This window comes from Anolis carolinensis, chromosome 6 (assembly GCF_035594765.1).
Source record: "Anolis carolinensis isolate JA03-04 chromosome 6, rAnoCar3.1.pri, whole genome shotgun sequence".
NCBI lineage: Eukaryota > Metazoa > Chordata > Lepidosauria > Squamata > Dactyloidae > Anolis > Anolis carolinensis.
Genome location: NC_085846.1, coordinates 41,629,162 through 41,853,416, shown reverse-complemented (window position 1 = coordinate 41,853,416; position 224,255 = coordinate 41,629,162). Strand labels below are relative to the sequence as shown.

At 39.6% G+C, this 224,255-nt stretch overlaps 5 protein-coding genes across 11 annotated transcripts; 3 read left to right on the top strand and 2 right to left on the bottom strand.

Moving 5' to 3' along the window:
* Nucleotides 1-8,763: 8,763 nt before the first annotated feature.
* On the bottom strand, nucleotides 8,764-31,031 carry rmnd5a (required for meiotic nuclear division 5 homolog A). The gene is made up of 9 exons (XM_003222372.4): nucleotides 30,715-31,031; nucleotides 25,253-25,395; nucleotides 22,922-23,056; nucleotides 22,687-22,787; nucleotides 19,054-19,220; nucleotides 18,339-18,504; nucleotides 15,560-15,662; nucleotides 13,693-13,847; nucleotides 8,764-12,101 (listed from the first exon to the last, which is right to left on the bottom strand). Exons 1-9 carry the CDS (start codon nucleotides 30,854-30,856, stop codon nucleotides 12,038-12,040), a joined length of 1,176 nt encoding a protein of 391 aa, XP_003222420.2. The 5' UTR covers nucleotides 30,857-31,031; the 3' UTR covers nucleotides 8,764-12,037.
* Nucleotides 31,032-39,008: 7,977 nt separating this feature from the next.
* LOC100562825 (charged multivesicular body protein 3) lies at nucleotides 39,009-81,257 on the top strand. Of its 4 annotated transcripts, XM_003222373.4 has the most exons (7): nucleotides 39,256-40,115; nucleotides 47,694-47,833; nucleotides 76,014-76,074; nucleotides 76,820-76,999; nucleotides 79,317-79,438; nucleotides 79,770-79,884; nucleotides 80,757-81,257. In XM_003222373.4, exons 1-7 carry the CDS (start codon nucleotides 39,890-39,892, stop codon nucleotides 80,900-80,902), a joined length of 990 nt encoding a protein of 329 aa, XP_003222421.1. In that variant the 5' UTR covers nucleotides 39,256-39,889; the 3' UTR covers nucleotides 80,903-81,257. The 4 variants fall into 4 exon arrangements, with proteins under 4 accessions (XP_008111319.1, XP_062840026.1, XP_003222421.1 ...); XM_008113113.3 differs by lacking the exons at nucleotides 39,256-40,115; nucleotides 47,694-47,833 and adding an exon at nucleotides 71,687-71,842; XM_008113112.3 differs by lacking the exons at nucleotides 76,014-76,074; nucleotides 76,820-76,999; nucleotides 79,317-79,438; nucleotides 79,770-79,884; nucleotides 80,757-81,257 and adding exons at nucleotides 39,009-39,157; nucleotides 52,552-52,667; nucleotides 53,770-55,798 and having other exon boundaries at nucleotides 39,841-40,115.
* Nucleotides 81,258-93,266: 12,009 nt separating this feature from the next.
* reep1 (receptor accessory protein 1) lies at nucleotides 93,267-174,638 on the top strand. 3 transcript variants are annotated; one of them, XM_008113114.3, is made up of 9 exons: nucleotides 93,267-93,441; nucleotides 135,783-135,855; nucleotides 139,690-139,766; nucleotides 142,800-142,920; nucleotides 144,707-144,820; nucleotides 147,877-148,069; nucleotides 153,700-153,735; nucleotides 167,804-167,955; nucleotides 170,781-174,638. In XM_008113114.3, the coding sequence occupies exons 1-9, from the start codon at nucleotides 93,410-93,412 to the stop codon at nucleotides 170,850-170,852; spliced, it is 870 nt and encodes a 289-aa protein (XP_008111321.2). In that variant the 5' UTR covers nucleotides 93,267-93,409; the 3' UTR covers nucleotides 170,853-174,638. The 3 variants fall into 3 exon arrangements, with proteins under 3 accessions (XP_008111321.2, XP_008111324.2, XP_008111325.2); XM_008113117.3 differs by lacking the exon at nucleotides 167,804-167,955; XM_008113118.3 differs by lacking the exons at nucleotides 153,700-153,735; nucleotides 167,804-167,955.
* A 1,587-nt stretch (nucleotides 174,639-176,225) lies between these two features.
* On the bottom strand, nucleotides 176,226-189,520 carry mrpl35 (mitochondrial ribosomal protein L35). The gene is made up of 4 exons (XM_062957758.1): nucleotides 189,322-189,520; nucleotides 185,895-186,078; nucleotides 177,049-177,193; nucleotides 176,226-176,568 (listed from the first exon to the last, which is right to left on the bottom strand). Exons 1-4 carry the CDS (start codon nucleotides 189,353-189,355, stop codon nucleotides 176,380-176,382), a joined length of 552 nt encoding a protein of 183 aa, XP_062813828.1. The 5' UTR covers nucleotides 189,356-189,520; the 3' UTR covers nucleotides 176,226-176,379.
* Nucleotides 189,521-189,604: 84 nt separating this feature from the next.
* immt (inner membrane mitochondrial protein) lies at nucleotides 189,605-217,827 on the top strand. Of its 2 annotated transcripts, XM_003222374.4 has the most exons (15): nucleotides 189,605-189,777; nucleotides 198,090-198,163; nucleotides 199,630-199,819; nucleotides 200,756-200,879; nucleotides 201,459-201,590; nucleotides 203,351-203,446; nucleotides 203,757-203,893; nucleotides 205,175-205,278; nucleotides 205,946-206,081; nucleotides 207,353-207,482; nucleotides 208,613-208,627; nucleotides 211,606-211,829; nucleotides 212,394-212,525; nucleotides 213,707-213,836; nucleotides 216,843-217,827. In XM_003222374.4, exons 1-15 carry the CDS (start codon nucleotides 189,736-189,738, stop codon nucleotides 217,448-217,450), a joined length of 2,274 nt encoding a protein of 757 aa, XP_003222422.2. In that variant the 5' UTR covers nucleotides 189,605-189,735; the 3' UTR covers nucleotides 217,451-217,827. The 2 variants fall into 2 exon arrangements, with proteins under 2 accessions (XP_003222422.2, XP_008111326.2); XM_008113119.3 differs by lacking the exon at nucleotides 208,613-208,627.
* Nucleotides 217,828-224,255: the final 6,428 nt, after the last annotated feature.

The following is a 224,255-nucleotide window of genomic DNA, read 5'->3' as shown; positions in this document are numbered from 1 at the left end:
TGTATGTTCATCTTCTTAGTTGTTTCCAGCAGAACTCGCACATTTACTATATAACCTTTGCCGTAGGCAACATTTAATCGTTTCCTGAATAAGCACAAAATACTTTCAAGCACATACGCTTATGTATGCATTTGGGATGGGGTCTGAGTGTATCTACATATATAGAGAGAGAAATTAAGGACCATGGTACCATAAAGTTAATTTTCAAAACAAAATAATTGTATGGCATTAACCCCATGGCTAAAATGTTGGTGAGGGAAACGACTGTAAAAACTCCAGACAGCAAACAATCAAGTGCCAGTTAACACCTCCCAATCAGAGGGCGCCTCCAGGCAACAGTGGCCAGGCTACCTTACACGCAGATACCCTCACTGATTGACTATGCAGCTTTGTGGCTACTCAATGCTATTCAAGCTTCCTAATTGCAACATTCACACTTGCTTTTAAACAGACAATCATTGTTTCTCCCACCTTGGACATTCCATAGATATATATAAGACTCCACTTGCTTCACTGCCAACAGAACCTCTGAAGATGCCAGCCACAATTGCAGGTGAAATGTTAGGAGAATGCTGCTGGAACATAGCTATACAGCCCCCAAAAAATCGCAGCAATCTATAAAAACACTTTAAAATATAGTATTATAGCATCACTCCGCATGTGCCTTCTAGTTACCTGTGGATCTATGGCAACTATGTGAATTTCACAGGGTTTTCTTAGAAAAGGAATACTCAGGAGGGTTGGGCCTTTTCCTTCCTCTGAATATTGCCTACAGCACATGGTATTCCCAGACTTGCACTCAAATATTAATCAAGCCTAACTCTTCTTAGGTTACAAGATCGGACTTCCGGTAGTGGCAAGATGGCGGGTGCAGCAGAACGCTGAAGCTCTCCTTCAACTTCAGCGTTCTGACCTCTCCTATCGCTTGGCAGGGCTTGTCCCTCCCCCCAAAACTGCTGGACGAAGGCAGTAGGGAGCAAAACCGAAGACCCTGTGTGACCCTGCGTGAGTCAACAGGTGAAGGTGGGCAAAGTGAGGAGAAGGTACCTTTCAACTGGCAGGGGCAGAACGCCGCCACTATTTTAAACAGCCAAGAAGCAAGGGGAGGAAGCTCTAAAGAAAAAAGCGAAGCTGCTTTGCGAAGGTAAATTACCCGTTCAGAGGTGACTGGAATAGATCCCGGGAGTGACTGGAGACAATATGGGACCGGCGGGCCGTAGAAAGTGATGGACTGTCGGGAGGAAAGAAGCGAAGGGCGCGAGGTGCGCATGGAAGAGTCAGCTGGCCTAAAAAGGGTATACGGCGTATAGTGCGTGGCGGCGAGGCTGGAAAGAGAGGGCTGGAAAGCGAGAGCTGGAAAGCGAAACAAGCAAACACAAAGTGGCGTGGTCACGGTAGAAGAAACTAGGAGAATTAAGAGCTAAGAGAACAGAGAAAGCAAGGACACTAGACTTACTGAAGGACGATACTTGTTTGGATATTTGTTTGGATCATCTGGACCCGGCGGAGCAGCGCCTGACGAGGAGGCACGGAGTGGCAAGCGGAGCGAGAGGCGGTTTGGGAGAACAGAGGTCTCCATAGGCGCGGGAGTGCGAGCGTGAGCGCGCGCGTACGTGCGCAGGGACGCTCGCGCAGCGACGTACGAGCAGCAGCGATCACGTACGCGGGCGCGCACGCGTCACAGAGCAGAAGGTAGAGCGTGCAGAGCGGGCAGCTTCGCGGGAGAATTTGGTGTAGTTGGTGAAAAGAGAAGATAAGGATTGGCGTGGGAGGTGAAAGGAGAAGATAAGCCAATTTGACTGTGCCACGGTAAGAACAAAGCTGATCCAAAGCGGGAAGCAATTACTGGAGATATGGAATAGTGCGGTTATAGAAGAACGAGAAGGGTAATACAATCGAAAGACTATTCTTATAAAGAAGTGAAGAGCTGTGAAGAGAAGAAGGGACATCAGGGGTCTCGAAAGAAGCTGGGAACGGTTTATGGTTAGGTATTACCGACAGCAGTGCATGAATGGATATCACCTGTGCTGTTCTGTAATATATTGTATTGTATTGTGGGGTTCTGTACTGCTTAGGTGGGACCGGCAAACCTCAAATGGAATTTGGAATTTGGAATAGAGATCCAATAGGATTTCTATAAGATTGGCAAGGTTATATATTAGGGGTACAATGGTAATGGTCCAGTGTTTATAAGTTCTCTAATGAAATAACAACTAACAGATAGCCAACAAATAAAAGTGCAGACAAACTAGTCGGGGGGATTCAGTGAGTAGGAGGAAGCAGAAGGATCATAGTGGGTAAACAAATTTCAAAAGTCAAAATTCGTTAACTTTGGTTTTAAGCAACAATAACTTTGCATTTAGATTTGACAGGCAGGGGTCAGTAGGTATTCGGAGATTCAGATATGAGCGCGGTAAAGGGCAAAATGGAGAAAGAGAAGGATAAGGACAGGGAAAAAAGAGGGGTAGGAAGAAAAGATTCGCTGTCGGATGAGTACAGTATTAAAGATGTAATGTTTGAAATCTTAAAATTACAAACAGAGGTAATTAAAATTCAGGAAAAGCAAGATATACAATTTAATAAAGTCAAAGAGGAGATGTTAAATTTGAGGAAAGAACTGAAGGATGAAATTCAAACATTGGTGAAAGAAGAAGTTCATAAGCTGAGGGAAGAGTTGGAAGTAACGAAACTAGAAGGTACAAGGAGGGCTGAAGAAAATAGGTTGATCCGTAATAATCAAATAGAAATGAGAAAGGAAATGAAAACATTTGACAAAGAGATCAAGGCAATTAAAATGCAGCAGGAAATTATGGAAATAAAAGAAAAAGAATTATATCTTAGATTACGGAATGTACAGGAAGGAGAAAGTGAAAATGTCAGAGATGTATGTACAGATATTATAGCCGAAATAATTAAAAAAACAAAGGAGGGGACAGAGCAAGAGATAGAGAGTGCATATAGGGCACAGTCTAGTTACTCAAAAAAACATAACACTCCAAGGGATATTGTGATACGTTTCAGTAAGAAGAAGACGAGGGATGATATTCTGTTAAGTAACTCCAAGACCCCAACATTCTATAAAGGGGAAAGAATAGCAATATTAAAAGAATTGCCAATTTCGGTCTTGGAAAGAAGACGCAAATACTTATTTCTAACTGATGAACTTAAGAAAAGGAATATTAGATTCAGGTGGGACAGAATTGATGGTTTGATGTTAACGTGGGAAGGGGCGAGGAAATGGATAACAAGCGAACAAAGTGCAAAGTTGTTCTATGAGAAATATCTGAATAAGGATAGCAGGACAGACAAAGTTAGAAAGGAGGATAGAAAAGAAGAATATCAAGGACAAGGTAAAAACGAGGATGAACAGAGAAGTGAATGGTCTATGAGTGACAAGGATGACTCAGGGAGAATGAAAAAAAGAATTCGAGAAAAATCCCCAGAGGATCTTATTAACTTAGCGGCAAATATTACGGAAAGTAAGGAGAGAGGAGAAGAAACTAAGAGAGAAGATGGCAGTTCATAGGCTTAAAATATACTCAAACAATGTAAACGGTTTTAATTCACCGAATAAAAGAAAGAAAATTTGGCATCATATAAAAAAAGGGAAGTACGATTTAATCTGTCTGCAAGAAACGCACATAGTACACAAGCACGGTGCAAATCTAATTCAAAATGGCTTGGGAAATATGTATTATGCGTCGGACTCAGTAAAAAAAAGAGGGGTGGTGACATATGTGAATAATAGGATTGTATCGGAGATATCATTTAAGGATTCGGAAGGAAGAGTCCTAGGAGTCACACTTAAAATAGGAGATAGAAGAATACTACTCTGCAATATTTACGCTCCAAATGGCTGTAAAACTAAATTTGTCAGCAATTTATACCAAAAGATTCTTGAGCATGAATACGAGGATTTAATAATAGTGGGTGACTTTAATGGAGTCGTAGATGCGGAGCTAGACAGGTCAAATATAAAGGGAACACCTAAAAAGGGGGGAAGCGGAAAGCTGCCCCCTAGTTTCATTCAAATGAAAGAGGATCTAGGGCTACAGGACATCTGGCGACATAGACATAGTAGAGAGCGGGATTACACGTTCCTATCGCAAAGACATCTGACATGGTCTAGAATAGATATGGTGTGGGGGACCAAACTGATAGCTTCACAAGTAGCTTCTATCCGAATACTACCAAGATTATACTCCGACCATGCCCCTATCGAAATTATATTGGAGGAGAAAAGGCACTCAAAGGGGGAGTACAGATGGAGGCTAAATGATATGTTGTTAAAAGAGCCTATGGACCAAAACAGGTATAGGAAGGTTCTGACTGAATACTTTCAATTGAATAATGAAAAAGACAGTGATATAAATTCTATCTGGGATGCAAGCAAAGCATATATCAGAGGACACTTCATACAACAGAATATAAGAAAGAATAGAGACAAAAGAGACAAACAAAAGGATCTGGAAGGAAGGATTACTGCCTTAGAGGAAAAGATTAAGACTAATCCGTCAGACAAGGAGTCAACTTTCAAATTGGAGGCAGTGAAAAAGCAAGTAGAAAGCTTACAATTAGAAGAAATTGGAAAGAAAATGACATACATAAGGCAACAAAATTTTGAAAATGCGAACAAGATAGGAAAATGGTTAGCGAGAAAGATAAATAAAAGGAAACATCAACAATACATTGATAAAATTCAAGAAGATAATAACACATATTTGGAATGGAAAGAAATAGAAAATCAATTCGTTACGTATTACAGGAAATTATACACAGAAGATAATATCTCAAGGGAGAAGGTTATGCAATATATAGGGAGACAAAACATTAAGAAAATATCAGAAAGTCAAAGAGAATGTTTGAACAAAAAAATAGAAATAGAAGAAATTGAGAAAGCTATTCAAAGATTACCCCCTAATAAAGCCCCGGGGCCGGACGGGCTAACATCTATTTACTACAAAACATTCCACGATATACTATGCTCTCCTTTACAAAAGGTTATGAACAGAATTTTAGAGGGGGGCAACGTCCCGCAAACATGGGAAAATGCCAATATAGTATTGATCCCAAAAAAAAACACGGATAATGTCAAAGTCGCTAACTATAGACCAATCTCACTGACAAATGTAGACTATAAAATCTTTTCCAGCATTCTGGCGGATAGGTTGAAAAATGTGTTGGTTGAAAGAATTCATGAGGATCAATGTGGATTCTTACCAGGCAGACAACAAAAAGAAAATATAAGAGTACTTCTAAATGCGATTGAGTATTATGAAAAAAATAGACAAAGAGAGGTAGCCTTCTTATTTTTAGACGCCGAAAAGGCTTTTGATAGTGTAAACTGGTTCTGCATGTTTGAAATACTGGCAGAAATGGACATAGGGTTTTTCTTTAAGAACGCTATAAAAAAGATCTACTCACAACAAAGGGCAAGAATTATAATAAACGGACAATTATCAGATACAATAGAAGTAGAAAAAGGAACAAGGCAGGGGTGCCCCCTATCTCCTCTTCTTTTTATCTTAACAGCAGAGATTCTTCTGGAGGCAATTAGGAAAAGAGAGGATCTGAAGGGACTAAGAACTAAAAATAACAGTTTTAAAATACGAGCCTATGCAGACGACATAGTGTGCATAATTGAGGACCCTTTGAACCAGATAATGGCATGGATGGAAGCTATTGAAAGCTTCGGGGAGGTAGCCGGAATAAAGATAAATAGGGATAAAACTAAGATTTTGACAAAGAATATGTCACAATCACAAAAAGCGGCAATACAAATAAAAACAGGGATTGAAGTAGTCAAAAAAATTAAATATCTTGGGATAGAGTTTACTGCAAGCAATACTCAACTGGAAAAAAACAATTATGATAAAAAATGGAGAGAAATAAAGAAGAAATTAAAGAGGTGGGAGTCATTACCGATTTCCCTCCTAGGAAAAATTGCAATAATAAAAATGAAGGTCTTAGCTGAAATTCTATTTCTATTTCAGAATTTACCTATTCTGAAAAATAGAAAATCACTGGGTGAATGGCAGAGAGAAACGAATAAATTTATTTGGGGCAGGAAGCGCGCAAGGATTAAATTTCAATATATGAAGGACGATACGCAGAGAGGGGGTCTGGGTGTTCCGGACTTTCAATTGTACTATGACGCTGCCGCACTTGAGTGGGTTAAGGATTGGGCCACCCTGAAGAAAACCAGGCTTCTGGCTCTAGAAGGCCAGGATCTGAACAAGGGTTGGCATGCTTATATATGGAAAAGGGAAGGTTTCAAAGAGAGGAATTTTAATAATCATTATCTTAGAAAAGCTCTATTGTTAATATGGGAAAAATATAAATCTAGATTTCTTAGCAGGACTCCATTATGGCTATCGCCACTTGAATTAGAGCATAAAAGAGAGATTCCCAAGGAAAGGTGGTTGACATATAAGCAACTGTTAAAGATAGACAACTCTGGAATACAGCTTAAACCCTTCGAGGAGATTAAACAAATTGAGCCATCCTTAACCTGGCTAAATTATTGGCAGATCAGGGAACGTTTTAAAGCAGATAATCGAATAGGTTTTGAGAGAAGTAACACAGTGTGGGACAAGGTACTAAAACTCGAGACAAGAACAATAAAAATGTTATATCAGCAACTGCTAATATGGGAAACCGAAGAGGTTCACGTTAAAGAAAATATGATTACATGGGCAAGGGAATGCGGGCACACTATAATGTACGGGGAGTGGGAAAGATACTGGCAAAAGAAAATTAAATACACATATTCAACTATGTTAAAAGAAAGCTGGTATAAAATTTTTTACAGGTGGTATATCACACCAGCAAAAATAGCAAAATTTAATAAAGGAAAGTCGGGTGATGAATGCTGGAAATGTAAGAAATCAAAGGGGGATCTTTATCATATGTGGTGGGGGTGTAAGAAGATAAAAGGTTTCTGGAGATCAATTCAGAAAGAGATGGAAATCATTTTTCAAAGAAAGTTTGTATTAAAACCTGCATACTTCCTATTAGGACTAACAGATTTTTTTAAGGACTTGAACAATGAAAAACTGTTCATATACATGATAAGTGCAGCCAGATTGGTGATTGCGAAGAAATGGAAGACACCGGAAGTCCCGTCATTGGAACAATGGATACTTAAACTGATGGACATTCAGAATATGGACATCTTAACGCAGATAATTTCACAAAACACTCATAAAGGAATAAAAACGGACTGGAGTAAACTATGTACATACTTAAAGGAAAAAAGGAATTTGGACACATAAAGGAGGCATTCTCGGGGACTAAGTTTTTTTTGCTACGGGGCATGAGAATAAAAGAGAATTTTTCGAATGTCAAACGCAGAGCAGGGGAGCTGGAAGGTCTAGATGGTGGGGGGCATAGGGGGAAGGTAGTTGTGTTCATTTGTATGTTTAATGTTTATTTTTTATTTTTATTTTTTTTTATTTTTATTTTTTCTTTATGTCTACGTGTGGTTCGCATGTGTTCCCCTGTTTTATTCTATCTATAATATAATAAATAAAAGGATGAAACAGGTTACAAGATCAAACAGAATCTCATATATCTGATGTATTTAAGGAGTGTTTTTTTTAAAAAAAAATAAAAAGTGTGCTATATATAAACACCATGTTTTCCTGTATTTTAACACCACTATAATACAGTAAAAACAATAGGTTAACAGCACCCCCCTCATTTTTTAAAAAACAAGCTTTTACGAACTAGTGCTTATACTCATTAACCCTATTTTAAAAGAATAGGGTGACAAATGGTGCCCACTGTACACGTTCACTGTAAACAAAGACTTACTGAGGCGAGAAGACTTTATCTGCATGATCACTGGCCAGACTAAAGTCCCAAACTTTTGAACAGATAAAAAAACCTACAGTAGAGTCTCACTTATCCAACGTTCTGGATTATCCAACGCATTTTTGTAGTCAATGTTTTCAATGCATTGTGATATTTTGGTGCTAAATTTGTAAATGCAGTAATTACTACATAGCATTAATGTATAATGAACTACTTTTTCTGTCAAATTTGTTGTATAACATAGTGTTTTGGTGATTAATTTGTAAAATCATAACCTATTTTGATGTTTAATAGGCTTTTCCTTAATCTCTCCTTATTATCCAACATATTCGCTTATCCAATGTTCTGCCAGCCTGTTTATGTTGGATAAGTGAGACTCTACTGTATTTGATTACACTATGGAACAAAATTTGAAAAATTTTCTGTTCCCGGTTTGAAAGTATTATTTCCTGTTTAATTGTGCAGTACCGACCTTGAAAGGAGTTGTTATACTTTTTTGGCTGCCACAAACTCTGTTGAATTGATTGGGATTCTATGAGATATTGATAAACTGTAGCAAAATGTGCTGCAGGATGTCCCACAAAAATAACATTTTTGCAGTTTAATGAACTGTTTCTATATGTTTATGATAGAACCAATTAGGAAATGACATTTACAACCCAGGAACAAAAACTGTGTTACATAGTTCTATGCCTAAAATGACTGACCATACTTTTACTACCAAAAGGTAGACACAGAAAGTAACAAAAATCTTTTACGTTTTGTTTCATCACACAACTGACTCACTGTGTCTTTTAACCTGAAATTTGTGATACCTAAAATATAAGGACTGTCATGACATCAGTGAGCTGCATGCAAATCAATCTTTCTCAAATCCCTTCTCTTTTCCCTTAAATGACCATTTTTAATTTTATCCAAAATATAAGAAGACAATGAAAGCAAACTGGAAACTTTACCAAATATTTTTACTCATTACAGTGCCAGTAAAACGTAATACATCACTGTAAAGATTGCAGGTCGAGTGAAGCTCTACCTATTATATCATTTTCATATTCAAGAATTCATCACGTTTTCATAAGCAGAGAGCTGCCAAAATGGAGTCTTAGTTTCCATGCTGAACACAAAATTCTTTATAGTGGCTATTAAAAGCACACCACGGTTCACATGAACATATTACACGACAGAACATGTTCATATGTAAAAAATTTCTTGTAATGTTAATGATTATCCATTTCTACATTGTTAAATTCATCTTTCCTCATCAACACAAATGAATGTTTCCTTAAGCAATGATGGTATTTCCTCACTCTCAAAGCAATGGGGAAAAGTTTGCTGAACAGGAACTACAAATTCTTAACAATGTTTGTCATAATGTCCCTTCCATTAAACTCTGAATTATGGCAAACTTAGCATAGGGTTTTCTTGGCAAGATTTCTTCAGAGGAGATTTGCCACTGCTGAGGCTGAGAGCGTTGACTTTCCCAAGATCACCTAGTAGAAAAGAGATTCAAATTTTGGGCACCCAGAACACCAATTCAACACTTAAACCATTACACCATGCTAGATCGCATTCTTGTGAATCACTCTTGCTGTTGGGAATATGGCAGCAAATCCCTAAATAAATAAATGTATGCCTAGACCCGGAGCTGCAACTGAAACAATAAGTATAATTTTCAAGTAGATTCATAAAATGGCTTATAAGATTAGAAACAGTAAAATAATTTAAACATATGGTACACTAAAATTAGAGCTATCACAAACCAAGTGGGCTTGTCATTGTGAAAGGAGGTATCTGTATTTTTATATAATTATTACGTATGATTATACTGCCCCATTTTCAAGAAAGGTAAAAGGAAAGACACGTGGTAGTCCTGAAAGAACAAAAAGGCCCAGGAATTCTTTTACTCATTGAGAATCAATAGACCCAAAACTGGGGCTAGTCCAAGCACATAGAATTCCTTATGTGTTCAATATGATACCAAAAACACACAATTCATAAATACCTAGGAACTCTTTAAAGTATACAAGTACATTCCCGCAATTACATGGAATAGCAACTCACATCCTTCATGCTATACCATCATATGGATTTTTAAATAGTGCAGTCATCCACCAACAGCCCCCCTAGAATTGGATAGCTAACAATAAGTATGTTCATCACAAGCATGAGGCAGAGCAAACTATGTCAGTTTCAAGTACTCTCAATATCATGTCAGTCCTTATATTTTGATATGAAGTCTCAGTCTTTGTATTCTTAAGTAAATGAAGGGAAATTAGCATGATCTTTTGGGCTAAAAGGACGATAAAGAACTCATTGGCTGTCAGACCAAATGTTTAGGTTCACCCAAGTCCTAGTGATATTAATGGGCCACACTCATGCAACATCTGTAGATATTATTGCATTGGGATGCTCATGGGCAGAACTGCAAGTTACACTTCCAGTTTTGTGAAAGTTTCCTTACACCATTTTAACACAAATACACATTTGGTTCACTCAAGTGCAAAGATACACAATTCCCTTTCTTGTTAAAATCCATCTTCACCAAAACTTTGAAAGTACTGTATTTTCAGTCATTTATCATTACTCCTATGGAACTCATTTTAACATGTGGCAGTGATATCTCTCTTTATAAAATGATAGCACAAGTGTTCTCTGATTTAAAGCATCTGCTTTTCTGTTTGAACGGTATGCATCAGTATATTATTAATGGTTCTGACCATTTACTTGAACCCAAGAGCTAACAGCACAGAAACCTTTTATCACTATTTTTCTGTATAAAATGTATTTAACTCATATTTTAGTATACACCCATTTTTAACCATATCAAATTGGTTATTTCATACATTGTAACATACCTTGTTGTTCTTTTGCCCTATTGCAAAACAGCACAGCCAATCTGCATTTAATGTGCCTCAAACCTAGAAGCATATACTCCCTTTGGATATTATCTGTAGTAAATACACAAATCAGTTTGTCTATCACAGCTTTCACCAGAAAATTCTAGACACTAAGTTGGCAAGAATATGGAGGTGATCCAAATGCCTCCTGTTGTAGGCTGTGATTTTTAGATTAACTGGGAAGAGAATGACACTCAACACCAGTTTAAATCCCTAGTCTAGACATGTACTTTGTCACCAAGTTTAGCAAATTTTAAGAGCTGATATAAACTTCTGAGGCACTAAGGACAAATCACAAGCATAATGTTCTGAATTGCAAAATACATATTAGCTACTAAAATGATGGCAGTTCAGTCTTGCAATGAAGAGGCCACTGAATCATTGAGATAACTGAAGCGTATATTCCCCCCGTTTTAATAATTGACATTATCAACATTTTATTTGGTTCTGATACCTTTATAAATAATGCAACTATCATGTCTAGCAAACTGTACATGACACTGATCTTAAGTACAAAGTTTTGATTATGACTAAAAAAGCTGGAGAGCAATTATGCATTGACAATTTTTTCTTTCCAAAACCGAGCTCTACTTTATTGAATACTCTCAGCTACACAAAGAGCTCTCAATCATGAAATAAAATGAATGGGATTCCGGGTTCTAGGAGTCCTCATTCAATTGCTGTCTTTCTAAATTAGCAATGGTTTTGAACTTTTGTTATATATTTATGTAGTTTATATATAAGCACATTCAACTGGAATTCTGTTTAAAAGCTGGGGAAAATGTTCAGCAGAAAAAACCCTCAAAATATCACAGCTTTGGATTGGGAAAAACAATAGCAACGGAAATACAAATATGTCTATAACCACTATTAAATTTATCAAACGCATTTTCCTGAAATCCTCTCTTAATTATTTACATGCTAAGGAAATAAAAACTCTCCTCACACATTCTTCATGGTGACATTTATCAATCAGGGTGATAAAAGCAGGACAAACATCAGACCTATATGCTGACTGGCTTCTGTCTGTCTTTAAAAAATGAAGTCACCACACAATTAAGTACAAAACCCTGCATTGAATGACAATTGCTGGTGTTGTACCTTGATCGGTTATGGAGACCAAGGGTTGAGTGAAAGCCCTAGAACAGATATTACTTCAGCAGCTTTTCCAATCGGTATGTCTGCACTAAATGTTGGCAAAATTTTCTGGAGCATTAGGCTTATACAAAACACAGAAGTCCTCCTTGGTCTGTACAGCATAAAATGGAGCATTTGCTTGTTTTAGTCTCCCAAAACACACGCATAAACTAGAGTGAATTGTGTCCTCAGAAGAATATCTGTTTGGCATCTCCAGGGCTCTGTTCCATAGGACAATAAGGACATTTTAACCTGAAAAGAGAAGGAAAGAAAGGGTTAGTTTTTGGTTTTAAGATGGAATTTTCAGAATATGTTGAAAGAGCAACAATTTGACATATCTCATTTTTGACAACACCAACCTTTAAGTCCAGCAGTATTTTAATAAGAGCACAGAACAAGACATATTGGCCAAGGTCCTATATACGTTTGATGCATAAAAAATGTTCATCAACATAGTCATGTAGGATCCCACACCACTGCACGGCAACTAGCACTCTACCCACCAAAAATGTAGAGGAAGTTGTGTGTGTTTAGAAACACCAGCTGCACTAACCATACATACTCATGTATAAGCTGACCTCATGCATAAGTCAAGGGCAGGCCTTGGGGCCAAAATTAGGGATTTTGATATGGCCTACGAATAAATCAAGAGCCATTCCATGGAGAGGGAAAATGCCATCTTGGGGGGTTAGTTGCCGACACCATTTTCCTGCCCAAGCATTCACAAAGGCCAGAAACGGCACCACAATGTAGATGTGGTCAGTACTTCAGGACAGACTACTCATGCCTTTCTCCATTCTACTCCAAAAAGGGAATGGTTCCCTTTTTTCAATAACAGTTAAAATAAAGTATACTTTGACATGTGGATAAGTTGACCAAGTATAGAAAATATATTTCCTCTGATCAAGCACAATTGCTTATGCAATGTTTTTGTTTTAAAAAGCATAGTGCTGAAACTAAGATTTAAATTAAGAACTGGGGTGAGTACTGGTACAGATGGTAAAGTACATGGTCTGATCCCCAGCACTTTCACCTAGAAGATGTCCTATGTGGATCTTTCCTTCACAATGTGAGAAAGCCCTGTGCCTGAACATGGAACTAATATGCAGTCAAAAAGAGCAAACAGAAGATTACTCACTAAGGCTAAAGATGCTAAAGACAAATTGTTCTTTGTTTCTTGATGGCTGAAGTTAATATACCAGTTGTACCTTTCTTATGAAATGGAGCCTTTCTTCATAGTGAGAAATGCTTTAAGATTATATTACTACAATGCACCACATGCAAGGTCTGCCTTTGTAAAATACTTGACATTTGAAGGTTTTTTGTGTGTGTCAGGAGCGACTTGAGAAATTGCAAATTGCTTCTGGTGTGAGAGAACTGGCCGTCTGCAAGGACACTGCCCAGGGGATGCCTGGATGTTTTGATGTTTTTACCATCCTTGTGGGAGGCTTCTCTCATGTCCCTGCATGGAGCTGATAGAGGAAGCTCATCCAGGCTCTCCCTGGGTTGGATTCGAACCTTCAAGTCAGAAACCCAACCTTCAAGTCATCAGTCCTGCTGGTACAAGGGTTTACCCCTCTGCGCCACCAGGGGTTCCTGACATTTGAGTTGCTAGATCAAAAGACAACTGTTCGAACACTGATCAGAGGCAACTGGAAGTATTATACAATTTCACCATTGCAACAGTTTCACCAACATATGATTGACCTAAAGGTCCAAATCAGAGTACACATTAAACGGCTTTAAAGCCCGAAATGAGTTAGGACTGAATTCCTTAAAGATGGCCTCCTTCCATATCAACTACCTGAACGTAATATGCTAAACATTAAAGATGATTACTTACTTGCTGCCATTAAACATTTTATTTAGAGCATCTCTTGATATAATATGACCACAAACCAACTTCATAGGTGGGTTATTATCTGTTGTTTGCTGACGAAGGATGGGACAGGCAAATATTGAATGATACCAGCACTTTTTCCCAAGGTCCACTTCAATCTGTACAAAAGAAAAGCATTGTCACTATTCAGATCTGCAACATACTCAGTTATCTGTAGGTATATTAGCTAGAAAAGGGCTAGAGTCTGCTTTCTTCTCCCCTTCTCTTCCTCTCATGCTCTCTTTCTGATTTAACTGATATATGTTGTTGATCAGGTATTGTAAAACCACTGTCAGCATTTCTTTCAATTGGTTATTTTTTTCCTGGACATAGGAACAAAAATATGTGGTTGAATGATGGAAGCAGGCATCAGCTGCAATTATTGCTTCTTTTAGAGAATCATGCAGACAGAGATAGCTTGAACATGCATGTGCCTTATTTAAGGGAATTATGCAAAAACTTCAAAACAACTAAAGCCAGGACTAAGACCTAGAAACAACTCATGAAATCAGACACTAAATTATCACAGCACTTTCATATCAGGGACAAGCCAATTGCAGAGGAAAATGGTTTTAAACATTTCACTATTTCCCTCTGTAATTTTTAGGGCAGAAGTAAGTTTCTATATAAAATACCTATCTTTTCAATGAAGCAGTTAAAAACCCACACCAGATAACAGCATTTAATAACCACAGTCAGAAGCACATGTAATCCAGCTGCTTTTCTGCTTGTTTCAACTGCTTTTTCTGCAATAGTGACAATTTCAGCAACTTTAGTTTGTCCCACACTGCTAACAATTCAACCTTTAACTAAATCCTATGCCTCTGTATCTGAAAGACCTGCATAACTGACTCTTCTTGTCTTCATTCCCTTGCCTTGCTTTGTTTTCTTCATCATGTTGAATTTTAGTTTGGAAGTTCCTAGAACCTTTAAAACTTTTGTACTGTACTTTTTAAACTTGTCTAATGTGGATTGTTAGCTGCCTTGAGTTCCCATGGGGAGAAAGGCAGGATATAAATAATAGTCTGCTTTTAATTTGTTTTTATTATAGCATGTTTTTAACTTGTTCTTTTATCTGACTTTTATGAGAACTACGATTCCCCTTTTCGGGCACCTGTGCCCATTTCTATATATTCTGGTCATAGACCGTAATAAATTGCTGAACTGAACTGAACTGAACTGAAATAAAGTTAGTTAATCTACTTGAAACCATTTTATAATATCTATAAAATAATTTTTAACAATAAATCATTTAATGCCTTCTTAAGTCATCTGCAAGGAAATCCTTCATAATTCCTGATCAAGATGTCTTTCAAAGCAACACTATGACAGCATGATGGGCATTTCCAATAAGAGACTGCTATCTGTGAACTGGGCTTCTATTCTATAAGGAATGTCCCGTTTATACATCAAATTTATTATATTGATCAGACACAATTTAAAAAAAATCTGAACCCCACAAATATCTTTGTCCATTAAACTACAAATAATTCCCAAGATTTCCAAACATTGCTTATCTGTAAATGAATATCACAACACTGCAGAAAGAAAGTAAGTGGTTGGTTACTTTTAAATACATTTCATTATCCAAAGAGCCATTTGCATGGGGGAGAGCTGTATCCCTAACTACCACAAAATAGGTGACTATAATTTAAAATCTGACTATGTCGGAATGAATACGTCATTCTCTTGGGCAAAAGTAGCATCCCTTAAAGTACACACCCCTGTGTGGGTATTCCACAAAGTTACATCACCTGTGGCTGTATTATGATCTAGTATAATTTTAGTAGGTGGGGAGTTGTTTTAACAGTTATCACACAAAACTACTCACCGGTAATTCATCTTTCTGATTCCAAACACCAGTGCACTGTCTCTGTTCAATAACAGCTTTTATATTAATTAGAGCTGGCAATGCTACACAACCTGCTGAAAAGCTGGGGATGCAGAGCAGTAAGTTAGTATTAAATATGGGCTTTGATAAACAGGCTCTATTTCAGTAGTAAGTACAGTACAACACAATATAGTCTTGCTTTTCTTAATGTATGTAGTTCTAAATTTACAGCACTGTCAAATTAACACATAATCATTAAACAGGTGACATAGAACTAAATGCATTTATTATAGGGCTTATTGTATTTTGTATATATTGCTTCTTATAAGGATCCAAAGTGAAGAGCAAGATCACATCTACCGTAGTTTTATAAGCACTCAGCAGAAAGAAAATCCCTGAAAAAATGTAATTAGACTGCAATTTCACTTCTCTGGCCAAATTTATTTTTTTATTTATTGCATTTGTATCCTGCCTTCTCTCAGAGTGGAATCCAAGGAGGCTCTGAAACGTTTTTTTTTTTAAACAACTAAAAGCAAGTTTAGTATAGTAGAATACAGTACATCTCTCAGCTTTTTAACTCACTGTAGCAATATAGATAGCAAACAACTCTTGCCCCAAAAGAATCCTCCAGAGTACATTATACAAAGCAAAACAATAGATAGAAATATATTTTATGACAATGATTTCCAACTTTCAATTTTTCTGAACTTTCCTAAAACTCACAATCTTTTGCATTTTTCAAAGTTTAGACAAAAGTCTTATCGGGGGTGGGGGTGGAGTGGAGAACATTGCCTACAGGCATCTCTAATAATCAGTTTATCTTTGAAACAGCCCAGAAATATACAAAGATATTATTAGAGAGATGAGTGTTATTGTTTATGTTTAGTCTGCTTTCTACATCAATTGTTCATATTTTTAAATATAAAAATTAGATATTATTTAGAATAAAAAGGCAAATAAAGAAAAATACTGATTACAATGTCCCAGTAAAAAGAATACAGAATTTGCTTCATAACTTGTCTTGTTCAGCCCAGAAATGTGTTTGTGTGTGTATGATGAAACAATCTCAAGCAGACCACAATACTATTCCTGTAATATGATATGGTTATTATGATAGGGTGCCACTGTCTAATTATCTAGACACAGGAACATATCAAAGGCTCTCCCAACTACCATTGCCATATGACTTCAGTGAGAGAGAAAAGGCAATACCTGCTGAACTTCATTCCTTCCCACACTTCCATACCCTTTTCCTATTGTATCATGTCCAACACTCCCAACTACTGCACCATGCCGGTTCTCATGGTTTAATATATTGAATAAAAAGGTAAAGGTTTCCCCTGATGTTAAGTCCAGTCATGTCTGACTCTGGGGGTTGGTGCTCATCTCTATTTCTAAGCCGAAGAGCCGGCGTTGTCCGTAGACACCTCCAAGGTCATGTGGCCGGCATGACTGCATGGAGCAATCTAAAAAAAAACCTTCTAGCTAAAAATAATTTTTTCTAGCTAAAAATAATAATAAGTAATATTGTATGTACTTATAATATTGATAATAATATTATAATGTAATACAATATTATACTAATTAATAATACAATATTAATTATATATTATATATTAAATGTAATATTACTAATAATATTACCATAAAATTATATAGTACAATTGTAGAGAGGTTTTGTGTTAAACAGAGATTATTGATATGATTTTATTTGTTTGTTTGTTAAGGGAAAAGGGAGTTATATATTAGCAAGGAAAAGCCTAACATGGAAACTAGCTGGAAGCAGCATTTGGTAGGTTGCCATGGTAACACAGCTTCCCTTGGGAGAAAAAGGGGGCGTGGCTAAGTTGACAGTTAGAGTATATTCCCTTTTTTAAAAGGAGTTGCTGATAAGGGTTTGAGAAGAACAGTTGCGGTTAGGTTTTGAAAAGATTAGGAGCTGTGGGAATCAGCTAAGGACGGTAGCTTATGGTCACTCAGGAGAAAGGCTGGTGATATAAGTTGGCCGGGTGTTTTATTTACTGTTCGAAGAGAAGTTATTTAAGATATATCCATTCAAGAAAGACTACATTGTAACTTAAGATCCGGAACGTTTACTGATTGAAACTACACGCTTATGTACCAAAATAAACTTGAGTTTTATTCTTCATAAAGATCAGTCTCCTTGCCTCTCTGTAAGCTCTGAAGGAAGACCATTACCTCACGTTGGTACTTTTCTATATAAATTACCATCTTTACACATTTAAACCCATCAGTTCTGTTATCCTTCCTTATCCACTAAATCCTCCCTGTCATACATTCACACATCCTCCATCCCTCTCTCTCACACGCGCGCACATCTCCTCAATTGGAGGCAGTGGTGGGATTCAAAAATCAAAAAAGGATTTCCCCCTGCCTGAGTTGAGTACCACAAATTGGGCTCTCTTCAACAATATAGTAATTTAATGCTTATATTGTGCTATGCTAATAATATATTGTATTTACATTTGATTTGTAAGCCACTCTGAGTCCCCTTCGGGGTGAGAAGAGCGGCATACAAATGTAGTAAATTAAATAAATAAATAAATAAATAAATAAAGGGGATAAGGAGGCATAAAAATGCCAAAAAGCTTATTTAGGTTTGTTAACTGAGATATCTATATAATAGTGAATCACTGTAAACGCAATCCATTTCCAGGCACTACATAAGTAGGGTTTTTATTGAGAAAATTAGGAAAATCAATATTTCTAAGCTACAATTGACCTTTAGAAAGTGTGCAATGTGCGTGTATAGCCATACCTAACACTAAGAGGTGATTCGACTGAGAGTCCCAGGAGAGCACAAGCATCCCGTGTAAAGATGTCGCAGATGTCTGCCCATTGGTTTGCATCCAATAAATGAACATATGGGGAATTTTCTATTCCTTGCCTAAGGTAGACTAGGCTTCCCATTAAAACTTGAATATCTGTGAAAGACAACATAGCTGTAGTTTATAAATTTCATCCTATGGAAAACAAATTTGACCACTGATCCTTTACGCTAGAGAGAGCGCATACAGAGTTAGCAGTTGCCAGGAATTCAATCAGAAAGATATTTGTTAAAAAATATAATAGCAATGCATATTTATATGAAACTTTAGATATTAAATAATCCCTCAGAGTGTTCAAAGAGATCTGAAAATATGGGGGGGGGGGGAGTAGCTTACAATTTAAGAGTGGCCAGAACCTTCAAAGGCACAATAAACAATGATTTAACAAAGTAAACATGAACTGCAACTGGGGCTAACCTTAACTACAGCTTGTTTGAATCAAACAAACTTTTATAGATTATGAAGTTAGCTCCTTTCAGCAATATACAGTAAAATTTTACCATTAACACATAATAATTTTTAAGAATGCATAGTCATACCTAGGTATTGGAGGTATTTTCTGAACCAATGAGAATTTTAATATACAATCAGTCATTCCTCAACAACAATTTGATCCTTATTGCAAAACACATTTTTGTAGCTTACCTTTTTGATGGTTAAGAGCGAAAGGTTGAAAATTTTTAGCATACTGCAAAGCTTCTCTCTGGTTTGAAGTTCCACCCATTAATAAACTAATAAAATATAATCGGTGTAGTTTAAACTCTAATGAGCTATTCTGTGCCATAAGCATTTCTCTGTTCGATACAGCCCACCTAAAAGAAAATGGGACAAAGAAAATGACAAAAAGGTTAAAATTTAAGCTTTATTTTATCACTTTTAAACTTATTTATTATGCAATGCTTTTGACACGAAATAAGTAACATTTAGCCTGTACAATTAGCCACATTTACTGTAAGACCTTTAATATGCAAAATGTTTTGAAAAGATGGACCCGATTTGAACACAAACCACCCATGGATGAAACTCTTCCCCCTTGAAAGAATGGAAGACAGAATTTCAAATGATCACCGCTAGATGCCTCTTCCAGTGGACAAGCAGCCTCATAGCCTCAGTCATTCCAAAAATGGCAACTCCACAACATAAGACCTAAAGAGATATTCTCCCTTTGCAGAATTATTCTTTAGATTTGTTTCTGGTTCAAGATGGTTAGTAAAACTTAATAACTCATTAAACTGCTTGTAACTTTTTGCATAATTGTAACAGGTTGCCACTGTGAAATACATTTCTTTAACACCTGTCATTAACTATTGATTATACTAGTGCTATTCCTCTCACATCCAGGAAGCATTTCCTGTTTAGTTGAAACAATGGTTAAAAGTCTGGAGCTAAAGGCTACAGATAGTGCCAAGTATGACTGATGTTCAGGAGTGAAATACAAGTCATACCAATTTCAGTGGAGTCAGTGCACCCAGGACCACAGACCAGTACAACAGATCCAAAACAACCGAGAAAAGGGCAAGGAAGTTACTGATCAACAAAGCAGGAAAAAAGTAAACATTTTCCCACAAGCAACAAATCCTATTAAGTACTAGAGGCTAAGCAGAAGATTTCTTAGCATTTTCATATTTGTTTCAATGTTATTATTACAGTATATATAAACATATACAACTTGTTTCCAGTAGAAGATCGACATTTTACTGAATTTGAGCAGCCTGTTGCTTTTAATTCAGTATATCTAATCCAATCAGAGGTGTCATTCATGGATCATGCAACTGAGGTGAAAAACTCTTTTCCTTTCGTCTTTTCTGTATAAGCAGATTATAAGAATGTGACAGTGAAAAATTCACAAAAGATTCTAGATTGGGATGGGCAGCTATGGAATAATCATTCCCAGGAAGACACGTACAGTCTGCACTGTACTACAGAGATCCCATCACAACCAAAAGTGACATCATGTCCCTTACAGTTTTGGGAAGTGCCTCAAATAGAGACACTTTCTATGGTTTATGTGGATAGTGGGAGGACAAAAGGTCCCAAGCTGTCATTTTTTGTGGTATTAGGGTTTGGGTATGTGTATGTATGCATGTGTTTAAGCCAAATTAAAAAAGCATGGGGGCAGGATCAGTAGGGTTTTTGGCAGTCCCAGGGGAGCATCAAGAACCAAGCCAGAAGAAGGAGCCCCATATACAAGACCACATTACTGAGAGATTTTACAAGTTATTCTCTCTTTGGCAAGAAATAAACACATAAAATAAATAACTGAATTATAACTACATTAAGATACTAGCTGATGCAGATTGGAAATATTTGGCTTTTTTAATGGATCAGAGGAAGCCATTTCTGGGATCACACTCAGCAATGGTGGAAATAGCCAGTCCAGTCTTGATAAGAAAATGAGTTCTGAATAGAAGACAAACTAGGAAGAAATATACTTCTCACTTAGTTGAGCCGTAACAGAAAGTCTTTGTTGACTGACAGCACAGAGATAAAGAGACCAAAGGACAAAGCATGATAATGACTTTGATAAGGAGAAAAGCAAAGAATAAAGTTCTGTGGCATGATCTCATCAACATATGCAAGTATAGAACTTTTATATTTGATTGCTGTCATATACTCATGGCTACAGACGACAAAATTCTATGAAAATAACTATTTTCCAAATTTTGTTTGGCTACATAAGGTCCAAAATTAGGCTTTCTCCTAGGACACTATGAAAATCATTCAACAGATTAAAAGTTGTTCACAACATATTTGGTCATTATTAATATTATTTTCATACTTATTTTGATCCTGTCTTTCTCCCTAAATTGGGATTCAAGGCCATTTGAGAAATAACAAAACTTGAGAACCATTTAAAAAAAAACAAGATCAAAACATCCACTAAAATGTCCTGTTTGAGAGTCTGTTAAAACTACTTTAACAAACCTGTTCCAATGCTACATTATGTGATATTTAAAAAACTCAAAGAAAAAAATACATGGGACCATAGCTCCCTTAAAGTGCTCTAAAATGCTCAAGATTAATTTCTAGCCATATAACACAAGAGAGAGGAGCCTCTTTTCTATTCACAGTTCCCCAGACAATAAAGATTGCTCAGGAGTTGTTCAGCTGTTACTTTTCTTCGGTAGTTTCCAATTCAAAAACATAATACAATATTTGCAGATCTTTGAAAAACACAATGTCCTTCTTCCTTGAAAAAGGTATATAAAAGAGGCCCCAGCAGAAACAGAACTAAAAAATACAACCTATGTCATCTCCCTGCCCTTCAAAAAAAACGACAGATGGATTTTAAATTCTCCCAGTAGGCAACTGTCTTTCTCGTCTAACATGAAAAGTCTACCTATCATGTTGTGAGAAACGTATCTGTGATGAAGAGACTCACACTCATTTTTAGTGGTTCTAACCATAGTATGCGCATTCCAGGGAACTGCCTTCTTTGCATTCAAGGCTGCTCACTTAAGAAAAGGAAACATGTTTAGCTTATTGCATTGCATATTTTTAGCTCAATGTAACCATAATATAATGTGACATAGCAATGTTTTTGTTGTAGTAGAGGAAGTCCCCACTTATCTGAGGGGTTAGGGACTGAAGCACTGTCAGAAAGTGGAATTGGTTAAAAATTGAACTCTGGTTATTTCAGCTTGCAGATGCATTTTGGCCACTAAAAACATAAATATATCAGAATGCATGTAACTTCTGATTCCATGAGAAAGATAAAAAGAATATTTGCATACAATCAAAATTGATGCAATGGGGAATCTGCTCTTTCTGTAGTCTAAAACTGTGACTTCGAACGTACATGCAAGCAGTCTCAAGAGAGCCTTGTAAGCAAGAAGACTCCTTGTCAAATTAATTGAACTTGTTGAAAGAGCAAGCAGGTAGAAGAGGAACTGGATTCATGTACCACTTCACTTACCCCACAGAGCCAGATAATCTTTCTCTTCCTGTGTGCCATGAATGTCTGTTTCATCCAGGAAAAGAAAGGGAAGTACCGGGGTGGGGGACAGAAACATGTGGAATGTAGGAAGAGGAGATTCTTATCCACCAGATAAGTGACGTTCCAGGCGCAAAGTCTGCCTAACTTGGGAGTTGAATTAATATGTCCAGCTACTGGACAAGCCCTGCCCAGATTAGCCTCATCTGAGTCTCAGGATCTTTGCCCACCTGGAAGAAGCAGCAAATTATTTATTCACCTGTGAAACCCAATGTAAATGAATCTGTTAAAGAAAAGAATTCCAAATTGTATCAGAAGATTTCTAAGACAGAGGAGCAACTCACTCTAATGCAGGTCTCAAAACTTTAACTTTAAGTGCTTCCAGTATTCGGTTCAGCTCCACAAATGGTTGCTTTTGACTTTGGTCTATTGAAAGCCCAGACTCCTGAAAAAAAAGCCACATATACATTAGTGATTTTTTTAAAAAAAAAACACTAGATAGACAAAATAATTATTGTTAGAATGTCAGACCAAGGATTTATATTGCCTCACAGGATGAGGAATTCTAGCTGCAATTACCTGACAAAGCTCTTCAGCTACATCTAGCATTCCTTGCCGAAAAAAGTGTTCTACCATCACCTCATTCAAAATTCGCTGGCTATCAGCCTGCCAACATCCATCTATTCCCACACTGCTGATGTCAGAGTCAAAATTCTGTGAAGGAAAAATTGACAGTTAATTTTGGGTAGAACAAGTTCTTCTCTTTTCATATTTATAATTTTATTAGATGGGATAAGTATCAGTAGCCACACCCTCAAGGACTTTTACTCTTTTAACTGCGTTCTATAATTTCTTGTTCTATATAAAATATGTATTGCAGATCCTTCCTTATCAGTTTGGCCCAGCTGGCCAACAGTTTGCTTGCCTGTTGCAAGCAAATAGGTTAAGTATCCCTCATCCAGAATACTGAAATCCAAAATATTCCAAAATCCCAAATTGTCTATAAGGACAGCTGATATAGTGACAACCTTGCTTTCTGATGGTTCAGTGTAGTTACTTAAAGTGTACAGGATCTCAACTACATTATGATGACAAAGGCTGCAGCTGCAAGACTGATTCTGCAAAACTGTAAGATTGCTCTTTTACATGCAATTGCAAGATAATGAATAAAGGTGCATTTTGATATTTTAGCTGTTTCATAGTTTGTGTGAAACTAAACTATGTCAAATTATCAACTGTTTTGTGAAAAAAGCCGAGTTTTACATACTTTTCTATACAAAAAATATAACTCCTTAGAGGAGGTCAGAGGCAGAAAATACGAGGATACAAAGTGCCAACAATAATTTTTTACATAGTGCTCTTTAGTTTTTACCCAATTTGGGTCCTTGTGTTACTGAACGACAACTCTCATCACTTTTGATTACCTGCCATGGGACTGGGGATAATGGGAATTGCAACTCAACAACACTTGTAGCTCTGAAACTAGGGAAAGGTTAAAGGATATTTTAAAGTCAGACATCATATCCATAAGCATTTTATCTAAATTTAATTCCCCACTCTCCTGACTAAACAGAACAAACGGCAGACTTCCAGTATCACAACTCCTATCAGCTCTAGTCATGATGTCTAATGAGGAATTCAGGAGTTGTAGTCCAGCATCTGGAGGGCCACATTAAATTACATGTTAAACAAATCCAGGGGTAGGAAAGCTACAGCATTTAAAATGTTAACTGAATTTCAAGTCCTAAACAGTATAGCCAATAGTAAAAATACTGGGAGTTGCAGCCCATCAATATCTGGAAAGTCATATCACCCCTATCTCTGAGCTAATCCAAGCCTAAGAGATAGTTTTAAATCTGTGTGACTTTTTGTGGATGGAGTTTTAAACAGAAAAGCCAGACTGAACTGAAATTAAAATTACAGGCAATAAGAATTATCTGGGTAGTACATACTTTACAAGCAGGGCCCAATTACCTACCTATGGATACAGATATCTACCCACAGATGACCTGATTAGTACATGTAATGAGTTTGAAATGCCTTTTTTCTCTATTCAAGCCATATGATAAATTCTTGTTCAGCTTTTTCTGGTTAGATCCAAAATTACTCTGAGAATTATCAGTCTATTCAATTAATCATATGAAGTGCAGGGATTGAAGTGCATTAAAATGTACATCAAAGAAAGCTTCTCAAGACTCTTTGAAAATTTTATTGCAGTGGGCTTACATGCCTACCTCACTTGTGAGATGATAGTTTATAATTAGTAAAGTACTATACAATACAACTACTATATCCATAAGGAATATATTACCAGAATTCCTATGGACACGTGAAAGCACAGAAAATAATTCTACTGAAATGAAGGCCTTCCAGCCTAAGAATACCAAACAGTTGCATTGGAGGACCTAGAAAATACTTAAGAGCATATATTTGTCAGGCATGGATAAATGAAACCACGAATACCAGTCCTGAACATATGTGGTTCATACTATATTCATTAAAAATATATGGTTATACTAGAAGATTATAGTGTAATACGTAAATGAATTCTGTTTTGCATGTGTGAACACTTTAACATCAAAAAGGAACGTGAAAACTGTAAGCACCAAGGACAAAATCCATTGGGAAGTCTTTTCTATTCAAGCCCACTGAGATCAATGGAGAGTGTAAAGGAGAACCCTGTCAATTGCCTTGTTTCTGCTTTTATTCATATCAATTAAGTTTTGAACATATAGATGGGTTCCCTCTTTTAATCATACTTGAAAAAAACACAGTGAAATTAATAGGCTCATGTCAGTCACAAATAACTGGTAGATTTCAGCAGCCCTAAAGTAAGCAGGATTAAGTCTAGCAAATCAAAGACTGAAAATCATAACTACGTTGATAAAATAAGATTAATGTTAAGAGTACCTTGTCAATAGCTTTCCCAACACGAGAAACACTACTGTGGATATCCTTGTGATCTGAGGCCAATTTCTGAACAGTGTCCTTTATTCGCTTGCAACACTGAGTCATAACAAGCGATATGGTTCCTGATAGATCGCCATCTTGATCTAGAGATAAGGCCAGAAAAGAAAGACATAATTGCACTATGAACCACCAACATTTGCAAAGCTGCCAAATTCCTGAAATAAAAATCCCAAGCCTCAGGCTCTAATTTAAATTTTAAAGAGTTACACTGTGGGAGAAGGAACTAAAACTATAAGGTAAAGGTAAAGGTTTCCCCCTGACGTTAAGTCCAGTCGTGACCGACTCTGGGGGTGGGTGCTCATCTCCATTTCTAAGCCGAAGAGCCGGCATTGTCCATAGACACCTCCAAGGTCATGTGGCCGGCATGACTGCATGGAGTGACGTTACCTTCCCGCCGGAGCGGTACCAATTGATCTACTCACATTTGCATATTTTCGAACTGCTAGGTTGGCAGGAGCTGGGGCTAACAGCGGGCAATCATTCCGCTCCCGGGATTTGAACCTGGGACCTTTTGGTCTGCAAGTTCAGCAGCTCAGCTCTTTAACACACTGCACCACCACCAGGGGAATGTAATTTGTATAGGTTTGGCAAGCTGCCAGCATTTGTAACATAGATAGAAAGAATAGGGGAAATTCAAGTTAAAACAATATGAAATTATAATCCTGTAAATATTTGGTGCTTTAATTCAGAATACTGCTAAATGGTTCCTGACCCGAAAAAGCTGCCTTCCCAATAAGTGAAGTACTGTACACACAAACAGCTATTAATGGAACAATACAGCACAACTAAACAAATAACTATAAGATTATCAAGTAAATGAACCTCAAAGTGTATTTGCTATAAACTTCTCAAGGCTTGCAAGGAAGAAATGCAAATTGGCGTGGAAGCCTAGGTCATATGGGCAGAATTTGGAACAGCTAAGAGACTTGAATTTTTCCTCTGATAAGTCATGTCCAACCAATAACAAAGTTTAGCACCCTGCATGAATTTAGGCAATGCCAGAAAATATCACAGTATTTAAGAATTATGTACAATCATGGAAACAAGCAACAGGCCTGTTCTAGGAAAAAACAGTCCAGGCACCGTTTGGTGTAGCTTAATGTTCAAGCAATGAGATGCAATACAGGGTAACAGGGGTTCAATCATGTTTGATTTGTTCCACTGATTTCAATGAAAACCAAATTCAACTCACACAGTCTGGAGCCAACTTATAATATATAATGTAATTAATTAGAACACATAATGGTAATGTCGCATATAAATGAGGAATATAATTTAGTTTTATTCACGCAATACATACAAATATTCCCAAGATCAAAAACTGAGGCCTCATCTACATTTTCATATAACGCAGTTTAACAGGGTAGATGGCTCCTGAGCTGGATATTGCTACAAATGAGGTACCATTCATGAGTGTGTCTGAGCATACCCAGGTAGTCTGTAACTTATAAACAAGAGAGGTTCTGTAGGTTTGTTCTTAAGTTGAATTTGTTTGTAAGTCGGAACAGGTATATATTTTTTAATGTAACTCCAGCCAAAAATATGTATGTTGTAGCTTTGGATAGCATAGGGAAGGGTTAACATCCCTATGGTATTTGTTTTGCTGTCTGTGCCCTGACACCTCATTCTCAGTCCCTGTGATAATTGGATTTTTTAAAATGGCTTGTTGTTGAAACAGGGATTGGTGATAAAGCTTCATTAGATACATTTTCTCCATGATAACTCTTCCAGGAGTGTCTGTCCCTTCTTAGAAGTAGATTTCTCTCACTTCCTGTTGTCTCATCTTCATTCTTGACTATGAGTCGCTTGTAAGTCGGATGTTTGTAACTTGGGGACTGTCTGGATTTAGATCAGTAACAAAGTTATCCAATTGGTGCAGCCAAGCAATTCCTAAGGCTCCAGTAGATCAAATGCCTTAAATAAGTAAATAAAAATCCTGACAGAATCTGAGTAGCCATGAGAAAAATGCCTAGAAGACTTCATTAGGGAACATTTAGATGTGTTAATTAGAATTTTGGGCATATTATACTCTCTAGAGGAGCCCCGGCGGCAAAGTGTGTTAAAGCACTGAGCTGCTGAATTTGCTCACATTCTCCCTAAAAGCCAGAGGATGTCGTACTTTGGCCATATCATGAGAAGAGATGACTCAATAGAAAAGATAATATTGCTTGATAAAATGGAAGGGAGGAAGGAAAAGAGAAGTCCACATTCCAGATAGACAGACAAAATCAGAGAAGCAGCGGCCCTGAGTCCAAAAGACCTGAGAAGGGCTGTTAAGGACGGGCAACCTGGAGGTCTGTCATTCATAGGGTTGACATAAGTCAAAGTAAACCTGAAGGCAGTTAACAACAACATTCAAAATTAGAAAAATACAAGCTTTGTCTTCATCATGTTTTTAAATCTGACAAACACTGATCAAAGGAGAGAAGCAGTTCCATTGTCCATGTTAAATACTCTCTGATGAATGTGTGTACAGTTCAGTAAATTTAATTCTTGGACAAAATCTAGTTCTGAGATAATATGAACCAGGCTTTATTTTTAGTAGATAAAAGACAAAATTTGCACGACAAATGGGGCATTTGAGGCAACAAAACCTATAAAGTGTTCTGAAGTAATTTTTGGAAATGATGATGAGGTACTAGGCCACACCATCATCCTTTACTCACTCCTAAAAATGGCCCTGCAGGAAAACTCCTTGCTACTCAGGGTTGCAGAATATGAGAAGAAGCTCAAGCCAGTGAGTCATATCCTGGCAAATTACATGATGTATCTAACACTATGTGATTTTCCACGTTTATTTCTGATGCTTTTCTCCCTTCACTGTCTTGTTTTGTTTTGAAGAGAGAGCAATACAGCCCTCCACACTAGCTTCCAAATGTGATAAAATTGTTTCACATCACTGGCAATTTCTATAATGGCAACAGGAACGCAAAGATAGGCACAGATGTTACAGCTCTTCCGAGTGCCACTGTAATAAACCATTGATATAAATAATAAAGCCTTTGAAGAGGATTCAGTTAAGTTACCTCATAGAAAGCTATGACCATATTAAACCAAATACTATTCTGAGAAAGGCAAGAGAAAGAGGGCACCTCCCCACTTGCAGAAGCAAGCACCAGGGAATGAACCCAGTCACATCAGCGATAAGGGAAGAGAATGAACCCACTGTGGTAGAACATGCAGATCAAGAATAGGTCTCTTCAGCCACCTAAGAACCCACCCCCAAGACCCCACAGATGGAAGACCATCATCCTCGAACTACGAGGGATCGCCTAAATGAAAGTGACATGCTTCAAAAAGACGGACTCAATTTGAAATTGCTTCACAATTGCTTCACAACTACAAACCTTCCATGAATGAAAGTCATCACTTGAAAAGGTGGAACATAAAGTTTGATTACCAACAGATGCTTCTCCCAGCACACAAACAACCCCCAGCCCAGTCACTCGCAAGATAGCCACCACAACAACAAGGCCTAATGAGAGATTTGCCATTTGCAGAGTTACTTTTTAGATTAGTTTCTCACTCAAAATGATTAGTAAAATGTGGTAACTCAAGGTGAAGCTTCTGAGCACTCTTCAAAGGCAGCCCCATATAAAGTGTGTTGCAATAGTCCAATTGAGATGTAACTAAGGCATGCACTACCGTGGCCAAGTCTGGTATCTCAAAGTGCAGGATATAGAGTCTGTATGTTATTCCACAAGCTGAATAAAATCCCACATTTTCTGCTTTGAACTGGAATATATAGCAGTGTGGATTCAGATAACCCAGCTCAAAGAAGATACTGTGGGATTTTTCTGTCTTTCTGCCTTTATATTCTGGGTTATGTGGCTGTGTGAAAGGGCCCCTTGAAGGCTGTGGTGTGTTCTTTTTCATCTAGAGAACGGGGTTTGAATTGAGCCACAAGGCTTGTGGGCAGGCCCATAGCCAGAAAAAAAAATCAGAAGGGATTGAAACTTTTCCCCCTCAAGATGACTTTTCAGGTCAGTGTCTCCTGATCTGGCATGAGATCTCAACAAGGCCCTGAAATTACCATCATTGTGCAAAGGTCCTTCACAGGTAATAGGTCCTGAATCATTGCTTCCTCTTAAAGCCAGTTCTTGTTGGTCACAAAGGACAATAGTTTCCACAATTGGCAGAAGTTTCTTTCTGTTTTCTTCTTTATTCTTCTTATTTCCTTTACATGATAAGGGGTTACATACGTCAAGACGTTTTCCACTGTGAATTAGCAAGAAGTTTTCAGCCAAGCACAAGTTGTTCTGATGATACTCTGTTTTTTGGTGTCTACTGATGGGCCCTTCAACACTGTCCTTTATCCCAGGATCTCATCCCAGATTATCTGCTTTAAACTGGAATATATGAGTCCCCACTGCCAGATAACCTGGGATAAACAGATAATGTGGGATCAGATCCTGAAGGGCCTGAAGACTTCTATTGAATTTCTTCATCGCACCAATGGTTTAGCAACCAATGCACCAAGCTTCTGGTGACCATTTTTACCCCCAACTTCTCCTCCAAACACCACACCGTACTTACAGAGTGCATCTTGTACAAGAAATGCGTAGGATAGCCAGGAAAATCTGCTAAACCGTTTGGGTAGAAATCTTGGATGCCTCTTCTTATGCATAGGAAATACATATCCTAGCAATGGAGTCTGTGGATTTTGCACTCATTGGGCTTTCACTTGGTCATCAGAAAAAGTTCAAGGACACAGCTTCTTCTCTTTGCTTCTGTTCCTTTGTTTCTTTTCCAGGGCTTCCACTATAGCCACTTCCACCATGTTAACTATTGCAGCTATTGCAATGTAAATTAGTAAAATGTTGGTAATGATCGTGTGAATAATCAAAATTTGGTTGAGATAGTGCTTATAGTTCTGGAGGAACTCAAACTTTTAACTTGGTTAACCAGTTAAAATTCATGAGTAAACGAGGTTTTTTTACCTGAAAATTTGAGAGGGGGGGGGGTTGAACCCCTAAACAGCCCCCTTGACTACGGGCTTGCTTGTGAGTGTGATGTCCTCTGACCTTTCCCCAACCACACAGCCACAAGTGCTGTTGGGTTGCAATTCCCATTATTCCCCGTCTGTATGGCGGACAATGAAAAGAGATGGGAATTGTCCTTCAAAACCATCTGGGAACGCTAACTAGGACTCAGAACTAAAGAGTACTGACCACTATGTACACAACTTATAATCGGTATTCAAGGGCCCTTTAAAGGGTGATGTGGCCCTCAATGAAAACGAGCCATAAGTGAAGTTTCCTTTCCCTCAACCCCTCTTCAAAGACATGTTGAACAAGTGAAGCACAAACGCGGGTTCCCAGGAGTGACTGACAGACTGCAGGTAGGCCTCGTTGCCAAGGGCAACCGGGGGGTGGGGGAGAGGGGAGGGAGGGGGCACCTACTCTCGCTCTGGAGGATCTCGCGGCGCAGTCCGGCCACGTACTGGATCAGCTCCTCCAGGCTCCGCTCGCAGAGCTGCCCGTAGCCCGAGAACTTCTGCAGCACCTTCTCCAGCTCGCGCTCCACCGTCACGCACTGATCCATGGCTCTTTTTCCCGCCGCTCCGGCCCACGGAGCCCCCGCAAACAGACCCCGAGGCCAAGCCGGGCTGCTGGTGGTGGTTGTTTTGGCAGGCAGCGCAATAGACGAGCGGGGTCCTTTCCCGAGTAGGGCTGGCGCTGCGTCACTGGAGGCGCCGAAAAACAACCCCGAGCTCCTCAACGTTGCTGTTTGATTGGACGCTGACTCATAGATCTACGAACTAGTAGAGAAACGCATTGCCTTGCTCACAGAGAATGCTTGCGGGTCTATTTTGATTATTTCACCTCCTTTTTAATGATAAATTCATGTACAGTAGAGTCTCACTTATCCAACACTCGCTTATCCAACGTTCTGGATTATCCAACGCATTTTTGTAGTCAATGTTTTCAATACATCGTGATATTTTGGTGCTAAATTAGTAAATACAGTAATTACTACATAGCATTACTGTGTATTGAACTACTTTTTCTGTCAAATTTGTTGTATAACATGATGTTTTGGTGCTTAATTTGTAAAATCATAACCTAATTTGATGTTTAATAGGCTTTTCCTTAATATGCTCCTTATGCATAATTATACATCCAAATATACATTTCAGGCGCATTTTTCATGTTCAAGGGGGGGGGGGTCTGTCAATGAGTCATATATTCATATTGCAATTCTGCTGCTACTCAAGACATTAATCTTATACATAACAATCAGCCTAAAGTTCTCAAAAGTAAGTGAAATTAAAGGGTTTGCTTTTCTACATTGCCTAAGCCCTTTCCAGGGCACTTCTTACAAAATTTGCAGATATAATGTTGAGTTGTGGCCTGCCGCATTGAATTTTGCTCTTTAAACTATTTAGTTGCTTTGATGCTTACGGGATATTATTTCACTCCTCATGAGCCCTCCAGGTGTTTTGGACTTCAACTCCCACACATCCTAACAGCTAGTAAACTGTTAGGGCTTGTGGGTGTTGAAGTCCAAAACACCTGGAAGGCCAAAGTTTGCCAATGCCTGGGAAATCCCAAAGAGTAGGATTAACACCCGGTTATGAGCGGTTTAACCCCCACTGGCGCAGCAGATTAAACCACTGAATGGCTGAACTTGTTGACTGAAAGGTCAGCAGTTCAAATCCAGGGAGCAGGGTGAGCTCCCACTATTAGCCCCAGCTTCGGCCAATCTAGCAATTCGAAAACATGCAAATGTGAGTAGATCAATAGGTATCACTCCGGCAGGAAGGTAACATTGCTCCATGCAGTCATGCCAGCCACATGACCTTGGAGGTGTCTACAGACAACGTCGACTCTTCGGCTTAGAAATGGAGATGAGCACCAACCCCCAGAGTCGGACACAACTAGATTTAATGTCAGGGGAAAACCTTTACCTTTACCTTAGGATAATGTAAGTCGGAAAGTTCTTTCAATGAACCCAAAAGTGGAGGTCTGTGTGTGAATCTACCCTTCAGTCTATTGTTCTACACTAGAGGTAAACACATCCCGGCACATTCAACTCAGGCACTAACTCAGGCTCCTAAGACTGGCCTCCAATTGGAATGCCTCGTTGCCTGCCTGTTTTGGACTTTTTGCGTCAAGAGCTTTGACAGACGCCCAGGAAGGGAAATTGGAAGGGAGGGGGATTGTTTGTTTTTATGTGAGGTGTAATGAGTAAACAGAGGCTGGAAAACGGAAGTGACTCCTCGGGGTCTTCCCGCCATTGGTTTAACTTCCGTCAAGCGATAGGCCTTGTTGTTTTAATGTTTGTGAGCTTCACAATTGAAGAAGTGGATTTGCAGCCTCAACTGTAGACCCATGACTTCGGGCCCTTCCACACAGCCATATTACCCTGGATATCAAGTCCGATAATCCACAATATCTGCTTTGAACTGGGTTATGTAAATCCACACTGTCATATAATCCAGTTCAATGTGGATTTTATACAGCTGTGGAAGGGGCCCCAGAGGAAGGCAAAGCCAACCCCCCTCTGAACAAATCCTGTCAAGAAAAGCCCATGATAGGGTTGCCTTAAGATTACTATAAGTCAGAAATGTCTCAAAGGCGCACATTGTGATTCGGGCCCTTCCACACAGCCATATAACCCAGAACAGGGGTCCCCAAACTAAGGGCCGGGGGCCGGATGCGGCCCTCCAAGGTCATTTACCTGGCCCCCGCCCTCAGTTTTATAATATAATATATTGTATATACATATAATATTGATAATATTATAATGTAATACAATGTAACACTAATAATACCATATAATAATATTAATTATATATTCTACATTACATATAATATTACTAATAATATTACAGTTTAGTTCAATACAGTAATATATAATGCTAATATTGTGCTATGCTAATAATATAATATATCGTATGTACATATAATTTGTAAGCCACTCTGAGTCCCCTTTGGGGTGAGAAGGGTAAATGTAGAAGGGTAAATTATTTACTACAAATGTAGTAAATAAATGCAGTAAATAAATAAATAATAAATAAATACATTTTAGACTTAGGCTCGCCCAAAGTCTGAAATGACTTGAAGGCACACAACAACAACAACAACAACAACAACAACAACAAGAAGAATCTTAATTAACTTGACTATCTTATTGGCCAGAAGCAGGAAACACTTCCCATTGAAATCCTGATAAATGTATGTTGGTTAAAATAGTTTTTATTTTTAAATATTGTATTGTTCTTTCATTGTTCTTCTTGTTTTTGCACTACAAATAAGACATGTGCAGCGTGCATCGTAATTTGTTTGTATTTTTTTTCAAATGATAATCCGGCCCCTCAACAGGAGGAGGATTGTGGACCGGCCCTCGGCTTAAAAAGTTTGAGGACCCCTGACCCAGAATATCTGAGTCCACACTTCCATATAATCCAGTTCAATGTGGATTTTATACAGCTATGAGGAAGGGGCCCTAAATGATACAAATATTGGAGATGGATGTTATCTTACAAATCATATTTTTTTAAAATATGCACGAATATACAAGCTTTTGATCATATCTGATTCCTGATTGTTACCCCTGCATGCCATGAATGTTGACTGTACTGTTTTGAAAACCTGTCAGCACTGCCTGTTCACTTTGCACCTTCTACATTCCTATATAATCCAAATTATTAAAGCAGATAATACACATCATCTGCTTTGAACTGGATTATCTTGAGTCTAAGGTAAAGGTTTCATCTCACGTTAAGTCTCGTTGGGGCCCCTGGTGGCACAGTGTTTAAAGCGCCGAGCTGCTGAACTTGCGGACCAAAAGGTCCCAGGTTCAAATCCCGGGAGCGGAATGAGCACCCACTGTTAGCCCCAGCTAACCTAGAAGTTCGAAAACATGCAAATGTGAGTAGATCAACAGGTACCGCTCCGGCAGGAAGGTAATGGCGCTCCATGCAGTCATGCCGGCCACATGACCTTGGAGGTGTCTACAGACAACGCCGGCTCTTTGGCTTAGAAGTGGAGATGAGCACCAATCCCCAGAGTCGGTCACGACTGGACTTTACGTCAGGGGAAACCTTTATCTTTATTAAGTCTCGTGTCTGATTCTGGGAGATGGTGGTCATTTCCATTTCTAAGCCTAAGAGCTGGCTGTTTCATAGACACCTCCAAAGTCATGTGGCCGGAATGACTGCATGGAGCGGCGTTACCTTCCCACCAGAGTGGTACCTACTGATCTACTCACATTTGCATGTTTTCGAACTGCTAGGTTGACAGAAGCTGGGGCTAACAGCAGGAGCTCACCCTGCCCCCCCCCCCCCCCAGATTTGAACCAGTTCAGCAACTCGGCTATTTAATCCGCTGTGCCACCGGGGGATCCAATTACAGTCATTTGATTACACTCATACAATATATCAATAGACTATCTGGGCCTTTTGAAGCCTCAATTTGGCCCAATCGATCAAAATCAAATTACATCAAAATGCCATTTCTAATTCCTACATGCAACACTACTGTCTCAGGCTTTATTGCCTGCTTGTATGAATTCCCTGGGTCACACAGACTTCTTTGCATCTCTAAAGAAGGTGATAACCTGTTTATTGCCTGATTCTCTTCTTTCAACTGCTGTTTGTTGCATTTTTTTTTGTTCTATGTATGTTTCTCATAGCTAAATTCTTCTAACACTAACACTAAGGCTATTCATTAATTAAAATTCACTCTTCATACTATTGCTACTTATGAATCAGATTAAATCAAATGAAATCAGGTGTTCCTTGTCCCTTTCGGTGTGTTTGTTGTTTATTCATTCAGTCACATGGACTAGCCCACGCCAGAGCTCCCTGTCCATGGCAGTGTAGAAGGGACCAAATTGTGCAAACTACATTTTTACTTTGAATCCGCTTGCACCAATTAAAATAAGATGATAGAAAAGCAAGGAAGTGGAAGAAATTGAAACTTGGGGTTAATCTACACTATAGAATTAATTCAATTTGAAACCACTTTAATTGGCTCAATGCTATGAAACACTGGGAGTTGTAGGCCCCTCCCACACAGCTATATAAAATCCCACATTATCTGCTTTGAACTGGGTTACAGTTCAATGTGGACTTAGTGCCCTTCCACACAGCCATATAACGCAGAATATCAAAGCGGAAAATCCCACAATATCTGCTTTGAACTGCGTTATCTGAGTCCACACTACCATATATTCCAATTCAAAGTAGAAAATGTGTGGTTTTATTCAGCTGTGTGGAAGGGGCCCCAGAATATCAAGGCAGATAATCCACAATATCTGCTTTGAACTAGGTTGTCGGAGCCCACACTGCAATATAATCTAGTTCAATGTGGATTTTATACAACTGTGTGGAAGGAGCCCCAGTTCAAAGTAGATATTGTGGATTATCTGCCTTGATATTCTGGTTTATATGGCTGCGTGGAAGGCAGCCTTATTTATGGCAATAAAATGCATCATTTGGAAGACCAATGATAAGACTATCCAGCTATCCAAGATGAGAGCGCTTCAGCCCTAGAAACAAACTTTGTGTACTTTTCCACTTTCTTACAAAACCAAACATGTTTGTTACTTTTCTTTTTAACTTAAACTGCTGTGGTGCTTCTTGCCAAGTAAAATGTAGGTGCTTACTTTAAATAAGTGTTTAATCCACTATTTTGAGAGCCTAAGCTTTGACCCAGATGACTAGGATAGTTGAATAACTAGATAAGACTTTATACTACCTACCACTATAACAGAGTTCTGGTACAGTACAAGTGCATAGGTGTATAAGGCTGCAATCTTATACTCAGTTTCCCGCAAAAAGCCCTAATGAGTTTAGGTTACAGTACTTTTCAGTAGATATATGTATTATCTCACTGTAAAGTGAGACAGTTGGGAACAATTCCAAATAGGGCTTGAGCCAGCATAATATAATTGTTTGAGTGTTGCACAGCACCATTGAAGACAAAGGTTCGATTCTACATGCAGTGATGGGAATCCACTGGATCACCTTGGGTGAGTCACACTCTCTCGAGGCTTTTACACACAGCCATATAACCCAGGATATCAAGGCAGGTAATCCACAATGTATCTGCTTTGAACTGGGACATCTGAATCCACACTGTCATATAATCCAGTTCAATGTGGATTTTATACAGCTGTGGAAGGGGCCTCTACCTCAGAGGAAGGCAAAGCAAAGCTCCCTCTGAATAAATCTTGTCAAGAAAAGCCCATGATAGGGTTGCCTTAAGGTTGCTGTAAGTCAGAAATGACTCAAAGGCGTACAAGAACACATTTCTGGGAAAAGGTAATCCGTGGCCACACAGCCATATAACCCAGAATATCTGAGTATGCACTGCCATATACTTGTAGTTCAATGTGGATTGTATTCAGCTGTGTGGAAAGCAGATGCTGGATGGCCATCTGTCGGGTGCTTTGAATGTGGTTTTCGTGCTTCTTGGCAGGGGGTTGCACTGGATGGCCCACGAGGTCTCTTCCAACTCTGTGATTCTATGAACCCCATAGGATACAAGAGACTGCTGACAGTTGGACAATGAAACAGAACGGGAATCTTTTGATGGTTCCCATTCCAGTTTTTCAGTGATAAACATGGGAGTAAAGTGTGATAAGAAGTAGGAGCTCTGAGCACGATCGCTAGCCATTCAGGACATTTCTGCCTCTTTTCAACCCCATGTGATGAGCTTCGTGCCTCTCCATGATTGAAAAGAGGTTGCAATGTCCTACTAGGAGGAAATTTCCCAATATGATGAGATTGATTGCTGAGGTTTCCTCCTTTCAGGACACGTCTGCCTCTTTCCAACCACGGAAAGCTATGCATGATGGCTTGAAGTAATTAATTTATGTGATGAGCTCTTTGCCTCTCCATGCTTGAAAAGAGGCTGAAGTGTCCTACAAGGGGGGAATTTATTTATTTACCCTATTTGTACCCCACCTTTCTTTACCCCAGAGAGGACTCAAGGCGGCTTACACATGGCACTTGTTCAATGCCTTAGGAGCACATATCAAACATAAGTTTAAAATATTTATTTATTTATTATTTATTTACAGCATTTATATTCCGCCCTTCTCACCCCGAAGGGGACTCAGGGCGGATCACATTGCACACATAAATGCAAACATTCAATGCCATAACATATAACAGAGACAGAGACAAGACGCAGGCAAGGGCTGGCCTCAAACTCATGACCTCTTGGTCAGAGTGATTTGTTGCAGCTGGCTTGCTTTCCAGCCTGCGCCACAGCCCGGCCCATTGTATGAATTTTAATTTACAAATTACAAATTTACAAATTAAAATTCATTAATGACATTAAAACCTTACAATAAATTAAAATCACATCATCCAAAAATCATAGTCTAAAGCCATTTCATAGTCATTGTATATATTACACATCTATTATTGCACTGAGCTCTTATCCAAAAGCTTGATCCCAGAGCCAGGTCTTCACTTTCCTTCTGAAGGCTAGGAGGGAGGGGTCCAATCTTATATTGCTAGGGAGGGAGTTCCACAGTCACCGTCTCTCATCGCTGCCAGCCGTGCTTGCAAAACAGGCGGGATTGAGAGCACGGCCTCCCCGGATTTATTTACTTATTTGCTATATTTTGACTCCACCCTTCTCGCCCCAGAGGAGACTCAGGCCGGCTTACAACATGGTAATAATTCAATGCCGCTTAAAACAATTAGAATGATGATCTTAATCTTCGATGTAGTTTATAAGGGAAGATATGTTCGAACAGGTAAGCTGGGCCAGAACCGTTTAGGGCTTTATAAGCTAAAGCCAGTACTTTGAATTGTGCTCAGTAGCAGACTGGCAGTCAGTGGAACTAGCGCAACAGGGAAGTTGTGTGCTCCCTGTACGCTGCTCCGGTGATCAGTCTGGCTGCCGCCTGTTGGACCAATTGAAGCTTCCGAAGTCTTCAAAGGCAAACCCACATAGAGCATGTGGCAGTAATCTATACTGCAATTCCTCAATGTGATGAGGTTTGGAGTTTCTTCCTTTCAGGAGCCCCGGTGGCGAAGTGCGTTAAAGTGCTGAGCTGCTGAACTTGCAGACCGAAAGGTTCCAGGTTCAAACCCCAGGAGCAGCGTGAGCAGCTGCTGTTAGCTCCAGCTCCTGCCAACCTAAGCAGTTTGAAAACATGCCAATGTGAATAGATCAATAGGTACTGCTCCGGCAGGAAGGTAAAGGCGCTCCATGCAGTCATGCCGGCCACATGACCTTGGAGGTGTCTACGGACAACGCCGGCTCTTCGGCTTAGAAATGGAGATGAGCACCAACCCCCAGAGTCAGACATGACTGGACTTAACGTCAGGGGAAACCTTTACCTTTACCTTTACCTTTCAGGACACTTCTGCCTCTTTTCAACCACAAAGAGCTATGCATGACTGCCAGAAGTAGTTTAACTCATATGATGAGCTCCATGCCTCTCCATGCTTGAAAAGAGGCTGAAGCTTTCTGCAACTGGGAAATTTCTCAATGTGATAAAGTTCAGGAGTGCATCTCTATGTAGTAGAAGGAATGCAGTTGAACTCCACTTTGACTGCCTTGGCTCAATGCTAGAGAACCCTGGGCTTTGTTGTTTGCTGAGACTCCAGCACTCCTTGGCAGAGAAAGCTCAAGGCGTAGCAGAACTAGATCTCCTAGGATTCCCTAGCATTGAGCCAGGGCAGCTCAAGGAGTGTCACAAACTGCATCCATTCAGCCTTCTCTGGCTCCTCCCCCTTTCCCTCTTCGCTCAATGGAAGGGGCGGGGCTTGAAGGAAGAAGGCAGAGTTGCCGGAAGCGCGTCCGAAGGCAGCCAGGCAACTCGAGGGAGGCGGCGGCCTGCGGCCTGAGGAGACTTTGAAATATGAGGGAGCAGGTAGACTAACAAAAGCCTGGGCGGTGGGGAGTCAATTTTCTGGGGGCTCCCATTCCAAGAATTCCCATTCTGGGAAGGGGAGTTTCCAGAAAAGGGACTCCCCTCCGTCTCTAGAACAAAACTCTTCCGTGAGACGCGACTGCGGCCTTCCTTTTTTACCCCTCACGCCTTTTCCTGAGGCTGCGGCCTTGTTTGCCCCCCCCCCTCGCCACTCCTCCCTCCTCCCCTCTCTGCTTGTCGCCGGCAATAGACGTCACTTGTTGTGTCTTCTCCGACTGGGGCCCTGCGACGGCGAAGGCGACGGGTCTCTGGTCTCTCTCTCTCTCTTCAGGAGCCCTCCTTTCCCTCCGCATCTTCTCCCCTCAGAGTTTCCCCTCGTTCTAACCGCTCCTCCCCATTCAAAAACAAACTCCCTCTTCTCTCAGGGTCCACACGTCACCTCCCGCTTTCATCCCGCTACTAGAGTTCTCTTTCGTTTGGCAAGGCCTCTTGGAGGAACTTATTCGCATTTTTGTTCCTGCCCACACCCCCAGTGGGTCTGAAATGTCCCCAAGCCTTTTCTGCTTAGTTTTCCCTGTTAGGGTCTCCTTTTAAAAAGAGACCCTGGCTGTTGTTATGAATGCTTTCCACTCTTTGTCTCCTTCTTCTCCATCCGGACATTTCTTTCTCTATCTCTTTTGTAGGATTGATTGACTCTCCCCAGAGAGTCAAGAGAGAAAACCTCCAGCCAAGATGTGGCTCAAGTTGTTTTTCTTGCTGCTGTATTTTTTGGTCCTCTTCATTCTAGCCAGGTTTTTTGAGGCTATTGTATGGTATGAGACAGGCTTCTTTGCCACGCAGTTGGTGGACCCCGTGGCCCTGAGCTTCAAGAAGCTGAAAACCATCCTGGAGTGCCGGGGGCTTGGCTATTCTGGGCTTCTAGAGAAGAAGGATGTCAGAGAGCTGGTTGAGAAGTCAGGTAAGGAAATACCCATTTCTCAGTGTTCTGCTCTTTTCCCCTTTTTATTCCTTCTCTGGTCCCTTCTACACTACCATATAAAATCCAGATTATCTGATTTAAACCGGATTATATAGCAGTGTAGACTCAGATAATCCATTTCAAAGCAGATAACCTGGAGTATCTGCTTTGATAATCTAGACTTGACATACTCCTTGACATCATTTTGCGACATAATATTTCAGTTTTTCAGCAAAGAGAAAATTAAACCAACCTCTTACAAAAGATACGGACACATACATAAATTGTAATAAAATATATGGAGATACAACATGTCTTACAAAAACTTTTCATGTATATTTTTTAAATATATTATTTGTAAGATAATATCTATGCCCAAGATTTGTGTCATTTAAGAATAACAGTATATGAATAATACTAATATTAGAGTCTCCTCCTCTGGAGGTTTTTAAGCAGAGGTTGGATGGCCATCTATCAAGGTGCTGTGTGTTTTCCTGCATGGCAGGAGGTTGGACTGGATGGACCTTATGTTCTTTGCCAACTCTATGATTTTATTCTATAATTAATAACATTACTAATACAAATCAGCACCTTTCTTGCGTAAACATGTATGCAAGTTGGTATCACTTATTTCACACAGACTCTGAGGTTTTTTGTTACATTTGTGCAACGCCTACACACTGCAGCCAACACACTAATGTCTCGCGACATTTAGTTTGGACAGCTCTGTTATAAAGTGTTAGTGCACTTGGCAAAAAGAGCAGAAAAATCCTGAAACTCAGCAGGCATGGTGTACCATTTTGAAATAAGTAAGATCTGTAGGTGAGTGGGTGGTAAGGCTATTAAGGCCAGCATGTAAAACTACTTAACTGTATCAGAATACGCACAATTGCTTTTATCACATAATATCAGGTACTTGAAGACAGCTCGGTAGGGAGTAATGCTAAATTAAGATTCCCAGTAATAGCAGGAATGACCTCCAAAGTTAAAATGCATCCAGATTCTTCATGGAGAATTGCTGGAATATGGCTGGCAAAGAACACATCCAGCACATTAGTGCAGGGAAAAAATATTTTTTCCATGTGCAGATGAAAATGATCAAGGAGTATGACAACATCATCTCGTGTTATCTGAATGGCACCAGTAAAAATTATAAAATAAAATGTATAACCTGCTCTAAACCTTACAGTGATTACTGTTTTTTTATTTTGTGTCAAAAGCATTGCATAATAAAAAAAAGTTTTTAAATGATGAAATAAAGAAAACACAAACAGCTAAATAGTTTTAGACCAAAAGCAGGCATCATTACTGTTTCTCATCTTCATTATTGCCTTTGATTTTGGTTTCTGCTCAGAAAATGTAACCATTATGCTAAGCCTAAGTACATTATAAGGCTACTTGCAGCCTAATTACTTCCACGTTTACTTGCAATTTACAGTAGATCTTGTTGACCTCCATATATAAGTAAGTGTGCACAAGGCTGAACTTTTCCAGTGCAGATTTCAGCATATTTGCACAGAAGTGGGTCTTGCTCAGTAGTAAGTAAGATACGTCATCTCAGTATAGTTCCGTACAATTAGGATATATAAGCATTTTTAGAGAAACTACATTTAACAGTTTCCTTGGTCATTAAGATTTGTTTGCAAAGTGAGGTGTGTCAGAGGTGTAGCTGTTTAAACATCTTCCTGAAATCCTCTCCTAAGCATACTTTCAAATTGACTGTAGACACTTAAGTGTAATAAATCGATGCCTACAAATGTAATAATAGTTTGGTCATGTAAATGTTTGCCTACCAACAGTAATAGATGAGATAAATTAATCTGACTGACTAATGACTTTGTGTCCCTGGATGCACTGAGCTGTTAAAAAAGCATGCAAGTATAAAGATTCTCTGTCTGTACATACTATAATTCCTGCAAATTTGAATTGTGTAAATAGCAATCCTGGCTCTCAGCTTCTGCATACTTCTTGGGTGATTTAATCCTTTGATTAGGAACACAAGAAAGTGCCCTATGTTGAACCAGGCCATTGGTCTATCTTTCACAGTAGGATTGCCACTTTCTAGAAAGTTGGAGAAATGGAAATTGGTCAGGGGAACTGTTCAGATTCTTGAACCGGTTTGAGACCACCTTCTGTGGTTAATGTAATCACCTTCCTGGCCTCAAACTTATTGCAATCCTATCAGTTTAATCATCAACACAGCAAAACCAGTTTTTCTCTAATCAATTCCAGAGGACCTATACTAGGTAGTTAGTATGTGCCCCTCCTTCCCCCTCTGCCACTTTCTATATTACCTGAAACCTTGCTCTGGAGGGTTTTCTAATCAATTCTGAAGGCACAGCACGTTTGTAACGAAGTTGGGGCTCCGTGTTCTTCTGGAGTGGGCACTTTTGCCACCCTTTGTTCATAGTGGCTTTTCATGCTAAAACAGTAGCAGGCTACAACACAGTAGCAGGCTGAGGTAATGTGACTTTCTATGGCCACCTAGTGGGTTCAATTGCTGACCAAGGATTTAAATCCTGGCATCCAATGCAATACTCAAGTAAACATAGTCTCTAGGTGTTCTCCATTTTGATGTCTATCTTCCCAAACATGTAGTAATTGCACACTTAAAAGAACAGCAAGCCTACCTTCAGAACTTATATAGTTATCCTTAACAGTCATTGGACTGAGGTTCTATACTTACTTTTATCAGAGTAAACTCTTTTGGACTGAATGAGATTACTTCTGAGTGGGCCTGTATAGGCATTAGGATGTGTGATCAATACAAAAATATTTCAAAAGTCACTTCAATATTAGGAGGCACCAGGGTTTCGTTTCTAAAGTATAGTTAGAAAAAATTCATTACTATAATGAGAGTAACGAAATTTTGTTACTTTTTCGTTATAGTAATTGAGCAAATGGGGAAACTTCAGGGGCTCATTTCCCCCCAATTATTACAGCTTTTGGGGTGAAACTTGCTACAATGGTAGAATACATTTACCACTGTTCGCCTATCAAAGTTTTTATAAACAGCATTGTTTAAAAAAACTACAAGAGCTATCTCCTTAAATTTTCTATACAATGACACAAGATAACAGGGGGTCATTCCCTCCAAATATCTATACATCTACTGATTTTACAGATTTTTTTAATTTTGACATAAACTTTTTTTTAAACCCACAACACCTATCACATTTAATGTCTCTCGTATTAACCAATTCTATTTAGGGATTTCTTCCCAGCCCAGCACAGAGATTTACTTAATAGAAATATCAGTCAGTCCTCTCCTTTGCAGATTCAACAATTATTGAAACTCTGGCTGGCTGATGCTACTGAGGGAAATTATCCCCTGGTCTGATTGGGGCTTTCTGATTCTGAGCAGAATTCTGGGAAATATAGTTTAGGACAGGGCCTTTTGAATTTTCTGTCATAGGGCTCCTCGCCTTCCCAAACTACATTTGCCAGAATTCTGTGCTTTCTCAGTCTCTTTCACAGCGAACTCTGCTTTCTCCCTGCTGCTTCCCTTTCCTAATGGCAAGAGGCCATTAATTTACAGAGAAAATGCAGGGTTTTTTTTCCGGCTTTGCTTCACTTCCTTGTGCTGAAAATGAATGTGACTTTGGGAGGCTTCTGAGATTTACAAAATTCAAACAAAAAAGTAATTTGTTTGGGTAATTTTTTATTTTTAAGTTTTTGGCACGGGCCTTGCTCACGCAACAGGGATATTATCATGTTGTAAGTACAAATTTACTATATTTGATATGACTTGTGACAACTAACAAAAATTGCACACACCTAATAGGCATGCACTGGCAGTTCCTTAAAGATATGCTGAATACCCTGGAAAATTGTGATATAGAGCATTAGTGTTAATCCACTTGAGTTGTAGGCAAGTCCATACAAGAATTCTGAAATAAAACTAATCTCAGAATTAGAGGATCAAATGCAGAATAGCTCCTTTTGTGGAACATGTTAAGCTGTGAAGTGGGTTCAAGGAGTGAGTCAGAGAACAAGTGATATAATTTAGATAAAGCAAAAAGGCCTAGTATGTAAAATAACAGAGACAATTCATAAGAGGTAAAGGTAAAGGTTTCCCCTGACGTTAAGTCCAGTCATGTCTGACTCTGGGGGTTGGTGCTCATCTCCATTTCTAAGCCGAAGAGCCGGCGTTGTCCGTAGACACCTCCAAGGTCATGTGGCCGGCATGACTGCATGGAGCACTGTTACCTTCCTGCCGGAGCGGTACCTATTGATCTATTCACATTGGCATGTTTTCGAACTGCTAGGTTGGCAGGAGCTGGAGCTAACAGCGGGCGCTCATTCCGCTCCCGGGGCTTGAACCTGGGACCTTTCGGTCTGCAGCTCAGTGCTTTAACGCACTTTACCACCGGGGCTCCTGAGACAATTCATACAAAATTAAATTGAACCTAAAACTAAATCTAGCAGAAAGGGTGCTGAAGTATTGGGCACTTGAAATACATTAACTTAGATGTAAAGGTAGCGGAAGATGTCTTTTCAGACATTGGATGGAGCTATAAGAAGATATGTGGATTGAAATAGAAGAGTCACATTGTTATTTCTGTAGAAAATATATTTACTCGAGACTACATTGAGCCATCAAATCTAATACGCACCTCAATTTTCAAAACCCTGAAACAAAAAGTATTTGTTGGTGAATATAATGCACAGTGGCAAAAAGTACACTCTTTATAATTTGGCCAAAAAGGTGTGCATTACAGTTGCTGCATGCTTAGAATTCCTTCTTTAAAAACAAATATGTTAGAGCACTAAAGCTTCCAACAATGAAAAATTAAATCTTGGAGTGCATGTATACTGTAGAATGAATCCACTTTAACTTCTCCTGCTCAGTAGTATGAAATCATGTGGTTTTCTCTGCAAAATAATGCTGATGACTCACCAACTACAAATACCAGCATTCATAGCATTGAGAAGTGGCCATTCAAATTGAGGTGACATCCCTTAAACAGGAGTTCCAGGTGCTTCTGAAGCAGCTTCCCCATTTGCTTTGGCTCAGCACTAAGATTACTATATTATGTGACTAATGTGCACCCTAATTTTGGTAAGGTAATTTAGCCTAAAAATAGGGTATAGCCCAGTATTTCAACATCCATCTATGCTGGTGTCTTTTTCAGCAGCAACAACAACCAAAGAGCACTGTAACTCACCAAAAGCTTAATGTTTTCAAAATGTTCAACGAATAACAAACAATTAAGCAGTCTCTGCCTGTAGACCCGTCATATACTGTACTGTATATACTCTCTGTAGAGGGGAAAATGGGATAGGGACAACAGCATTGCTGCATTCTTTGGTTGATAAATGAGGCAGATTTGGTCTTTCCCTTGCAATGACTTTGCTAAGAGGTGGTGGGAACAATCTCTCGGTTGCCCTGGATTCACTGCCAAATGAAAAAAGCCAGAGTATACTATTGCAGGAATAGCTTTGGTGGAACCCATGAAGCTCTGGCTGTGCATTACTTCTTTGGGCTCAATTTTAATCAATGTTTTCCATATGGCCTGCACTCGTGCATCTTACAAAAGAAAGACCAAAAAAACCAAAAGCCCTCATGTTGGGGTAAGATATTCAGTCACGTAGGTACTCTAACTCTTTTTGCTGCTGAACACACTTCACCTGGGATTTATCCACTTGACATTTATAACATGTACATTTGCCCTTCCATATTCCTGAATTTTGAATAGTTTCCATTCATAGTTTGAAATTTATTTTTAATCCCAAAAAGCAAACCTTGATTTTGCCATTTTATATAAGAGACAACATATCATTGTGCCTCTGTGTATGGGACTTGGGTTGATCCTGGAATCAAATCCCAGTAAAAACCAAAGCTACTGTAATTGAATAGCTCAGATTAATAGGCATGTAAGAACTGATTCGAGTTGTTAATCCCAGCTACTGTAATCACTTTGAACAATTGGAACTTACATAAATATTGATTTACCAAGTTCCCATTGATGCACTGGGTCTGCTCTGATTAGAACTAACAAGCACCTTTTTATAATAATATTTTTATATTACGTGCTTTTTACTGTCTTGTACATCTATATTTTATGACATTTATAATAATACTAATATTGAACTTAGTTTTCAAGGTTATAGTCCTTAAATAGTCAAAACAACACTGTATATTTTAAAAGTAGGGAGTAGCTAAAGGTTCAGGAAATTTTAAGGATTTTGTGGATGTTAACTGTTTTCAAGTTGACTAATAGCAACCTGATGAAAAAGGAACCTCCAAGTTACCATGTTACTACAGTAATAGAAAAATGCTCTCAACATTTTGATATCAGTGAGTTTCTTCTTTTTGTGAACCTGTCTAATCAGCATTTATAGATTGTATTGCTTTTCATGAAAGGAAGGATTTATTTCTTGGTAGGGAAGGAGTGATATGGAACCTGTATACAGAAAAAATGGCTAGTTGTGAATGTTGCAAAGTTGAATCAAAGCAAAGATAGTGCTTCCTACTCCCAATGGGCTTGAGTAATATGGACTAGTAATAATTTTATTGCTGTCAACCAATTAGACAAAAATATGGACTAGTACAGTTGTTTCATAGGATTTTTAGATGGATCAGGTACACCTAGCAGACACAGGCTGAAAAAGATGGTACAACTGGACATTTCTGAAGTTATATATTATCCTTTGACCATATTTATTTAAGAAATGAACATTCTCCATGGACCTCCATTGAAACCTATGTCATTTTGGATGACACATAGTAACTCAGTCCTGGGGATTTTTGGTCAGGTTTTACTGGACTGACTGTATAACTATATTTGCATTATGCACAACAGTGTGTGACTTATTATATGAAAAAACAATAAAATGTTTTTTTTTTTAAATCGAGACATCTGAGGTTATGCTGCTGGACCTCTGTAATTCACAGATAGCAGGAAAACTAGCAGTGACATCTTTATTAATGAACTGTGGGATTTCTTACAATGTCTTGCCTAATCATAGTTTATATGTATATTCTGTATTCAAGCATTTAATTCACTTTACATACAGTATCTCTGATCATTACTAACATTGCAAACTATTAATATTTCGGTACTAGGGGACACTCTGTTTCAATTCATGCCTCAAGTGGGATTTGCATTTTGGACTTTCATACCTACCTGTAAATACCTCTATGAAGCCTTTTGATGACTTCTCATGTGTAATGTAGAAAACAAATAATTTTATTGCTTTACCTGGTATTGCTTGGTCTTTCACAGATAGTTATATTTTACAAAAGGCAATTTTCCCTACATGCTGCCTGTAAAGCTTTTGATTTATTTTATGTAAACATATTTAAAAACCCACTAAAACAAAATTTTCAACACAGTTGGGATGAATATTTTAAGTAATCATCTTTCAAATGACATTTCAATCAATGTAAAAAAGTAATAACAGTCTCAGTTACTTTTGGTTTTTCATAACAGGGAGCAACATATCGTTATGAGTCTAATTTGTTTAGCTCTTGAAAAAGCAATTTATAATCTCAGCCAACACCTCATCTGCCTCTTTGACCTTTAGAGATCAGTATAATTGTTGATTCTTTTTTCTTTTCTTTTTTTTACTCAGGAGATCTCATGGAGGGTGAACTTTACTCGGCCCTCAAGGAAGAGGAAGCTTCTGAATCTGTTTCTAGCACAAACTTCAGTGGTGAAATGCACTTTTATGAGTTGGTAGAAGATACAAAGGATGGCATCTGGCTAGTACAGGTATATTCATTTTGAAAGTAAAAACAATCTGAATCAGAATTATATGGCATTGAATTGTTGCCTATCTGTAAGGCCGCTCTGAGTCCTCTTCAGGGTGAGAAGGGCAGGATATAAATATGGTAAATAAATCAGTTTATGCTGAAGCTGTATGCTCAGCTGGAGGGATACGGTATGAATGAAATGCTCTGAGCTTTTTTACATAACACTGTAACACGATTTTTGTTTTCTAATTGGTTCTTTCAAAGAAACATGGACAAAGTTATCAAACTGCAAAAACTTTGTTTTTCAGACATCCTACAGCACATTTTGCTATAGTTTTTCAATGAATATCTCATAGAGTCTCAACATAGTTTGTGACAGCCACAAAAGAAGTTTCTGGAGTACAACAACTACAATTAAACAGGAAATAAGACTTTCAAACCAGGAACAGAAAATGTTTCAAATTTTGTTACATAGTGTAATTGCAGGATGAATTCCCCAGTCCTAAACTTATTAACTGGGAAGATTATCCATTTACCCACAATCCCATGTGGATGTGCTTATGATTGGACCACAGGAGTAATGATTTCCATTTGAATCAGTACGTGCTCTTCATTTTTGTGTCTCTTATCAAGCTGTTACTAGCAAAATCAGTAATACGTCCCATTTGATCTCATGACTTTTATTCCCAAGTAAAAGTATGCAGATGCATTCAGACTCTTTATTAGTTGAATCCAAGGATGGCATCATGCAACCCATAGGCATATTTTGTGGCTGAAGAGGATTTCCGCTACTATTGCCACAAACTTGGGAAAATCATTTATTTAGGGCATATCATATTTTTGTTGTGTTAAGTTTAATTTGAACTAGAAACTTGGTCATTGGAGCAGTGGATTCAAATTGTAGGAAAAGAAATCCCACCTAAACATTTAGAAGAACTTTGTAATGAAAAGGGCTGCTTGGCAGTGTAATACACTGCTTTGGCGTGGGGGGTGGGTGGGTCTCGTCGTTTTAAAGGACTTATGCAATCACCAGGAAATCCTGGGATTGGAAAAATTTCACTCTCCAACTTGTGGAGTTTGGATACTTGTGATTGGAGCTATTAATTGTTCTTTTTCCTACAGTTTGCTTTTGCTGTTTGTGCTCCATTGTACTCTCCTAATTATGCTTTTTTCTTAGAATCATTCTTTACCATCTTTTTCCTTCCTAAAAATGTATAAGGCGTGATTATAGCCAGAAAAGTTCCCATTGCTATGGATTTGTGTTCCTTTACTTTTAGTCTGCTTGGAGATGCCTGCCTATGAGAGATTACAGGGTAATGGACATTCGTTATAGAATCTCAGTTCTGTTACCCATCCATGTGAACAGAAATGGGCACATGGTACTTAGATATTTGATCCACTAGGGGAGCATTCTGGCAGTACCAGGAATCCCCAAACGTTTTAATTGGAGAGCCAGTTCACGGTCCCTCTGCTTGTGGGGGAGGGAGGGATTTTAATAGTATGCAGGTGCCACACACTCTGCTTTATACTTTTTCTTTCTCCCAATCTTTTCTCCCATTTTGAAGCTGCTGTTCCAGGCTGACCGAAGTCCTGAATAACAGTACCACTCATAGGACAGGGTGGGGATATATGTTGTGGAAGTTCAAATTTTTGGTGCTGTTTTATTAGTGGCACCATTATGCATAGGTTATACTGTTCTGTTGAAATGAATTTTAATGCTCTCTTCCATGCACTAAGTAGCAGAATCTCTTTGATACCAGTGTTTTGCTGTAATTCACTATATGGCACATTGCTATTCAGGTTGTTTAAAAATTAAAGTTAGTAGCATCTTCCAATTCTAAATAGCTTAAAGATAATGCCCTTTTCCAGAAAGTATACAAAGTAAAAATCCAGAAGAGTGGAAATTACTACGAAGTCTTGACTACTTAATAGTGTGTAGTTTGAATATTGTTGCTTCCTAAGAGAATGATCAGGTACAGGTAACAGAAATACAAAGCACTTGTTCCCATTTATAAATAATGCATCTATGCTAGAAAACTTTGCTCAGTGCTAATGATCAAAATGCAGTTGTATTTAGTTCACACAATGTCAGCTGAGCACACTGCAAACTGATAGATATCCTGGATGTCAGCATCTAGGCAGTAAAATCAAACTCTGTTTATTTAACTTTTTAATATAGAGTCTCACTTATCCAACATAAACGGGCCGGCAGAACGTTGGATAAGCGAATATGTTGGATAATAAGGAGAGATTAAGGAGAAGCCTATTAAACATCAAATTAGGTTATGATTTTAACAAATTAAGTACCAAAACATCATGTTATACAAAAAATTTGACAGAAAACGTAGTTCAATATGCAGTAATGCTACGTAGTAATCACTGTATTTACAAATTTAGCACCAAAATATCACGATGTAATAATAATAATAATATTAACTTAATTTTTATACCCCGCCCCATCTCCCCGAAGGGACTCGGGGCGGCTTACATGGGGCCTGGCTCGATAAAACAAACAAATAACAGTAACAAAGCAATAAAACAATTATCCCAGTAAAAAACATCAACATCAATAAAAACAATCATTAAAATCAAGAAGCAGGATACAGTATTAAAAACAGGAGATGTATTGAAAACATTGACTACAAAAATGAGTTGGATAATCCAGAATGTTGGATAAGTGAATATTGGATAAGTGAGTCTCTACTGTAATATTAAAACAGACTGTGTGTTGGATATTTTTTGTTCTGAAGAGAGAGATGTTTGGGGCTTCCCTTAATTATACTAGTTTACTGTATGCTGTTCTAGCTCATATTCCCTATTTCTGTTTGGCTGTCTTCATGGAACAAAGGTGCCAATTCATCTTTGAGGATGCTTTGCAAGGTTGGGACTAGCATCTCTCTGCATCAGATGGGAGATCTGAAATGTGGGGCTGAGATAATTTGTCTGCCATTTAGCATATAGTCACATGAGGGATTCCTAAAATAGTCAGAGTATGTAGAAACTGCAGTGCACAGTGAGTCATGCATGATCAATCGTGGCATTTAAAATTGCCTGTCAGGCAAAACAAACTCCTCTCTCTCTTCTTCCCTCATGCTTCTATCAATCCTCATTCCCCAAATGGCTTATCCTCCTCATACATATTAATGCTGTACTAAGGGACAGTTAAGATACAATCTGCAGTCAGTCTTGGGTTTTGATGCTCTTCTCTATTTTCTGTGGGCAGTCTCCAGAGGAGATCACAAGGGGCCCACTTTGTGGTTTTAACCTAGAGGTGGGAGCCTTTAATTTTTTACTGAGGCTCTCGTCCTCTCAGAGGTCATGTCACACCGGTAACAGATAAATCATTTCCCACAGTTTGTCCCTCAAGATCACCACCACCTGTCTCTGTCTATTACAGTGATTCTCAACCTATGGGTCCCCAGGTGTTTTGGCCTATAACTCCCAGAAATCCCAGCCAGTTTACCAGCTATATTAGGATTTCTGGGAGTTGAATGCCAAAACATCTAGGTTGAGAACCACTGATCTATCATTTTTTTGAGGAAGGGAAACAATAGGGTATTAATTGTACCAGGAGCTTTTCTGGTACAAATGGACAAACCATCAAACATACATATGTACTTTGACTTCCAGGCAGAGAGATAGATGACATAAATTAATTGAATATTGTTGTCTCTTTTTAAGAATTACCCCCAATGTTTGCTTCCTTGTTTCTACTACCTGGCTTTCTATACAAACCCTATCCAAGGTAGCAGTAACCACAATGTTTAACTAGGGAGTTGGCCACTGCTCTAGGAAGAACCTGTCTTCACCGCCCCACCCAGAGGACTGCTCCTGTGCATTGTTGGTAACTTAGAAATGACATATTTCAGCCATGGAGGGTGAAGGACACATAGAAAGGGATTGGGGCATACACAGTCCAGGATTTTTCAGCTGTTCTGGCTTTTTGATATGATTGCATTTTGCTAGTTTGTGCTGTTTATGACATTATTGTTCCTCTAAGTTTGGAATTACAAACATTTGCAGTCAGGTTGAAAACAGAATTTTTATCCTAGTTGATCCAGTTTATACAGTCATTTACTTAGTGGCTTTGACACAAGCAGTTATACGTAAAAAAGGAGTGTACCTTCGAGTTCCTTTAAAGCATACATGAATTAGTCATTCATAAAATAATTTGAAGAGTTCTAACAAGATTAAGAGACAAGCTAAAGTTACATGACTACACTACAAAAAACCTGCATGGATGATCATTTTCACAAGTTCATGTTATGTATAAAAGTACAGTAATTTTCCAGGGATCATTCTGTGACTATGCATTTTTGACCTGGTTTCTAGTACTCTGTTTACTTGGCTTTTTCAATGTTTTGGACTTGATGGAAAGCTATTGCTAGTGATCAGAATTCCAGGCTTTCTAGCAGAATTGTTTGGAAGACTGTTAGTTCAAATAGTCAATTGAGCACAATGCAGTTGTGCTTAGTGGATTGGTTTCACAGTGACTTCTATACGTCAAGGGAGTGCAAACCCATGTTAAATGTATTAAATAATATTTAAAATATGTTGATGAATATTAGAGTTTGGAGGGCGTTGAAAAATAAATCTGGATTTAATCATAAATCAGTTTGTTAGCCTTAACATGAAGTGAAACAGGAGTATAAAATGTGTGTGTGTGTGTGTGTTTGCTACAATCTAAGCAATGTGTTTATCAGCTCACTCAAATGTTTCCTAACATCCATCCAACAGGTCATAGCAAATGACAGAAGCCCTTTAATGGGGAAAGTTCATTGGGAGAAAATGGTGAAAAAAGTATCAAGATTTGGAATACGGACAGGCACTTTTAATTGCTCCAGTGACCCAAGGTATGTTCCTGCAGTATCCTCTGTAATTGTGGTAACTTTGTGGAATACAGTTGAGATATCATGAACAAATAATACTGTCATGAGAAATAACAGCATACTTGGATTCAATGAAAACCTCCTTTGTGTGTTCGTCAGAAATGGCAAAAAGGAATACAACAGTGCACAACTTTCTGTGCTTGTAGACCAAGTGTGAATGGAGGATCATATATTTCCCTTTGTCTGTCTCTGAGTTAATGTGCTATATTGGTATTTGACAGCCTCAGTTGTAGCTGTAGCCTCAGTTTATGGGTTATTTTTATAAGCTCTGGGATACCTTTACCATTAATGCCTTGTTTTATATTTAAGGACAATTTAGACACAGCTCCTACATACCCATCTTTCAAGTCATAATCGGGTCCCACTTTTGTTTTGCATATGTGATTCAACCAGCATATATTTAGAGTCACACATGTAAACAAACAGTGGGATCTGCTATTAGATTTGTAACTGATGCCGTGTATCCAGCACTGCTTTTGAAAGAAGGTATTCTGAAACCCGTCAGCATATGTCAATATTCATTACATTTTATCTTAACCAGCACTGAACCTTTGTCCTTTCTTTCACTGTTGTTTTATAACTGCTTTCTCTCCTTCACTGTTGTTTTTGAAAATGTGACCTAAAAGAAATAATACCGCCATACACATAAACACAAATGGAAAGAATTACTATGAGGTGTGAAATTTTGGAATGTGGAATTTCCAATTTCACTAAAATCACACGTAGTTTAGATACAATTATAAGATTCTAATCCGTTTTTCAATATATTTGATGTAATAATATTTCTAAAACTAAGATGAGGATTGTATTTTTCATATCTTACACTTTAACATATTTTAGCTAAAAGACATTCTATCTGGAGTGTATTTGAGGAGTCATGTTCTGATAATATTGGGAAGCTAGAGAAGATTTCGGGTACTTTTTATGTTCCCGCACACAAAATGGATCTATTTTTAGAAGCATAAATATTTGCTTGTGCAAATTGCAACCCTTGAGGTTTAAGGAATAATTATGTTATGCTTTTGATACAGTTTCAGTTGACTTTAATTTAATGTTTTCTTTCTAGATACTGCAGTAGAAGAGGTTGGGTAAGATCCACATTAATTATGTCAGTTCCACAGACAAGCACATCCAAAGGGAAAGTGATGCTCAAAGAATATGGTGGACGGAAAATTGAGACAGAACATATTTTCAAATGGATAACAGCCCATGCTGCTTCCCGGATAAAAACAATCTTCAAATCAGAGCACTTGAAAGAAGAATGGAATAAAAGTTATCAGTATAGAGTGAAAATATACTTGTTTGCTAATTTAGATCAGCCACCAGCTTTCTTCTCTGCTCTAAGTGTAAAATTTACTGGCAGAGTGGAATTTATTTTTGTGAATGTAGAAAACTGGGACAATAAAAGCCAGATAGCAGAGCTGGGCATCTATAAGACCCCATCTTATATACTTAGAACTCCTGAAGGAACGTACAAGTATGGGAATAACACTGGTGAATTTATTTCCCTCCGTGCCATGGACTCCTTCTTGCGTTCCTTGCAACCAGAAGTTAATGATTTATTTGTTTTAAGTCTGGTTTTAGTTAACTTAATGGCTTGGATGGACCTGTTTATCACTCAAGGTGCTACTATAAAGCGCTTTGTTGTACTTATAAGCACTTTAGGGACTTACAATTCTCTCTTAATTATCTCTTGGCTACCAGTCTTGGGCTTTTTACAGTTACCTTATTTAGACAGCTTCTATGAATATAGTTTAAAACTGTTCCGATATTCGAACACAACAACCTTGGCTTCATGGGTAAGAGCTGACTGGATGTTTTACTCTTCACACCCAGCTTTGTTTCTCAGCACTTACCTGGGTCATGGCTTATTAATAGATTATTTTGAGAAAAAAAGACGGCACAATAGCAACAGCGATGAAGTCAATGCCAATAACCTCGAGTGGCTGTCAAGCCTTTGGGACTGGTACACTAGTTATCTGTTTCACCCCATAACTTCGTTCCACCATTTCCCCTTTGAATCCGATTGGGACGAAGACCCAGATCTGTTTCTTGAGCGCTTAGCTTTTCCTGATTTGTGGCTTCACCCTCTGATACCAACCGATTACATAAAGAACTTACCCATGTGGAGGTTTAGATGCCTTGGTGGGCAATCTGAAGAGGAAATGATGGAAATCTCTCAAAGCGAAAGTGACTCAGACAGCGAATGCAGGGATGTCCCAAGTCGCAGCAGAGAAGTCTCGGAGGATGAGCAAAGCATCCTTCAACATCCCTGTGAGGGAGAACCTTTGTGCAATTCTGAGACCTGTTCTTGTGCCAAAGCCAGGTCATATGGATCATCCAATGCTACAGAAGATATGGAGCCTGACTGGTCAGTTTGGCCTGTGGGTATGTTGCACTGTACAGAATGTGTCGTGTGTCTCGAGAATTTCAAAAACGGGTGCTTGTTAATGGGCTTGCCGTGTGGCCATGTCTTCCACCAGAATTGCATTGTGATGTGGCTAGTTGGGGGGCGACATTGTTGCCCAGTTTGTCGATGGGCCTCTTATAAGAAAAAGAAGCCATACACACATCCTCAGCTTTTGTCAAACCACAGTCCATCTTAGCTGTGTGCTAACACCGTCCTTTGTAATCTTCCTACATATTTACTGCTTGCCATTTAAATGTTAGTCACAAACAGACCCTGTGGTTTGAAGTTTTAGTTTAAATGTTAGTGCAGTGGAGTAAAATAAACATGATGCTAACGTCAATGACAGAATCATTTGGTTGCCTTGTATGTTGAAATAATGAATACGTATTGTACAATTACATCTTTCTTTTTTTACAACATGTGGGCATTTAACAGTTAACATTGGGTTTTTTGGTTTGCCTTTTTTTGCAAGCACAAAAATCAAACTTTTGTCAGCAGAAGTATATTTCAGCGAATGTATAACAGGATAGGCTTTGGGTGAACATGGAAATTTTAACACAGAATAATTGTTTTATTTAAATGTTAATTCTTTTAGCTTTGTTCAGCACATCTCTGTTGAATAATGTATGGTCTGTGAAAATACATTTAAAAAACAAATCCATGGAAATAAATTATTTTAAAAGAAGATTAGCAGTTTGTGTTATTAATAATTATTTTGTACCAGTCTGTTTCTCTGTCTCCTATTCAGAAACTATTTCCAGTATCAATATTTGTATGCAGCAACAAATAATTTCATTGCATCTCAAAATTTTGCAGTCCCTCATACATAGGAAGATTATGCCTCTGAGCTAAATAAAACTAATTTAAATATAGTGGACTCTTGACATTTGCAGGGGCTAGGTTCTCAGGACCCACTGTGAGTACCAAAATCTCTTAAGTGCTCAAGTCCCATTATATACAAAAGCATAATAAAATGATGTCCCTCATATGAAATGGCTAAATGAAAAGATATTTTTTGGTTTCTGAATTTATTTTTAAGTTTTCAAGCCATGGATAATGAAAACTGTAGATATGGAGGGCCAACTGTTATGTTGTATTACTTTGTCTCTTTATGCTTTTTAGGCAATATACTGATCCTATCCTAGTCAGCATAGCCAGTGGTGTATGATGGGAGCTACTTTGACAAAACCAGAAATAAAAACAGCACCAGGAACCAAGTATCATTAACATTGTTCTCTATCGCTTTCTGCTTTTAATCCTTTCTGAACTCAAGATTGTGGGTGGAGTACAACATTTACCACTTAACTGCTGCAGTTGCAATGTTCTTTGTATTATATGATGCAATCACACCAAGTTTGTTGCAGATTAACAAGATTTGCAAGCATCAGTATCATTGGTACAAAATGAAACAGCTTTATTGAGACATTGTAAAGTAGACCTTTTATCCCTTATGTGAAAATATGAAACTTGAAAACAGCTCATCAGATTCGACAGCTGATTAATGTTTCAATGGAAAATCTTTTTGAATGCAAACTTTCAAAAGTGATTTTTTAAAACTCTTCAAAACAAAAATAAATTTGATTTGCAGATGAATATATGTTCTTTTGTGGCTTAAATGACATTTTAAAAGACAGCAGATAGCATGGCTGCTGTCAAGGACTTATTAAAACGGAGAGAATCTATCTTGAAAATGGCAGGTCATCACAATGAATCATTGTTCTAAGATGAAATGTGCAGAACAGAAAAATTAGTGTCTGCATTCCAAACAATGTCCCTTAAACAAAAAAGTCTTGGGCTAATTCAGAGAAGTGTAAGCTTTGAAAATAGCCTTTTCCCAAGCTCCTTTTTGCTCCTGAAATTCTGTTGCCTCTAATGTTTAGGAAGAGTTTTACCCTACCATACTCAAAATAAGTCACGTGTTTTTACTTTACAATGGCAATCTTCTGTTCTAGGAACTACCCAAGTATTTGTGCTGTTAACTATGTGCCTTCAGGTTGTTTTTGACCCATAGCAATCCCAAGGCAAACTTATCACAGGGTTTTCTTGGCAAGATTTGTTCAGAAGATGTTTGTCATTGCCTTCCTCTGAAGCTAAGAGAATGACTTGCCCAAGTGCATTTTATGGCTGAGCAGAGATTTGAACCCCGATCTCAAAAGTTATCATCCAGTGCTCAAACTACTACACACTCTACTGGATAGTTTTCCATAAAGAAATACTCTCTGTTTGAATGGCTGTGAATACAAGCTCAGTTTAAAGACAAGTAAAAGGAAGGAAAGCAGGGCCTTGAAGCTGTACCTAGACAATTAAGTAAAAAGGCAAGTACTGTAAATAATCTGGTCATCATCTCTGCTATGAAGAAAGGCATTTTATTTAATGTACTGTCTTTCAAGAGGTACTGAATCAAAATGTAGTATTTTCTTCTGGTTCTCCTGATGACTAATCTGCACTAATCAACCTATTCACTATTTGCCCAGAATTCATTATTTAAAGCTGTAATTACAGTGAACACCACTTTATTGCAGAGCATTATCTGCCCCAACAATAGATGGTCTGCAAAAAGAGATCCCTGTTTGAAGACATTCATTCCTATTCCTTTAAATGTTAAATGGCCATCTGTGGGTTTTCTTTTTATTATAGCAACATCTGAAAATTAATATAAAGAATAAACCCAAAAAAACTCATGCCATAAAAGCTAAGCAACAACTTAAAACAGAACAGTATAGTATAACAATAACAACTAGATATGACATTGAAATGCTATTTATACTGAAGTTTATACATTTTGAGTAACCTGGCAAAGTGTTCAGTAATAACCTAACCTTACAGATTGCCTTTTTCACAAATCTGTTGTGCAGTGTTTACTATTGATTTTGCAGAAGATGCTTCAGCAATATTTCCTACAAAGGAAAATCACTCTGTTTACCAAGCCTTGCAAATGCTGATTTGTTGTCAGTAAATGTTTGATTTTTATATTCCTATAAATCTGGGGTCATGAAATAATTTCTCCAGCGGAAAAGGTTGTGAGTGGAAAGGTTTAAGAAGCCATGGTCTAGAAAAGGTTCAGTTTTCATCTTTGTTCTCTGACTTGGTCTCTAAGATGATACAAGTTCACTTTGCATATGGAACTAAAATATTTTGTTTTTTGGCAGATCCATACACTTAATTTGGAAAGCTTCACAGGCACCTCTTTTAGTCCAAAGTCACAATCAAAGAGTTTAGTCATTGAAACATTTTTAGCAAATCTGCAAATTGAACTGTGGATTCCTTGCAATGATTCGAGCAACCCGCAGATCTCTTGTTTACTTTCTGCAAAATGCAAACTGTGATCCTGCTTTGGGGAAGTTCCCTTTGGGTTCAAGGCACAGAAAAGATCAAAAGCATGGAAAGAGGTATTGGTTCGGTCTAATGAGGATGGTCAGAGCCAATGGAGCTTTTCTGAATGTCCTACCTCCAGTAGTGATGATCAGAGCTGAGATCTTCAGTTAGCGTGGGAGTGGTCAGGTAGGAGGCAATGGAGTGAGACTGGTTGCTAGAGAGATGAACACAGCAGAGTGACAGTTGGGACAAGAGAGTGGGAGAGATGGGGATATGGAATGCATGGGAAATAGCTACAGCATTATGTTAAACATTTGTGTTATGTATGTAGTGATTTTTATAACATAGCTGCCACTGAAATAAAGCACTTGATTGAAGTAATCACAGCAAATGCTTGTGCTTATCTTGTAACAGAAAGCATGTTAGGTCTATTTAAGAAAATATTCAGAGGTGCAGAAAAGCTATAAACATTTGGTACCTGCTGCCAAAAACAAAAAGAGGCAGTAGCATCACTTGAATGCTATATGTTCATTTTACTCAGTTGTTAAAGGGAAGAGAATGGGTTAATCAATCTACGGCAGTTTGAAAACAACCACAGCAACAAAATAGTGTGAAAGCAACAGAATAAAACAGAGTTAGAATAAGTCTCAACCTAGAGCAAGTAAAGCCCTCACAATATCCTAGCAGGGTACTTCTTGGCAGGGGGTTGGACTGAATGGCCCACAAAGTCTCTTCCAACTCTATGATTCTAGGGCATTTTGTAATTGTTTCCCATTGTTCAAACCTACGTTTTTCAGATCTAATAAAAATTAAAGCTCCTTACCACATGTGCATTTTGACTGTGATATCTTTTCATCGTCGTATCAGCCCACAGTGAGGTTGCCAACCCTTCAGCTTCCACCTGAAGTTTCTAGGAATCAATTGCATCAAAAATTGAGTGAAGCCCTGGAAATCTGACAAACTGCCACTGCTGTTTTATAGTTGCATTGCTGAGTGCAAGGTGCTCCTAGCTGCCTATCAGAATCATAGAGTTGAAAGAGACCACAAAGGTTATCCAGTTTAACCCCATGCCGTGCAGGAATAGACAATCCAAGTACTCCCAGCCTCTGTTTAAAAACCTTCAGAGAAGAAGACTCCACCACACTCCCAGACAACATCATCCACTGTCAAATGCCTCTTACTGTCAAGTTCTTCCTGAGGTTTAGATGGAATCTTTATTCCTGCTTTGAGTCCTAGCTATGTCTATTTATATCCATAGCTAGTTTAAAAAAGCAAGTTTACGCCTTCCTCAATATGACATCCTTTGAAATATTTAAACATGGTTGTCATGTTCCCTCTTAACCTTCCCTTCTCCAACCTAAACATACACAGTTCCCCAAGGGCACTTCCAGGCAAAAGCCAAAAACTGCTTAGATGCAGGTTTCTGTCCCAAAAATACTGGGCTTTCCAAGGGGGTGGCTACATGCCATCCCAATCAAAATCAGGATGGCATGTAGCCACCACAAAGCCCCCCCAATTTTCCCCTAAAAGTTAAGTAAAAGGTTCCTGGCACGAGGAAGTGACGTGCAAAGGAGATGTGTGGGTGGGGAGAAATCCCTCCTCAACCAGTCTCCTCTCCAACCGATCTCAGGAAGTCAAAAGATTTGGGCTGGCAATGTAAACCCATACCCGGGTAATCCTGAGACTACCATGAAGTGATTCTCCATAGGACCAATACCCCATCAGACTCGGGCCTTTCAGGAATATCAAATTAACTGGTTTCTTCCGAGTTAATGCGCTTTTAACTGAGGCATTGTTTGGATGCCTCTGCTAAAAGCTGAGACAGGTACCGATTTTTGGGCCTGTCTGGATGGGCCCTAAGATGCTCACCATAAGGCTTGCATTCCAGACCTTTTAGTTTAAGATTCCAACTTGATTTCTCCAACTTTGGACCAAAAGAGTAGAAAAACAAGTCATGGTTTGTTTTTGGACGTTATGGATAAGTCCCATTAGAAAATGCATAACGATGTTGGTAAACTACAATGCCCATCATCATTCGTCATTACTCCTAAACTGCACCAGTATTTAAAGTTGATCATGATAGGTATGTGTGCCACGCTTGGTACGGATCCATCACCAGTGGGGTTCATAGTGCTCTCTGGATGTGGGTGGACTGCAATTCCCATCATCCTGTCAATGTCCCCTAAATGTTGCCAGTACTTAAAGTTGGTCATGATGGGTATGTGTGCCACGTTTGATCCAGATCCGTCCTTGGCAGGAGCCACAAGGCTTTCTGGATGTTGGAGCTATCTTAGAAAATACATACAACAGATGCATATACATATACATACATACATAAGATGGCAATAATGAATTTGAACATCAAGGGGACTACTGAAGTAGCTATAAGCCACATGGCTCCCACATTCAATGTGAGAATGGTCTTAGTATTAGAAGTTTCCTTATGGAGCAATTCTGCAAAATGCATGAATTGTAAGAGCTTAATAAGCACTTTAAAAGGAGGAATGGAAATCTCTTATAATCCACAATTGCTTCATGTATGGGATGAAGATTTTCAATGTTGATGTAGTTAGATTTGCCCTCAAATATATCGTGATCTTTCTATCTCAATGAAGAAAGCACACAATCAGAAATTGTGTGAAATCAATCAGAAATCAATCAATCAGAGCTTACTGCTCTGAACAAACCTGACCTTGTCTGACTAAGCAGCTAAACAAGGTTGGGGCTTGTTAGTTCTTGTATGGGGAACTTGTATGGTTCAACCTAAGTGCAAGAACAGCAAAGAAGAACCCCTATTGAAATGTTATGAACCTCTCCAACTAGTAGTTTATGTACTAATTTGTCTACAGGCGGTACTTAACACTACAGATTATAGAATGAAAATACTACAGATTGCAAGAAATAGCTCTCTCATTCCCACTATTAGGGAGTGTGTGATTTACTGCAGAGTTACATATATATTTGTCTCAAGGTTTTGGACAGAATGATTTCTATAGGCAATACTACCAGCCAGCAGATCCATCATGTCCCAAACGTAGTACTGTTGAATTATTTCTCATGAGCAATTATCATTTAAGGATCTAATGTAATTTTTCTCCTATTAGCCACCAGAAAGTTGATAGGACAGCAAAATTCTGATAGAGTGTGTGTGCAGTGCTCAGAGATCCTGATCAATGAGAAAGAACACTATAATTTGAAATATATGTGTATATCTGTGCTAGTTGCTTGGTTGGTTTGTATCACAAACACTCTTACATGGCTTGATGGATCTGAACCAAACTTGGTAAAAACATATGCTTCATTATCCAACTTAAAAGAATTGAGGGGTTTGAATTACAAAATTGGCCTCTTTTGTGGACAGTGACCTCAAAATTAACAAAATATGTATGCAGTGCTCAGAAACAACCACAAGAGGGCAGTATATAGCTAGAAAGGCTACTAGTAAAGGCTACTAAGAGAGGTAATAAACAAAAGAGTACTAGAACTTCATTCTCTGGTTGTATTGATCCATACAGTTTTGCATTAGCAAAATACTCTAGGTCAGTGGTTTTCAACCTGGGTCCCAGGATGTTTTTGGCCAACAACTCCCAGAAATCCCATCCAGTTTACCAGCTGTTAGGATTTCTGGGAGTTTAAAGCTAGAAACATCCGGGGACCCCAGGTTGAGAACCACTGCTCTAGGTCTAGGAGCTATTCAGAGGGCCAAAACATTGTCATGGAGACATTATGGGGGAAGCCATTTCAGAGGACCAGGCAAACATGAAAGTGAGATAGAGACGGGAGATAGCAGCCAGGTGGCAGGCCCTCTAATACCTGGACAATACTAGTATATAAGCTAGTGGCTTAGAAAAATAAATGAAAGGTTTTTATTATAGGAATTCCATTCTAAGGTATTATTTCAGGACAGAAATATTACTCAGGTTGTTAATCTAAACTAACTCTATTCTAAGGAAATGCAGAGAGAGGATTGTTGGGAAGAGAAGAGGTGAAGAAACATTCCTTAAAGCAGAGCTTTCCAAACCATATCACCACATGTTAGTGTATTGGCTGTGTCGGTGTGTCATGTGAATATAACAAGAAACCTTGGATTCTAAATCCAAGGTTTTCTTGATTCCCCATACATTTTGGTATTACAATGTATGTATGTATTTGTATCTCTCATAAGGGATTGGTTTAACTCAGCGGTTCTCAAAGTGTGCTCCGTGGGGTCCTCAGGGCTCTGCAAAGCACCGTCAAGGGCTCAGAGCTCCTTTCCTGCTCCCTGAAGCAGCCAACGGCTCAAGTATGTGCGGCCACCAAAAGAGCCACCGTCAGAAGCCCCACTGTAAAAGTGGGATGACAAAGAAGGTTGAGGGCCCCGTTGGTGGTGGAGGAAGGGAACGTGGGCCAGACTCAGGGGTGCAAGGGTAGGGGCACCGGCACCGGAGGGGCTTTCCATAAGGAACAGTTTGGTGGCGACAACAGTGGGGATCCCATAGAGTGTGGGCCAGGGAACCAGGGATTCAGAGGTAGCACCAACGAGGAAGGCCCATGGAGGGTAGCTGAGGACTCCCTGCAGGGCCCTTTCCGGAGGGAGCAGGTCTTTGCCCACCAAGGACTCAATGGAGAAGTAGCATGTGAACCTTACTGCTACTATTATTATTATTATTATTATTATTATTATTATTACTAATACTACTACAAAGGCTGGATGGCTATCTCTGTTAGGGGTGCTTTGATTGTGCTTTTACTGCAAAGCAGAAGGGGGTTGGACTGGATGGCCCCCGTTTAGTTTATATTGACTAAAATTGTTCTTCATTTTAAATATTGTATTTTGCTTTCTTTTGTTTTTCTACTACAAACAAGATATGTGCAGTGTACATGGGAATTTGTTCATTTTTTTTCAGTTAGTTCACACAAACATTTTTCATCCAACTGTCATTGGCCCAGCCCGTCTGTAAAAATTTTAAAGCACAATGAGGCCCCTGTGTACAAAAATAGTATCTTGAGAGAGTATTGGGTGGGCAGTCCAAAATACTGTGTACAGTATGATTTTGGAGCAAATGGATGATGATAATAATAATAATAATAATAATAATAATAATAATAATAATAATAATAATAATACTTTATTTATATACCGCTCTATTTCCTCGAGAGGACTCAGGGCGGTTTCCAATATGTGTGCAAAAACAGCCAATTGTCAAAAACATCATACAACAACTTGAACATTGTAAACATAATAAAACAACATCAAAGACAGAAACTAAAACAGTTCTATTAAAATGGACACAGTTGCAGATCCAATCAATATATACCATCAAGGAATCAAATACCAATAATCAGGGTTACGAGGTAGACATGGTCAATTATAAGGGATAGGTAAAAACTTATACATCAGAGTATCATAGGGCCAGGGAGTGAATAGAGTGCAGATGCTGCAATCTTACAATAATTTTTGAGGTGTCTGAGCAGGCCCGTAACCAGGATTTTGATTTGGGGGGTGCTGGGATTTTGCTTGGGGGAGGGGCTGAGTCTGGGTGGGAGAGGATCTACCCTAGCAAACCTTTTGTATCGTTATCCCAATACCCCCATGCATATGGGATATATTGAGCATGGTGATCAGATCATGATATGAATAAACATAACAGTTTAAATAATAAATGTAAGGCCTTCTCGCGGATCACTGAGAATTTTGGGGGGGGGGGGGGGCTCAAGCCCCTCAAGTCCCCCCCCCCCCCCCCCGGATACATGCCTGTGCCTGAATATCATTTATCAAACAACACAATTGTAATGGGAGGGGAGCTGGTGTGATAAGGCTCTAAATCTTGGGAGAATTCAACTACAGTTGCAATCTTAAAACTTTTCTTATGTTTAATTGTTTTTAGTGTATTATTCCAGGAGTGGGATGAGGCTCAACCTAACAGGAGTTCCTATGGCCCAGTTTTAATTTTTTGGGGAAACGGCTTTAGCCTACCCTAGTAAAATTTTAAAGGTTCAGAGAAACGTACATATGAATTTATTTATTTGCTCTATTTCTACCCTGCCTTTCTCTACCCCGAAGGGGACTCAAGGCGGCTTACACAGAGGCAATTATTCAGTGCCTTAAAAACATATACAGTAGAGTCTCGGTTAACTGAGCCCTGGTTAACCGAGCCTCCGTATTATCCGAGACTCCCCCCCTCTCCCTTTCCTTCTCTCGAGTGAAGAGAGCTCGAGAGAAGGAGAGGGAGGAGGAAGCACCCCGGAAGTACCCCGCAATTGGCGAGGGCTCGGCCCAGAGAAGCACCCTGTGATTGCTGCAGCAGCGCTCATGGGGTGCTTCCCAAGCGGTGAGGGCTCGCCGAGGGACATCTCCCTGGATCTCCCTCAGCCAGGCCCTTGCTGGAGGAAAAAGTTTCCTCCAGCAAGGGCCTGGCCGAGGGAGATCCGGGGGCGCGGGGCAAGGGCCTGTCCCTCTGAAAGACGAGGAGCATGCTGCGGGTTTTCCTCGGCCAGGCCCTTGCTGGAGGAAATTTTCCTCCAACAAGGGCCTGGCCGAGGGAGATCGGGGGAGACATCCCTCGGCGAGCCCTTGCCCCTTGGGAAGCGCCCGTGAGCACTGATACCTAGCAACCGGATTGCCGGAAAGGATAATAAGGCTTCCTGGCAATCCGAGCAGTTCGGTTATCCAAGACTGAGCCCACTCCTTTATCTCGGATAACCGAGGCTCTATTGTAATACAGACATTACATTACATAAGAAATCACACCATCCATAGTCATAGTCCAGGCCTTCCCATAGTCATTCCGTATTTCCAGATCTGTCATTGCACTGCCTTATTCACTAAAAGCCTGATCCCACAGTCAAGTTTTAATTTTCTTCTAAAGGCTAAGAGGGAAGGGACTGATCTAATGTCACTGGGGAGGGAGTTCCATAGCCAAGGGGGCATATCTCACTTCCTGTTCCAGAGAAGATGTGTTTTACATGGTGAAATCCTAGTCCCCACCCCCTAAAGATCATTTTTACTAGTTTAATGTTTCTTATTTAAATTAAACATTAAATTATAAATTTTGTAATGAGAACATTTGCAAACATAAGATAAGAATATTAAATAGGTATAGCCTATCATCTAGTTCCTGACATTATACATTAATTTAATTCCTGGGTGACAACATTAAATATTAATACAATCTTAATTATCTGCAAGAATCATATCAAAAGGAAATTTTAATAGCAGGTGAAGAGAGTTGTAGAGAACCTATATTGACATATTAAGCAATGGCTACCAAGTGACTAAAGAAAGCCTGACACTTCTAGTTAATCTGCTTTCTCTCACACACAAATACTGTCTGCCAGTTTCTTGCTTTTTAAAATTCTAGTTACTAATTGCATGAATAAAAGAAGACCATCATTGAGGATTCCATTTTGGGGTCTACAAAAACCATCCAAGAGTTGTTGAAGGTTGTAAAGGGATTAATTTGCTGCTTTACTTTGAAAATAAAGTCCCCAATGCAAGATTTCTATGTGGATAACATGGCTTTAACCTTTTATAAGCAAGGTTTCCTTTTAATAAGGAAATCAGTCCTTAAAAATTATGTGGCCTGAGTATGTAAACCTAGAAGTAGATGAGACATTCCTTGCTGTTTTTAAAAAAACAATAAAATGCTGATATCCTTCGCTTTTACATACTAAAAGCTCTTTTATTAAACTATTTATTTGCACTGCTGTGGAGATAACAAGACTAACACAATCCATTTGTCACAACTGGCAAGCAACATGTGCCAAAGAGCTACTCACATTGTAAGCATATTTATGGTAGGAAATACAAAGAATTAACTCCAGGACAGGGGAAGAAGTGGGTCAGTGTAAAATGGTGATCCGTATACCTCAGTTCCCTCTTCCATAGAGGGCCAAGTGTCCTATTTTTTTTAAATAGGCCTCTATTTGAAGTGCTAGTTCTGACAATGATGGATTGAAGAGAGCCCTCAAACTTCTAACATAGGGCCTTTCAATACAGGCGTTAATATCTAGCTTGAAGCCGGCTCGAGCTTGAGTTGTCTACAAAACAAATACCCCCAATGCATTCCACAACTTGCATGTCGCCGGAAATAGTGTGTTAAAAAAAAAACCCTCATTCCGGAATAAGCCATAAAATCCTGAGGCTGATCGCCATATTATCCCTACAGAGCATCAAGCTGAGACCAAAATGTAGAGCACTTGTGAGAACAGGGCCACCACTGATTCATTCAGAGAAAGTAACCAGATACACAGCTTGGCCAGAAGGTAAACAAACACCATCTTGGCTGGAAAGGAAACCACAGCATTCCCATGAGAATGCTTGCTTTTCCTTTCTTGCTTTACCCTGAATTGTTCTAGCACTGATTCTCATCAGATAGACTGCTTCTTTTTAGCACAAACCATATTTATTTATTTATTTATTTACAGTATTTATATTCTGCCCTTCTCACCCCAAAGGGGACTCAGGGCGGATCACACTGTACACATATAAGGCAAACATTCAATGCCATATAACAGAGACAGAGACAGACGCAGAGGCAATTTAAACCTTCTCCAGCTTCCAGCTTCCTGAGGGTATGCTTGATTCCAGCCATAGGGGGAGCAGCTGCTTCATCATCCACTGCGACGGCAACTTCCTCATACCAACAGTGGCTGGATGATTTTTATGGTGTCATAAATTTGCCTCCCCACATATAAGTGGTACCTAAATTTCCTACTTGATAGATGCAACTATATTTTGGATTGCTTAGGTCAGCAACGAGCAGGGGCTATATTTTATTTTTAATTGTAGGGTGCTCACCCCGACACGGGCTGGCCTCGAACTCATGACCTCTTGGTCAGAGTGATTTATTGCCGCTGGCTGCTAACCAGCCTGCGCCACAGCCCAGCCTCATAGGAGAAAGTAGAGGAAAAAGATATTCCTTGGATCAAATCAATTTGCATTCAGAAGATCTTTGTGGCTACCATCCCAACTTGGAACTGGTTAGTGGGGTGCCTTTGTAGGCACTCCAGAGGAATCCGTTCTCTCTTTATTCCACATCCTGAACTGGATTAAATGGCTGTGTAGAAGCAGTCTGAGTCTTTTAGGATAAGGATGGAAACTCTACAGCATGCAAGTCATATGCAGCTTGGTGTGTGTGTGTGAGTATGTCCCTTGGGACTCCAACGGATGCTTCAAAGACTCTGCAAAAACAAAAGGCCCAACCATCCTACCACTTTCCAGCCTAAAAAATACCCATACTCAGCCCAACAGAAAAGATTTCACTAACAGTGTTGTTGGGGAAAAGAACCCCAAACAGCCCTCCCTCAAAAAAGCCTCCTGAATTGAGCTGGGAGGGAAGCAATGGGAAAACAGACAGGCTACTTAATTATATTAAGCAAGAAAGAAACTAATAAAATCCTTGCAGCTGTTGCTGTCAAATGTTGCATGACTAGACATACACCAGTATGGTAACACATGTACATCCTAGAAGCCCTCTTGAACTGATGTGACTATATGGTGGAATTCCCATGTGGGTTTTCAAACAGATTGCAGTTTGGATTAAAGCATGGGTATATGACAATTAAAGGATCAAACTATGGTAGGATACTACTCAGTGGAGCTGGGATACAGCCCTCACATAAATTCAGCCCTGGTCCTCAATGATTCCCTGCAGAAATGGCCTCCTCATTTACATCAGTTTCCATTTACACTGCAGGTCCAGGGACCCTATCACACTCTGTTATGATATCATTATGTTATTATTAAAATAATAACATGGAGGATTTGCTATTATGATAATATGCATTTTTATATTGATGTAAGGTCCATTCAGGGCCTTATCAAACCAGGCTCTTGTCTCATTACAATCACATTGTTTAAGCAAATAGTTGTGCTGAGTTGTGAGATTGTTCCAGTTGCAATGCTGCAACTGTGGGCCCTTTCACACTGCCATATATTTCAGAATATCAAGAATATCCCACAATATCTGCTTTGAACTGGATTATTTGAGTCTACACTGCCATATAATCCAGTTCAAAGCATATGATTTGGATTTTATACAGCTGTGTAGAAGGGGCCTAAATTGATGCAAATGGCTGCAGTCGGTCCTCTGTTTGTCCTACACAGCACATGCACACTAGGTTTTTTCTATTTATCCTAAATCCATTCTACACAGCTGTACAAACTCCAGATTATCTGCTTTGAACTGGATTATCTGGCAGTGTAGACTCAGATAATTCATAGTTCAAAGCAGATAATGTGGATTATCCATTTTGATAACCTGTATTATATGGCAGTGTAGAAAGGGCCTCAGATAACGCGGTACCCCTAAATTTTGCAATGAGTTTTGAAACATTTTTTGCATCAATCGCACATGCCTAGCAGATAATCCACAAGATCAGCTTTGAACTGGATTCTATCATTCTATCATTCTAATATTATTATTATTGTTATTATTATTGTCTGTCTTGATATTCTGAGTTATATGGCTGCGTGGAATGGCCCTTGATTTTCATCCTGGATTTTATATGACAGTGGCCAATGCCATTGTGTTATCAGAGTCATCCCAGAAGCGTACACTAGAGGGCAGGCAACGTGAAGGTAAGTCCCCTTTTCCAGGAGGAGAAAAGGACAGGAGTAGTTTCACTTTTGCATTAGACTGCCATAGACTGAAGAAGGACAATTTTACATCTCCCTGCTGCTTTTACATACGAACTCGGCTATAATGTTGCCAAATTCTGCTCAGTTCTGCGATTAAAATATGACAGTAGATGACTAATAGCACAAAATAGTACAGGTCAAGATTTGAACTAGCAAGAAATTGGGATTACAGTCCTTTACCGTCTTTTAATTATAGTATGGATGTTGTTCTTTCCTTTGTTTGATTGGACTTCCCTTCCCTGTGCCTCATGAGCACCCTAATTCCCTCCCTTCAGACCCCCTTTCTTTTAATTCCACTAATTGTGATGGGTTTTGATATAATCCTGTATATTGTCTTGATGTTCTGGCAATGCACTTATTTTAAGGTTTTGAGGTTTTGAAATTTTGAAGGTTTAAAATTTTGACATTTTGAAATTTTAAAGTTTTAAATTTCCTGACCCTTCGACCTGATGGAGCTCTCTGGTGGCGCAGTGTGTTAAATAGCTGAGCTGCTGAACTTGCGGAACAAAAGGTTGCAGGTTTGAATCCTGGGAGCGGAGTGAGCACCCGCTGTTAGTCCCAGCTTCTGCCAACTTAGCAGTTCAAAAACATGCAAATGTGAGTAGATCAATAGGTACCGCTCCGGCAGGAAGGTAATGGTGCTCCATGCAGTCATGCCAGCCACATGACCTTGGAGGTGTTTATGGACAACACCGGCTCTTCGGCTTAGAAATGGAGATGAGCACCAACCCCGAGTCGGACACGACTGGACTTTAATGTCAGGGGAAAACCCTTACCTACCTTTAGACCTGATGTGTTTGTGCGGGACTGGGTCCCTCTTCTTATGAGCTGGTCATTGACCATAATAAAGTGAACTTGAACTTGAACTTGACTGGAGAAGGAACACAGCTATGTCCATTTGAAAGGTTGTTTTCAGCTCATTCTCTCCTTCTCTTCCATTGCAATGATGACAGTCTGTGCTGGCACTGAAAGAATACAAGAACTAGGCCCTGTTATTGAACCCCAGCTTATTGCACAACAAGCAGGCTTCAGACCAGGAAAAAAATGTACAGCTCAAATTCTTAACCTTATATCGAGGAAGGCTATCAGAAAGGTTGCATTATGGGAACAGTTTTTGTGGACCTTATGGTAGTCTATGACATTTCCCAAAGCAGTTACTATACTCCCAATTCAAGAACGGAAAACGGAATGTTGGTGGACAGGAAAAGAGATTTAAAGATGGGCTTAAAGCTGACCTCAAAAACTGTGGCATAGACACTGAGAACTGGGAAGCCCTGGCCCTTGAGCACTGTAACTGGAGGTCAGCTGTGACCAGCAGTGCTGCGGAGTTTAAAGAGACACAAATGGAGGGCGAAAGGGAGAAATGTGTCAAGAGGAAGGTGCATCAAGCCAATCCTGAACGGGACCACCTTTCACCTAGAAACAGATGTTTCCTCACTGTAGAAGAACATGCGGATCAAGAATAGGACTCCACAGTCACCTACGGACCCACCGCCAAGACACTACACTTGGAGGGCCATCATACTTAGACAACGAGGGATCACGTAAGTAAATATGTAAGACTTTATAAGCTAGCTTGCATTGCCCTCCCCCCCCCCCCGTCCGATGTGTGATGGGAAGTTGCTGTCAACACTGTTGAACACTGTGAAAGCCACCCACTGCATGGCAATGAGCTTCCTCCTAGTAGACCCAAATCAAGGAAAAGTTTTGTGAGAACCACCACTCCTCTTAATGTTCCCCCAGCAACAGCAAGAATATCCCTGTGGGCAGCAAAATCAGGAAATTCCAACTGGATGGCCCCGCACGAGGGTCTTCTTCCAGGGGCAAACCAAGAATGGGCAACTTGGATGTCCCTGAACAGACTCAGAAGTGGAATGGGCAGGTCAAAAGACAACCTGGCAAAATGGCACTACCTAGAAGGATCCTCCACCTTGTGCGACTGTGGAGCAGAACAGACAACTCAGTACAGTAGAGTCTCACTTATCCAACACTCGCTTATCCAACGTTCTGGATTATCCAACACATTTTTGTAGTCAATGTTTTCAATACATCGTGATATTTTGGTGCTAAATTCGTAAATACAGTAATTATTACATAGCATTACTGCATATTGAACTACCTTTTCTGTCAAATTTGTTGTATAACATGATGTTTTGATGCTTAATTTGTAAAATCATAACCTAATTTGATGTTTAATAGGCTTTTCCTTAATCCCTCCTTATTATCCAACATATTCACTTATCCAACGTTCTGCCGGCCCATTTATGTTGGATAAGTGAGACTCTACTGTACCTAGAAGGATCCTCCAGCTTGTGTGACTGTGTAGCAGAGCAGACAACTCAGCATCTGTATACTTGCCCACAATGCCCTGCCTCATGCACAGAGGAAGAACTGTCTAAAGCTACAGATAATGCGGTCACTGTTGCCCGTTTTTGGTCTAAAATGGTTTAGCTATTTGTGCTCCCTTTATTTTATCTGTTTTATACTTCTTTATTTAAGCAATGTTTTTGACACGAAATAATATAACTCATTTTTTCCCTCACTTCCACTGCAACGATGACAGTTTGTGCTGGCGCTGAAAGACTGCAAGAAGAGACATTCAGGAACAGAGACCAGAGGAAACAAGAGAACGCCGCTCTACTTCCGCCTGCCTGCGTCTATGGTGCTTCTTACTTCCTGGTTTCCCTGGGAGAGGCAGCGAGGGAGAGACGGAAGCCGGAAGGGGATCGCGAGGACGGCGGGCCGGAGATGGGCTTGTTCGGGAAGACCCCAGAGAAGCCGCCCAAAGAGCTGGTAACGCCGGCCGGCAGGGAGCGAGGGAGGGAGGCCGGCCCCCTGGCCTTTCTGTGGGACGGTTGAGGAAGAACCTGGCCGCCTTGGCCCTAGGAGTGAAGGAGGGCACAAATGGCGGCTGTGTTCAGGCAGCCTCAGGCAAGAGGAGCTTGGGTTCAGTTTCTGAAGGACCCCTTTGCCACACTCCTGTATCCTTCCCCTGCCACTGAAGCTGAATCTACACTGCCAAATAAAATCCAGAGTATCTGCTTTGAACTGGATTATATGGCACTGTACACTCGGGGCCCTTCCACACAGTCCTGTATCCCAGAATATCAAGGCAGAAAATCCCACAATATCTGCTTTGACCTGGGTTTTCTGAGTCCACACTGCCATATAACCCACTTCAAAGCTGATAATCTGGATTTTATATGGCACTGTCGAAGGGGCCTTGGGCCTAAAATCCAGTTCAGCACATCCTCTAAAACAAGGCACTGTTCAACATCTGGAAAGGAAAAGAGGCTCCTGAAACCAAATGCAGCTTGGAAAGGCAAAAAGGATGGGAAGAGGAGGAGGAGGAAGAGAGGGAAGTTGGCTGGCGAGATGCAGCAGTGTTTATCATGTGGTTTGAACTGGATTATGTTGTTAGTATAGACCAGGCATGGGCAAACTTCGGTCCTCCTGGTGTTTTGGACTTCATCACCCACAATTCCTAACTGCAGCTGTTAGGAATTGCCCGTGCGAGAAAGCTCTTGAAGTCTTTGTGGACAATAATTTAAACATGAGCCAACAGTGTGACACAGCAGCTAAAAGAGCCAATGGGATTTTGGGTTGCATCAAGGGAAGTCATGGTGCCTTTTTATTCTGCTTTGGTTAGATCTCACCTGGTCTAACAGGTGAGGACAGGGCCTTCTCAGTGATTGCCTCTGGGCTATGGAACTCCCTCCCTGGCAAGATTAGATCAGCCCCCTCCCTCCTGTCCTTTAGAAAGATGGTAAAGACCTGGTTGTGGAACCAAGCCTTTGGGACAGTGCAATAGCAGCAGCAATAGAAAATTTCACCCTGTTGACTGGATACAGTGCGACTATCTTGCGATGGTTTTAAATAATGGTTTTAATGTAAAGATAACTGATTTTAGTTTTTATGTGTATTTATGGTTTATGCTCCGGCATTGAATGTTTGCCATATATATGTTGTGCTCTGCTCTGAGACCCCTTCGGGGTGAGAAGGATGGAATATACACATTTTAAATAAATAAATAAATAAATAATTCTGGGCACCACAGTTCAAAACAGATATTGACAAGCTGGAAGGTGTCCAGATGAGGGCAACTAAAATTATCAAAGGTCTGGAGACCATGAATCCCTATGAGGAGCGTCTTAAAGAGCTGGGTATGTTTAGCCTGCAGAAGAGAAGGTTGAGAGGAGACATGATGGTCATGTATAACTATATAAAAGGATGCCATAAGAGGAGGCCAGCTTGTCTTCTGCTGCCCTGGAAACTAGGACTCAGAGCAGTGGGTTCAAATGACAGGAAAGAAGATTCCACCTGAACATTAGGAAGAACTTCCTGACTATAAGAGCTGTTCAGCACTGGAGCTCCCTGCCTCAGTGTGGTGGAAGCTCCTTCATTGGAAGTTTTTAAACAGAGGCTGGATGGGCATCTGTCAGGGGTATTGTGATTGTGCTTTACCTACATGACAGGGGGTTGGACTAGATCATCCATGTGGTCTCTTCCAACTCTATTATTCTATGATTATATGTACATTAACTGAGTTGATAATCTGGATTATATGGCAGTGTAGATCCAACCTGGGTGAGAGGACTCAATTATGGAACAGATTGGGGTGTACATACACTGAAAAAGTAATGTGGTTTGACACAACTTTAACCCTGGCTCAATGCTTTGGAATCCTGGGAGTTATAGTTTAATCACTCTTTTTAGCCTTTTCACCAAACTATTATTCCCAAAATTTCATAGCATTGAGCCATGGCAGTCAAAAGTCGTGTGAAACTGCCTTGGATTCTACAGTAGATGCATCCTTGGTTGTTTATGTTTATGGCCCCTTCTATACTGCCAGATAATTCAGATCATCTGCTTTGAACCGGGTTCCCTTCTACACTGCCATATAATCCAGATTATCAAATCAGATAATCCACATTATCTGCTTTGAACTAAATTATATGAGTCTCCATTGCCATATAATCAAGTTCAAAGCAAATCTGGATTTTTATATGGCAGTGTAGAAGATGCCTGGATTATATGAGTCTACACTGGCATATAATCCAGTTCAAAGCGGATAATCTAAATTTTATATGTATAAAAGGGGCCTATGGTGCAGGTTTTTATACACACACTTGCATCCGTTTCTTGCTACATGTATGAAAGTACTCAGCTGAAATTTGAGACAAGTGAGGTGATGTGAGCGGACATAGAGGATGGTTTCTCTACTTATGACAATCATTGCCAGATATTAATGTGCTAAATCTTCATGCAGCAAGAATGGGGAATTGCATGTATAGGTTGTTTCAAAAAGATGAACCCAATTTGAAATGGCTATATCTGTGTAACCACAAACCATCCATGAATAAAATCCTTGCCACTTGAAAGGATGGGGCATAAAATTTCAAATGGTTGCTGCTAGATGCCTCTCCTAGCGCACAAATAGCCCCTAGCCTCAGTCATTCACCAGATGACTCCATTTGTGGGACTATTTTTTAGATTTGCTTCTAGCTCAAAATGGTGAGTAAAACTTGACAACTTCATAACTCATTCAACGGTTGGAAACTTTTTGTACAATTGTAACATATTGCCATTGCGAAGTATACTGCTTTGAAATGGAATCCATCATGTTGAAATGCCCTGTACTCCCCACCTCACACCTTTACAACACACCTGTAATGTAGGTTAGGATTATATGAAATAGCAATCTTCTGTTCCCATTCTGTGAAGTGGGAGTATTTGTGAAAGTCATGCCAAATGTTTATCAAATTGAAAGTGCTTATGAATATGATGCACTTCCTGGCTGTAGCTCCTTAGAGGCGGCAAGCCATTACTATCTAGAGTAGAATCAGTGTGATGTAATGGTGAGAATGTTGGACTGAACCCATGAAACAGACCTGGCTTGAGCTGAAGTTAGTGATGCTGTCAGCATAATCATCAAGGAGTTTTTAAGATTAGAATAAGACACTAGATTCTGATTTCTTTTCTAATCCAGTGCAAAGTGGAACACGGGGAAGGGAGTTTATTCATAGGAATAAATATCTGAATGAGAGATTTTACAGCCATAAAACCCACAAGTCAGGTACTGGTCATTGTATGTCCACTGCTACACGATGTAATTGCCACTAGTCAGATATTTTTTTTAAAGCATTAGACCAAAGGAAGCACAGTTTTCTGTAAACTGAAGCTTAGAAATCTTCCTATGCCAAGAGATCAAAGCTAGATAAACCAGAACATTATCAGGGAAATTTCCTATATTGTACAAGTTGTAAGACCTTTTCTAAAATGGCTTTTTAAATCATGACATAGTTTAAGTAGCAGAAATTTTAGATTTAGGTCTCTCTCATCTGGAAAGACATATGTGGGAAAGGCTGCCTATTTGCAACATGTCACAGTTGATGGCACTCACAACCTGGCTGCCCGAGTTGTGAGTGCCATCAACTGTGACATGTTGCAACATATGTGTCAGTAGCTGGACTAACATTTAGATGTGTTCCACGTGACTGTCAGCAGCCATATTGAACATCTTTGAGTGTGGAAAAAGACTTGAGGACTTCCTCTTCACATTGATGTGGATTTCATATGTATGTTCGCTGGAGTATTTGCCATGAATTTTTGAAATCGAGATATTCTTTTATAATAACCTTTCTATGTGTATGAGTGTGAGTGTATATGGCTGGAGTTACACTTAAAATGTGCATGTTCTGACTTACATACAAATTCAACTTAAGAACACACTTCCAGAACTTAATCTTGTTCGTGCCTTGGAGACTGCCTGTACATGCTGCAATATTAAATTATGCAGTTATAACCTATGTATGATTAAAAGGGTGGCAACTATGGTGAGAAAGGCTGCCTGTTTGGAAATTGAAATTTCACTGAAAGAAGTCTTTAAACAGTGTGTCCAGTGTTTATTTCTTTTAAAACTCTAACTCTTGCACTCACACTTAACTATATGTTCTTTTTACAGGTCAATGAATGGTCATTGAAGATCCGAAAAGAAATGAGAGTAATTGATAGGCAGATCAGAGGTTTGTATTTTCACATGTTTTCTCTGAAGTGTTCTTTCATATAGTTGAATTATGCAATTATGCTATGTTAACCTATAATGTTTACTTGAAGATATGTCACAAAGCATGCACTGAGGCTTACTTCCAGGCAAGGGATGTGTATTGAACTGCAACTAAATGTTTTGATTCAAAACTTAGATTTATAGATTGTGATGAAAGACTGCGTAGCCATGTTCAGATTCAACTCTGGGATAAACCAACAGGGAGCTCAGGCATGGATGCTCCTTCTATATTACTTGAATCCCAGAGAAAATTGATAACATTTTAATCTGAAAACTCTGCTCATTTCAATACTGTCTACATCACAGAGTTCCCTGATTCAAATGCAGCCTCAGACCTAACAGCATAAAGAGTAGCATGCAAATTGTGGTGCTGTCTTATGGCTCCTTCAAGCCTTGCTTCTTTTCATTCTAGCTGCTATAGCCATTATATGCTTCGAAACACTGAAAATAAAAGGTAGTTGGGTGAAAATAGCACACCTGAAAAGAATGCATAGTGATAACACTACAGGTTTGGCTTGTCATTCATTACCAGCAAAATGCCTGCATTCTGGGAACTATAGACATGAACCTGAGCTGAGTCTCACTCATTCTTCCTTGTGCAAGATAATGACATCCTAAGAATAATTCTTAGAATGCTTCCAGTTGCATGAAAACAGGTTAAACTGTTACTATTTACTCTTCTTTGTGTTTCCTCTCAAATCCAGATATTCAGCGAGAAGAGGAGAAAGTAAAAAGATCAATCAAAGATGCTGCTAAAAAGGGCCAAAAAGATGTGTGTGTGGTTTTGGCCAAGGAGATGATCCGTTCACGAAAGGCTGTGAGCAAACTGTATGCCTCCAAAGCCCACATGAATTCAGTGCTGATGGGGATGAAGAATCAGCTGGGTATGGTTACAGCTGCATTCCAACAGTATAACGGTTTCAGAATAGTGTTTGACAAACTTATTGATACTATGTCCATATGCATAGTATCAATGCACACATCTCAGTTCAATTTTCATGTAGCACCACTGTCATTTAAAGGAATGTTCAAACACTGTCCCATCATAAATTTGTTTCCTGTATTATGCTGTTCAATAAAATGGCAGGTACTGACAAATGAGGCCCTGTAGATCTGGGCTTCCTAAACCTTTTCAACTTATGAGCCCTTTCCTCTTGAGCCTTTTTATGTGACCTCAGGGTATATAGGTATATAAAATAGGTATAAAACTGAACATATACTGATAAATCAGCATTTTTGAGGCTTTCAAAGCAGGCTCATTTTCCTTTTTGTAGAGTACAGCTGAAGCATTTTCGGCAGAGTTCACTGTAAATGCTGCCCATTGTGCCTAACAGATTTGTGTAAATGGGTGGCTTTCAGAAACCTTTTACTGTTGCCAAATTATTCATGATCCACAACACTGAGCTAAGAGAACCCCAGTTGGAGTTGAGACCCATAGTTTGAGAAGCACTGCTCTAGATTATTTGGACTGCAACTCTCACTAGTCCTCAACAAAGAGGATTTTTAGGAATTATAGTCATAAAAGCATCTGCATCCCTCTTCTAGAACTTTTTCATACTTTATTTATTCTTTGACACAAGATTTGCTCTAGGATATGATCCAAGGTAAGCTTTTATTTTTAGCTTTTTCTCATTTCATTACTTTAATCTCATGATACCTGGGTATTCTTGGAAGTAAAGATGGCACTGGAAATCAGCTCTTTCTTTATGTCATTTTCCTAGTTATTTTATATAATTTTATTTTCAAAAACCTTTCAAAATCAGGAAAAAATATCTGGGCACAGCTGTATACATGAGCACTGTATGGTGATCTCAGCTAAATGCTATGTCATCCTTTCTAGCTAGATTTTAAGAGGGGTTTGAATATATCCATGAAGAATATCATAAAAAATGTTGGCAGGGTTGACAGAGAGAAAAACTATCAGATCCTACTTATATAGGTATCACTGACTGCCATATGAGCCGCAGTGGCGGAGTGGGTTAAACTCTTGTGCCAGCTGAACTGCTAACCTGAAGGTTAGGTTGCTGACCTGAAGGTTGGCAGTTCGAATCCTCAAGACGGGTTTTTTTTTTCCATGTCAGGAGTGACTTGAGAAACTGCAAGTCTCTTCTGATGTGAGAAAATTGGCCGTCTACAAGGATGTTGCCCAGCGGATCCTGGATGTTTTACCATCCTGTGGGAGGCTTCTCTCATGTTCCCGCATGGGAAGCTGAAGCTGACGGGAGCTCATCCCGCTCCTCGGATTTGAACCGCTGACCTTTCGGTCAGCGGTCCTACCAGCACAAAGGTTTAGCCCATTGTGCCACAGGGGGCAAGTTGCAGGGATGGTAACACATCTGAACGTCCCCTGGGCAACATCTCTGTAGACAGCCAATTCTCCCACACCAGAAGCGACTTGCAGTATGTTCTCAAGTCGTTTCTGACATGATAGAAAAAAGGATGGCCTGTGAGAAAGAACAAGAGAAGGAGGCAATAACTCTCTTGGATACTTTGCTGTTTCAGATGGACAGTCAACTGCCCTGTATCTGGATTCATTGTTTTCTTCTGATATTGCCCTATACTTGGGTTTATGTTATTTTATTTTACTTGTAGACTTTGGAATAGTTTATTTTACAAGTGAAATATAAAAAGTACACTAAATACCAATAAACTAGATGGCAGGAAAACAGAAGGTAGTTTGGGATTTACTGGTAGATCTCTTATTTGTAGCAGAAGGGCAAAGTTTTCTAAAACAAGAGCAACAGCTTTTTTTTTTTCTGCATGCCTTAAGTAATTTTCATTATATCTATAATTTTCAATATCCGTTGGTCCACCGATGGCAATTCTTTTGATTTTTTGCTATTGTCACCTGTTTCCATTTGTTTTTGAGATGTATCTTTTTTTATATCCTGATTCAGTTTCTTATAGAACTCTTTTGCTTTCTCTTCTGAGGTCAGGACAAAGTGTACTATCGCGTCTTGTGGGGCTTTGTTCCATTCTTGTTGAGTTTCTAGCATTTTGTTCATTTCTTCCAATGTATCTAATTTTGTTTCAAATTTTACATGGTCTTTTTCTGTTTTCCATTTATTTTGCTTAATTTCCTTTATGTCCTGTTGAAATAGAAAGGGTAATTTGCTCTGCTGGTTGGAAGTACCCTCATTGCCAAAGATATTTCACTTATTTGAACTTGATCTAAATATCTCCCATATTTTCTCTTGGCAGCTGTCCTGAGGGTAGCTGGCTCATTACAGAAGAGCACAGAAGTCATGAAAGCCATGCAGAATTTAGTAAAGATCCCTGAAATTCAGGCTACAATGAGGGATTTATCCAAAGAAATGATGAAGGTTAGATTAACAATATCTTCATTTTTTCCTTTGCTTCTTCCATAACATGTTTAAACAATACCTGTTTCATATCATTATTCTCCTCTTGTTTTATCTGTTGTTCTTGTATCTGCATTTTCTCTTCCTTTTGCCAGATAAGGCAGTTGCTGAATCATTTCAAAGCAAATCAGTCACTGTATTTTTCCCATCTCTCTGAGTTTGAAAGTCTGCTGGTTCCATGCAGTTGCATATTTGTTTAAGCTGAGAATGAGAATGGGACCTGTTTGTTGTAACTGTGCTGTCTTTTTTATATATAAATTGAACAATCTTGTAATTTCTGTATCTTCTTTAGGCCGGGATCATAGAAGACATGCTGGAGGATACCTTTGAAAGTATGGAAGACCAAGAGGAAATGGAAGAGGAGGCAGAGATGGAGATTGACAAAATTTTATTTGAAATTACAGCTGGTAGGTGGAAATATACAGTATATGCTTATATACCAATATAGATGCATATCCTCTTATTCCACTGCTATTCCCTCCTCCTTTCCGTCAGTTAATGGTGAAAGTAGCCATCTTGCTTTGTAATACTGATTTCTTATTTTGAATGGGCAGGCTTAAATCTTACAAATACTTGGGAACTGCTTGTGTTCTAACAAAATAAAATGTCCAGGTTCTGATCTCCCTGAAGAAATCTTCTGTAGTGGAGAGCATTGCTTCTGTTGAAATTATAAAAAGGCCGAATGGAATAAATATGGTTTTACATGGCATAATGTGTATAGGCTTGCCATACAGTAGAGTCTCACTTATCCAACCTTCACTCATCCAACGTTCTGTATTATCCAATGCAGTCTGGCTTCACAGGACTGAACTTTTTACAGGTTTAACTTTTGACGATGTTGTTACTGTAAATTCATTTTATGCAATTCTATCTTTATTTGTAGTCAATTTTAGTAGTTAGTGTTAGTCAATGTTTTCAATACATTGTGATGTTTTGGTGCTAAATTTGTAAATACAGTAATTACTGCATAATGTTACCGTGTAGTGAACGATGTATTGAACTGCTTTTTCTGTTGATGTGTTGTAAAACATGATATTTTGGTGCTTAATTTGTAAAATCATAACGTAATTTCACGTTTAATAGGCTTTTTCTTAATAATCCCTCCTTATTATCCAACATTTTACTTATCCAACGTTCTGCCATCCCATTTATGTTGGATAAGTGAGACTCTACTGTAATCATATTGAAGGCTTGTACAATACTGCATGGTATCCCGGCTTCACGTTTTCTGCTTCCTTTTAACAGCTAGCCTGCTTCCTTTTGTTTTGTTTCCTTTCAGGAGCCCTGGGTAAAGCACCTAGTAAAGTCACGGATGCCCTTCCAGAACACGAACCAGAGGGAGCTACAGCAGCCGCTGTGGTTGATGATGAGGAAGAGGAAGATATTGAAGCTATGCAGTCACGGTTAGCTACTCTTCGTAGTTAGCCATAGACCACTGTTATAACTTGATTTATTTTGCCATGGGCTGTTCTGCCTTTACAATGTAAAACTCCTTATGAAAAATGTTTCCTGTATATATTCCGATATATATTTTTTGTGGGTTTGCCTTGGGAGATATTATTTTTAACTTTTTTCTGTCAACCTTTGTCAGCTTTAAACAGCTCTGGTGGAATGGAGAGAAGATCCTATATATGTATAATGAACTAATAAACATTTGGAAAGAGTCTGCAGTTTATGAACTCATCTTCTCAAAGGCATTTCTGCAGGCTGACGCTACTGCACTACCTTATGTACATTTCTGAAACACTAACTGGATTTTAATAAACAGCTTTTAACACTTTCTTTGTAGTTTCTTATAAGCTGGTATTTCTTACAAGTATATGAACATGTATACTAAGTAGCTAACAGCAGTTGACAATTCATGATTTTGGCCTTTTGGGAGCCTTTGGCTGCTACACAATTTCTCAATCCCTTGAAAACTATCTGGAATTGGCCAGAAGTCCATTTTTATTTCTAAAGACACTGTTTATCTGTTTATTTTAAAGTGTGAGTTGTGAGAGTCAAATCTGTTTTTAAAAAGTTCACTCCTAGAAGCTTCCAGAAAGAGGGTGCTCACTTTTGGGAGGAAAAATTTGGGAGTCACAAAAATAGCTTTGTAGATAATATGCAGCTCCTGGGCTGTACTAGTTCCTAAACTGTAAAATCATGAGACTCAGACACATGATATTATAGCTGAGGGGGAAAATATACAAGCATCTTTTTCAAAGTTCTTAAAAGAATGTAAAGAAATTAGGAAGAAAAATCAGATGTAGCATAAGAGTAGCTATGGTGGCTCGAACCAAGGGTCTACTAAGTTCAGCATTCCTTTTCCACTGGAACCCGAAGCCTGTGGCAAGGACTGGCAGACCTCATGGTTGCAGGGTCTAAGTTGTGTTGTTTAGAAAGATCAGAAGCATTTTTGCAAGGTATTTCCTTGATCAAGCATAAGAAACAGCTCTGAACCTAAACTAAACCTTAAAAAGAAATTGAGTCAATAAATATTCTTATTTTGGAATTAGTGGAGTATGCCAAGCAGGAATGAAGGAGGAAAATGCTTAATTGTGAATGGTGAAAATAAGATTGTCATGTTGCTGTATTATGTCTATTGCATATCCAGGTATTTACAGGCAGATGGAAAGAGATTAATAGAGTTATTTTTGAATTATTACTTCAATTCATATGGTTATATACTGTTTATAATTCAAGGGCTTAAAATGTTTTTGTTAATTCTGATTTAATATGACTTAATTGTTTGTATTTGGTTTTTCATCATGCTGTGGATTTTCTTCAAACTCAATTTTGGAAGAGACACATGCTATAAATCAAGCAAGGAAATAATCTATGTAATCTACTTGGCTAATTAAGGAGTTTCAATGATTCTGTTAAGTTTACTAGATATTAATGATAGTCTTCATAATCAGAAGATCTCCTTTAGCACTCTATTTCTCAATATTTGTAATTGGAATGGATTTAAACAGGTATCGTGTGATCTTCAACTCTGTTTCCCCACACACTTGGATCACTTAGTGTGGCCAGATTTACGTGGTTTGTAAAGAACAGATGTAAAGAACATTTACTGACAAAGGCAGGATTGACATGGCAGAAAGCCTGCAGCTCAGTAAACACCTTTCTATAACCTTTTAAAAACCTAGAAAATTTACTGTCTGTCTCTGAGAAGAAAATGCATCATCATCATAGGCGATCCCCTCATAGCTTAATATGATTGCCTTCCATGTGTAGAATCTTGGTGGTTGGTCCATAAGTGGCTGTAGAGACCTATTCTGGCTCTGCATGGTCCTTCGCAGTGAGGGCATACATTTCCAAATAGAAGGCGGTCCCAACACAGTTTTGCTTGATATGCCTTCCTCTTGACACATTTCTCTCCTTCGCCTTTATTCATGTCTCTTCAAAATCCACAGCAGTGTTGGTAACAGCCGACTTCCAGTTAGAACACTCAAGTGCCAGGGTTTCCCAATTCTTAGCGTTTATACCACATTTTTAAAGGTTAGCTTCAATCCCACCTTGAAATCTATTTAGTTGTCCACCAGCATTCTTATTTCCATTCTTGAGTTGAGTAAAGTAATTGCTTTAGGAGATGGTGATTGGTCATTTGGACAATGTGGCCAGTCCAGTGAGATTGATAACGGGAATCATTATTTCAGTGTTGGTGGCCTTTGCTTCCAGAATGCTGATGTTTGTCCGCCTGTCCCAAGAGATTTGTAGGATTTTTCGGAGGCAACGCTGATGGGATCTTTCCAGAAGCTGAGAGTGATGTTTGTAGACTGTGTTTCGCAAGTATACAGTAGAGTTGGAAGGACAATACTGGGGCCAGGAAGCTCTAGTACCTCACCAGACACAAATCCCAGGATTCCATGGGATGTTGCCATAGTTACTGATGTGGAAGTAAAGTGCTATAATTATGTAGTGTGGAAGGACTCCTTAGAGAAAGTGGTCTGCCATATATATTTGCCAATGAGATAGCCAGACACAAAGGAATTTCATCATGCACAAAGTTCTACTGAGACCTCCAGAGGTCTCGGCCACAAATGTAATCCTTTTGCATCTGACTATTGAGACTTAGACCCCTCCCACATTGCCCTCTATCCCAGGATTTGATCCCAGATTATCTGTTTTAAACTGGAAGGTATGCCAGATAATCTGGGATCAGATTCTGGGATATAGGGGCAGTGTGGAAGGACCCTTAAAAACTACAATCTCCATTACTTTTCTTCGGGCATAAATAACTGAATGGGAGCTTCCCAATATGTCTGAGAGGTCAAGATGGATCAGCTTTGATCACTACTGAGGAAGAAAGGAATACCACACTTTCCACCTGCCAAAAATAGACGGGATATTAGTTGTAATAAAGTGTTGGTTACAATTTCATATACATATACAGTGAACAAAACGAGCAGATGGAATTGTACAAAAGAGTCCACAGAACCAAACATGTTCAGGATAGAGAAAAATTATGGCAAAAATGCTCTCTATTCATCGTGAAGATGGGAGTTAAGTGAGGAAAGGATGAATGATTCCCACTGTTTGCCAGATCAGGGCATGGCAAATTTGCTTTTTTAAACTATAACTACTAGAAACCTCAACCACTGTGGACAAGCTCTGTGCCAAACTGCAAGTCCTGTCCCCCTGCCCCCACCAAGACAAACCCTGAAATTGGCTAAAACATGTTGTTGCTTTAAAAAGATGATTGCAGTATCTGGAATATACAACAAAGTGCTAGCATGTTTGTAGTCCTGTCCCTCTCAGATGCTCAGTATCCTGTACTTTAGCAAACCAGTTGACTGCTCTGTTTATATCTCAGTGTTATTTGGGTTTGATAGGAATTGTATCTATCAGAATGTCTTGAAATATTCATGTAATGTATCCTCATCCCTATTGTCAATTTCTGGAACTACAGTAGAGTCTCACTTATCCAACATAAACGGGCCAGTAGAATGTTGGATAAGTGAATATGTTGGATAATAAGGAGGCATTAAGGAAAAGCCTATTAAACATCAAATTAGGTTATGATTTTACAAATTAAGCACCAAAACATCATGTTATACAACAAATTTGACAGAAAAAGTAGTTCAATACGCAGTAATGTTATGTTGTAATTACTGTATTTACGCATTTAGCACCAAAATATCACAATGTATTGAAAACATTGACTACAAAAATGCGTTGGATAATCCAGAACGTTGGATAAGTGAGACTCTACTGTAGTTGCAACATTTATGGGGAATAATGTTTGGAGGGTTTATTTTCTATCAAGGTAGTTTCTGATAAAGACAAACAATAAATTTCCTTGTCTGTATCTCGGCCTAAATACCCTAAAGCAGGGGTCCCCAAACTAAGGCCCGGGGGCCGGATGCGGCCCTCCAAGGTCATTTACCTGGCCCCCACCCTCAGTTTTATAATATAATATTTTTATATCAGTTTTAATAATATAATATATTGTATATAGATATAATAATATTATGTTATACAATATAATACTAATAATAATACCATATAATAATATTAATTATATGTTATATATTACATATTATATAATAATATAGTGGTATAGTTCAATATAGTAATATATAATGCTAATATTGTGCTATGCTAATAATATAATATATTGTATATACATACAGCTGCTCTGAATCCCCTTCGGGGTGAGAAGAGCAGGATATAAATGTAGTAAATAAATGCAGTAAATAAATAATTAATTTTAGACTTGGGCTCGGCCAAAGTCTGAAATGACTTGAAGGCACACAACAACAACAATACTAATTAACTTGACTCTCTCATTGGCCAGTAGCAGGCCCACACTTTCCATTGAAATCCTGATAGGTTTATGTTGGTTAAAATTGTTTTCATTTTTAAATATTGTATTGTTCTTTCGTTGTTGTTGTTGTTGCACTGCCCCCTCGATGGATTGTCACCTTGCCGTGGTGAGGGGGCTTGCGTGTTCCGATGAACCTGTGGGCACTGGAGTGATGCACTCCCAGGAGTGGCCGCAGGGGAGGTTCCAGACCAAGCACAATCCGAAGACCCAAAGACCTCAACGGCGGAGCAGGCGGAGGATAACATGGTACATGTTACAACGGCTGTGAAGGCGGAAGAAGGCTGCAACAGACTGAGAAGCCACTGTCGTTGTGTTAACCACACCACTGCTGGAACCTCACTCTGTGAAGACTGTGTGTTGACCGGCCGTGCACCGACCTCCACACAAAAAAAAAATCACGCACAGGCGTCTTCCAACAAAAATAAAAACAAACCTACAAAAGTCCCATGGCGATCAGCGAGTGGCGACGGGGGCAGGACTGTGAAATCTGGAAGCCCCTAGTCACAGACTGGCACATGGGCGGTGGATATGGACTCAGTCGTTCTACCTCAAGGACCGAGGCAGTTGAGTAGTCCGGCAGCTGTATCCATGACTGAGCAGCCCTTTTTAGGATCCGCTCTGCTCACCCCACACGGGGAAGGGGCTAGAAAAGGTGCCCTAAACATAGTCTGCCTCTCCTACCCTGACTGGACTGCCGCGTCCAGAGGGGTCACCACTCTGCGGCCAAAAAAGAAAAATGAACTTTGGAACATGGAACGTACGGACATTGTTAGATAACACTGACAGCGAGCGCCCCGAACGCAGGACTGCTCTCATTGCAAGAGAGCTGGGACGCTTCAAGATCGACATAGCAGCCCTTCAGGAGACCCGGAGAGCAGGAGAGGGGCAGCTGAAGGAAGAAAAGGGAGGCTACACCTTCTTCTGGAAGGGACTACCTGAAGAAGAGCGAAGAAGAATACACGGAGTTGGCTTTGCTATCAGAAACGACCTGGTGAAGCACCTGACTGAAGCACCCACTGGCATCAACGAACGACTTTCAACCCTCCGAATTAACCTTGCCAAAAACCAACAGGCAACCATCATATGCGCCTATGCACCAACTCTAGATGCTGACGAAGACATCAAGGAAAATTTTTACTGTCAGCTGGATACCATCCTATCGGAGATACCTAAGGAGGACAAAATCATCCTCCTGGGGGACTTTAACGCAAGAGTCGGAAGGGACTCTGACCTGTGGCCAGGGATCATAGGAAAAGACGGGGTCGGAAACAGCAACTCGAATGGCATCTTGCTTCTCACCAAATGCGGAGAGCACAACCTTGTCATCACCAACACGCTCTTCCGCCAGAAAAACAAGCTCAAGACATCATGGAAGCACCCTCGGTCAAAGCATTGGCACCTCCTGGACTATGTTATCACACGTGCCAGAGACCGCCGCGATGTGCTTCTCACAAGAGCCATGACAGGTACTGATGACTGCTGGACAGACCACAGGCTAATCCGATCCACGATGGCTATCAAGATCGTCCCCAAACGCAGACTCCAAGGAAGGAAAACAAGGCGAAAAATGAACACCCAAGCCCTTCAGGTGCCCTCCAAACGAGCCCTTCTCCAAACAACACTCAAAGATCATCTACCCACAGAACACCCCGAAAATGTTGAGGAACATTGGAACAAACTGAAGACCTCCATCATCACAGCCTGCGAAGAAAGCATTGGATACCTAACTAAGAAACATCAAGACTGGTTTGATGATAACGACAAAGAGATCCAACAGCTGATTGATAACAAAAGGAAAGCCTTCCAAACATGGCAGAGAGACACCAACTGTGCTGCCAAGAAAAAGATCTATGCCAGTGCAAAAGCCGAGGTCCAAAGAAGGACCAGAGAACTCAAGAACATCTGGTGGACAAAGAAGGCTGAAGAAATCCAACACCTTGCAGATACCCATGACGCTCAGGGATTTTTCAAAGCCACAAAGATCATTTATGGACCAAGAAACCATGGCATACAGCCCCTACGCTCATCAGATGGAACCAAAATTCTGAAGGACAAAACATCAATTGCACTACGTTGGAAAGAGCACTACCAGAACCTGCTGAATCGCAGCTCCAATGTGGCCGAAGAGACCCTCTCACAAATCCCGCAACAACAAACCAGGGATGAGCTTGCAGCACTGCCTAGTTTGGAAGAAGTCAGCAATGCCATCAGCCAACAAAAAAACAACAAAGCTAGCGGACCTGATGGGATTCCCGCTGAAATCTTCAAAGAGGGTGGACCTGAGCTGATGCAACAACTCCACCAGCTTATTGAAAAGGTGTGGATGACCGAGAAAATCCCAGCAGACTTCAAGGATGCCACCATCATCACCCTTTTCAAGAAAGGGGACAGAACAGACTGCGGGAACTATCGTGGTATCTCCCTTCTAACCTCCGCCGGGAAAATCCTCGCAAGAATCCTTGCAAACCGCCTTCTCCCTGTCTCAGAAGACACCCTCCCAGAATCCCAGAATGGCTTCCGCCCCTCCAGAGGAACAGTGGACATGATCTTCACTGCTCGACAGCTCCAAGAAAAATGCAGGGAACAAAACCAACCTCTGTACATGGCATTCATTGACCTTGCAAAGGCATTCGACACAGTGAATCGCAGCGCTCTCTGGACCATCCTCCAAAAAATCGGGTGCCCTGACAAATTTGTGAACATCCTGCGGCTCCTCCATGATGACATGATGGCAACAGTCTTGGACAGCAACGGCTCCCAAAGTGACCCATTTAAGGTTGAATCAGGTGTCAAGCAGGGATGTGTTATTGCCCCCACCTTATTTTCCATCTTCATCGCTATGATACTTCACCTTGTTGATGGGAAGCTTCCCACCGGAGTGGAAATCATCTATCGGACAGATGGCAAGCTATTTAACCTCAGCAGACTGAGAGCCAAAACCAAGGTCACCACAACATCTGTTATAGAACTCCAATATGCTGATGACAACGTAGTCTGTGCGCGTTCAGAAGAAGACCTACAAGCCACTCTAAACACCTTCGCAGAAGCATACGAGAAGCTCGGCCTCTCACTGAACATCGAGAAAACCAAAGTGCTCTTCCAACAGGCACCAGCTAATCCCTCTGCAAAGCCAGGAATACAGCTTAACGGTGCAACATTAGAAAATGTTGACCATTTCCGCTACCTTGGTAGCCACCTCTCCACAAAAGTCAACATCGACACTGAAATACAACACCGCCTGAGCTCTGCGAGTGCAGCATTTTTCCGTATGAAGCAGAGAGTGTTCGATGACCGGGACATCCGTAGAGAGACCAAGGTGCTTGTTTATAAAGCCATTGTCCTCCCAACCCTGCTCTATGCCTGCGAAACGTGGACTGTGTACAGACGTCACACCAAACTCCTGGAGCGTTTCCATCAGCGTTGTCTCAGGAAAATCCTGCAAATCTCTTGGGAAGACAGGCGGACAAATGTCAGCGTGCTTGAGGAAGCAAAGACCACCAGCATTGAAGCGATGCTCTTACGCCATCAACTCCGTTGGACTGGCCACGTTGTCCGAATGCCCGATCACCGTCTCCCAAAGCAGCTCCTCTACTCTGAACTCAAGAATGGGAAACGGAATGTTGGAGGGCAGGAAAAGAGATTTAAAGATGGGCTCAAAGCCAACCTTAAAAACTGTGGCATAGACACTGAGAACTGGGAAGCCCTGGCCCTTGAGCGCTCTAATTGGAGGTCAGCTGTGACCAGCAGTGCTGCGGAGTTTGAAGAGGCACGAACGGAGGGCTTAAGGGAGAAACGTGCCAAGAGGAAGGAGCGTCAAGCTAACCCCGACCGGGACCGCCTTCCACCTGGAAACCGATGTCCTCACTGCGGGAGAATATGCGGGTCAAGAATCGGTCTCTTCAGTCACCTAAGAACACACGCCCAAGATACCAAGGTTGGAAGACCATCGTCCTCGAACGTCGAGGGATCGCCTAAGTAAGTAAGTGTTGCACTGCAAGTAAGACATGTGCCGTATGCATAGAAATTTGTTCATATTTTTTTTCAAATGATAATTCGGCCCCTCAACAGTCTGAAGGATTGTGGACCGGCCCCCTGCTTCAAAAGTTTGAGGAATCCTGCCCTAAAGGTGTCAATCCTGTCTGATCTTGGAAGCCAAGCAGGGTGAGCCCTAGTTAGCACTTGGATGGGAGCCTATTAACAAATACCATGGTGTGCAGGCAATGTTTCAGAGAAAGGACCAACCCTGGAATATTCCCCTAAGAAAACCCTATGAAATTCATTGGGTTGTCATTAAGTTGACAGTTGACTCGAAAGTACACACATCAATTGCCTAGGTTCTTCTAGTAGTTTTGATTGGTTCCACTGACAATGTGTTCAATAGGAATATCATTTTTGCCGCAAGGTTTTCTTTTGACTTTCCTTTCCACATTACATTTCTAGTTATCAAACTGAATGTTCCTTCTTCCCCTTCCCTTTTTCCCTTTTAGAGTTATAGTACTGAGATGGTATAGCACTTTCGCACTGACTGTAATATTTTTTTAAATGTTAAAGACAAGGAAAAATTAACCATGCATCAAGAAGTGTGTTTGAAGGATCAAAGAACTCTTGATATATTTAGGGCATTTCTGGGCATGGGTACCAAACAAGATTTGACATCCAGAAACAGAAAGCCCAATATGTACCAAAACTTGTGGTCCATCTGGAGAAGGTTAACAAATGTGAGATCTGCTAATACTAGAGAAAAATCTCCTGCAATAGACAGGTCATTGCTTGACTTTCTGCCCTTGAATGAGTTTTTGGTATGAAGGACAGAGTTTTGCACTTTTGAAAGATTAGGTAAAGGTTTTCCCCTGACATTAAGTCTAGTCATGTCTGAATCTGAGGGTTGGTACTCATCTCTATTTCTAAGCCGAAGAGCCGGTGTACATAGACACCGCCTAGGTCATGTGGCTGGCATGACTGCATGGAGAGCCCTTACCTTCCTGCAGAAGCGGTAACTATTGATCTATTCACATTTGCATGTTTTCGAACTGCTAGGTTGGCAGAAGCTGTGGCTAACAGAGGGTGCTCACCCCAGTCCCCGGGTTCAAACCGTCGACCTTTCGGTCAGCAAGTTCAGTAGCTCAGCGGTTTAACCTGCTGTGCTACTGGGGGCTCCACTTGTAATTCTGATTGATCACATATATTACAACAGATGTGAATATTATCTGATACTTCATCTATTTGAGTGCAATTCTTATCATCTCTCACCATTAATAATTTTGTTTGGGGCTGACGGGAGCTGCAATCAAACAACCTTTAACAGGCCAGAACTGCCCTGCTCTGCTATGAAGGAATCCCATCATGTCCTTATAGACTTTGGTCACTGATACCCGAGGTCATTGATTGAACTTTGTGGGGCTACAACACCCAAATCCCTGCCATCCTGACTGGCCAGTGGGGGATTCTGGGTCAGAGAGGAGGTAGGGAGGGAGGAATGACGGCGTGAGTTATCTAACCCTAGTGAGGCCACTGCCTCATGCTTTCAATTCAGAACCTTAGATCTCTCTGCTTTGGAGAATAGCCTCTTCGGCTAAAACTACAAGGCTAAAACCCTAGACTGGTGTACTTTTTTGAACCTTGCAATGTACCAATGCTCCGATCAGAGCTGTCACTACTACTCAATGACACCTGAATTCACAGTGGGTGACGTCACCCTCATGCATTAAATCCAGATCCTTAGCCCTGTCCAGAGATGAATGACCCCTTTGAGTCCCCGATGGCGTAGTGGACTAAAGCCTCATGACTTCAAGGTTGGGTTGCTGACCTGAAAGCTGCCAGGTTCGAATCCCACTCAGGGAGAGTGCGGATGAGCTCCCTCTATCAGCTCCAGCTCCATGCGGGGACATGAGAGAAGCCTCCCACAAGGATGGTAAAACATCAAAACATCCGGGCATCCCCTGGGCAACGTCCTTGCAGACAACCAATTCTCTCACTCCAGAAGCGACTCAAGTTGCTCCTGACACGGAAAAAAAAAAAACCCTTTGAGGAGTCTCAGGGGTGGGGAAGTGGTGGCAGCAGTGATTTCCCTGCCTCCATAGCGAGTTTGGGGTGTTGTATGAATTCCGGGCCATATGACCGTTATCTAGCAGCATTTTCTCCTAATGTTTTGCTTTCTTTGGCTGGCATCATTAGAGGATCAGATGCAGGTGAAACATCTGGAGAAAATGCTGCTAGAACATGGCCTTACAACCCAGAAACCACACAACACATACTGTGAAAGCTTTCGACAATACAATGTAAGATCTGATTCGGTGCCCTTCACCTAGAGCAGTGGTTCCCAACCTTTTTTTTTTTTTTTACCAGGGAACACTTTCCATCATTAGTATCAAAAAGGTTGCAAATCAGTTTTTGGTTAACTTTAGATTCGGTTTGGTTATTTGGAGTGCTGATTCAGAAAATTGCATTGGCTAGACCACATCAGCTCTAGTTTCTGATACAGAACATATGCCACCCAGTAGTCGCCATCTATTCATTCACAAAAAAACCATTTTTAATAATCTAGAGCTGACGTGATCTATCCAATGCGATTTTCTGAATCAGTAGCCCAAATAACCCCAGGAACAGCCCTAAAAACTAAGACACCAAGGTGCCCCTGCTTCCAGGCACCACATGGAACAGCTCTGCTCAGGGGGAAGGAGAAGGAGGAGAAGCAGCAGTCAGGAGGCTTGTCGCGTCTTTCATGGGTAGTCAGCCTTTCCTCTCCCGACATCCCCATTGCCTCGGCACTATTAGAGGGCTTTGTGAGACCAATCATTCATTGCAACTGTGTAGTAACGGTAAAGCTGTGGACCATATTTTAATTCTTGGGGACCACTGGTGGTCCATGGACCACAGGTTGGGAACCACTGACCTAGACACATTTGAGTGTCCAACAGTGTCTGGGAGCTTCCAATTACATTATTCACATCTTTGAAATCCAGCCATGGAAAACATCACACAACTAACCCACAAAGCCCAGTCCTCACGGAGGCCTAACCGAAGGAAGGCTCTAAAATCAGGACAATAAAAAACAACACTCATAAAACTGAGGAATTTCAGACACAAATCAATCTGGGCCAGCTAACACCTCCAATCAAAGGATTCCTGCAGGCAGGAAGCAGCCAGGCTTTGAAGTTGAAAGGCTATTAAATGCTAATCAAGGTTATTTATTTATTTATTTAGTGTCAAAAGCATTGCATAATAAATAAATTGTAAAAGTGATGAAATAAAGGAAATTACAAGCAGCTAAATAGTTTTAGACCAAAAGCCGGCAACAGCAACCACATTGGGTTGTTGTATGTCTTTCGGGCTGTGTGGCCATGTTCCAGAAGCATTCTCTCCTGACGTTTCGCCCACATCTATGGCAGGCATCCTCAGAGGTTGTGAGGTAATGTGAGCAACCACATTGTCGGTAGCTTTAAACTCCTCCTCCTCCATACATGAGGCAGGGCATTGTGGGCAAGCATACATATGCGGAGTTGTTTGTTCAGCTCCACAGTCACACAAGGTGGAGGATTCCTCCAGGTAGTGCCACCTAATGCCAAGTTATCTTTTGATCTGCCCACTCCGCTTCTGAGTCTAAACAAGGTGGCCAATTGCAACATTCACACTTGCTTCAAACAGGCAAGAGTTCTTTCTCCCTGCCTGGACGTTTCACAGATATATAACCCCCCCCCCTCCCACCTTTGCTGAGTTTCCAACAGACCTCCCAACCCCTGAGGATGCCTACCATAGATTTGGGCGAAACGTCAGGAGAGAATGCTGCTGGAACATGGCCATACAGCCTGAAAAACTCACAACAACCCAGGCACCACATGTTGCACAGAAACTGAGAGGATAGATTGGACCTTAACAGCAAGGAATGGCTCCTTTGATGATTGAGAAGCCCTCGCTCCCTCCCTCCTTTCTTTTTTTCCCACGTGCCGCGCGCTCCCGCTCCTTCTCAGTGCGCCTGCGCGCAGAGAGGCTGGCATGCCAATGGCTGGGGCGCCTGCCCGGCTCAGTCGAGCGAAGGCAGGCAGGAGGACGCCTCGCAGCCCGGGCAAGGAAGGCGGCGGCGGCCAGGAGCCCTCGTAGCCCAGCCCCAGCCCCGCGGAGCCATGGTCTCCTGGATCATCTCCAGGCTAGTGGTGTGAGTACTGCGCCTCCCTCCCCTCCCTCCCTTTCTTCTCGCCTCCATTCCCTTCTCGGCTAAGGATATTATCTGCTCTGGGTGAGCAGCAGGTCTATATTTAGCCTTTTGACACCGCTGCAGCCGCCGAGCCCCGTTTTGCAAAATGGGATTTAAACCCAACGACGGGTTGGGAAGCGCGGCTCCCCAGCCGGGGTTTTGGAAGACTGTTTGGCATGGACAGGCGCTGCTGTTCATTTTTCTCTTGCAATAGCCGAGCGTTAGAAATAGGAGAGACGTTCGCCCCGCTTTGTTATTGGCAAGGCGCGCTTCCACCTGAGACTCGCCAGGGGGCGCTGGCGGGAGCCTTTCCCAAGGGTGGGGGCGAGCAGAGGAAGGAGGTCTTCATTTGGGGCTCATTGGGGATCCCTCCGGGCGGATCACTTGGAAACCATAGCCTCTCCCAGGCTGATATAATACAATGTAATATAATATAATAATGATATAAAATATAATAATGATATATAATATAGTGATATGATATGATCCAGGGTGCCCATAAAGAGACTTTCTATTTATTTACCATTGAAATGGTAAAAAGAGACTTTATGGACACCTAATATAATAAAATAATTATATATAGTAATTCTATATAATATAATAGGATAATACAATATAATATAGTATAATAGGATAATATTATAATATACAGTAGAGTCCCACTTATCCAACATAAACGGGCCGGCAGAACGTTGGATAAGCGAATATGTTGGATAATAAGGAGAGATTAAGAAAAAGCCTATTAAACATCAAATTAGGTTATGATTTTACAAATTAAGCACCAAAACATCATGTTATACAACCAATTACGCAGTAATGTTATGTTGTAATTACTGTATTTACAAAATTAGAACCAAAATATCACGTTATATTGAAAACATTGACTACAAAAATGCGTTGGATAATCCAGAATGTTGGATAAGCGAGTGTTGGATAAGTGAGACTCTACTGTAATATAATACATTTCTATTTGTGTACAATTTATATAATAAAGTCCATGAAGTCTCTTTAACATTTCTATTTATTTACCATTTAAATAGTAAAGACACTTTATGTACACTCTAGATAATATAATGTAATGTAATAACTATGTATAATAATTAGAGTCTCACATATCCAACGTTCTGGATTATCCAATGCATTTTTGTAGTCAATGTTTTCAATGCATTGTGATATTTTGGTGCTAAATTCGTAAATACAGTAATTACTACATAGCATTAATGTGTAATGAACTACCTTTACTGTCAAATTTGTTGTATAACATAATGTTTTGCTGCTTAATTTGTAAAATGATAACCCATTTTGGTGTTTAATAGGCTTTTTTCTTAATCTCTCCTTATTATCCAACATATTCGCTTATCCAAAATTCTGCCAGCCCGTTTATGTTGGATAAGTGAGACTCTACTGTTTATGTAATATAGTTTTATGATATGATATTATATAATATGGCCATAAAGTCTCTTTAACCTTTCTATTTATTTACCATTTAAATAGTAAAGACACTTTATGGACACTCTGGATAATATAATATAATATAATAATTATATCTAATAATTATATCTAATATAGTATTATGACATAATAAGAAATAATATGTCCATAAAGTCTCTTTACCATTTTTTATTTATTGCCATTTAAATGGTAAAGAGACTTTATGGATACCTAATATAATATAATACAGGGTGTCCATAAAGTCTCTTTTCCATTTATATTTATTTGCCATTTAAATAGTAAAAAGACTTTGTGAATACCTAATATAATATAAAATAACATGATATAATACAATACAGGGTGTCCATAAAGTCTTTTTTCCAGTTATATTTATTTGTCATTTAAATAGTAAAGAGACTTTGTGGATACCTAATATAATATAAAATAACATAATATAATACAATACAGGGTGTCCATAAAGTCTCTTTTCCATTTATATTTATTTGTCATTTAAATAGTAAAGAGACTTTGTGGATACCTAATATAATATAAAATAACATGATATAATACAATACAGGGTATTCATAAAGTCTCTTTACCTTTTCAATTTATTTACCATTGAAATGGTAAAGAGACTTCATGAACATATAATATAATATAATACAGGGTGTCCATAAAGTCTCTTTACCATTTCTATTTATTTACTATTGAAATGGTAAAGAAACTTTATAGATACTTAATATAATATAATATACAATATTCACCCTACTAAAGCATACCCCTCGGGGTGGGAGGATGAGCCCAGTGGCAAACTGGCCCAATGGTAAGTGGGCCCCCTTTAAACGTTATTATATTTACATCTAGTATCTACTCTGTCCTGTTGGTCATATGCACAATTTATGTACATTGCAATTATTAAAACAATACACATGGATTTCACTATGATTTTAATTGTACCTTTTCTCCACTTATGTATTTTTTAAAAAATATTTCTCATGAAAATGCAATGATTGCCTTATAGTTGAGTGTGGACCTTGTTTGCCTCCCGGCAACCAATCTTTACAGACTCTATCGGCCACTGGATGGGCTTCCACACCTTGCTTTGAGTGGGCCCTCCTGGCATGTCATGGAGAGCCAAAGCCACGCTGCAAGGCGTGTGCAGGAATGCCTCAAGACAGTCTCTCGAGGAAGGAAACAATAGAGCTCCTTTGCGGGAGCATCTGGATCTGCAAAGGGTTGCTTCGGGGAAGGGAGTCAGAGAGAAGGAGTATGTTTGCCTACGGCTAAGCCAGCAACACAGAAGCTGCTTCTTGCAAGTGTTCTGGAAAAAAGGGGAGATGCTAATGCTGTTCTTTAGGCCACCGGTTCTGGGATGTGGTGTTGTCTAGCTGGACAGAGATGTCCCGGGTGTCTTGTTGAATCTTCCTGCCTTCTGTCTCATCCAACAGATCCAAAGACAGGAAGAGGGTGGGATTGATTTTTGTAGCTTCCGCTTTGTAACAACCAAAAGCCTCTTGATGATAGATCATACCCTTAAGTGACAAAGCATTTCCAGGGGTGTGGAACCGAGGCTGACAGCTCTTTGATTCTGATCAATCTTCCAGCTGTCACTGGCAGCGGTTCGGCCTCGGCTATATTAGGTTGAGCTGTGTTAAATATTATATGAGTGCTTTGCAAACAATATGTGGATCTTGCTGATCCTCTGGAGATAATGCTTTCGGATTTCGTTCTCGCAAAACCTTTTTTCCTCTTCTCCACGAGGTCCCTGAAGTGACATAAACAATAGCTTTTAAATCATTATAGGAAAACACCATTCCACTCTCCTAAGCATCTGTCACAATTATGTCCCGCTTTTCCTTTGATTTTTAAACACAAATTCATTTTGGAAACATCATATAGTATATATGTTTATTTGTTTGCTTACTTCCCTCATGTTGAACCTCTCTGGAATAATCTTAATGGATACTGTAGTTCTGAGAAACAAAGGCAACCCAAGGAAAGATCATAAAGTGATGTCATTACCTGTTCAGTTGCAGGGATCTTCCAGGGAAAATACATAGTATTAGTCTCTTTACCATTTTAATTTATTTACCATTTAAATGGTAAAAAGACTTTATGGACACCCTGGATAATATAATCTATATATATAAAAGGGTAATGAAATTTCAGCCTAGGACAAAACAACAAAACTACACATCCCAGAAACACGAAACTTGGCAGCAAACCTCTCATCCATGCCTCTACGTTCATACAACAAAAAGAAAAGAAAAATAATGTCCTAATTAGAGGGAGAGGAATAATTGTTTTTATCCAATTGCTGCCAGTTAGAAGGCTAAGCTCCGCCCACTTGGTCTCCTAGCAACCCACTCAGCCCAGGGGACAGGCAGAGTTAGGCCTCACTTTGGCCTCTTCCACATTGCCTATAAAATATAGATTATCTGATTTTAACTGGATTATATGGCAGTGTAGACTCAAGGCCCTTCCACACAGCTATATAACCCATTTATAATGGACTTAATGTAAAGTAAAACCTTTACCCTTTACCTTAACTACCACCAGTTCCTCAATACTTTATTTCCCATACCACCATACTTCGCCACAGCAACGCGTGGCCGGGCACAGCTAGTATAATATAATATAATATGTCCATAAAGTCTATTAACCATCTAAATTTGTTTATCATTTAAATGGTAAAGAGACTTTATAGACACCCTGGATTTTTTTGTGTCAGGAGTGACTTGAGAAACTGCAAGTTGCTTCCGGTGTGAGAGAATTGGCTGTCTGTAAGGACGTTGCGCAGAGGACGCCCAGATGTTTGATATTTTGCCATCCTGTGGAAGGCTTCACTCATGTCCCCACATGGGGAGTTGGAGCTGACAGAGGGAGCTCACCTGCTCTCCAGATTCGAACTGCCAACTTGTCGGTCAGCAATCTTGCCAGTACAAAGGATTAATCCATTATGGACACCCTGGATTATATAATATAATATAATAATAATATAATTATAATGCTGTACTGTAATTGTTTTCTTGTATACGTCCACAGGCAGAAAAGCTTCTTTCCCCTGAACGTTGTGCAGAATGCCCTTCATTCATCTGCACATATATAGTGTTGTACTGAATGAGGCCAAAGAAGTAAATTGAAAGGATTGAACTGAAATAAAAATTAATCCCGTCCTTCTATCAAATGTGTACCTCTGTAGTAACTTAAAACTCTTCAGTATTTGGAAAACCAAAGGAAAATATTGTCTTTTTATGGCAGAATTTTTACTTGGAGGCAATTCTATCACCCATAGCTACATAGAGATTTTTGTAGATACTCCTTTCTGAAGTTTTTAGGCAGTTCCACATAGAGAGTGTTGCAGTAGTCCAAACGGGATGTGACTAAGGCGTGGACTACCATGGCCAGGTCTGGCATCTCAAGGTACGGGTGCAGCTGGTGCACAAGTTTTAACTGTGCAAAGGCGCTTTTGGTCACCTGGGGTTCCAGGGTCAGCGATGAGTCCAGGATTACCCCCAAGCTCCAAACCTTCAGGGGGAGTATAATCCCATCCAACACACTTTGTAAATCTGTTCCCTGTTCTGCCTTGAAACTGACCAAGAGAACTTCTGTTTTGTCTGGATTTCCAGGTACCAGTTCAGGGCCAGGACGGCATCCTTTTGGTGGAAAGGAGTAATAGAGTTGCGTGTCATCTGCGTAAATTTGACACTGAACTCCAAAACTCCGGATGATCTTTCCCAGTGGTTTCATGTAAATATTAAACAGCATGGGGGACAGAACTGAACCCTGAGGGACCCCACAGGCCACTGGCCAGGGAGTCGAATAGGGGTCCCCCAGGACCACCATCTGAGTCCGACCTTCCAACAGTGTCCCCAAACCCCACCCTGGAAAGCCGGCTCAGAAGGATACCATGGTCAATAGTATGGAAAGCCGCAGAGAGGTCCAGGAAAACCAACAGGGACACACTCGCTCTGTCTCGCTCTCTTTGTAGATCATCCACCAAGGCAACCAATGCTGTCTCACTTCCATAGCCAGGCCTGAAACCAAATTGAAATAAATCTAGAGAATCGGTTTCATCTAAGAAACTTTGGAGCTGTGAGACCACCACTAGCCCTCAAAGTAGCCCTCAAAATTTACCAAAAGCACAAAATCCCTCCAATAGCTATGATCTGAGTTGATTGAAACACATATATATGCTAGTTCAGAGCATGCTTATTTAAACAAAGCACTGAAAGTTCCAAAGAAGGGGGAAAGCAAATGTGTTTGAAACGCTTAGGACTCCTGATGACTGGAAAGCTTGAGGCAGGAACATTTTCAAAATTATTTCTTGGAGAAACACAAAACAAAAAACAAAAAAACAAAGGAAGCAATGTTAGTTCATCTAAACACCCCCCCCCCCCCCCCACCACCACCACCAAAATAATAATTTCACGCTCGGGAAACAACACACAGTGAATCAGCAAACATTGGAGAAAGGAGGATGTGAAGAATGAACGATAAAACATAGGCTAAATTGCTAAATTGAAACTTGTAGCTCCAGTGTTCAATAATAGAGTGAATGAACAAAGGATGAAACTTTAATATCATCCTATCAGTAGATGACTGAAAGCATTGATCCCCCTTTAAACCACTTGTACCAGTCCACATCATTGGAGAGCCTTGAAGAAACTTGGAAGGAAAGCGGTGTTACATTTATTATTTTCCTAACAAAGACGCTAGAAACAAAACTGTGTGGGTGTGATACTCAACATTTATCTTTTTCCTTTGATGTTTTTTGGCCTTGAGCTTCCAGAAGCATGGAGAGTAGTCAGAGATTCTGGGCACTGAAGTACAAGACATCTGGAATACCAAAGATTAAGGATGTAGGATGAATAATGTGTCAAGGCATGACACCCTTCCCCCTAAACTCCCTCTGAATTTGGCTGGTTTCAGTATTAATTGTCTTTGTAAATAATCATATTTATATAGAATCATGTACAATCTGTTCTCCTTTTTAAAAAAGCGGAAAGTAAACAAGCAAAGCTTCTCCTTTGTCTTGATATCTATGTTGTTTTATTCTAGGAAAGATGCTCCAAGAAAATGTAGGGCAATCTAAGCCCTGTTCCGTTCAGCTGCCTCTTTCTTTGTGTATTGATTTAATTTTTAATGCACGCCACATGCTTTAAGGCCCAGTCTTACTCCCATAGATTTCTAGCCACACAACAATGTAGCTGTATGTTTATTGAGAAATGCTAGTTGACAGATGAAGGGGAATCGTTTCTCCACTATGTGTCTACAATTTATTTTTGCTTTGTTGGTCCTCTTTGGCGCTCTGCGTTTCTAAGGATTGCAGATTGCTTAAGGGTGCTTTGTGACGACTGTCTTTTTCATGGAGGGGTGGCATTTGTCTTCCCATGTGGCACTGATGGATGCCATGGATCAAGTCCCCTTGAGGCTCTTTTTTATTAGAATTGAATAGAACAAGACAGGCGTCATCATGCCCGGTTGTGTTTGCCCAACATCTTCTAGCATCCCATAATATACAAAAAGGGAAACAAGCATATTGTCTCATTTAAAGCTCCTAAAAGATACTCTCACTCCTAAATCTAAAATGTTTTGTTCATTAGCACCTCAGTGTAGCTTATAAAAGGATATAAAGTCCTCAACCAAATGTTTCCTGGGGCTTCCTGTGATTTTTGACCTGAGCTTCAGTGTTATTCCCAGATGCCTGAATTCAAGTTCATAGCCAGACATGTGTGTCTGGGTGTTTACTGTCCTTTGTTCCTCTTGAGATTTTTCTCATCCAGATCACGCATTTTATTGTCTGTTTAGCAAAAACCTCCATGATAGATGAGCGGACAAGAAGGTGAAAGGACAAAGGGGTGGGACTGAGCTTTCTTTTGTGTGTCCACCCATCTAAGCCTGCTGAAGATGCGCATGAAAGATATATATATATATATATATATATATATATATATATATATATATGCGCTAGTTCAGAGCTACCTTCTCTCCTGACCAAAAGGCCGTGTTTGGGATGTGAGTGGAGAAAGGCATATCCTTATGGAGCGCTGGTTTAACAGCATTAAAATTGCTGTTTGGGATGAATGGACTATTGCTAGGGACTTCCTGCTCAGAGCTGTCTGAAAAATAAAATTCTAGAGGGAGCAATGGCATCTTAGACACATTGTCTCCTCTTCTCTGAAAAACCTCATACATTATTTGGGCAGTATTATGGGGAAAGAGCCATAGTTTAGTAGCATGACTCATTCTCTGCTTGAAAAGGATGAAGTTTCAATTATTGAAATGTCTCGGATGAACTCGGGAGAAAAACCTTGGAGAGCCGCTATCAGTCGGTGTAAATCAGAGGCGGTGGGACTTGTAGTGGTTCAAATTATTGGTGGTCTCTGGACTTATGCCTGTCTCTGAGCATTGGTTGCTGGTCCCTGGAAGGTTTCTAGGAAAGAATGAAGTAGTTATACCCAGTGGGCATGCATTCAGAGGCAATCCCTGGAAATTTGGAAATTAATAACACTGGCTAATACATATTTTGGTGCCTCAAATATTAGCCCTGTTTCAGGGTATATTTGACCCGCTGATTCCAAAAATGGCACCAGTTTTCCCCAATCAGCTCTAGTTTTTGAGATACAGAACATGTGTCATCTTCCAGTCACCATCTTCTCGCCCAGAGAAAACCATGATCACCATATCTAAGATACTAGAACTGATGCAGTCTATTCAATGCAATTTTCTGAATCACACCCCTCCCCCAAATAATCCCAGGAAGATGTCTAAAAACCAAGACACTGCCATTTTTTTTGGTTGTGCTGTGTAATTAGTCCCTCACATCAGATAGCCTTGGAGTCACGGTGGCGCAATGGGTTAAACCAGTGGTTCTCAATCTGGGGTCCCTAGATATTTTTGGCCTACAACTCAACATTTCATGGTTCCTTAAGAATACTATTTTGGGCTATTTCTTTTATCTTACAATGTTTATTTTAATTAATATACTTTTAATCTACTATTTTAATTAGAATTAATATACTTTTGCCTATCCTAGGAAATCCCACCCATTTCTCTGTAGGTGGCCCTGTTTTGCTTCTACATTGACAGATGGAAATCCAACAAAATTAGACATAGGAAGGACAAAGTAGGAACACATGACACAGTGTGAAATACTTTCTACTGACAGCGTGGGAGAAGGATTTCTACTACTAGGGTGGTGAGAAAGGCCAATTTAATTCTTTCTTATGTTCTTGAAGCCTTCCCTCTCTATCCCATATAAGAGTATGAAGCTCAGTTCGAGATAAATATTACAAGGCTGGTCAGCAAAGTTTCATTGTTCCACCTACAATGATGGCCTCCAAAAGCACAGAGGTACAAGCAGGGGAACATACATTATTGATGATATGTGCCTTGCACACAGTTGTAGTGCTATAATTCCACTTTAACTGCCATGGCAACATCCTGTGACACCCTTGGGATTTGCAGTTTAGAGGAAGGATATTTCGATTTCTCAGCTAGAGAGCTCTAGTGCCTCACCAGAGTACCAGACTCAGATTTTATAGGATGGAACTATGGCAGCAAATTTGAACCTTAACTACTATAATTGTGTAGCATGAAAAGGCTTCAAATGGGAAGTGGGGCTGATAAGGACTGGTGGAATCTCCCCTCTTCTTTTCATTCCTCTAACTAAGCAATTAATCAGTTTCAATGGGGGAGTGAATCCAATTTGTGTTTCAGCCTGACCGTTAAAGGCATTACTCAAGATATAGGGCAATAGGATTTAGCACCTTGGATAGCTCCTTCAAAGCTCAGACTAAGAATTAAGATATGAAGAAGCCAGATAAACACTTTTCTTGTTAGCATTTTATCTATTATTCTTTGAACCTTGTAGTGACACTATGTAAAAAACAGAGTTGGAAAGTGACAATATGTTATCTATTTGGGCACTTAGTTCAATATTACCCACACAACAGGTGAACAACAATTAGGCCTCTGGATGCCATCATCCCTTAACATTGGTTGTGCTTGTTGGGGCTGATGGAGTTAGGAGTCTAAAATCATCTAAAGCAATGCTTTTCAGGTTATCTGATTTTTTTGAGAGCATACTGCAAGTCATTTCTGGTGTGAGAGAACTGACTGTCTATTTATTTATTTATTTATTTATTTATTTACAGCATTTATATTCCGCCCTTCTCACCCCGAAGGGGACTCAGGGCGGATCACATTACACATATAGGCAAACATTCAGTGCCTTTTAACATAGAACAAAGACAAACAAACAGGCTCCGAGCGGGGCTTGAACTCATGACCTCCTGGTCAGAGTGATTCATTGCAGTTAATTGCAGCTGGCTTGCTCTCCCGCCTGTGCCACAGCCCGGGCCCTACAAAGACATTACCCAGGGGACATCCGGAGGAGTTACCATCCTGCTGGGAGGCTTCTCTCATGTCCCCGCAAGCTACAGCGGACAGACAGGAGCTCACCCCATCTCACGGATTCAAACTGGCAACCTTCAGGTCAGCAACCCAACCTTCAGGGCAGCAGTTCAGCCGGCACAAGGGTTTAAGCCAGTGGTTCTCAACCTGGGGTCCCTAGATATTTTTGCTTACAACTCCCAGAAATCTCAGCCAGTTTACCAGCTGTTAAGATTTCTGGGAGTTGAAGGCCAAAAACATCTAGGGACCCCAGGTTGAGAACCACTGGCTTAAACCCTTGTGCCGGCTGAACTGCTGATACAGTATTAAAATACTTTTGATAATGGACACCTGCATTGTGAAGTTTGAAATTAGTTAACTGACCAAAATTTATTTTCTCATTTATTAAGATTTTATATCCCATCCTTCCCACACTAAAAGATCCAAAGACAGCTTGTGAGGAGGGGCTGCTTTATTTATTTACTTTTTACTTACTTCTCTTCAGCCACAAAGGCTTCCAGAGTGGTTGACAAATGGATAATTGGAATTCCTTGCCCTTCAGCTTACAGTCTAAATAGGACAAGACATACAAGGAAAAGGAAATGGCAAGGTGGGGGGAGGGATTAAGTCCATCAGATACTGTCCATTCTTCTCTTCCTCTGAGGTCAGAGCAGTGGCCATTGGGATTTAGGGAAGGCTTTCCATATATTTCTTGCCCAAGGCAAGATGGACCTCTGTCTGCCTTTTCTTCTTCCTGAGACCAGGGAAGTGACAATTATAATGAAGGAGGGCCGGTGGGCCTTTCATCTGCTAATTGTCTAGGTATGATGGTACTGTACCTGCCTTCTTCTCTCTCTCACCAAGGTTATGGCGTGGAAGTTGGGATGGAGGAGGGCCGTTTGTCTGCTTACTGTCTAGGTATGATGGTACTATACCTGTCTCTTCTTCTCTTTCTCTAAGATTATGGCAGTGGCAGTTAGAATTGAGGAGGGCTTTTCATCTGCTTATTGTCTAGGCATGATGGTACTGTGACTGTCATTACGGCAGTGGCAGTTGGGATTGAGGAGGGCTTTTCATCTGCTTATTGTCTAGGCATGATGGTACTGTGACTGTTATTACGGCAGTGGCAGTTGGGATTGAGGAGGGCCTTTTGTCTGCTTATTGTCTAGGCATGATGCTACTGTGACTGTTATTACGGCAGTGGCAGTTAGGATTGAGGAAGGCCTTTTGTCTGCTTATTGTCTAGGCATGATGCTACTGTGACTGTTATTACGGCAGTGGCAGTTAGGATTGAGGAAGGCCTTTTGTCTGCTTATTGTCTAGGCATGATGGTACTGTGACTGTCATTATGACAGTGGCAGTTGGGATTGAGGAGGGCCTTTTGTCTGCTTATTGTCTAGGTATGATGGTACTGTATCTGCCTCCTCTCTCTCCAAGATTACGGTAGTGGCAATTGGGATTGAGGAGGGCCTTTCATCTGCTTATTGTCTAGGCATGATGGTACTGTGTCTGCCTCTTCTTTCTCTCCAAGACTAGGGCAGCAGCAGTTGGGATGGAGGCAGGACCTTTTTTTGCTTACTGTCTAGGCATAATAGATCCATTCCTGCCTCTTAACTTTGAAACATGGCAGTGGCAGTTGTGATGAAGAAAGGGCTTTTCATCTGCTCATTGTCTAGGCATGATGGTACTGTATCTGCCTCCTCTCTCTCCAAGATTACGGTAGTGGCAATTGGGATTGAGGAGGGCCTTTCATCTGCTTATTGTCTAGGCATGATGGTACTGTGTCTGCCTCTTCTTTCTCTCCAAGACTAGGGCAGCAGCAGTTGGGATGGAGGCAGGACCTTTTTTTGCTTACTGTCTAGGCATAATAGATCCATTCCTGCCTCTTAACTTTGAAACATGGCAGTGGCAGTTGTGATGAAGAAAGGGCTTTTCATCTGCTCATTGTCTAGGCATGATGGTACTGTGTCTGACTCTTCTCTCTCTCTCTCTCTCTCTCTCTCTCTGAGAGCAGGGCAGTGGAAATTGGAATGGAGAGAAGGCTTTTCCTCGTTTTATAGTTGCAAGCATAATGGAACCATGCCCACCTCTTCTCTTTATCTGAGGCAGAGCAGTGGCAGTTGGGATGAAGGGAGGGCTTTTCATCTACTTCTGGTCCAAGGTGTGATGTGAGTTATGCTTGCTTTTCCTTCTCTCCATCTGAGACCAGGGCAATGGTAGTTGAGAAAGAAGGAAGCCGTTCATCTGATTTTGGGCCTAGAACAATGAGTGTAATGAGTCAGTAGGTAAAACATCATGCTCAGTAATGTCACTGGTGTTTTAAGGGCACTATAGATCAGATCATGACAGCCATTGTGTATGGAAGTAGAAAATAGATCATTAAAAAATAACATAACATCTTATTATCATTCTAGAAAATAAGGAAGGAAAAATTGCCATGAGGCAACATCATGTTGTAATCTTTAATTTAATAACCAGGGCAACTGGTGAAGTAATTGTAAGTGGAAGCCCACCCAAAACATTTTCTCTCTCAAGCAAAGGATAATAGATTCCCCTATTCCATGTATCGCTTGCTTCCATTCCACACACAGAAGCCAACTGGACATTTTTCTCCTTCCAACAAAGAATAAAGTTAACTTATTCCATTCATCCCTTGCCCACATTCCATGCACAGAAGCCAACTTTGAGACTGCTGAGCAGAGAGCCTTTCCTCTTCATCTGAGGGCAGCAACCATAATTCGGCTCAGGGCAGTCCATGTAGCAACACACAAAACATTCTTCTGCCAATATCTTAATTCTGTTCACTCACCACCTGGCTACCATCCCTCCAGTTATTACTGCCTGAGTTGTCTGCCTGATGTTGCCTAAAGCGAGGCCTGTCTGGGCTTATAAATTAGAGAAGTACATGCTTGGCATTGGAACAAGTTTTCAAGTGGGCATTAGTACGTGATCATCTTTGCCTTCCCATCTTTTCTCCATCTGCCTTCCCTGGTACTAAGTGACTCGGTGCCAGCAGCAAAACAAAATCTAGGTTTCTATCAAATTACAACACCTTTCTCTAAAGAGCAGACATTTGTACAACCAATACAGTATTTTATTTCCCCATGTTACCATTTGCCAGTGAAGCAGAGGAAGAAAAAAGCAGCTTCCATGATTTGATCTTTTTAACCTTTGCCTCCTAGTAATTACCTAGCTTTAATCCCAGTCCTGCTGTGATATCTTAAGAGAAAATGATATCTATGTAAAAAGGGACTGAACTTAATTTATTGCTTATGATCTCATATTAGCGATGCTGCTCTTGCAGCAGCATTAGTAATTGTAAATGGAGGCTCTTATGGCAGCATTACTGGAAGTCACGGCAAAGAAAGGAATGGTCTGTAATTGATCACAAGATTTGCTCTCCTAGTAGCAGAGTTCAGGAGACAAAAAAGCAATGAGCAATTTAGTTCTGGAGAAGGCTATAATTTCTAAAAAGCTCATGTGCCTGATTGTTTCTGTGTATTGGTGTGTACAAATTTTTGTGCTCACCAGGATCCCCGACTTCAGAAATGGGGAGAAGCTAGATCCTTCAAAATAAATTAATTCATAACATTTTTTTAAAAAGATCTAAAACACAAAGAATGGATAACTTTTTGTTAGTCCAACTGTGATAATATGAGAAAATAGAGGAGAATCAATTTAATATAAGTTTTTAAAATATGGAACCTGGCCTTGATGATGAAATTGGTAGATACAATATAATTACAAATACATGTATACCTGGAGTCTAGTTTTAAAAAAATAATTAGTGTATTTTTACCAAATATGTTCACTGTAATACAGAAACCCTCCCTCCTCCAGATATACATCTTCTTCATTTAAGGTAGATTGTACATGGATAATCAGATAATATTTGATTGTTTGACTTTCGATTTATCATTGGCGTTGCTATGCTTTCTGAAAAGTATCTCAGCATCCTCAAATGCTTCTGTTTGATTATATGTATTTTATCTTTAAAGTTTTTGTTAGTCTTCTCTGTTTTTGTCTTCCATTTCTTTACCTAAGTGTTTTCTATAAATACGATGTTGTTTTAGAAGTTCTTAAAATGCCATGTACAAGGATGAAAAGTGTGTATAGACTCTCTGGGAGAGTTGTGAGTACTAATCACGTAAATGAACACTAATTTACAAAATCTATCTGTGATTCTTTGTCCAGAAACTGAAATTGAATAAAAGTGATGGAAACTTTAGGAACATAACAGTTGAGGAAGTGCATCAATTTGCCCAAAGTTCATATGGGTTCAGTTTGTATGGCACCATAATAGAAATGAAACGGTATTTTGTAATTCTGATACTTTTATTCAATTTAACCATTAAATTAGCTGCATGTGTCTCTGCCTTGGTTTTTTCGGTAATTATGCCCTAACTTCTATTACACTATGTAACACGATTTTTGTTCATGGGTTATACACGTCATTTCCTAATTGGTTCTATCATAAAAAAAAATGGGGAAACTTTATTAAACTGCAAAAACTTTGTTTTTGGGGGACATCCTGCAGCACATTTTTCAATGAACATCTCATCGAGTCTCTACCAATTCTACATAGTTTGTGGCAGCCACAAAAACAAAGTTTCTGGAGTATAACAATTACTTTCAAAGTAAAGACTGAACAAATAAATAGGAAACAATACTTTCAAACCAGGAACAATTTTTCAAATTTTGTTACATAGTGTTATTGAAGTTCTTGAATGCAGTCCATATGTTGTTGTTTATTTGTTCAGTCGCTTCCGACTCTTCATGACCTCATGGACCAGCCCACGCCAGGGCTTCCTGTCGGCCATCGCTGTCCCCAGCTCCTTCAAGATCAAGCCAGTCACTTCAAGGATACCATTCATCCATCTTGCCCTTGGTCGGCCTCTCTTCAATTTTCCTTCCATTTTCCCCAGCATCACAATCTTTTCCAAGCTTTCCTGTCTTCTCATTATGTGGCCAAAATACTTCATCTTTGTCTCTAATATCCTTCCCTCCAGTGAGCAGCTGGGCATTATTTCCTGGAGGATGGACTGTTTTGATCTTCTTGCGGTCTCAGAATTTTCCTCCAGCACAAAAGTTCAAAAGTATCTATCTTCCTTCGCTCAGCCTTCCTTATGGTCCAGATCTCGCATTCATAAGTTACTATGGGGAATACCATTGTTTTAACTATGCGGATCTTATCGAAGTTGGCCATTGCTCTCCTCCCAAGAAGTAAATGTCTTCTCTTCAGTCCATATACATGAACCCAAAAGAATTCTTGCTTCTTCTGCACTCAGAAGAACCTGAATGCAAAATCTAATTCTATTATTATAAATGTCTGGAACAAAACTATTTCCCTGCATGGCTGAAGTACTATGGCGGCACTGTACTGGTGTAACTATTAGCCATGTGCAAAAAAACCTGGAAAACGTAAGTCGGATCTGTTTCATATGATTCATATGTGCAATGCAATATCTGATGCACATGTGTAGTCCACGCCAAAAATTAAGAAATTGAAACTTGCCCCATACATTTTTATTTTAGTTTTGTAAATCATGGAATGCTCCCAAAGTTAGTTCCATATTCAGTGCAAGGAAGCAAAGCTCAAAAAGCCAAGCCAAAAAGGTTGCCTTAGTGCCTGTCTTGCCTTTCATCTGTAAATTAATGGCCTCTTGTCATTAGGAGAGGGGAACAGAGAGAGCAGTGTTTTCTAGGAACAGCACAGAATCCTGGGAAATGTAGCTTGGGAAGGGAGGAGCCCAATGCCAGAGAATTCAAAAGGCCCCATGCTAAACTACATTTCCCAGAATGCAGTGCACTGCTCAGCATCAGAATGATTTGCTTCTCCAGAGTTCCAATAAATTATTATTATTGTTTCTGGGTTATAAATATAATTTCCTAATTGGTTCTATCATAAAACATGGTGAAAGTGTATTAAACTGCAAAAACTTTGTATTTGCACAAGGGACATTGTGTTATAGCACATTTTGCTATCCAGTCCACCAATTTAACGTCATTATCCACCCACTTTTTGGCACAAAAACTCCTAGTGTAGAATCACTGCTTTCAAAGTAAGGACTATACAATTAAATAGGAAATTATACTTTCAAACTAGGAACATATTTTCTTGATTATTAAAAAAAAGGTTGTTCACAAAAACTTTGAAAATTCCTCAAAAGTCTGTGGATAAGTGAAACATTTTGAAATTTGGTGGACTAAGAGTGGTAAATGTGTTCTACCATTGTAGTGAGTTTCATCCCAATAGCTGTAAAAATGCAGGAGAAAGGAGCCCCTGAGGTTTCCCCAATTATAGTAATTTTGCGCATGCACAATTACCATAACGAAATAGTAATGAAATTTTGCGTATGCACAATTACTATATCAAAATACAGTAGAGTCTCACTTATCCAACACTTGCTTATCCAACGTTCTGGATTATCCAACGCATTTTTGTAGTCGATGTTTTCAATAAATCGTGATATTTTGGTGCTAAATTCGTAAATACAGTAATTATTACATAGCATTATTTCATATTGAACTACTTTTTCTGTCAAATTTGTTGTATAACATGATGTTTTGGTGCTTAATTTGTAAAATCATAACCTAATTTGATGTTTAATAGGCTTTTCCTTAATCCCTCCTTATTATCCAACATATTCGCTTATCCAACATTCTGCCGGCCCGTTTATGTTGGATAAGTGAGACTCTACTGTAGTGATGAAATTTCGTTATTCTCGTTATAGTAACAAATCTTTCACAAACAACACTTTAGAAACACTTTAGAAACAAAAAGGTTTTGTAATAACCTTTGAACAATTTTTTAATGGATCACACATCCCTAGTAGCTATACTGCTATAGATAATAGAAAAAAGGCAACATCCATGAAATAAGTTTCTGGAGAAACAGGCTACTTGGAGCTGATAGATCTTGTCTGCCTTTTCTTGCCATCACTGTTGTAGGACCATAAAAAGGTGCAGCTATAAGGATACCAGTCCATGGGTCCATTGAATCCTTTACTTGGCAGAGTTGCAGATAAGTTACTGGACATCAAGTGTTGACAGGTTTAGTACTTTCTCGAAGGTGAGTGTAACTCCTCAGAGATAGTCTGTGACCTTATCATCTCATTAGGCACATGACAAAATCACACTGTACTTGAAATGTAAAGTCCAGTATAATCCTTTGCACGTCTCCTATGAAGTCTCATTCAGTTCAGTGGAACTTGTTCTTTAGGAATGCAGCCTTGGGGTGAAATCATACACATTACTATAAAGAAATTAAGGTGATGGTGATGGTGATTATGATGGTAAAAAAGAAGAATCTTCTTAATTTTAATTAATTTTAAATGAAAGTCCACTAAACATCCTCAATATTTCAATTTCAGTTCAAATCATGTAATCGATTTCTCCCAGTTGGAAAATGGCCGCATTTATATCATTAAATTATCATGGTGTGTAGTGAGGGTTTTTTTCTTTGTTGAATGTAGTAAGTTGGAAACTTATTCTTCTTCTCTTAGAATACATTGGGCCTGCTAAAATTTCATGTGTTTAGCTGCTAGTACCAGTTAGAATAAGCTCATTAAATAAATTGTATTAGTATTGACTTATATCTTTGACATTGATAAAATTGGTTTATTCTAGTTAGGATAACAATTGAATTTAGGAAAACTGTTATACAGAATTGATAGCAAATTTAATTATAATAGTGATTTTGAAAGTCACAAAGAAAAGTAATTACGATAATGATTTCTTAAGTAAATTGCAAAAAGTTACATATTTGTTTATTTGAAATAAAAGGTATAGGTTTTCCCCTGATGTTAAGTCCAGTCATGTCTGACTCTGGGGGTTGGTGCTCATCTCCATTTCTAAGCCGAAGAGCCGGCGTTGTCCATAGACACCTCCATTACCTTCCCGCCGGAGCGGTACCTATTGATCTACTCACATTGGCATGTTTTTGAACTGCTAGGTTGGCAGGAGCTGGAGCTAACAGCGGCCGCTCGCACCACTCCCAGGATTTGAGCTTAGGACCTTTCGGTCTCCAGCTCAGTGCTTTAACACACTTCGCCACCACACTATTTTTCAGCTTACAGATATACATATGATAGTGAAAAGAGGATCATTCCTGTTACGTAAAAAATGGGGAAATATCAGACCCATGTATTCACTTTTGAAAATGTATATATTCTATGTACAGTAGAGTCTCATTTATCCAACATTCTGTATTATCCAACACGGTCTGCCTCCTTCCTGGATCCACAGCTGTTTCTCTAGGCAGCAAGGACTGAACTTTTTACACATTTAGTTTCTGACAATGTTGTTACTGTAAGTTCGTTTTATGCAATTCTATCTTTATTTGTAGTCAATTTGTTAGTAGCCAATGTTTTTTATAGTCAATGTTTTCAATACATTACCATGTTTGGTGCTAAATTCATAAATACAGTAATTACTACATAACGTTATTGTGTATTGAACTGCTTTTGCTATTGATTTGTTGTAATCTCTCCTTATTATTCAACATTTTCATTTATCCAACGAAATAATGCCGGCCCATTTATGTTGGATAAGTGAGACTCTACTGTATATTATATTTTAAAAACAAAGATACATATGTTGTCAAAGGCTTTCATGGCCAGAATCACCCCATTGTTATGCATTTTCCGGGTTGTATGGCTGTATGAACATGGCCATACAGCCTGGAAAATGCACAACTACCCAAAGATACATATGTTGTGCTGAACAAAAGCATTGTATTTCTTATGTGTCTGTTGAATATAGATGCCCAAAATACAAGTAAGATAAATTATAAAACACTATGCAAAAATAGCATTTAATAAGGGATGCAATTTGCCAGGAAAAAAAATAACAGGTTCGTCTTTTACTGATATTAAATCTTCTGAACTTTATGTCCATTCTAAATTTGCTTCTTATTTATTCCTTGGGAAGGTTCTGTCTGAAAATATAAGATTCCAGACACTGAGTTATTAGAAGTATTGTAATCAAACAGAGTTGTCATTTCTTTCAGGGAAAGCTTGGCACCCTTAATTCAAAATGTTTGCTTGTTCAGTCAAACTTTAAAATGTGATCGGATCTGGTATGGAAATACGTACCTGAACTGGATGGCCAATAAGAGTAGGGTAATTTCATAATAGTCAACTTCCTTTGGAAGCAAAGAACTCTTCATTCAGTTTGTTTCAAGTACGTGTGACTCTGGGCGAGAGTAATTCAATTCTCTGTCCTGCACGAAAGGTGGGATAGGGGTGACAGTTAAGACGAGAGCTTGGCTCTCCAACACATTTGAGAAGAGCAGGGTAGACTAAGGTCATTTCCCCTTCAATGGTCTCTATGGGAGAATCCTTCCTCTGCTTGCCAATATCCTGCAACGGGTGTCCAGTCACTCAAACCAAAGCAATACAGAGTTCCCTGGCAGGAGGCAGACCTTTCTTCAAGTAGGGCAGGTCTGCTTAAATTAGAAAGATATTTGAACTTCAAGCTCTCTGGGCTATCAGTTAAAGCGACTTAGGACTTTATCACATTAGGAAATACTCAGTTTCTGAGACTGTTTGAGAATGATTTTGTTTGCCCCATCCCATCAGTATTCCATCGGAATCCGTCTGTAAAGCATCGCAGAAACAAATTATTTCCAGACTGAATTCTACTTGTGTTTTTTGAAATTCTATGGATTCTTCCTTTGCTGAAGCACTGTTTGTGTGTGTGGCAGGAAAATCTGTATGTATCCCATCAGCAACTATACTTTTTAAAAGGTCATAGAGTGATGGAGAGGGTGTTTTGAATGGATTGGGAGGAGCCAACCTTCCGTGGTGTGATGAGTCAAAGGACATACGCAATAAGAATTGTAATAATCAGGTATGATGAGGAAAATACTCATCTCATCTCAATACAGTATGCATCCAGTCCTTAAAAATGTGGGATGCATACGGACATAAACAGATTATATCCCAACGTGATAAGGTTTTCACAAAACATTTTCCTTATTGAAGAATAAAGAGTTGGGGGCTCGAATAAATAAATTCACCTTTGGTTTCGTTTTTTTCAGGCCTTTGCTAAACTTTCTCTAGGAGTTTTTATTGCAACTTACATTTTCTTACAAAGTGACATTTCCATCTGTGGTGAGACAGGATGTGTCAAAACATCAACACGCTCTGTGAAAAATGATTAATGCCATGAGAATATTTTTTCAGATCTTTCTTGTGAAAAATCCATTGGTGCAGCAAACAAGTGCTACATTTTTTGTGCAGTCACCAACGTGGTTTGGTTTTGTGCAATGTTATTTTGTTTGCAAAACCAAGACGTTTGCATCTTTCACAAAAAAAAGGCCCAAGGTACAATTACAAAATGTACAAAAACTCTCATATTCTGTTTTAGCACGGAGAAGATATTTGTTTCTGCATGTGAGACCAAAACCAATGGGAAAAATATACATCTTTAACTGCTAGGAAGGTTTGGATGCTAAGGCTCCAGATATTTATCTTGTAGTTTTGGTCTGATGTATTGCATTCTTTGCTGTGCACAAATTGCTTTATAACTCTTTACATTACATTACATTATTTTACTTTTTAAAAACTTTTTTTTCAATGCTGCAAGCTGATTAATGAAACAGGAATCATCAGAATTTAGTCAAACAATCAATTGGTTGTTTTCTAGGTACTTGCATATTCATTTCACAGTTTATGTTCAAAACTCAGCTTTACATGTTTGATTTACTTTAGAACTTGAACAAAAAAAAACAATTTTAGTTTTCAACATTTATTTCTTTTTGCAGTTTTGCAAAGTTACATCTCCAAGAGAGGCATGACAAATTAACACATATCCACACAAACATTTAAAGCAAAATAAAAATAGCTTTATCGGAATCTTCATATTCTAATGCTAAAACAAAAGATAAAATGGAAACAAAAGCCTCTTTGGACCACCCAGGGCCTTTCCACACAGCCATATAACCCAGAATATTAAGGCAGAAAATCCCACAATTTCTGCTTTGAAATGGGTTATCTGAGTCCACACTGCCCTTACAGTTAAAGCAGAAAATGTGGGATTTTATTCAGCTGTGTGGAAGGTCCCTAGTTGCAACTGTCCCCACCAATTTATAGAAGAACATGTGAGTGTAAATGTGGTTATGCAGCAAATGAACAGATTTTTAAAAATCAGCAAAATAGAAGGCTTTTAATAACTTGGATCTCTTTTTATGTTAGGAATCTTTGTTTTATTTGCTGGAACATTAAAAGTTCACTGTATTTTAGTTTTTGGAGCATTGGCAAGTTAACTGAACTAAATGGTGAACAAGACTTCTGCATACAGTTGAGCACAAGGATTTGGGCCAGGAAGAGGTTAGAAAAGCAAGCAGAAAGTATGACTTCGGCCTCTTCAACACAGCTGTATAAAATCCACATTTAACTGGATTATATGGCAGTGTGGACTCAGATAATCCAGTTCAAAGCAGATATTGTGGATTATGTGCCTTGATATTCTGGATTAAGTGGCTGTGTGGAAGGGCCCTTCATTGCTAAGGGAGAGATGTATGTATGTAAGATAACTGAATATCCAAACCAAACCAGGCTCCCAAAGGTACACAGTAGGAGCTGCTACAGGCCACTCTCTTAAGCAATGCTGTAAAAAACGTAAATGTTTTGAAACAGAAATCACTTTTTTGTCACAAAACACAACCTGGATTAGGAATAAATATCTGTTCTTCCTTCCCCTCCCCATTTTTTTCTTTTGGTAGAATCTACAGCAACTCAATCAGTTACATCACAATCACTGGACGAATTAGCGAAATCCATAATTTTGATCAAGAAGCGAGTTAATTGGACTGACTAATCTTTAATGCCACAACATGATTTAATTCTTTGGAGTCTGAGTGTTTTACCTCTCGGCAACTCCAGGGCAAGAATGCCAAATATTTTTCAAGAGTGAACGGCTCTTGTCAGAGCAGTATTCTGTCATATCTATATACTTGCTGTTAGCAGACCTAGGAAGTGACTTGTCTTTAAATAAATTGCTAATTGTTAGGGTTTGTGTTTTGTTTTGTTTTGCTGGATCAGTGTTATTTTTATTATTATTTTTTGCATTTCAGAGCTACCCATCACTCCTTTTCAGTGTAAGATAATGAGGGTTTCTGACTATTAACTCATTACCACGTTGACTCCCCCATATCCAATTTTTGCACTCACTGATTTAACTATTTGTTGCTTAACATTGAGAAACAAAAAAAACCCTTGATTTTGTTATTTTATATACCATTTTAATATGCCACTGTGTATAATAGGATTTGAGCATTCCTGAATTTTGGTGTCTATTGTCAGTCCAGGTGCCAAATCCCAACAGATACCAAGGGCTCATTGTATTCTGATACAGTCTTCATCAAATGTCTTCGGACTCCATTTCAATGTGGAAACGGAGCCCCATGGGAGAACCCCAGAGGCCTCAGACAATGTAAGGGCACTTCCGGTGGGACTCTGTGTTGGTCCATTTCCCAAGTGCATGGAAACAGAGTTCAAAGACCTCTATCAGGAGGTGAGTGACAGTTGACTCTTGATAGAGAAAGATGGGGTAAAGCAGAGGAACAATGGGATAAGACAGTGAAAGGAAGTGGAATGGATGGCCATCTCAGAAGACGGAGGGAAAGGGGTAATACATCATCCCTGCCTGTTGCACCCCAAGGCAGCACGAGCACCCGAAAACCAGACCGGAGCCAATATAACACACAAGCCGTTTATTGAAGCAGAGTATATATATGCGCATTTAAAGTGGAAAGTCAGAGTAAGAAATAGTCCTTAATATATCGTCAATTGCAGTTCAGAAAGAGTTCAGCAATGTCTAAATTGTAATCCACAAGTGAAAACTCTATAGTTTCCTCCAAGAAATCAAGGTTTGTCAATGAAACAATAGAAGGAACTGACGCTACAATTCCACTGGAAAAGTCCCGTAGCAGGATCAAGAAGCAAGGTAAATAAGGCAAGTCAATCTTGATTCAGGAACAAGGAAGACGTGGTAACAAGACAAGGTCAACTCGGGAGTCATGGCTCACCTGGAACTGGGAGCTCGGCAAGGATTCAGGAAGCAAGGCAGGAAGCTGTAAACGAACCTCTTCTGAGGAAAGTCAAAGTTGACACTGCAATGCGAACACAGTGAGGGGCACTTTTAATGGAATCACCAAGCTGCAAGATTAGGGAGTATGGAACCCACAAGAGTTCTCATGGGAAAATTAGGCATTATCAAATTTAAGAGCTAATCTTCTACTTCTTCTCACCCCCTCTCTCCTGCTTCTATCTTTTGTAACAAAATATCTCCGATTAAAAGTCCCCTCTTCACCCAAGTCTGCACCATCTGGCATGGGTAGCATTGAGGAGTAATCGGAATGCTCGCCAATTAGTGAGTCTTGTGATTCAGCAACATTCGGCAGCTGCAAGGCCATGGGGCCTCAGTCCAGAGCAGAAATGTCTCCGAATTCCTCTGCCTCATCTGAGTCTAACTCCATCTCTTGATGAAACATGGGCCATGATGGCTGAGCCACAACACTGCCCATCCGCCCCTCCGCCCCCGCCTCCCCCCCCCCCCCCGCCCTCCCTCGCTTTCCCCTTGACCATCTGAGGAAGTCCTCCTCTTTCTGCTGCTAAGAAGAACAGGAGAACAACCACCAGAAAAAAAATTGAGAGAGAAATAGGTGGGGAAAAACACAAACTGCTCTAGAGAGCCTCGGGCTATCTTGTGATCAAATAAAAATATTTCTGAAATGTTCACGGTCATCTCTGTTTTTCTCCATTCTGCCCAAGTGAGGGAGCTTGCTGGTGCTACCAAAAAAGAGAGAGTCAGTGTGAGCGTATGGGGTGGCTGGCCTTGTTGGGCTGGGTGCTTATCAGCAAATGGTGTGGACTTGAGGTGCCAGGGATGAGAGAAGATTTAAAGGAGGATGTTGCTATGCACACCTTAAGCCAGCTCCAGCATAAGGCTGAAAGTAAGTGGTTGGCGAACTGGGAAACATAGTGAAGAGAACAACAGAATGAGGGAGTTGCTGCTTCTGCACACACACTCAAGAACATTATGGAGAATTTTTGCACCGTTCGTCATACAAATGTGGCAAATTCCCCTTGTCTCCTCTTGGGGCCCTTCCACACTGCCATATAATCCAGAATACTAAAAAAAAATCCCACAATATTTGCTTTGAACTGGGTTATCTGAGTCACACTACCATATATTCCAGTTCAAAGCAGAAAATGTGGTATTTTATTTAGCTGTGTGGAAGGGGCCTTGGATTGCGTTGGGGAGGTGTATCCAACTTATTTAGGTGGGAAGGAATGCTAGGGAAGGATGACTTGCCATTTTCTCAGCTTTTCCAAGCTGCGACATCAGAATTGGCCACTTGGGTGGCTTAGAGAACATGTTGGCAAAATACCAACAATAATAATAACTCATTGGTCCAGAAGTTACCTTTCCAGACTCCAGTAACAATAACGATGATTTGCTGGGTATCTGAGAAACTGATAAACTACAGTTGGTTCTCCGTATCCACAGGTTCTGCATCCATGGATTTAACCTGCCATGGCTCAAAAATATCTGAGAGAAAATTCCAAAAAGGAAAGATTGATTTTGCTACACAATGAGCATTACACTGATGTGTAGGCATACTCTTCATTAGTTTCTTATTATTTCACAAGTCTTTAGGCTCTCTCCAGCACTTATTTGAGTTATTCATCATTTTACTACCATTTGGTATGGAATGGCTTGAACATTTATGGATTTTGGTATTCATGGAACCAAACCCTAGTAGATGCCAAAGACCCACTGTAGTTTTTTTTTGTCAAATATTTTTATTGAAAATTTTATATTTAAGGATATAGAAAAAAAACAAGAAAAAGGATTAACCGGTAATAAAGTTTGCACATCGAAAGTGGGAGAACATTGTTTGTTTATAGTAAAGTAGGAAATAAGATAGAAGAGAAAAAGTGAAGAAAAAAAAGGTTTGTTGACTTCCATCTAGCTTTAACTGGTTCATCATGAAAAGGAAAACTGTATATGTGTGTGTGTGTATATATTAATACATATATATATCATAAAAATTCATAGATCACCACGTCCCCTTCGTCCTCAATAGTCTCAAAGATTGTATCTAAATCAGCAGATAGGTTCCAGTTTCATTTGTTTTAAATAATCCTTTACCAGGTCCCAATTAGTCTCTTTCTTCAGTAAACCTTGGCTTGAAGATAACCAATATGTGAGTTTGTCCATGTTCATCACTCCATGACTTTATTTAGCCATTCCTCCTTATTTGGAATATCCTTTCGTCTTCAAAACCTGGCATATGTTATTCTGGCGGCAGTGACCAAGTAACTGAACAAAATCTCTTTATTTTTGTCCTGATCGATGTCTTAACATTCCCAGTAAGAAAAACTCCGGTTCTCTTTTAATTTTTATCTTTAAAATTGTTTGTATAGCTCCATTAATGTCTCTCCAGTAAAGTTGAGCTTTTGGACATGTCCACCATAAATGAAAAAAAAGTGCCCGTCTGTTGCTCACACTTCCAACATTTGTCAGATGCATTCTTATAACATTTAGAAATTTTATAGGGGGTGGTGTACCACCTATATTGCATTTTTAGCCAATTCTCTCGCATATCATATGCATAGATATATCTGAGGCCCTGGTTCCAGATCTTCTCCCAACTTTTTAATTGAATCTGGTGCCCCACATTCTGAGCCCATTTTACCATACATTCATTTATCTGATTTTCTACTGTGGTCCACTCTAATAGTTTTTTTTATATATTTTTGTAATTAATTTTTGCTCATTCTTCATTATACCCACTATAGTTTTTTAAAAGCGTCATCCCAGGCTCTGGCTATTAATGGGGAAAGTCTCTCTGACAGTTGTCCAAATTGTTGTGGATAACTGAAGGCTAGTTGATGCATTAGTAACTAGACACTAATAGTTGGTACTCAGCAGGTAGAGAAAGCCAAGCTACACCTCCAGCAAAATGCAGACATTTCTACTCCAAATATTTCTGATATCTTAAGACAAGAGGAAGTATACAGTGGCAACAGTAAACAAGAACACGCCATCCATGCAACAAACAGAAAATGTTAGGAATTCCTGCTTCAAATGCTTTTTAAAAAGAGGGTAGAATTTCTGTGCTGTTAAGATGCAAGCTGCACATTTAATGCATCATCACATCAAAAGCAGTGTTGCCATTCATAGGAAACAGGGACTCCTGGCAGGGATACGACTTGGCTGTGGCTGCTGCTAACAGTTTTGAGCAGCACATGCCCTCCAGAACATTAAGCTGTGAGGATGAAAATATTCAGCAGTATTTCTGCTTGTTTAATGAGAAATTTCTAAGCATGATGTCTCAGTGCTGGTTTTGTGGAAACAGAATTGCTTGCCAAAATATGTATGAAGAATTTATTGTACCAACAGTGTTATCTCAGGGGGCTCTCAGAGGCTTAAGAACCAAGAGGTTCCGCCATGGCAACTAGAAAAGAAAAGCTCAAGTGGGTTGTGATGTCAATAGAAAATCTGTAAAATGCATTTTTCCCAAATGGGTAAATTATATTCCATCAGTAGGACTACACCACACAGAATAAGCTGGAAGAGAAGTGATCCAAACTGGGAATCCTCTTGTGGCATCTTTATTTGGAATTTAATGTTACTCACCTCTTCTTTCTCAGCTACATTTCAAGATCTACTGACTAATCTTTCTTCATAACACTGCAGGGCAGTGACTTTGCCATTTTCTTGCTTGGCACGAGTTGAAGAATGTTGTTTATATTGCTGAAGATTCCATCACACAGTAAGAGCTGAGGAGGTGTCGTCGTGTTCACGAACCTGTATTTATGCAAACGTGTCTTTGTGTACAAAGAAAGAAAGTATGGGGTTTTAAGGTCATGTGGAAAATATGACAATAAAACCACTGGGTTTTTAAATTTAGTTTTAGTGATCTGAAGTAGACTAATTCAATTTGTCATCATCTAGGCTGGGGCTTCCTACATTTTTTGCATTTGTTATCCCTTTCTGCTGAGATTTTTTTTTTAACGTGACCCCAGTTATATAGGTATATAAAATAGGTATAAAATTCAAACATTTACTGAAAATAAACCAGCATTTGCAAGGCTTGCAAATTTCTTTCTAGATTACAACTGAAGTTTTTTCTGCAGGGTCCACTGTAAACACTACATATTGTGGCTAACAAATTTGTGCCATTGGGTGGCATTCAGAAACCTTTTCCTTTTGTCAGTTTTTCCATGACCCCAACATTGAGCTAAGGGCACCCGATTAGGAGTCAGAATGCACAACTTTGGAAGCAATGATCTAGGCTTAGTTCGAGACCGCATCTCCTCCTATGAACTCTTAAGATCTGCTGAGGAGGCCCTCCTCTCACTCCCGCCACGTCACAAGCATGGTTTGTGAGGATGAGAGAGAGTGCCTTCTCGGTGGTGGCCCCCGGCTTTGGAACTCCCTCCCATGGGAAATTAGACAAGCCCCAACATTGTCCCCCTTTCGTAGGGACTTGGATGTTTCAGCTTGCATTTGACAACACGTAGTCCCTAGTCACAAAGGCCCAATCTCTAGGTTCCACAATAATACAATGCTCTTTTCACTTTATCCAATTCCTGGCCCTATCTTATGCTGCTTGCACTACCCCATGCCCGGCCCTTGTATATCCTGATTACGCCCATTGTACTATGGCAACTAGTTTCGCTGAGTATTAATTACACAACTGTTTTATAGTTTTATGTTTTATTTAAATTGCGTTTTTAACCGTTTTGTTATTTTTAATTATTTTTATTTTAATTATGTTTTTTATTTTGATTGATTGTTTGCATTTGTGGCTATGGGCATTTTGTCCCATGTGTAAGCCGCCCCGAATCCCATTTGGGAGATGGTGGCGGAGTATAACAATAAAGTTGTTATTATTGTCATAGGCTACTTAAGAACCATAGAACTAATATTTTTAATTCCCAGTTATGTGTGAGTGGGGAGTTGGAATATACATTAAACACTAAGTATCGTATATACTCAAGTATAAGCCGACCCGAATATAAGCCGAGGCACCTAATTTTACCACAAAAAAACCTGGGAAAACATTGACTCCAGTATAAGCCAATAAAATTACATTAATTGAGGCATCAGTAGTTTAAATGTTTTTGAATCTTTACATCTAACTGTAATTTAAGATATGACTGTTCAATAATAATAATAATAATAATAATAATAATAATAATAATAATAAGTTTATTTATATCCCGCCTCCATCTCCCCCGAAGGGGACTCGGGGCGGCTTACAGCAAAATCAAAATACAAGCAGTGATAAAATATGAAACATCAAAGGACAACAACAAAAACCAATAATAAAATATACACAATAGGCGAAAAAACACACCACAGAATTAAAACATCATATTAAAAACAATGAGGTTGCAATAGTGGATAAGCAAGGTGCACATTATGAGTAACATAACTTGTTCAACTCTGATTAAATCATTATTTTCATCTTCTTCAATGTAAATGTTATTATGTATCCTTTTAATACTAATTGAGTGAAATAATAAATGTAATAATAATAATAAATGCAGTAAAATAATAAATGTAACAATAGAGAAAAAAAATAAATATGCCATATATATTTGAATATAAGCCGACATGAATATAAGCCCACCAGGACCCTCACCCGAGTATAAGCCGAGGAGGTTTCAGTCCTAAAAAGGGCTGAAAAACTAGGCTTATACTCGAGTATATACAGTAACTAGCTGTGCCCGGCCACGCGTTGCTGTGGCTGATGGGAATCATTTGTTGACCAGTTGGAATAGCAGTGAATAGCCTTGCAGTCTTAAAGTCTGGGTGTTTTCTCCTTATGTGAATCCTTGTTTGGTGAGGTGGAATACAATGGAATAGGTTTGCTGCTTGGAAGGCTGCGTACTTGCGTTGTAGGGAAATGGTTTTTAGCCAATTTGAATGACACTGAATAGCCTCGCTGTTTCAAAGACTGACTGCTTTCTACATAGGGGCATCCTTTCTTGGGCAGGCTGAATGAGACGAAGTAGCCTCATGGCTTGAAACCGTGAGGGTGTACTATGAAGGGGAAATCTTGCTTGGTTAGGCTGAACAGCACTGAATAGCCTTGCTGTTTGGAAGCCTGGTTGTTTCCTGCCTGGGGGAATCCTTTGTTGGGAGGTGTTAGCTGGCCCTGTTGGTTTCCTGTCTGGAATTCCCATTTTCAGAGTGTTTTCTTTATGTAATGTCCTGATTTTAGAGATTATATTGTTGCTTCCTGCCTGGGGGAATCCTTTCTTGGGAGGTGTTAGCTGGCCCTGTTGGTTTCCTTTCTGGAATTCCCATTTTCAGAGTGTTTTCTTTATGTACTGTCCTGATTTTAGAGATTATATTGTTGCTTCCTGCCTGGGGGAATCCTTTGTTGGGAGGTGTTAGCTGGCCCTGTTGGTTTCCTTTCTGGAATTCCCATTTTCAGAGTGTTTTCTTTATGTAATGTCCTGATTTTAGAGATTATATTGTTGCTTCCTGCCTGGGGGAATCCTTTGTTGGGAGGTGTTAGCTGGCCCAGTTGTTTCCTTTCTGGAATTTAGAGGCCTCCATCTAAAAAAAAACTAAACCCAAACATTGCGGCCTGGGGGCCTCCCTCCTTGGTGCCAGGGCACTTCCCGGCCTTGAGGCGTTTATCTCCAAAAGAAAAGAGTTAAAAGAAATGAAACCTTGGTCCTTGCGGCCTCCCTCCGGCCTGGCGGGAGGCGGAGGTGGATCTTGGGGGGGGGAAGGTTCGGGCTCCGGCTCTCTCATGGTTGGGGCCGCCCTGAGGCCTGCAGGAAACGGAGGAGCCTGCAATGGTCTTCATGGGGAGGGGGGGCCTTTCTGGAAGCCCCCCCCCCCCGCCTTCGGCTCTGCAGGCCTCCACATCCCAAAAAAAGAAAAGAAACCTTGGGGCCTCGCGGCCTCGGGAGGCTGAGGTGGGTCGGGGGGGGGCCTCCCTCCAGCCTGTGGCACATGGAGGAGGTGGCGCTTGGGGGGGGGTTGTTCCACGCCTGCTGGGGCCCCACCGCGGCCTGAGAATGTTTACTCCGCAGCCCAACCGCGTGGAGGCCCCTCCTACTCCCACCATGGGGCCTTCCAGCCAGGCTGACGGCTGGGGTTTTAAGGTCCCATGGAGGTTTTTGACAGGATTTTTTATTGTATCAACCTAGAGGCGTGGATGATGGGTTGTGTTGTCCAATTTCAAGGTTGGGGGGCCCGTAGTTTAGTTGTTTTGCTTGGTGCCGCGATTCCATCACTCTTTTATATATATAGATGGTTAAGATGGGGGGGGGGGGGGAGTTTGTGAACCAGCCTGTAATGTTTAGTTTACCATTTGTTCTGCTAAGTAAAATTCTGATTCTCCAGTGACCAGTGAGTGCTTGTGGGTTCACTTTCTGTTTTAATCCCTTTCCAAAATAGATACAATAAATATAGTAACTCCAGAATATCCATCTATGCTGTGGATTTGTTTGCTGTGTTCCTATGCTTTGCATTAATGGGATGGACTTAGAGTTGATATGTAAACTGTCCCCAGCATAAAACTGGAATAGGTTTATATAGTGTGTTTTATATAGTGTGTGAGAGAGACCGAAAGAGAGAGAGAAAGGGAAAGAGAGAGAAAGAGAATAACTTCCAAAAGCTAGGTTTTATCTGTTTACTCAGCTGAAGTGCTTCTACTTCACCCTGAAAAAGAGTGTCTTGCAAAGATAACTAATGAGACTGTCCCTGCCCTCAGGCTTATAATCCAAAAAGTACAGAAGTGAACCTAGTGTGGGAGGGGTTAGATAACAAGAATTAGATGGGTGTGATTAATTACTAGGCACAAAAGAGAGAATCCAATGGAGCTAGGACAGTTGCAGTGAGCAGTTGCAAAGAGAGAGGGCGAGAAGACGGAGGAGAGAATAACACAATGTAACATGATTTTTGTGCCCAAGTCATAAATGTCATTTCCTAATTGGTTCTATCATAAAAACATGGAAAAAGTTTATTAAACTGCAAAAAATGTTTTTGCCGGACATCCTGCAGCACATTTTGCTATAGTTTTTCAGTGAATATGTCCTAGAGTCTCAACCAAGTTAACATAGTTTGTGGCAGCTACAACAATGAAGTTTCTGGAGTATAGCAACTATTTTCAAAATAAGTAGTGTACAATTAAACAGAAATCACACTTGCAAACTAGGAACAGAAAAAGATTCAAATTTTGTTACACAGTGTAATGTTTAACTGTTCTGAGTCTCTTCGGGGAGAGAGTTGCGAGTTAGAAATAAATTATTATTATTATTATTATTATTATTATTATTATTATTATTATTTTATTGTATGACACAGCAAACAAGATAGATATTCTGGATTTTGTTTCACAAAATCACAAGTCGAACACTTCCCAAGTGTCTAGGACTGTGTGATGTATTTTCGGATGATGCGCGCAGATCCCAGTAGGGTGGCCTTTTGCAGTTGGCAGATCGTAATTTTGTCAATGTCTGTTGTTTCCAAATGCCGGCTGAGATCTTTTGGCATGGCACCCAATGTGCCCATCACCACCAGGACCACCTGTACTGGTTTCTGCCAGAGTCTTTGAAGTTCCTTCTTGAAGTCCTGATAGCGGCTGAGTTTTTCCTGTTGTTTTTCGTCAATGCGACTGTCACATGGGATGGCAACATCAATGATCCAAACCTTTTTCCTTTCCACAACTGTGATGTCAGGTGTGTTGTGTTCCAGAACTTTGTCAGTCTGGATTCGGAAGTCCCACAGTATCTTTGCGTGCTCATTCTCCAATACTTTTGCAGGTTTGTGATCCCACCAGTTCTTTACTGCTGGGAGGTGGTACTTGAGGCATAAGTTCCAATGAATCATTTGGGCCACACAGTTGTGCCTCTGTTTGTAGTCTGTCTGTTTGATTTTCTTACAGCAGCTGAGGATATGATCAATGGTTTCGTCAGCTTCCTTGCACAGTCTGCATTTTGGGTCATAATAAATAATAAATATTAAATAAATATTTTAATAAAATTATTATTATTATTATTATTATTATTATTATTATTATTATTATTATTATTAAAATGTGTGTTTTCAAGCCACCTGTTGACTTATGGCACCCCTACAAATTTCATAGGGATTCCTAGGAAAGGAATACACAGAGGGGGTTTACTCTTCCCTTCTGAAATATAGTCTAAGCACTTGTTATCCCAGGATCAGACAGGATCTGATGCCTTCTAAGTATGTAGGCAATCAAGCATTATGTTTACCAGAAACATTTACATATTAGCCTGCTTTTACAGTATATGTTTTACATTTGTCTAAACCATTTTGATTCTCTCATTTGTAAAATCTGTTCCAGGCCTTTGAAAGTAATACAGCAACTTTCTTTGTTCAAACAGAATCCATTCTTGAACACACGTAACCCAGAAATATTGGGTTTTGGCAATATGGCACAAAAGGAAAAAGAGTATACAAGGAAGAAGAAAAAAACAAATACACAGTCACACTATTACTTTGTTACATCTTATAGTTAGCAGCAGTTTATGAATTGAGTCTGGTTTCTAGCAACCAAGTGAGATAGAAATACTGTAGTTCAAGCAGAGGAGAAGCCAAAAGGTGTCAATCCCACAGCAAGCGAATGGAAATAACCATTCCCTGCATTTCTTTTCTTTCTCATTTTAGTCTTATAAGAATGGCAGCTCCCAGGTGGACCATTGGTGGTGGTGGGAATCTGATGGACCTGGCTTCTTATAATTGCCAATGGTTACTGTTTTGTTATTTTAATTCTCATACAACCCTGCGGTAGTGGGATTTCATGGAATCAAAATGCCTTACCTCCTATACCGCCAGCACGCTTGTGTCAGTTAGACACAAGAGTATGGATCTTATTAGGTATCATTTAGGTAGCTGCATGTCCATGGCTGAAAACCCTGTGCAATGGCTTCAGAATTTGCTCCTCAGTAGCATCTCTGTCCTGCCTGGTTAAGCATTTGTACCCTGATTCTGTAGTCCTACTTCTGGGAATCTAATACTTGGCTTGTATTCGGACTTTTATTACTTCTGGAGCCTGGTGACACCCTTGGATTACCATACTTGCCTCTTTAACCTGGTGTATATCTGTCCTAGATTACACTCCTAGCCTTTGTTCCCCCAGATTGACAATCAGTTAATAGGAGGGGATTCTACATCTGAAGTGTGGACATATTGGAGTTATCAAAGCCTCAGACAAAGAATCATTTAAAAAAAATCATATCTGTACATCTCCCTTTTCTCCTTTTTCCCTGGAAAGTTTTTTTTAGTAGCATTGGCATTAGCATAATGATGAAAGAGTGTTGGGGAAAGGCAGACTTTGGGTGTCTGGTTGCAGCAGCATTTCTGCAATAAACAATGTGATAAAGATTAAACTGGGAGAGAATAGGATTCAAATGAAGGACTGCCATTTTCATATTTTGAGTCTAAGGAATATTTGTGGAAGAAAATAGAGATGCTGGTGGCACAGAACTGCTCATCTGAGACTTTCAATTTCAAGGGAAGATAAAGGAGTTTAGGAAGGGCTATTGTGTCCTGTATATAAGCAATCAATGAAATGTAGAATGCCATCAAAACAAGTTATGTATTCTCTGCGATCTGTCCAAAGTACTGAAGGACATTATTGCCATTCTTACTCTTTCCACCATGTTCCTGATTTTGGGTCAGATGCACAGCCACAGTCTATGTACAGTGTTCCCTCACTACTTTGTGGATTTGCTGTTTCGTGGTTTTACAATAAACTTTTGAAGATTAAATGATAAAGACAACCCGGACTGATTTATGGCTACAGCACGAGGATTTTGGATGAATGGATTTTAATCATATGTTATATATTTTTATATTGTTTTAATTGTTTTAATTGGATTTTCATTGCTGTTTTAATTATGTGTAGGCCTTGAATTGTTGCCAATTTTGTACGCCGCCCTGAGTCCCTTCGGGTGAGAAGGGTGGGATATAAATGTTGGAAATAAATAAATAAATAAATAAAAAACTCTAAAAGACTATTATAAATCATAAAAAATTACAATTTACAGCCTAAGAAAGGGAGGAAGGAGAAGCCAAAGGGAGAGAAAAGGAACCCCAGCAGCAACGGTAGGAGAAGGAGGCAATTTATCAACACACGATTGGTTGATAAAGACTTAAAATATTTATTTATTTATTTATTTATTTTAATATTTAGTTTTTATTAAATAAATAAATATTTATTTAATAGTGTATAACTACTAAAATAATGTATAAATATTAAAATAAATATAGTGTCCCTACTTCACGGATTTTCACTTATTGCGGATGGTCCTGGAACGTAACCCCCACGATAAGTGAGGAAACACTGTATTAGCTTCTCTTCCCACCAGCTAGATGCCGTCTTTCCAAAGTAATTTTCTGTGCCTCAAATCACCCCATGAACAAGGCCTAAAAATCAAGACACCAAGAATTTGTTTTGTCAGACTGTGTTATTAATTTCTAGCTTCTTGTTCCCATGTAAGTTCAAAAGAGATCTGAACAAGAAGCTCTTATGAATAAGTGACATTTATATACCTCTGAACCATGAAATAAGCTGTGAACTATTCTGTACTGGATACTTTCATGACTTAAGGGGTCCATGTCATTCAAAATACACAAGAATTATTTCCAATTAAAAATATTTTGATCCAGACAGTACTCACAGAGACAGTCCTATTCAAGCACTACAAATGTCTGGTGTACCTAGGAACTCTACACAGTTCCAGTTATATAAACAACTGCAATAGTGTTTAACCACTTGTTGTTGCCAGATCCTTTTAGAACTTTCCTGGTTAACACAGAGCAGATCTGTGGCTCAAGTATATGTTTCTATGTTTCCTCCTTGGTAAAAAAATTCATAAATGCTAGAATGTGGTTTGAAAAACCGAAGTGTTTACCTTAACCTAGCCTTTCAGCCACCCCAAATCATACACTCAAAATTCTAGGACAGTTCCTCCTGAAATGGCTTCATGATTTATTTTGAAACAAGACATTGTCAGAAGTAGTACTCCATATGCCAGTCATATCAATATAAACTGAATAAGGTGCTGCATGGATGTGTTCCACTATGACCTTTCAGATCATATGTCCTGGAGAGTGGCTCATATTTTACAAGACACCATGTTAGGGCTAGCCTTCTTAAGAGATTGTTATGGAATATATGTAAATGGAGTGGGGGAGATTTTGTTGAATTTTAAAAAATGTATATATCCCAGCACATTTATTAGATTTCAACATTTTTTAAGTTTGCCATTAAGCCTCAGTGTGCTCAGTCTGCCTCCCTCCCCATTACTATTATTGGACTAAATGCATGCGACACTTTTTCCCTTAATTTTTGATAAGTGTATGGAAAAAACAGGATCTTTGTGTCTCTTACAATGTATGTATTTCTGATCTACTTTAGCTATCCTATTTGATACACTTCATTTTATGTCTGTGAAAAAACTAATCTTAATTTAAATTAAAATCAAGGGAAGCTGCTCTGCAAGTTCCAATCATGGTATTCCAGGGGAACATGTAGTTTGACCCTTAGGAACATACATAAACAAAATTGAGAGCACTCCTCCTGCTTCTCCCATTGGATATAATCCAAGGCCTTGCCATGTATAGCCATGTTCTTCAAGCCTTGCAAATTTATCTTCCTCTGTAATGCCAAGTTAGTTTCTGTTGTTAGGATAAACGGAGGAGGCAAATGTCAAAAGCTGAGGTCTGTTTTGCAGGGACCGAGTAACGTGAGATAGCAAGCCAGAAAAAATCCAGTGGAAAAAAGTGTGGATGAATTGTAAATAAAGTCCCAGAGATTGAAAGATTGTGTAGAGTTGTTATTCTGGAGAAAACATGGTCACACTTTTTAGAAGCCTTATTTGGAATTCAGGATTCAACAGTAAACTTTTTGGGTCAATATTTCTGCTCAAGATTTTTTGTAAATGTGTGCTTTGTCACAAAGATTATGTGTCCCATCAATAGCATCCATAGAGCCCTAATTTTTTTTATTGTTTCAGAATGATGACTGTGCCCCAGTGTGTTCTGGGAGTAAATAATAACAGTTCGATCCCCCATCTTTACAAGCAACAAGCATTTAACTTGGAAAGAGGGGAAAGTCACTCTTCTACTACACTCACACCACATTGATTCTGTGACCATTGTGTTGTTGCTGTTGTGTGCAATCAAATAATTTCTGACTTATGGTGAATGCCTATTGTGGTATTTTATTGGCAGAATTTGAACAAATTCTGTGGCTTGCCTTTGCCTTCCTATGAAGCTGAGAGAACATAACTTGCCCAAGTTCACCCAGTGTGTTTCCTGGCTGAGTGGAGATTCGAACCCTCATCTTTCAGTGTCTTCATTCAACTCTCAAACCATTACACTACACTGACCAGTCAATCGCGTAGACAAGTCTTTGGGCAAAGAAGTATTGTCATAAAGATAGACTACAGAATTTGTCTAATAGTCAACATGAATTAATTGATAATCAGGTCCTCACTGAGCCAGGAAACCCAGTAGTTAGTTTTTAGTCTGAGCTACTTCGCAGCATTGTTGTGAGGAAAAAGTGAAGAAGAAGATACCCACTTACATTCACTCATGCTCATTGGAGGAAGGTTGGGATATCATGTAACAAATAAATACATACCATATATACTCGAGTATAAGCCGACCTGAATATAAGCCGAGGCACCTAATTTTACCACCCAAAACTGGGAAAACGTATTGACTAGAGTATAAGCCAAGGGTGGGAAATGCAGCAGCTACTGGTCAATTTCTAAAATAAAAATAAAAATACATAACAATAAAATTACATTAATTTAGGCATCAGTAGGTTAAATGTTATTGAAGATTTACATAAAACTGTAATGTAAGATAAGACTGTCCAGCTCTGATTAAATAATGATTTTAAACTTCTTCAATGTAAATGTGATTACGTATCCATCCAATAATAATAAATGCACTAAAATAATAAATGTAATAATAATAGAGTAAAATAATAAATGTAATCATGATGACAATAAAAGAGAAAAATAATAAATGTAATAGTAACAATAATAATAGAGTAAAATAATAAATGTAATAATAATACATAGAGTAAAATAATAAATCTCATAATAACAATAATAATAGAGAAAAAACAATAACTTACGTATATACTCGAGTATAAGCCGACCCGAATATAAGCCGACCAGGACCTTCACTCGAGTATAAGCCGAGGGGGGCTTTTTCAGCCTTAAAAAAGGACTGAAAATCTTGGCTTATACTTGGGTATATATGGTATATCTATAAATTCATACAAGTAGCCTTAATGAGGGATGTGTATTAAATAGAAAATTGGGAAGGTGAATGAATAGAATAAGTTTATTGTCATTGTACATTGTCCCAGGAAATTAAATGCTTTCCCCAGCACACATCACAAAAAAACACCCATCCTCCCACACTCCCACCCCACCACAGAGCCCCCAGTGCCACATCCATGTGAAGCCATGGAGTTCAATATAGTTACAGCCCTAGGATAAAAGCTGTATTGCAGTCTGTTTGTCCTTGTCTTTGTCTCGGCTGCCCCAGCGCTCTTTCCAAATTCACACATTTAGTGACTCCATTTGATATAGCTGCAAAGAGGCAGAAGGAAAGTGAGAAAAGCTGAACCCAGAGCTCTCCCTTTTTTGCAGGCCTTGGACACTCTTTGGCTTGACTCAGTCCTCTCTGCAATTGCATGTCTACCAAATTTATAGTCAGGAAATGATGGAGACAGCAGGTAGGAGAGTGTTTACTCCCCATTGTATGCTTCCTTCTTGTCACCCATATGCTGTACATACTGCAACATAATGAAGAGAGTTTATGGTGCATTTACATGAGTGGCTGTTAGCTGGAAAGCCTGCATTCTGCTTTTTTATTTTGTATATCTACAATGCAATAAAATATTTCAGGTGCATCCAAGCAGTCATTATATATTTTGATTATTTGTGCAATGTGCTCTTTTTTAAGGCAGCGTCTTTCCTCTGTTGTTCTCGACACTCACATTCTCCCTTTTGTGCACGATATGAGGCCAGCCCACAACAGTGTTATGCCAGGCACTCTTTAATCTGAATAATGAGCTTTCTGGCAAAGGTTTTTGAACTGCTTTGGATGTATTCTAATTGGCAGCAAGAGTTAGTCTAAAGCAGTTTGAAGGTGGAATGGGAGGAGAAAGAGTGGGTTGCTTTTGCTCCTTGTGATTTCACTCTCCTGTGTTCACTGGGATTGTTTTCTACCTATTTTACCTTCACAGAGCTGTGCTGCATATGTGCATTTCCTGTTTTATTATTTATAGTACTTGTTTGATTGTTGAAAGCTTTTATTTAGCATAGCTACCAAGAGCAATATCCGGGAAATTTTAGAATTTAGTGATGGTGGGGAACTACTTCTTTCCAATGCTTTATGGATCTATAATGATGGCTGTTACATTACATGTTTGCTGTTGCTCTGGGATCGCTATCCTGACTGTGTTGTATCTCAGGAATTTTTATGAAGGCCACATTACTTCAGCCAACATAATGGAGCAACGGGCTGTAGTTAAAGGAAGAGTAACAGAGCACTCCAGCAGAGAATTACCAGTATTTATTCGAGTCCAAAACACCACCAAATCTAATGCACACCTTCATTTTCAAATCCCTGAAACAAAAAAAGTTATTTTCTGTCAAATGTAACGGGCAGGGGCAAAAAGATAGCTCTTTGTAATTTGGCCAAAAAAGGGTGCATTACTGTTGCTGTCTGCTTATAATTCCTTCATTATTATACCTTGTTTTCTCTTATATTTATTATTCGTTTTGGCCGTTCACAGCATCCATAAAATTCTCATTCAAAACCCCACTTAAAATACATTGATTCTCTTCCTATCAGCATTCTTCACTGTTCAACGTTTACAACCATAAATAGAAATGAGAAATGCAATGGTATGCATGATCCTGACTTCAGTGTTCAATACATGTTTGCACTCAAGGATTTTGTTCAGTTCCTTCTTAGCTGCCCTTACAAATCCTAGATTTCGTCTGATTTCTTCACACAGTAGTGTCACTTCTCATAGAATCATAGAATCATAGAATAGTAGAGTTGGAAGAGACCTCATGGGCCATCCAGTCCAACCCCCTGCCAAGAAGCAGGAAATCGCATTCAAAGCACCCCCGACAGATGGCCATCCAGCCTCTGCTTAAAAGCCTCCAAAGAAGGAGCCTCCACCACAGTCCGGGGGAGAGAGTTCCACTGTCGAACAGCCCTCACAGTGAGGAAGTTCTTCCTGATGTTCAGGTGGAATCTCCTTTCCTGTAGTTTGAAGCCATTGTTCCGTGTCCTAGTCTGCAGGGCAGCAGAAAACAAGCTTGCTCCCTCCTCCCTATGACTTCCCTTCACATATTTGTACATGGCTATCATGTCTCCTCTCAGCCTTCTCTTCTGCAGGCTAAACATGCCAAGCTCTTTAAGCTGCTCCTCATAGGGCTTGTTCTCCAGACCCTTCATCATTTTAGTCACCCTCCTCTGGACGCTTTCCAGCTTGTCAACATCTCCCTTCAACTGCGGTGCCCAGAATTGGACACAGTATTTCAGGTGTGGTCTGACCAAGGCAGAATAGAGGGGGAGCATGACTTCCCTGGATCTAGACGCTATACCCCTATTTATGCAGGCTAGAATCCCGTTGGCTTTTTTAGCTGCTGCATCACATTGCTGGCTCATGTTTAACTTGTTGTCCACAAGGACTCCAAGGTCTTTTTCGCACACACTGCTGTCAAGCCAGGCGTCCCCCATTCTGTATCTTTGATTTCCATTTTTCCAGTTTCGGCCCATCTCTCTAGTCTGTCAAGATCGTTTTGAATTCTGCTCCTGTCTTCTGAAGTGTTAGCTATTCCTCCCAGTTTTGTGTCGTCTGCAAACTTGATGATCGTGCCTTCTAACCCTTCATCTAAGTCGTTAATAAAGATGTTGAACAGAACCGGGCCCAGGACGGAACCCTGCGGCACTCCACTTGTCACTTCTTTCCATGATGAAGACGATGCATTGGTGAGCACCCTTTGGGTTCGTTCGCTTAGCCAATTACAGATCCACCTAACCGTAGTTTTGTCTAGCCCACATTTTACTAGTTTATTTGCCAGAAGGTCGTGGGGGACTTTGTCGAAGGCCTTACTGAAATCCAGGTACGCTACATCCACAGCATTCCCTGTATCAACCCAACTCGTAACTCTATCGAAAAAAGAGATCAGATTAGTCTGGCACGACTTGTTTTTGGTAAATCCGTGTTGACTATTAGCAATGACCGGATTTGTTTCTAAGTGTTCGCAGACCACTTCCTTAATGATCTTTTCCAGAATCTTGCCTGGTATCGATGTGAGGCTGACCGGACGGTAATTGTTTGGGTCGTTCTTTTTTCCCTTCTTGAAGATAGGGACAACATTCGCCCTCCTCCAATCTGCTGGGACTTCTCCCGTTCTCCAAGAACTCTCGAAGATAATTGCCAGTGGTTCTGAAATAACTTCCGCTAATTCCTTCAATACTCTTGGATGTAGCTGATCTGGCCCTGGTAGATTGGCCCTTGGATGTAGCTGATCTGGCTGATCTGGTAGATGTAGTGAAAATGAGTGACAGGAATCTGGACATAAGATCTGTGAAGTCTATGGAAAGTTTGCATAACAACCCCTTATTACTTCTCAGTTAATAAGAGCTCTGTGTGACGGTGTCTTTTAGCTATTATTTAAATCCTCTATTGTTTCTGTGTCTCCTTTCTCCCCTGTAGTGATCTTTGAACATGGATAATATCAGTGTGAATGTAACTAGGCCTCCAGAGAGAAAGAGAAAGTAAAACTTAGAAACATTATTGAAACTAAATGTTTGCCATAAATGTTGGAAACTGCCCTGAGTCCCTTTGGGGAGATAGGGCGGTCTACAAATAAAGTTTATTATGATCATCATCATCATTATATACATATATCACAACCACTGTATATTTTAATAATGTGTGCTGCTGCTATAGGCAAGTAATAGTTCCCCTCCATTACACCCCCAACATAATACAAGATGAGATTCTATATAACAACATTTAGCATTACCCATGACAGCTGGTGATTTCTAATTAAGCAGAATGTTAAATCCACTACAGGTATTCATCTGAATGTTGAGAGAGCTATCCAAGGTGCTGAAACTATTTAGGGGCTAGGGTTCAAAACTTTGGATAGCTCCTTAAAAGGTGAAATAAAATCTGAATTGAATTTTGGACTCCCCAGATATAGAAGAGCCTAGCCATCATTAAACAACACTAATATTATACTATAATATTGCTGAAAAAATAGGTATAAAAACCTGTACAATCTCTGAGAAAATACTATGGTTTGAATAATTAACCCAGTGAAATGCCACAAGACGAATCCAAAGGTGAGAATATTATGAGAATAATGCATCTTTAAAAATATTCTTGAGGCTGATTTTCAAGGTTATTTACTACTCTTTTGTACATTTTACTTATTGCATTAATTGATTAAAAAAATAAAAAGAGTAATTTTACTGCACTGCTTGATAAATGTAGTAAAATTACATTGTGGCCAAATGTTGAGATAGGCAGGCTCCTGCAGTCATATTATCTTCCCCTTTTAATAGATGTGTAAATAAGAAATTTGGATTGAATGTCCATGCCATGGCAGAAGGGTGTAGGAATTAAAGAAGGCACATCCTCTAAAATCACTCCTCAGTATCATTCTAGGTGACCTATTTTCTTACATACCAGTATGTTGATGTTTTGTATGTCTCTTTTATGACAACAACTGGAGCCAAACTGACAACATAATCCAATGCAAGTTTGTTCAGAAGGAAAACCCAGTGAGTTCAATGGACCTCCTTCCCAGGATAGGTTGGATTAATTAAATAGGATGTTAATTTTAAAGGGTTTTTGTTCTTCTGTGGTATTGGTGTTTGTTTACTGCACCAACCTAAAAACCTGAGTTATAGAATAAATTCAAGTATGTAGTGAATCTATTACATACATGCAAAACATGAATAGGAGTTCATCTGTGCCAATTGAATTTGGTCTCTGTTGAAATCAGGAGGATAGGTTACTTAAATTTTGCTGATATTATTGAGGGAACTAAATGCAAGGCCATGACCACACAGCTGAATAAAATCCCACATTATCTGCTTTAAATGGGATATATGGCAATGTGGACTCAGATATTCCAATTCAAAGCAGATATTGTGGTGTATTCTGCCTTGATATTTTGGGTTATATGGCTGTGTGAAAGGGCCCTAACTCAGCGTGAATTATCCCCTATTCATTCTTGCTCCTTTCAGTAAAAACAAGACTGAATAATGTTCTGATCCAATGCTCCCAAAGCATGGAAAGGACAGGAAGGGGAAGGAACAGTTTACTGTAGTAAAATATAATTTTTGTGACAGAAAATAATTTCTATTTTCATTTGTTTTTGTTTTCCTTCCAGGCTCATATTTGGCACTCTGTATCCTGCGTATTACTCTTACAAAGCTGTAAAGTCAAAGGATATTAAAGAATATGTAAGTAATGTTTCTGGGAATATCCTGTGGCAGGATTATTAAAGGAAATCTAGGCTTCTGTTTGCAAGATACCAGTTAATGATTTTTAGTGGGAAATTTAGAAAAAAATAACTTGAATGCTTCAGTTTCAGGTGTCAAATTGTGCATTTTTCTTGGTGCGAAATAATATCTTCTACATTGTGCCCTGATGATGGTGCATCTGATAAAAATACCTTTCTAAATAGTAATTTCTGTATTAGCTAACGCACAAGTGATTCTAACACACATGTGAAACAAAATGTATACATGTCAATTTTTCCATTAATTATTCCAAAACATCTGGAAGACTAAATTTTGATCTTGTTATGTAAAGTGCTTTTTTTCTAAGTAATGGAATATATAGATGGGGAAGTTTGGAAATGGCCCAATAAATAATAGGGAAGGGAAAGCCCATGAATCAGATGCAGTAAGGGATGGGTAGTAGAGGCAATGCCTCTATTCCTGACCCACTCTTTGGTTAATTTCCAACCTCTTTGCATTATTATTATTATTATTATTATTATTATTATTATTATTATTATTATTATCTTTATTTCTATCATGCCTTTCTCCCCATAGGGACTCAAGGCAATTAACTGCCCTCTGGTTCCCCAAATCTTGTTTTTCTTAATTCAAGAGGGGCTGAGAAAAGTGCTTTTCTCTGCTTATTTTTTAAAATATCTCTACATACGTTATCTCTACATACATAGACGGATGTACTAACATACATACACAGTGACAAGAAGACCTGGGCCAGGCAACTTTGCCTCACAGGGTCTTCCTCTCCCTTCCTGCCCTCTCTTGCTACCTTCAAATATATAAATATGCAGATAAATGCATTTGTATGAAGCCTTTTTGAAAATGGCCACACCATACTTGCTGGATGAAAGAAAAGTGGAATTGAAAGGAAAATATTCCCTTGACTTATTCCTCTCCTTTCCTACTGCCCCTTCTTGATACTTTAGAATATACAATCGTGTGGATATTTACATAAATACCCTGAGGGTTTTTTTTTAAAATGGCAATATCATACTTGGCAGAGATGAATGCCTGGGTTTAACAAGCCTCAAAACCTGTTCCTCCCTCAAACGATCACATTTCTCAGTTTCATCCTGATCCCAGTTTGGGGCACAGAATATATCTTGTAAAATGTTATTCCCAATAAACCATAATTTCTTTTTTAAAAATCACATTAAAAAGTTATTATCATATGTTCAAACAGGAACAGGACCAAGGCAATAGCAAATTATTTTGCAGGTGGATTCAAGCCGATTTAAGAGCCAACCTGATGTGTACATCCCTTTTGTAATTATTTTCCAAAACAGATGTAAAAAATATTTCTGGTTTCACTTGCAAAAGTTTCTTTAAATTCACTTGAATAGAAAAAAGTTAATATTTGTAAGTACCTATGTGAACCTGACCTACTTGCACAGTTATAGTGAGAATCGTATAGCCACCTCTTGATCTTCATCTGAAGCAGGAAGCACTCGCTGAATAGAAACACATTTATTTTTGTTGTTACTTTCCATGCAGGGTGACATTTTAAATCATAGTTTACTGTGGAACTGTGTATTTTCTGAACTAGAGCTGAACAAAAAGTAACCTTGAAATAGCGACACAAAGTGGATACAGAGGGTGTCCCTGCAAACGTGATGGTGATATTGACAAGGCAAAGACAGATGGATACCAGACAGCCAAGCTGAAATTGATAAGAGCTAAAAATTCTCTGTACTGTACATGAGGGGATCATGCAACACAGAGACACATAAATAGAAGGTCTTATGTAATATAAGGCTATCCCTTGTAACTTCTGCATAGTTCCATTACCAGAGAAGCATAGGGTTAATTAGGGTTATATGACACGTTCCAGGAGATCAGTGTACACAGAATATACAGCACTGAACACTGGATCACCTGTGACATAAATCAAAGCTATAACAGTTAACCCCTCTCTGTAAGCGCCCCATAGAACAGTGATTTTCAACCTTCCTAATGCCGCGACACTTTAATACAGTTCCTCATGTTGTGGTGACCCCCAACCATAACATTATGAGAAGGAAAGGACAGGATCCATATCAAGGAGACACAGCAGGAGGAAGGGCATGCCAAAGAGAGAGAACTCTGTTCAGGATGCAGGCAAACTGAGGGGAGGGAGGGAGGAGGCCCCACAGCTGGATCCCTTTGGGAGATCCTCACCTTCTATTTCTCCCTATAATTCGGCCATGGAGGGGCTACTCCACCCCCTCTCTAAGCCCCCTCCCTAGGTCTCCTTCCTTTCCTTCTCCCCTCCTCCTCCTCCCTTTTCCATCTTTGCTCCAAAGCAAATCTCACCTCCGTCACTCATATCTCATCCTCCTAAAATAGTGGAGGGGGCATAGGTGGCGGAGCTGAGTGACATCACCACCTCACTCCAGAGAAGAAGAAGAGGCTTCTGGGAAGCGAAGGGAGCATGAAAAGGTTCCTGAGACCATCAGAAATATGTGTTTTCCAATGGTCTTGTGTGACCCCTGTGAAAGGGTCGTTCAACCCCTAAAGGAGTCACGGCCCACAGGTTGAGAACCACTGCCATAGAGAGAGTAGAATTGGCTTTCATCTTGAAAGCATGTGTGCTGAGCTCACAGATGAAGAGTAATCACTGTCAATGTGAGATTTGTGTAATGAGAGTGTTTAAATGTAATTTGTGCCATGCTTGTATTGCAGTCAGATTGCATCATCCAGAGTGTATAATAGTGTGTAAAGAGTTAATCACTAATGAGCTATGATGACCTTGGTGTGTGTGGCTGGAACTAGGGAGGATCCAGACACAAGAGTATGTGCATATCTATTGCATCAGTTCACTCTGTCTTGAGTTCGAGTCGAGTTTGAGATCTGTTGGAGAACAGATCAGTCCTGTGTTTGTTCGTCATCTGCAAGAGTCTGTTTGTGCTGTTTACTGCTCCATTCAGTAAAGCTTTGTATATTGCTTTTACTGACATCTCGAAGTGTCGCTTCATTCTGTGCTCCATTATTTTTCATATTACTACCACTGCGCTGCAATACTCTGACAATCACCCCTTGCTTCTTCCATCTGCATGGGCAAAATATAAAGATAACCCCAGATGCTTAAACAGCTCTCAAAGTCCAGAAATGGTCAAGAATGTTTTCATCTAGTGATCCACATGGTCAAATATGCTTGGCAGGCATGAAATATTTCGGCATTTTATGAAGAGTTTTATAGTTTATCTATTCTAGTGGATGTATTCTAGGTAAAACTGGATTGAGGTCAGCATTAATTTAGGAATGCTACCATACATATTCATGTACAGGTCAAGAAATTTTAGTAAAACGTTTTACTAAAAAAACCTTGGTTGACTTATCCACAGGTCAATGTCAGTGAATTCTTTCTTTAAAAAAAAAAAGCACACCACCATCTCTGAGAGCTATAGCAACAAATACAGTAGAGTCTCGCTTATCCAACACTCGCTTATCCATTGTTCTGGATTATCCAACGCATTTTTGTAGTCAATGCATCGTGATATTTTGGTGCTAAATTCGTAAATACAGTAATTACAACATAACACTACTGCGTATTGAACTACTTTTTCTGTCAAATTTGTTGTATAACATGATGTTTTGGAGCTTGATTTGTAAAATCATAACCTAATTTAATGTTTAATAGGCTTTTCCTTAATCTCTCATTATCCAACATATTCGCTGATCCAACGTTCTGCCGGCCTGTTTACGTTGGATAAGTGAGACTCTACTGTACCACCAATTTGCCCCATCTGGAAGAGTCCACTAAGATTCACACATAACCAAATTGTGTTTTCTTTCTAGGTAAAATGGATGATGTACTGGATTATATTTGCACTCTTCACGACGGCAGAGACGTTCACGGACATTTTTCTTTGCTGGTTGGTATCCAGTTCAGACAGTTCTTTCTTTTGTTCATCAAGAAAACAGAAATGGGTGGAGTGGGGTATGCATTTAGAGAGGAAAACACAATAACACCAGGTGCATGGAATATTTGTGGATACTGGGCGTTTCCCTGGTTGGAAATGCCTGATTTGGGCAGCACAGAGAGGAAATACAATACCAGCGGGATGGAAAATGCTGCGCTGGGAAAAACAGCTGCAAAGTGTTTAATGTGTTGGACTGTGGTTGTGGCTGGAAACCTGTGAAGCCAGCTGATGCAAGCTGCAATACTGATGAGCAGTCAGCAAAGTACAGTGTGGCCGTTTAGGAAGGACTTTCAGGTATTCTGAAGACAAGGTAAAATGTTCTACTCAGCATAATCATAGCATTACATCCATTTCTATCTGAAGCTGAGTCTAGTTCCGTGGACAAAATATGAATTGAGGGAAGACAGCAGGAGTGAATGGGAATGAAAGAAAGAAGTTAATAAACAGATGCCTAAGGGCAACACAGAAATGTCCTTTGTTTCCTAACTTTATAATACTTAAGGCAGCAATCTGACTGACATTCCCTGAGGATGGTCATATGTAACTTGTGACCGTTTTACTGTGAGACTCCTGCTGCCACCAACACAGTCCTGAAGGTAACTAAGGCCCTTTCTACACTGCCATATAATCCAGTTCAAAGCAGATAATCTGGATTTTATATGGCAAAATGTAGAAGGGACCTAAGGCGAACAAATTGCTGAAACAGCTGAAACCCAGCTCATTATCAACAAAACCACAATGATCCTGATTCTGGCTCAAAGTTGAGGCTGGACAGAGCATAGTGGTCCTTCCATAGCAATCCACATTATCTGCTTTGAACTGGATTATATGAGTCTACACTGCCTTATAAGCCAGTTCAAAGCTGATGCATAATCTGAATTTTATATGGTAGTGTAGAAGAGCAGATGATGTCCTAATAGTGACAATGTGAGGATTTGGGAAGGAGCCCAAATAAACAGAGAGAAAGAACGAACGAAGGAAGGAAGCAGTAAGGTGAATCCCAGCAATTGTTCAAACTATGTAAACCTAAGACCAGGGAGTGACCAGAATTAGAGTGTCTCTCTGTCATTGTTTGCAGAAGTGTTTTACAAAATCATTAACCCCATAAATCGTGCTCAAAGAGTAACCCATGAAAATTGGGACCACGCTTGTGCCACCATACAACGTACCCTGGGGTTAAAGAAGTGTTTGGGAGTAAAATGGCAGGTAAAATATAAAACAGCGGAAGGACTGGTGAAAGAGAATACAAGGATAGGAATATTTAAGAAGGAGGCAGATGAAGAAGAAATGCACCTCTAAGAATATTATAGTTATGCTCTGTCTTGCTGTTAGTATTATCATGTGCATCTACACTGCCATATAAAATCCAGATTATCTGCTTTTAACTGGATTATATGCCATGTAGATTCATACAATCCAGTTCAAAGCAGATAATGTGGATTATCTATTTTGATAATCTGGATTATATGGCAGTGTACAAGGGGACAAAGGTTTTATTAGTGAAACCTAATATCTGTCAGTTGAGCAGACAAATTAAAATTAATAATTGATTTGTATTTTCTGCCTAAGTGCTTTTTTGAGAAAGAGTGTCCCAAACGCAATTTACTTCCAACTTTTGCTTAAATTGAAGTCATCCAGAAGAGCATAGATGCCACACACAAATTAGTTTTTAATATCCTTCCTAAACGACCCTTCTCTGACAAGCCTATAAGGCAATCAAACTAATCAACCCACTACACCATACTGACTCTATCATTAGTCTATACATATCTAAGTAAGCAATTTGTACCATTTTTCTTCTGGAACAGATAGTAATGAATTTAGAATAAGTAGAATAAAGGAAACAGTTGGTTCAGCAACTCAAAGGTGAACAAACTGTAGCTTCCTGCTCATCTGTTATCAAGAGGAAGCAGAAGAGCTAGGCTGGAAGAAAATACAACTCAATGCAATTTGGGAAGACTTTGGAAATGTTACTTTTGGAGCACAGTTTCCAGACTCTTTCAATTCAGCGTAATCAGTGGCTAAACTGGAAGGAAATTCTGGAAGATTTAGTCTAGAAAGTTATTTTTGCAAGGTTTGACTTTTGTTTATGCTGTGATGCGTTCATTGTGTGTGGGAGTACATGGAAATGGGTTCACATTTTAAATCTTCCCCGCTCTGCTTAACTGACAGATAAACAGATACAACTTTAAGCAACCTGCTTGTCTTCCTCCCATTTGAGTGTCCTATCTCGAGATTTTGCAGTAAATAAGTAATAGGTAGCGTCCTGTAGTCTGAGACGGAATGGAATAAGCTCCTACCTACGCAAAATAACCAAGTTTGCTTTTTAATGCCGTTCCACATTGGTCTTTTTTGTTTATTTCAATTTTGTTTGTTTCCCAAGAGCTTCCATAAACATTCAGAACAAGCTAAGGAACTTATAGGTCTTCTTAGCTGGCACCAATATTCAATGCTTTGGGTTTTTTTTAGGAGATTGCTTAATATTTCTTAAGCAATGCAGTGGTGATCCCTGATGACACAGATGGCTAAGTCGCTGAGCTGCTGAACTTTCTGACCAAAAGGTCTGTGGTTCGAATATGGGAAGCGGGGTGAGCTCCCACTGTTAGCCTCAGCTTCTGCCAAATTAGCAGTTCGAAAACAAGCAAGTGTGAGTAGATCAATAGGTACTGCTCTGGCGGGAAGGTAACAGTGCTCCATGCAGTCATGCCAGCCACATGACCTAGGAGGTGTCTATGGACAACACCGTCTCTTCAGCTTAGAAATGGAGATGAGCACCAACCCCCAGAATCGGACACGACTAGATTTAATGTCAGGGGAAAACCTTTACCTTTATCTTTAAGCAATGCAATATACTTCTTTTTTTGTGTGTGGGATCTGTGCCACTGATGTTCTTGATATCAATCCAGCAATAATTATCAAATGTAGGAAAATGCTTTTATATTGCTGTCAGAAGTAAGTACTGTATGTCATTTTGTTTTCCTATAGGTTTCCGTTTTATTATGAACTCAAAATAGCTTTTGTAGCTTGGTTGTTGTCTCCATACACAAAGGGCTCCAGCCTCCTTTATAGAAAATTTGTACATCCAACATTGTCTTCAAAAGAAAAGGTAATTGCAAGTATTTTTTTTACTTCAGTAAGGATTATTACAGAGGAAACTTTAAATGATATAAGCTGTACTTGAACTCATGCTTGCGTTGGAGTTTGCTCTATTGAACTCAGATGGATTTGCTTCAAGGTGAGAGCTGCCAGAGTGAAAAATGGAGACAGTTCCTAAATGGCTCTTGATGGTTGTTTAGAAGGAACAGATTCATCTGCCGTTGCTTGTTACCTGCTTGAGTGACAAACAAGACTTGTTGAAATTCACTCTTTTACAAAACCAAGATAATAGAAGTGCTCTCCAGCTTTCACATTGGCAACCTTATCCAGTGTAGCTGTGTACATGACTGAATGCTTTATAATTTTTTTTATTATTTGCCTTCATTTCACAATATTTATGTTTTTCTTCAGACAGTCTTCTGTGTACTTTTTGTTTGTTTTTCCATAGCTGAGATATTCGAAGGCTGGATCCGCACCCCATATAAAATCCAGATTATCTGCTTTGAACTGAATTATATGTCAGTGTAAACTCATATAATTCAGTTCAAAGCAAATAATGTGAGTTATCTACTTGGATAATATGGATTATATGGCAGTGTGGATCCAGCCAAAGTGAGTTTTAAAAACCTAGAATGAGCCAGTAATCCTCATTCTGGAAAATTGCACCCATTGGGATGAGGGCAATGTAATTTGGGAAATTATTGCAAAATGTTCCCAAAACTGTATAAATGATCAGAGTTACAAACGTTTTTTCGTAACAAAACTTTAATTAACTTCATATTAAGAAAAGACCGTCTAATTTGCACAATGCGACCCAACATCCCTTTGACTCCATTCTATTTCCAAGAGCAGCTAGACAGGTACACGTATAATGAAGATTGTCTATGTCAGCTGTTTGTCATCAGCAAACAATCTTCAAAGTTCATTTTGTTAAAAAGATGCTATTTCACTATTGTGGCAAAAAGTCACCTAAACTAGCAGCCATCTCCACTTATTTCCCAGCCTGATAATATGTTAGGCCTGCAGGTCACAATAGGATGTCAAAGGCCTCTTCTACACTGCCCTATATTCCAGCATCTGATCCCAGGTTATGTGCTTTGAACTGGATTATATGAGTCTCCACTGCCAGATAATGTAGAATAAGCAGATAATCTGGGATTAGATCCTGGAACCTAGGGTAGTGTAGAATGGACCAAAGAGTCTTGCTTTCAGGAAGACTTGCAATATAAAAGTTCATAGAATCACAGAGCTGGAAAGGATCTTAGGGGCCATCCAATCCTGACAAATGATCATCCATCCTCTGTTTAAAAGCATCCAATGGAAGGAGGTTCCACCATGCTCTGAGGCAGAGAGTTCCACTGCTGAACAGCTCTTATGATTAGGAAGTTCTTCCTAATGTTCAGGCATAATTTCCTGTAATTTGAACCCATTGCTCTTAGTAAGTCTGTTTTTTTCTAGCCAGGCTTTTTATGGAGTTGGTCTCTAGAAGTCAATGGCCAGACTCCTGTTATTCATTTCTTCCAGCTAGAGTAAAATTAATAGGATTTACCCTTGTGTTGTGTGACATCAAAATATGTATGAGAAAAAGAGTGAAATCTTTTCCACTTTATCTATCCCATAAACTCTAATTTCAATAACAGAACATGAAAAAGGAGATGGTTCATGTCCCTTCACTTGCATATTGTTTTTGATATGAAAATCAGACATCAGAAAATCCGAACAGTTCAGTAACTGGAAATCTCCTTTTGAGAGTAATTGTGTTTTATTTTGGTTTTTGCTTTACCTTATTATGACAGGAAATAGATGACTGCCTAGTCCAAGCAAAAGATCGAAGCTACGATGCCCTTGTACACTTTGGGAAGCGGGGCCTAAATGTCGCAGCCACAGCTGCTGTGATGGCAGCTTCTAAGGTAACCAGTATAACCATGCAGTGTATGATGGTGACATTAACATCACAACTCATAGCTAGTGTTAGTCTGTGCTCCATAGATAATGTTTGAATTCTTTCATGTTTTTCTGGATAAAGTCATCTTGTGGTCCATATATTGAGGGAAGTCTGTAGATATCAGAAAGTGTCCAGTCTTACTGTAAATGCAGATATCCAAACATCTAATGATTGTAATCAAGACTCCCACTGACTGCTTAATTTTTTTTAAAGAAAGGCAATAGTATGGGCTCCCTTTGAAAACACAATACAGCAGACACCTACTGAATGATAAGGTTGTTATGAAGGAGTGTACCGAGGTCTCCAGTCTACTGAATGATAAGGTTGTTATCATTTGAATGACAAGGAAGCTGTAAACAGTGAATCAGTTTATATGAATGAATTACTGCTCCAGTGTAGTTTGAGAAATTAAAAACTCATTGTTCTGAAAAATTACAACAAAACTATTACAGAACTTGAGTCTTTCTTTTTAAAAAATACACACACAATTTGAGTCACATTTTGTACAAAGAAACCCAGAACTACGTCTAGATAGAAGACCCGAGGAAGCATTCTTCGTTGCCTGCTGACCAGGTTAGTTAGCCCTATGTGGTATTGGGTGTAGAACCTATTATGAGATTTGTTATGGCTTTACCATTTGATACTTTTGGCCCATTTACACAGGCCAAATCATGGACAGAAATTAATGGACTCCATTGGCATCTATGTTCTCTGTGCTTCATTTTTTAAACTTATAAATTAATTATTTCTTTCTTACAGTTGAAGCTTTCAAAATTACATCCTATATGCGTAATATGTTGCGTACTATAACACGAAACATACTTATATAGATATTTGACTGCCATGTAACCCATAAAAATATCATGCTGCTCCATGTATAGCATTCTCCCTACATTGTATTCTCAGTCTATTTGAAATGAAAGTCTCAAGACCTTACACATGACACCTAGTCCTTCAACTGCCAGGCCCAGCTGTAATTTCATCCATGTTTGCAGAACCTTTGGCCTTCAAAATGTTTTGGCTTATAACTCAGATCAGTATGAGCAATGGTAAAAGATTGTGGGAGTTGTTGGCTCTATCCACATAGCTGTATAATCCAGTTGGAACTGCATTATAATAGTCAGTGTAGACTCATACAATGCAGATTGAACTTCATTGAACTGGATTATATGAGTCAACATTGACACATAATTCAATACAATGCGGTTAATTTGCATTCTGAAATGAGATTATATGGCAGTGTAAATGGGGCCGTAGTCAAACACATCAGAAGGAACAAAATTCCTCATCACTGCTGCTGTAGAGCTTACTCCAACTTGATCTTTGTCATGTGTTGCCACAATGGAATTTCTTTTTCACCTAATAGATCACACAGTTCCTTCATTTTCTCTTGTATGTGGACCTGACAGAATGGCAGGTAACCCTGTCAGTGTTTCTGTTAACACCTGAACTAATCCTCATGATTCAAAAAAAGACTAGCTTGTTTGATATTTTAGTATTTAGTACTAAACAAAGCACCCACAGTCACCATTGGGACTAACCTGTGGAATCCTGGTCTTTGTTTGATTTCTGTTTTGAGGCTTTTGTGTATTCAGCTTTAAAGTCTAATTAGGATTTAGCAGCCCAAATAAATGTGGTTTAGTGTAAGGTTCCAGAGGTGGCTCTAGCTCCCAGCACTGAATTCAATAAGGAAGCTTCCTTTCAGGAGTATTGTGTACTTGAGCAGAGCTTAGGAAGTAATTTTTAAATAGTAATTTGTTATCCCTACCTTTGTCATTTTTCAACAGACATTTCAAAAGTCCCATTTTTTTTGTTTTTCAAAAAAACAACAACTTAAAATGAACAACAAATCCTCCACACGATTTTCAAAAAATCAATATTTTAAGAGCCATGGCTGGATATTATCCAATACATAAAGGATGCATCTACACTGCAGAATTAAATGCCTTTGGTAATCTACTGCTTAGGAGATGCCTATAATAACATCTTCACCTTCACCACCATTATTATTATTATTATTATTGATATATTTATTTATATTCTAAGTGTATTTAAATTCTAAGTGCATTCATTGTATTTTAATCCATTTTTACCACACTGTTACTATTTCATTGTTTTTTTAAACTTTTGTATTGCACTTTTTAAACTTGACTAAGTGTGGGATTGTTAGCCGCATTGAGTCCCCAAGGCAGCTAACATAGATAATAATAACAACAATAATAATTTCTTCCATTTCCCCATCTGAGAATTCAAGGCAGCTTACAACAACTTTAAAAAAACATAGCTTAAACATAGACTCATATCATGAAGTTCAAATGGCATTATATGGCTATCTAGTTGGGACCTAATCTTATTTAAGCTTCTTACTACCAGCCAAAATAATACTGTTCCCTATGGCAATCAATATATGAAAGTGCTGTTTTAAAACTGAACTCTAGGATTTTAACATATTTCAATATGTTTTAAAACTGTTTTATGTTTGTATTATTTAACTGGTTGTTATGTATTCTTGCCTTGAGAATTCTTGCAGCCTGGGAAGTGACATATAAATACTCTAAATAACTTAATACAGCCTATAGCTATAAGATAGACACACATGCACACACAGATATCATGTCAGTAAGATCTGACATGATGCCACAAGAATGTGAATGTATATTATTACTGTTTTTAAACTGTTTATTTTATGATTTTTATACTAATAATTGATGTATTTGGATTGTTGTTTACATGATTTTAATATCTTGTAAGCCACTTTGGGTCCTGTGAGGGAGAAAAGCAGGATATAAATAAAGATTTATTTATTTATGTACTCATACATGTAGATAGATCTATGTGCACAGTATATGTCATCTTCCAGAACAGAAGACTGCGGTTTCATTTTAAAAAGCAACAGAAACAACCACATCAGCCATTTGCTTCAGTAGAAGTTCATCGGTCTTTGAACACATTTAGAAGTCATCTCTAATATGATAAATGGATGGCTCAAAAGTTGACCAATCTTTCTGCCTGTTTCTTCAGAGCCAAGGAGCTTTGACAGAGAGACTTCGGAGCTTCAGTATGCAAGATCTCACAACAATTAGAGGAGAGAGTAGTAGCACAGTGACTCCATCACCGCCACCACCTCCTGCTCCATCAGGTTCGGTACGATCAAGCAGCAAGGAGAGCCGGTCGAAAGCATCCAAAAGCGCTTCGGACAGTATTGGACGCTCAGGTCAGTGTGATGGCTGCATTCTATTATTTCTTGTCCCTCTCCCAAATCAAGTGTTTTCTCTCCGCTTTTTAATAAGATGGTGGATTTACTGTGTGGAACCCTTCGTCCTTATTACCATCGTTTGCATTCAGTTAAAGCAATGACAAAGGAAAGAGGCTAGTAGTAGTAGTAGTAGTAGTAGTAAGAAGAAGAAGAAGAAGAAGAAGAAGAAGAAAAATTATTTATTACTCACCTTTTCTGATGACTCAAGGCGAGGCACAACAAAGTCAAAACATATGAACATAAAATACTTACAAGAAAATACACACCAGTATAAAAACATATTCCAAACACAGATACAAATTTAACATATAGCAGCAATAGAAAGTAAATCAAAGCTCATGACTGAAAGTTGACTGGTGCCCCTTCTACACTACAATATAATCAAAATTGTCAAAGCAGATAATCCACATTATCTGCTTTGAATGGGATTATATGAGTCTACACTGCTATTTATATGGCAGTATAGAAGGGGCCTGGGTAGGCTTGCTGGAAGATATGGCTCTTCAATTGGGTCTTAAATTTTGACAGCTTGTTTAGCTGTAGAATCTGTCCCGGTAAGTCATACCCTTATTCACATTTTGATTTAATTCCTTTTTGAATGTTTGATTAGGGTTACTAAGGGAAACTCATTTGTATATTCCCTGCTCCATAACTGTTCTGTTTGCTACCTACTTTCTTGTTGGATTTCTTCTACCATTAAACATCACAGGAAAAAGTGGGAGTAGTGGATGGAAAAGTGGAGCAGGAGCACTATCATGGGAAAGTACTCCTCTCTCATTGCAGCATGGAAATCTTTCTTAGCACTAGGTCCATCCTGGAAGAAAAGAGTATGGTGCGAAAGATAAGTGCTCTATCTCCATCCTGATTGAATAATTCATTACAAACTACTTTTGTGTAACATTGACAGCATGGAGAAATACATACTTCTGCATGTGATTCCAGGGACACATTAAATATGATGTGGTCTATCTAAATTTTTTTCCTTAAAAATGTAAAGGACACTGTGTGGTATGATTTTACTCATTAAACCTGTTAATAGCCATCTCCCGGCACTTCCTTACCATTTTTCTCAGCATATGTTTGTTTGCAGACTTACAGATCACCTACATGGCGGAATTATAGGCATTTTAACTGCAATGGTTTCATTCTATAGGATCCTGGGATTTGTAGTTTGTTATAGCACCAGAGATCTCTGACAGAGCAGAGTATCTCACAAAATTACAAATCCCAGAATTCCATAACACTGTGCCATGGCAGTTAATGGGGTGTCAAACTGCTATAATTCTGCAGTGTGGATAGTTTCTAACAGACTATCTAACCCAGTGGTTCTCAACTTGTGGGCTATGGCCCAGCAATGGGCCTTGAGAATTAAAATCTGGGCCGTGAACCTCCTTCCTCTTTATTTTTTTAAATTTTATTAATTTTATTTCTGCTTCTTTCTGCAGAACTGACAATTGTATTGGATAGACCATATAATAGCTCTATATTATTAAATATGGTTTCCTATGAGTGAGCAGATGGCGACTACCGGGTGGCATATGTTCTGTTTCAGAAACTAGAGTTCATGTGGTCTATCTAATGCCATTTTCTGAATCAGCACCCCAAATAACCAAACCAAATCTAAAGTTGACCAAAAACTGATTTGTAACCCTTTTGGTACTAAAGTTGGAGAGTGGTCCCCGGTCAAAGTGGTCCCTGGTCAAAATGGTACCCGGTCAAAGTGGGCCCTGGTCATAGTGGTACCTGTTCAAGTGGACCCTGGTCCAAGTGGGCTCTGGCCAAGTGGTCCCTGGTCAAAGTGAACCCTGATCAATTGGGCCCCGGTCAAAAAAAGATTGGGAACCACTGATCTAACTAGACAGACTTCTCATCACTCCGTCTGCCTGCTTGTCTGGCTAACTGCAATGATATCCACATGCTTGATCACAGAGTAACCAGACAAAGACTTACCTATTCCATCAGGTAATAAAAATAGTGGACCCATAGCTGCATTTTTCCACTGTCACAGAGGTCCTGTGTCTGTAATCTCCACAAATACAGAAGGCCAATTTGTAAATATACTTGCTGTGAAAGTTATGTTGTGGTCACTGCCTGGAGAGATTATGGCTGAAGAAATCTCAATTATTATTAATTGAGCAATTTGGTACTAAGCTTGGCTTGTTCTGTACCAAAATAAATGTAACAGGTAGCTTTACTTTTGTAATGTGAACTGCATGGGCCATGGCTCCAGGTAAATGTCAGATTGTTTGTTAAAGTCAGTATAACTAACAGTCTAAAGGTAGATGAGTTTCAGAAATATTTTTTTCTGTAATACCTTTTCATTTTAGAAAGTTAATAAATTATTGAAAAATTGTTTCTAAAATGAGAGAAATATGAGCAGACATGCTGATAGTACTGAAGATTATGCAGTAGTGATGAAGGTAGATTTCATTTCTAAAAGCAGATGTCAAAAGTCACTGTCACATATCCCTCTCCCTTCTGTGTTAATCTATTCAGAGCCATGGCAATCTGCTGACTAGGCTGACTGCAGCTGTCTTGCAGCCTTTAAATGGTTTGCTCAATATACAGAGTAGCTACACACGCATATTTCAAACATACCTGTAAACAAGTCTCACTATAGTTTTTTTCCTCTGTGGATGACCTCTGCCACCCTTCACTGCCTTTGGAAGTGTGAACTTATGAATGCATTGAATACTAATTCATGGATTCAGTCATTCTGCCTTGCTTTAGCCATGTCATCACTCCAAAATAATATTGTATGTTCTTGCCTAAAGTAGGCCTATCTCACATACTACTATTTTAGGGCCCTTCTACACTGCCATATAATCCAGATTATCAAAGCAAATAATCCACATTATCTGCTTTGAAATGGATTATATGAGTCTATAATGCCCCACAATCCAGTTCAAAGCAGATTAAATGTATTTTATATGGCAGTTTAGAAGGGACCCCAGTGGCCTGTAAAGCTAAGAACAGTAAGAGCTCCACAGCGGTCTTGAGCACAGCTGACACCCACTTTGGGAACAGCAGACTGCTGCAGATCCATCCCCTTTCCTTGCGCTGGTGGCATCACTCTCATGTCCAGTGGATCTGACTGAATCAGACTTGATTCTGCTTTCCAGATTGCATCAAAGCCTTAAAATACTCTGGAGGTTCCAGAAAACTCTCAAATATTGCCCTGACTGTGCCCCAAGAAAGACAAAAACAGACTAAAGCAAAACCCAACCAAAACAAACAAACAAAATTTTGATACTCACTGCTATGTGCTATGTGTCATGGAGATAGTTAGTGGTCATTCAGGATTTGGTGGGCTTTTAGCCAGTGTAAAAAAAATACAGTTAGTTCCATTTAGGGCACTTCCACACATCACTAAAACCCTCATCGAAACGGGTTTAAGTAACCCGCTTTGGTGCAGGTTCTAGTCCCTTCCTTTTCCCACAACCCTGGGATTTCCCTCCCGGGGTGGCTATATGCTAAAAAAGGTAAAGGTTTCCCCTGACGTTAAGTCCAGTCATGACCGACTCTGGGGGTTGGTGCTCATCTCCATTTCTAAGCCGAAGAGCCGGTGTTGTCCATAGACATCTCCAAGGCCATGTGGCCAGCATGACTGCATGGAGTGCTTTTACCTTCCCACCAGAGCAGTACCTATTGATCTACTCACATTTGCATGTTTTCAAACTGCTAGGTTGGCAGGAGCTGGAGCTAACAGCGGCCGCTCACGCCACTCCCGGGGTTTGAACCTGGGACCTTTTCGGTCTCCAGCTCAGTGCTTTAACGCACTTCGCCATCGGGGCTATATGCTATCCCAGTTGAAATAATTTGGATGCCCCTGATAAAACTGAGACAGATCTCGTGTTTTTGGCTTCTCTGAATGTGCCCTTAGTTATCATTGCAATCACATTGATTTCAGCCGGACCTATTCTCAATAATCCAGCCTGATAGATTTTCATTATGGCCTTTTATTTCCAATAAAAGATGCCATCTCAGTATGACCCCATGATGTTAATGAGACAGAATGGGGTTTCTGAGTGTTTCTGTTGAAAACAGCCTTGCACTCAAGCAGTGGTTCTCAACCTGTGGGTCCCCAGATGTTTTGCCCTTCGACACCCAGAAATCCTTACAGCTGACAGACTGGCTGGGATTTCTGGGAACTATGGGCCAAAACACCTGGAGACCCACAGGTTGAGAACCACTTCCCTAGAGACTTCCTCATTATGGATTCCAGATGTAATCCTTGTTCTTTTGCATCCCGAGATCAGTCATCCCTGAAGAGTAATTATCAAACACTGAAAGATCTGAGATGGTGCAACCTAACAGGATTAATATCTTCATTTGAAGAATTAGTATACATTATGGCAGTGTTTTTCAAACTCTGCGCCTCCAGATGTTTTGGACTTCAGCTCCCACAATTTCTTACAGCTGGTAAACTAGCTGTGATTTCTGGGAGCTGAAGCCCAAAACACCTGGAGGAGCAGCGTCTGAGAAACATTGTATTATGGTGTTCAGATAAAGAATTCACATTGTATTGATGTTACAAGTGTCCTTTAGAATGATATATCCTATTGCAACTTTGATCCATTTCTTCTTACCTCCTTTTTCTTGTGTAAGTCAAGATTTGTAAGAATTAGTAACATATTTATTTGTGAAGATTTTGAGCCAACCTGAGAAATACTCATGCCCACAATTTTATCAAGTGTGTTGAATGTAGTAACAGAGAAGCCAACCCAAGCAGAATCCCACTCATGTTTACTCAGAGTTGACTCCTATTGAGTTCAGAGGGATTTACGTCCAGTTTAGTGTGCACAGGACTGCAGCCTTAATAAATCTTATACAGCAATTCAAGGGAATTTGAAACTCTTCAGATGTTGTTGGCTCTCAGTTCCCATAAGAGTAAGTTAGTTTGTTATGAGACTATGAATTCATCAGCATCTGAATAACTATAGGTTCCTCACTGCTCTTAATAGAGGCATTTTATAAATGTTATGTAGGTTGAAGGTATATAGAATATGTTTATAACAAGTAACAATGTTATTTATTTCTGGAAAATGGTATTGCCATTATGAGATGTTACCTTATTTGCAAAAGGAATGTCTTTACGTTCTCCTTCCCCCAAAAGTAACACAGTACAGATAAAGTTGTCACTTGAAATACGTTATTTTCAAACTCCAACTTCATTATTTTCTTTCTGATAGGAACCGCTTCTGGAAGCAGTTTATTATTTCTTCTTCAGCAAAACAACACAGCTCATATATATCTGAGTCCCTTTCTACACTGCCATATAATCCATTTTATCAAAGTAGATGATCCAGATTGTCCGTTTTAAAATGGATTATCTAAGTCTACACTGCCATATAATCCAGTTCAAAGTCAATAATATGGATTTTATATGGCAATGTAGAAGGGACCTGAGTGACAGATAACTGCTTATATGGATGGAACATAGAATTGACTTTTTCCTCTTGTCCAGAGAATCAATTTCCCGGTGTCTAGTTCATCCCTTGAGGATACTGAAGTGCCCCTACACCTTAAACTCCCTCTGTCCCACCTTCATATGGCATGATCAGTTCTTAATGTTCCTCCTTTTCCAGAGTGTGCATGTTGTACAGTTTGCCAAGCTGTCCAAGGTGAGTCCTGGATTCCCTTTCGGTGAATCATGTTTCCTTGGTGCCTTGTGGTTGTTGTGCACAAACTCAGTTTTGTAACAATGACAACAAAGTCACAGGCTTACGGTTCATAGCTGCATGCAATTTTGATAGCTCTCCATTGTAGTGAGCTATGTACTAACCTGTGTGGCCAAGACTATGGAGTGATCTGTTTTCACTTGTGTACAAAAGACTTTTTACTAATACATTTAACATTTAATTTCAGCATGTTCATGGATGTGTTCACTAAAATTAAGCGAGTACTCCTTAAAGTATAGGTAGCACATTACCTAATGGGAGTTAAAATTACTAGTCTGAATTAAAATTGTGTACTAATCAGAGTTTAGAAAAGTTCCATTTTAGAGATGACCTTCCAGGGACCTTCCAGACAGGCCCAAAACGCAGGACCTGTCTCGCTTTTTATCTGAGACATCCAAACGACGCCTCAGGTAAAAGCAAATTAATGCAGAGTAAACCAGGTTTTCCCAGTTTAGTCCGCATTAAACACTTCTAAAGATCCGAACCTTAAGCTAAGGTCTGAATCTTTAGAGATGAGGGTCCTGTGGAGACTGATTGCCAGGACTGCTTCCTCAGTCCCCAAATCCATTCGACTTCTTCAGGCTCCCAAAAGCCCAAAGGAGTAGGAGGGCACCCACCCCTCCCCATGTGAAAAAATGGCATGTCAGGAGTTGTGGGGAGGAAGGATTTTCCTCCTCCCTACCCCACCTCCTGATGCATCATTTTCTTGTGTCAGGAGGACTGTACAGAAGGGTCTGTGCTGCCCATAGGCCCCTCCAGTTAAGTTTTGGGGGTGAAATGGAGGGCTGGAGGGGGACTGGATGGCATCCTGAGTTAACCTTCGTTTGATCCAGAATGCCATCTGACTAGCCTTCCTATGAAAGCGCAGCGTTGGATTGGAGGTGAGAACTAAAACCGAGAGCTAGCAAATTGTTTTAACCTGCTTCTTCTTACGTTTTAGGATAGTGTAGAAAGGCCCTCATATAATCAATTTCAAAGTAGATCAGATCCTGAGATATAAGGACAGTTTAGAAGGAACATTTTGGCAATACTGACTGGATTCTAGGCGGTGTTGTCCAAAAAGCGTTGAGGATGTGGCCTTGGTTTTGTATCAACTTTCAAACCAATTAGGTAACAAGTCATTGAAACTTTTTCATGTCAGGAGTGACTTGAGGAACTGCAAGTCGCTTCTGGTGTGAGAGAATTGGCTGTCTGCAAGATCGTTGCCCAGGGAACGCCCGGATGTTTTAATGTTTTTACCATCCTTGTGGGAGGCTTCTCTCATGTCCCCACATGGAGCTGGAGCTGATAGAGGGAGCTCACTTGCACTCTCCCCGGGTTGGATTCGAACCGGCAACCTTCAGCCACCCAACCTTCAAGTCACTGGTCCTGCTGGCACAAGGGTTTAACCCACTGCACCACTGGGGGCTCCATTAAAATTAATACCCCCCATGATCATGACACTTGTATGTAATGACTTGGAGAAATACCAGAAATCAGTTCTGTGACTGGTGAAGGAGCCAGAAAAAAAAAAAGCTTGTGTTAAGTCTGATTGCTTGGCCAAACTGTTTACAGAGAAGGAAGCAGAGCCAGCTTTGGCCAAGATAGATGTTGAAACAAAGTTTAGTGGGATGATAGTGGAGAGGGGAGAACTAAGAATGTGAGTGAAAAAGAAATAGAGACTATGTATTTGAAAGAGTATATGTATGAAAGGGGAAGGTTACGTATGACTTGTTTTGCATCAAGTTTGTATTTTCTGACTGTCCTTTGGAAGAGAAGCATTAAAGATCCATATACACAGATCAAGTCAGGGTGAGGCTGAATGGACTCTATGGCATCCAAATGACTCATGGGGTCCATTTGCTCTAACAGCCACTAAGGCCACTTAACATGATATTGCCCCATGTAAAAAAAATGTGAGATGCTTCAGAGCATTCTTGAAGCTCTGGAGTTTGCCCACACTTTGTGGTGGTGTGAACAGTTGTACTACTTCCTATTCTGACGTGGCTGTGACTGTTTCCACAGCCACTCTGCTTTCTCCAGGCTTAAGCAGCTTGGAAAAAGGGATTGTCCTTACCTTCACTATCTCGTCTTTGGCTTAGTGGTGACCATTAGGCACAAAACTGGGGGTGGTCACCACTCATCGCATCTACTGACACTGTCTGGAAAAATGGAGCAATCGGAAATGGGAGGAAGGAAAGGAAGGATCGATTCCTCCTCCCCAGCCCTTCTCTTGCGTAGCTCTATCACTCGGGTCAACATCAGTGGATTTGACGAGCAATAGCAACCAGCAGTTTTATACCTGGTGATTGCTGCTAAGCCAAAGACGAGAGGGGGAAAGTAAGGATGGTGGTTCAATGTTGCCTCCAAGCAACTGTAAGAGGCCCTCTTAGAAATGAAAGATATACGTAGTTCTGTACCCGTAGCATGTTGATACATGGGAAACTGCTCTCGGGAACTATGGGAAGCCGCATACTCCATTATAACAATAGCTTAAGTAAGGGCTGTTCTGAACATCGCTCAAGATGAACTAATAGCCACTTGAAAAGAACACATAGCATCTTGTCACCTAATCCAAGACTTGGATTGAATTGTAAACATAGAATGGTTGATTTCCTAAAACAATTCCAGAACTTTCAGAAGTTGGTGTATGGTACCTCTTCTCCATCCAGCTGTAAATCATGAACTGGAAGTTAAGGGTGAATAGCCATTGGTAGGGCACTGGAAGTAGAATGCATGTGTATTCCTGCATGGCAAGGGCTGGACTGGTTGGTTCTTGTGGTCTCTTCAAACTCTGTGGTTGTATGGTTCAATGAAATTTGACAGACAACTTGCAGTGAATTCTGCTAGTGCCTGTAGTAACAATGGCATGTTACTCTCATTAATTCTGAATTATTCAACAGAATTAAGCTTGTTGTAGTTCCAATATTTATTTGACTGTTCTATTATTTTGTGAAGGTGCAGGTTGCATTTATGTTGAGATTCTCTTCTTCTATCCAAGTCTTGTTCTGTTCTGTTTGCTGGACTAATAAGTCAGTTTAAAAGCCAATCTATTTCCCTTTTGATTTTAGAAGAAACGCCAGATATCTTTTTTGTAATTTGTCAGGACTATTATTTTAAAATTATTATTATTTCAGAATGAAAATTTAACAGGGTTTTTTAAAGTAAATATTATCACAATATTAAATCAGTTTCTTTATACAGTACTTCATATTTTGGCATTTCCTTAGTTTGTTTTGTCTAGTAAGCAGACGTTCACAAATTATGTTGTTCATTATAACGTTGTGATCTCTACAGATCATATATCTACCGAGTTTTTTCAATTTCTGTTTTCACAAAACCTAATAATTTTATGTAATGGTTTTGAATATTCTAGTAGTTCTTGTTTAATAATGTTAGCTCTTTTATTAACTCTCTGTGTTTTGTATTGTTTCAAGATATTTTAAGCAACAAAATACTGTAGCAACTACAATTACAAATTTTAGTACTGGCCAGTGGCTAAAATAATAAAATTGAACTGAGTTGAACTTTAAATAGTTCAACAATTATACTTCAGATAAAAACAATTTGCTGAGCTCTGGACTTAATTTTCCCTTCATGTGCCTTCTGCTCACTGTTTTTCTTTCTTTTCTTCTTTATGTAAATATTTTTGGACACTGATGTAAGTGTTTTGCACGAATGGACTTACTTCCATGTAAACATGCGTAGATAGGATTGCACTGCACAACTCAAAAATAACATGTCCCTAACAATTTAATAATGTGCAGGATGATTTGCTGTCTGGTGTGAATATTCCACATTTTAATGTAATGGTTGAGTTTCCTAACTCTATTTGCTTACATCTGAGTCTGCTGTGTGTGGTGTAAATGGCTGTGTTTGCTGGCTTCTTTAGTTGGCAGTGATAGAGTGGCTGAAGACTAGGGGTAGGAGTCATGTGGCCTTCCAGATGTGGCTGATGTATAGTCCTAACCAGTAGAGATAGCAGTAAGCTATAGCTGCAAGTCATGGTGCAAAAGATTTTGGAAGGCCACATTATTCTTACCTCTGATATTAACACACAACTTGTTTGGTTTTCTTCTGACCAAGGTGTCTATTGCAGTATTTAAGGCATCTCAAGTCCTAAAATGTTTGCAGCGTTTGGTATATTTTGCTGACTAATTTGCCTTGCTTTGTTTGTAACCAAATCATAAAAAATGTAAGACAATTTTGATGTGACTTTCCTTCACAGCAATACATATGTAGCACAATACTCGAAATGCACTTTTTTGCAGTTAATGTGAACTAATGATGCAAAGTTCGATGTCATTAGGTATAATAACCCCATTACTCACACACAGGTATGTACTCTGCATTTAATACGTATCTAAGAAGAGCCCTAATACTTGCAACCCAGATTACTCCAAGATTTTGGTACCAACTATGGCCAAATGAGTACCTCAAGGAATGTTACAAGATCATTTTGGTTGCAAAGGCAAACCTTTCAACTCTCCTAGATGTGCCATATCCTTATTGAGAAGAAGTGACCAGACAGATATAATGCAGACTGTAATGTTCATTCAATTTGCTGCTAATTGCTAGCCTGTAGTTTGCCTTTTCCACCCCATTTGCTCTCTGAGTTGGCATTTCACCACACCTTGCCCATAGACTTGTTCAGCCCTGCAGTCTAGGATATCATGAATGCAGCCCAACACAAAAATCATAAACTTACATAAAGCATAAAGATTTGTTATGTGATTCGACTGCTCAGTTCTCGTGCATGAACTTTGTAGGCGACAATGGAATGGAATATTCAGAGTATATCACATCTACAAATACTGGAGTATTATCCATAATTTGCATTTTAATTACAAAATTTCAGCCAGAAGATCTGCTCAACAATTTTAAAAGACCCTCTGAATAGGGCAGCATGTAAGGTAAAGGTAAAGGTTTCCCCTGACGTTAAGTGCAGTCGTGACCGACTCGGGGTTGGTGCTCGTCTCCATTTCTAAGCCAAAGAGCCGGCATTGTCCGTAGACACCTCCAAGGTCAGACTTGGGTCACCAGATGTTATTGGATTGCATGGAGCGCTGTTACCTTCCTGCCGTAGCAGTACCTATTGATCTACTCACATTGGCATGTTTTCGAACTGCTAGGTAGGCAGAAGCTGGAGCTAACAGCGGCCACTCACACCACTCCCGGGATTTGAACCTGGGACCTTTCGGTCTGCAAGTTCAGCAGCTCAGTGCTTTAACACACTTTGCCACCGGGGCTCCTTTTAGGGCAGCATGTAATCAGGATTATTATGCTGATATCATGAACATTATGCACAGATGTTTTTTGCTTGTCAGTTATTGTAAGTGTATTTTTTGTGTGGCCCAAGACAATTCTTCCTCTGCCAATGTGGCTCAGGGAAGCCTAAACGTTGGACACCCTTGTTGTAGAGGTACAGCTACTTTATTGTATGTGTATGTTCACATACATTGCCAGAGTTAAGATTGAATCTCATCTGCTGTTCTTCTTTCCTTACTTTGGGGAGTTCTTCTGGACCAATTCACAGTTTGCTTGTATGCAGGACTCCTGCCCCAGACTTGGTCACCAGATGTTATTGGATGACTGGAGGTTATGGGAATTGTTCTCCATGGCACTATGTGACCAAGATTGGGAAAGGCTGGTGGTTATCATCTAAAACATAGTGGATGAACTTTTGTCTCTCCAGATGTTGCCCATGGCATCTATAACCAGCATAGCCAATTTGGAGGCAAGGTTAAGGTCCAATCCAACAACATCTGGAGGACCACAGGATTCCTGCTTATGATCTAACAGATCACTGTTAGGTTCATGTTTGTTTAGTCTCACAGGACGTTCTAAGAAGAGAGTGATCTTTCTCTTGTAGAAACCACATTAATTCTCCCTCCAGAAATCTTTCCCATGATATCTTTTAATTAAATCTAGAATTAACAGTATATTCTATTAACTTACAGGGGGTAGGTGAATTTTTTACTTCCTCGCTCCATGCGAAATCCATCAATTAAACTATTTAAATCCTCTGGCAGAGGTTGATTTGTGACGAGGTGGCTATTTGATCAGCATTTTCACTTTTGAATTAAACTCTAGATAAACTGATGAATTAATATGTAATATGTCAAATTAATGGTAGACATATTTCATGAGCCCCCGGTGGCACAATGGATTAAACTTGCTGACTGAAAGGTTGGCGGTTTGAATTCATGGAGCGGAGTGAGCTCCCGCTATTAGCCTCAGCTTCTGCCAACCTAGCAGTTCAAAAACATGCAAATGTGAATCTATCAATAGGTACTGCTCCAGCAGGAAGGTAACGGCGCTCCACGCAGTCATGCCGGCCACAGACGAAGGGTTAGAAGACACGATCGTCAAATTTGCAGACGACACCAAACTGGGAGGGATAGCTAACACTCCAGAAGACAGGAGCAGAATTCAAAATGATCTTAACAGATTAGAGAGATGGGTTCAAACTAACAAAATGAAGTTCAACAGGGACAAATGCAAGATACTTCACTTCGGCAGAAAAAATGGAATGCAAAGATACAGAATGGGGAACGATGCCTGGCTCGACAGCAGTATGTGTGAAAAAGATCTTGGAGTCCTCGTGGACAACAAGTTAAACATGAGCCTACAGTGTGATGCGGCAGCGAAAAAAGCCAATGGGATTCTGGTCTGCATAAATAGGGGTATAGCGTCTAGATCCAGGGAAGTCATGCTACCCCTCTATTCTGCCTTGGTCAGACCACACCTGGAATACTGCGTCCAATTCTGGGCACCGCAGTTGAAGGGAGATGTTGAAAAGCTGGAAAGCGTCCAGAGGAAGGCGACTAAAATGATTAAAGGTCTGGAGAACAAGCCCTATGAGGAGCGACTTAAAGAGCTGGGTATGTTTAGCCTGCAGAAGAGAAGGCTGAGAGGAAACATGATAGTCATGTACAAATACGTGAAGGGAAGTCATAGGGAGGAGGGAGCAAGCTTGTTTTCTGCTGCCCTGCAGACTAGGACGCGGAACAATGGCTTCAAACTACAGGAAAGGAGATTCCACCTGAACATCAGGAAGAACTTCCTCACTGTGAGGGCTGTTCGACAGTGGAACTCTCTCCCCCGGACAGTGGTGGAGGCTCCTTCTTTGGAGGCTTTTAAGCAGAGGCTGGATGGCCATCTGTCGGGGGTGCTTTGAATGAGATTTTCCTGCTTCTTGCAGGGGGTTGGACTGGATGGCCCGTGAGGTCTCTTCCAACTCTACGATTCTATGATTCTATGAGGTGTCTATGGACAACGCTGGCTCTTCGGCTTGGAAATGGAGAAGAGCATCAATCCTCAGAATCGGACATGACTAGACTTAATGTCAGGGGAAAACCTTTACCTTTACTTATTTCCTGACACTCTATTTCAACTGAAAACAGGGATAGCTATCAAACATTTTATATAGTAACAATCAACACAAATAATTGAATTTCAGTGCAGTCTCTTTCTTCCCATTATGAGATCCTTTAATATCTGTCATGTGAAAGGGAACTCAGTTGTGTGGCTGGAGTTCTTCCCTGCTTCTCCCTCTGCTTCTGTCAGTTTAGTCAGGTCCAGATCGGCCACTCTGTCTTGAAAGAAGTAGACTTGTTCCTTAAGAAACAAGAGTTCATTGCCCTTGGCTGATATCCATCCATGTGTTCACGCTAACAACTTGTGCCTAGTTGGCAGTCATACATTTGATACTCTGTGTAATAAACTGCGCAACCTCCACTATGCTGATGATTCTGTAACTTTGAAACTTTTAAAAAGTATTTTTTTAATTTTTTATTTATTATTGTAAAAACAAGTTGCATTTTCATTTTGACAAAGTGTCCCTTCCTTCTTTGCCTTATTTCTGAATGTCAACAGATTCCTAACCAGCCAACCTTCCTCACCTTTTTTCTCAGTGCTTCATTGCTGGCACCTTCACACAAGCTCATGATTATATTGGTCTTCTCACTATGGCTCCATCTACACTGCCATTTAATCTGAAACCAGATTAGCTGCTTTGAACTGGATTCTATGGCAGTGTAGACTCACATAATCCAGTTCAAAGCAGATAACCTGAATTCAGAAACTGGATTATATGGCAGCACAGATCCAGCCTAAGTATGCTTTGAATCAGGATGACCAGAATAAATAAGCAATGACAGCAGTGGCCTTCTAAAGTTCTTTGCTTAAATCCAGACTTCATTCGGTCCTCAAAGATGACCAGAATGAAAATAGATTTTTTGAGCTGATTGCTTATTGATTTGGAATAGATGGGGAAGAGTTTGACATACTGCTTAGTGCTTATCTGACCGATTAACTGAGTTTCGGTTTGGCAGTGCCAGTGCCAATGTAATTCTATGTATTCTTATTTGGTATCTTTCTGGATCTCCTGCTCCTGCATTCGGAAAATGTAGAGGCTCTGCTAGCTTAATTTCCTGATAATACAGTGTAACATTTGCCTAGAAAAAGAAATCTTCTTAATGACTTGTATGTTATCCAGGGAGAATTGGCCTCTAGAGTAGATCAGGATTTTAAAAGGATCTTCCCTAAAACAAAACAAGAGGATGCAGAATCTCAGCTGTAGCCATGTAACATCACCATCTAGTGGCCACAGATGCTGCTTGTGTAATTCCTACCATTCCTCTCTCTCTATAGATCCTCAGTTAAACAGAACTCAAGCAACCAGAAAAAAATCGAAGAAATGTTACTTTCCATAAAAATTACAATACATATATCATAGAATCATAGAGTTGGAAGGGACCACATGGGCGATCTAGTCCAACCCCCTGCCAGGCAGAAAAAGCCAGTTAGTGTTCCCTCATTTATCGCGTTCCAGGACCACCCGCAATAAGTGAAAATCTGTGAAATAGGGACGCTATATTTATTTTAATATTTATACATTATTTTAGTAGTTACACACTATTTTAAGCCTTTATCAACCAATCTTGTGTTGATAAATCGCCTCCTTCTCCTGCCGTTGCCACTTGGGCTCCTTTTCTCTCCCTTCGGCTTCTTATTCCTCCCTTCCTTGGGCTGTAAATTGTAATTTTTTAATGATTTATATTTTTTAGAGTTTATTGAAAAACCGCGAAAAGCGAACCGCAAAGTAGTGCAGGAACACTGTACCCCGGCATAGCCATCCAGCCTCTCTTTAAAAGCCTCTGTTTAACCATGTAAACCAGTGGTTCTCAACCTGGGGTCCCCAGATGTTTTTGGCCTGCAACTCCCAGAAATCCCAGCCAGTTTACCAGCTGTTAGGATTTCTGGCAGTTGAAGGCCAAAAACATCAGGGGAACCCAGGTTGAGAACCACTGGTGTATATAAAGTAAAACTGTGTTACATTACATTATTGCACTTCTAGATGGAGGACAGACTGCAAGGATATGTTGGATCAAAACTCTCTGGTGTTGTCTTTCACTGATGGGATTATTAAAATTTCCTGATAACTACTTCTCTGTGACAGGGTCTTCTTTAAAGGTATAGCTGGATCTTGAGATATATCTTCTATCTCTTATCCACAGCATTCATTTTTATTAGGAATGCAGCTGACATTTGAGACCAGTCCGCATTCTTTTCTTTCAGTAAAATACTGGAGGTATGAGGCATCCTTTTTGGAAGTAGTGTTTAGAGAAAATTATCCTTGTGTTGCCAATGAGACACTAATCTCTTTCTCTATATAGGGACATTCCACAAACTTAATACTAGGGTCTTGCTTATAAATGTGGGCATTCAGAATGAAGGCTGATGTTAGGTAGGATGCAGCAGTGCCTTCACTGACATCTCCAGAAATTTTTCTCAGAGCCCTTCCAGACGGGCCCTATATCCCAGGATCTGATCCCAGGTTTTTTGCTTTAAACTGGATTATATGAGTCTGCACTGCCAGATAATCTGGGATAAACAGAAAACCTGGAATCAGATCCTGGGATATAGGGCCTGTCTGGAAGGACTCTCAAATGTTGGTCCCAAATACTCTTCTGCATCTCCACCAGTCTTTGGGCCAGCAGCAAGGCCCTCTTCTTCCTCCGAAGATTCATGCAGTTTAGGATTAGTCCTACTGGGAAGGTGGTCAGACAAGATACTGGGCAACATTTGTGTTTACTTTAGTGTTGCCTGGAATTGTCAGCACATACTTGAACTTGCAGTCTATTTTTTCTTGTTGTATTTTGGAGTTTTAAAATGTGCATCAGCTTTCAAACAAATTTATAGTAGAATTCTATTTATGTTTACTCAGTAGAAACTGCCGTTAAATTAAATCAGACTTACTTTACAATAAATATACAGGTCATCACAGTGCTGAGAAGCCAGTACAGCTATGGACACATTTCTAATTTTAGCATCCCTTCCTTCTCAAAATCTTTGTCCTGATTAGATTTTAAAAGAAAACCAGTTCTTACAGTGACAGATGATAGCTGAACCTTATAAGTTCATCATCCATGCAGAATATAAATCGTAATGCTTGCCTGGAAGGAAACTTGTGTTCGTCTGATCAGACAATCTACAGAAAAGCCTCAGGGGAGGATAATACCATATTTTCCAATTATATGGATCATGGATTGTCCATGGACGACGCCCGCTAATTTCATTACCATTAAGAGAAGAAAGCTACACACACAAAGCACCCCGATTCTAATATGCATCCCATTTTTAGAGGTGTTTATATTGGAAATCAAAGAAATACATCATCTCTACAAATCTGATTTGTTTTTTATAGGCTTTGTTTGAACTTTGTTGTTGCCTTGCATTTTCCTATGAAATGTTTAGAGTGTTCCAAAACCACGAAACCCTGAGAAAGAAGAACTAGCCTATTATGTAAAACAAAGCCTATACCTCATACAGAACATATAACTATGAAGAGAATTGACTCCAACCTGTTCTTTGTAATCCCAAGAACACTGAATGGGAAACTAAAACATTTAAACTCACTTGGACTTAGTGTGTGAATACATATACTTAACACTGCCCCACTTATTTTGGTCTTGTAGGGACAGCTTTGATCTAATGATCTCAAAGGATGCATGTGTCTACCAGCCTGTTGTTCATAGCTTCTGTAAACAACCAGGGATCCTGATATACTTGCATAGAGCCCTTTCCCATATACGTGGTTTGTACAGATAGAAACTTTGGCCTCGTCTACACTGCCATATAAAATCTAGATTATTTGCTTTGAACTAGATTATATGGTAGCGTAGACTCATATAATCCAGTTCAATGCAGATAATGTGGATTATCTGATTTGAAAATCTGGATTATATGGCAGTATAGAAATGGCTTTTATCAGTCCTGGGGTACATTGCCAATGGCACAACTCTGCTCTGACACTCAGTGTGCGAGGAGTATTTATGTGTCATGTCTTCCTTCGCTGATGATGCAGGATGTCTACTCTTGCTGCCACCTACAGAGACAACAACTGAGACTGAATATACACTGCCATATAATCCAATATCTGATCCCAGATTATCTGCTTTGAACTGGATTAGGTGAGTCTACACTGCCATATAATCCAGTTCAAAGTAGATAATGTGGGATCAGAAACTGGATGGTTTGGCAGTGGAGATAGGGCTGAGGGAGTGCAAACTAAAAAGATATTTTTAAAACACACATAAAAATCATCCCTTCATAAGCAAAGATTGAACATTCCTCCCTTTACCTCTTATGCATGGATGTTTAAGAAAATAATGTACTTTATCTCAGGTAGAAATCAATTATCTTCATCGTTCTGTATGGAACCTCAGAATATTTAATCAGTGCACACTGTGGAGGCTTTGTCCTACTTTCCTACTATTTTCATTCCTTTTTAGCTTATTTTGATCCTATGAAGGAATCTCAAACATTCCCATCCTTTCTGTTTTTCTCCTGTCAGTGGTGTAGCCATCCTAAAATACAGCCTTTTGTTATGTCGCTTCCAAGCATGGACAGAACCCAATATCGAAATTCACAATTTATTTAACTATCACTAAAGACAAAAAGAAAACTATCCCTATATATCTGTGAGACTTAATACATTTTACTAGAGTAAGCAGATAAAACAGCAATACTGTGAAGTATGAAGGTCACATTAGTATATGGAATTATTTGATTTTCTGACCAGTATATATTTCAGCTATACTGATATGCTTGGGAAATCGCTGGAAGTAGGGCATGAGCAGTGCAAAAAGAAAACTGTCTGAGAGATCAGATCTCTGTAATTAAATCAGCCCAAACTCTCATCTTCCTTAAATAGCAGGGTATTTTTTTTATAAATTAAATAGAAATGATGAAGTTTAATTAATCAGTACTTGTAAAACTGGGCCATTGGGAACTCTTACTGAAGCATGGAACATTGACTGTTTCCAGAAAGAGTTGCCTTCATTTCTTTATGACCACCAAAGACAAAGGCAACACCTTCCAATTTTCGACCCTCTATTTACCAACTTGCTAATGAGGAAGATAAAATGAACACTATTTCACCTCTTCCATCAGTGTTAAGTGCTTCATACTTCTCTGATCAGTGAGAAAGGACAGAGGTGTAAACATTATAGAGCACATAAAGTGCCTTAATAATCTAGAGCCACATCTACACTGGCTTGTAAACCTGGAGCCAGTCATTAGCAGAAATGTTCTGGACTGACCCTAGAGGCACCCAGGGCCCTTACAGACAGTCTCATAATCCGGGAAATGGTCCCCCAGTGTCCTGACAGGTTCCGTTGTAGCTGATTTTAGACATCTACAAGATGGACGCATGACATCTGCCAGAAGTTTTATTTTATTTTTTTAGTTATCACTCTGAGATGCACTGGGCTTCATAAGCGCTGATGCAGATATCTGAATGTTTACAAGCAGATTTTTGGCTGCCTTTACTTTGTCCCTCTTGAACTCCGTTTCCTTTTGGAGTCACTTGCTTGCCATGCTGGTGCCAACTGTGTAAATTTAAGCTCTGTTTAATTTCATAATCATGAAAACAAAGGAATGCTTACAGAGAGTTCTCATGGGAAATACTTTCCAATTGTGCTTTCATTTAGCCACTTGTGTGTTTGTGGCTCCATTTGTTTACAGCCCTCATCAGCCGTTTTGGGAGCAGTGCACATCAACGTATTGCAACAAAATCACATATTTTTCTTGACACAGGGATATACAGTGACGCGAATATGAACATTTTCTGGCTGAAATTGGATTTTACTTTTTAAACACTTGTTTTTCAGCCATTAATGCAATCTAGCATGCATTTTCTGCAAAAGTCATCTAGTCCCCCTCCTTTTATCCCAGTTTCTTCTGCATTTTAGGGCCTGTGTAGAAGGTTCCCCCCCTCCCCCCCCCCACACACACTGTCCTGGGCCCACTGTAGTGGTGGATTGGAGTTTACATGGTCTAGCCTAGTTGAGACCTCACCTTCCTTATTGCCATCACTGTCCATAACTACCCACAGGGGTCCTGGCCATTGCAGGTGCCCTGTGCAACAATAGCCGAGATGCTCAAGTGACCGGGAAGAAGGAGAACACAATGTGTCTCTTGTTTCCTATGTTGATACATACAAGAAAAAAATTATTGTGGCTAGTTTAAATCGTACCCGTTCCAGCTATTTACACTGCCTTGAAGCCATGGGATATTCTGGAGTTTGAAGCAAACTTTAGAGCACCCCAACCTTTACTGAAATGGGGCAAAGCCGGATTAGCCCAGTTTAACCTGCAATGGGGGGAATATCAGGAAGACAGTACTCAGGGTGAGTCTGATCCTTAATACCCATGTAGACAAACTCTTAAGATTGGCTTGCTTCAAAGAAACAAACAGGACCAATTAAAAGCAAGCAGACTTCTAAAAATAGTCTTGCATCAAAGATTGTCAGACTACTTCCCAAACTGGCAACCAAAAAGTTATTAATGACAAAGCCATTGCTACTGGATTGTGCCTTTTAACCCCACTGATAGTATTAACCTTTTGGGAAATGCATGGGCCAGGCAATAGCAAGTGTGAGTCACTTTGCGGGTGACCCCAGGTTCTCTGACCTTTCTATTTCCTATTTCTCTTCACCATTTAGATCTTAAATGGCTGTTCTAAGTGGTTGAACTAGAGAGTGAGGCAGACACCGAAAAACCACTTGAGGCAAACTGTGAATCAACTGATGTTGTCTTCTCAGATGATGATGAGAAGGACTCCTTGGATTGTACAGCCAAGGCTAAAAAACCTCAGGCAAAGAATGCAGTCATTGAGGTACTTCCACAAGGGAAACAGGCTTAAAAAACACAAGTAGACATTTAATCTGCAATGAAAATTTGCTAAAGTTGGCCCTCATCAGCTCAATAGGTTCTTAGTTTCTTGTAAAACCGTTGTTGTGTCATCATGGGAACTTCACTTCCAAACGGAGATGTGTTCCTTTAATGATGGGAATGAAATGTTCTTTAAGAAACATAGTATATAGAAGTCTTTAACAGGAATTTGTTACTATATTCTAGATTAGAATTAGGGTGTTTCAAGATGATGGACCTAGTTTCAAAGCAGTATATTTCATGATGACATGTTATAATTACACAAAACGTTGCAAGTGGTTTAATGGGTTATCAAGTTATCAAGTTTTACTAACCATTTTGAGCCAGAAACAAATCTAAAAAATAACTTCACGAATGGTAAATATCTTATTAGGCTTTATGTTATGATTTGCATCTTACAAATGGCTGAGGCTAGGGGCAGTTCATGCGCTGGGAGAGGCATCTAGTAGCAATCATTTGAAACTCTGTGCTCTATCAAGTGATAAGAGTCTCATTCATGGTTGCAGAGATGTAGCGATTTCAAATTGGGTCCATCTTTTTGCAACACCGTATATTTCAAATTCAATCCCCCATCCACAGAAGCCTAGAGATTGTTGCAACTCCTCTATGCTGTGTAACCAATATAGGAAATCATACATATTTTACTACTTAGTAACTTAAGCCAAGATCCTATTGACCAGGTAACAACAATAGCATAGGAACAAGTCCATATGTGGCATTGGAGGTATGAGCCCATACATGGGCTCTTACCTTCGCTTTCATGGACCTAGTCTTAGACTTTTCCTCACTGAGCCTCAATCTACTTTGGTAAAATAGGAGACACAGTGGCATTTGAGTTACTGACATAAATGGTGAGCTCCCGTCTGTCAGCTCTAGCTCCCCATGCGGGGACATGAGAGAAGCCTCCCATAGGATGGTAAAACATCAAACATCCAGGTGTTCCTTTGGCAACGTCCTTGCAGACAGCCAATTATTTCACACCAGAAGCGACTTTCAGTTTCTCAAGTCGCACCTGATGCAAAAAAAAATTTGACTGCCTGTCTATGTATGCATAAATACACATCTAGAACACATACTATAACTGTGTGTCTTTTAATTGAAGCATGAAATAATAGTGTTGGAAGAGACCATATGGACCATCTAGTCCAATCCGCTTTTGAACATTTTGATTTTGACAACCAATTTATCTGAAAGCTTCAGCTGCTCCTTTGTACAAAAGTGCATCAAGAGTGCATACAAACTTTCTTAAACCATGGAATTTAGTCCTGTTTGCTCGGACAAAAATAAAAGTAGCAAAGCCACTATTCAGGCATGATTAGACAAGTGCTCTTAGATTAAACATATTTCTAATTTCTTGTTTATGATATACATATACTGTACATATACATACACACATTGTATGTATATTAAAACTTCCAATACATAAAAATATGAACTTCAATGAATTAAGTTTCAATTAAATCCCACATTTTAAATTTGAGATCAGTGATCAATTTATCCTAATCTTTGATTTAATCTTTTGCCTTTCGTCACTCTATGCAGAGACAGGAATGGTTCCCTTTTGATAAGAGTTAAGGTGCAGTACTTACATTGAGCCAGGTGTTTTGACCTGATTTTTTTGATTAAATGTTTTTAGATTTATACATGAGTATATATAGTAGCAATCCTAACAAGTTGTGATATTAGCATCAAAAAGCAAGTAGCTACTTTATCCAATGTATGAAAGTAGATATTGTGCATACACTTTCCTGAAGAAGAGTGAAAAAAAGGAAATGAACTAGGTAAGTAAGAGCTTAAAAGTAGATGAACTGTATGGACTGTAATGATGAGACATCCATTGTACTGGATTCTCTGCTAATATTAGTCAATCTTGTTTGAAGCATCTCTAGCTTTGGTGATCGGAGGAGTTGGGACAACAAGGGTTTACTACACTTCCGATACACTTCAGCATGCTATTAAATCAACTCCCCATCCTTTTCTCTCATGTACTTTTATATCACTAATTAAACATTTCTGATAAAGCGTGTGCCCAACCTTTGTCTACTTCCATATCTGGGTTCTATTACTACCATCCATATTGATAATGTAATGGGAATACATGATTTGCATTTAAGGCCTCTTCCACACAGCTGAATAAAATCACTCATTAGCTACTTTGGACTGGAATGTATGGCAGTGTGGACTCAGGTTTTTTTTTTAAAATCATGTCAGAAGCGACTTGAGAACATACTGCAAGTTGCTTCTGGTGTGAGAGAATTGGCCGTCTACAGAGATTTTGTCCAGGGGATGCCCGGATGTGTTACCATCCTGCTGGGAGGCTTTTCTCATGTCCCTGCATGCTAGAGCTAACAGACAGGAGCTCACCACATCTCAAGGATTCAAACCGGCAACCTTCAAGTCAGCAAACCAACCTTCAGATCAGCAGTCCAGCCAGCACAAGGGTTTAACCCATTGTGCCACCACAACTCCTTGTGGATTCAGATAACTCAGTTCAAAGCAGATATTGTGGAAATTTTTGCCTTGATATTCTGTGTTATATGACTGTGTGGAAGGGGCCTGAGTGTTTGTGACATAAGTGGGTACAGCAGAGGACAGTAAAGGTGCCAAACATCAAATCCTGCTTTTGCTCCAATGAAATTTTCTGGAAACCAAGCTTTTGATCCATTCTGTTGTTGGAAGGCTTCACTTGATAACTGTCTACAAAATTATTCATTCCTCGGTACTGGCTAAAGAAAGCCCAATCAGTACAATGTGTTTTGTTTTCAACAGGCACCGCCTAGGAGCCTTAGACCTCGTTTCAGGAAAAAAAGTACCTCATCGTCTACCACTGAAACCATGTAAGTGTGATGAGCCATTAGCACCGAGATCTACAGAATGTCTCTCTTCTGCCTTAAAAGATCTACTTCGTTAATAATGTAGAAAAAAACCCAGTGGTGAGATGGATGTGCTTGTGACATTGCAGCATTGTAAACATGCCATGTCATGCTTTCTTTTTCATATGCTGTTTGTTCTATGACCATCGGTGTACATTGCAACCTGGTAGGCAAAAGCAATGCTTCTTGCTACCCCTTTGGATTTATTTGCAAAATAGCAATTTTTTTCAGCTCTAATGCTGAGGCTGTATATTTGTAATTACTTGTTACATCACTTTATTTTAACTCTATGAATGCAATTTAAGAAAAGAATTGTTAATTTAAATCTTAATATCTGGAATAATATTTATTTGGGGTTTCCTAGTGTATAAAGTAGACTGGCAGGGGCCACAGATTTTCTACCCAAACTGTTTCCATCTTATCTTTATAGTAAGACTGTGAATGATGTGAGAAAGCATTGTTTTGACTGCATAAGCTTTGAAAACTTAATATCAAATCTGAGCTACATCACAATTTCTTCTCTATATTTCATTTCCTGTAGATCTGTTACAGTGCATGTTGTTTTGTCACAAAATCATTTGGACAGTGCCTCTAAGTATATAGGATTCGAACAGTTTTGTAAAGAAGTGTCTTGTGTATAAAATGAAAAAATCAAGAATTGTTATAAATCTTGATAATTTGAATGGGCAGTTGTACAAGCTTTCCAAGGCATGTTTGTAATAATAACAACAAATGCTAGGAGGCAAGCCAGAATCACATTAACAGTATTAGTTTAGATGCAAGTCAACTTTGTCTGGGTCCTTCTAATATTTTCCTAGATTGTATGTACTCATTTCATTTTCCAAAGGGTAGTAAGTAGATCATCATAGCTCATCTCCTTTGTGTGTAATTCAGAGATTTTGTTTGTAGTATACAGTATAAATCACAGTAGTTTTAGATTGGACAGTGCATTTGTAATATAGAGAAGTACAAATTGAGGAAAATGTTCTAGGACTTGTATACTTGTGCTTCAGATTGATGTCTCCTTTAAGTGTAAAGCATGTGAAACCTAGAAGTTAAAACTGTAGACATCTGTTTTTACTCTTGGATCTATCTTGTTAAGTAGAAAGCATTTAACGTTGTAGAACATAAAAGATCTCATCATTGAGAACAGATGGGTAGATAAAAATGATACTACTAACCTACTTCACATAAGGCAGTGACTTAGATGGCTATCAGGCTCCAAAATCTAAAGAGGCTTTTTAATACACCACTCTTGGATCTAAAGATCCACATGTTAGTCTTTGCCCCAGTGCTTTCTAAATGCTATTTTGAAACATCCTAATGTTTTTGAAAAGCCTTAAAATCCCAATATTGCGTAAGCATGCTATAAATAACCATGTGTAAGCATGGTTACTGCTGTATAACAGAACAAGTTCTTCCCATAATTAAAACATATTTAAAATTTCCATATTAGCAGAAATTACGTTATCTTGCAAGCAAATTAGCTGTTTTGCCACCATGCTATTATATGTGATGAAATACAATTAAAAGCTGAAAATATGTATTCAGATATGCCAAAAAGATACATTTGTAAATTTCTCCACATACTGCTGTTAGCACTCATTTGGGTTAAAACTAAGCAATGTCTATTTGACCTGCTGTTTTATTCAAAATATGACTGTTCTGGACTTCTTTTTGTTAAGTGCTAAAGCAAAACTATTGAACTGCCTTATCTCTCAAATCAATTCACTGTTAAAAAAGAGCTGTTTCTGGCAAATGTGCTAATTTACCAGCTAAACTGTAGATGTGTGTATAGTTTAACGAGAAGCATAAATGCAAATAGGCATACATTTAACTTTAATGAATCTTTAATTCATATTATAAAGGAAGCAGGTTGTTTAAGAAAAGCTGGCCATGGCAGCTGCCACTAATTTTCATATATCTCCAACAAACCACATCAGCATTTACCAATTGGAATGCCTATGGCATGTATTTGCTGCAAAATTACTGAAGCCTTTTTTCAGAAGATTCCCTTATTGTCTAGTGACTTATTTTTAGTAGACAAGTTTGTAAGCACTACATATATTGTTCGAGACTGATATTCCCTGCTGTTTTGCTTGAATTCTGTAGCCTCACTTTGGACCAACAGTTGGGAGTCAAATGTGCATCCAAAGACAACCAACTGCAACTTCCACACTGCTCAACACTTGTGTTGCTTGTTGCATTGCAAATGGGGAAACAGCAGCATGTAACTCAAAGAATATAGGCCTCGTATTCTTTAGTGCACTGCTTCTTAAACTGTGGGTCACAATCTCAAATGGAGTCCCATTTGCTCAATGCTGGGGTCCCAACATTTTTTGTGGCCATTTACAAAAATCTGTTGTGCAGTATTTACAGTGGACTCTGCAGAAGATGCTTCAGCTATACTTCATTAAAAGGAAAATCAACCTGTTTAGCAAGCCTTGCAAATGCTGATCTGTTAATCAGTAAACGTTTGGTTTTCATACCTACCTTATATACCTATAGCCAGGGTCACATAAAAATTCCTTGAGCCAAAAAGACACGAATTGAAAAGTTTAAGAAATCCTGCTTTAGTGCACCACACTTACCCTTTGACTTTTTATCATGTCGGAAGCGACTTGAGAACATATTGCAAGTCGCTTCTGGTGTGAGAGAATTGGCCGTCTACAAAGACGTTGCCCAGGGGACGCCTGGATGTGTTACCATCCTGATGGGAGGCTTCTCTCATGTCCCTGCAAGCTAGAGCTGACAGATGGCCGCTCACCCAATTTTGCGGATTCAAATCGGCAAGCTTCAGGTCAGCAACCTAACCTTTAGATCAGCAGTTCATCCGGCACAAGGGTTTAACCCATTGCAGCTAAAATTCTAGCACGATAAACTGAAACCTGAATTTTGAAATGTTTACTACAAAAGAATTATAACATTTCTAACCATCAGTGCAGACCATATATTACCCAGATACTATTTTAGAAGTGAATCGACTTCATAGTCTACACCCGAATAGCAAAACTGATTTAACTTCCATAGTTTAGGTGGAGGGGCCACTGTTTGTTGCACACAGAATATTAATCCTTGTGATGTCCAGTTATAAGGATCAGCAAAAATAATGGGGAAATCCTCTGTTAGAAAGTCTGTGGAATTACTGACAGAGTAGAAAACACTGGGCTACAAGGACAAATAGTTTGAGCTGGTATTAAGAATGCTTGCTAGATAATAAGAAAGATTACTTAATATTAAAAAAACCCTATTAAAATGGAATCAAGAATTTTATTAAATATTTAAGAGGAAATGATAGAAAATTAATAGCTAATCATGGTATCTTCAAAATTAAGACAGAAAGAAATGCCACATGGAACACTGGGATTCTCTCTGGCCAGTTGCAAACAGCCTGCTACCTTCAAGCTGTGCTCTGCAAAATAAATGTGTTCAGTAGTTGATAATTGTACTTGTGCCTAAATGCTTGTTAATTAGTCTCGCTTTTTTTGTCAGTATGTTTTGCACCTAGCACACTCTTTGAAACTGTCGATAACACTGTATTTTGGAAAGTTACACAAATGGCCAATGTCTGAGGTCAGTATCTGTGCACTTAAAATGGTTTATTTCCAGTGATTCATAGCAGAGATGTTAGATTAGAACACTTGAGAATGCGTTGCAAGGCTCAAGACTATAACAGTATTCCAAAGGTCGATGTTTTGTTATATTGCTTGAAATACATCATGACAATAAAGTCTTAAACTTTTCTTTAAAAAAAAAGGATGACCATTGTGTTCTATATAAGCAAAATAATCCTAATTTCTTTTAAACCTACTTTTTTTTTCCAAAAAAGGTACCCATTCCTGATGGACTCTTAATAGTACTCTTTGAATACATTAGATCTTTGCTTCTAGTGGTTGGATTGACAGAAGTGGAATGATTCAAATTGCTCCGTCAGCCATGAAGCTCAGCAGGCAACTTTGAATCCTACCCGCCTACTTCAGTGTGGATGCATTGGACATGAAATAATGTATGTGATCCTGAGCACGTCATATGAATATTGACTATAGGAGGATATTACATCTTGATGAAAAGATGGTAAAGTAGAGAAATGGGCAACTAAATTCATCCAAAATACACTATATGAATTTCCCATGAGGAAACGTTACAAATTTGGAGATGCTTCACTTAGAAAAAAGAAATTAAGCAAATAGTATTATGATAAAATCTATAACAATAGTATGATGTGGAGGAAGGAGATATTTTTCTTCCTCTTAACAGCAGAACATGAGAACTGAATGATGGAAGACTCAGCTCATGTAAGAGAAAAAAGCAATAGGGAATTAAAACTCATGGAGGTGAAAATTACCAATAGTTATTGGTCATGTTGGCTATCTATTAGAATAATAAAATCATAGTTGAAAGAGACCACAAGAGCCATCCATTCCAACCCTCTGCCATACAGGAAAAGTGCAATCAAAGCATCTCCAACAAATAGCCATCCAGCTTCTGCTTCAAAGCCTACAGGGAAGGAGACTCCACCACATCCCAGGCAGCATATTCCTCTGTCCAACAGCTCTTACCATTAGAAAGTTCTTCCTAATGTTTGGATGGAATCTCTTTCCTGCAGTTTGAATCCACTGCTCAGTGACCTGGTCTCCAGAACAGCAAAAAAAACATGCTTGCCCCCACCTCAATGTGACATCTTTTCATATAGTTAAAGATGGCTATCACTACTACCAGTATGAGAGGTGATGCCTCTGTTCTACAATTTTATGGAGAACACAAGTGGCAGGCTGTTGTTACACTTGTTTGACTTGTGAATGTGCCGCAGGCATCACTCTATGATCGGAATGCTATACTAAATAGCAATGGCTTGATCCCGTATGATGCATGTTTATATGAGAGTTTCTTATGCAAGAGGAACATATGCTGATATGATTATCTGAGCAACTAAAATCCATGTTGAATGGTAATGATTTCTGGTATATCAACTAAAAGCGAATGCCAAAAATTAATATAATTAAGTAAGCAGAAGTCTGGAAATGAAACAACCATCAAAATGAAATGTTTTATATCAATGATTGAACTCATAGTATGCATCTTGCTACGTCAAAGAAATATTCACAGTAAGAATTAAGAGTACAAGTAAGCCATTACTCTTTGAAGACTTTGTCCACTATGTTTGATAAGACCATTCACATATTTGATGCACACAATTCTATTAAGTAACAGAAAATACAGGAAGTAATAGTGTCCTGAGTAATACTGTATATATTTCCGGTCATAAAGCTGTGAACAAATATTTTTGATACAGTCTACACTTGTTCATCAAGTTGATTAATCACTATAGAAATCTACAAAGTAATCAAATCAAATTTTATTTTTCAGCAGTAGTTGAATAAGACCTTTGTATTTGTTAATTATACATTTATGGAAATGTGATCAATATGAACCATTCATTTTGTTACTGGCATACAGACTGTTTGGGCTGCTATAGCAGATGTGAATTCGACAATTCACCAGGGAATATTTGTACGGTCGTGATATTTCTGATAGGGATCATTGACATACCAGGTTCTTCTCTTCCAGAAGGAAGTGGTCATTTTGTCAAGCAGCTTAGACTGTGTTTTGTTGCAGAACACATGCTCCCTCAAGCGCTTTCTTCGCCTAACATTTTTTTTCCACAATCTTTTCTTGTAACCAGCCTGCCAAAAAACAAATTAATTTCAGAATCAAAGCAGATAGCTAGCAATATAATAAGTAGCCCCCCTCCTAGCTGTCCTTCTGGTGGCAGCCTAAAAACTTTTTATTTAGGCAGGCTTTTAAAACAAAAAGTTTCCAAGATCAAGTCAGGGACTGCTGTGTAGTTTTTAGTTTTGAATAGGTTTTGATGGGTTTTAACTGAATTTTTAATACTAGTGATACTTAATTCTGTTTTAATGTTTGTATATTTTTAGATTTAAAACTGTACTGTAATATTTTAATGTAAGCTGATTTGAGTCTCCTCGTGGAGTGAAAAAATAGGGTATATATGAACATAATAGGTAACCAACCATATCAACACCTATGTTTGCCCTCAATATTTTTCTCTCGCCCATTTTGTACTTGTTCCAAGTTTTACACTCTCCCAACCACATATTAGACAGTTAATACAATCCAGTATTCAGTAAAGAAAATGTTGTTACCCTTCTCCGTAGCCAAAGGCCACAGTGCAATCGGAGAAATCTATGAACAACAGCTTTTACTGTTTTCCGTTTTCCTTTCCGCAAGCTATATTTGATGAGAGTCCTTGTTTGCTGATGTAATATACTTGGAAGCAGAGGTGTTACACTGAAATTTATGTCAAAGCAAAAAGACAACTAATTAGAAATAATAAAAATATAGTAAAATAGTTGTAAAATACTGAATTTAGCAATTAACTGTTTCAGGACCATAGGAAATTGACACAAAACTCCATGTGAAGAATAAACTAAACATTTTATCTATTTTAGATTAATATCAATAATTCTTATTTAAAAATTCTTTAAAAATAACATTTCAAATCAAATCTCAAAGATGCTTAATCTACACATAGTCTTGTCAAAATGAATTAATGGGTCTATCACACTCACACATATTGAATTACCTATTAATCAAAGTGGGGATTCATTTCATTTTACCATCTTATGAACATTCTTTTGAACAGTCTAATTACCAGTCCTTGAAAATACATTTTTTGCTTCTCTGAGTAAAGTTTGATGTGCCAAAGACAAGTTAAAAGAATTGGTGCTTTTCTGCTTACACAGTGATGGAGCTGTGCTAAGGAAGATGGAACTCTCTAAAATTCAAAATGACATTGTGTCAAGGACAGAACGCCACAAGATTCAAAGTAACAGAGTTTATTAGATTACAGAACTCAAAAATGCCCGTAAAACACAAGGGCCAGGCAGTTTTTGCCTTTAGGAGCAAAAAGGGGCAAAAGTAAATGTTCAAAAGATAAACCGGATTAAACCGGAGTTTAATCCGGGTAAAAACAAACTGCTTGCTTCAGCCTGGGTATAAACGAAACGAAAGCCAAGGAACAAAAGATACAAAGAATGCAACTAATTGGCAGCAGATTCCTCTCTGCTGCCAACACTGTGCTTAGAGTAACTTGCGTCGCTCCCCCACACACACAGCAGACAGGATCTCCAACACGAGTAAATCAGCCAAGGATTGTAGCAGTTGAGTAGACCAGTTCCGTTCCGTAGATCAAAGCCAGAAGCAGACGTTTGTAGTTTTTCCAAGTCCAAGAAGGGGGGAAGACAAGCCGTGGTCAGTTCAGTCCGAGTTCTCAAAGCAGGAGATGGCGTCCGTCAAGAAGACGACGGAAGGTCAAGCTAATAAGAGTAAGCACAGGTTTGCACAAACAAATGCCCACACAATCCCTCCCGCCGTCTGACCCTGGATTCCAATCAACTTACGTCACAGCACAGGAAAGCACACAAGTCTTCAGGGAAGCGTCCCACACACACACGGATCCCAAGCGTTTGCCCAGATTACCTTGCCCAACGCAATTTGCAATTGCTCCCAAGCCCCATTTTATGCCAGTTACAAATCTTCATCACTGTCAGCTGTCCTCCTTAACCCGGGCGTTTCCTCATCACTTTCCTCGTCAGAGCTGGAACACCTCTGACTACGCCCAACAGCATCTCCAGCTGTGGATCCCGTCCCATCCCTCCAGCTAAACCATGGGTCTAATCCTGAAGGTCCCCATTCATCTTCTGTCCCATCATGGCCAGTGGCACCCACTTCCTCCCTTACCCGAGTCCAATCCATCTCATCCTCCTCTGAGCTAACCAGCCCCTCCTCCATTCTCTCCGTAAACCCTTCGAAAGACTCCTCGTCAGATGGTGCTGCAAATATGTCTCGCAGTCTTTTTCTCTCTCGCTCCTCGAGAGTATCTGACTCTCGAGGAGTCTTACGCCCACGTCTGTCAGTAACAGAGCCATGAGGCTCAATCATAACACTATCCCCTCTCACAAAGGCCTCCTCCCCCGATGGCGGAGAAGTGGCAGTGATACCCTCCGCTATAGCACCACGACGACTAGAGGTATCAAGTTTCAACAGCGAACGATGAAAGACTGGATGGACCTTTAAACTAGACGGTAAACGCAAACGAAACGCAACAGAAGAAATCTTTTTAACGATAGGAAAGGGACCCAAATACCGAGGCGCAAACTTTCCCCCAGCCTGTTTAATATGTTTGGAAGATAACCACACCAAATCCCCTTCTTCCAACTCCTCCCCTGCCTGCCTGTGGCGGTCAGCCTGAGTCTTCTGCGTTGCCTTAGCTTCCAACAGTAAGCGACGGGCAACATCATGCAATGCAGCCATTTCCGAAGAGCGGTACACAGGGTCCGAAGAGACCACATTGGTCGACGGCGCCACACCTCCCCGTGGGTGAAAACCATAAGTTAGCTCAAATGGCGTATGCTGACTAGACGTGTGCACCGCATTGTTGTAAGCAAATTCCGCCACCGGTAACCACTTTACCCAAGCCGTGGGTTGATCTAAACAAAAACAACGCAGATACTGCTCTAAGAGCCCATTAACCCGTTCCGACTGTCCATCCGTTTGCGGATGGAAAGCTGAAGACACGTTTAACTTAGTCCCCAAACACTCATGGAAGTGTTTCCAAAAGCGTGACACAAATTGCGGAGCCCTATCTGAAATAATCACCTCGGGTGCTCCGTGCAAACGATAGATGTGCTTTGTAAATAGTAAGGCCAACGTAGGGGCCGCCGGAATGGTTGAACAAGGAATAAAATGAGCCAGTTTACTAAATAAATCCACCACCACCCAAATACAAGTATAACCCCCAGACTTAGGCAAATCTGAAATAAAATCCATGGAAATGATTTGCCATGGCCTCTCCGGAACAGGTAAAGACGATAACAACCCTCTAGGGCGCCCAACAGGCGTCTTACTCTGCTGACAAACGGCGCAGCTGTCACAAAAGCGCAGAATGTCTTGCCGCATCTTTGGCCACCAGTAGCTCCTGGTGATAAGCTGTACGGTCTTGAACCTGCCAAAGTGCCCAGCCATGGGTTCGTCATGGTGGGCTCTAATCACCTCCAACCTGAGGGTCCCTACTGGTACGTAAACCTGCCCCCTACGCACCAATACCCCGTCTTGATCCTGGAGATGCGGCAGTATGGTACGGTTACCTGCAGAGAGCAGCATCAGTTGCTCCTGAGTCCACACATCATCCTTCTGAGCCTCAAGGATCTGGTCATGTAACCCAAGCTCATTATCTACAACACACAGAGAGGCAGTAGGCAAGATGGTCTGACATACTACCTGCTCATTGGTCTTAAATTCCGGCTTGCGGGATAAAGCATCGGCCCGCAAGTTTGCCTTCCCCTCCACGAACTGCACCTTGAAGTTAAACCTGGAGAAAAACAAAGCCCAGCGGATTTGACGCTGGTTTAACTTCTTTGCTGTTTGCAAGTGCTCTAAGTTCTTGTGATCAGATCTGACCACGATCTGGTGCCGTGCCCCTTCAAGCCAGTGCCGCCACACCTCAAACGCCACCTTAATCGCCAACAACTCCTTCTCCCATATGGTATAGTTCTGCTCGAAGGGTGTTAGTTGCCGCGAGTAAAATCCACAGGGACGCAAGGTCCCTGAGGAATCCTTCTGAGACAATACAGCCCCCAACGCGTAGCTAGAAGCGTCCGCTTCTACCACGAACGGTCTGTCAACATCAGGATGGGTTAGTATGTTGTCCGATTGAAAACTAGACTTTAGTTGTAGAAACGCCTCGTGAGCTTCCCGCCCCCACACAAATGGCTGTTTCTTGCGCAGAAGCTGCGTCAAAGGTACCGTGAGCTTTGCAAAATTCGGAATAAACTCCCGGTAGTAATTAGCGAAACCCAAGAACCTTTGTACATCCTTCTTAGTCTTCAGCTCCTGCCATGAGTTGACGGCGTCAACCTTATGTGGGTCCATTTTAAGTTCCCTACCTGACACTACATGACCTAGGAACTCCACTTCAGGCACATGAAAGACGCACTTGGAAGCCTTGGCGAAAAGCCCATTAGCCCGCAGTCGGTGCAGAACCTGCTTGACATGTTGACGATGTTCTTTCTCGTCCTTAGAAAAAATCAAGATATCATCCAAATAAATCACTAAAAATTGGTCAATTAGGTCCCTGAACACATCGTTCATGAACCTCTGGAATACCGCAGGAGCATTACAAAGCCCAAAAGGCATGACTCGGAACTCGTGGCATCCGAAACACGTGTTAAATGCCGTCTTCCATTCATCCCCTTCCCGTATACGGATTAAGTTATAGGCCCCCCGCAGGTCAAGCTTGGTAAAGACCTTAGCCCCTTGCACCCTTGATAACAGTTCCGAGATTAAAGGCAGCGGGTACCTATCCCGAATGGTGTATTTGTTTAGGATCCGATAATCGCAGACCAACCTAAGTTCCCCAGTCTTTTTGGCTACAAAGAATACCGGTGCCGCAGTTGGAGAACTAGATGGGCGAATAAACCCCTTGGCTAAATTTTCATCTAGAAACTCCCGCAAAGCTTGCCTTTCCGGTACAGTCAAGGCATACAGCCTCCCTGCTGGCAGTTTCGCACCTTCTGCCAACTTGATGGCGCAATCATATGGCCTGTGCGGTGGTAATTTGTCCGCTTCTCTTTTACAAAATACATCAGAGAACTCCCCATACTCAGCAGGCACTCCCTCCATATCAGAATGAGTAACATTTAGAGTGCAACAGTCCTGCCTCTTTAAGATCACTTTACGTGTTGCCCAATCTACATGTGGGTTTACTACAGCTAGCCAATCCATCCCCAGGATCACATCATATCTAGGCAAGCTCGTAATATCCCACACAAACGTTCCCGTTACTCCCTGCACCTCCCACGTTACTGCTGAGGTTTCATGGTTAACCACCCCAGTCTCCAGCAGTCTCCCATCTGCTCCTTCCACCCACACGTCGCATGCCTTGCGCACTCTAGGAATGCCATGCTTCTTAGCAAACTCAATATCTACATAGGAGACCGTAGCCCCTGAGTCCAGCAGTGCCAAAGTAGAAACAAGTTCCCTTCCCCCAACAGATAATGTAATGGGTACGAAAACATGCTTCCTCCCCTCAGTTGACTGCTTGAGGAGCCCTAGTGCGTTGGACTCACGTCGCACTAGGGCTGGCCTTTTCCCGAAAGCTGGGAAGGTTTCACATTACAATTTTTGGCAAAATGCCCAGCATTCCCACAGTACAAACACAAGCCCAGCTGCCTCCTACGGCTCTTTTCCTCTGTAGACAGCTTTTTAAAGACCCCAAGCTCCATGGGCTCTTCCCCCATCACCACAGGTGCCCTGGTTACATGCATGGGTGGCGCACACATTGCTTTTGAGTGTTTACGAGCCTCGAACCTTGCGTCTAAACGCAGCACCTTAGCTACTAAGGCGTCCCAGCTTTCAGCCGGCTCCAAGCGTGCTAATTCATCCTGGAGCATATCACTTAACCCGGCAGTAAATAAAAGCATGAATGCATTTTCCCCCCAATCCAGCTGGTGGCGATACAGGTTAAACTTATTTAAGTAATCCAAAACAGTCCCCTTTCCCTGTTTCAACCGATACAGAGCCCACCCAGCGTTCTCCGTGCGGAGAGGATCCCCAAAAGTATCAGTTAACAACCTTTTGAAATTATTCAAATTGTCCTTGACTGGGTCATTTCCCAAAATTAAATTAGTGGCCCATTGTCCTGCGGGACCGGTCAACAAACTCAAAATAAAGGCCACCTTGCTAGTGTCTGTAGGAAAAGCATGAGCACTGAGCTGAGAAAAATAAAGCTCCACTTGTGCCAAAAAGGTTGGCAACTTGCACCTGGTTCCGTCAAAGCGTTCAGGAGTCAAAACATGTCCTTTCACAGCCTGAGCTGTTTGGATAACGGTAAAAGCCGTTTGCAATTGGTCTACTTTGGCCCTTAACTCATCCATCGTCTTCCTGACGGGTTTATTGCTGCAATAAACTTTTTATGGGTGTTGGGCAATCTGTCAAGGACAGAACGCCACAAGATTCAAAGTAACAGAGTTTATTAGATTACAGAACTCAAAAATGCCCGTAAAACACAAGGGCCAGGCAGTTTTTGCCTTTAGGAGCAAAAAGGGGCAAAAGTAAATGTTCAAAAGATAAACCGGATTAAACCGGAGTTTAATCCGGGTAAAAACAAACTGCTTGCTTCAGCCTGGGTATAAACGAAACGAAAGCCAAGGAACAAAAGATACAAAGAATGCAACTAATTGGCAGCAGATTCCTCTCTGCTGCCAACACTGTGCTTAGAGTAACTTGCGTCGCTCCCCCACACACACAGCAGACAGGATCTCCAACACGAGTAAATCAGCCAAGGATTGTAGCAGTTGAGTAGACCAGTTCCGTTCCGTAGATCAAAGCCAGAAGCAGACGTTTGTAGTTTTTCCAAGTCCAAGAAGGGGGGGAAGACAAGCCGTGGTCAGTTCAGTCCGAGTTCTCAAAGCAGGAGATGGCGTCCGTCAAGAAGACGACGGAAGGTCAAGCTAATAAGAGTAAGCACAGGTTTGCACAAACAAATGCCCACACAATCCCTCCCGCCGTCTGACCCTGGATTCCAATCAACTTACGTCACAGCACAGGAAAGCACACAAGTCTTCAGGGAAGCGTCCCACACACACACGGATCCCAAGCGTTTGCCCAGATTACCTTGCCCAACGCAATTTGCAATTGCTCCCAAGCCCCATTTTATGCCAGTTACAAATCTTCATCACTGTCAGCTGTCCTCCTTAACCCGGGCGTTTCCTCATCACTTTCCTCGTCAGAGCTGGAACACCTCTGACTACGCCCAACAGCATCTCCAGCTGTGGATCCCGTCCCATCCCTCCAGCTAAACCATGGGTCTAATCCTGAAGGTCCCCATTCATCTTCTGTCCCATCATGGCCAGTGGCACCCACTTCCTCCCTTACCCGAGTCCAATCCATCTCATCCTCCTCTGAGCTAACCAGCCCCTCCTCCATTCTCTCCGTAAACCCTTCGAAAGACTCCTCGTCAGATGGTGCTGCAAATATGTCTCGCAGTCTTTTTCTCTCTCGCTCCTCGAGAGTATCTGACTCTCGAGGAGTCTTACGCCCACGTCTGTCAGTAACAGAGCCATGAGGCTCAATCATAACACATTGGGTGTGAAGAACGTCAGATCTAGTTCTACAATGTAAGGAAGTGCTGTCCTTACATTTTCCTTCTAGTTAATAACACTCAAAAAGGATTTTTTTTTTTGCAAAGGCAGCAAATATAACCAGTAACACAAGAGGTCGCTACAACTGCAAATGCAAAACATATAGGTAAAAGTTTTCTCCTGACATGTCCCTTGTTTTCTCCTGACATGTCTAGTCATGTCCCACTCTGGGGGGTGGTGCTCATCTCCATTTAAGCCGAAGAGCAGCGTTGTCTGTAGATGCCTCCAAGGTAATGTGGCTGGCATGACTGCATGGAGTGCCGTTACCTTTCCACCGAAGCGGTACCTATTGATCTATTCACATTTGCATGTTTTCGAACTGCTAGGCTGGCAGAAGCTGGGGCTAACAGCGGGAGCTCATCCCGCTCCCCAGATTCGAACCTCTGACCTTTTGGTCAGCAAATTCAGCAGCCCAGTGGTTTAACCCGCTACACCATTGGGGGCTCCCAAAACATAATACATAATATTTAATAATAATAATAATAATAATAATAATAATAATAATAATAATAATAATAATAATAAACAACTTTGTATATCACCCTATCTCCCCAAAGGGATTCAGGGCAGTTTCCAGCATGTAAGGCAAACATTCAATTGCTGGAAAGAAACCATACAGATAATAAACAAAATAGACACATTCAACAATATAACACAACATAATTACCTTGTTAAAACACACTAAAAATAAAATATTTAAATTTTTTTTTAAAAAAACCACCTCATTGTAGCTCCATCAGTAAAAGGTTCAAAAAACCAATGGCCAGGATTACACAATGAACGTGGCCAACTATAAAAGGGCTGGGCCAGGGATAGTGCAATAAGGTATCATAGGGCCAGGGAAGTGGATAAAGTGCAGGACAACACACTATCTGGTTACCTTGGGACTAATCATTCACAAAAATTTGCTGGAACATCAAGTTTTCAAGTCCCTACGAAAGGAAGGCAGTGTGGGAGCTTGCCTAATTTCCCTTGGGGGGGGGCGGTATTCCAGACAGGGGGGCCACCACCGAGAAGGCTCTCTCCCTCGTCGCCATCAGTCATGATGTTTGTGACGGTGGTGGAAGCAAGAGGAGAGCCTCCCCGGCAGAACTTAAAGCCCGCGCCAATTCATAGGGGGAGATGTGATCCTGAAGAGGTTGAACCGTTTATGGCTTCATAGGTCAAAACCTGCACCTTGAATTGGGACCAGAAACTTATTGGCAGTCATTAGTGCTACTTTAATAGAGCACTGTAATTAGCTCCTGTTAGAAGAAACATTTAAAATTTAATTTCATAAAATATAAGCATTGTGCTGTAATTAAACAAATTACCTAAATTGCATTAATTATTCTTTACATTGTAAAATGTTCTACTGAGCAGAACTGCACTATTTTTAAGTAATAAGGAAAAGTCTTGATGGCAAATCAGATTTGTACTGATTTAAATTAATGATTTATATCCCCTTGATAAAATCAATCCTATGTGATTTTCAAGCTTTGATCCCTCCAAAAGGTTAACTTTTGCCAGTCATTCACAACACACCATCACCTGCTTAAGATGATATTCACAAAACACTAATTTTCTAATCCTATACCTCACTTACATTCAATGTTGTTTTTTTCCGGAAAACCCAACTCCTAACTTTCTATGTGGAATTATGTAAACAAACATTCCTACACACAGGAAGCCACTCCTTCTTTAATATGTTAGGGACCGGAGTGCAGTCGTTTAATCTCCAGAAGGCACATCCTGGATCCAAACCATTTTGCACATTACAAAAATGTTAAACTTTTAATAGACATGCATACCTATTTACTACGGAGACTGGATGCCCAAAGGAAGTACTGCCAAAAGACAGAAGAGGTCTTCTGAAAGAGACAGTCGATCCCTGCTCATGGCTAATGTGAAATAAAGATAGTCGAGAAATTGAGCTGATACTGCAAGTACCATGATAGGCAGAAGGGGCTAAAGAACACAAGGACCGTAAAATACCTACGGAAAAGAAAACACGGTAAGATACAACAAAGCCACGAAAGGCATATGCAGTTTCACCTTGTCTGGCGTTGCTCAACTATTAGGTATTGGATTTGTTTGATTAGAGTGTCAGAATGTACAGTATTACAATTTTGGTTTTACTGAAACTAGCAATTACCCTGGGACATGTTCCTCAATTACCTTCACTCAGCTTCATCCAGCAGGATTAATATAGGCAATTATTATCCTGCTTAGCCTTAGGCTCCTTCTACACAGCTGTATAAAATCCAGATTATCTGCTTTGAATTGAATTTTATGACAGTGTAGATTCAGATAATCCAGTTCAAAACAGATAATGTAGATTATCTGCTTTGATATTCTGGATTATATGGCAGTGTAGAAGGGCCCTTATATGTGAATCCGATTCTTTGATTTGTTGCTCTCCTAGCTGCCAACATCATAAACAGGACTTTTGATTCTTGACTTGTTACAACAAGACCACTGAACTGAAGATTCAGTTCAAACACAATGAAAACTTTGATTTGTATATCTCCTCTCAGGGCCCTTTCCACACAGCTGTATAAAATCCACACTGAACTGGATTATATGGCAGTGTGGACTCAAGATAATCCAGTTCAAAGCAGATATTATGGATTATCTGTCTTGATATTCTCGGTTATATGACCGTTTGGAAAGGCCTTCAGAAAGGAGCCAAACAAGAATGGAGGGCTGCTTACTGCTCCTTAATAGGTCAGGATTATCAGTTATCCTTGTGTCATTGAGATATATAAACCAGGAGCATACTGGATGCAAATATCCCCAATTAAATTTTAGGAATCCAGAAAATGGTGGGTCTGCTAATGGTTCTCAAAAGTGAGAGTACAACTTTAGGGTTGCACCTTCAATTTTTCATTACATTAACTCACTATTGTGCTCAGACACCTCAAAGGAAAACTTGTAAATTGGCCCTTATGTGATGTTTGACATTTTAAAATGAAAGTGGTACCATTTATGGAAAAGGAGGCTGAGAGGGGACATGATAGCCATGTTTAAACATTTGAAAGGATGCCACATTGAGGAAAGGCAAGCTAGCTTTCTGCTGCTCTAGAGATTGGGACCCCTTCTACACTGCCATATAATCCAGATGATCAAAGCAGATAATCCACACCATCTGTTTTGAAAGGGATTATATTAATCTACACTGCCATATAATCCAGTTTAAAGCAGATAACCTGGATTTTATATGGCAGTGTAAGGAGCCTAGGAGCAATGGATTCAAATTGCAGGGGGGGGGGGGGGGGAAGAGGAGGGAGAATTCCACTTCAACATTAGGAAGAACTTCCTGGCAGTATGAGCTATTCTGCAGTGGAATATGCTGTCTTGGAAAGTGGTGGTATCTCCTAATCTGGAGACTTTGAAGCAGAGTTTGGATGGCCATCTGTCAGGAGTGCTTTGGTTGTGCTTTCCCTGCATGGCGGAAAGGAGTTGGACTGGGTAGTCACATTGAGTCCCCTTTGGGGGAAATAAAGTAGGGCATAAATATAATAATAATGTGGTCTCTTTCAACTCGATGACTCTTAAGGCACACACTCTCAGCCACCTATGTGGGCAATTCTGGAGCATTTCCGATTTCCAGATGTGAAGTGTTCAACCTGTACTATTTCTTGCTCTGAAATGGTTTTACTTGCCCTGCTTTGAAAAAAAGAGGTATTTTTCTCCCTAGGGTGAATAATCCGCTTTAAATAAACAGAGCAAAACGATTTCACCACAGCCCTTTCTACACTGACAAGTAATCCTGGTTATAAAAGCAAACCACATTTTCTGATTTGAATTGGCCCCATTCTAACTGCCCTATATCCCAGGATCTGATCACAGATTATCTACTTTAAACTGGATTATATGAGTCTCCATTGCCAGATAATATGGGATAAGAAGATAATCTGGGATCATCTCCTGGGATATAACAGTGTAGATTCAACCTACGGCCCTTTCTACACTGCTGTATAAAATCCATATTGAACTGAATTATATGGCAGTGTTGACTCAGATAACTCAGTTTAAAGCAGATATTGTGGGTTATCTGCCTGGATATTCTGGGTTATATAGCTGTGTAGAAAAGCCCTATGTCTACACTGCCATATAATCCAGTTCAAAATGTATATGTTATACAGCTGTGTAAAAGGCACCCAAATGTGACAAATGAGATGTTAGACAAAGCAAGGAATTGCGTATCTGTATGTTAAACAGATAGGCAAATGACACTCATAAACTCCGGGCAAACTTAAAAAAACAAAACAAAACAGAATGCTCCTCGGTCTCAAAGACAGGCCAGAGCTCTAAGGAAGGAACTGCATTATTCCCTCAGAGCCCTTCCACACAGCCATATAACCCAAAATATGTTGAACGGCATCAAATTGTGCCATATATTAGCTGCTCTGAGTCCCTCAATGCGGGACAGTGGGCAGGATATAAAACAAAGTAAATAAAAATTTAAAAATATCAAAGCAGAAAATCCCACAGTATTTGCTTTGAACTAGAATATATGGCAGTGTGGACTCAGATAACTCAGTTCAAAGCAGATATTGTGTGTTATTCTGCCTTGATTTTTTTTATTAACTTTGTTTTATATCCCGCTTGCTCGCTCTCCCTCATTGGAAGGGCCCCCAGTTAAAATATATCGCTTCACCTCCTGCAGGTCCTGCCCCGGCCCAAGAAAACGTTCATTCCCTTCTCAGGGCCCGCCCAGCCAGGTTCTTTACCTCAGGATCCAACCCCTGGTTTTCTGTTTATCCCAGATTATCTGGCAGTGCGGACTCATATAATCTAATAAAGCAGAAAACCTGGGATCAGATCCTGGGATATAGGGCCTATCTGAGGATCCTTCCAAACGGGCATATAACCCAGAATATAAAGGCAGAAAACCCCACAATATCTGCTTTGAATTTGGTTATCTGAGGGCCCTTCTACACAGTCATATAACCCAGAATATCATGGCAGATAATCCACAATATCTGCTTTGAATTGGATTATCCGAATCCACACTGCCATATTCAATGTGGATTGTATACAGCTGTGTGGAAGGGCCCTATGTTCACACTGCCATATTTTCCAGTTCAAAGCCGATGTGGGATTTCATTCAGCTGTGTGGAAGGGACCTGGGTTATCTGCGTCCACGCTGCCATATATCCGAGTTCAAAGCAGAAAATGTGGGATTTTATTCGGCTGTGAGGAAGGGGCCTGGAAGGGCCCTCAGTCTCTGACCTGGGAACCTCCGCATCGCTCCGACGACCGCCATCTTGCTTTTTCAGCTCTTCCCCGCCCACTTTTTCCATTCGCTATGGCAACTGGCGAGGGTCAATATGCAGCCAAAAACGGAAGGGGGCGAAAATAGCCTGAATCCCTAAAGCGCGCGTGACTCTTTCCGATTCCCTCGCTCTAGGTTTCCTTGTGCGGATTGGCAGCCTCGGTTTGCTGTCGTAGGCACGGCCAATTATTTGCATATGTGCCTTCTTCTTTTCCTGATTGGTGAACATAAGCCCCGCCTCTTGGGGGGCCGAGGCAGCGGTTGCGTGCTGAGGGGAGGGGGGAAAAGGCGGCGAGGCGGCGGCCTATGACAAGCTGAGGGTCGCGCTCCTTTTACTCTCCTTCCTTCCTTCCTTCAGCCGAGGGGAGACCATGCTGCGGGCCTGCCAACGCGCGGGGAGCACCGCGGCTCAGGTGAGGCCGGGAGGGGCGGACATATGTGGGCGGCGGAGCGGGGAGCAGCCCTGAGGGGAAAGGACCTTTTCCCTCCCTCCCTCCCTCTCTGAGGGGAAAAACAGGGAGGACAGGCGGGAAGGACGGCTCGCGCGCTGTGGGCTCTTTTCAATGAAGCCTCCAAGTCCCGTCATGCCTTGCGCGGCGGGGTGTCGCCTCGCGGAGCCTCCCCAGCCCGGTTGTGTTTGTTTTATTACGCGAAGGCGGGGTCGCCCTTTTGAGTGGTTAATTACTCGTGAGAACGTCTCGGTCACGCGTTAGTTGAGGGTCACCGGAAGAAGAAGAAGGTCTGCCGGGCTCCTTGGTGTCACCTCTACAGCGAGGAAGAGCACGCCTTTCCTTCTCTCTCACGGTTCTCGCGCGAGGGAGCTGGCCAGGCCCCAAACAGCCCTCCGGCCTCAGGCCCCTTCCAGGCAGGCCCCATATCCCAGGATCCGAGCCCAGTTTTTCTGTTTATCCCAGGTTATCTGGCAGTGTGGACTCATATAATCCAGTTTAAAGCAGAAAACCTAGGATCACATTATTATTTATTTTTACCCAGTTTTATTTCCCCAAAGGAGACTCAAAGCGGCTTGACATAAAAGTATTAGTTTTTCAAGTCACTCCTGACACGTAAAAAAGTATACAATGTACAATATACGAACAGTAAAACAGAATTTAACACAAACAGCACTAAAACTCAAAGTTAAAATCCATTAAAAACCTATTCAAAGTTTTAAAAAACAGCACTCCCTGACTAGATCTTAAACACCCTTATCTTGAAAAGCCTGTCTGAATAAAAGGGTTATGAATGTTGTTATATTTAATGTTTTTGTTTCAATAAGTTTTATTTTATTATTCTTTTAACAGTTTTAACCTGTTTTAAAAATTTTTAGATGCTTCTCTTGTGTCTTGGCCTGTAGGGCAGGGTAGAAATATATTATTTCATAAAAATGAATAAATAAAACAGTTCTATACAAGAAATGATAAAACAGTACAATCACTAATCCACCTCTACTAATTAGTGTAAGGCATCAGTAATTACAAAGGCAGAAATATTAAATGTGAAACATGAAAGTTGTGGTTTTCAAAATCCAAAATGCATATGGTGTTGGTAGAGAATATTTGTAAAACCGTACAACTATCAATCTTTCTGCTTAGAAAGGAACAAATTTTCTTTACAACATTTCAAATACGTTCACACTGAAAAAAAAAGCTTTTTGCATTTCAAAACTGTGTACAAAGAGAGCCCATGACTCATTCGTCAGATCCTGATATATAGGGCCTTTCTGGAATGGCCCATCATGTTTTTTATGCTTTAATTATTGTGTGCTTTGGGTTTGATTTGGCTGTATATTTACTATTACTCTATTATTTCTGCTTTGAACTGGGTTATCTGAGTCTACATTGCCATATATTCCAGTTCAAAGCAGAAAATGTGGGATTATATGCAGCTGTGTGGAATGGACCTCAGTCGCGTTATTAGAGGCACGGCCCTTCATGGGGCCCGGAAGGATGTGACCTTGCCTTCATTCTTCTCCCTTGTACTGACCCATGTTGCTGTATGTATGTATATGTGTGTGTGTGTGTTACTATTTATTATATTATTACATTTATTTGTTTGTTATTATTTATATCCTCATGATTAGTATGTTTTATTTCCAATTTACATATTCATAAAAAACAGTAAAACATAACAATAAAAAGCAACCCCAGGAGCTATCCAGTCCAACCCCCTTCTGCCATGCAGGGAAAGCGCAATCAAAGCACCCTAAATGGACACGATACAGAATTTTGGAAGCAAAGGGGGGTGGAGGGCCTGGGTGGCAAGGAAAAGAGTGGGCAACAAGGGAGATGGGAAAGACAAGGTCTGTGCCCCAGGATGCTGCTGCTGTTGCTGTTGTTTTAGCAGCTCCAAACTTTACTTTCTCTGCATATTTCAGTAGGTGGAGGAGATGGAAATAGGAGGCTGTGGGAAGCAACATGGCACTGTGGAGCCCCTGACTATCACTCGTGAAACCCCAAGGGCTCCACAAACACAGTTTGAGAACCCCTGTTGTACAATATTTACATTGGCTTTGCACTTTTTATCCATTCCATATAAACCATACATGTAAATAAAGTTTTTTTATTATTATAACAAGGACCTTGTGGCTATTGCCAAGGGGGATATATATGTGTGTGCTTTGCGCTCCCTGTAGCCGACCCCTGTTAGCAGCCTGGCCACAGCTCTGTACCAGCTGAAGTTCCGAACCCTCTTCAAAGGCAGCCCCACATGGAGCCTGTTACAGTCATCCAAACAAGATGTCACTAAGGCATGCACCACCATGGCTAGATCTGGTGTCTCAAGGAATGGGTGCAGTTGGTGCTCAAGTGTTAAATGTGCAAGGGCACTCCTGGCCAAAGCAGAAACCTGGGCCTCCAGGTTCAATCCCTAGTACAGTAGAGCCTCGCTTATCCAACGTTCTGGATTATCCAACGCATTTTTGTAGTCAATGTTTTCAATACATCATGATATGTTGGTGCTAAATTCGTAAATACAGTAATTACTACATAGCATTACTGTGTATTGAACTACTTTTTCTGTCAAATTTGTTGTATAGCATAATGTTTTGGTGCTTAATTTGTAAAATCATAACCAAATGTAATGTTTAATAGACTTTTCCTTAATCTCTCCTTATTATGCAACATAATCGCTTATCCAACGTTCTGCCAGCCCGTTTACGTTGGATAAGCGAGACTTTACTGTACCTCCAAACTGTGGACCTGTGTCTTCAGGGGCAGTGTAACCCCATTCAATGCATGTTGCTTCTGGAAGTTTTTAATGCCAAGTTTTAAACTTTTGCGTTTTTAAATACATTATAACTGTACCTTCAATTTGCTTCTGACACGATAAATAAACAACCCCATACAATACAGGCTGAATTGATTCTCTGATCTGCTGTGGTTTCCAAGCACTTGCCATTTTGGACAATGTAATATTTTCCACTAACATGTGACAACTGTGGATGAGAAAGCATTCTGCACATACATTATGTCCTTGATATCAGGTGGGCTTTAGTGCCAGGACCCCATGGATACTAAAATCCATGGATGCTCAAGTCCCATTATATGCAGTGGTGTAGTAAAGGTGTGCCCCTTGTATAAAATGACCAAATCAAAGTTTGTTTTAGGGAATTCATTTTGGAATATTGTCCAGCTGTAGGTGGTAGACTCTATGGATGCAAAATCTGTGGACACGAAGAGCCAAATCTACTTTGGGGGGAGTTACTTTATTTTATATTCAATCAGCCTTGTATATCCATGGATTTGGCTAAATTCGTAAATACAGTAATTACTACCTAGCATTACTGCATATTGAACTACTTTTTCTGTCAAATGTGTTGTATAACATGATGTTTTGGTGCTTGATTTGTAAAATCATAGCCTAATTTGATGTTTAATAGGCTTCTCCTTAATCTCTCCTTATTATCCAACATATTGGCTTAGCCAACGTTCTGCCGGGCCTTTTATGTTGGATAAGTGAGACTCTACTGTACTTACATTACAATTCATAACAGTAGCAAAGTTACAGTTATGAAGTAGCAACAAAATAATTTTCCTGAGCATGGTCTGGGGGAGTGAAGGACCCCAAAAGAGGTTTTGAAGACTATACTTTATGAAACCCTGATATATAGGACTGTTCTGTAAGAATGTGTCTCTGTGTGTGAGAGTGAGTCAGCGTATTTAGTTTGAGCGTTAGGGCCCTTCCAGATAGGCCCTATATCTCAGGATCTGATCCCAGGTTTTCTGTTTATCCCAGATTATCTGGCAGTGGAGACTCATATAATTCAGATTAAAGCAGAAAACCTGGGATCAGATCCTGGGATATAGGGCCTGTCTGCAAAGGCCCTCAGGCCCTTCCACACAGCTGTATATCTCAGGACCTGGTCCCAGATTATCTATTTTAAACTGGATTATATAGGTCTCCACTGCCAGATAATCTGGGATAAGAAAATATTCTGGGATTAGATCCTGAGATATAGGGCACTGTGAAATTAATTACTTTTAATTATGTTATGATATGCTGTTTTATATTTTATTATATTGTATTGCTTTGGGCATGGCCCCATGTTAGCCGCCCTGAGTCCCCGCTGGGGAGATGGTGGCGGGGTATAAATAAAGTTTTATTATTATTATTTTTATTAGCATACGACTGTTGTTATTAGGGTTTGAATCCCATGAGAACCCACTGTATAATTTTGGGCAAATCACTCTCTCAGCCTCAGAGGAAGGCAAAAGCAAACCAGCTCTAAAATGTCTTGCTCAGAAAATCCTATGATATGTTAACATTAGGGTTCCCATAAGTTGCAAACAACTTGAAAGCACACAACAACAATCACACACCTAGAAGTAATTACTTGTGAATTCTGGGGACTTCTGCGCGCAACATGAATATGAGTATCTTTACTGTGCTAATTGTTTTGGATTTCTGAAGAAGGATAAAATTTAAATTATTTTGGTTGTAATATCTTAAATGACATCAATTTGACTTTGTTTATGCTATTCCTCAGGAATGTTTGAAAGAGAAAAACCATCATTTCTGTTAAAAAACCAATTATTTGCTTGTTGATATGCTCACATTCTGACAGAGACTGAAAGTCTAATTCTGTGCATGTTTCATTATAACTAAATGCCACTGTCTTCAGTGGTCTTTATTTATTCCCTGATAAATATGTTTGGGATTGTAATCTCAGTCAAATTCAAAATGATTGAGAATCTATTAAAAAAAATACATAATTTCCAAATGTTCATAATGTTATATGTCATATTGGAAAGAAATATATGGATTAGAGAGAGCCAGCATGGTGAACTCATTCTCGAGGGGGCTAGGGGCTGTATCCACACACTCAGCCATGGAAACTCACTGGGTAATGTTGTGTAAGTCATACCTTCATAGCCTGAGAGGAAGATAATGACAAAACTTTATCAGAATAAAGTCTGCAAAGAAAATCACAGGATAGGGTTACCATAAGTTGGAGCTGACTTGAATGTACATAACAGTAACAAATGTACTGGAAAGTATTCAATAAGTAATACAGAAGTGTGGAGAATTAAGGGAGAAAGGAAAACTTCAAATACATTTCCACATGCAGAAAATATATTGCTGTCTCAGGCTTATTTGAGCCTAAAACAACAAGATATTAAATAACAATTTAGCATAAATACACTGAGAGTCTTAATTAAAAATACCTGATGGATTTGTTGCTTTATTAAAATAACATATTTCAAAACCAGTGACAGCCTATTCTTTAAAAGGCCCAAGCTTTGAGAGCAAAAGCTGAAGTTTTGGATGCCTGTTCATTTGGAATTTTTCTGTGTTTCTAAATCATGGAAAATCTAAGTTTATGTTTCTGAATCATGGAAAATCTGAGTTTAAGGCCTGCTATAGAATCCAGACGTCCGAAGAAAGTTACTTGTGGTTTTCACATATTGCTTTAATAAAAAGTTTGGGCATCTCTCTTTTTTCCTTAGAAAATCAGAGATATGCCAACACTTTAAAGTTAGAACAGAATTACAATCTTCATCTTGCCAGAAGAACAACCCAAAGAAATGGTTATGGAGAACCAAAAGATAATACAAATACAGTGGGGGGAGAGTATTTAGTCAGATACCAGTTGTACAAGTTCTCCCACCTAAAAGGATGAGAGGGGCCTGTAATTGACATCATAGGTAGACCTCAGCTATGAGAGACAACATGAGAAAACACATCCAGAAAATCACATTGTCTGGTTTTTCACAAATTTATTTGCAAATTATGATGGAAAATAAGTTATAGCATGCAGGACAGACTCAGTCTCAGAGGAAAGCAATCCCAACCAATCACATAAAGAAATCTTGCCCAGAAAACCAGGTGTTAATATTGCCATAGGTCGGCTTGAAGTGGTACAGCAACATACTTGCACCTCATTGATTCTGATATCAATATTGATCTATATCGGACATGCATTTCGGACACCACACAGTTTTATATTCCATTCTGTTTCTTGTTTCTAGAGCAGGGGTCCCCAAACTACAGCCCGTGGCCCTCTCAACAGTGACTTTATCCTCCGCCAAGGAAGGCACATGCGGCGCGAAGGAGAAAGAGGGAAAGGCACGTGCCTTTTCCTCCTCCCTTGCCCCGCACGTGCCTTTCCCGCCTCCACCCTCGCCTGGTATGCGCCTTCCAAAGTTTTGCTTGTTTATAATGGTATTTTAATTATTATTTAATTAATAATTATTAAGGGATGCTTTGCTAGTGCTTTTGGTACACAAAGGCAGAAGAGGTTGAACTAAATGGCCCAAGGGGTCTCTTCCAACCCTTTTAATTACTATTATTATTATTATTATTATTATTATTATTATTATAAAATATGATCTAACTATGGTGATTTGTGCATTGGAGTAGAATTGTGTGACTCAGAAAAATCATCACAAAGTTCAACAAGTGTACTGCTTACTAGTCATGTGCATTGGGGGCAAACCTTGATCTGTTTCGTGTTCCCAGCTTTCTGTGAGGGCCCCGATCCGTTTTGACTGAGCCTCCTGAACTCAGGAGGGCATATATTTGTTCTCCGTTTTCAGTGCTGAATTATCTGTTTTCTTTCGGCCCATTATTGGGGGAGCTCCACCCGTGGGCCTAAAGCGCCCAGGCCTATGGGTGCAGGCTTTGGGCCTATGTGCCTGGCAGGGCTTACAGCCAAGCAAGTAAGGAGCGCTCCTGCGAGGCCCAGGTGTGTAGGCCCAAAACCTGCACCCGTAGGCCAAAGCACTGGGTGTCTGCAGCTGAGCAGCAAGTAAGGAGTGCTCTTTACTCGGCGCTTGGCTGCAGGGCCTGCGAGGCCCGGCCATGTTGGCCCAAAGCCTGCACCCATAAGCCCAAAGTGCTGGGGTGCCTGCAGCCAAGCCCCGAGTAAGAAGCATTCCTTTCTCGGCACTTGGCTACAGGCCCTGCCAGGCCCCGGTGCTTTGGGCCCATGTCGATCCAAAAAGCAGGCTTGGAGTGTATTCGCTCCCACCTGCCTTTCGTATCGAGTTTATTTTTGTTCCAGGAGGGGCCTTTCTGCTCTGTGCCATCCAAATGGACAGTACAAATGGAAACACAAATGAAACAGAGGAGAGAAATTTCAGGTCCATGTCTACTGCTTACTAAGATTATTTAGTGTAATACGTTAGAGTACTATAATGAAGTTTATGCAATACTACTTGTGAAAAATGTTGAGAAACTAAAGGATTGCATATTTGTTCTCCCAGATGTTAATGTATTTAAGCTTTGTTCATATAACAAATTTGCAACCGCCTTGTTAACTCCCATTTCGTTTCTAGGTTTCATCACTATAAGTGTTAGTTTTTATAATCAAAACCCTAACAGTTGGGCTTAGTATACTGTAAAGCAGCTTTTTCCAACCTTTCACATGTTTTGAACCGGAACATCATCAACCTTAGCTAATGTAACCAGTTTCACTTGTTAGTAAAATCTGCAGGACTTCCCACTTTCCCTTCTGTTAGTTTTCTAACAGTGATGGAGTAAGGGCTCCTTGAGGAAAAACCTAGTGGATGCTTGATGTGTGATTAGCAGTTACTTTCCCATTATCCCTCAAGCAATAAACATATGCAAACACAGGTATTCTTACAAACAAACAAACAAAATCTGAAATCTGAAAAATTTCCTTGTCCCAAGTAACTTGTAGTAATTTTTATGAGGAACAGGTGGGCAATTGTATTATTGTACCATTTCTCAAAAGTTTCCTCTGTATATCCTCCAACCATGTTTTGATTCCAGTGATTTCTTTTTTCAGTGCAGTATGAAAGATTTAATTATATGTTACGTGTTTCTGTATATAAATATTGTTTAAAATGAGTCAGTTTGTCTGTTAGATTTTCTTTGATTGACACATGTTGCAATGGGATAATGGATAATAAAATTGTAAACCTGAACAAATAGATGATCATATTGTGTATTTTGTATCCTGCTTTCAGAGCCCTTTCAGTTAAAGAACAAACTCTACGTAGTTTAATTTTTTCAAAAAGAGAGAGCTTCCAGTTGACCAAGCATTAAAGCTTCTCTAAACTATAAGCATTTTTGCTTCATGGTTCCCCTGTGGTACAATAGACCACAAATAAAGGTGGCAAGTGGAGACAGACAAAAACTGTGGGCTAGTTATTTGGAATACAGAAGTTTTTTTAGAATGTAGAGACACATTTTATATATCTTTAACGTGAAATTAGTTCAAATGAAGATGTTTTTGTGCATAACTTGGGTTTTTTTTTAACAGAATTGTCTGTGTGGTAAAAGTTCACTCCGTCCTTTACGTCTATATCGTGGATATTCAACATCTGGAGAATCTGGGTATGTCAATTCATGACTTTTTAAAAAGTGTCTCAATTGTTAAATTAATGTGAAATAGAATAATCCTGCTTTTCGTATTAATGTTCTTATTCAATTAAAAAAAAAACATAAGCAAGAAGTAAACTCTATGTCAACTTAGATGCAAGAGCATCTCCTATACCAGGACTTCTCGGTGGCTTGGTGCCTGAATGTGAATTGTTGGATGAATTCTAGGCAGTTATGTATACATGAAGCATTGTAATACTTTCAGAATATTTGGCATAGAATCCCTCCCTAATGGCATAATGCTCTTAATTTTGGGACCTATGGATTTTCATAGTAGCTTCATTATGCTATCTTTTGAAGCTCTTCGGATTCTTTGTCAAAGATGGCAAAGCACAGTAGACTATAATACTTGCTTGCTTGAGTTGTTATGAACAAGGTCTACTGAGAGACAAGGTTCAGCAACACAGTACAAGTCTATGAAGTAACTGGAAGAAAACAATATTTCCATTTTTTTAAAATCTTAATTACTCTGTCCCGCCTATATGGTTGTTTTCAGCTTAATCCGTTTTTATATATACTTAATCAGAGAATCTGTCTGATCACCTTAGAAACATTATGGGAGAGCTGTATTGCTAGATACTGAATACTTCTGTTTTTCCATGTCCATTTGTTTACGCCATGAATTTTATTTTAATATAGTAGTATCAGCATCATAAATGCAGTTATTCAATCCATTTGGATTATTGAATTGGTGGAATTTGATAAGTGGATACTAACATTAATTCAGTTGATCATAAGTCTACCATAATTGGGATTAATAATTGGATTCAGTCCAGTCCTTTTAAAAGCACAGACTTTCTTTGATTATAGTAACATTTTCTCTTTGATTGCATTAATAGGAACTGAGTAGGGAAAAAGTGTGTTGTATGTATAAAGGGGCAATTTATTCTCCTCTTGTGCCAGTACTTACTTCAAATTGTTTGGTAAATACAGAAATATTTTTTTCGTGAAATGTAGATATTCAAATATTATTTTAAGGTTTATTCATTCTCCTTAGTACAGAGGTTTCACTTGCAAGTCTAGTTGCAAATTGCTTTTGTGGAACTGTAGTTTTCCTAGCATTTAGGTGAAGGTCCTCTTGTTGTATGTAAGGCAGTTGGGATTCATGTGTATGGTGTCATATATAAGAACCAGATTTTTTTTCTCTCTTCTGTGCTTGCAAACTAGGTTTGAAGAGTAAGTGGAATTGGTGGTTCTTCTCCAGGATAAATGAATAGATTGTTTGGGAGCTTTTGTCTGATAATGAAAAATTCCTTCTTGGTGATTTCTGCTGAGTTAGTACTACTTTGACTCTAGCATTATTTTTATTATTATGATTTTGACACATAATATATATAACATGAGGCTCTTTGTGGAGATAAAAGCAGGGTATAAATAAATATAATAATAATGACATTTGTATTTATGTTCTTTTTAAACAGTGTCTCTGCAGGCAAAATTATTGGTGCCAGTGTTTTGTTTGTTGGTGGAGGAGTAGGTGGAACTATTTTATATGCTAACTATGATCCACGCTTTCGGGAAAATGTGGAGAAGACCATCCCTTATTCCAATAACGTCTTTGAAATGGTGTTGGGTCCTCCTCCTTACAGTATTCCAACACCAAAGAAACCAGTAAGTTAATAACACACACACACACACAGTGACTCTGATTAATCAATCATAAAAAATACAGAATCCTTTTTGAAATTCTTGGTAGCTATACTACAATAGTAACACTGCATTTCATATTATAGTAATAATTTGAAAAATTCTGAAGAAGAATACTAAAAGATGGGTGACAGTTGTTTTATTCTGAGTTTGATGTTGTTTATATGATTATATGTTTTATTCACTTGTATTTTATATTGTGTTTTATTTCATGTTCTGCTTTTTAGACGCCTTGTATAAGTCACCCCAAATCTCTTTGGAGAGTTGGTGGTGGAATACAAGAATAAAGTTTTTGTTGTTGTTAGCAGCTACAATTAAAATGACTAAAAGTATCACTGACAAACCATATGAGACAATAGAGGTAATTAGAATCTAGACTTACAATATTAAAATATAAGAGAGAAATAAAATGTAAAAAGTGTCAGAAATCTTTGTAGAGGTCACATTTTAATTATCTCTCATCACAAGTGTATGTTATGTTTCAATATCTCTATGAAAAAATGTACAGAGGAATTGGGTATTTGGAATACATTACACTGGCCAAAACACATTTTGATGCCTCAAATGTTATACCTGTGTCTGGGTATATTTGACTTGTTGATTCCAAAATTGGTGCCAGTTTTCAGATATTTATAAATAGCTGTTAGTTAATATGTCAAACAAAATATTTTGAGTAGTTTAGGTCAGTGTCCAGAAATTTTGTAAAGAAAAAGAAATATTTCCGAGTGATAATGTATTCCAAATAAGTTGTTCCTTATATTTAAATTTAAATATTAATTAAAGCAAACATTTCCCCCACTTATTTCAAATGCCTGAGAGATTGTATTTATTTAATTGCATACTTTACTCATGTACATTTTAGTAGTTTCCCATTCATGGTGAATGTTTTTTCTCACACAGATACAGCCAGGTCCACTAAAAATTTCCTCTGTAGCAGAAGTAATGAAAGAATCTAAACAACCTGCTGTCAAATCTCAAAAGAGTAAAACAGAGGTAACTTCAGCTGCTAGTGAAGATAAAGAAGGTAACATGAAGTCATTATTGTGCCTTTTACATGTATGTAATGTGGGAAATTTCTGTCAACCTAGCAGTTCGAAAACATGCAAATGTGAGTAGATGAATAGTAACTGCACCGGCGGGAAGGTAACGGCGTTCCATGCAGTCATGCCGGCCACATGACCTTGGAGGTGTCTACAGACAACGCCAGCTCTTCGGCTTAGAAATGGAGATGAGCACCAACCCCCAGAGTCGGACACGACTGGACTTAACGTCAGGGGAAACCTTTACCTACATTTACCTAATGTGGGAAATGCATACCTTATTTGTGAAGCATTTTCCATATTTTAAAGAAGTTATTTAACTGTTTTCAAATAATCTATTACATTCAAGAAGGTTTCCTTGTAGCAAGATAGTTTTATAACATTAAGAAACATGTTAAAGATTGTATATATGATAAAAGATTAGAAGAATTACATGCTTGAATCAAGAGGTCAGAATCTTTAAAAGATTTTCCTTTCTATTCAGAAGTCAATCTAGGCTGTATTTCCATTTCTTGAATAATTATGTTGTGTGGTTGTAATTTCCATTTGTTTATTTTTCACAGCCCACTCTGAGGTAGCGCAGATAATCTCAGCAACAGGTGAAGCTGTGTCAGTTCCAGCTCCAGGGATACAGGAAAAGGATCAAAGCAAAAGCCGTGCTCATCCTGAAGAAAAACACAAACCTCCTGTCTTAGGTAGCATCTGTTATAAAAACTGAGTTTTTGAAGACAAAAGAATTCTACAAGCCTAAAGTTTGATCTATTTTGGACAGACTCTGCTATTTTGGGGGGGAAAATATTCAGGTTCTGGCTAAAGATTTCATTTAGTGCTTTGTCCTAAAACATGCATATAATATTTTCATCAGCATGATGTATTCAAATAAAATTGTTTATTTAATTTGTATCCCAGCTTCCTCCTGATCGTGGACTCAAAGCAAATTATAATACAGTAGAGTCTCACTTATCCAAGCCTCTGGATTATCCAAGCCATTTTTGTAGTTAATGTTTTCAATATATCATGATATTTTGGTGCTGAATTTGTAAATACAGTAATTACAACATAACATTACTGCATATTGAACTACTTTTTCTGTCAAATTTGTTGTATAACATGATGTTTTGGTGCTTAATTTGTAAAATCATAACCTAATTTGATGTTTAATATGCTTTTCCTTAATCCCTCCTTATTATCCAAGATATTCGCTTATCCAATCTCTCCCGGCCCGTTTAGCTTGGATAAGTGAGACTGTACTGTAAATTGAAACAAAATACTGTGGAAACGTTTTACTGTAAATGTTTAAAAATGTTTAAATAAACAAATCTATTTAAAGTACAGTTAAAACAGTTTAAAAGATATTTGAAATGTAATTATAAACATGACAGTACTGCAGGTCACATTAAAAGATCTTTCTGCTTCATGAATTAAGAATCAAACAGCTGCCTAAACAGAAAGTTTTTTTGCTGCTAGTGAAAAGAGTGCAGAGAAGGAACTCCCCGAGTCTCCTGTTTATGTTTTTGAAAAATTAAATAAGGAAGGGTTTGCCTGCTGGTGAAAAGTGAGAGTGAGAGGGAGTCAACACCTTCTGTGGAATGTAATTCCAGAATTTGGGAGCAGTCGCAAAGAAGGTGCTCTCTCATGTCTTGACCAGATACCCTGTTTCCCCTAAAATAAGACATCCCCAGAAAATAAGACCTAGTAGAAGTTTTGCTGAATTGCTAAATATAAGGCCTCCCCCAAAAGTAAGACCTAGCAAAGTTTTTGTTTGGAAGCATGCCCAGCGCCTGCCAAACAGAACACCAAAGCATGCAGAATTGGTAAATGTACATACGAGTTGTACATGGAAATATTGGTAGTAACAAGAAATTATTGATAGGATTTCACAGTTTGCCTCGTCATGCTGGTTTGTGATGACAACTACTGTACAGTATATAATAAATGTTCATTTTTTTGTTCAACAATAAATGTGAATTCTTCTTCATGGAAAAATAAGACATCCCCTGAAAATAAGACCTAGAACATCTTTGGGAGCAAAAATTAATATAAGACACTGTCTTATTTTCGGGGAAACACGGTAGGTCTGTATTGACAATGGGACCAAGAGAAAATCTTACTCAGTGATCATAATTTTTGTGTGTGCATGCATGCTCTCTCTCATATATACACACACACACACACATAAATAAAATTAAGGCTGTTGTGGCCTCAAAAAACTTTGGGAGCCACACGCACTTAACTCACCTCTGAGATGAGTCCCTCTTTCCATCTCTAAGAGAATAATATTCATGATGCTCTTCTTAGATAATTTATTTTCATTATGAGATGTACAGACTGCTTTTGTCATTTAACAGAGAAATAACTATGTATTAATCATCTTTTGTGAATCTTGGTTATACTTTAACAGTAAAAAAAGAGAAAGAGTTCAACAAAAATTTAATTATGAAATGTCTATACTTAGGTAAAGAACACATGCCTGTTGTAAAAGAGAGGCCACCTGAAGAGGTTGCAGCTCGTCTTGCACAGCAAGATAAAGAGGAACAAGCGAAAATTTCAGGTATGGAAGCAAACAGTATTGCTTGGACACTCAAAAAGTCAAGACTGATTAGAATATAACCTGGGCAAGTTTCAGCAACAGTTTATGAAGAGTGGTTGTTCTATAATAGGTTAAAAACTTTGCATTGTGGAAAGAATTTTTTTTGCCCATTCAACCATGCTCACAATAATATCTTCTAATAGTTCAGATTATGTAAAAATACACACAGAGAGATTATTGTAATCTGTTGTGGATCTGCCTTCTGCAGTGCATATGTAGTAGCCATTCTGGAGACAGGATACTGGAAAGTGTATATTTTCCTCCTCTTTAGCACTTGCATCTACCTTGGAAAGTGCTCTGAATAATACTGCACGTGTCACTTTGCAAGCAATTACACTCCAGGAAGCCGCTGTGCAAGCTGTTAACCTTCATGCTCAGAAACTAAAAGACGCCATGGATGAATCTGAGGTATGTTTTAATTTGTATTCTTTGCCATTTTTTTTGTAAATTGCATGTGATTTATTTCTGTTATATGCTCTATTGTGGGTTTTTTGAAAGCTACTCTGGTAAAATTAAAGGTGCAAATGAAAAGTGTTTTTGTAATTGATTTGATTTATAGGTAAATAAGGTACATAGTGTTAGAGGATGTGAAAGAAATTCTTATACTTTAAAGCAGGGGTCCCCAAACTAAGGCCCGGGGGCCGGATGCGGCCCATCGAAGCCATTTATCCGGCCCCCATGGCACAAGGGCATAAGGGGGTTGGGCTAAATGATCCAAGGGGTCTCTTCTTCTCTTACAACCCTTTATTATTATTATTATTATTAACATTGAGGCTGGGTGGCCATCTGTCAGGGATGCTTTGCTTGTGCTTTTGGTGCACAGAGGCAGAAGCGGTTTGGATTAAGGGTCTCTTTCAACCCGCTTTTTTATTATAAGTATGACACAGCAAACAAGATAGATCTGCTGGATTTCGTTTCACAAAATCACAAGTCGAACACTTCCAAGTGTCTAGGACTGTGTGATGTATTTTTGGATGATGCATGCAGATCCCAGTAGGGTGGCCTTCTGCAGTTGGCAGATCGTAATTTTGTCAATGTCTATTGTTTCCAAATGCCGGCTGAGATCTTTTGGCACGGCACATTTATTATTATTGTTATTGTTATTATTATTATTATTAACATTGAGTCTGGGTGGCCATCTGTCAGGGATGCTTTGCTTGTGCTTTCAGTGCCCAAAGGCAGAAGGGGATTGGACTCAATGGCCCAAAGGGTCTCTTCCAACCCTCTTTTTTATTATTATTATTATTATTATTATTATTATTATTATTATTGCTCAGTGGCCAACTATAGTCCGGCCCGCCAACAGTCCGAAGGATCGTGAACTGGCCCCCTGTTTAAAAAGTTTGGGGACCCCTGCTTTAAAGGATATTCTGTGTCCCCTATAGTATCTGTGACATATTGTCAGAATGAGTCAGTCAGGGTTTCATGGTTCAACAAGATCATTTTGTGGATCATGCTCAACTATACCATACTCATATCTAGACATAGCCATGTTTGCCTTAAAGAGGTGCTTGAATTTAACAATGATCTCATTTGACATTTTTATATGTCTTTTCTTGATACATATGTAGAATTTGTTTAGTAGGGGTAGCTTCTTACATAATTTTGGTAATCAAAGTGAATATTTTTTGTTGAGTAGTCTATTACCTTTATCTGTGATATTTAGCATCACAGTTTATATAATTATAGGTTCCAAGTGACAGAAAGGCAACTCAGTGGCGGACATTGGAGGAAGCACTGAAAGATCGTAGGAAAGCTGTGGATGAAGCTGCCGATGTCCTTTTAAAAGCCAAGTAATTAATTTTAACTTTCACATTACATTTGGTGTCAAATTGTACAAGGATTCCATCAAAATGTAAGAAAACGTGGATGAAGAAAACATGGATATTTTCCCCAATAGAAGTTAATGACAGAATGCTTCACTTGGGGACATGCTTCCACTTGAAGCAAAATATTTCTTCATCCATTGTGTTCTCTGGCCTTCACAGATTGGCTATTATAGCAACTTTCATACAACTGTTCTCTTTTTTTTGGGTGATATTTGGAATCACCCTTTGTACAACGCCTGCTTTTCACGGTGGTGAGAGTGTTGCTGGTTTTAAAAATATTGTTCAATTGAGAGGAGATTTCAGGTGAACAATATTTTTAAAACTAGCAAAATTCAACTTCAGTCTTAATTGTAATTAGTTATTCCAACATGCACACATTTTCCTTAAGCTATTGCCCTTTTGTGGAAGAGATTGATGTTTGTCATATCTTTTTCAGGAGACTGAAATGTACTACTTTGAATTTCATATGTAATTCTTTACATTTTTATCTAAATACACCAACCTAAGATTTACCATGCAGTCTTCTTAATAGTTGTCATAGTGATGGAGTGTGACATCTCATTTGTCCTTTCTTGTTGTTGAACACATAGTAAATATTGGTATGGGTAATGATTACTTCTGCTTTGTTTAGAGAAGAACTGGAAAAAATGAAAGGGGTGATTGATGATGCCAAGAAGTCTCTAATTTCAGGGGCCAAACCACATATTCTGGCTGCAGAAGAGAGCCTTCATCATATGATAGTTGACCTGGATAGTGTGGTCAAAAAGGTAAATTTAGTCAAAATTGTGCTTCATATTTAATATTTTGTGTTATGAACACTGCAGAGAATGAATGGTTCTGCTACTGGCAAGGGATAAATAAAATAATAATAATAATAATAATTTTATTTTTATACCCCGCCCCATCTCCCTGAGGGGACTTGGGGCGGCTTACATGGGGCCAAGCCCAGGCAACAAGCAATATAAAACTCAACAATAAAAACAAATTATAAACAAATAAAATCACATAAAATGTCTTGCTGTTATTTTCTCATATATAACTTTTTGTTGAAATCAGACTCTTGCATGTTTTTCTTTATGCAGTCAAAATATTGTATGCACTAAGGCAGCCCTCCTAATTTAGTTCACTTAGGATTATTGTTATTATTATTATTATTATTATTATTATTATTCCCCGCCTTATCTCTCCCGAAGGGGACTTAAGGCGGCCTAACATAAAGCATTAGCATACAATTTAAAATATACAAATATGCAAACATTAAAACAGAATTAAATTTATAAAGAGTATTAAAAATTCCCAGTTAAAAAAACAATTAAAATATTCAAAGTTTAAAAATAGGGTCAAATCCTTTCTATTAAAAATAGTGGTCAATTATTGGTCCCTGCTTTCACTAAATAACTACAATGCTTCTATGATTGGATTTCCACTTTTAATTCCAGTTGAATATATGATACAGTTAATGTTTTAATAAATAGCGGCTAAGGACAGGACAGGACATGATATCTGATTCCTTGTATAATTGTGAAAACTGGACACTGAAGAAGCAATGAAGAAACTGAGGATGACATGACAGGAAGAAAAAAACTCATAAAATGGAGTGCTGGGGAAATCTTCCGTAGACACCATGGACTTTGAATTTTTTTTCAGAGCAAGTCAAATCCGAACTCTCACTAGAAGCAAAATGAATAAACTGAGGCTGACGTGACACATTGAGATTGATAATATTTCATAAAATAGAAGACACTGGGAAAAGATGGATCCAATCAAGGAAACCACCACCCTGAGTCCTGAGTTTACAAGACCTGAGCAGGACAGTTAATGGCCAGGGCTTTTGGAGGTCTCTCATTCATAAGGTTGCCATAATTGAGAGTTGACTTGATAGCAAATAATATCAGTAACAAATTACTCTGGATGAGTTCTTGGAAATGTCACATTGTTTTACCGCAGACATTTTAATGATGCCTGATATTAATATTAAATGCTGTTAAGGGAGGAAACATTTGCTTTGAGACTAATCCTCTCCCTTTTGTTTTTGTAGGTCCAGGCTGCTCAATCAGAGGCTAAAATTGTAACTCAGTACCATGAGCTGGTAGCTAAAGCAAGAGATGAATTTCAGAAGGAGCTTGATAGCATTACTCCAGAAGTTCAGCCTGGTTGGAAAGGTCTCAGTAAGTAAACTGGTTATCTGAACTAACGTTTAGCTGTCATTATGACAAATATTGACCAAGACGCCCTATAGTGTAGCACAATTGCCCGGTCAATTGTGTAGCAGATGCAGAGGTCTCGAGCTCAGCTTTTGTGCAAGAGTCAGTTAGCTCACCATCTGAAGTAAACAAAAAGGCTGTTTATTTTTGTAAAACTGTTGGTTGCACTATGAACTGTGAGAAGGTACAATTGTTTGCAGTTCAGTTTTGCAGTGAGCATAATGCCCCAAAAGAATCAGACCTGGTGTTCCACTCTTTCTACCAATAAATACATTTAAACATGTATTTTAACTTTTAAACATATCTCAGTGATAACTACTCATTTTTGGGGCATTTCATTTTGGGTTACTGGTGTGCTGCATCTCTTTAGATTAGCTTCCTGTTCTTTTTAATCCCTTGTCCATTTTTACCATCTATATGCAATTTCTCAATTTACTTTTAGATTGGAATTTTTTTTAAGTATTTGGGAATCAAAGTGGAAGTAAAGAATGTACAAATCTTTAGTCTGCTGAGCCCTAAATAATCTTATGTTTGTGGTCAATATGAAATATCAAAATAAAGAAATGGTAGTTACTACCTAGCTTCTCATTGGGTGATTCATTATTATATGAGAATATTTGTTTCATTCACGTCTATTAATTCATTCATTAAGAAGTACATGGAACCTTCTCCTCCTATACTGTATTTGATTGATAGAACCTTTCCTAGGACTCAGGTAGAGGGTTTTTTAAAAACTTGCTACTTGTCCCCTTTGAGGCGAATGTACTGTTGATTAAGTATAGTATAGGTTAAGCTTCCCTTTTTATGTCCTCTTCGATTACTTTTTTCTTGCAAGTAAAATATAATAAATAGTTTTGGCCCACTAAAAATAGGGATAGAGAGGAATTGCAAACAGGAAAAACCTTTCCTTGAGTCGGGTGCTTGCATTTCTGTCTAACTTGTGGCACTTTTATCTTGCACTTTGACATGTTCTTTTTCTTAATGTGCAAATTGTCTACTTTTATCTGTGCTTTTGCAGTCTTATAAATTCTTTTAACAATTCCTGATTTGCTTCTGTAGACACTAATTCTTCCAAACATTCATTTCTCTTGCAGAGATAACTGATCTAGGTGAGTTCTTGGCTTGCTTTCCATAAAAACTGTGTGTTGCTTGTGCACTCTTTTCTCCAAAATGATGGATAGTGCTTGCATCTCAGGTAGCTTTTCTATTGCATGTTATGCTTTACTTCTGAGAGGGGTTTTTGGTTTGGTGTGCTCCTAAATGGGATATGTTCTGTCTTAGGCCTATTCTACTTTGTCATATAATCCATATTATCAAATCAAATAATCCAGATTATCTGCTTTGAACTGGATTATATGAGTCTACACTGCCATGTAATCCAGTTTAAAGCAGATAATCTGGATGTTATATGGCAGTGTAGAAGGGGCCTTATCAATCACATAGTTCTGAGCATAAATGATACCCATATGTGATGAAGTGCTCTGAAAGAGGATGTTTGTGTTCTTTCTGAAGTATTTACTTTAGAATTGAATTAGAATCAGGGAGTTGGAACAGCCCTCACGAGCCATTGAGTTCAACATCCCTCTTCCTCCATTCAGTGCAAGATTGCTGGCAAGAGCATCCCCAACTGAGAGCTTCTCCAGCCTCCTTGGGGAGGTCTCCAGAGAAGAAGACCTGACTACCCCTCTAGGCAATTGGTTCCACTGCTGAACAATGGTTGCTATCAAGAAGTTCCTTATTTTGCAGTTAATAATAATAATAATAATAATAATAATAATAATAATAATAATAATTTTATTTCTTACCCGCCTCTCTTCATTGCTCAAGGTGGGTTACAACATTGCTAAAACACATAATCAACACACATAATCATTTTAAAAACACTCTGTAGAATATGCATATTAAAACATATTTCCATAAAACACAAAAAAAAATTAGACATAGACTGGAAGTTTAAAATTCATCATTAAAACTGTCTGGGTAGGCTTGCCAGAAGAGAGAGGTCTTCACTTCTGACTTTAATTCCGACAGCTGATCTACAGTAGAGTCACTTATCCAAGCCTCGCTTATCCAAGCCTCTGGATTATCCAAGCCATTTTTGTAGTCAATGTTTTCAATATATCGTGATATTTTGGTGCTAAGTTCATAATTACAGTAATTACAACATAACATTACTGTGTATTGAACTACTTTTTCTGTCAAATTTGTTGTATAACATGATGTTTTGGTGCTTAATTTGTAAAATCATAGCCTAATTTGATGTTTAATAGGCTTTTCCTTAATCCCTCCTTATTATCCAAGATATTCGCTTATCCAAGCTTCTGGCGGCCCATTTAGCTTTGATAAGTGAGACTCTACTGTAGTTGTTTACCAGCAGGTAACTCCACAATCTTGGGGTGGCAGATGAAAAGGTCCATCTGCCAATTGGGTTTTAGCTGGTTGGAGTAACCACTCCCCAGAGCACTGCAGTGTTCGGGGCGGATTGTACGGGAAAAGGTGATCCTATAGGTAACCTGGACCCAAACCATGTAGGGCTTTAAAGGTCAATACCAACATTTTATACTTTGCCTGGAAACTAATTGGCAGCCAGTTGAGTGACTTTAGGATAGGTATAATATGCTCACTCCTAGATATTTCTGTAACCAGTCTGGCTGCCTATTTTGAACCAACTGGAGTTTCCAAAGCTGGTACAAGGGTAGTGCAATGTAAAGTACTCCTAACCGTTGCATCTACCTGGCCTGATATTTGGAGAGACAGATCCAGGAGCACTCCCAGGCTGTGAATAGTCTTTCAGAGGGAATGTAACCCCATCCAGAACTGGATGAGCTCTCCTAGCAGCTTCATGTAAATATTAAAGGGCATTGGGGATAGAATGGCACATTGTGGGACACCACATAACAGTTCCTTTTTTGAGGAGCAGCTATTCCCAAGCATTGCCATCTGGAACTTGCCTGGGAGGTACGACTGGAACCACTGCAACACAGTGCCTCCCATTACCAGTCCCTCCAGGCATTCCAGAAGGATAATGTGGTCAATGGTATCAAAAGCCACTGAGAGGTCTAGAAGCACCAACAGGGACACACTCCCCCTGTCGATGTTGAGACGGAGATCATCCACTATGGTGACCATAGCAGTCTCAACTTGGTATCCTACTCTGAAGCTGGTTTCATGTAGTTGTAATTAGTGATAAATTGTTTCGTAGGCAAAACCATCTAAAGACTATTAATAATATCATTTGATCATTGCGATGTACAGTATTACTTCAGTTAATGAAATAGAGCATGGTTCCTGGGCATGGTTTCTTTAACAAAAAATTTAGGACCTGAGACAGAAATAATATGTCTATGGCAGGCATCCTCAGCCCGGAAAACACACAACAACCCTGTGATCCCGGCCATGAAAGCCTTCAACAACACAGTTCAAATAAGCCTTGCATAAGTAAACAAAAAAAATTGAACTTTTTAGACACCATTTGAAGGCTTCTTCCAAAATGTTTTCAGGGATGTTTTGCCTTTTTCACTTGCCTGTTTTTCCTATAATTTCCATTTGGTGGCCAGATGTAACTGTGTTTTTAATATGTGGTGAGTAGCTGGTGAAGCAGGTTTATCGGCTTCCTCCTTATGTGTTTTCCTGTTCATGCTTGCTGATAGCGAGGAATTATGGAAACAGCTGTTATTTACCTTTCTTGTTGTAGACAAGCACACAGAGTTTTATTTCTCAGCTCAAGCTATGTGCATTACATTGTTTACTACAGCCATGCTCCAGCAACCTGACACCAAAAGTCTGTTTTTCTTCCCTCCTTTGCCATCCTCACTGTGCTTGTGCTTCTTAAAAACTTCCAGATAGGGAGAGAACAAGAAAGAAAAGGGGGATGGTTGGGTATAAAATGAGTTCATAAAAAGAAATCTGTCAGAGACCTTGTTAACGGAAGAATGCTTGCATTCTGAATGCAGCAGAATATGCTGCTGTAACTGACCTCTCAGAATTGTGATATGTTTTAAGAAATTTGGGTTTGCTCATGTAAGTAAACAAGGTATGCTGATCCTGTGTCCTATTAGCTATGTATCTAAGAGTCTCCTCTTTTCAGCTGGCAAGCTGACTGCAGATGACTTGAACTCTCTCATTGCTCATGCTCATCGACGTATAGACCAGCTGAATAAGGAGCTGGTGGAATTGAGAGTTCGTGAAAAACAACATATTGAAGTAGCCCTGGAAAAACAGAAACTGGAAGACAAAAAGGCTTTTGAATCAGCTGTGGCAAAGGCACTAGAGCATCACAAGAATGAAATCCAGATCGAACAGGAAAAGAAGGTCACGATTATATTTTCAGTTTCCTGGCATTTTGTTAATCACAGTATGCATGTGCACAGCGTTATTTTCGTGACGTGTATGGAGGAATACTCAGTTGATTGTTACACCTTCTTAATAATATGGCTGGAAACCAGTAGAACTTCAAACACTTATGATCCTGTTATCTCACAGCTTATAATAGTTATTTTCAATTTGCATTATCTAGGAATCCTCGGTGGATGCAAGTTTTGTTAATGATCATATTAACTGGTTGTTTGCAATGTATCAGGTTTTGGACAGATATTGTGTTAAAAGGATTGTCTAATAGCAAGCCTGATTTTTTTTCATATTCTGGTTTCTCTTCAAATCGTATAAATCTTCAATTTTACAAAATGTTGGGGACCCTTTGCTAACTGATATGATTGATTATTAATTGCTAATTAATTGAAGAACTATAACATAATATAAGTCCTATCTGTTTCTTATATTTCCTGTCCCCCACATCAGGCTTACTGAAGGCTATCTGTTCCTGTAAGATACATGCACTTTAGTTATAAAAACTTAACTACTTCTTTATTGAGGCAGGTTGAAGAAGCCCAAGCAGTTATGGAGAGTGAAATGAGAACTCAGCTCCGTCGACAGGCTGCTGCACATAGCGATCATCTAAGAGATGTTCTCCGGATTCAAGAGCAAGAACTCAAGTTGGAGTTTGAGCAGGTAGGAATTTGCATTGTTGTTGTGGGAAATGGTCATACAATAGGATACCGCATTTTAGCATGCCAGAGCCATATTTTGTTATAGAATCTACATAAAACTACACTTAAAACCAGCCATTCTGACACATTTTGTATTGGTTGACAGTGTTTCCAGATTTCAAGTGTTTGCCATGTACTGTATTTTTCCCTATAAATAAACAAAAAAATATCTGAGATAAAATCTATCCCAATAAAGATTTGCTATGGGTTATTTCTTTATTTGAACTAACTAATGTACAGTAATTTACTGAGACTAAAAAAGTTTAATGCTGTTTTTAAAAAAAAACCAAACCATGATACAGCAAATTAGATGGACTCTACTCCGGTTAGTCAATAGGTGGCCCCATTTATGAGGGGTTGAAATTTTTCTGGAGGGATATGAATTTATTGGGATGTAAAAACCCCTCTCTATAAAAGGGTACACTTTGTATGCTTGTATTACACATGGTGTTTTCCGTCAGAGGCCTTGTTTGAGCATATCATTTTAAGATGAATTCACACACACCTACAAAGCTATTTTAACTCCTCGTGGGACTTGATTACTCAGAGTTCAGATGCTTGAGCAAAAGAACAAAGGTAGTACAACAGAACTTACCTTTATCTTGCAGCCAATCTGCACCATTTGTACTAGAGATACACATGGGTACCAGCCATACCAAAACTTTGCTTAAGGAAGCATTAGATATCCTTTTAAGCAGTATTGGGAAAAGTTATGCTAGCTTCCTTAAGCAAAGTTTTGGTATGGCTGGTACCCATGTGTATACCAAGAAAGATCAACTGTTTATAACCATGATTAAAGATGAACTTTAAAGAAGACAACTTCTGGGATTATTCAGAGAGATAAAACTCCAATAAAAACACTCCTAGAGGAATGTTAATGTCTGCACAGTCAAGCACACTTGACCCCACAGCAGAAAACACCAACATGGGAATTTCTTTTGTTGCTTGGAGGAAGAAGCATGTCTGTTGCTACCATTCCAGCAAGTACAGCATTACAACTTTACATATTAACTGGCAGGTTTGAGAAAGGAATGTTTACCAAGAAACACGGAGTGAAATTTGCCAAGGAAACCCTGTGAAGCGCTGTCATTAGTTGGAATTGACTTGAAGGCAAATACCTTCAATATCCATTTTGTGTTTCAGGGCTTGTCAGAGAAACTTAGTGAACAAGAAATGCAATACAAGCGACTCTCTCAGGAACAACTTGACAACTTCACTTTGGACATCAACACAGCCTATGCCAGGCTAAGGGGAATTGAGCAGGCTGTTGAAAGTGAGTATGGGTAGCTTGACAAAGGTATTCAATCACATTGACCAGCTGTGTTTCCTGAACTAATGGTTGAGATACAGTAGTCTACTACACGCAAGTACATCTTTAATTGTCTTGGTGCGAAATGCAAAAGTGATCCTTTGAAAAATCCTCCCACTGAGTGCAGGCAATCGGGAACTGCTACAGATTGTGGGGATGTTATGTTGATCACTGGCTACCAGTTTGGACAAGGGCCTGTTTCAAATCTTTGGTTCTGGTAATTAAGACTCTGCTCTTAATTTATCCCAATACCGACAGCTCAACTAGCATGGTACGTGGCATCTGGGAACCTACGATCTGCAGGCAAAGGATTATTGTCTGTCCACCATTGTGCATTTCTCTGTGAAAGCTACAAGTCTTTCAACACCTGGCTCCGCATAAGTAGAATAGTCTTCCTTTAGAAATCTTCTAGAGCAGGCATGGGCAAATTTAGCCCCTCCAGGTGTTTTGGACTTCAACTCCCACAATTCCTAACAGCATCTGTTAGGAATTGTGGAATTGTAGGAATTGAAGTCCAAAACACATGGAAGGCCAAAGGTTGCCCATGCCTGTTATAGAGTTTATAGTGTTGTGTTCAATTCTCATCCTTGATTGTATTTATTGGTGTTCCACCCTTTGATGTGGCACAGGCAAAATGCTGGAACTGGATCACACTGCTACTTTTTCATTGTATATGGTGGTTAGGGGAAAGTCTCGGCAGACTTTGCCATGTTAGCAAAATCTTAGGCCACCTTAGGCCATGTCAGAAGCACTGTCGAGCTTTTCTTGCTCTGTTTTTAGAAGAATTTTCCAACCATTTCCTTGTTAACAATCCAAGGAAAGAACCTTCTCCCAGCTGCTTGAGAAAAGCCTATCTTGGCAGAGGTTTTCCTTAAGATTGTCAAGTGGCATCACTGTTGCCTCTTGGGACATAGGAGAGAAATCAATTTCACAGCTCCTTGAACATAGCTGCAAAAACTTAATGAAAAGCAGATTGTCCAAATGCTGTTCTATCTTGTGCAGTTTCTTGGAGGAAAGGCTGCAGTACTGTAATAGAGCACACACTGTATTTCTACAAAAGATCATACTAAATTTAATATCTGGCATCTCCCTGAGGAAGTGGCGGGGGTGGGGTGGGGGTGGAAATTGCCTTTATGAAATGCTAGAGGTGCAATCTATCATGGTGCAATCTGGCATTACTCAGGAAGAATGTTAAGACATGGCTTTGTGCGCAAGCATTTAATGAGTAAGTACTATATTGATATGGTCTGAACTATGGTATATGTACAAGGTCTTTTTTTGGAAGAATGGATGTAATTAATTATATGCTTTTAAGCTTGAAATAATGTATTTTATGGATTATTGTTAATGGTTTTATATATGATGTTGTTTTTATTGATTTTGTGTGGCATTGAATTTTGCTGGTTGTTGTAAGCCGCCCTGAGTCCCCTCGGGTGAGAAGGGCGGGGTAGAAATGTTGTAAATAAATAAATTATTGGGCCAGATTGCACCATGTACTCTTTAATATTTTTTTCTACAATAAGAAATGTTGAAAACCAATTTAAATTGGTTTTAAATTGAGAAAGATTAGATAGATAGATAGATAGATAGATAGATAGATAGATAGGTATATGTACATATTACAGCTAAAAGTCTTACTGACTTAGATGTCCATCATTATGTCTAAAATATGATTCCCAGCATTACAATGAGTGGTGGAGATGTAAAATGGATTGAATATAGGAAGCTCTCAGCCAATAATATGCCAACTTAGAATCATGAAGTTGGAAGAGACTGCAAAGACCATCCAGTCCAACCCTCTGCCATGCAGGAATACACAAATCAGAGCCTTCCTGACTGGTGGACTTCCTACCTCTGTTGAAAAACCTCCAAAAAAGGAGACTGTGCTACACTCTTAAGACAGTATATTCCACTGTCAAAGAGCTCTAACTTGCAGCTTATGAGTTGTATATTTCTACTATGAACCTCAGTTAGTTTAAAGCCGCTGCAGCAGAGAATATTGTAGATTTCCAAATTATATCATGGACTGCTGTTGAAGATAACTTGCTAGAATTATATAGTTCCTAAGACAACATATATGACATGGTTTAAGCAGTATAAAATAGTGATTAAATGTGTGCTCTTTTAAAGTATGAAATGACTTTTGTAATGCGCTCTACGTGGGGCTTCCCTTGAAGACGGCCCGGAAACTACAATTGGTCCAGCGTTCGGCTGCCAGATTAATAACGGGGGCGAGTTACAGGGAGAGATCTACTCCCTTGTTCAAGGAGCTCCACTGGCTGCCGTTTATTTTCCGGTCCCAATTCAAGGTGTATACCATCACATATAAAGCCCTAAACGGTTTGGGACCCACCTACCTTTGTGACCGTATCTCCTATCACAAGCCTACCCGATCCCTTCGATCATCAGGGGAAGCTCTCCTGTCGCCACTGCCGATATCCCAGACCCGCCTTGTGGGAACAAGGGAGAGGGCCTTTTCTGCTGTGGCCCCCCCGATTGTGGAACTTACTGCCCATTGAGATTAGGCAAGCCCCCACATTAGTAGCCTTCAAGAAAGACTTGAAAACATGGCTCTTCCGTTGCGCTTTTGGAGAGTAACTACTTTATATTCTTTTCCGTTGCTCCCTCTAATATCTATCCTCTAGACTACACCACTTTCTTATGACCCTGTTCGCTGTGGTTTTTTATCCTTATGTCTTTCTCACCCTGAGTTTTAACTAAATGTTCATGTGGTCCGCCCTTGTTTTTATTGTTTCCTTGATTTGCATTGAAATGGATATTATTATTTATTGTATTGTTCACTGTGTTGTGATGTGTTGTTTTTTATATGCTGTTTATATTGTATTATTCTGGGCATGGCCCCATGTAAGCCGCCCTGAGTCCCCGTTGGGGTTTTATTATTATTCTTATTATTATTATTTTGATCACTGTCTTACTGCCATTTAACACCATGGGGTTTTATGTTAACAGGTCACTCAGATGCTGAGGAAGAAGCCAGGAAGGCCCATCAATTATGGCTTTCAGTTGAAGCTCTAAAGCAAAGCATGAAAACGGCCTCGGGAGACAGCCCCACTGAGCCCCTGGAGGGTGCCGTAGAAGCCATTCAAGCCAGTTGTTCTGACAACACCTTCACCAAAGCCTTAACGGCTGCACTTCCCAAAGAATCACTCAACCGTGGGGTGTACACAGAAGAGACCCTGCGAGCACGATTCCACACCGTCCAAAAGCTGGCTAAGAGAGTGGCATTGATAGATGAAACAAGAAATAGCTTGTACCAGTACTTCTTGTCATACCTGCAGTCCCTCCTCTTGTTTCACCCCCAGCAGCTGAAGCCACCTGCAGAGCTTGGCCCTGAAGACCTGGACACCTTTAAGTTGCTTTCTTATGCATCCTATTGCATTGAGCATGGTGATCTAGAATTGGCAGCTAAATTTGTCAATCAGTTGAGAGGAGAATCCAGGAGAGTGTCACAGGACTGGTTAAATGAAGCACGGATGACCTTAGAGACAAAACAAGTGGTGGAGATCCTCACTGCCTATGCCAGCGCTGTGGGGCTGGGGACAACCCAAGTGGACTGAAATGGGTCAGTCATGCAAGACAATTCAATCTTCAGAATTAGTCAAATGGAAAGCAAGATTTATAACCGTTTTTGGAGAGAAAGAATAAGAGGGCAGGTCTGAAGTGTTTCCAAATCACACCAGAGTCTTGGTGTCATTGGGCACGTGATATTCTGTCTCCTATTACACTTACCACCTATACCTGTTGCATTTGTATCCCTTTTATCTTCAGCCATTTATCATGTCTGGATTTTTGAGTTTTTTGGTGCAACTTATAACAAAATTAAAGTTTCTGGATATCACTGATCAGGCTTGTGAGCCAACCAAAATAATGTTTATAACCTCTATTACTGATTTGGCACTTGATCCAATTAAAATAAAAGTGTTTTAAAAATGTCTTTTTTGGTATTGTTTGCTTAAAACTTAGAAAGATGGCAAAGAAAACATGAACAAATGTAGCCATCAGTTGTGTTCAATCTACCCTTAATAAGAATTCTAATAAGATGGGATTTACTATTTGAAAATGTAAAGCTATGTCCATGAGGGCTACTGTAAAAGTAACAGTACACCACATTTAATACCAGTTGTGCTGCCCAATCAGCCCTGAGAAAAAGAATTGGGAATGATTCAACCTAGAAGTAATGAAGCAGGATATGCTTTATCCAGGAAAGATCCATCCATCCTGTTACACTGGAATTGAAGAAATACACATAGATCTCAGCATCATAACAGTCTCTCATCTGTCATTGTTTTTTGTGTTTTCCTCCCTCCCTTTGCTTTTGCTCAAAGCTAGATCCAGTAGTTTTGGCATCATCGAAGGCTGCATAACTGCTTTGGGTTTTAGCCCAAAAGTGAACAAGCACAGGCCAAGATCCAGAAACTTCAAGAAACTCCATGGAAGACCCAACTAAGGTTGGCCTTTCCAGGAGAAAAATTTTGCTATACCTGTTAGGGGTGTGCAAAACGTCATGTTTAATTAGTAAGTCATATCTAATTCATAAGTTTTGTATATACGAACATTTGTATATTTCTTAATATATATATTAAGAAACATGAGGGGGGGGAGCGCCCACGCAAAAACTTAAGCATCACGCAATACTTTTTCTTTTGAATTCTATAATATTTGGAAGTCAGTTTCATTTTCAGGGCAAGCAAGGTGAAGCCAAAAAGGCTGCCTTTCCTCTTAAAGGAGAGATAAGCTGCCTCACCATGAGGAGAGGAAAGCAGCAGGGTGGCACAAGCTGTGTGAGCAGGGAAAGACTGAAACAGCATAGAATGCTGGGAAATGTAGTATGGGAAGGCGGGGCCCTATGGCAGAGAGTTCAAAAGGCCTTGCCCTAAACTACATTTCCCAGAATTTTGCTCAACATAAAAGTCCCAATCAGGATAGGGCAACAGCCACGCAGTTTACAGTTCTGTAAATAGGAGGGCTAACTGATGCTTCAACATTTAGTAAGTAAATCTGTGCTGGACTGGGAAGAAATCCCTAAATTGAAGTTCTATTGATTAAAGACATTCAATGAGACAGCTGTTATGGCTTCTTAAAAATGTTTGTCAAGACTTAAAAAATCCCCCAAAATCAGTATATTAATATTTCTGAAACTTGGGGGGGGGGGGGGGGGGAATGATCGCCTATTATCTTGTGTTATTGTATAGAAAATTCAAGGAGACAGCTCTTGTTTTTTAAAATGTTGTTTGTAAAAATTTTGAGAATTCCCCAAAAATCCATAGTTGAGTGAAACGTTCTGAAACTTGATGGGCTAACATTGTTCTATAATTGTATCAAGTTTCATGCCAATTGCTCTATCAGGGAAGGAGAAAGGAGCCCCTGAAGTTTCCCCACTGGCACAATTATTTAACTAAAAGGGGCCGGGCTGTGGCGCAGACTGGTGAGCAGCCTGCTGCAATAAATCACTCTGACCATGAGGTCATGAGCCCGAGGCCAGCCCATGGCGGGGTGAGCATCCGTCAATAAGGTACCACTTATAAAAGTGGGGAGGCAAATTTAACTAATTTATGACGTTGTAATGAGGAAGTGCGGTCAGAGTGGATGATGAAGCAGCTGCTCCCCCCTGTGGCCAGAATCGAACATCCCCTCAGGAGGTTAAATTGCCTCTGCATCTGTCTGTCTCGTGTCTCGGTTCTATGTGTATATGGGCACTGAATGTTTGCCCTATATGTATATAATGTGATCCGCCCTGAGTCCCCTTCAGGGTGAGAAGGGCGGAATATAAATACTGCAAATAAATAAATAAATAAACAAAAAAGTAATTAACTCATCAACCCCATCCAATTTTGAAAACTCTTTAGAAACAATTTGCCCCCCACTCCCTAATTTTGTAATGAGTATTGAAACATTTTTTTCATTGATTGCACAGGCCTAATACTGTATTACCATTGACATGCTGTATATACTCGAGTATAAGTCGACCCAAATATAAGCCGAGGTACCTAATTTTACCACAAAAAACTGGGAAAACATTGGCTCAAGTATAAGCTGAGAGCGGTAAATTTCAGAAATAAAAATAGATACCAGTAAAATTTCATTAATTGAGGCATCAGTAGTTTAAATGTTTTTGAATATTTGCATGAAACTGTAATTTAAGATAAGACTGTCCAACTCTGATTATTCTCATCTTCTTCGATGTAAATGTGCTTATGTATCCTTTTCATCGTAATAGAGTAAAATAATACACATAATAACAATAATACCAGAGTGAAATAATAAATGTATTGTTAATTAAAAATAGAGTAAAATAAATGTACTAGTAACAATAGTAAAAGAGTAAAACAATAAATGTATCATATATACTCGAGTATAAGCTGAACCAAATATAAGTCAACCAGGACCCTCACCCGAGTATAAGCCGAAGGGGGCTTTTTCAGCCCTAAAAAAGGGCTGAAAAACTCAGCCTATACTCAAGTATATACAGTACATAATGGAATATATATCTTGGAGAGCTCTAAAGTCTACACATATTTATGCTTCATATACGTGACTTTATACAAAATATCTTTTAATAATTTTTGAGCATAGAATAAAGTTTGGCTGCGTCAAAACATTAGTAAGCAAAGGTGTGACTGTCTCAGCTTACCAGGTGGAAAACTAGCAGCATTCTGGATTATTGGAAAGGATATTCAGACCTATCAGGCCTTTGCAGGAAAATCAGTGCATTCACAATTTCATCCAATGTTACTCTTTTTTCAGCGGAATGAGTGCCACTGTTAGCCCCAGCTCCTGCCAACCTAGCAGTTCGAAAACATGCAAATGTGAGTAGATCAATAGATACCGCTCTGGCGAGAAGGTAACGGTGCTCCATGCAGTCATGCCAGCCACATAACCTTGGAGGTGTCTATGGACAACGCCGGCTCTTCGGCTTAGAAATAGAGATGAACACCAACCCCTAGAGTTGGTCACAACTGGACTTAGCGTAAGGGGAAAACCTATACCTTTACTTTACCTTTCAGTTCAATATGCGGAGCCCCCAGATGGCGTAGTGGACTAAGTGACTTGAAGGTTGGGTTGCTGACCTGAAAGCTGCCAGGTTCGAATCCCACCTGGGGAGAGTGTGGATGAGCTCCCTCTATCAGCTCCAGCTCCATGCGGGGACATGAGAGAAGCCTCCCACAAGGATGGTAAAAACATCAAAAACATCCGGGCGTCCCCTGGGCAACGTCCTTGCAGACGGCCAATTCTCTCACTCCAGAAGCAACTCCGGTTGCGCCTGACACGAAAAAAAAAAAAGTTCCATTGCAATAAGGTTGAATTGCCACTAGGTTACAGTGTGGTATACAATAGACAATTCATTGTTGCAACATTACCCCCTTGTGGCTACAGCTAGAATTGCAGTGGTCAATACATTGCTACTATAAATAAATTTTATTCCAGACCATGGAGGTTGCAATTATCCCATGGTCAGGAGTGAAGGAGAAGCAGTTGCCTTGTTTCCTTCCAGGCTGAGGGAGAAGGAGTGGTGCAACCTCAGCACACATAATATGTCTTCCAGAAGAACATGCAAGGTTGAGGGATTGTGGGATTGGGATTATTCGGATCATCGCCTACGTATCCCTCTGTGTCATCCACATAGTCCTCCAGGTCCCTGGGTACACGGACCTCTGGTGCTTCCTGTGGGTTAGAAGGAAGGCAAGGTCACAGAATCATAGCATTGAAAGAGACCCCATGGGCCATCTAGTCCAACCCCAGAATTGGACACTGATATTCCAGGTGAGAAGGTCTGACCAAAGCAGAAGAGCAGGGCACAATGACTTCCCTCAATGCACCAAATAAATCAATAAATAAACTTTATTTATATACCATCCTATTTCCCTGAGGGGACTCAGGGTGGTGAACAACAAAACCAGCAAATATTCAATGCAGTACAAAAGAAAAACACATAAACAAATAACCATCCCACCCAAAATCCTTGCAGATCCATATTTAAACCAAGAATAAAACTCATAACATGTAACATTGACAATTCCATAGTAATCCATGAAGAAAATCAATGAGCATATGAAGTACAGTGTTCCCTCACTTATTGCTGGGGTTAGGTTCCAGGACCACCCGCAATAAGTGAAAATCCGCGAAGTAGGGACACTATTTATTTTAATAGTTATACATTATTTTAGTAGTTCTACACTATTTTAAGTCTTTATCAACCAATCGTGTGTTGACAAATCACATCCTTCTCCTCCTGTTGCCGCTTGGGCTCCTTTTCTCTCCCTTTGACTTCTCCTTCCTCCCTTCCTTAGGCTCTAAATTGTAATTTTTTATGATTTATAATAGTCTTTTAGAGTTTATTGAAAAACCGCGAAACAGCAAATCCGCGAAAAGTGAACTGCAAAGTACTGAGGGAACACCGTACTGATATTTTCAGTAGGGTTCTCCGTTATCCACAATGTCCTGTTTCCATTGTATGTTCAAAGCATTTTCCTGAAAACGTAGAGGAGTTTCCAAAGATCTGCGTGGATTTGGATCTGAACAGTCGAATCAGGTCTGAATTGACCTTCATATAGAATTGGACCCAACTTGTTGGGAGTCAAAGTTCTGCCCCACTTCATGTCTCTCCTATGCATTTGATCCATCAATCCTCCTAGTAGTACTGTAGTAACAATAGTAATAATCCCTGGAAGAACCAACCTGCCTTGACCCTAGGTCAGCCATGGATTATGTGATCCAGACCATATGATTATTATTATTGACACAAAGAGTATGACACAGCAAACACTTCCCAAGCGTTTCAGACTGTGCGATGTATTTTCAGATGATGTTCGCAGATCCCAGTAAGGTGGCCTTTTGCAGTTGACAGACCGTAATTTTGTCAGTTTGTTTTCAAATGCTGGCTGAGATCTTTTGCCACAGCACCCAGTGCACCAACTACAACTGGGACCACCTGTACTGGTTTATGCCAGAGCCTTTGCAGTTCGATTTTGAGGTCCTATTATATTAATAATAATAATAATAATAATAATAATAATAATAATAATATTGCCAAATGGCTGTCTGTTGTGGATGCTCCTTTTCTGTAAGGATAAGCAACAGGAATTTTAATGGCAGCATCCTCAATTTTCCTTTTTTAAAGTAACGACGCAACATCAGGAACTTGGCTGTCCATCAAGGTTTCGGATGGCATCTAATTTTCCTTCTGACATCCTCCCTACTGCCCATAAAAGTGAAGGCAGGTCAATATATTTTTTTTCAGCAGATATAAGCCATGTACAGTGTTCTGGATATTTTATTTGATGCCTTTTAACATTCAAACCAATTTAAATTGCTATCATCCATGCTGTGCAGGGAATGTTGTACATGGGAAAATAGGTAAAATGTGCCATTTGTAGCATTTACAGATAATCTTTTCTAAGGCCATATTATTCGATTAATAGAATGGAAAGGAGGAATACCATCCATTTCTTTTAATGTGGTCTCAGTCAAGAGATAAAAGTGAAAGATAAATTGTTTTTATTCTTATTATTAATAGGACTGTCAGTTTGTACCACAAAGGCTGTTGCTAGGTAAAGCGGCCCTCTGTGATATCACTGGATTGGCTGTTGCTAACTGAAGAGTTGGCTGTTGCTAGGTGAAGTAGCCCTCTGTGATGGGAAAGAAAGGAGACGTGTATGCAGGGAAGAAAGGATGGAAAGAGCCGCAAAGAGAGACTGTTCAACATTGTCATAGCACTGCCATGGAAATATTGCAAGGGAGACCTCATAATATTTGGAGAAGGGAGAGAGTAGGCCTTCATCTCAAGAGCTGGAGAAGGGAGAGTAGATCTTCTAAGAGTTGGAGAAGTAAGTAAACCTTTTCAGAGCTGGAGAAGGGAGAGAGTAGGCCTTCTTATAGCTGAAGGGAGAAAGTAAGCCTTCATCTAAGAGCTGGAGAAAGGAGCAGGTAGGCAGGCAGTGGTCCCAACAACATCCAGGCAACGCCACGTCTATATGCTAGTAAATCAATAAACTAAAGCAACACAAGTTTCTTGTTTTTGTGGCTAACACAATGCTTCTTTTAAGTAGCTCCTGTGGTGGTCTGCAATCCTATCATCCAAAGGATAAGACCACCTTGGTGGACCTCAGCAGCCTCCTGGAAGTACTTCTTGCAAATCAAGTGTTGGCTCCTTCAAGACTTTCCTCGAGACCTCCTCAGGGTTGGACAGCAGGCCTTTTGAGGTTGTCTCCCCTTGCTCCTGTGAGCTTTGGAAAAGCAAAGCCATTGTTGATGGACACCCACCTTTCTTTGGCTTACGTTATGGCAGTATCATTCCTCTTTTGCTGTCAGACTCCCAGAATGCGTAGTTTGGTCTTTCATATGGCACTTTTGTGAAGTGGTTAT

What these genes read in the sequence shown, in the direction of transcription:
- reep1 (XM_008113114.3), top strand. Translation starts at nt 93,410, where the DNA reads ATGGTCTCCTGGATCATCTCCAGGCTAGTGGT. An exon ending in ATCATCTCCAGGCTAGTGGT is followed by an intron (nt 93,442 to 135,782) that starts GTGAGTACTGCG and finishes TTTTCCTTCCAG; the next exon opens with GCTCATATTTGGCACTCTGT. An exon ending in ACGGACATTTTTCTTTGCTG is followed by an intron (nt 139,767 to 142,799) that starts GTTGGTATCCAG and finishes GTTTTCCTATAG; the next exon opens with GTTTCCGTTTTATTATGAAC.
- immt (XM_003222374.4), top strand. Translation starts at nt 189,736, where the DNA reads ATGCTGCGGGCCTGCCAACGCGCGGGGAGCACCGCGGCTCAG. An exon ending in CGGGGAGCACCGCGGCTCAG is followed by an intron (nt 189,778 to 198,089) that starts GTGAGGCCGGGA and finishes TTTTTTTAACAG; the next exon opens with AATTGTCTGTGTGGTAAAAG. An exon ending in AGATCGAACAGGAAAAGAAG is followed by an intron (nt 211,830 to 212,393) that starts GTCACGATTATA and finishes TTATTGAGGCAG; the next exon opens with GTTGAAGAAGCCCAAGCAGT.
- LOC100562825 (XM_008113112.3), top strand. Translation starts at nt 39,890, where the DNA reads ATGTGGCTCAAGTTGTTTTTCTTGCTGCTGTATTTTTTGGTCCTCTTC. An exon ending in AGAGCTGGTTGAGAAGTCAG is followed by an intron (nt 40,116 to 47,693) that starts GTAAGGAAATAC and finishes TTTTTTACTCAG; the next exon opens with GAGATCTCATGGAGGGTGAA. An exon ending in AATTGCTCCAGTGACCCAAG is followed by an intron (nt 52,668 to 53,769) that starts GTATGTTCCTGC and finishes TTTTCTTTCTAG; the next exon opens with ATACTGCAGTAGAAGAGGTT.
- rmnd5a (XM_003222372.4), bottom strand. Translation starts at nt 30,856, where the DNA reads ATGGATCAGTGCGTGACGGTGGAGCGCGAGCTGGAGAAGGTGCTGCAG. An exon ending in TAGCTGAAGAGCTTTGTCAG is followed by an intron (nt 22,788 to 22,921) that starts GTAATTGCAGCT and finishes CTTTTTTTTCAG; the next exon opens with GAGTCTGGGCTTTCAATAGA. An exon ending in GTTTTGAGACCTGCATTAGA is followed by an intron (nt 19,221 to 22,686) that starts GTGAGTTGCTCC and finishes ATTTTCTTTTAG; the next exon opens with GTGGGCTGTATCGAACAGAG.
- mrpl35 (XM_062957758.1), bottom strand. Translation starts at nt 189,355, where the DNA reads ATGGCGGTCGTCGGAGCGATGCGGAGGTTCCCAG. An exon ending in AGCGATGCGGAGGTTCCCAG is followed by an intron (nt 186,079 to 189,321) that starts GTCAGAGACTGA and finishes TCTTTTCCGTAG; the next exon opens with GTATTTTACGGTCCTTGTGT. An exon ending in GCCTTTGGCTACGGAGAAGG is followed by an intron (nt 176,569 to 177,048) that starts GTAACAACATTT and finishes GTTTTTTGGCAG; the next exon opens with GCTGGTTACAAGAAAAGATT.